Source organism: Ammodytes marinus, assembly GCF_949987685.1.
Source record: "Ammodytes marinus genome assembly, chromosome: 2".
In the NCBI taxonomy this organism is placed as follows: domain Eukaryota; kingdom Metazoa; phylum Chordata; class Actinopteri; order Uranoscopiformes; family Ammodytidae; genus Ammodytes; species Ammodytes marinus.
In genome coordinates, this window is record NC_137231.1 from 13,400,072 (window position 1) to 13,643,864 (window position 243,793).

Here is a 243,793-nt window from a genome sequence, read left to right on the forward strand (position 1 = left end):
CTCACAGCGTGTCTTCTAATTGAATTCCTCGTTTATCTGAGAGTAAAATCCTATTCTGTCTTGAGTTAGAGTTTCCTGGGTTGCTGCCTGTTTGGTTGTCTCCTGCATTCCCCAATTCCTCCACCAACCTAATGCCAGGAGGGCAGGTCTAAGCTTAGGCCAAAGACAATTTGACGCTTGAGAGGTTGGCTGAACGATTTCTCGAATTTAAGATTTTAAGCTGAATCTTGATGCGAACGTGGAAGATGCTGCATTGATGCAGAGACATGACATAATTGAGAGCTTGCTTTCAACACAAAACAATAGACTAACGTATTAACATTGATCTCCGCTGAAGGGACAATAATCTTTCTGTTACTATTACTGTTTGTGTCTCTGTTTTTACCCCTAGACAACATTAAAATGAGGTGGTCTAGCAAACGGAAACAGAACTGTAGCCCTGTTCCAGGTTTCTGTCAGGAACATTACAAACGGCACACATTTTCCCATGTATGTTTAAACAGCCCTGAGTCAAATTGCTTTTCATAACCAGAAGCCAGTGAAGATTCACACCTCTACTGGACAGCATCCTGTGTCTTTTGTTGCAGTTTCAAAAGCAAGGTTTTCGTCTATTCGTGCTACAGCAAAGCTATCTCAGAAATGCCCGCTGTCTGAAACGTCCCTCAGACTGCTTTTGAGTTCATCTAGAGGAGCCTGATGACACCTGCATTTTTCACATTCTTCGATAGGTGTGTGGCACATTTGATCTCTGTAGATTACAGACTGTCTCCATCTTATCACATATCAGCAATGAGAGCAGAGCTGCTTGGTATATAACACAATTAAGTATGTCTTTAAAGATAGTTTTTTTTGGCATTTTTCATGCTTTTATTTTACAGTGAAGAGACAGAGGTGAAATGGGGCAGAGAGCGGAATGACATGCAGAGAACGACCGCGGGCGGGAATCGAACCTGGGTCTACTGCTGGGCCCGGCCCGGGGGGGACGCCCTACCAACTGAGCTAAGGGCGCCCCCAATTAAGTATGTCTTGTAGTTATTTACTGAATATCACATAGTGTTCAGAAATGCTGCTGCCAAAGCCCACTCTAAACAACACTTCTGTGCTGAACATACTGTTTATCAATCCATTTGTTAATTTGCAACAGGTGCACGCTCTCAGCCTTGTCATTGACAATTTCCAGAACCATTGTGAATCAAGTTTCCCTGCTGGCCTTTTTTTTAACCCTGGGTGCCATCATGGCACAAAGGGAAATTTCCAGTGCCGCATGTCAGTGTGTTGAAATAATGGTGTTTTGCGTGTGCTGTGCAAACTTGACCTCTGTCCGTGGTTCCAAGTGCAGATAGAGGCTCATGTGGCGTGACCACAGTTGACCCTGAAGCAGTCGACAGCTACACAGCTCCGGGAAAAGTATTTTACTGTGCATGAAAGCCGAGTTAAAGGAGAGGGATTGATTTGTTTTGCATTGCTCATGTATCACTTTTCTTTGAGTAGACGACTGATGAGGCTGGCAATGTGTTCAGCCTGGGAATCTCACCCCCCGCACTCTGTCAGGACATCATTTTATAAAAGGGAATTAAGGCCTTGTAAACATTGCACAAATGTCTTAAAGTGATGTCCGCACATAGTAATGTTAAGTTTGGCGTCAGTACAAGGAGACACCCTATCCTCCTATGAGTGAGCAGAAATAGAGTCTTTGATCAAGCAGCGGACTGTCCTAAAAAAAAAAAAAAAACAGCTGAAGCTGTAAGTGTGTGGTCTGAAAACAGCCTCTCTCCCACATACAGTGTATTGTGTCTGACCTCTCTGTGTCATCCCTCCCAGGCTTTAGAGGGTGACCTGGGTCTGTGGGATGGTATGCCTCTTTAGTCAGGCGCCGTTTTTAAATCCAGTCACTTTACATCAGATGACCAGATTCTTTCAGGCTTTCATAACAGATCAGATAAACCAGATTTAAACCTTCACCTTTTGGCATTTACCTCACATGAACCTGCAGTCTGTTTGTTATTCCGTTTGAAGCACAGAAATGAGTCAGCGTCGGTGGTGAAACTGTGAGCTGATTGGACATCACCGCATACCATGGCGCTGCATGTGTATCCGGACATGAATTATGCAATTCCATAAATATGATAATACTATAATAAAGATGCTCTGGTTACAATGCAAGGATTAGCCTCACGGGTTCACAGTTGATCCTGAAGGATTTATGTTTGTAGACCTGTGTAATAGGTTTTTGCCCGATAGCGGCCGCAAAGTAGAGGCTATTCTGGTGAATTTAGTCCATAATGGCTGAACAAACAGTATTGCATTTGCACAACCAGCATTATCAGCAATCCAGGAGATAACATGGGCTGTTTTTACTGGAGGACTTTGGGTGCAGATTGTGTGAGTGAAGGGTGGTACATGAGACCATTGTGAACTTTGAAATGTCTGGGTTTCTTTACACCAGCATCATTAATCTCGCACAACTCATGGGAGCCATAACCAATGATGGTTTGTGGGAACTTTGCTGAGACCACTGGGAATCCTCTGTACATTTATTTTCTTCAAAGACCAATTCCCTTGACACGCAAGGTATATTTTCTAAAAAAGAAAACAAGAGATAGTTGCTAAAAACCTATATATTTATTTATAATGTCTCAGGTTTATTTTTGGACAAGCAGTGCCGTTTATATTTGAAATGGGAATTGGTGCATTGACATTCCAATCTTGTTCTCAGGCCCTCACGCTGTTCTCCACATGGCCATCACCCATGTCCATCTCTGCCACAGCACAGCTTTACACACTGTTGAATCCAGCTCCGCCCAAGTAGATTGTGATTGGTTTAAAGAAATTAAAACAGGCAAGTCCGGCTGTGTGAGACTGATGTTACGCTAGCTGTTAATGGTTGGTAAATATCTCCAAAGAATAGTCTGGCTGCTCGTTAAACAATAATCGGTTTGTTACCGAGTGCGAAGAGGCTAGTATGAGGATCAGCACCTCTAATTCTGAGGCCATGGTCCTCAGCAGGAAACAGAGGGATTGTCTACTCCAGGAAGGGAATGAGTCCTTGCCCCAAATGAAGGAGTTCAAGTACCTCTGGGTCTTGATCGCGAGTGAGGGGACAATGGAGCGTGAGATTGGAGAATCGGAACAGCGAGGGCGGTGTTGCACTTGCATTACTGCACCTTTGTGATGAAAAGAGGGTTGAGCCGGAAAGCAAAGTTCTCGAGGGTGGCTAGCGTCTCTCTTAGAGATAACTCTCTCGGGTTAAAAACATCGATAATGTTGTTACTTACTACAAAGTTAATGAACCAATTTCTGATGATTTTTTCCAATCTGAGAATTTGCATATTGGTCACCTTCTTAATTTATCTGTAAATTGACTTTGAATCAGGATCTTCCCTATTCCACACATTTCTTTTCATTATTTTTGTGTCGTTTGGTTCTTAGTCAGTTCTCACTTGGGTTGCATTACTTCATGACACCCTTACCTAATTAGAAAGAAATTTATGAGGAAGAAAATAGTATTTTCAGCCAGTGTTATAATATAATAATTACTGTAATTCATCTCCTTGCACGTATGCAGCTATGCAAGCAGCTGTGCTGTCACAAATAATATATCTTCCCCTTAATAATATAATTTTTCACGACGACACTATAACAGACATTTGCAGACTGCTGGATTTGTGTTTTAAACCCCAGATCTCTCTGTCATCTCTCTGGCTCTAAGCGTTTTTCTTTTGTTTTTCATTTTTTTTTATGATAAATACAGTAAGAGCATTTTAATGTGTGCATTACATATATTAATGTCATCCATCAGACACAGTGTATTGTACCATTGGACCTGTAAAAGCTATTCAAGTATGAAAAAGTCCATGTACTTTATGCTGTCAGCTACTGAAGGCATGAAATTTTCATTTTCAGTTTTTGCCTGGTGGGTAACATTATTGATGTGATGATGTGTTGTGTGGATCCCTCAGGTCAGAGGCTAGCAGATAGCTGCAGTGTGATGACATGAGCTTTCAGGTGAAGTCAACTTTCTGGTACTCCCACTTCTGTGGTAACACACTCACTCAGGACACTCAGCCCAATCTCATACTTTATAAATCTTTCCCCTGCCGAATGCTGCCTACAGCCAATGATCAATTGGGTGAGGGGTTATTTCAAATTGTCACCACTTTACTCGGCCATCTGTTACTGTGATTTATAACCCACCACAGCCACGGAAATTGCTTCTATGTGCTTTAGTTTGATGAACTCTGTTGACTTCTAAAGAGAAGAAACACGTCCCTCAGTCATACAGTTGTGAATAGTTAGAGACAATGATTTATTGAATTTGGTCAACAGAGACAGAAACAGAATACCTCCAGTTATTTCCAAACCCTTTATATAAAAGCCAGTGACTGTTCTTCCATATTTCCTCTGGACCCAGCCTACCTGTCCTGCTGATGAAAATTGCTTTAAAATATGGAGTCAAGCATTGGCTTCCAAAAACTGAGGTTCACACAGCAGAGCCGAGCACTGAGGTGAACGGTTTAACACCCACAAGTTATTGGGGACAGTCAATCAGAATCCGCTTTATTGCCAAATCGGTTTACAAATCAAATAAAATTACTTTGAAGTTTTGCTAAATTCGATAAGAGAGTATGATCCAGTCAGCTTTGTGAAAGCGCACTTAATGTAATTTGTCTCTGATTAGAACTATAAGCATTATTTTTTTTCTATTTTGGTCATTTTTTCTATCAGTTGCAGACATTGCAGACAACACAATATGTTATTATTACTGAGATGAATAATGGCCAAACTATGCAAATAAGATCTCTTTCAGTAATAAACCAGTAAAATAGAGTTATCTATTCTGATGTTAAATATTTAAATATCTGTCTAGCAATACAGAGGAAACATGTGTGGTCCACCTGATATGCATATCTTTGAATTATAAAAAGAACAAGGTTCATTTTGAGTTAGACGCATCTGTGCCAGTTTTTGAAGAACACATTTTCTATCATTGGCTGTGTTTCATATCAATATGATTTTTTTTTCTTTTTCTTCTAGCTCAAAATACATTTCCAAGTCAATCTCATACAAGCTATTAAAATTATATTGAAAACAAGATAGCTAAGTAAAAACAGCTGCATTAAAACTGTTTCAAGTCAGGGCTGGAATTGAATCTTTTAGGAATGGGTAATCAAAATAAACATTGACATGATAAAACAGGATTATCGGACATCTCCTAATTTCCATCTGCCGTGGAAACATGCAGTGGCAAATAAAGGGTTTGAGAAATCAGCCTCTGAGCAGGAGAAAGCATTATCCTCCTGCTGCCACTCAATTTATTATTTCAGTCCGAATAGCATTGCCTGCCAAAAACCTGTGTGTTATTTTGGAGGCTAGAGATGAGATGTCAGTCTCAGGAAACATTGCTGATGCGTATGACAAACCCCATGATGCCTGCTTCATTTCACACCATCCATCTCATTTTACAGTGGCTGATCATTTGTCTTGTGTTTGTCAACCTCAGCCAAGCATTAAGTAGGCTTTGACTGAGCCTCCTCTTGTGGGAACTCTGATCTGCACGTACGCAATGGAGGTTCAGTGCCTTTTACCTCATGACCTCGAAAAACTCTTTGTGCCCTTTACTCCGGAAGTCCATGTCACCACTGGACCAAAATAAGAACATAATTTATCGCTGTAGCCTGTAGCTCAAAAACAACAGGCTTTGCCTTTTTAAAGCACTTTTGCCCTAGACAATTAAGAAGTTATTTTTTTTTAATTGGATTGCCACGCTGCTTATCATCAATATAGTCAACTGTCAAATCAGGGTCATTTTACACAAGCTTTATTTTGTGTCAGAGTTTTTTTTTCTTCAATAAAGGAAACCCAAGGAAAACCATTACAATGAAAACTTAGAGGAAGACACTACATAACTAAATATTAAAAGGGTTCAAGTGCAACTGCAGCTTACAGTAAAAAGAGACCTGCCAGAAACAGTCTACTTGTTATACTAAACCATCATTATGCTTAAATTAAAGAGATGACCATGCAAGGATGTAGCCTCTGCAAACAATGAAACCGTCCGTGTGTTGTGACACCCACATCACATCCATTTTGCTGTTGTTATTGCTGCTCGCTAGCCTCCGGAGAGCTTATAAGGTAAGGCCTATGAGCACTGCATAGTGGGCTACTCCAGTCCACCGAGGCGCTTTGTTGTACATCTGATGAATGTAGTCTGCTGTGCCAAGAGGTGGAATGAAAGTGGTAAGGATATCTTTTCCAGTCACTCTCTGGGGAACAAGTATGCTGTATTTATTTTTATCTGCAGACAGTGGTGCCTAAATACAGTGTGAACTTTCCATTGATCATGTTTATCATTGTGTAAAAATAATTATACCTACTACATCTTATGCAATGAGTTAATTGAACTGTCTGTCTGGACCCACATCATTTGTTGATAAAAGAAACAAAAGTCAATTAAAAGGAAAATTAAAACCATGGATAAAGAACATTTCAAAGTTCTCATTTTATTTGTTGTATTAAGCTGTATTAAATTGATTTGGTGCGGTGCATTCTTTATGGATGCAGAGAATTAAACTTGTAGTCATAAACTGTATGAGAAAGCTGCTACGGCTAGATATGGAGAAGGTCAGGAGTTTTTCACTGTTATCTGTTATCCCCTCTGATCAAATAAAACAAACATTTGACAATCACACATTGGGGATATAATCCGTGTTTAAATTGAATTTTAAGCATCGGAAGATTAAAAACAAGTCAGCGACACATGGTGGGGATTGATTCCTCTGTTTTTTTTATTCCGTGTTGAACCTTTTTAGAGTCATCTTTCATTTGTGGTTTAAGTCGCAGCAGACAGTATGATCAGGTATTCCACTTTTGCTGTGATCAGTTTGACACTACTGTTACAGAATAAATCGAGTTCTAGACCTAGTTTTCTTGTTATCAGCAGCGATCATGTCACAAGCCAGTCATGTAATAAGTGGATTGAAAACATGGAGGTATGGATGCCATGCTAAAAATCTTTACCCAAGATGAAAATAAAATACTGTAGTACACAAAAGTAATTGCACAGGCTTACCTTTTTTTGATTTTGTTTGTTTTTTTGACCGGTTGAAATAAAATTAATAATCTGAAATGCAAGTGGTGACTAGTTTTTCTCGGGGAAAAATGTGCTCTGATTCACTCTGGGCTTTGCCATCACAAGGTCATTTCCTCATTCCTGAAAAAAAGTTATCTTCCAAAACGTCTGTCTCTGTTTACTAACACAGGGAAGTATTCACGCTATAGTGTACTGTGACCACAAATGATTTGAAAAAAAACATCAACAAAGAAATAGGGTAAGATGCTCCCCTCTTCCGTCTGTAAGAAGCACTCCACCCTTTGCTGGAAAGCAGAGGAACATTCCATGGGAAGTTTACTCATGGCCTCTTCCCTGCATCCCTTACTCTTCCTGCCTCCACTGATATTCACTGATTACTGTTGGCTGGGTGGGCAGATAAGAGATGCTAATGAGGAGAGGGGACCCTTCCACATTTACTGGTGTGAAACTTTTTCACACACAGATAAGTTATGGAAGAATTGCTAAAAAGAAATGTTTTTGGCAAGAGTTGGTGTATAGCACACACTGGATTGAAAGCACAGGGAGGTCACCAGCCCATCTCAAAACTTACACAAACACTCCCTCACATTCGTGCAACACTTCCAGATTTCATCCAAGGGTCAGAGATCTTATTCGATATTTCCCCCCCGCCCCCAACAAAATATAATGTTGTAGCAGCTGCCACAAGTTCCATCAGATAGCGTGATTGTTCCAGGCTTTTGTCACTGTGGTCGTCAACACCCTCCACACGGGCCAGCACACCTGCTGCCACCATAATCACATGATTTATCCAAAAGCTGCTGCTGCATTGTCTGTGGCTGACAGAATAGCTGCCCATCAAAGATAACCTGTGAGAAGGAGCACGTCCCAGTGCCACAAACCTATTTCTGACTAGAACCGGTGAATGTGTCTTTTGTACTGTGTCCAAAAAACAAACATGATCGGAATTGAGTTTAGGAGAGTGCAGCCATCATCACGTTGGCTCAGGGGAACAACATAATATCTGCTGGCTTTCGTCCTCTAAACCCCAAGCATGAAGGGAGCATTGATGGATATGATTTTAGGTTTGATTGCACTGAACGATCATATCAAGCTGATGTGAGGCTGCAGTTGGATACATCTGAGCTTTTTTAAATTCGTAATTACAATCTTCGTCACTCTTTGAACTATTAGAATACATTTCATTTTCAAACTCATAATTATAGAACTCTTGTTGTCAAAATCACTTTTTTTAATAAAAATCCATTAGGCCTAACTATCTCCTCACGGTCCATTTCCTGTCAAACTGTGGGTAACATATGAGTGTACATAGCTAGGATGTGTATTAACTCTTGTGACAACAAGTGTTCCCTGGAGTCACAGACTCCACCTTTGTTAGTAGAAATCAGCTTTCAAAAATGTCATGTTAGCTTATATGGACATTTTCATTTCTAGTAACTAACTGGAGGCGAATAAAATACATTTTTAGACATGAGCTAGATTATTATGTATCCTACAACTGAAAGCATGGACATGACCTTGGTGTCCCCAATGGCAGCTGCGGCCCTGGTGCCAGGATACAGGAGCCAAGTTTAGGAATCGAGCCTGTGTAGATGCAGAATACAAAACGGGGATAAAACCAATGAATAATGCAGAAAGCATAAATGGATTGCCAGAACTGACAGTGGGCTGGAAAAATCAAGTGAGGAAAGAGCTGCAAGGGAGAATTCAGACTCACACTGGTAAAGTGCCCCAGTCGTGATCCATGAGGCTGTATTCGGAAAAGGACCCGGCCATGAATAAAGATTTCTCCATCCAGCAGGGGCTGGCATTTGAGGCAAATTAGTGGCTCTGGTTAAAGTTAGAGGGGTACAGGCTGAAGTACAGAGTGTGGGGACGAATTGTCTTCAGGTTAGAAAAATAAATGTTCAATGTTATGAATCATGACTTGCAACTGGCTACGGGATAAAAGAAGTGACCTACCTAAATAAATAAAGATTCATTTTGATGCCCTTAACTGCACATTGTCAGTATTCTTCAGGAAGCCAAATTTCCTTCAAAATGTACCTGCTCAGCTTCCAGAGTCCACAATCGCAATACAATGTCAGCGTTTGGACCATACCTTTATGAAAATCTTAACACTTCTGACAATTGTGTGCGATAATTAAGACTCCAAACGCTCCAATGCTGAATCCCAGAAAGTCTGTGTGTTTGCTCAGGTATGTGATGACTGGCCTTTCCTTACAGGGGGATGAGATCCAGATGTGTGGTGTGTGTCTGTTACTGGAGCGAAAGAGGGCACGCCAGCTATCATGTGGGTACGTTATGTTCCACACAATCCTAACATCTAATAATCAGCTACTCTAAAGTAGTAGCAAATGCCAAAAAAAGCCGACAGAAAGGAAGGAATCTGACAATCTCTCTCCAAACAATCGAGTTGGATTTGGTTTGCAAAAAATAAACCACCATCCACCAGGAGCTGCAATCCAGCTGCTTTGATTGGGATTTAATATACACAGAGATCTCTACATGATAAACTTGATTCTGTTTTCAACAAAGCGTGATGGAATATCTAATCAAAAGTTGAATGCTGGTTAGAGTGTGTACGATTATCTGCAGTAAGTATGGATATGCAGTATTTTTTGTGTGTAATGAGACTCTGCATTTATGAACACTGAAGGTAGAATTTGCTAAAGGAGAGAGTGATGTTTTTGTGGAATGACCATCCTAGTTGATACATCTTAACCTTTGGCAAAACAAAAGTTAACTAAAGGTCATTTCAAACTGTAAAAGCTTATCCGGATTTAAACAGCTACCGGAACTGAGGAAATCTAAAGGTCAGACTGTGTCATCGATAATAAGTGGCTTTGTGTTCTCCATTTTTTATCATAGTGAAAAGCTAACAATATTTCGCAAACAAAATCAACCTTTAAATTAATTTCATCTGAGACATTTCAGACAGGCGATGATGAGAAGTTCAGTTAAAATCGCAAAATAGATCCTCGTTTTCTGTCTTGTTTCAAAAAGATTGTAGTACAAAGGTCATTTGTTTCTGAATCATTTAAAGATTAATTTTGTGCACAAAGAAAAATATATGGCCTGTAATTAAAGGGGTAGTCCACCCATAACTTATGCACAGTATTGGGATTCTGATGGATGTCATGTATTTGAGAATCAGAAATACATTGTTGATCCCTGGGGGAAAATTGGGTAACATTACAGTTGCTCCTACCCTGGTCCTATACCAGACCATTGTACTTAATTTAATTTGTGCAGAAGGTCTGGAATCACTCAATTGACAAACGTTAACTCACTTGAAGGTGGGTCTCTGTTGAAGTTTAAAACAATTAGATCTGCCCAGTCCCACTCTGGATCTGCCAACCAATCGCATAACGTTTGGTCGTGACGTATGTCATGTGCCGGCTTCTGACTACAACTGAAACTGGCGCACAACCTCAAGGTCAATGTTCTCAGCCTCCCTCTGTTCGCTGATTGGACCATCAAAAATCTGGACGGAGAAAACTTGCGTTATTAGGTACACCTGTTCAATGGCTTATAAAAACAAATAGCTAATCAGCCAATAACATGGCAGAAAATCAATGCATTTAGGCATGTAGACATGGTCAAGACAACATGCTGAAGCCAAACCGAGCATCAGAATGGGGAAGAAAGGGGGTTTAAGTGACTTTGAACGTGGCATGGTTGATGGTGCACGGCAGGATGGAGCCATACTTTCATGTTGTTTACACCAAATTCTGAACCTGCCATCTGAATGTCGCAACTGAAATCGAGACTCATCAGACCAGGCATGATTTTTCAAATCTTCTATTGTCCAATATTGGTGATCCTGTGTGAGTTGTAGCCTCAGTTTCCTGTTTTTAGCTGACAGGAGGGGCAACCAGTGGGGTCTTCTGCTGCTGTAGCTTCAAGGTTGGTCATATTTTGCGTTCAGAGATGGTATTCTGCATACCTTGGTTGAAACGAGTGGTTATTTGAGTTACTGTTGCCTTTCTATCATCTCGAACCAGTCTGCCAATCCTCCTCTGACCTCTGACTTCAGCAAGGCATTTTCGTCCACACAAATGCCGCTCACTGGATATTTTTCCTTTTTCGGACCATTCTCTGTAAACCCTAGTGATTGTTGTGCGTGGAAATCCCAGTAGATCAGCAGTTTCTGAAATACTCAGACCAGCCTTTCTGGCACCCTCAACATTGCCATGTTCAAAGTCACTTAAAACCCCTTTCTTCCCCATTCTGTTGCTTGGTTTTAACTTCAATAAGTTGTCCTGTCCAGGTCTGCCTAAATGCATTGAGTTTCTGCCATGTGACTGGCTGATAAGTTATATGTGTTAAGAAGAAATTGAACTGCTGTATCTAATAAAGTGGCCGGTGAGTGTATAGGCATAGAGAAAGCATGAGAAAATAGAAATAAGTATGTAAAATATGCGCATTATTTAGCATTTAGTCATATATTTAACAACAATAGGACTGTGTGGAACATACTGAGCAAACGGTTGGATCTGCAACAGACCGACAGAGTGGTTCGAGAAGTTTCTAGTGTTTCATTTTGATGAGGAAAACCTTTTTTCATCTTTGCCAGAGAAAATGGAAAATCCTAAATCAAAGTTCACCAGCTTTTTACCACTTGCTTGGAGGGTTTTATACTCAAAAGACAGGTTTTTGGGGTGGAGAGTCCCTTGCCTTGGCTATTTCAAAATGTGGGACATTTCAGGTGTCAGACGCTGATGTGACCACAAATCTACACAAACATATTTAAATGTCAAAGTTAGTGAGACCTTTTTCAAAGTGGCAGATCCAGCTTCTCTAGTGACCTATAGCCACAGTTCTGCTTGGTTACAGTCGCTATTAGACTGTTCTAATACTTGCCGGTTTGCGTACATAATGCTTTCATTTATTTTTTATTATATTTATATCTGCCTTTTCACATTATCTAAACCCAGGCCCCAAAATTTATGGATGTTTTGGTTCTCAGAGGACCACACAAAATGAGAACAAAGTAAGTATGTTTACCTTAAGCTTTGGGCCAGCAGATTTCCAGCATATTGTAGATGAACACAGGGGAAAGAATGCACCGAAGCTTTTGTCATTTATCACCAGTAACAGCTCAAATAGCTTAATGGCTCAATTATTTCAGCAAAATTGTCACCACATGTTTAAAAGCATGGCTATGTTGTTTACCGAAAGCATTAGCTGTGCCACAATGAATGTCCTGTACCCCGTAAACAAGTTAACGAATAATCACCCACAATGTTAAAGAGAAAATGAATAAACTGTCATTTTTTCAGTTTACATTATGCATTAAGTAGGCTATGTAAACCACTAACAGTAGAAATGTAAAACACGTGTACTCTGTGCTTAATTAATCATCTATGCTACAAACACTTTAGGTGTCACTGATAGTCGGGAATCTGGGAATTAGTAAAGAAAGTGGCTCTTGTGGAATTTAATCTGTCTACCAACTAATAAAAAGACCCATAAAGGTGCTAGGAAGGTATTTTGTCAAAGGTTCTCCAAAGCCTAATATGACTAAACAAACAGACATACACCTCCCCTGTGGAGATAAGGAATTAATAGGTTGTTTATCCCTGAGTCAAACTTTGTAAAGTTGGTGAAAAGTGGGGAAAAAAAGAAAAGGATCCGCAAAGCCATATCTATTTAGTGATGGAACACTGACCCCTGCAGGAGGAAAACTCACTGTCATAAAGATTGCTGCTGACCAAGGCCATCACTTGTCACTTTTTAAACTCACTTAGAAAATGTATAGTGTAGTGTTTCATCCAATATATTAAAACTGACTGTTTTTTAATTTCAAACATTGCTTTGTTGGCCAAGCTTATCCAGGAGATCTGCTAAAATGGTATTCTGATTTTCTTTGCTAGATTATTATTTGAATAATAATATGATTTGACCATCAGAGAAGACTGGAGAAAGTTGTGAGTACAGCATGAGGACACGTTGTGTAGGTCTATACAAAGACAGATCCCTGAGTATTCCATTGTTGAGGGGCATACTTTCATTTTAGACGGTAGAGGCAGAGGGTTGGAATATTCTGATTCCTATCTTTATTTAGGCCTACCTGAATTACTGAAAATATTTAACAAGGCAGACATGGCCTGTGTGGAGTTCTTGTGTCATGTGTCACAATGTTTTTTTCATAAACTCATTGTGTTTATTGTGTGATAATTCAAACAGAAGATTCCTTTGGCTAAAACAGTCATAGCACATTCCAGCGGGGTTGCACATAAAGTTGTTGTTGAACATTCCTGAGATACTGACTCCGCTGTAAGGTTGCGCTTAAGAAAGACAAGCATTTATTTAACTATTTACTAACATTTTTATCAAATAAAAGGAAAAGAAAAAGAGAAATGATACCCACAAGGGGTTGTAATTGGATTATCATTACAGTTGAGTCAGTCCTGATAGGTGTAGCATCTTCAATACTTTACATGATAATAGTGCATGATTTTGGGTTTTTATTACATTCTTTCTCTGCCGGTCTGCCTCGATCTTGCACTGCAGTCCTATTGCAATTTGCTGTAGCCTACTTTGAATAAGTTATTGACAGTGTCATATGTGAAAGAAATATGCTGTGGTGTTTTATTTTCCTCCAAGCAGAAAAAGAAGCCTTTTCAAATGGATCAGTGGTAACTTCAAAAAATAAAGGAGAGGATCCGTCCATTGCACAGAAGTGAGAAATGCCTTGTTTCCAAGTCCCTGCATTTATAGACCTACACAGATTAAAAATGTCACTCGTTTTTCCATTAAATATATCTATTTTTACCATGATTTTTCCAAGATATGATGCTAGTTTAACAACATTGACTCCCTTAGCCTAAATGGTCAAAACTCAAATCTGCACCTCACTAGGCTACATAATGTGAACAACTAAAAACTGTCTTGGTTTATAAAACACTCGTACTGCTAAAATATGCTCATGATAACTTCTCAAGGCAATTTCGAGATTATAGATAGAATTGCTGCGTTTGGTTGCTGCAGTGGGGACCAGATTAGATTGACAGGAAATCGTTGTTCATTTGACCAATCACACGGAGAGATGTCCAGCAGGGACGGAGTCGAGTCCGCAGAGATGAGCAGCAGAACCTCCCTCCTGCTCCTCCCACTAGCATCTGCTCTGTTTGTAGCTCCGTTAGCTCTGTCATATCGTTAGTGGAGCAGCCTCCTCACGGCGGGTTGGACGCACAAACACAGAGGAGGTCTGTCATTTTCACTACGATACAGACGAGTAGAGTAGCAGGTGAACTAAAAAGCATTTCGGGTGGAGGATACCGGTGGAGATGTGTAATAAACTGCACTGGACACGAAGGACCTACCTGGCTGACTGTCTGTCATCTGACAGCTGTCAACGCACCTAACACGTTAGCTGCTTGGCTAGCGGGCTAGGTTAGCTAACGGCTAGCAAGGTGTTTTTTTCCCCCGGACTCAGCCTGGATAATATAGTAAAAGGGAAAAACGGGGACTCCCGCACCCCATATCTTATTAGTTTCTAAACAATAGTTGACTACGCTTGCTTTTCAAACCATGAGTTAGCTGAGGAGCGTCGGACAGTGGTGTTTGGAATAATTTGAGCTCCGGCTAGTTAGCCTGCATTTAGCTTTAAGTGAGCTGGCTGCAGTCATTCAATTACTGAAATTTCGCTAACACGTTCACACAAGCACCTTAGCGAATCAGTTATATCCTATCCTAAGTGGTACATTATAGACTTGACCGTGCTTTTGATAACCTCGGGGGAGAAATGAAGAAATTCTTTGATTCTCGTCGGGAGCTGGTGAGCTCCGGGCCTGGCCCCGGTGTCGGCGGAGGAGGCGCTGGTTCCGGCGGCGGTGGCAGCTTCATCGGACGGGTCTTTACCATTGGACGATATCAAGTGACCATAGAGGAGATTGTCGCCGAAGGTAAAATTATGTGGCTTTCTGTTGTGTGAGTTCTACACGTCACACAGGCACGTTCATATAGGTCCAATTGATCTAGTGTGAGGATAGCATACATTCAAGTAACAGCAGTTACCTGAGGTGGCCTAGTTTTGTATGTGTATGGCCCAGCTAGAGATCCACAGTAATGATACACTACCACCCTATATGTCAATGATGGGGAAGACAGTGGTCATGCTAAGGGAAACCCCAAGTAGCTCATTTGATGTTCATATACATGCGAGATGACCTTGCACCAGTTGACTCTTACTTTCTGACCTGAGCCTGCCTGCTTCCATATAATGATAATTAACTAAAGTGCAAGAAAAACAAATCCTTGGAGGAAAATCAAATGTGGGAGAAGGTGCATTGTACAGTTGTCAGATTGACTTCTCTTTGCACCACTGCACTCTTTACCTCAAGGCTGGGAGGAACTGTGTTTAACTTGATTTTCTACTGTGTAAAGGAGAACTGCCATGCTGAGTCATCTGTGTCATGATATTTACAGAGGGAGTGACACATGGGGATTTCAGAAGTTTGGATGAACAGTTTCTTGTTGGTTAGAAGTCTGTAGGCCTAATGGTTAGCATGTCCAGCAACATAAAACATAACCCTACTGTGGTACTTTAATACTACATTTCATAATACTGTTGTCACTTTAGCTGCATGTGAATATAATTTATATCACAAATAAGACATGGTTTGTTGGAGCTGGTTTTAATGTTAAAGGTATCTTTACAGAAACATGGATATATAGACTATATAGAGGTTTACAGGGTTTCCTTTGGAAATGTGTCTTTGCAATGAGAGTCTGCCATGATCTGTTAGTGAAGGGCTCCTTTTGCTAAATAATATATGAAAGCAGACTGATTAATTCATCAGTACTATGGATGGGCCTCATCTGGCCACACTGTGGCTTCATGAATGGGTTGGACATCTAACCTCAGTTCCACCCTGCACTGAGATGACACTTTTGTTAGGATTTCTTCCTCATTTCTGTGAGAGAGGACTTGATTGTAGTTTTCTTATCAGTCCTGGGAAAACTTTGGACTTAATGCAGTCAGACATAGGCCTATACTTGAGTGAGGCAACCTTGAGATTAGTAATGTTCTCCCCCCAATAGTATATAACTGTTTAACAAAATGCTACATGGAATGTTTTTCTGCAGATTTTTTTTTTTGCTCTGACAGTGGACCTCCTGCTTGCAATTTAACTCTCCCCAGTGTCATTATTAGCCCTTTTCAGATGGTTTTGGGTGTGTTCCAGGCTATGTAGTTTCTGATAGCTGCCTTCTCCATTTGGAAATTGTGTTTTTTACTTAAAGGTGCTGTAAGCGAAATGGTTCTTTTAGCTAACTTCCTGTTAGTTACGGCAGTTAGCAGTCCCCTCGCTCGTCCCTACGTCACCACATTAATGCACTGTGCACTGTGTGTGATAAAAACGTGATAAAAACCATCAAAACAGACATTGGGAAGGATTTTTACCTGCTCCGCCATTGTAGGCGCATAAATTCACCCATCTGTCGCTCTGGCGTGCACCGAGTGAGACGGGTGTCGGTTGGTTGCGTTCTCTCTTGTGATTGGATATTAATTTTGAAAAGTTTATTAGCCGATTACATGCAGAGCAGCTGACTGAGAAATTGGCTTTATGAAACGCGCACATTATGAAAGTGATCACTGTATGAATAAAGAGCGATTTAACACTTATATTAACATAAATAAACCGCTTACTTCACCTTTAAGTAGCTTCAAGCCCAAATGAACATGCTTTGAATCATGCCAAAATTGAAGTGTTTTTAGACCCTTAAGCTTCAGGCAGATATCTGGCATTTGTTTTCAACTAGTTATCTGAGATTTTTCTGAGCGACCGCTTTCTGTCTTTACTATAAACAAGATGTTTTTTCTCTTTCTATATAGAGTTACCGATGGTAACATTAGCCCAGTTCTGGAGTATAACTTGTTATTTGTTGACAGAGACGTTTGTTCCCACTTTTAGACTACACAACATGGAGCTTCACTGTGTCATTTCTGCAGATGTAAATCCAAATCATCCAGCTTTCAATGCAAAATCTGTCTAACTAAAGACTGGCTAGTGGCATGCTAATTTTGTCTCTAGCTGTCATTGCATTGTCGCGTAACCTTGCATCGAGCATGTTTGTAGACAGCATAGTCATTTGTGTATGTGTGTAGTAGTCCTAAGCCTACATCATGTAAGTTCCATTACACTGATGACAAATTGTGACCTAATACTAACCATTATAACTAGCTTTCATAACAGTGCCCAGAGGTGTATTTAGTGTGCATCCACTGGAGCATATATGCATAAGCTATAGTGGTATAAACCTGACGTCAAGAGGCAGTGTCTATTTGTAGCTGTACTTAAAATTACTTTGTTCATACTGTCTACTGAGATGGTAAATCGCCACTGCATGTTGCTTAGGCGGCTTAGCCTTCTAATTACTTACAGGATTCTTAGAATAGACTGTGCAAGACAGCAGGGGGTTAAACTGTCTGCACTTTGACATACCACAACACACATACACATTCTCAAGGCTACATGTGCTCATGAATTGTGCGCCCCTTCTCTATTCTCTCAAAATTATTCAGCCAAATGCTCTGCTAGAACATGTCGGTTGCCGTGTTGCTTTGTTTTTGCACTTGGTTGTGAAAAAATTACAGTATTGAATTTATCACTGCAAAATTATAATTCCCTACCATCCATGATGACCCAGCTCCACCTTGTAACATACAGGACAAAACGCTGAAAAACACATGATGTTATGTTAGCATCTTGGTTAATGTAATTATTGAGCCATTAAGGGAAGCCAGTTGAAAAAGCATTACATTATGCTGACTCCAATCATCGCCTTTTGGTAATGTTAAGGCAGTCCTTTTAAAATGACACCTAGATCATTCATGTGGAGCTGTCCTTGGCTTAGTGATGCCTGCTGGGTGAGTCAGTGGCGCAGGGCATTTCTAGCTTTGAGGAATGACAAACAAACTGTGAACCAAAGAGCTGCTGTTACTGCAAAATTCAGTCCCACAGTGAAAGCTGCTACACGCTGTTAACATATAACACCCAGAGAGAACCAAATGCAATCGGAGGCAAGCCCATTTCTAGAATCCAGAAGCTTTTAAGAATTAAATTGCAAAAACATGAGATGTGCATTCCTTGTGTAAATGATCCCTAATTGTCACTTGACTGTAAAATATTTATAAATTTTCTTTTTTCTATCATTTGTTTTATCTATCTGTATGGTTGTTGTTGGTTTGAGTTGCTAGAGGCATACAGCCATCTTGCGTTTTTCTATGTATTACTGCATCGGCATCCAAAGGTGGAATGATGAATTCTCTCACTTCCTGTATCCTTTCCGTGTAGTCTTGCCTCCATCCCCTAAGCACAGTTGCTGACTCAAACAGTGGAGTTTAAAGCTCTCCTCAACAGTATGCCAGTTAGCTAACCATGTACTCATTGCATACAATATTCCTTTCCCTCAACGCTGTGATATACACATAGTTTGACAGAAGAAGCCAATTCCATTGTTCCATCAGCAAGCAGGCTCAGGGTCAAAGCACAGCTGAGGGATGTTTGGCTTGATGATGCTGTCAGAGAAAAATAAATATAATTATCTTGTGTTGCTGTCAAAATGACTTTTAATTGACGTAGAATACTTGTACCTTAGTCTTTGTTGACAACACTGGCAGTCGCAGAGAACTATACATTATCAGCAACTGACAGCGGCTTCAGTCAGAATTGGAAAGAATACGTTTTTTATAATCATTACGTAAAAAAAATAAAATAAAAAAATAATAGTTTCTGCTGCTATAGGTAAACGTCTAAAACTTGAGTATAAAATTATATTATGTAATAATGTTTTTAAATGTTTATATTGTAATTCTCTTCTCTTTTTTCTCCCACTATTATCTTTCTACTCACCTGCAGGAGGTTTTGCCATAGTTTTTTTGGTGCGAACTCATCAAAACGTTCGTTGTGCACTAAAAAGGATGTATGTCAACAATGAACATGACCTGCAGATCTGCAACCTTGAGATTCAGATTATGGTGAGTAAGACAGCCCAGTAACTGACTGCTACTGAGTATAATGGCAGAAACCACATGTTCTCGTTGACGTACAGGAGATGGTTTTCGAAGACATGATGTTGTTATTGTGCTTTATGTATGATGTTTACTTAGTTGCAGTCCAAGGTGGGTGGAATTAACAGCACGGTGAACATGTAGCTGGTGTAACATATAGCACACTTAGAGAAATGTGAGAATTGGTATACTTGCTTTGATTTTCTAAACGTTGTGGTGTACATATTAGTCTTATGTTCTTTAAGTAAAAACACAGAATATTATCTAAAATACTCTTGGAACCCAAAATAGTGATGGCACCAGAATCGATGCAGTTTTAACACATGGAATTATGAATTGATACTTTGCCATGGAAGCTGTCTTGGCTGTCCATTACTTATCTTGAGTCCTGACTGTAAGTGGAACTAACCAGTTCCTGCAGACACACCCTGTGTGGCATGACTATCGCTGGATGGTTATCGTCATTAGTTCCTGTCCTTTGGCAGAGATTCAGAGTCTATCTACAGATAAAAACATACTGAATAGTTACAAACGTGGATGCAGTTTGAAATTTTTAGCAAGCCAGATGTTTTGGGACTGTAAAATCTATGAACATGTTGTCTTCATTTTCTGGCTATTGTTGCTTTTTCTGTGTTTGTTTACACAGAGGGATCTAGTGGGCAACAAAAACATAGTTGGTTTCTTGGACTCCAGCATAACGGCAGTTGGAGCTGGCGACGTGTGGGAAGTCCTAATCTTAATGGACTTCTGTCGAGGTAAATCAGCCCACCCCCCAGGCCTTTCTGTGTCTGTTGAATTCAAAGCTCCATTACCCTTGGCTCCTCACAGCATCCTGCTCTGATCAAAGGCAAATGTTCGACTTTTAGCTCATGTGGTCAATAGAACTTACTGAGTGGTGTTATTTAAAGCAAGTTAAAATTATAACATCTACTGTGTAGTTGTTGAAGCCTCTGTAGAGTTAACAGAACAGTACAGTTCATTTAAAAATGTTAACATGCCATTATATAATTAGATTATACATTATATATACTTTTTTAGCTGGATATTTAACTGGAAAAAAGTAGTTTATGTGTATGTATAATGTCTTTCATGAGAGTTATATACCAATAGTATATAAGGTGGGGAAAGTGTTAACTTGGCAGCTGCTTACATTTCAAATCTCTTAGTTTGACCTGTTTGTTTTATGTAGGTGGGCAGGTGGTTAACCTAATGAACCAGCGTTTACAGACAGGCTTCACAGAAGCCGAGGTGTTGCAGATCTTTTGTGACACGTGTGAGGCGCTCGCTCGACTCCACCAGTGCAAAACTCCAATCATCCATCGAGATCTCAAGGCAAGTCTAATTCATCTCCCAACGTGCACATACTATTCACTGCATAAAGCTTACAAATTATAGGGCCACACTAATTATCTGAAAGTTGTTTATTGTGGCAGTGTTGCTACCTTATGTACTATAAGATTGTGCTGAACGATTTTGGGACAATATCTACTCAAGACTCTTCTGACAGATATTGTGATTTGATTTGCAATATATTTACAAGAAGGCCGGCAGGAATGTGTAAAACCATTGACACAACAGTTTAAAGTCTGATCTTGTTTTCTTCATGAAGGTGGAAAATATTCTTCTGCATGACCGGGGACACTACGTGCTCTGTGATTTTGGAAGCGCAACTAACATATTCCAAAACCCTCAGACAGAGGGGGTGGCAATTGTCGAGGAGGAAATCAAAAAGTGAGTGTTTATTGGATTTAAAAAAAATCTATTTATACCTTCTGTCCTTACTCTTATAGAAATACAGAAGCTTACTTGTCTGCTCCTAAAACCAGGTACACTACTCTGTCATACCGTGCTCCAGAGATGGTCAACCTCTATGGTGAAAAGATCATCACCACAAAGGCAGACATTTGGGTGAGAAGGACTGTGTTTATTACTACCACTATGCTACATTATGATGTCAACATTAATTCACTTTAATAATAAAATTGTACACACAGACATTTACATGTAGTGTGTTGATTCTCTGTACAGGCCATGGGTTGTCTACTCTATAAGCTGTGCTTTTTCACACTTCCTTTTGGGGAGAGCCAAGTGGCTATCTGTGATGGAAGTTTCACAATTCCAGACAACTCCCGCTACTCCCAGGACATGCACTGTCTCATCAGTGAGTAACCGTGTTCCTCAAAATATACCCTCTGCCCTAGATACAACATGTGCAGTTAGTGCAAGTTTGAAGAACTGTGCGTAGTGTCTGGCACAAACTAAATATACTTTGTTCATTGATTTCTCAGGATACATGCTGGAACCTGACCCAGATAGGAGACCAGACATCTACCAAATATCCTACTTTGCCTTTAAAATGGCTCGACGAGAGTGTCCAGTCTCAAATCTACATGTAAGTCGCCCTGGCAAGAGGAGAGGAATGAATTGGAGATAAGAATATGCTATTGCTTTAGTGTTAAATGTTAACAGTTGGTTCAGCTCTGTTCTTTTTCTGGCGCAATTTTCTGGCTGTTTCATATATTAACAGTGGTGTCAATTGTCTTGTTGATTTCAATGAAAAGTAATCATTGTTTTCCAGGATGCACTCCAGTCAACTGCCCTTTTCTAATTTACAAAGTAGCTCAGCTCTTGGTCTTCTGATTCAACCACATTTCTGACCTTATTTGTTAAGTATTATAAACATGAGGGAAAAAAAGTGTGCATTCATGGAAGCTGCAAATCAATACTGAAGTATAGCTGTGACACTCTTATGTTGTCTTAATACCTCACTTAATTATAAACTGTACACTTTTGGGTTTAGTTATCCTCCATCAAATTAAAATAGTTAATCCCCTTACTGTTGTAGAATTCACCCATTCCTGCAAAACTTCCTGAGCCGATCAGAGCCAGTGAAGCAGTGGCCAAAAAGAGTCAATCCAAAGCCAGGTGAGTGAAAAGCAAAGTCCTCTAGTGTTATCATCGTGGGGAACTTTTACACTGTACAAGTCATTTTTGTAATTTCCTTCCATCAGGCTCTCAGACCCCGTTCGTACATTGGAAACCTCAATAACGCCACGGCAACGACCTAAGGCGGGCCAGGCTCAGCCCCAGCCCATATCAGGCATTCTACCCATCCAGCCAGCTCTCACCCCACGCAAGAGACCTAACGTCGCTGCTGGAGCTCCCCAGGCCATAGGTATAAGAAGCTCTATGTTACCTCTATGTGTAAGGGGTTAAGACCATTCTTACCATGTAATGATCTGTATTAACAGTGGTGACAGTTATGCTGGTAAGGCTATACTGGGGCTGGCATCTTGTATTGAATCAGCATTGTTAACTGCTCAAGAATTTGACTCCAAAGCCTTTGAAGGGCCTGTATTCCCATTGGTGCAATCAGCCCATTCTTAAAAGGCTTTTAATTTGTCATCCATCTGTGGCCCACTCGCAATTAGATGCAGAATAGATAATGGTGCGATGGTACAGCAGCATACTCCCTTTTTTTGTATCAGCTGTTCTATCTCATTCATTACCTGGCCCTCCAAATGTGTTTTTGTGGTTCGAATGTTTACAAGTTGATATAAAGTAGCAACAAAACATATCTCAGTGTTTATTTGCTTCTGTGAAATTGGAGATTAGGCCCAAAGCATCCTACTTGCAGACACAATTAAATCACCCCTTTGTTTTTACATATCAACAGTGTGTGTACTTAGTTACAGTTAAGTGAACAATGAACATGAAATGAAAAATAATTATTCAGTTCAACAGAAATGTGATTACATTTAAAAAAAAATAAAATAAAAGTAAAAAAAAAACTATCAAAACAAAAAAAGAACATTTTGATCTGATAAATGATTGGTCTACTATATTCTAATGGTATTTATTTATCTCCCATCCAGGTGTTGGTATCGGTGTCCTACCTCCAGCTGCATCTGCTGTCCATCCTGCTCAACAGTCTCCTGCCGCACAGACTGCACAGCTGCCCGCTCAGACAGCTAGCATGCAGCCACAGGCTACACCACAGCTCCTCATGAAGCAGCAGCAGCAAGCTTTAGCCTTCTTAAGCCCACAGGGTAACCAACAGGTATACATCCCGCCACACCAAGAATGGAAATACATTTTTTGTCAAATTGAGTGTCTTTAAATCTATCTTAGGGAAACTGGCATATGGTGTTTGTAAATACTTTGTTCTCGTGGTGACACATTTTCATACATATCAGTCTTATTCTCAATCCCAAAAAAATATCAGAGCTGTTGAACAAATGGCGCTCTTTAGCACAGTCATGCTTGATTTTCTATCACGTCTCAAAAAAACTAACAATAACAAATTAATCAAACAACTGATTAAAAAAGAGTGATGGTGTTTTTTTTAGATGTTATTTTTGCACAATACTGGCAGCTAGAGTACATGAGTCATCCTGTTCCTAATACTATAAAAGGCTGCTCCACTTGTCAAGAGTTATAAATCATAACTAAGTGGGCTTTCCTCATGCTTGGCTATATGGTATTTCTATGTAGCATCAGCTGGTACAAAGCCTCCACCAGCAGAAGCAACAAAACACAGTGACTCAGGCGTCGACCCTGCTGCAGTCCAATGCTAAGCCTGTTAATCTGCAACAGCAACACCATGTCCATGAAACAGTGGTTACTCATCTGACCCCCATCCCTGAGTCTGCAGTCGTTGGTCCTGCAGCTGATCCAAAGGTCTTGGTAACTTCCTATTCCAGCTGCCGTCTGCTGCTCTTTTGGGCCAGGGTGTTGATTTACAGCTCTTGTCTAACCAATCACCTCCGAATTTTTACGTTTCCTCTTCTGGGGCAAAGGGAAGGCTGAAATTGTCTCACACAGTATACTAAATGTGACGATCTGAAAGACATGTTGCTAGAAATGTTTCCTTTTGTGTTGCCTTTTTTGATAACCACATCAAGTGCATTGTGAACTACTTCTTTCAACCATTCAAATTATATTTCCCTACTGTGTCAACCCTACTTTATTTCTCTCTCTCTCTCTCTCTCCTTCTCTCTGTGTACTGGAAATACTTTCTTCCTATTTCCATAACACTACAGTTATTTTCTTTTTGTTGTGATTGTGGTTTTGATGAAATTTGTAAACCGTAGTTTTTTTCAGATCTTACTTTTCCAGTGGATCGACAGTGTCTTGCTTGGTTTTAATTTTGTTTGAGGATCTGATTTGTTTGTTCTATTTATGCATCTAGCAGGAATTTGCTATGTTGGGATCATGGACATTTTCACCTCATATTTTCCCCTCCTTGTCTTTCTCTTGCCCTTATAGACGGCTAGCCGAGGGCTGCACAAAGTTGGCTCATTGACCCCGCCCTCGTCGCCGAAGATGGCCCCTAAGAGCGGCCACAGACGCATCCTGAGCGATGTCACTCATAGCACCGTGTTTGGGGTCCCAGTTAGCAAGTCCACCCAGCTACTGCAGTCGGCCGCAGCTGAGGCCAGTTTGAACAAGTCCAAGTGAGCAGAATTACTCCCTTCAGTGATGTGAGAATGAAATGTCCTTTCATGGCACTGAGTGAGCCGAGAAGGCCAATAAACAGTCCATTCATTTGACAGAACCCCAAAGGAGGATAAACAACCCCTTTTAGATCCCAGGGAATCCAGCTTCCTACTGTGAAGAATGACTCAATTCAGTCTTTAAATAACTCGTGTCACTCACTCTTGCTTGCATACATTAGTAGGCCAGTGTTCAACAGAATTAACACCCGCGATCAAATTTCACGGTGCACTCTTACTCTTGTTTGTGTTTTCTCCTCTGTGTGCTGCAGATCTGCCAGCACTACTCCCTCCGGCTCCCCGTGCTCGTCCCAGCAGAGTGTGTATCAGCCAGGTGAAGGTGACCCCCAGTCTGCCCTCACTGCACCCAGCACTCAGCCCAGCTGGAACCCCTTCGGGGATGATAACTTCTCCAAGCTAACGGCAGAGGAGCTGCTAAACAAAGACTTTGCAAAGCTAGCGGAGAGTAAGTTCAACCTGCTCACTGCATAAGTAAAACCTGCAGTATCAGTTACTAGTTGTACAATCTAAAAACCATTGCTAATTTGCTTTGTTGTTTCTTTTGTGCACAGCTGCTGCACCAGGAGAGAAGGTCATTGGTTCCAATGAAGATCTGATTCCAGGACTCAATGCTTTTCCAGGTAAGTCTTTGCCAAATTTCCTCTATACGCTGTTCAATCACTTTCCATCATTTATTTCCCAGGAGGCCTCTGTATGAGTGATCGATCAGTCATCAATTGGATATCTATGTGGATATATATATATATATCCACATGAAACATTTCCACGTGGACAGAGTTCATGTTCAACCATGTAGCGGGAAGATGTGGTCTTCATTTTTGCTGTCTTGACAAATGTCCCACCCACTCTGTTCTTCTGTTGTTCATGCTATCACATTCCCTCATCTGCTCTCTTCCATCTTTATTCACTGTGAAATGTTAAGCTGAACGGTCTGCAGGCATCATGGGTGCTGGCTCAGCGTTGTTGACTGTCCCGGACCCTTTTAATACCCTCTCCCTCTCTGACACCACAGGTAATTTTCTTGTCGCAACAGAACGAGCCGTGCCTTTGATTCTATTTGGCCTTATAAGCTCTAGGAATATATTTGTTCAAGAGCCTGAGTCACTTCTTTTTTTATTCACTTGTTGATTTTCCTGGATATCGCACTTCCCAGAGGTTAGTTTTATGAGTGCTAGTTCTGTGGTTGGTATTTGTACACGGTCCTATCTTGTTGACATAGCAGGCAGCCTCACAGTGGCTCCTTGTCAGCTTCTATGAATAGAGACCGTAGCCACAGCTAGATCGCATCTCATTTACAGATTGGTGCTTTCTCTGTTGCCTGGTAACATGAAGGACACATTCTCCTTTGTTAATTGGATTGGCTTCCTGCTGGACGAGCCTGCTTACTTACGGGCACTAAGAACAAGAGAAAGTTAAGCATGCTGTCCTGGTAAGATGATGAGCCAGGTGTTTATGATCTCCTCCATTTAGCCTTTAGTCAATTTGAAAGAGAATGCTTTGTAGCTGTTTAACCTACTTTTTTGTAGTTGCTGTTTTAAGGTCTGAACTGGGAGGATAAAAATGTTGAGGCTATTACATAATCAGGGTGCGGTTAATCTTCTCCACCCAGCCTAAGCTGTCCCTTTGACTCTTTCTGTATGAGTAACTCAAATAGGATGCACACATGCTAAACAGTCTAGCTTTTGCTGACGGAACAGAGATCCCATGATCAGCATTTACGATGAGGACTTAAGTAAAAAAAATTCAAATTGTATGGCATTTTTAATGTGACATAGTTACCAAGCTTTTTGACAATCAGGTTTTGTACAAATATTTTCATCAGTGTTGGCCTCTTTCCTATAGTGAAGGGGGCAAAAGGTCACATCTGCTGTGCCATTTTCTGAGCCCATGTTTAAGACCCCCCATCCCCCCACCTCATTTTGCACCATTGCAGTTTCCTGTAAGTATGAGCCACAGAGAAAAGTCAGTTATTTGGCATTTCATGCATGGCCTGTGTTTCAGTTAAATTAAATCATTAACTTCAAAATAAGATAAAAATTGTAAATTGTAAAAAAAAAATATATATATATATATATATATATATATACAGGTCCTTCTCATATAATTAGCATATTGTGATAAAGTTCAATATTTTCTGTAATGTACTGATAAACATTAGACTTTCATATATTTTAGATTCATTACACACAACTGAAGTAGTTCAAGCCTTTTATTGTTTTAATATTGATGATTTTGGCAAAAAAGTAAAGAAAAACCAAAAATCCCTATCTCAAAAAATTAGCATATTTCATCCGACCAATAAAAGAAAAGTGTTTTTAATACAAAAAAGTCAACCTTCAAATAATTATGTTCAGTTATGCACTCAATACTTGGTCGGGAATCCTTTCGCAGAAATGACTGCTTCAATGCGGCGTGGCATGGAGGCAATCAGCCTGTGGCACTGCTGAGGTGTTATGGAGGCCCAGGATGCTTCGATAGCGGCCTTAAGCTCATCCACAGTGTTGGGTCTGGTGTCTCTCAACTTCCTCTTCAAAATATCCCACAGATTCTCTATGGGGTTCAGGTCAGGAGAGTTGGCAGGCCAATTGAGCACAGTAATACCATGGTCAGTAAACCATTTACCAGTGGTTTTGGCACTGTGAGCAGGTGCCAGGTCTTGTTGAAAAATGAAATCTTCATCTCCATAAAGCTTTTCAGCAGATGGAAGCATGAAGTGCTCCAAAATCTCCTGATAGCTAGCTGCATTGACCCTGCCTTTGATAAAACACAGTGGACCAACACCAGCAGCTGACATGGCACCCCAGACCATCACTGACTGTGGGTACTTGACACTGGACTTCAGGCATTTTGGCATTTCCTTCTCCCCAGTCTTCCTCCAGACTCTGGCACCTTGATTTCCGAATGACATGCAAAATTTGCTTTCATCCGAAAAAAAAGTACTTTGGACCACTGAGCAACAGTCCAGTGCTGCTTCTCTGTAGCCCAGGTCAGGCGCTTCTGCCGCTGTTTCTGGTTCAAAAGTGGCTTGACCTGGGGAATGCGGCACCTGTAGCCCATTTCCTGCACACGCCTGTGCACGGTGGCTCTGGATGTTTCTACCCAGACTCAGTCCACTGCTTCCGCAGGTCCCCCAAGGTCTGGAATCGGCCCTTCTCCACAATCCTCCTCAGGGTCCGGTCACCTCTTCTGGTTGTGCAGCGTTTTCTGACACACTTTTTCCTTCCCACAGACTTCCCACTGAGGTGCCTTGATACAGCACTTTGGGAACAGCCTATTCGCTCAGAAATTTCTTTCTGTGTCTTACCCTCTTGCTTGAGGGTGTCAATGATGGCCTTCTGGACAGCAGTCAGGTCGGCAGTCTTACCCATGATTGCGGTTTTGAGTAATGAACCAGGCTGGGAGTTTTTAAAAGCCTCAGGAATCTTTTTCAGGTGTTTAGAGTTAATTAGTTGATTCAGATGATTAGGTTAAGAGCTCGTTTAGAGTACCTTTTCATGATATGCTAATTTTTTGAGATAGGAATTTGGGGTTTTCATGAGCTGTATGCCAAAATCATCAGTATTAAAACAACAAAAGACCTGAAATATTTCAGTTGGTGTGCAATGAATCTAAAATATATGAAAGTTCAATTATTATCATTACATTATGGAAAATAATCAACTTTATCACAATATGCTAATTATATGAGAAGGACCTGTATATATTTGTCAAAAATGAGGCGAGAGGAGTGTGCATGCCGACAGTAAAGACTGCCTTTGGGCAATCTATGACTGCTGTGAAGGAACTCACTGACTGATGTGGTTTGTTTTGAATATTGAAATGTTTGGTTTTAGGGTTGCACTGTAATGGTTTTGGCCTTTGAACGCATGGGATTCACTCATCTTACTGGCCCTGGAGATTGTGGTTGCCATGGGCAGAAAAACTAATTACTAATTCATTCAATTATTTGATCACTTTATGATAACTTATTTATAGTTTAATTGACATAGCAAGCAACTGGTTTTTAGAGTCATGTGAATGTAAAATGTTAATACGATGGTCTTTATGCCATCATCATCCTGTATCATGTAGGCAACTTGTTTTCTATTTAGGAATATAACTTAACGTTGATCATTCTCTTTCATGTATGTATGTTATAGTTTTCCAACATTGCTAGAGTTTCATATCGCTTTAGTTTTTATGCCCCCTCTTTTTTTTTGGAAGCAAACTCCTCCCTCACGCCTCTCTATGGCTCGCTCACAGAGAAGTTGATTGAGGGATTCAAGTCCCATGAATCTTCTCTGCTGCTCCCTGACCTCTTAACCCCCTGTTGACCCCTTCACTACCACCACTGGTACCAGCTCTGTTTTTTTGTCCACTGCTTTGCCCAAAAAATCCCTGTCTGCTCTGCATGTGTCTGCCTTGCCTTACTTCTCTCCTTTCACTTAAATGGACATGAAGTCATAAAGACCCACCTGGGAGGATGAGTAAAGAAGGCTGCAATCAATTTTACCCCTACTAATACAAACTGTTTTATTATTTTTTATTATTACATAACTATTAATGTCTTTCTATGACCATTGCATCACTTGCTGTCTCCTTTTAGTGAATGCAGAGATGTCTGTGGATTCACTCATTCCTGGTTTGGAAGCCCCCCAGGCCCAGAGACATTCAGGACAGCCAGAGCTCACCCCTGCAAGCATGCCAGGTTAGCTTCCTCAACCACAGAATAGGAAACCTAAACAAAATTCTTTACGGCATTTTCACCAAGGAATAATTGTTTCCAGTTGTGGTCATGAGCACCTTGTTGATATCATCTTGACCCAACAGAGTTTAGGTTTTGGAACCAATCCCAATCCACCCCTTAGCCCTTCCCCTCGGAGGCTCCAATTTGCATGTTCACGTTTAGGGGTAGGGTGTCTCAATTCCCTCCTGGCATCGAGGGTTAGGGCTCAGAGGCACGGCTAGATGGCTCTCCAAACAAAGATTTTCCAGACCCTCACTCCTAAAGAGGGGCTATGCGAAATCTCCGATAAAGCTTTGTGAATCCTCAGAAAAAAAGATGGCGACTGGAAAGAAAGACAGCCCCAAAAATATTTTTTCTTGATTTAATAAAGATGTCAAAACTTACTGTAACCATCGAATCATTTAATTTTTTGGACATGTTTTGTCATAATACATGCCAAAATTTTAAAAATTCAAGGATGGCAAAACTTCAAACACATCTCCTTTGAACGGATTTCTGTTATTCAAACAACTCTGAAAGTTTTAAACTTTAATAAGAACAGCAAACCTATTAAAGATATAGGGTTTTAATTGGGCTGGTGATGATGTAGCTGTTTTGAGGTGATGTACCAATTCATAGGGGAAAATGTTAACCCCCTTGACCCTCTATTTCGAGGGGCAGGTGGTATGGCCAAGGGATAGGGGTAGGGCCAAAAAAGAGAATCGGGATTCAGCCTGGATACATAGCTACTAGTGGTTGCGAAAGTGTACCTTCTGCCTCTGACTTTGCAGCATATTTCTATGGAATTTCCAACTTTGATGCTGATGATTATGTCCTTTGGGAGCTAAATTGCTAAACTGTCTTTACTAACAAAATGCATTTTCTGCTGGCTAAGTTAACCTTCTTATTGTTTCTGTAAACCCGTGTCCCTCTGGCTTTGCTTCGCCCTGTCTCAGACTCTCTCACTGGGGAGGACTCTCTGCTTGGTCTGTTATCTCACACTTCTCCACATGGAAACCAGTTGGTTTCTGCTCTCCCTTCCTCCTCCTCCTGCTCCGCTGCTCCTCTCAGCTCTGGCTCTGGATCCTGTCTGGAGGAGCTGCCGCCGGGCCAGGCCGCTTCTGGTAAGCCCTCCCCCTTTGCAACACCCCTTCAGTTAGCCTCACGTCTGCTGGGTGTTTCCGCCTGCCAAACTAATCGCAGACTACACATCCTTCCACAAACAAGAGGGTCCATTCATTCAAACCGAAAACAAAAAGTGACTCATGCGATGTGAAAATAGAATAAGACGCATTAAACTACAGCTTCACAGACCCCTTGACCCATTTGTTTGAAGAGCCAAAAGCCACCTCAAAATGCATGGCTTTTAAATACCGCTACTGCCCCTGGCTCCATCTGTTTTAAGTCGACTTGCATATTCCTTTCTTTTTTGCTCTTTTATTTGGCTGAGTTAACTTCTTTTCCCCCCTCCGTCCTTCCTTCACTTCCTCTTCCTTCACCGCAGACTCTGCTCTCCTCATGTCGTGTGGGGAGAAGGTCAATGACGACGAGTTTGACCCTATTCCTGTGCTCATCTCCAAAAACTCAAACCAAGGTAAGCTTAACAGAACCCCCGAGATGAGCACTCACACCTGCTGCAGCCCAGACTATGAGCCACAAAAGATAAATGACTTAGCCCATAATTCAGCAAACCACCACGACGCAAGACGCTCGATTATAAGGCAGAAAGTTGTGTGGTGTGAACTGTACAGCGATCTTACGACATTGAAAGTCGTGTTTGGGGCGGCAGTGGCGAAGTGGGTAGGGATTTCGCCTCTGGTGTGCAGGGTCGGAAGTTCGATCCCCCGTCTCCCCGCCACATGTCGAAGTGTCCCTGGGCAAGACACTGAACCCCGAATTGCTCCCGATAGTTAGCTTAGTTAGCTTAGCACCCTAGTGCTAAGCCTACCCTGCGTGGTAGCTGCTGCTATCGGTGTATGAATGTGTGTGTGATTGGGTGAATGTGTACAAAAACAATGTAAAGCGCTTTGAGTCTGTGATAAACGGAGATATAGCGCTATACAAGTCCATTTACCATGTACTGTGTGGGTGCCTTTACTCCCCACCCCCCTGTAATGATGCAGCTGTATTAAGATGATCCCAGCTCACACTCTGCCTGTTTCTCTTTCTCTTTCTCTTTCTGCCCCCCCCGTTCTTTGCATCTCTCTGCTCTGCCATAATTTTCTCTACAATCCCCATCAACTCCTCGCTCCTAATTTCTCCATACAACCTTTGTTAACATTACTTATTCTTTTGCTTGTTTTTCACAATCTCCCTCCGGCTTTTCCATGTCCATCTCTGTCCCTGTCTCTCTCTCTTTCTGGCACATTTCAGGTGGTCACTCGCGCAGCAACAGTGGCAGTTCAGAGTCCAGCATCCCCAACCTGGCCCGCTCCCTTCTGCTGGTGGATCAGCTCATCGACCTCTAGAGGGGGTGGGAGAGGTGGATAGGGGCAGTGTGCAATCTGTACAAAGGGTCAGGCTAGAGAGGGGGTGGGGGGGAGGGGGGTAGAGATGGGAAAGCAGAGGCATTTAAAGTAGCACCTTTATGAAGTAAAACAAAGGAGTCGGCTTGGATTGGTTCCGTGGAACCTTTCTTTTAATGTGCCGCCTCCTTGGCCTCAACTCCATCTCTAGTTGCCTGATAAGCTAGCTTTCATATATCGCTGCTGGCTGTTGACATTCCCACGCTGGTAAAAAGAAAAATCTTTTCATCAATGCCTGAGCATATCGTCTGCTTCTGTCCCCGCCTACACCATGGTCTTCCTCATGCTTTTCTCATACTTGCATTAATATCCCCCCCCCCCCCCCCCCCGTTGAATGCACTGCTGTGGTGATTGACTGTCATCGTATGCACTTGTTTTGCTGCTTGATCACAGCTGCATTGTGTTCACTGTGTGTACTCGTTCAGGGTCGAAGCTTTATTTAAACGAGCCACCTTCAAGCATGCTCATTTGTGTCAGGGGTCTGACTAAAGAGTGAGGGCTTCCTGGTCTCTGAGATAAGGTGATGCACCTTCCTGTAAATGCTTTGGACTAAAGTATTGACCAAATAAACACACAGTTTGCACTGATTGTACCAGTGTAGAAAAAAATGTCAGCTTTACAGATATCTGGAACTGTTGTGGTTTACTATTAGAGAAGAATCTCAGTGCACTCAAACATTCTGCACCATCTACAAAAGGCTGATCTCTTGAATGATGTGCTTCTATTACCTTGTCGGAGAGTAATAAAGTTATAACAGCTTCTTATCTAAGCTAACATAGTACATGTATAAAGAGCTGCATCTGAAGCATAACTGTATATTGTGACCTCTTCATGGATGTTAGGCTGGGCATTATTTCCCCTAAAACTACACCTGTAAATATGTCTTGATGAAGTCAGTGTTAACATGGCTGATTCATCCTGCTCCATTGCCATGGCAGGATGCTTTCACTGTCAGCATTTTATCTGCAACACTTTGCAAGACCATTAAGGGTATGTGTTCGTTTTACATTTACATATTTTTTATGTGTAGGCTCATGAACTTAACATTGTCAAGTCAGGCACAGCAGAAACAAACGGGAGTTCTGTGATTTGACCTGTAGCAAATGCCAAAGCTAAAGGAAAGTCTATTTATGCTATGTTTATCATGCGTCAGTCTGCTCTCAGGGTTAGTGAAGATGAGCAGATTTTTAGCAACACCGTTACATAGGGAGGTACACTGTAGACTTAATCGAGCAATTTTTTGGTTTAAGTTACTGTACTCCCTCTCCCAGTAACATCCCATCTGCTAATCTAGGAGAAGATGATTTTAGCCAATCTATTCCAACCATATACGCTGAGATCACTTGGCCAGTTCAATTCTGCCAGTGGAGAAATTCAGAAAAACTCCTTTTATATGTACATAAAATCACTGTAAATATTTTATTTTTATTTTTTGCTCTTGCACTGTTAAAAGTAGCTTTGTGTTTGTGTAATATTTAAAGGCATTTCATCTATCGACATGGTATGAATAGATGTGACTATTATTGGTAGTGTTTTAGAATGAATGTATGATCTGATTACCATTATGAAATATGTCAAATTTATAAGGCTGTATAGATGAGAAATATTTGTGTATTGAAGCTGTATTTAAGAGTGCAAAGATATTGACGCTGTCCAAAGTCCCTCTGTCTTTTCCCTCCATTCATGTCAAGCATACAGCAAGTGATTTTGTTTAAGATGTCATCATCGATACATGAAAATGCTTATGACTTACATGACTTGGCAGTTGTTTGATGGTACTTGTAAGTAAATGTATACAGTATATTACCGGAATATATTTTCACTAACAGACAGCGAAATGGAGCCTATGACGGGTTTTATTTCCTGGGTTCTCCTTAGCACCTTGCCCTCTGATAATTATTCTTTCACATTTGGCTGATGTTCACAAGAAATGCTTGTGTGACAGGAAAATCAGCTGTATAAATGGGATTACACCTGATCACAATCACTTCAACTGAGTCTGCATTCAAACTTTAATGTAAAAACCCCACCAAATATGACCTTTAATAGGTTTAAATCTCTGGTTGGGGCCCAAATCACCTTAGTTATGTACATACAAAAAGGAAACCCATACATTTCCCCTTGATAGATCATTGGTGTACATGCCGTTTTCACCTCCTCCCTATCCCCAGTATGACATATTGTAAAGGTTAGTCAAACACATCACAGCACTGAAAGAGTTAGCATGGGTAAATAAAACTATGCTTTTTTTCTCTCCATCTTATGTTGTTCAGTTAAGTCATTAGCATTTTGGTGGTTAAATCTATGCAATCCTACAGTAATGTTTCATGCTCTTATCAGACACTGTGGGGCTGTTTCCTGTAGAATTCTCGCCTCGGACGTAGAGTTTTACTCGTGTTGCTGTGTGAAACCAATGTACTTGTGCTGGTTGGGTTGATTTGGTGGCGGATGTTAACAGTACACTGCTTTGATTATATCAAATGTTCAAATCATGATTTGGCAGATATCCATATGACATTGCAGGAACATTACAGAGTGTGTACTTATATTTTTATGATTTTCGATTCAGTAAAAGAGAGACACTGAATAAAACTCATTAATGTGAATGTAAACCAAGTGTCATTGGGTCGCATTATTGGATTTCTCCTCTTAAGAAAAAAAGAGCCAGCTGGCTTTATTGACCGTCTGAAGATTAATTCTTCTATTTTCAAAGTATAATTAGCAGACAGATAACTTTTACATTGTGTGAACTAAATTTGATTGCATATACTCTAACTGGATTTTGTCTACTAAGGCCTTTCCTGCATAGATGTAAGTGTTGGACTATTATTTAATGTGTTCCGTGTTCCTTATGAGTGCACATCTTAGTACAAGCATCTACAACTTGTGCCTTTTTCCTTTCGACCCTTAAATAACTATTCTTTTCTGGGTTATCTTTTTCTATTCCTCTTTCTTTTCACCCCTTCATATCTTAGTTGTTTTATGCCTCCTGGCTGTTGGTAGACATGTTTTTTTTTTTAGCACATCACTGGTCACTTAATGTTGTGATTCCAGACAAGGAATTTTGGTAAAGAGCTTTGGGCCCCAAAATTGAGTTGCTTTTTGTCAGATTTGACCATAGATAGGCTGTAGAGTCTATGAGCTGCGGTGAGAAATCGATAGCCATTATTCCACTTTATTATACGATTTCCATAGTTTGCTCTTACAGGTGAGATAATCTGAAGTCATTTTTAAGTTTGATCCATTCTGGCTCAAATCGTGTATAAAACTGCACAATATGTGTAATGAGCTATGGATGGTTTACCATAGAGGGATGAAGGAAGTAACCCAATAAGCAAAACGAAACAAAAACTTGCGTTTTCCATTAATGGCTGCAACTAACATCTTCCAAAGAGCTGCCAGCTAACAACTGCTGTCGACACTGCAGAGGTAAGACTGATCTGTCTCTGCTCATCTGTGCAAAGCTGTCTGTCCCTAATAACCTCTCCCTTTTGCTGTGAAGGCTCCTTGTCCTTGTTTCCACGGACCAACTAACTCCCTCTGAGCTCCCTCTACCTCCTCACAGTCATTTCTAACTTATAGCTAAACTGCTGTCACCATTTCCCATAATACAAGGCGCTTACCCTGTTTTTGGATGTTGACGATTCTGCAGCTATGCTGAAGCTAATTTGTGGAAACAAGGTTATGTTGTAAGGTGATGTTGTAATGATAGCTGCCTAGTCTCGTCTCGTTGTCTTATGTGACTTGTTCAGACTAGAATGTGTCTGTGTTTGTTGTAGTCCTGTGCTGGTTTTCTCACAGTTTGGTTGTTCCCAATTATTCTTCAGTTGTTACAGATGTTACAGTTTATCCATTGGTCATATAGTATGTTGTGTGTGACTGAGGTTTGATGGTGATGCTAGATAAATGGACAGCTGGACCTCAGAGGGTAAAGTTTCCTGTAACTAATTATATTTGTAGTGTCTAATGTTTGGTTCACCTCTGATTTGTTTTTCTCTAACACAGATGTGCAAGGGGAGAGCAATGGCTACTCTGTGCTTGGTGAGGGACAAGAGACTGAACATCCAGAAGGAGACCCTGAAGCAAAAGAGGATTACATGCACTCCAGCGATGAAGACAATGATGAGAAGGAAGGCCATCTTAAGGAAGAGCAACAGGATGAGGAAGAGGAAGCCACTGAGAGTCATGTAGCAGCCCACGACTGCAGTGGCTCCAGACCTCTGCTGATGGACTCTGAGGATGAAGAAGAACTAGGGCCTCAGATGGGCCTCCACTCCTCGCCGCACTCCAACACAGCAGCACCCACTCAACCACCTGCTACAATCACTTATGCTCAGATTCACTCGCAGCACGTACAGGAGCCAGCAAATGGGGCAGAGGTCACCGCGGACGTTTTCTCAAAGGCGCCCTTTCGGATTGGGCAAGAAGACGCAGCCGATGTGTTCGCCAATGCTCCGTTCCCACATGCCGCCCAACTAACAGCTAAGCAGCAGTTCGACGTCTTCTCTCAGGCTCCCTTTGGAAAAAGAAAGGAGGCTACCAACACGCAGCCCAAGACCGCATATCTTAACGCAGCTGGACTTCATGCTGGAATCACCCCTGATCAAGGTGCATTGGGACAAGTTGCTCAACAACCATTCCGCCCTCAAGCTCTGGCCAAATATTCCCGACACTTTGAGGGACCGGTGCCCCAGCAGCCAGTGGCAGCTCACAGAATAGTGTCTAACGTGAGCCAGCAAGCTGCTGTGGCATCAGTCCCAGTTGGACCTCTGCACTCGTGGACCTCAGAAATGAGCCCCGTTGACCCTTTCGTCTCGGCACCCTTCCACGTCAAGGCCCCTCCAGAAAAGCCCTGAATGCAAACACATTCTCAAGAGGTCAGGGCAGTGGGTATCGGCGCTGCTGAATTATGCAAACTATAACAGTCACGCTGCATGCTGTCGCCAGCGCTGCAGCCGGACTGCAGGCCTGCATGGATTTCATTCTTAACTCGCTCCAATTAGTTGTGACAGTGCGAGGTCATCTTTACACTTGAATGTTCCGTTAAGAGTAAGAAAACTGACATCATTCCCAGACTCCAAGTTTTATTTTACCTGCCACGCCCTTTTACCTTCTTTTGAATGATCTTTTTTCTATCATTTAGGTACGTACATCTACGCAAAGACAATGTGGTGGTCAAGTATTTGATTGTATTCTTGCCTACCTCAGTTACTCTTTGTGTCGGCACTAAAATATCACCCAGTGAGGGAGTTTATAGATTGTCTCCAGCTTTGGCAGTTTCAATTCCTGCTCCCGATTGAGCTTTACTGTGAAACTATGGTCTGACAAAGCCTCATTTCTCCATCGTATTAGTTCTCACAAAGGAGGAATAGCAATATCATAACTTCACAGAAGCTTGAAAGAGGAAAAATACACTGTCTAGCACTATGAGGGAGTTAAACGCATTTGCAGCCTCTCAACATTATCATACTTTAGTGAAGATGTTTCAGAGGAATTCATCTCTTACTACATCCAACAAGAACTGTATAAACAGCCTTACAATTGTGCTCTCAAAGTCAATCATTTTGGCCTCTTTGCTATTCATGCTTCACAGTTTGTGATCAAGCAGATGCTGGATAATAATGCATATACATTTTTAAGAATAACAATTAAATGTGTTTTGTTTGGCTCCAAAATGGTGTACTTTGTTTTTGGTCACTGTCCTGTCTGAAATGACCGTGTTTTATTGGAACGTCGGAACAGTGTTAAATGTTAGGCATAGAAAAAACATTATAGCAGTTCATATGTTGTACAAATGTAGAAGATGAACTTTTCTTTAGTTTTTCCTTTCTTTACAAGATGATATCTCTGAAGCCTTACACTGATACAGTACGTCCCTCCACATCAAACGGCATCCATCATTTTTGCCTTCCGTGCCCTCCTAAAAGAAATTGCTGCAAAAGAAACTGCTGCATTTACATTATTTTATTGCACTCACCTCCAAATACTTGTGTATAACATATCATGTAGGACTCCCTTTAGCTGTCTGCAGTATGCAAATGCACCAGGATGTTCATTCAACTTTTAAATGCATCGCTGTATATCGTAGACATGTCTACAAACTCCAAATGTGTTCTTTGACTCAGACTTACAACTTAAATGAAAGCTTTAACTGCAACCCTAAAAAAAAGCTTTCCTGCAGTCACACAAATACCTACAGCACTTATGCTTAGCAGTTCCAGTCAGGTATTGAAATGGTAGTATCATGATAGGGAGATGTTGATTGTTGACTGATTGATGACATTCCTTTTTTAAATTTATTTACATCATCAATATTGGATTGTCGTTGTGCTTAGCAAAATCATGCAACACTTTTTGGCTCCAACCATGGCACTTTTTAAGAAAGAGGATCCAACCTGTTTCAACCCAAAGTTCAATTCATGTTTTCCTCCGTTGCAATGTAAAATCCTCCTTTTTTGTTTCTTTTTCAGTTGTACATTATTTGTTTCAAAAAGTGCTCACTTCTATCACCCAAGTAGCATACATGAAGGTTGCACATGGTCACTGACCCAGAGTCAGGGTTCACTAAGAATGTGTTTTTGATTGTAGCACAGCTGCAAAATGTATTTGGTTGTATAGGAAATCTTTGGAGGATTTTCGACAGCTGATGATACTGTTGGACAAAAAAAGCACTCAAAATACTTCTTATGCCGCACAGCCTGCCTTTGAAAACTATGTTGTAAGTCATTAAAAAAATTATTAAATGAATTTAAATCAGAGTTGTGCACAGTCTTTGAAGTCATTTATCACAAATGTCAGATAGCTGGGGATATAACTAGGTAGCCTACATACTCAAATAATGTACTTATGTTGACTGCAGTTTCAGGGACTTTATTTTGAGAAATTTAATTTCATTCATACCTCCTCATGTTTTACTATATTTGTGTGTAACATTGTTATTTTTTTTCCCCACTTCTCTTAAAGTTAGTTATGCTTCCCATATTAGATTAGATTATTAGATTGTGCATACATACCATAACATTACAGCCTAAATATGTGGGCAAAATACTTATATGTAAATGTTTATTAATCAAACATAGTATTCCAATATTATATTACACACACTGAAAGGGAGTAGTTTGCTTCATAATTAAAACTTGAACATGTCATAAGCTAGTGTTGCTACGTTGCTAGGCTATACTTCTTTAGTAGACTTTTTGTTTGTTATAAAACAAACAAGCGTAATTCAATCTAGGTAAACAAAAAGATAAGACGGCCTTTTTTGAAAGACACTTTTCTTGCGGTGTGAAATAAATCGATGCCTCGCTAGGGGGCATTACAACAAAAAGACACTGAACTGTAGCCGCCATTAAACAACACGAATAAGTAAGGCTAACGTAGTTCTAGCTTTACACAATATCTGCATTGTTTATAAAGTATGCGGTGAGAGGTAAGTGAGAACAATTACATAACCGGTGATAAGACATATATTACACTAGTACTTGAATGGAAACAACCCACGGTCTGCGTTTCTCTGAACAGTTGCTGTGATGAAAGCACGCGACGTTTCGTGCTAGCTAGTTGGCCGCTCGTGAATGATGTTTGAGTTTTGTCTTCACTGTTCTTTTTATCATAAAACTCGCCAACTGAACGTGTGTGTTTTGGGTTTTAACTTTACGTGTACAGGGAGCGTGCGCTGTGTTTGATATTTGTCCTGAGCGCCATGGCAAATCAGAGAGTGCACTCGCAGAGCAAAGAGACGCTACTGCAGAGCTACAACAAGAGACTGAAAGACGACATCAGATCCATCCTGGACAACTTCACCGAAATCATCAAAACGGCAAAGGTCCGTGGACCCTCTTTGTCACTCTACCACGTTCTCTGCTTCCTTCCGCTTTTTATATGTTTATTTCTTTGACGGACCCTCAGAAAATAATATATCATAATAATACGTGCTTCTCATTGTTTTCTTTCTCCAGATAGAGGATGAGACGCAGGTTGCCAGAGCAACCCAGGCGGAGCAGGACCACTATGAGATGCATGTAAGAGCAGCCAACATTGTAAGTAAAGTTGTCCACGATGAACTCCAGTGGTCACCCTGTTAGTACTATATTTTGTAGGGAGATAGAACGGTGAGGGGGTTCACAGGAAGAGCCAGTTACATATGCTTTTCCAGTTTAAGAAAGGGTCTGATGGTATCAATATGTGGTCAGCAGAAATGTACCTGCATCTGTAAGGTTGAAAAACATTTTTTTTATTTAGATCGTTCTAACAAATTCATCATGAAAGATGTTTGTACTGAGTAAAATGTTTAAACTGTAGACTACATGTTTTATGGTTGTGCTTAACCTATAAGTGAAAATAATGGAGATGTGCACAATTTATACAAATTTGCCCCAAAAATTCAGCCTTCTATGTTTGATATCTTAGTAATTCTCCTCATTTGAAGTAAATGTGTGTTTAAAAAAAAAAAGATTTTCATATATTTGTGTATAATGTGTTGTTTGTACTTGAACTGTGTTCTTTGAGGTGCTTGTTACTGGTCCATTTGTAATCCCACCCCCCCCACCCCCCCTCTTCCTGTGTTGTCCATTAAGGTCCGAGCCGGCGAGTCCCTGATGAAGCTGGTGTCCGACCTGAAGCAGTTCCTGATTCTCAACGACTTCCCCTCTGTGAACGACGCCATCAGCCTCCAGAACCAGCAGCTGCGCTCGCTGCAGGAGGAGTGTGACAAGAAGCTCACCTCGCTCCGGGACGAGATCGCCATCGACCTGTATGAGCTAGAGGAAGAATATTACTCCTCCAGGTACAAGTAGGTTCATACCACCTGTCCCACCACTCCACTGCCCCCCCCATCCCATCGCACCACTGTTGTCCCATGCCCGCCCGGCACCATGTACTGTCTCACCTCTTACCATTCACTGCTGATCCAGACGGGGTGGAGTGTAGCTCTGCCAACCTCTAAACATGACTTCCTTTGGTTTGAATTTCCATTGTCGTCATATCCAAACATTCATCAGCACGAGGCGTCTCTGTGGGGGGTCGTTGTGATGGAGCTCATCTCACTAAAGTGAATTTACATTGTTATTTATTAGTAAGTGCCTTGACCTTTTTTTCTGTTCTCTGACGTGTGTTGTAAGTGGTCCAATTACAGAGAATTTAGGCTAAAGAGAATACAGCTAAACATGAGCAGTGTAAATAAACTACGACGGCTCGTTTTGGGGGCATTCCTTGCAGTTAACTGATACAGTATGAAATCCACATGGGATTTACTTTTTCTAAATAGTAATAAGACTGTGCTGCAGTGCCCAATAGGCTTTAACACATAATGTTGGACACATGGTTCAAGTAATGAGGCCTTTGTTCCTACTTTTATTTACAACTTAAACTATTTTAACTTGAGGTAATGACCAGGGGTCGTAGAGAATGTATTAATTTAAAACCCTCGATTTGTTCTTTCATCAATGGATGTATTTGTCCCTACACAAAGCTTTGGAGGAAAAATGAACTCCCTATGGAAGAATCACATATGGAAAGAACTTAAACTATATCAGAATATAGTTTTTTTTATAAATGTTATCATTCATTTGAGATTATTTGTAATATTTAAATCATACATGGAATGTTGTCAGCCTATATGTGGTTGATTTTAAGGAGGAGTCTTTGATGCAGGCTGTAAAATGAGATTTGTTTGCTGTTATTTTTTCAAGGTCAAATCAGAAGCTACTGAGGGTTTGACAAGGTGTTTTCTGCTAGATCCATTAGGCGTTGAGTTTAAATCGATGCCGTCCTTCAGACCACGAGTGACTGAAGCTGTAACCAGGTGGTGTCAACCCAACGTGATGTGGTTGTACATGTGTACCAGTGTGTTCCGGCTGTTCCTATAGACCCAGAATGATTGAGAAAATAAAGTAGAGAGAAAACACTGTAGTTGTTTGTCTTGTTTTCTGTGAGAAAGAATTAAGAAGTGTCTTGGGCTTACTGTTTGGAGCATGCTGGGTGTGAGGCTTCCTGACTCGCTGCATTCGCCCTGCTTTCTCCTCCCATCAGCAACTAATCACTCCTTTTTGCTTAACTGTGAATCACTAGTTAATAATCAGCTGATTATGCATCGATGCAGTTTCCGGTGCTTCTGCATTAACCGCCATGCTTCTGTCGTATGTGTGCCTTCATGTTGCTCCTCTGTGTATACGTTTGTGCTTTTTTGTGCTTATTCTGACCTGCCGCTCTTGTCTGCTCCTCTCTTTGTGCTGCGCTGCTGATTCTTTGCCTCCCTCTGGGTTTCCGCTCTGCAAAGCTACAGTCAGTGGGACAGCACGGATCTGCCGCTGTGCGAGGCCTACCTCCGACGGGACAGCTGGGCCTCACCGGGCAGCAGCCCCAGCTCTACACAGGGGGACAGAGAGGACGTGGAGGGCCCGCCTCCTCCACAGGAGACAATCCCCCAGCACAACCTCAACGGACACGGGACGTCTTCTATAGAGAAGCCGTGACCAGAAATGTGGACACTGACTGGAACACTTGTGCTCAGTTTGTACTTCATGCGGTTTGGCTAATACAGTATAGTGCCCTTTACACATGCTGAGACACTAGTGTCTGATAAGGTCTGCCACTGTTATGTGGTGAGGGACTAAATCATCTTAAATCTTAAACCTTGGCGTCAAGGATTTGTTTAGCAGGATTTAACATGTTACAGGATATGTGTCAAATAAACAAAATACTAGTAAAGAAAATGGCTGAGTGAAAAACTCATGAGAATAAGAACAATAGCCTGTAAATATTGAAGTACATTCCCATGTTTAAATGACGCAATGAATTCAAATGTGCACACGCTTGACTGTACTGTAAATACAACAGCAACTATAAAATGCTGACAACTGTAATAATTAATAGTGTACCCATCACATTTCATACCAGTATACATTCCTTTTCATATTAAGGGTTGGACAAGCCTTCAGTTTTGAATAGGAATGTATGTTCCTACATTTATTTTATAAATGTTTTTGTTTACTCGTCCACATAGTCACATTAAAATAACTTAAATCATGTGGTTTTTATGTTTTTAATTAGATCTGTTTGTGAAAGCCCCTTAAAATACAACTCTACAACTAAAATTCAAGATTACACTAAACAAAAAAAAGACCACTCTTATTCTTATGCTACTGTTGTATGCCTTAACATATTTGTCTTATTACTTGGTAATCAGACACTCCTTAACCACACCATTTTTTAATGATGTGGAATCCTCCTTTTACATGACACATTAAAAAATAAATCAAATGTACTATATGCAGAAAACCACAGAGAGCAATTTACAACCTTTACAAAGAAAAACACTGTCTTGTGAGGAATTAATTGTTTAGGAAACCAGTCTGCAAATTATTTCCAGGCATTCAATCTTTTAGGATGGACATCATGTTGAGTAATAAAAAAATATATCAATATCGGCGATTCATCTTCTTGAACTTCTCATAGTGGTAGTCATCTGTGGCTTTTTCGTTGTTTGGACGTTTGCGGAAGTTGGCTGGTGTCGCGGCTGTAGGGTGAGAGAGGAAGGAAGATTATAGCTTTTACAGGAGTTGTTAGCAACTATTTTTAACAACTTGGTTCCAAATAAAGTCATTAATGCCAGAGATAGATGTCAGATTCATCTTCAGTGTGTTAACTGAATATAATAGGATACTGCAGTAGTGTAGTGCTTATCTGCTATACTAAAGGGGACAGTGTGTTTGTGTGTGTTTGCAGTCTCTTACCCTCTGGTCCTGGTTTCTCTGTATCTCCCACACGCAGCGGCCTGGCCTTGGGCTCCTCTACTCGTCTGTGGTGCCTCTGCGGTGCATTCACGTCCTCACGATAAACTGAGGAAAAAGCATTTACAAATTTAATCGAAACCGTTGTCTCCTCCTCCTGTTACCGTCTCTTGTGCTCACAAGTCAACAGTACTCACAGCGGTTGTGTTGCACATAGTTGACAGCGATGTTGGTGGGTACAAACGATGTGCCGTTGTCTTTCCTCTTGTTCCTTTGTTCTTGCAGAAGCTTGGCTTTGGCCTCCTCTGTGAAGATGATGTTCTTAATCTTTGCACTGGGGGAAAGATACGACAGAAGCAGGTGCATCAGTAACATCAGAGCTTAATCCTATCAGTTAGTCTGCACATTTCTCAATGAGAAAGTACTTTTTAGAATCTGCTATACGCACTCGATGCCAAGATCGACCTCTGGGATCCCGCTCAGCATCTGATTGGATAACATCTCCTCTGTCTTCTTGGCTGAGTTGACTCTGATGTTCTCAGGCAGCTCGTACAGGTGGTCCTCTGCGTTCTTCACCTTGACCTTCTGTTCCTCTGCCTCAACCAACCCCTTTTTCTTCTTCAGCTCTGTCTCAATATATTTCATCCTGCGATGATGGATTTATGGAAAGAAAAAAATAGCTTTTTACATATTTCTATGAAGCACTTTGTAAACAACTATCAAGTCAATACATCTGTATCCCTAAGGGTTCAAGCAGAATATATAAAGTCCAAAATATTAAATGTTGAACCAATACAATATAAAAACAACATAAATAAAGAACATTTAAAATCACATTGAGACACTTAAAAACCCGATGACAGAAGTCTTTTGGTCAATGTGTTCTATACAACTCGACTGGATAGACTTTGAGGTCGGAAATTGTAATAACAACAGTACGATTTTCCACAAACGACAACTATGAACTATTGCAGGAAATGTGTACAGTTACAGATGCAAGCCAAGCACACTGGCCCTCCACATCAAAACAGGTGTTAGGGTACTGCTGTTTTTGACATAGGTATATACCGGTGCCAACAAATATATTATCTATAGATACGTGTGCATGTCAGGTGGAAAAACAATCATACATACATGTCCGCATCCTCGTCTCTTCTGTTGGTTTCAGCAGAGAAGGAGGTGCCCAGGTTGAGATCTGTCTCCTCTTCTGTCCTGCATGTGGAACAATGGTCACCATATTCCATTTAGTAACAACATACCAGCACATATGCAATGTTACACACTGCAGCAAAGTCATTAAGGCAGCAACAGGTTAACTTACATGTCCCTATTCCTGTCTTTGATTTTCTTCAGGTCTACAACACCTCCAGTCTTCAGTTTATAAGGGTCATTCTGCGAGAAATGTGTTTATATTATTATTATTTAACCAACTCAAACATTCTGCTTAATCCAAATAAATGATAACTCTTCACTTACATCAATTTCAGACTCTGGCGGCAGTTTCTCGCCCTCCAACAGGGCGGCGACACTGTACACGAGGGAGATATCAATGTTAATTTATACATAGGGTCTTATGTTTCATTAGGGACCTCAAGGACTAGAACGTGTTCATGGTTTGAGAAACTGTATTACAAGTGTGAGGTTCACTGTACCTGACTCCGGTCTGTCGTTTCCGCAAACTCTGAAGCTCTTTAGCCTCTTCCAGCTTTGATCTAAACGCCCAAGAAAGAAAAGACACATAACTGGATTCACATTCTGAATTCATAATAAGTGCAACGAAACACAAACAGTGCCTTGATCATGGACATATAAAGAAATGGACACCGTATTGAAAAATGGCGCTCATTCATTCCTATGAAAGCTTCTCATTGGCGCAGAGAAGCAACAAGGAAGCTGCCATATTGCTTTCATGAGAGCCCTGGCACGCCCGAGTGTATGACGTAGTGGCGCCATCGACCTATCAAGAAAGAGGGGGCGGCAACGGGCGGCAAGCGTAGCGGGCTGCCCACTCCCTCCTCCTCCCTCGAAAACAAACTGAAAGCCGTTAAAAGCCGTTGGGCTAATAAAACGCTTGATGTGGCGTTTTGAAATGAAAAAACTTCAGGTTTAATAGTATATGGTCTAAAGATAAGTTTGAGCCTATGATTGATATCCAGAAAAATTTTGCGGCGACACAATCTTGTTCGCCGCTTGTATTGGTGTGGACGGGAAAATCTGCCTTAGGGCTTTCATGGAAAATAAGCTCCCATTCACAGCATGCAGTACTAATGGGTTGGCCACTAGTCCATGCTGGTTGCTCGGAAAAGGCAGTGTCCTGGGGCCCTGGCCTTGATCAACGTTAGTTGTCGTTTTGCTACGTTGATGTAGACAGCTCTGTTTTTCGGGTTTGAATGTTTCACTGAAGCAATGTACCTGACTTCTTTCGTTGTCTCATCCTCCTCTGCATCTGAAGAGTCCCTTCTCCTCCTGAAGTTTTTGCCACTCGGCATTTTCGACGAAGCTTGATGTTAAGTCCGAGGTTTCGAGATGAATTTTCGGCTCGACGATAGCAGCCAGATGGTTAGCAGCGAGGGGAACTCTGCAAACGACGTACAATAATACTACGTCACTTCCGCAAACAAGTACCGTCCTTTTCCGGTCCATTTATTTAATCACAACAAAGATGGCGACTTACAGGCAGGTCGGCAGGTTGTTGGGGATTTCAGCGAGGCTTTCGCGGCCGTAAGTTAACCTGTCATTGAATGCACGGTCCATTGTCCTCCTGTTTTTGTAATGCAGTTATAAATGCATCCATCGTTTACCTACAGGAGACCAGCTTACGTGAATTAAAATCTTCTCGTTAGCTTGTTAGCTAAGTCTAAAAGTGACGCAGGCTAATTGTGATGAAAGAGTTTTAACTCTTACGTCGACTGTTAGATAAAAGCTTTTTTTGCACTTCAACAAAAAAGGATCCATGTGCACGTCAGGACATCACGTTTCATAAACCCGTTTAAAATGTGTCGTTTCTCAGTGTGAACGTGTTGATGGCAATTCAATACTTATAATAGGCTATAAGTCCAGGCTCCCCCACACAATGCAACATACAAAAAAAAATGTATTTAGAAGAAAACACAATGGAAATAATACATAAAATAGACATAGTATAGTGCAAAGACACGTAGTAGTGCCATATTATGTAATATCTATGATATGTCAAATGGAATATATAATGAAATACTGTACAGTAGAATTGAATACTGTAATCTGGGAGAGGTATTTATTTTTTCCTTTATTTATACTAAAGAGATCATTGAGGGGTGACCCTCATTTACAATGATGTCGAGTCAGACAAATGTATAGTTGGTATAAACAGATTTGCATTTAAATATATGGACAATGTAACTGTATACAGATATAACATAATATTTTTAACAGGTGCTACAGCTGAAAAATAAATATATATATACAGTATGAATATAGATGTATGGTATGAATATAGATGTATAAATGTAAATATATGAACCAATGTAATATAAAGATCGATATAAACATAATGGTATGAACGTGGTATATGTATACAGACAGGAAATACACGATGAGATCGAATACGAACCGATGTAAACATATTGGAAGTGTATTTATGAATTTACATTTGTAAATTTTAATAAAACTAAAATGTAAAGAGAGTGTGCCTTTGCTTTGATGACGTAAAGCAGCTATTTGTGGTAACTTGGTTGTGATGTTAACGGTACTTGAAGGGCGTCTTTGATACTTTTGGTAAGAACTGTACTGTAATTGTCGTCATGTGGGACATCCATCCATTAGCTCCCAGTCGCACAATACAATAAAAGCTAATCCACAGTATATTATCAAGTCAAATGCTGACATGAATTGTTCTTTTCTCTTATGGAAGGACAAGATCAATGACAATCATAATGTGTGCTGAAATAGTCATGACAGGAGGAGTTTCCTCATTGGCCCGTATAGCGAGTTGTATTACTCCAGCCACAATATAATTGGGTTGTGTGCACCAAAGGGCTTAACTAGATTATTCCTACTCAACTGGTTCCTCTTTAACCTGTTTCTGCCACTCCACAAGTGGGAGGGAGGAGAGGTATCAGGTAATCATCTGCTTTTAAGCAGCATGCATTTATTAATGAAGTGGTATTTCTTATTTACAAGTGGTGGAAAGTAACAAGTGCATTTATTTAATAAAGTACAATTGAGTAACTTGTTTTTTATTTGAACATTTCCGCTTTCTGCTACTTTATATGTGTGCTCCACTGCATTGCAAAGTCAAATATTGTAATTTTACTCCACTACATATATCTAACAACTTAGGTAACCATTTTTTTTGGCCTATTTAAGTCAATATTTTAATCAAGAATTACATTATGATGTATTTTCATAGGTCACGGGTTAAATTCACAAGCTACCAGTTTGTACATAAAGTCTTTAAAATGTGCTCCACCTTTACCAGCTGCAGTATTAAAGTAATGTACACACTTGGTAGTAACCTTTTGAATCTCTCCTTGTGCGTTTTCTCAGTCTCGCTGGCAGTGGATATCAGTGTGCCGGATTCCATTGGCCTTCACATAACACTAGAGTCTCAAACAGATGGCCACAAAATCCCCATTGGGTGGTTCCTGGTGTGTATACCTGCAGTATCTGTGTGGTTCTCAAGCTGGGTGAAAACAGCATATAATATGTATATATTTTTTTCTTTCTTAGGAAGGACCATGTTTGTGCAGACGCAGGACACACCAAATCCAAACAGCCTAAAGTTTCTGCCTGGTCGAACGGTTCTTGAATCAGGAACTATGAATTTTGCCGGCCCCCGTGACGCGCACTGCTCACCCTTAGCCAGGTGACTAATTAATAAAGAGTAATACGTTTTTTTCATCGCAGGACATTTTAAAGGCTCTGGAAACCTGGTCTAAAATAGTAAAAATCAATTTATGATATGAAAGTTTGGTGTCTCAATAAGCATTTACAAAAATCTGATTGAAATTAAATGTTCATAAATATTATAAAATTTAGTTGAAAAAAATGCAGTTTTTACTGTCTAGAACTTTTGCCAGGAGTGTCTGGGTGTGGCTACATGGCAACAGTCACTCAGTCATGGAAGTTTCTATAGAATGTTCGTGCAGAGAATCTGTAGTAGATCGAATTTCTGTAAACTTTATCAAACTTAAATGACAATATCTCTAATTTGGATTGACAAAAATGCCTAACTCTTATCAGATGCTTAGTGTTAGGAGTATAATTCCCCAAATGACATAGTAAGAAGGATTGTGTGGATTTGGGTTCATAGGAGCTTTAAGACAAGCTCACATGAAGATATATTTTAAACCTACTGTACCAGTAGCGTGAGAACCAAAGCAATAGTGTGCACTCACACATACAAAAATAGCAAAAGACTTGTGTCCTTGAGTCTGCAGCCAGTGTCCGTCAAGCTTAACACACTGTTCCTCTATCTCTCCAGTCCCACACTTCAAAATCTGTGAAAGGCCTTGTGTGTCCTTTCACAGATAGATTGTGGTTGCTTATCTGAGCTTTAGTTTTAACAGTCATAAAATAAATGTATATACTGTTAGGGTATTTATACAATTGTCTTAATTTTTTGGGGCATATTTATCATTAGTCTGGTTTGTGTAGCCTTTTTTTTGGTTTCTAATGCATTTAAAAAAATTGTAAGTATCAGATTGACTTTGCAAGTCAACCCTGATGAGACAAAACCTGAGTAATGTTCTGTCTTCTGTCTTCAGACAGCTGTTTAGGATTGATGGAGTCAAGGGTGTCTTCCTGGGCCCTGACTTTATCACCATATCAAAGGTAAAACCAGGTCCAAGTCATATCAGGGTTCGTACAGATGCTTGAAAGTCTGGAAAATGCTTGATTTTCAATCGAGTGTTTTCAAGGTTTGAAATGTGCTTGAAATCTGAACACTGTGCTGGAAAATGCTGGATTTTCTCTTTATTGACCAGTGTCGTAATTCATCAAATTCTTTCATTTTTTTATTCTGTAAATTAAAAAAAAAATCTGTCGCAATGTTTTCTTCGCCGCCGTCTTGTATGCACGAGTGCAGTTGCTCCCCGTGTTTTCTTTCCTGGGACACGCGCCACACCTGGCGATCGCTCCAGGAATTATCCAGAACCACGAGTCGCTGCTCATGGACCTATTGCTCCCGATACTTCCATATCAGATATCCGTTTCCATTTGGTTATGATGAGGCCCTAATAACCGACAGGCATAGGCTACTGTACGGTCTGCTTAAAGTACCTCCAGCTGTACACAATGGGGGAATCGGCACTTAGAGTTCCTGCCAAAGGTAAATCAGTTGAGAATTTTTTTTCGTTAAAACGTATCGGACTATGTCACTCTGGTTGACTGTTCAATCATGTTCTTCTTTGCAAGTTACACCAAATCCCGAGTTTGTATGTGTAATTGACTTGTTGATACAAATAAATAGCATGCTAAATTGATGCTCAACACCGTTATCAATTAGCTGACCAGCTAGTTTTCAATAATGTATTGCTCCAAATTCATGTTGTTAGCTAGATAACGTAAGCTTGGGGGTTACTTCATTGTAACGTGATGTTACACTCATGCGAGGAAATTGAGACCTCCGCGAACGTTTGGAGACAGTTTAGAGACTCCCTCGCGACTGCAGTCTCCAACTTGTCGCAAACAGTCGCAGCCCAGTGAGATACGGGCTTAACAGACATGAGTGCCGTGACTTCCTCTTTCTGAACGCGCATTAACGTTATACTTTGATGTGCACTGTGCATTCGAAGCGTGAGGCGAGCCCCCTCCCTGCACCTTCTCTATGTGTGTTGATAGCGTGCCAAGTTTCCGCTGATAAGAATTGTGTCCCCGCCGGCCGGTGAGCGCGCAATCGCGCATGCATCAAACATATTAACGCTTCAATTTCACTCTAGTAAATTCAGAAGTTCTTTGGATCGTTTTGTACATTGTTTTTGGTACATTTGTTTGAAAATTAGGTTTGCAAAGTTATTAATGGCTCATCCGCCAATAAAAATGCTTTTATTCTTCTGTGTAATTAACTGTATCCTATGTATTGCACATTTATAGCACTTTTCATAATAGAGGAGGGAGCCTACTAAAATAAAATATCTGGGTTGGTCCCCAGATGTTTTTATTTTAGTAGGTTGGTTTGCATTGGTGTTGAACTGTTCCCTACTTGTTTTCTTCTTTGAATAAAGCCTAATGCTGCTAGTAAAATACCACCAGCCACTCAACCCTCAATAGTAGACATGATATAGAATAATTACCTTTATTACAGTTTAACCAAATGTTTTAACAATAGGCTACAGGAGATATTTGAAAGCACTACACATGCATTGTAGGCTATTCAATTAAATTTGTGTCAGCGGAACCGTGAATGTTCTCCTTTTTTTCATTAAAATGAATGCAGAAAAGGCACACATTGCTTCATAAAAATTCACCAGAATGCAGGAAATTAAGTGTTTAATGCTCAAAGATTTTTGGGGGGGACCCCCAGACCTCCACTTCTAATGTGTCCACACCCAATGTTTACTTAAAACTTGTCCTACGACTTTGCAATTCATGAATTAGTTTATTTTAATAAGATTTTTGATGTTTTATCACATTTTCCAATTGTCTTTATTTCTGATTTATTATAAACAATATGTAAACTTGCAGGACACTAGCAAAAATAATTGGCTGGGAGAGAGGACACTGCAGCAGCACTGATATAGAGTGACACTATGCTCCATCTCATGTGATATTGCTCAAGTATAGTCATGTTGTTATTAACCTGATAGATGGTCATTTTTGGCATATGAACTAAACTGATAAAGGTCTCCTTAGGGCCATACTGCAATTTGGTGATTGTCCATACACATTATATTATGAACACTCCCATTTTACAGATAAGGCAATGTATGAAATCATAAGCATTTATTTATATACTGTATATATTTAAAGCTTCGGCTTCCTTGAAAAAGTTGACATTGTATCTTGAAAGTGCTGGAAAAGTGCTTGAATTTTACTCTTAAAAAGCTGTACGAACCCTGCATATGCGCCTCAAAGTGTTGCACGCTTGAAATAACTTGTTTCCCATCTCTCCTATTCAGGCTGATTCAGATATGGAATGGAAAGTAATCAAGCCCGATGTATTTGCTGCCATTATGGACTTTTTCACATCGGGACTTCCTGTTGTAAATGAGGAAAGCCAGCCCAGTGAAGATACAGGTAAGGACTTCAACCTGCTGTGCAGAGCTGAAACAGAGGGAAACGGCGGGGCAAGCTGTTTGTGACCCTCCATTTGTTTTTACAGCACCATCAGACGATGACGATGAAGTGGTTGCTATGATCAAAGAACTGCTGGATACTCGAATAAGGTATAGCTGCTTGTGAAGATGCAATATAGTATAAGTGTCTGTTCCCTGTCAGCTTGTCTTTTTCCCACACCTGATGATGATGATGATGGTTTACTTCTTCCCCAGGCCAACGGTGCAGGAGGATGGAGGAGACATTGTGTATCGGGGCTTTGAGGACGGCGTGGTTAAACTAAAGCTGCAGGGCTCCTGCACCAGCTGTCCCAGTTCCATGATAACTTTGAAGAGCGGGATCCAAAACATGCTGCAGTTTTACGTCCCTGAGGTCGAATCAGTGGAGCAGGTTTGTTCTCCTGCCACAGGATGCGTTATAAAGATGCTGCCTCATATAGAAACAATAACGCACACTTGTTTTTTCTGACTTTCAAATCTATATTTTGTATTCGGCCATGTTTTGGCTCATTTTTCGGGCTGTCACAAAAAGTCATATCTGTATACCATAATGAAAAATCTGTCAATTATCGAATGTACTGTATAAGCATGTATAAAATTAAAAGTGCATTCAAGAAGATAAGCAGAGGATGTTAACTTAACTTGTATTGATTTTTTCTTCACAGGTGAAGGACGAGGATGAGGAAGAGGCTGCTCAAGTTTAAACCACTCGGAAACTAAAGCCAGGCTTTCCCATTCCTCCGTCCCCTGGCCGCCTCTTCATGCAAGCCATAGACTGATGCAATAAAATGAGCTGGTGCATAGTTCACCTTTGTGGCAGATCTCAACATCATCATTATTCATCCAGATGTTATCATTGATTTTAGTTGCCATGTTCTGTACAGTGACAGTATTTTATAAATAAGGGCAGAAGGGCCCAGCAATAGAAACTTGTGACTGTAGAGCTCAAATATTCTGTGTTTATTATTTCACATCGTTACACCTTTTTCTGAATCAGTGGATGATCAATACAGCCTTAAGGGCTATAATACAAATACTGTATGTATATTATTAAAGTTTATTGAAATATATATTTGACTGCTGTGCTTCCTGTTTAATCACATTTAGTTGTGAATGTAGAGTGAATTATTTATATGACGGAATCAAGCTTTTTTATTTCCGCAAGCCTTTTCCACTGGCAATTGTGATTACAGTTGCTGACAATTATTTCACAATTATACATACATACATAATTTAATATATTTTATATATTGAAATTGTTGAATTCTTTCAACTTTTATTGCAAATTAAATACTTGGGGATCTGTCAAACTAGTTTCACTCAATATCATAACTAATATCGCGTTCCCCAATATCTTTTTTTTTTTTTTTGATTTATTGACATGAATTCATGAGTTCATAATTTATGATTACACACATTACATGATCTTTACAGACGGATTCTGATATTTTTCTTAAACCAAATAGAATGTGATCAAATGTATGTTTAAGATCTATCTATGCTATTGCCTGTAAACTGAAGGATTTGAGTGCATTTGTCATTGAACATGTTATTCGCAAATGACTGGTTAATTCATCTTAACAGTTATCGTCCATTAGTTAGGCTATAGTGCATTATTCTTTTTATTATTTTACCAATTTTTACATTAATTTTTTTATTTGGCGATGAGCACAGGCCCGTCCTTGTGCAGTGATAGCAGGCTCGGCTCATGCTCACGGATCTGCATCCTGCCACGTCAGGAGTGCCTGCGTCTATTGGTGCTGCTTGAGTGATGTGCCGATGCACCAATCAGACGGTGCCGTGGAATAGGCGGCTGGCCCTGACCCAGTGAAGTCAGAGGGGGCGACGTTTATGTGACAGGCGCTCTCAGCTACCAGAGTAGCTGCGACTGGTACCAAATCTGCAGACATGTGTGGTGAGTACTGGATACATTCTTCATTTATATTATTCAGTGGGACACGTATCGAGTCAGATACGTATCCTATTTCCGTATGTACCAGAACAGCAAGTACACCAAATATGAAATACTGTTAGCATCCTTGTTTTCATCTTTAGGCTAAAGGAGTAAGTCAGTTAAAATTAGCTAGGTGTGGCTAGCCTGAGTTAGCGAAAATGAGCTGGTGCTGCTGATGCTGTTAGCCAGCGAAATAAACAAACAATGTTTTTTTGTTTGTTGTTGTTGTTGAGTTGAAGTTAAGCGTGTGTGAACCTGAGAGCACCGTTGATATGATACCCTCCTCTCTTCCTGCCAACGCCACACAGCGTACGTGGTTTGCTGTCATAGTCGTGGTGTACTCAACGTCAAACTTTAGTTGAGAAACGACACGGAAATGACGCGTTGATACTCGCTTTGTGTTATAATGTAGTTAAGATACTTTGCTGGTGTGGATCACTGTCCCATAGTATCTGTCTCTGTCTCTAATACACCTGTGACTGATTATAACCGGTGTCTCTGTCTTGCATCACTTCCACCCATATATAGTAGGCTATAACAACCACAATCTCTGTTCACCAATCAGACCAGATAGACCAGTTAGTATTGATAGACTTTCAAAAGGAAATGGTTCTATAAATATAAACTGTCAATCATTGACATCTCGCTTTGCTCTGGTGTAGGCTACTACTCTAGTGTAGTTCTTGTGATTGTTGCCCGCTGTGATTTGTCCCCCACTCCCCCCCCCCCTCTATTGAATGAGTGCTCTGTTGAACCAGGGCAGTCCGGCAGCCCCCTTGGCTCTGCATTTGCATTGACTTGTCAGTGCTTATATTAGCTGTGGAACAGGGCTGTATTTCATGCCTCCTCCATTTTGGCAAATTAAGGTGACATTCCTGTCAGTGTGAGTTACTAGCTGGATGAAAATTGGACTGCTGTGAAGCCAAATATCAGCAGGAAGAAAGGACTGATTGTTATAGCTGACATTTTAGTCAAATAAAAGTGCTTAAGTCTGGGTCAGGATGCATGTGAACCTGTTATTATACAATAATGGTGTTTGAGTCAAGCTGATCTATCTATCTTGGACCAGAAACAGCTTCATTGAGGTTACTATAGCAGAGATCTCCTTTGCCTTCAAGCAGGTCCCCCTGCACGATTGGTTCCTCAGATATTAGCCACTACCCCACTAGACAGTTGGAGATGGAATTCTACACATACACACTATAGTATCTTGGGTGTATCACTCTGACAGGCATTTAAATCAGTCTGCGCTTTCAGTTGCACTTCTAAGCAAACTGAAGTAATGAACACAAATTGATTTTTAATGGTTTGAAATTCTTCATGTACACAATGTAGCATTGAATCTTGACATTTTGTCCATTCTCCGCAGGAATCTTTGCTTATCTCAACTACCAAGTGCCAAGGACTCGCCGGGAGATCCTTGAGATCCTCCTCAAAGGCCTGCAACGGCTGGAGTACAGAGGCTACGACTCAGCCGGTGAGAGAGATGGAAAGACCTCAAATCACCCACACACACTTTATTTATTTATTTATTTATTTGTTTGTTTGGATTTATCAATCCTTTTACATTTACTGTCAGCCTGCAAGGCAAGTTGCTGAGAGTATTTATAATGTTAAAAATGACTGCTGCGTAAGAATCGTCTTATCAATCAAAGTTGATATATTGTTTAATTGTCCTAATGAGTTGGGAACCGAAAGCAAGACTGATATCCGCTATTAATTATTAAACAGCCAGTATCATGTAACGAGGTTAGATTCACTGCACCCCTAGTGGAGCTAATTTACTGTATCCATTCTTATTTCACGTGGATCTTGACCTTTTTTTTCCATGCATGCATTAGTTGAGTTTTGTTCTGGTATTAGATTTGTACAAAAGAAAATTGCATAGCACCATAACATTGTAGTAACCAGCTGCTATTTAGGGGCTTGTGATCTTTGTCATTCTCATGCTATTTTTATTCATCTTGTTATTCCTTTTCATTATTTTGTCAGGTGTGGGAATTGATGCCGGCAATGGCAAGGACTGGGAGTCTAATGCCAAGTCTATCCAACTGATCAAGCAAAGTGGCAAAGTGAAGGCTCTTGATGAGGAGATCAACAGTAAGCCCATACCAAGTTGTTTTCTTGACATGAATCAATGATTTACGGACGAAGCCTTGATTTGTCATCCTGTATCCTGTGCGACAGCTCTGATTCTTACATGTCTGTCGGGTTGTGTTTGTTTGCCCTTTAGAACAGGAGGATATTGACCTGGACGTGGAGTTTGATGTTCACCTTGGCATCGCTCACACCCGCTGGGCCACCCACGGTGTACCAAGTGCAGTTAACAGCCATCCACATAGATCAGACAAGACCAATGGTAAGTGAAGATGGAATGCTTACTTACTCAACACAGCTAAACGTTTGGTCTTGTATTCCACCACGGCTCACTTATTGTTGACCTAAATCAAGGTATCTTGATAAGTTTATGACTAACTTTCTGTTCTGCAGAGTTCATTGTCATTCACAATGGGATTATCACCAACTACAAAGACCTGAGGAAATTCTTGGTGAGTCAATCATCTTTTTATAATGTATTCCAGTCAACTTTTCATCTCTCGTCGTGACAGGTGAAGTGGCTAACTGTCTCTCTGCATCTCCACAGGAGAGCAAAGGCTACGAGTTTGAATCCGAAACTGACACAGAGTCCATCGCCAAGCTGGTGAAGTACATGTATGACAACCGGGAGAATGACATCAGTTTCGCGACACTGGTTGAACGGGTGACCCAACAGCTGGTAACAGACCAAGCCTTGATTTGTCATTGTACATCCTGAGCAGATAAATGAGGCCTGTCTGATGTTGTTGTTTCCCCATTTGCCAGGAGGGTGCTTTTGCCCTGGTCTTCAAGAGTGTCCACTACCCCGGAGAGGCAGTTGGCACAAGGTACACACAGCCACTGGTGCTGTCAAACTGTTTGTTGTTAGTTATTACAGGTAAAGTTGTTGTTGGCTCATAACAATGTTGCTGTGCAGGAGAGGAAGTCCACTGCTCATGGGAGTGAGGAGTGCTCACAAGTTGTCTGCAGATCATATTCCAGTGGTCTACCGCTCCAGTAAGTTTACATCTCTATTTGGAGCCTCATTTGTTCACATGTGATTGCATAACTCGGCCAGTTTTTTAAAATGTATTTTTCTTTTCTTTTTCTCCTCAGCCACTAAAGACATGAAGAGCTGTAGCACTCTATCTAGGAGAGACCGGGACACATGCCTCTTCCCCGTGGACGAAAAAGCAGTGGAGTACTACTTTGCATCTGATGCAAGGTAAGCACTGTGTGTCTTTGTATCCATGCTTCCCACTTCTATACGCCGCACAGGGTTCCTACGCAGTATTCATTTTAATAATGTATGAAAAGGTGTGGAAAAAATATAAAATTATAACCTATAAACCTTTAATTTTTACCTAATTTTTTGAGCAGTTTGGGCACAGAGCTTGTCATGGGTTGATGCAAGTTCTCCGAGTGCTTGCTTCACCACCATTTATTCAAATAATATAAGCAATCAAACTATTTGTAGAATGCCAAATATGGACTGAAAACTCTTCTGAGAATCGAGAGTCTTTTGAGTCTGGAAAAGTATGGAATTTTAAAAGCTGTAAATGTGTAGTAGAGGAAAAACCTGGCCTCTGCTTTTCTCTGATAAGTGTAAAGTAGATGTTTGATGTTGCGTTTTGTCCGTCTCTCTCTCGTTCCAAACAGCGCGGTGATCGAACACACCAACCAGGTGATTTTCCTGGAGGATGACGATGTGGCGGCCGTGTACGAAGGCAGACTGTCCATCCACAGGATCAAGCGCAGGGCCGGAGACTATCCAGCCCGCGCCATCCAGACGCTGCAGATGGAGCTACAGCAGATCATGAAGGGTGAGTGGAAGGTCAGCTTTTACTGTTCTGTTCCTTTCTCCTTTTTGGGCCATATCTGCAAATAAATCATTGCTACATATGCCTTGTAATTTTGTCCTGAAACCCTGTTATTATTGTGTAAGTCCTAATGGGTTAGCCCGCCTGCTTATACAGCTCCACTGACTTTTTAACATCCAGTGCTCCAGGCCATCCTTGTTATCGTGCAGCTAGTTACAACCCCTGCTGGATCACTTGTCCCCCCAGGGAAGCCGCGGTTATCATCAATGATGAGTTGCACTAGCTTATCACCCTACATAGTTGTTTTGTGGTAGAACAAGCATATTTCTCAAAACGGACTTCCCCAAATTAATGTAATGGTTTGACATTTTAGGTAAATTACTCTGTTGTTAAGGATGAAGATTGATTCAAATGTTTAAAATATATTGTTATATTTCTTCTTCTTTTTATCAGCAGAAAACACAATGCCTGAAAGTAACAATTCTCCTGTACAAACATGAGAGATTTTCTCATCAAGCTCTCGTCAAGAAAGCCAATAAATGTATTTCCCAAAATGTCAAACTACTCCTTTAATGAAACTGAGGCTTCTTTTTTTCAACCATTCCACTCATTTTATTTTATTGACTTAATGGATCAGCATTTTTTCCGATTAGTCATTCAGTGTATACTCCGCTTTGACGTTTCGTAAACGCCCATCGCAACTGCACTCAGCCCAAAGTTATGACTTTAAATTCTTTATTTCATCTGACCAAGGATACAAGAATATTACTATCATATATGACAAAAGCAAACAAACATCGTATATATAAGAAGCTGGCACCATTTAATGTATTGCATTTTGATATTAAAAAAAGGGATGAAGCAATTCATTGATTATTGAAATGGGAACAGATCATTCATTTTATGATCAACTTATTGTTTAATCGCCTATGACGATAGCAGCAGGATAATGCAAACAGTTTTTAATTTGACCGAAACATTTTGGTCCACTCTAGAGCAGCAATGCCCTTTTTTTAAATAAAGAAATTCAGTATAAAACGGGTGCCTTTCACTATTCAACCAATATGGATGTGAACACCCGTAAAGCTCATAGACAGCATCTCATGGCCGTTGTATAATTTCACACAATGGAAAAGGTGTCCCTGCAGCAATAACTTAAGAATTGTTATCGGTCTTCCCTCCCCTCCGCTGGCTCTCCCTCAGTCATCCAGCAGAGGGCAGAGGTATACTACTGTTGGCCGGTCAGTACATTCCTTTGGGGTCCTGTCATTACTCAGCCTCTCTCCTCCGTTTTCTGTTTCTGGAGCCTTTCTGCTGAATAACCTAAATTGCGTGACCTAAATCGCTGCCAAACGCCCTCATATTTCAGTGTCGCACTTTATTATCATCTCCCTAATGTCTCATGTTTGTTTTGTTTTCTTCATTGAAGTGGGTGACCTACCCTGCTGCTCAGAATATGTCAATTAAAACAAAGACCCCTACATTTCCAGGAAAGCCTGATTATCATTGACGCATTGTAAAGATTTTTCCTTGAGGTGGTTTGCATTTTCAAGTACTTAATGTGTGTTTGTGCGTGTGTGTCAACAAGACCCATCTCAGACCGTCTCATGTTAGCTCACACTTTATTAAAAAAAAAGGCATTTACCTTTCCTTTTTTATTATTATAACTTCTACAAGTGTTGTAAATGTTCCCCTTATTTCTGATCCTCCCACCACAGGCAACTACAGCTCCTTCATGCAGAAGGAGATCTTTGAGCAGCCAGAGTCTGTGGTCAACACCATGAGGGGGAGAGTTAACTTTGACGACAACACAGGTTAGAGTGCCGTCTGGATTGTTTTCTCAGCGGAGCATTGATGTAATAAAACGCCTATAAATGCACTATTTTCTGCTCAACAAACGTGCTCAGATGTCCTAGGCTCAGGATCGAGGATTTCAGTTGCTTGCGTAACACTGCATGTCATAATAATCTTAGCTGTAAAACAAGGGGAGGGCAAAGTTAACGATCAGTGGTTTTTCTTTATTGTGCTCGAGTCGATTAAACAGAGCAATGTACAAGTAAATAAAACAAACCCGGTGTCCCAATACCCTTATTTCCATACTATTAAGTATGCCAGAACAAGATTTATGGTGTCCCAATACATGCATGCATGTCAAATGCATTATCCAAAAAAAAAATGCCCTAAGACATCCAATTGCATTGTGCAGTATGTAAACCAGCATTCTGATGTAGTATAGAAAGAAGAAAAAAGTATGTGATTTGGAACGCAGGGAATATATGTAAAAGTAACTGGTCAGTGACTGCTTTGTCAAAACACGCCTCCTGAGCTGTCTTTGGTTCTTTATGGCCTTATTTTAACTAATGGGGTTTAACAGCATGGAGCAGAATGATGAATTAGCTGTTGGGTTTGCCTTTCAGTGACTCTGGGTGGACTGAAGGACCACATCAAAGAGATCCAGAGGTGTCGGCGACTTATCCTTATTGCCTGTGGAACCAGCTACCATGCTGGGGTAGCGGTGAGTAGCCACCCACCAAATACATTTTCTTCTAAATGCACAAAATGGAAATACATGTCTGTACCGCCATCCACCATTAAAAGCCATCAGACTAGTAGTGGGAAATGTGATGTCTCCGTTGTGGACACAGGTGTGAGATCTGTGTGCCTGTTCGTGGCCTCGGCTGGCTTGTTTTAAGCGTATGATGCTGAGCAGCGGTGCTCTGTTGCTTTTCCTCCCAGACCCGCCAGGTGCTGGAGGAGCTGACAGAGCTGCCTGTCATGGTGGAGCTGGCCAGCGACTTCCTGGACAGGAACACTCCCGTCTTCAGAGACGACGTCTGCTTCTTCATCAGCCAGTCAGGTGAGAACGGCCGCTGCCATCTGGACTCCATCCAAAAAGAAAATTCATTCCATTCCCAGTAGTCCCCCTACTTTCCTTCCTCTGCACCTTCCTGAATGAGCATGAGTCTTAACAACTTCTTAAGACAAAGTGGTACAGTAGAGTTTTCTCAATCTACAGTATACTGCTCTGCTGTAGTTATTTTTTTCTGTGTGAAATATTTATTTTGCAAGATGTGTGGGATATTTCTCTGATTTGAAACAGTCTCATAGAGAAACCACCAGAGTGCTTTGCGGTGCTAAAGCTATTTCCCTAAAAACTAATAAATCAAGATTCAGCATCATTTGACTGTCAGAAATGTAACATTGCACAAACTGTTGTGTTTCTTCCCATTCCCTGCCGATCCTCCAGGGGAGACGGCTGACAGCCTGATGGCCCTGCACTACTGTAAGGAGAGAGGAGCTCTGACCGTGGGCATCACCAACACAGTGGGCAGCTCCATCTCCAGAGAGACCGACTGTGGAGTGCACATCAACGCCGGGCCTGAGATCGGAGTAGCCAGCACCAAGGTAATTCTATGAACCCTGCAAACCCTAATATTTTTACCATGAGACGGGATACACCCACTGACTAAAATGGTGAAATGGTACGTCTTCTGATCTTAACTGTGCAAAATCCATTTTAGAATTTTTTTATCTACATTTACAAACTCACAGTACCAATTCCGACTAATTAAGACCAGACCTTCAGTTTCATTCGAAACATTTAGTTGATCAATAGAAAATGCAAAAATGACAAGTTAGAGCATTTATGACAGGACATTAAATATCTTTAGGTTTTTCGACTGTTGTTGGGACAGAAGAAGCACCTTGAAGATGCTTAGGATCACAGCAATTGCAATGGACCTTTTATACAATTAGGCCCACCGTGTTTATAGACCCACCGTACAAAGGGGTTTGTTAAGTAACTGTTTGCTGCAGCCCTATTTTTAATGTTTGATAATACTTATGTACAAGACTAGTACAAACTAGTCCAGTGGCTGTAAACAGCAGAGATTTATTTATACATTTTGAGATACTGCTATCTCAGTCCCACTGACAATGGCTTTAGGAGTTGCACCTCACATCAAATAACATCAAATACTTGATTTGATAAAATGTTTTTATACTGAGCTTGTAGAAAAAACTGTAAACCAGTTTTGTTGCATAATATAATAAATGAACTCAACGCCCACTGATACCGAATGAAACCCAGATGAAAAGTCCATTGCCTGGCTCTTGGAAGCTGACATTTTCCTCCACTCTGATCCCACGGGAAGTTAAGGAAGCCTGATATTCTCATCTGGACTCATGTAAAGCTGGGCTCCTTGGTTTTCAGCCTCTCCCCCCTCCCCAAGACCCCTAAACCAAAAGGATTTGCCAGTTTGGACTCAGGAGTAGAGCAGATAAGTAGAGTAGCCCCAGCTAGTGAGGCGAGAGTGAGAGAGAGAGTGTAGCAGGTCCATTATTGGCCCAGCCCAAAGGGCTTGTCTCAGTGACTCTCGCACTGCTCCAAAGTCCTGGACTCAGAGACGCCATGGTTTACTGTTTGGTTGGCCAGGCATCATCCCCCACACCCAGCTCAACCAAGTGCTGCACAACCTAGCTCATCAAATCACTGGAGAACATGTCTTGCACCCAACTGCTAAATGACTGCAAATTCATGTATTCCATACTTTTTTTGTTTCTTTTTTTTCTTATCTTAATTGTAAAAACAGAGAAAAAAAGGAAAAGTAACTTTTTCCTATTCCTATGATCATATTAAAGATTTATGGAAAAAGCTCTGACGTGGGATACTTTGATGCTATGAAAAGTCCAAGCAAATCTTTTTTGCATTTCATTTGACAATAAAAAGAAGAAGACTAAAAATGAATGACCTTACAGTATCCATTGGGAATTTACAGGGTTACAAAGTTTGTTTTCTAGTCCACAACGACTTCGGTTTATGTTCATGTTTCAGCGGAATGTAAGGGTGGTCATCTTTTGGTCCTGCATGAACACACGTCAAGGTGGGTGACATGTCATAAACACACAGTTTACTACGTGGATTAAATATGTTGCCACATCTGTCAAAGGTTCTGAGGGCCTGTGGTGTCGCAAGGGGGTTAGGCACAGTATTGATCGTGTCAAGTGTTACTGTTCTTACTTTCTGTAATCAACAACAATAAATAACTGGCAATGTCATGACTCATGACTGTATGCAATACAATGGAACAGAAAAAAGAAACGCCTCCAATCGTGCTTATAGGGATATGAGGAGAGAGAGAAAAAGAGCAGGCAGTGATGACGGCATTGACTCTCGGATGCGCTGGGGTTTTGAGCGCTGACGTTTGCAGAGATATCGGATAGAGCGTGCTCTCTGATGAGATGTTGTATGTGCACAAAGCTTTCCAGGATGAGCAACACAGCCTGGACTGAGCTCCACCGCATGTTTGGAAAAAAAAAAAAATTATGCTTGCTGTTTACAAAAATCCACCTCTCCTTCCACCGCTCATCTGGTTCAGATCATTATCTGGAGACAGCGTTCACTATCTAAACAGGGACCCGAAAGGCACAAAATACTGAAAGAGATGCTAATGTTGCTGCTCTGTATTAAGTATTGTGCTCAACTGCAATCAGGAAAACCTCTATATTAACTTGTTAGGAACGAGCAGTGCCTCTCAATATAGTTGTAACTCTCTCTCTCTCTCTCTCTCTCTCTCTCTCTGTCTGTTTCTGTCTCTCTCGCTGTCTCTCTCTCTCTCTGTGTTCTGCAGGCCTACACCAGCCAGTTTGTGGCGCTCACCATGTTTGCGCTCTTGATGTGCGACGACAGGATTTCCGTGCAGCCCAGACGGCGTGAGATAATCCAGGGCCTGAGGGTGCTCCCAGGTAAGTCATGTCATTAGGGCAGAGGGGAGGGACAGGCTGTTGCATCTCTGGATCCGTAGCATATGATGGTAAACTAATGAGATGTGTCTGACCAACGTTATAGAGTATCAGCCTGTGTGACTGCAGTGGCATTTTTTTACCAAATCCTCATTTTAACCTGTTTTTCTGTTTGATCTGCTTCAGATCTGATCAAGGAGGTCCTCGCCATGGATGACGAGATCCAGAAGCTGGCAGAAGAGCTGTACCAGCAGAAGAGTGTACTGATCATGGGCAGAGGCTACCATTATTCTACCTGCCTGGAAGGAGCACTGGTGAGCAATCTTCTTTTTCTCTAGATTTTTCATCATTTAAAGAGGAAATATACTTATTTTCCGGTCTTTTTTTATGTAAGACTCCTATAGAGCAACTAGACACCACACAGTACTATTCTTTAGATCTTCGGGAATCTATTATAGGTTAAAAAAGATGGAAACGTAGAAGAATACTGAGGAAAGCAACTTAAAAAAAACTTGAAAAAGTGGTTTGCGTATATGGACTGAGGTGTAGGCTATAATGGCTCCAAAATAAACTCAGATATTCTTAACCTGTGGATTTTTTTTTTAATCAATAGAAAATTAAGGAAATCACATACATGCATTCAGAGGGCATCCTGGCCGGAGAGCTGAAGCACGGCCCGCTGGCTCTGGTGGATAAACTCATGCCTGTTATCATGATCATCATGAGAGACAGCACCTACACCAAATGTCAGAACGCCCTGCAGCAAGTGGTGGCCCGCCAGGTAAGACCCACATGCACACACAGAAAATATTAAAGGGAAATGTCCAAGACCATAATTGCTTCAAGAAAAGATGGTATGGCTTGATTGTTCTTGTTGGGAGGTTTGCTGCGATTTTGTTTCTCTTAAAGCTACAGGGCTAATTGAACCTCCCAGATTTTCACTAAACCCACTATTTCACACATTTCATTGTGGCAACTGACATCATCGAGTGAGGGAGTTGACACCTTAATTTTCACGCTCTTGTCTTGTGCCACATCCCATTGCTCCTTCACCTCAATAAACACGAGGGAGGGAGGGAAGGACGGAAGGACGGGTCGGTTCGGCATGACATCATTGCTGTTATTGCTGGAATGTGCAGCACAAGTGGGTTACAGAGGTGTGGAAAATACACTGAGAGCGAGGGGAGGGCAGCAGGTGGTTTTCAAACGTGTCTTGTTGCTACGCATGCCCCAGGATCATATCAATAGATCTGCTTTGTTTTGATTGACAGGGCCGCCCCATTGTAATCTGTGACAAGGATGACAACGAGACCATCAAGAACTCCAGCCGCCACATCAAAGTGCCTCACTGTGTGGACTGCCTGCAGGGCATCCTGAGCGTCATCCCACTGCAGCTGCTGTCCTTCCACCTGGCTGTGCTCCGAGGTTACGACGTAAGTAACCCTTAAGGCTCGGAGGCCATAACAGATAATCCTGATTCTTCTGCCAGATGAGATTTATGACCTCATCTGTCTCTTGAAACACGCAAATGCTGTGAAATATCAGTTCCTCAATTCTCACTTCAAATCTCCTACGTCATCAGTCTAACTGAACTCACTAAATATCACTGGTGTGCAAGTTGAAAACAATACTTTTGAGCTCATTATAAAGGAGGTGTGTTTTTAGACTATGAAAGCAGAGGCAGAAAATAAACACCAGGCACTGTTTATACTGTATGTGCTGGTCATAGTGCTTCAAACTCCCCTCAATGTGAGTGGAAGCATGTCATGTAGTTGCTGGCTTTGATGTATACATTTTCAAAAGTCAAAGTAAACAGCTTAAGTGAAGTATGACATGTAAATAGCGAGTGTTGACACTGCATTTTAGAGCACTTCACTTCAGTGGGAAGTCCTGACAGTGCAGGCTAGTTGTTTTTAAGTCAATGACTATTCAGAGCCATGCCAAATAGCCCTACTGTTCTCACAGAGAAGCAAACATTTATGTGTACAGAGCTCACTATGTCCAAGTCTCTGAAGTCTGAGTGATGAAAAGTGAGGATTTGCTAACAATAATAGCAGTGCTGTCGAGCTGCCAAATCACTGGCTCACACATTTCACGTGTGTCTTTGTTACCATTTAGTTGAAAGAGTACTTTATAGTTTGACAGCTGCGTTTAGTTTGAGCAGCACGCTGTAGTGCTTGTTGTCAATTTATACAACCGTTTAGTTGCTTGTCATGCTTCTAACGTCCTCTTCTGTTTTGAATGCAGGTGGACTGCCCAAGGAACCTGGCCAAGTCTGTGACAGTGGAGTGACCCGCACCAGAGCCTGTACGCACAAACCAAGAGAAGAAAATAATCCGTTCATGTCGTGTATCTCGCTGTTGCATATTCTCTGTATCTCACTGTCTTATTTCCTCAGACATCTTTGGCATCATTGGCATATTATTATTATTATTATTATTATTGTTTGTAGAAGTTTGTGTCTGCGGTGGCACGGTCTGGACTGGCACTGACGCATGTTTTATTGCTCTCAAACTGACGGTGACCGTTTGGGTTTATTCACATTCGTGAGCAAGCCCTCCCATGTTTTCTATGTGCTCATACGTCTCACTGGGATTATCTTGGAGCTGATGTCAACGCTGTTTACGGACAGAAGTTGGGTTTAAAATACTGGTTTTCCTTTTTAGTGCAATGCTTTGTAGTTTAGTTGTGACATTTTTTCTTTTCTTTTCTTTGGCAGCTAATCATTCAAAGTGTCTTTACTCAACAGTTGAAGTAAACGACAATCCTTAAATCATTCCAAGCCACAGGTCTCCGCTTCACAGTTGCAGCGCCGTTAAGCCAGTTCCTCTCTTGGACTTTCTTCTTAGGACACACAATAGCAGCATCACAAGTTGAATCACAGAAAAGCATGTGAATACACTACAGTGTACTCTGGTCGGCTCAGCTAACAAGAATAATCCTCATTTACTGAGCCTCCTCCACCAGAATGCTGTTTGCACACATTTTTTTTGTGTTTCACATGTTTATATTTTGTCTTGCTGCTCAAAAGAGCCCTAATAGCTCATTTCAGGTGCACAGTTGACCTTAACACTATAAACTGAAGTTAAAAACCTGAAGTACAAGTTGCGTTCTGTTGCAAGCCCTTACCCTGTCACCATGACTGCTGAAATATTGGGACCATTATTTGAAGCTTTGATTCTTTTGCTATATTTGTTTAGTTTTTTTATGATTTTTTATAATATTGAAGCTACTCCTTGATTGAAAATGTGAATGTTGATGTTGCTAGAAATGTCCTGTCAAACCAAAAATCTCTAAAATGACTTTGGCGGTTGTAAACCTAAACATATGTTCATCCTATTTTGTTTTTTTTTGCCAAACATACTGATGCTGGTACTGTAGATTGTGTGGTATGAAAATGCTGCGAGGCCTAAAGGGGGAGGACATATGCACGGTTTAATGGTAGTATGTCAGAGAGAACATCATCCAGCTGTGTGTGTGTGTGAGAGATCCTGTCTTTGATACAAAAGCCAAGGAAAGAGTGACGTTAGACAGTCATGTGATGAAATAGGAGCTGCTAGATTTTTAAAGTGCATCACATTCTAGGTTAAAATATTTATCTTGCTTTTTCAATCAAGCCTTAACTCAATTTTAATGTATTTCCCACCCAAACATTAAGCTTCTCCTGAAAACTGGACAATGTTATTACAGGTACATTTGTAACCCACATAGGCCTCCATAAGCTTTAGATTTCCTGACTGGAGGCATTGACAGAATACACAGCACTAAATCCTAGCAACATCTGAAGGGTTACTGTGGGGGGTGGGTTGGGGCACTATTTATTGTGGAACTGATGGAATAAAGTGTCAAGAACTTCCCTTCTTTCGTCTTAATTTTGACTGATGCAAAATATTGTGATGAGTAGACTGGTTAAAAATATGTCTCAATTTTATTAGAATAAAAATAAAAACAGGCAGTAGGAATCCAGCCACACTTGCATTTGGAATTAAATTAATTAAAAGTTAAAACATGTTCCGGTAAGTCTTATGTACACTAAGCTATTTACAAAATTCAGGTAGACAGGAGACATTCAGAAGCTTCTGCAAATGAGTGACGACACATCCGAAATGAATCCGAGCAACTGGCTGATGCATCCACATACACCCATAATGGTAGAGGGCGTCAAGTCTTTGCACAGAGTCCACAGGGCCGATAAGGCCACAGAAATGAGGCCCACAGTGGTCCTGAAAACGGACAGTGAACACCGGCAGAGAGCTGACGTCATCCACTCAGTAGGCCTCTCTCCTGCATTACACGCAGGCGAGCAACTGTGTCTGCGGCTCTGTGATGACGAAGGCCAGGTGGAGCGGCTCCAGTGTCCCGGTCGGTGCAGTTCTTCTCGTGGTGAGAGCACACCTGCCAGCGCCAGCCTGAGATACGCGTTCAGCCTCAGCATGGTCGAAAGGTAAAAGCCCAAACCGTTAGTGAAAGCAAGTGCAATGCTCAGGAGGATTTCATTGCACTGACTAACCACATCAATGGCTTCCAATGCCGCTGCAGAGTAACTTTGTAAGACGCCCGCACCTCTGTACAAAGACAGTGACCATTCTCCGACCACAGCCACAGGCAGCATTGTGGGTAGGTTTTTTTTCTAGACTGGGCCGCATCTGTGGCATGTCAGGGAATATCCTCTGTGCAGCAGCCAAGTCGTTCACCAGCATGCACGAACCCATCACACCTGCTTTATAGTGTCTTAAGTGGGATTGAACTATTAGCAGGTGTGATCACCACTTTGACCTTAATTAGGCCTACGTGTGGCATGGCCTGTGTATTAGTTGTGGCAGTGTTTTAGAAACACAAAAATAATTGTCCAAAGTAAATACTGTAGCATAAAGAAATATTTGCATTTAGCAGATATGGCCTATAAATGTACCATGAGCAGTGTTCCCTTAAAGTAGTGACAGAAATGAGTGTTATTTTAAAGAATGTTTTTACTGATTGCAGTCCATAAATGATATCAAGACGTAGATAAGCACATTGATTTCTGTTTGAATGATGAATGATCTCAGTGCACAATCTACAACAGCTCACATGAGCCGATAATCTACCACGCATGCACGCTGTATGCAGGCCAGATAATAGTCACTAAAATGGCCTCACTTTTATACTGCTGAGAATTTCTGGTGAAAAATCTTTTGGATATACTATCAGTCACTAATTAACTTTAAGGGCTCATCTCTCATTTTTGTTTTTTTATACTGAAGAACTCCACCCAAATTCTCTCCAAAAATGATCATGAAAAGGGAACAGCATAAGACTATAGGGCATTTTGTTGTTGAATCTGTAGCACATGGCAGAGGTCTGTGAAGTTATAATCTGTGATGCCATGTTTTATATGTATATGTTAACTTAGACAGCTGTGCTGTAATGGTTTGGACAGGGAAAGCTGACAACAAACTCAAGACATCTTGAGTGAGTTTGCCTGACATGGAAAATTCACTGAAAGCGGCCCAATATAAAATGTGCTTGCACATTGTCAACATCAAATGACAAAATAAAACTTCTTAATCAAAGCTTGATGTTCCACTCAGTGTTGTCCACTGTCCCGAAGTTATGTCACAAACGATTAGTGCCAGGACACCTTTCCTGCAGCCTGTCCACATTTCCTGAGGTTTAGATCATGTATAAGATTTTCCATGATAGCTCACTCCGTTTGTGCATGTGACATAATGCAATATATGAACATCTGGGATTAGTTAGGCATGCTCTGCATACTTTTCTCTCCAATTTTTTTCCCAATCAGAGGGAGTGAGTGAGGTGCTTTGTGCTTCTTGCATACAGCCACTCTCAACTCTGTGACCTTACTGTTAAATACAAGAAAATGCATGGTTTCAGATGCAGAATAATGTTATATCTTCACATAGTATAGAGAAAGTGGCATGAGGGAGATATTCTGTGAAATTTGGAAAAGAAGGAGCACTGTGGATTAAAAGTGATTTAAGGCGGTATCGGGGGAAACCCATTCAAGACTTTACAGGCTTTTTGATGAAAGCTTAGAGAGCTGAGTGGCTGTGTTCACATTGCCAGGAAGTAAATCACACCGGTTTACACGTCAGTTATAGCTGAAGAAAAATACAGAAAGACAGAGTCCAATTAAATACACTTAAATTGTTACCTTTAATTTTAAAAAGAAATAACAGGTGTCTACATACTGTCTTTTCTGTTTTAATGTCCAAGACATTAATATAAGAGTCTTCGAGTGAAATAATCTTTCTGATTGCTGAAAATGAACTTGCAATCTGCTTTGCATTCTGCTGAAACTCATCTGATCACCATCAAAGAATGAATCCCAAACTTCAGAGACGCATAAAGAACCATACAACAGCTTTCTTTTATCATGTTCCATGCTTTGAGGAATTGGAGAAATCTTGTGCCAAAGAAACCCAGATACCCTTACTTAAATGATTCAAACTGGCATATTGACTCAGGTCAGTCTTCTCTGTGGGACAGGCTGCCACCAACACATTCACACACACACATTGATATCTGGACACACAAATGATTATTTACAGATATTGCTGGAGGCCGTGGGGGGGATGAGCAAGCTTTTCCCTGACTCTGATTTTGTTAGACAAAGCAGAGGCAACTACAGCAATGATTGCAGTCATCTCGGTCAGTTCAATCATGATAGGGCTAATGTTACTGTTGAAATCCCAATTTATTGTTAACTCGAATGTGCACAAAAACAGGCCCATTCAGCTGGTTTAATACGGCAAGGAATGCAAAAGTTCAGATACATTTCAATGCTGTTTAAATATACTTACGGTACACGTGTTTGTTGACCTTTTTTTAACCACAGAAACTCTATTCGACAATAAAATTACATTCAAAAAATGATTTATGGTGTATAAAACAAGGTAGAAACGTTAGAAAATTAACAAAAATGCTGAATCAAACACTATCGCATGCAACTGCTCAATATTCAGGAATACAAAATGTGGACTCTTCTGAATTATCCTCAATTTGCTGTTTGTGCAACATTTACAGCATCATTCTTTTATCTGCTATCATGAGGGAAGGGAATGTTACCCAGGCACATATTTCGGTGTCACGATCATTCTAAACAAGACTTCTGTTGAGGTCCTGTGTGCAGAGGACACTAGCACAAGCTGTTGTTCTTCTGCTTACGTGATCATGGAGGGGACAACAGGGGCCTGATGCATCTCTGAGGGACCATGGAGATGTTTTTCTGAGCCGGGCCTGCATGACCTCATTTGTAGGGAATGTCTGTGTAATTCAAGCATTAGAGCAAATTGCACTGATAGGCTAAATGTGTACAAAAGTCACTGTAGACAGATAGCTGAAAACAAAGTTCTCACTGCGCCCAACTTCACAAGGCAGAAAGGCCCACAGAGAATGGCACGAGGCACTCACTTGACCTCGCTTGCACATACAATCAGGGATGGTCATGTTCTGATTGTTGGTGGAACTCAGAGTTTGCCTGTTTTTAATTTAAATCCTGTTAAACTCCCTCCAGTCTTCTGCCTTCTACATCCCAGGGCGAGGTGGTGCGCGGGCAGGTGGAGGGGCTCGTCCAGGAGGGGGCCCCTGTGGAGGGGCCGGCAGGGAAGCGCTCGGGGAGACGTTGGGTGGAGGAGTTGGGGGCAGCGCCGGCGGGGCTGGTGGTAGGACTATGTGCAGGTTGGTCGTTGGCAGGGCCCGGTTGGGAGGGGGAGTGTAAGGGGGAGGCGTGACGGGAGGGGAGGGGGTGATGGAAGTGGGTGGAGGTGTCTGAGGCAGTGGTGGTAGGGAGCAGGAGGAGAACGATGGAGAGGGAGATGATGGAGGGCTGCTGCTGCTGCTGCTGCTGCCTGGGATAGGTGGGAGGGTGCCCTGTGGTGCGGGGGGTTTGTAGATGGGAGATGGTTGGTGGTTGTAGTGTGGGTAGTGGGAAGGGGGAGGGCAAGACTTTGTGCGGGTGAAGTTCATGCATCTGCCCTGCAATTTGAAAACATTCAAGATTTTAGAGGAACATATAGAGCTGATAAACAACCTACTGTGAACAACAATTGTAATTTTTTTTTCACCCATACGATGATCTCACTCAGGTTTGCTGTCCTTCTAAAATGCTTACATTCTCGACTCAACATTTCTCATCTTCTTCTCCACATTCAAATTTGGTATTATGAATACGGTATAATGAAATGGGCGAGCCCATGAATGCAGTGATTGTTTTTCTGTCTGTAAAATCAGTGGAGCAAACGTGACCTCCCTTTTTAAAAGGACTTTGCTTTTCTAAACCATATTTATTTCACGAAACACAACATCCCCGCTTTGAATATCTCCCAATAATCTCTGTTTTTTTCAGTGCACAGTTCACACACAGTACAGACAGGTCATGGACCATGAGGAGATATTCACTGATTTTGACAAAGTGTTTTTTGACCACAATCCTTTCCCAGAATCGCTGACCCCACCTTTACATATGTGCTAATGTGACTCTCACTTATAGATGTTTTGCACACACCTACAGCACCTGACCATGGTTTAATGTCGACAGACTTCCACATATGCTGTATTTTTCAGTCACTGTGTCTGCTCTACTCTGCTGGACAAAATAACCTGCCACCATTCTCCCTTGATCTGAACCAGAGTGAAGTCATGCAAGAAACACTATCATACTCCAGAAACAAGTTACACCCTGGGAGCAGCTCCACCGATGGGATCACAGAGTTTCAGTGGACTGATAAGTTATGACACCGCTGCTCTGTGCCTCTCAATCAGGTCAAATGTTGCATGCCATACATATGGAAAGAATGGAAAAATTAACCCAACCTATACTTTTATTTCTTAAGTTCCTGGGAATATCTTGGCTCTTGTTGGAGTACTACACTGTATCATAGCTAACCGAAAGATCCTTTAATAATTACTAAAACACCAATATTTAGAGGTTCAGAAATACGTGACACGTTGCAGGAACCTGATTTCTGTTGGGCAGGCAGTAGGATCAACTAGCCTCCTCCCTCCCACCACTGCATTCATTTAGGGGAAGTTAAAAAAGCAAGGCTTTGACAAGAGGCTCTTAATTGCAACCAGAACACAGGCCTGTTTACTGCAAATCATGAAGGATACTAGAGCTAAGTCGTTTTTTCCAGTACACTAATGAAGAGCTTTATAGTGGGGAGGACTCCTTCGTAAATGTCTAATTACAGAGTGGTGCAATAGCTGTACTGTACTGGGGGGAAAATCATAGAAAGTAACCTTGTCATCATTCTAGAGCTGTTGTCATTGTTTGACTGAGTGTACTTAGGTCTATTCCACCTTAAAGATTGGTTCATTGGCTCAGTATCTAACAGCAATGCTTGTTGCCTAGAAGCGAGATAAATTGGCTTTGCTAAACAACTGATAGATTAGACTAGATTCTATTAAATTAAATTAATCTTTGTCAGTGCAAGCACTGAGACAATGAAATAAGGTTAAGTTAAAAAGCAGTGAAGGGCAAAGTAATGTACATATGTATAGATGTGTTTATGGGTATACTGTATATGAATATGCTATACCGTATGAACAGTTTACAATGGACGGCATAAGCTGTTCCTGGAGTCTGTGGTAGCACCTTCCTAAGTATAGAAGACTAGAACTTTTTTAGGCCTGGGTGAGAGGTTTCCCTGGCGATGCTGCGCACCCTCTGCAGACAACGCATGCGGTGGGGCAGCTTCAATGGTGTGGAGTAGAGAACCAGTGCCCATACCGAGATATAACGGGGCGATAGAAGTTCAGCAGAATCTCTGGTCTCCAGTATCCTCATCTTGAAGAGACGCTGGTGAGCCTCCTTGACCAGAGTCCAAGTGAGAGGTTCAAAGACACGTGGACAGCGAACCACTTGAGGCTGGACAGGTGCTCAACCTCGATCCTGTAGATATGGATAGGTATTCTTGATTCTTCTTGGTGCTTCTTTGTGTTGAGGACCAGGTTGTGTTGAGGACCAGGTTGTTGTCCTCAGAGTGCTCAACCTCCTACCACAACTCATTGTTGTTGCTGACGACGAGGCCATCCACTCTTTTCTGCAAACTTGATCATATATTTAGAACCATGTAGGCCTACAGGTTTGCAGTCGTAGATGAAGAAGGGTATAAGGAGGGTCGAGGAGTTGTGGTTGTCTCATCTAACAGAGTGGGGTTTGTTGGTTCAAAGTCCCTTGTCCAGTTGAACAGGGAAATGTTGATTCGCAGGTCATTGAGTTAGGTGATATGTTTGATGGGGAATGCTGAACTGAAGTGATGTACTGCATTCTCACCTAGGTGTTGAGGTGGGAGAAGTTGAAGTGTACCACCGTAGTAGATATTGTCCTCCTTATTCTTTTTCTTTTCTGACCTCATCTTCTTTGTGAGGTTGGTGTTGCACAGCGTAAGAGAGTCTTCTCTGGCCTCCTCTAAGAGATGTCCTTAGTTTATCCTCATTCATCCTGGCTTTAGACCTCAGTACTTCATTCATGTTGTGTGTTCATTGTTTGAAGGTGCCATTGTTTATTTCGTAGGGCTTTGCACAACTCCTGCCCTACTGACTGGTCAGATAAATCACTGACCTTCTCAGCTTCTTTCATTCTACATTGTGTCCTGCTCCGAGCTCTCCTGCTCTGCCTTTAAGGCCATTTGATTTTTGAATAGTATTTTTTTGTGTTTCAATGATTGTGTACTTGGATGTCACTTTCATAAAATTGAATTTGAGAGGCCCTTGTCCTCCCTTTTCAAGTTATCTTTATTCTAGTGACGGCCGGCCTTCTCTTTCATCTCCAATAATGAGTCCTCTATCAAGGCTCAAAAATGAATTTCTAAAAGTCTTGTTTGCTTGTCTCCATGGCATCCACCTCTTTTTCCATTTTGCTCTTGTCTTTGCACTTTACTTCAGCCATTTCACAGACATTAAAGTCCTCCTTTTTTTTAACCTTGTCCTTTAACCTTCACCTACCAAAAGTGTTTTTTCAGAAATTCTCTTTCCGTCTCTGCTTATCTGTGCCACCTCTTCAGTCTTTTCAGCAGAGTGGAATTTATCTTTCTTTTTTTCAAGATATCCCCGCCTTGGAGAATGACATTTAGGTACTCCTTGACAAGCTAATGGAAAATTATCAGATGCGTGAAGGCTCCGTAGACATTGGGATCGAATTGAACTTTAAATGTAACCTCCTCAAAATGGCCTTGAAGCAGATTTTGGTCCTATCCTGCTTACAGTGGTGTATGTCTAATGCGTAATGATTCCAAGCTTGGTACACATCATTTGTTTCTGCAGGTGAATTACCGGCTACTTTTTTTTTCAAATTAACAAATTGTTCTTTTATTTTATATTTTCAAGATCTACAGTCGTTTTAATATGCACTCAATTTTCTGTTAGTGACTTGTTTTGCCAGCTGGTTCGTAAAACAATTTCAAATGAACCTTGATTGAAAGTCAGGCTTCTTAAAACACTGCATGATTGAATGGCATTCTCTCAGCTCTTCCATATCATCTTAAGCTATATGATGCTTTCACTGAGCTGCATCATCACATCAGATGGAAATGTTTTAGTTTAGTGCATTTATTGCATCATTTCAAACTCATCAGCATCAGTAACATGACTGGGATGTATGCTAAATACTTGTTAAAATGTACAATTTGCAATGCTAAAGAGGGTAGCTGCTCTCAGATGAACATTTCTTACTCAGGGAAAGATGAAGCATTATATAAAGCCTCGGTTGAGGGATGATTATTAAATGTGGAATTTCCTCAGATCCTTTTTTTTAACACTTGTTCATCCCACAGTCTCAGATTACGTGTCAGCTGCCAACAGTAGAGGTCATTGCTCTGTTATCCCCCCACCCTCCCACTACAGCTGGCCTTTGAGGAAACACAATTGCCTTCATACAATAACTTCCCCAGACATCTTTACCTCGCAGTGCACTGCAGCCAGACGCTGAAGTCTAAATCACAAACTCACCGCAACTTTTCCCATGAGTCTCTCTGTGCACACACGTCATTGCTCACCGCTGGCACAAAATAATCTCCAATTTTGCAAAATAATGCCAAGCCAAGGCTTTACATCAGACGGTAAATAACAGGCTAATGCTGTACGTTTTGTGCCTACTTGTGTAGCATTTGAGTTTTTCTATCTTACCTTGTCGCCAGGATGAGGTCTCATTACAGACACACGGTCGTAGCCTTTTCTTAAAAGTACCCACAATGCATCCAGTTTGCCCTAAGGAAACATAGTAGAAATCAAGCTTTGAAACCATTACAACAATCTCAAATCAACTTTTATTCTTGAGCAAAAAAAAGTAGTGCTCTTTTCTCGTGAAAAAAACCCTCAACTCTCCTGGGAAATCAAAAGCACAGTTCCACACTGATGCATCAAACTCGAGCAGCAATGACATGCCAAGTGTTATCCAGTTTATACAGCCATTGCACAGTGACAAACTGAAATGGTTTCAGATCTTTGTGAATTGACTCTTCCTCATTTTTAAACAGCAAATACTTTCAGGATAAGGTTAGAAAAATGCAGCTGTTTTTCCTCACAAAACTGCTGGCTGTGCAGCCTTGCTCCCTGGAGTTCAGTCCAACAGGGGTCTGGTTTCTATTAGCAAACCCCGCTAACTGAGAAGGCTTCAGAATGACTCCTTTAACCCCATGCTGGCCCTAGAGGAAGGGACTCTGTGCCAGTAGTCACCTAAGCATTATTACCTTAACACATCTCATGCTACCTTCACCAAGATATTTTACTAGTGCTATTACTTGCATATCCTCAGCAAGATTAGTATGGAGTCATTTGTAACAGATGTGGTACATGCAGTACACATGCAAACAGCTGAAAAAAGCATGTGTCCAAGGCAAGCAGAACTATTAAACGAGTGTAATGCTTGTATTAATTAGATGTGAGCCATATTCACATACTTGTTAAAAAAAATCTCACAAATCCTTGTTTCATACTTTTTATGTTAAACAATTGAAACTTATTATAATTCCTATACATTTGCTATTCATGGTTCAACAATAAGACTTCTGCAGAACAGACACAATTCTCCTGCTGCTTTTGTTGCTGTACCTTGATGGGGGAGTACCACTTGCGTGGGCCTAGGGGTTTGTGCATGCCATTGTTGAGTACCCGCGTGGGGGCCTGCAAATAGTCCTGCTCAGGCATTTTCACTTTGGCATTTTTGGCCTTTTCCAGCTTTGCTCCTTCTTCGGTGGAACCTTTCTCGCCCCAGCGAACCTAATATTGGAGAGATTTCTAATTGTGTGAATGTTTTACATCATACAACAATTTGGAAAAAGATGGTCATGGGTTTCAAGTGTGTCAGACTTGAAATGAATGGATGAGATGCTTCAGTTTAACCGAACATTATTTTCTTTCTGGAAATGATGTGTTACTAAATCAAACGCCCTTCATTAGAGATGCCATTTCAGCAACCAAAATGTAAGCCTGTAAAATCTCCTCAAGTTTCTTTTAAGCCACTCATTCTACTTTAATCACACAACAGATTATTAAGATAACATGGAAATGACTTGAGTTTACCTCCATCCTTTTGATTCCACCAACTCCTCTTCCTCCATAGTAGGAGGCATCTACAGTCGGCCATTTTTTCTTAGGGGTGTCAAAGTCTTCATCGTCCTATTGGAGAGACAAAGTTATGGTGGTGATATATATATATTTCTGTAGGAGCCATTTGAAATGCTTACCAGCTTTGATGAAGGTATAAACTAACTTTTTTCTGTGTTTACTAGAGCCGGAATGTCGGAATTATCGGCATAGGTCAAAAAATGGCAGTTTTGTTTGCAGATTTATTTAAAAATATTTTTTATCAAGCAATCCTGTTTAGTGACTCAAAGACACTTGACTTTACATGATCATACGTATAGAAAAATAACAAAATACAGAACATTTTTAAATAAGGTTTGGAGTGCAGTTAGGTGTCATTAGGAGTTTATTGAGTCTGAGTTGCTGATGTTTGGAGGGATGGAGTCCCAGAGGGTTGTTTAAAAAGGCCTCATGCCACTTTAGACATATTTGTAACCTTTATTTTTCTTAGACAATGCATATTACAATACAGAAAAAAGTTCCTATACACATTTTCGACAGTAAAAAGTATCTATAAATATTTAAGGTTCAAAAAAAGTTATATTTTTCAATATATATATATTTTTTTAAATTGGATCAGCATAAAATTTGGGAATTGCAAATAATCGACATCGGCCCCTAAAATTCCATATTGGTCGGGATCTAGTTTTTACATAAATGTATACATTATGCCATATTAGCTTCTTGGTAAACTTATATACAGTAAGTTATTGGGTAAACAAAATGCACTCCTACTGGTCACCAGTGCCTCTATGTCTGCCATCCCCACTCCAAACCCAGTCCCCTCTGTGCTGGTTGTAGGTTCAGAGGAAATTTCAAAGCACACAGGCCAATTTGTGGTGTTTCAGCTCTTTAATACTCCCTGTCTGACTTATGGTCTACCAGGATGTCAAACAGAGGCATCCATAATGAAGGCTATAGTTTGTCTTTGAGGCCATGGTTGCCATTGGAGTCTGTATTCAGAAGACGACATTTTCAGTATAACTAGGGCAAATAAAAGCAGCCTGATGTGTCCCAGAGTTGCATGTCAGATTGCTTGATTTGGATTTATTTGAATCACAATACATTTTTCAAATGGATCAAAATCATGGGGAAAATGTTATTAGTCAGTTTAATTTCACATCATATTCCATGAAGACCTAAAAGAACTCTAGAGGAAAAGATCTGAAGAACATGAATTAAAGACTTGAACTCTGAATGATTTTCTCTTTAAAACAAAGAGAGGGAAAATAAAACACAGTAAAAGTAAGGGTTGCATTGTTAGGCTTTGGAGGGCGTTAACTTGCATCACATTTGATGTATTACTAAACCAGTTAGAGCGTAGTTGGATGCCAGGGATCCAGTTAATGACGCCGTATGGTCATTGAGGTTCAACATTTTTGAATAAACTGAACAATTACACCATCTAAACACTGGCAGCTGGCTGAATCTTGAATAATAACTTTTCTTTTTAGGCATAAGAAACGGATCAATTGTAGGCGGTGCAGCTCCTACCGAACTCTCCTCTGCAGCCGGTGGTGGGGGCTCATGGATGATCTGTGAAGAAAGGGGGGATGGAAAAAAAAAGATTGCATGAGAAGAGAAGGGTCGGAAGGCTTCGACAAGAGTCAGAAACACGTGTATCGAAATAGCTTCTAATATAATATGCATGTCACAGCAATGTGTTCTCTGTGTGCAGCAAGATGGTTACACAACAACACATGGCTGAGGAATCTCTTTTTCCTCTAAGTCTCTTCTTCTTCACAAGAGCAGTGGCACTGACCTAAAAATCTGCTGTCCAGATTCTTTGGCTTAAGATTGTTGAATAGGAGGAAGGGGGAGTAAGCGGCGCATTAATATTGTATTATTTGCGATTACGTCTGCAGTAATGTTATCCAAAAGATGTTATCACTTATTACTGTATTCATTCAGCTCAATTTTCACAGTAAGCATATGCACACTGTGTTTTTAAGCATGTACACTTTAGTCTATGTGTTGCACTATCCCATTTTGGGTCTTTTCCTGTGTGTATGCCACCACATGAGCTGTCAGTGTGTTGTTGTTGTTTTCACCAGTGTAATGGAGAAAGTGTCTTCTACAGTAAATGCGCTTGGCAAATTGAGCGATTCTGATTCTTATTTGTCATTTTCTTCCAGTGCTTCTCGAAAATCCTGGAACACAAGACAGTTCCTCGTGGTAACCTAGCATCACTTTCCCAAACAGTCCTGCTGCACAGTCTTGAATTTGCAAATTAATGGACGAGAACAGAAAAGAAAAGAAAAGGGGAAAAAAGTAAAGGCCATGTTGTAAAAGCTGACATCTCTCTTTGGCAATTCTCAACTTTCCTGTTTCCAGTGCTGGAAACATGGAGTGGAAATCGAAGAGACGCCGCACTTTTCATTTATATAAGAAGGAATCCAGTTGTTGACAGTACCCACTGTAGCAAAAGGTGGGGAGTAACAAGGAGTGAAATTAAGAATATTGCGATGCTGGCAGTTTGACCACTGTCTTCATAATGGCGTAGATATGTTCTTTCCCGGTGCATTTCCTATTTTTACTGTATCCAGGGCAGATGACTGTTTATAAAAAATACTTCCCATGGAACTTTTTGTTTCTGGCGAGTCGTTATGCTTCTAACACTCTCAACCCAATACAGCCTGTTTGAGTTTTTGTTTCCACAACACGAGCTTGAAAAATTGAATTATTCAACCCAATTACTGATGGAAGATTTTGCCAAGTCTTACCACTTTAGGTGTTGTCTTCTTCCTGTGAATACATGAGGACATATTGAGAGCTGAGACGCTAAGGTCACCTGCTGTGACCTCTGGCAATGTCAATTAAATCAACAGCAGCATAATTACTTTAACACACGTTCAACCGGTGGCCTTAACCCCTTCTGGTTGCGGACTAAATTCAGCTGCAGGTGTGCAAAGACCGAGCCCCGGCCTTACTATCGTCTCATAGACCTTGGGAACCATGGGAATGTGGCTTAGGTTAGTAAGATACTTTGGCCAGACGAGACAGACCTGTGAAAAACCTTCATCTCCGTCTCATTGTCTGCAGGCAATATCACTTGATTTTGAAGGATTTTAAGCCGTCTCTCTCAAGTGTGAATAGACCAGCATCTTATATCCATATTGTATAGCAGCGTGTGGCCATGTTTATGAATGCATTAGTGTATTTATAAAACTCACCACAGTGCAGCAGAGAGGCCAGAACCACCACAGTAGAGCCAAGATGAGGAGCAGCATCAGGATGAGCAGAGCTATGGCCAGGATGGTCCCATCAGACTGTAACAGAAACAGACCCGTCACACAAACCGTCTGAATGTATACATCTCTATATGATTAATGCTTTTGTGCAGCAAATAGGCTCTTTTGGTTTCATCTTCCATGGAATCGGTGCCTAAAGGTGCTGATATACAGTAGGCCTACATCTTCTTTGGCCTGTTGGCCATTTGGATTGGTTGTACACAAGTTTCTTATATATTGCTTGTCATAAGCCTGTGTTTGTTTGTTGGTTACTGTTGAAATGCCTCATTAACCAAAAGAAAGCTCTCTTCAAGCTAAACGCTGCTATGTAAGGGCTATATTTTACTCACACAGCCCACAGTGGTAATGGTGACCGAACTAGAGATGAAACTGAGCCCCTCGTTCATACTGACAAAGAGGTTCGCTGCCCTGGGAAAGAGAAAGAAAAATTTCTTGGTCGTTTGCTGATGTCATTTGATACATCACATTTTTCTTGAAGTAAAAATTACAGGACTTACATCCCCTCATCTTGAAGCACTGGTGCGGGGCAGAGAAGATATGTGTCTTCCACAATCAAAGGCTTCACCACTATAGAGAATAAAAGGGAGAGGGGTCATGAAAAATGAACACTCCAGTCTTGTCTTGTGGGAACAGTAAGTTAGTATTCACTCACACATGACAACCACAAGTCATGACCTGAACCAACTTTCAGATTAGGTCACTGATTAGCCCGATTACAGTAGAATTACTTTATTGACTGGATATCGCCACATGACTGCATTGTAATTCAATGCGAGAGGGGTGAACCATGCATGTGTACACACAGGTTAAATTAAATCAGAATCTTTCACTGCAACTTGATAAACAAACTGTCTGAGAGGAGTGTTCCCTCAAACGAGTGCTTTGTTGTCTGCTGCTGTCTGAAGACATCTGTATCCCTCTTACAAACACCAATACAGACTGCTCCTTTTTTTTTGTTTTTGAGGCAAATCTAGGTCCTCTCCTCCTGCAGCTGGCCTTAGGGGAAAGTGGCTCCAACAAGCATCGTCGCCCAGTGTCTGTGTATTTATCCTGGCGGGAGGAGAGCATACCCCAGAACTGAGGAAATCAACACAAGCGGCCGCATGGGTCGGCCACGGCTTCTCTTCCCTAGAAACACCATGCAGCAGGGAGGGGAGGAAGGGGGAGCAACGCTGCCAAAAACAGCTCTGCGCCAAAACAAACTGGCCCAGATATGGTCCCTGCTCAGAGTTCATCCTCCGCACCCACCTTGCACTCAGAATGGCCTCGAACCATTAGAGCAGTAAAGAGGAAAAAGGACTAAGAGCTTCTTAAATGACAAATTGCAGCCAGTATAAGTCCAGTATAATGAGCTGATGAGACCTGATTCTGCACATTTCTACTCTTTAAATCCCTTGGGGGGATAAAAGTGCTAGCAATCATCCCCAGTCTTTGTCATGATGTTTTATTGGACTGTTGACCCACTGGGACATATGAGAGGTCATGTTTATTGTTATGTGCCAAGGGTTCAACTAACAGGTACATTTTTTGCAATTATTGTTTAAAATATCCAATCTTTGAGAGTCCATTCCCTGGGATGGGCTGCCTGCCTGGTTAATTTACAGTAGAGCTTTGGAAAATGGCAGCATCTTTGAGATGCTGAAGAAGTTTAACAAGTAGCATATTTGAATTTCAAACATCAGACAACCAAAAATTAACTAGTTTCTTGCTAAGATGAATGACACTATGATTAAGCATACCACTTGACAAAAAGTGATTTTAACAACAAGTGTTCTACAGAATCGCTGACTTCACCTTTTACTATTGAGCTTTATGTTGCTAAACTAGGCTTACTAGCTGCTGGCTTTAGCATAACATTTAGAATGCAGATATGAGAGTGCTATTGATCATTTCTTCTTACTCTCGCAGGAAAGCGAAAAAACCTATCATCCAAAGTGTTGGACTTCTTCTTTAGAGTCTTGTCTCACATTATTCACACAGTTCAACATCGTACATGGCACCATAGTTGCAACAACATCTGTCATTACACAATGGATAACCCAGGACAGGACCTGCCAAATTTCAGCCCACCCGACTGTAGGCTATTTGCTGCCACTTTTTCCTCAAACATCAATTCATCTGCTCAACACATGCAGTTACATATTGTTGTTTCATTTTCTTTCACCATATCTGTGTGTTAATGCAGAGGGCTGGAGCAGGGAGAGTCACTTACGACAGGCAAAGATGTATTGGATTGAGGAGAAATGGTTTTCCTTATAGCCCATCACATATTTTTTCTTCAGGCTAGCTAGCCGCGGCCTCATTATTTCCATTTTAAGTGTACCCCTGGTGGGAAGTAAACAAGCTCCAGAGGGTTGTGTGTAAACAATCGAGAGAAGTGAATGAAGGAGGAATATAATGGGATTGACATACGGACATAATTTTACTCAAATTGTTTCCATGTCTGCTAAGCGTCTGCAGGAAGTTGGATGTTGGATGTTGTATCATGCATTCAGAACAACTAAGGAATTGTTGATGTTTGATCAATACTTAGAAACCCTTTTTTTTCTCCCTTTCAAGAATTTCATTAAAAGAGCAAGATGCCTGTGCTGGATGCTGATGGCCTCACCAAAGTTACCCCTATTAAAGTGAAGAAAACAGTCTCTCGTGTGTGCTATCATGCCTACCATGTAGCCTACAGTATATCGCCCTACAATACATGAAGCAGAATGGACAGATAACTTTTGTGCAACATGGTGGCTTACTAAGCTCCAAAACAGACTACTTGGATGGAAGCAAACTCAAAGAGAGCTGACAGCAGGCAAGTTTCCATTAATACATTCCTCTATCAGAGTATGTGGAGGACAATGAACTTCGGTTAACTGATATGATGATTAAAAATAAGATACACATCGTTTCACCACTTCTCCCTCAAGGAAGCACATGTTTGGTTAGAGCCAAATATGTTGCTTTGTAATTAGACCACCTCCCGCAGCTACGGCAAGCTGAGGCGTGCCTTTTAGGAAGTGGTTTTTACAACTCTTTACAGTAAGCCGTAAGCAATAAAGACGGTGGGGAAACTGCTTTCACCCTTAAGCACTGTTCCTGCTTCTGCCTTGCGTACTCATTCTGCTTTATCTTTGGCTCTGTCCTTTCTTTCTAGGCTTTAAAATGATTCACTGTGTTGTACCAGTAACACCGGCGTGGCTGCTTGTTTGATCCCATAGGACTTCCAGCTGTGTGGCTGACTTGGTGTTTGACTCTTTGGAAGCTCTGCTAGGTGTTATCTGATTTATTTTAGAATTGACCAATAGCCTGCACACTCATTTGTTTATTCCAGGTGTTGTTTTTTTTTTTACTGTTAATGAAGTGAGCAATCAGCTTTGAGACAATGTGTAATCATTTTAAACTCTTGTTTGTTTCATGTAGCGAATCAGGGACAGTGAGGCGAGGTTCAGTGAATGTTTTAACTCACTTTTGGTCAGGGTGTCGTTGATGCGAAAGCTGCACAGGACCTTATCCACGCTACGGGCATGAAGAAATCCATTTCCTCTAACCACCACTTGGAAGGACTCTGAGCAAAGAGAGGAGAAAGACAAAGATCGCCTCAATTATTAAAAGTCATTATACTGTATTATATGTGTGATTTGAGCATCAAAGTTAAACCCAAATGTCTTGTCATGAGGTGACGTTCTCACTATTGCCTTATGCACAATGTTACTGATTTGAAATACCCTTTGAGAGAAATAAACTCAGATGTCAGAAGGAAGTATGGGGGTTTAATTCTCAACCCAATGTGAAAAAATAAATGTCTCTTACAAGACACAGTATCTTTTATGCAGCACTACCCTCTCAAAAATATCACATCTAGTCTACTTTAACTGCAGTTATTGGAGTTTTATAACAGTTGGTCCATACGACATGCAAGAGGGTGTTTTCTCTGGGGACCATTTGCTCCTAATTGATTGAATAAGGTTAGTTCATGTAAAGCCCATGTACAATTGTAATAATTTAATGATGTGCTTTAATAACAATGTGTTATGGTCATTTTGGTAAGTTTTTTTTGTAACATTCATCAAAGGTGCCACATTTGTAACAACGGGAAGGGTTACAACTTCAAAATTTAAAAAGATTTTTTAAGAGATTTCTTTTGCAATAATTATTAGTTTTACACATGAAGCAGAAGGCCAATGTCTAAGCGCCAAATCATGTGGGGTAAACTCGGATATGCTACTGCTTTATTATTTTTTAATTATTATAATTTATTTTTAAGATATTTTTTTGGCATTTTTTTTGCTTCATTAGACAGAGGTGAAATGGGGCAGACATGCAGAGAAATGACCCAGGCGGGATTCGAATCCGGGTCTGCTGCGGGGCCGGGGCACCCTACCTACCTACCTACCTACCTACCTACTGCGCCACGGGCGCCACAATTTTTTTATTTTTTTATAATTTTTAATTCATTGAGTGGCCCGATGAGCATGAGGTAAATCTTCCTTGTCTTACCTCCTGCACAGATACTAGAGGGCTCTGCAGCCAGGATCTCGATACAGGACTTTTTCAGAATCTGAGGAGATGAAGAGAAAATGCGTTATAGAGCTGATCAATTCAACACTTTTCTGAAAACAGCACATCGCGGAACAGACTCACGTAAGTAGTCTTCCCTCTTTATAGATAATATTTTAGTGCTGTTATTTGGTACAGTGTGTGTCCATTTTGAGATTGTGGATTGTACCGCTGCTCTCCAGGAATGTATTGTTGTTATGGAGAGTGATTCATGACCCACTGCCCCACTCAAATGAATAACAAGCAACAGCTTTCACTCGGCTGTTCTCCAGATGACAGTCAGCTGTATGACCTTTAACTCTGCTCGACAGCCCCTTCATGATAAAACTGTTTTTCATTTCCCCTGCTTGCAAATGCAAGGATTAAAGTCAACACCACTAAGGTTGGTCAAAAAGAGATATACAGTGCACACTTTGATCATGTTTGGCCAGCCGTTAGCCCTGATGATCAAAAGCAGGAAAAGTCACAGTCGCAGCAGGTTTTTCCTGGAATTCTGTCTCTGGCTAGACTTCATGGACAGAATAAATTATCGTTCCTTTAAAGCTATTCTTCCTTTTTTCCCCGTGTGCCATTTGATCGGTGTGTTGAAGGAGTAAAGAAGTAATGGTAGAGATTACAGGAATTCTATTAGAGATCATTTCCTGTGGACTTTTTGGAGCATGATACTGAAAGTAACATGAATTAAGGTGAAGTACGATGTTCAGTCCTCTATGCAACTGGTTCTGTTGGTTATACATTTAGCGTAAAGGCTGTTTGAAGACATTTGTGGACAGATGCTTACCGAGTCAATGACCCCTTGCAATGCCTCAAATCCATCATTGACTGGGAAGACGTGGTCCTTGCTATCAGCAATGTTCGCCAGCTAGACAGGAAACAAGTTATCATGATCACAAGTGACAACTGTGCAATTATTTATTCAAGACACATGAAGTTCAGCTTACAGCATAATTCATTACAGGGTTGGCTCATATAAACACAATCAAAAAAATTACCACATTTCCTTGTTTTAAAGACAAACTAAAACAATTGTAACACTAAGAATAGAGGAAAACAAGCTCATTGACTCGCACTAATCATAAGGCTGCCAAACTCATGTTGTGATGTTGTATGCATGATAGTGCTTTATAAATTGTTGAGAGACATTAATGTTTATCTAATGTCTTTGCTGGAATTCCTAAATTACCTTCGCTGAAGTTTAATGGGAGGAGAGTTGGCAGCCCAAGGTTTGAGTTGCTATGTGTTTGGTGGTTGTATAAATGATGTGGACCAATATACGTGTATTGTGCCTTCAAGTAATGTAAACCACTTGAATCTATACTGGTTTGAGTGTTTCTGAAAGTTTGAACAAAGTTTCTAATTTTATCCATTTTCCCTGAAGCTTAGACATCATGACACATTAAGTTATAGGCTACAACAACACACACACCCACCTGTGTCTCATTGAAGTCCTTCACTCCCACACAGTAAACTGAGGCGCCCAGACTCCGGGAGCGGTTGGCCTGTCAAGTGTGCGCAAATTCACAGCAAAAAAACAGGAAGAAGCTCAGCACCTGGGTTCAATTACACCTCTCCATTCCATAACATCCTCCAAAACATGGTCAAAAAAAGGATTGTGTTTTGTCCGGCCTCTAACAAGGATTTTACAAGAAGTTGGGCAACACATTTTTCCCAGCTGAATAACATTAATCAGAGGTAATATAACAATAAAAATGTCACACTGACGAGTGAATGCCAAAAAACAGGACACACAAGCCAACTACTTGACTTCCAAGAACTAATGCCTGGATGACAGCCTAAAAGACCTCCCGTTTGCCGTCAAGAGAGCAACATTCTTTTAGCTACCGGGGAACGTCAGCCCTGCTTCATCCCTGTTGTCAATATGTGACTGTGGGCCCTCAAAGCTGACTAAAGCATCAGGGCTGTTTCACACTGCAGTTCCTGAATGATCTTAGGAGCAAATACATCAAAAGATCCCAGTGCAGATGGGGGAAAAAAATGGCTTGGCTCCCATACATAAATAAAGTGAGAGTGGTGATGTATAGGTGGCAGTGTTTGATCTGGTACATCGAGTGTTCAGTCACGTTTCACCTGGATTTACTTTGCGTGGCCCATTTATTAGCTACCTGCTTTTATCTCTCTCTCACCTCTCTCTCAGCGTAGTAGAAAAGATCCTCGTGGAGCTCTCCATCTGTCAGAGCTATGATGACGCTGGCAGTGCGATAACCTGCAGACAGAAATAACTTGGTCACCCCTGCTCTATATAGTTTCACAATCTCATCTTATACTGCATCGCAAATAATCATGCTGTATTGTTAAGACCATTGCCATTTTGTAGTAATGCTGGATTTGGCATTGGCTCGCAGTCAAATTCATTGTAAATGTAAATGCCACAATTATCAGTTACATCCTCAAAGGCCTACGATTAACAAATGAACACACTCACTCCGACCTGTCACATAATTAGTTCCAAGGCAGTGCACAAATTAAAAATGAAGTCACATAAAATGAATTCAGTGTTACATATTTCCTGAAGCTGTTAGCAGATCATTTAGTTTGAATTGCTTTTAGGCTTCAAACTATCAAACTATGGAGCTGAAATAGTTTTTTATTTTGTTGTAAATATATATTTCAAAATCATCTCAAACCCCCTCTGATGTATCTTGTGACCCCATTGGGTGTCCCATGTGGCTGGGAACCTCTCAATGGTGTTTTGTGCCCCCAACAGAGCCTTCAAGCCAGCGTTGCCTGGAAGGCCCTATCCCCTAACCTTAACCCTAACCTTTGTTGGGGGCACAAAACACCAAACACCCTGGAAACCACTCCCTTAATACAAATAGCCATGGAAATAAACAAAAATCTATTACACGTTCAGAAAGAGGCTGGTTTATCCTTTTAGTTACTTGCTTATAAATCACATAAAAAAATTGGCCTACCCTCCCCCCCGAAAACATCTGAGCAAAGAGAAGTAATACAGACCTTCAGTGTTTCCATAGTAAATCTGCTCACTGGCCTGAGAGAAAAGAAAAGCTGGTTTGAAACAGTAGACTCAGAGTCTGGTAGCATGCAGTGAATAAACCAACTCCTCTGTGCTCTAACACAACATCCATTAAGCTCTGTGGACCGAGTGGTGTTTGTTCCTGAGACAGCAGCAGAGAGCTTGAATATGCAGATGTAGTAGCTCACCCTGAGGATGCCCTCATGCATGAAGGTGTCTCCCCCGGGGAGAACCATCTGGAGCTCTTCCAGACCTGTGCGAATGCGCTCCCTGAGAAGACACACGAAAGAAGCGGCATTGTTGATACTTTAAACTAATTGAAAATATTTATTTAGTTGGATTCATTCTCGAACATACTTTTTGTCTAAAGCCAGATACTCTGAGGAGTGGTGACAGAATAATAGTTTCCACAAGGGCAGCATTTGCCGAAATCACCAGCAATGTGTAACAGACGAATTAAATGAAAGAGCATTGGTGGGTATTGGCTTGAGAAACTGTCATGCAGATAGGCAGGAAATGAGGCCTTTGTAGAATAAGATATGAGGGAAGCAGTGAAACCGTGATAATATTTTGTAGCCGCTGAGACACTGCTGAGGAAAGATTAGACACATAAGCTTCCCACAATGTGTCAAAAACTACACAGTGGAGCAGTTGTCCAGACCGATGATAGACAGATCACAGCAAGGGAAAAATATCTGTCTGGAATCTCTTCTTCTACTTCTTCTTTTTTTTACAATCTCATTCCTTTCAGATGGATGGTAGAAAAGCAGAGGATTAAAAGCAGTTTTGATGGGATCTGCAGCACCCACCTGTCTTCTGTCAGGCTCATTAAGATCCTTCCCTCTGTGGAAAACACGATGAAGGACATTCGCAACTGTGGACTGGGGCGAGAAGAAGAGAAACATGTGAGGTCAGAAACAGTTTTCTTGTCACACCTGACACTTGATGACAAAATGATATTTTTTTAATTATACTTTTTTTTTTACCTGATGAATTTATGAGCTAGATGTTCAACAAAGTGGTAGATTTCGGCCCAGTGATGCTGCACACTCCCAGATCTGCAAAGACAAAGGCCAAAATGAATGTGAAGAGGTCTTATTCAACCACCCCTATGATTTCAAACCAGACAACCTCCTCTCTGTGTAACTGTTGAATCGGTTGGCAAATTAGAAATAGACCAGGGATGGATTTTGAGACAATGGGCCCCTGATCACAGACATTTCTCCACCTCCATCCCTCCTGCATAGATAAAAGACTCCTGGACTCAATGTATCATTTGAAGTTGTTTTGTGTCACTGATTGGTGTTTTTGTGTATTTATGCTTTTGTTGTACTTTAGCATTTCATTTGAGTATTTTTTGTTTCTTTGTACTCATTTTGCATCTGTTTGCAGTCATTTGATATCTCTTTGTAGTTGTTTAAGGTCATTCTTTGCATCTATGAGTCATTTTGAGGTGCCTTTGTAGTAGTTGTATGTCTCCAGTAGGTAGTAATACCAACTTAGAACAGACTTCTATTTGATATAATAGAATGAAGGGGAAAGGCTAATGGACCAAAGAAAGAGACATCGGGACAGTTCTGCATGACTAAGTGCTTTGGGCAGCTGCACAGCTGGTGTACTTGGAGCAGTAGCAATGATGTCGTACTTCTCAGATTACTGTTAACATCTTTATAATGTACGGTACCTGCAATTAAACCCCTGTTATTGGAGTCCGATGACTGCACCCTCATTAAGCCTTTATGCAAACATGCGCCTTGATCCCAACTAGGTCAGTTTGGAGGGTAATCGCCTTGCACTCTATTCCATCGAAGCTGGTGCTATTCACATTTTACTTGACGTTTTTATTGGATTGGACTACAATAGCCACAAAGTCCTCGGTGTCATGTCTGTTGTTGTTAGGAATTAAAGTAAAGGGGCTGAAGATTTAGAAGGAGAATAGCCTCTTAGTAGAGTTATGTATCACCTAATATAACTCTCAAAGTAGCTGTAGATATCAGGGGCCTGTTTCAGGTAGCTGGTTTTGAGGCAACCCGGAGTTTGTTCGCTCTGAGTTGGTGGAAACTCTGGGTTTTCCGTTTCAGGTAGCAGGTTCAATGCAACCGAGAGTCAGTTACTGCGGCAACATACGCCGTGGGTCTAACCTGCTGGATAGGTGGTTAGACCTACCCGAGTTTGTTTTCACTTTACGCTGCAGCTCCGACTGAAGAAAGAGTGTCACTGTCACACGCGTCCCTGTACAGTTTGAAGCAAAATCACTCTATAGAAATCTCCATCGGGATGTTTTTATCATTTCCTGATGATTTTACGTTTGACAAATCATTTATCTGATCAGTAGCCTTGTTCTCAGCCCTCGGTCCGTTCATAGGCGGCCACCTTACACATCGTGACATGCTCTACATTCAGATTAATAAACCTATTTGTAGCCTATTGTATGTTTTTTAACGTCTGTGCCACTGAACAGATTTATGTCAGGTGGATTCATGTAACGCTGCGGCTGCACGCGATCGTTGTAGTTCACTTGTGCGATCCTAAAGTCACAGACAAGCCTCGTTAAATAGCCTAATATGAATATAAAAATGATATAATAATTTAAACTGTGATCACTTGAGGAAAATGGATCTGGTAATAAATCAATCAGGCTCTTCAATGGAAACTGTCACCTAATGTGTCTTGACGTTAATGTATTTCACTCCCCATTTAAAAGAAGCGACAGTCTGTTCTGTTTACTGCACAGTAGGCTTTAGGCACTGTAAGCAATGCTGTGCCGCGCCAGCTTTATTACTTTACAGCTGATATGCGTAACTTTTTAAAATAGACTATGGCTTCTCATACGGAAGTGAAATGATTATCTTGACAAAAAATGTTTACTCTGTTTTTTTTCTGAATTGCCGAGGAGATTAGATCAGAGTTATGAGACAATATCCCGTTAATTCTTCTCCATAGGCTACCATAAGCTCATTCGTTAATATTTCTAACTCTAGTGGGAGGAGCGGAGATTTCTTTTTTTCTTTTTTGAGAAGTGGAGAAGTGGGAGGATCAATCATTTGTTTCTTCTGTTTCCATGGTGAATCATGTTATCAGCGATCCATTGACGATGGCTTTTATGCACACGCTCCACCCAGAGTGAACACGCTCAGAGTTGATAAACCCAACGCTGATCCACTGTTCTGAAACCGAAAACCCAGAGTTGCTTATCAACCCTGCGCTCTGAGTTAACCAACTCAGAGCGTATGATTAAACCCAGAGTATGTAAAACCAGCTACCTGAAACAGGCCCCAGTACAGTAGTTTTAGCAGGACAGAGAACACACACAAACACACACACACAGCATTATTTTTCCATTGTTACCAAGACAAGCTCCATCACAAACAGGCCAGCCAACAGGCTGAAGCATTGGAACATCTGGAGGTAATGGAGAAAGGGCAGTGCAGGCACGCAGAAGAGAGGAGAGAGGAGAAGAGAGTTTGAGCAGGTACTGTAAGAGGACAGTGAGGGCAGGTGGAGGGCATCACTGCTTAAAGGAAGCAGCGCCGGCCAGGATCCCACCTGGAGGAAAGACAGTAAAAGTAAATGGAAAGGAAGAGGCTACAGTGAATTGATACCCATGCATAAATGCTGTCAGGTCACACATGTGATATAAATCAGTGTCGTTAAAACATGGCTCATGCTAACAGTTTCTGCCTATTAAAAACAATCACCTGATCTCCCCAGCGTGCCTATAGTTGGCACTGACATGTACTCTATAGGACAACTGGAAAATCCATCAACATCTCTGTCACCGTGGGAGAGCCACACAGAGAGAGAGAGAGAGAGAGAGAGAGAGGGCAGAATGCAATCCTCCAGTCCCATTTTCAAGATAAGAAGAATGATGAGTTGAATATGTACATGTGTTGTTGACTGACTTGGCAATCGTTTTGGCTTGTAGGTTGAAAAATAAATAAGAAAGCAGGGTTTGCAAAACACTTATGTCACAAGGTAAATACTGTTAATTTCCAAAAGCAACAGCCTGGCTAATCTAATCTTCAGTGCCGGAGGAGCTGTGTGCAAATTCCTCTACAGTATGAAGTGTTTTCCCTCCAATCCCAGTCAGGAAAACTCAGGTAAACTGCTCAAGTATGACGCTGACCCGTTTTCAGAAGGTTACTCTGTTTTCATTTGACTGGCTTTGTTGATGAGATTGCTCAATTGCTGTTTAGCTAAATTTGTAGAGCATGGAAAAAAAAGCTTGACTTGCAAGTGCACTGTGCTTTTTCCCCTAAATAACTGCAACAGTGATAAGAAATGAAAGTAACCATTTCAAGCCTCGTCAAAATGTTGCTGATATAAACATAAAATGCAGCAGCTTTGATCGGCAGCTCCATGTTGCACTGCCGACAAAGAAACACAGAGATCACCAAAAACCAGGTTAGACCAACATTGAAACTGTTTCCAAAGCTGAGACTAGTGTATTCAAATGACTCTGCAGGGAAGCCAAACATCTTGCGCCCTACTTTCACACACAGAGCATGTGGCAGCTCAATGAAGATAAGGAAAAAGATCATTTATGCACTTACTGGCGAGCAATTCTGGATAAAAAACAGCTTGCATGGTATATGTTGTATAGCTACAGTGCTTGAATTCTGTACAGCCTGCAGCTGACTGATGAATGGGGGAACACAGCACTAATCATTGCCATCTGTCATAATGTGCCAGGTTAAAATGAAGATCAGGAGCAACCCAGCATTGGCCCATGCATCCATTATCCTGCCAGACATGACACCAGGCGCCATATGATAATAACACAAAGGGTGATGGTGTCATTAAAACATTTTGACAGACCATGATGGGGAAAAAACACCAAACCATGCATATTTACTAGGTGCACTAATTTGCTTTCATGAAAAGGCATGAGGTACTATTATATAACATGATAGGGTGTGAAGCCATCAGCAGAGGCAGGTGAGTGGAATATACAATACAACAGATTTATCATAGACTTTGACATGAATTCCTTACACTTGTCAACCGGAACCATCATTCAACCCCTCAATGATAGTGCGTGTGTGTGCGCGCGTGTGTCTGTGTGTGTGTGTGTGTGTGCATGTGTGCGTGTGTGTCAAATAACGCACTTGTCCAAAACAAAGTAGAGATCAAATCCTCCGAAGCATGAGGACGACCCAGGCTGCCTCCTGTCCTGGTTGGGTCCAGCATTACCAGCAGCCAGAGCAACCAGTGCAGCGCCGAGCACCACTGGCAACCAAGAGCTTCTCCTCCAGCACAAAGGCATTATTCCAGCTGAGGAAAATCTCAGACAGGTGAATTGATGAAAACCAGGAAAGAAAAAGTTTGTTAAATAAGTATATCCTCCTTGCAGCTTCTTCTTTCAATCCAAAGGAGAGCAAAGGAGAGGGAGAGGTTGAGGCGAGAGAGAGAGCATGAGTGTTGCCGGGTCTCACTGTGGTTGGGACCCTCACATCACTGAGCTCCACACAGCATGCACTAAAGTGAGAGGTGCTCCACAACCTCCCACTATTGCTGTTTTTTTGTTATTGATTGGGCCATGCAACGGAGAGATCCTCAGACTCTGGATGTCTAAGAGTTTTTGCAAAACTTTCTCTGTGTTTTCTATTCTCTCTCTCTCTCTCTCTCTCTCTCTCTCTCTCTCTCTCTCTCTCTCTCTCTCTCTCTCTCTCTCTCTCTCTCTCTCTCCAGAAGGGAAGAGAGCGATCAAGGCAATTTAAGGAAACACCTGAATCTGCTGGAATGCCCTGCCACCTGGTGGTGATTAGTTGCTGGTGTCTGCTTTTAAACTACTAGCCCACTGTGAATGTAAACTCAGTGAGCCTAAATACTGTGAAAGACTTCCGTTTTTGGGACAACCATCTCTAATTTCAATGTTCAATGTCTATTTTTCCTTTAACGTTTGGTCTAATTTGTATTGAGGGATGCTTCTGAAGTATTGATCATTGACTAAATGAGGACACAATCTCTTAAATTCCTTCGATGCTCTGTCCTTTGGGATTTCCCTGATCACCATGATCGATAACCTATATCTCTTAGAATGACATGACTGGTTTATATATTCATACTAGCTATATTATTTTATTCTTATTTTGTATTTTATTTTATTAATTCATTATTAATAAAATACCTAATAAGAGAATATTTCTGTTAGTTTGGCTCATTGGAACACAATCCTACATTTTTATTTTTTCCTGTCGAACAATTTAATAATAACTAATAGATTTGAAATAAACTATTAAAATGTCATGTTGATATGTGTTAACTCTTTAGATTCGATTGATGTTTGAGTAAGATCATAAAATATTCTGCATTTTCAGGAAGCCTGCTGCTGTCTGAATGTGTAGGAACTGGATTTGGAATTAAACAAGAGGGAGGGGTGGTCTGTGCTATCTGCCTGTAACTTCCAATAAATCAGCTTGAAATGATATCACTAAGGACTGGACATTCATTTACAGTATGTGGAGCCGTGGAGTGCTCCTTTAACAAGGCTTGTGTTTCAGAAATAATTGTGTTTCTCATGCTAACAGACGGATGCAAAAAGCCATAAATCATGAAGAAATGTAAGATGTGTTTATTAAATCATTTGAAATATTCATTTTTAGCAGTTTCTGTATTTTCAATTTGTGGCAACTGCGCTTCCTGCTTGGTTGTGCTGTCCAACCGATGCAACAGGTGGGGAAAATGTTTCAGACAACTCCATCACTTTCCAACTGCACCATATATTGGACAAAGTACAGATGGGTCGTCCCTCTTGTGCACTATGTATTCACATGCCGTCTGATCAAACACTGACACACAGTCGGCAGGGAATGACCTCGGGGTTGCATACCTGGAAATAAATAGATAACACACAGCTGAATACCTAGACACATAGGTGGTGAATCATTTACCTTTCAATTTTAAAATGTTGATGTTGTGATCTATGGACTTACCCAGTGCAACATCCACCGCAACCACAGTCCTCACATTTACTGTTTCTCCATTGAGATCCTACTAGATGCCAATCTTTATCCACATCATCCTGACAAAATCTTGAGTCTGTGGGTGGAAAGAAAAAGCAGTATGTTTCATCAGTCATAGTGTGGCATAGTGAACTTTGGATATTGTTCTAATGAAGTAAACTTATGTTGTGTATATATATATATGTATACAGTATATGTGTCTGTGTGTGTGCGTAATATTTCCCTTTACCTGGTTTAATGGCCTTTTTGTAGCACTGACCAGTTGAAAGTGACACCAGGGCACATAGAAGCAAAGCCACAGCCAAATACTTCTTCACAGGAAAACAGAAAGAAACATCATAGTTTTAATATTTGATCTCACCCTGAATCAGGACACGCATCCTAACGTGCATTTAGCAAAAAGAGCAGGGAAACGCCTTAGATAGTTATACAATGTATCATTATGTCTAAAACACAGATGAATCATTCTGTGAAGTGCTGCCATTTTGACAATAATGACTTGAGGTATGTTCCATAAAATGAGTCAAAGGGAAGTGTTACTACTATTTGTCACAAAACAGCTACCGAAAAATACAATTTCATATCACAACAATTTAAAAACTCACCATTGTGGCACTCAAACTGGTTTGGTCTGGATTGTGTTAAGTTCAGGGGTCGAAATGAATTGTTCATCAAGGGCTCTGTCTTTTAAACAGGGTTCCTGCAGGGACCTTTGGCATTACATAAGGGGGGGTTGGGGGTGGTCTGGCTGTTTACTGGAAGAGGTCACCACTGCTTGTATTTGTCTGGAAAAAAGGCACATAGGGATACATAGAGTGTGCTACAATGGTAATTTTTTTAAATAGTTCAGGCGATTCAAAATTGACATTTAATATAGGCCTATACAGTGGCTTGAAAAAGTATTCATACCCCTTGAACTTTTCCACATTTTGTCACGTCACAACCACACACGTACATTTATTTTATTGGGATTTCATGTGATAGACCAACACAAAGTGGTGCATAATTGTGAAGTGGAATGAAAATTAAATATGATTCAAATTTATTTTATAAGTAACAAACTGAAAAGTGTCGCGTGCAGTCCCCCTGAGTAAATACGTTGTGGAACCACCTATCACTGCAATTACAGCTCCAAGTCTATTTGGGTATGTCTCTACCAGCTATGTACATCTACAGACTGACATTTTTGCCCGTTTATCTTTTCAAAATAGCTCGAGCTTCAGATTCAGCGTCAGATTGGATGCAGAGTGTCTGTGAACAGTAATTTTTAAGTATTTCAAGATATTCTGAATTGGATTTAGGTCTGTCATTGTAGATATGGCTGTATGTTTAGGATAGTTGTCCTCATTGAAGGTGAACCTCCACCCAGTCTCAAGTCTTTTGCAGATTCTAACAGGTTTTCCTGCCCTGTATTTGGCTCAATCCATCTTCCCATCGACTCTGACCAGCTTCCCTGTCCCTGCTGAAGAAAAGGACCCCCACAGCATGATGCTGCCACCACCATGTTTCACGGTAGGGATGGCGTGTTCAGGGTGATGTGCAGTGTGAGTTTTTCGTCACAAATTGCATTTTGCATTTAGGCCAGAAACTTCAAGTTTGGTCTTATCTGCACATGCTGCGTCCCCCAAATGGTTTGTGGCAAGGTTTGGAGGAAGGTGCTGTGGTCAGATCAGACCAAAATTGAAGTTTTTGGCCATAATGCAAAATGCAATGTGTGGTGGAAAACTCACACTGCGCATCACCCTGTACACACCATCCCCACTGTGAAACATGGTGGTGGCAGCATCATGCTGTCCTGTTCTTCAGCAGGGAAGGGGAAGCTGGTTAGAGTTGATGTCATACTACTTACTGTAGTTTGGTCTGGCTTTGCGAGACTAGAGTTGATGGGAAGATGGATGGAGCCAAATACAGGGCAGAAAACCTGTTAGAGTCTGCAACTGACTTGAGAGTGGGGTGAAAGTTCATCTTACAGCAGGACAACTGCCCTAAACATACAGCCATATCTACAATGGAATGGTTTAGATCAAAGCATAGTCATGTGTTAGAATGGCCCAGTCAAAGTCCAGACGTAAATACAATTGAGAATATCTGGAAAGACTTGAAAATTGCTGTTCACAGACAATTTACATCCAATCTGACGCTGAATCTGAAGCTCGAGCTATTTTGCAAAGACGAACGGGCAAAAATGTTAGTCTGTAGATGTACAAAGCTGGTAGAGACAAACTCCAATAGAATTGGCGCTGTAATTGCAGCGATAGGTGGTTCTACAACGTAATGACTCAGGGGGGCTGAATACTTTTGCACGCCACATTTTTCAGTTTTTTGTTTATAAAGAAAATTGAAAAACATGTTTAATTTTCATTCCACTTCCCAATTATGCTGCACTTTGTGTTGTTCTATCACATGAAATCCCAATAAAATAAATGTACGTGTGTGGTTGTTACGTGACAAAATGTGGAAAAGTTCAAGGGGTATGCTTTTTCAAGCCACTGTATATATACAGTATGCACACACACACACACACACACACACACACACACACACACACACACACACACACACACACACACACACACACACACACACACACACACACACACACACACACACACACACACACACACACACACACACACACACACACACACACACACACACACACACATATTTAGAAGATTAAGTTATTTTCTATTTTAGCTGATGTCTGAAGTATATACTGTTTTGATCTTTGGTCAGTGTTTTCCCTAGAATTGAGACATACTGTAGGAGTAGGGCATTTAGGGGGGTGCAAGGATGTGGGCACTTGAAATTGGGCATTCTGGCAGCCTAAACTGGGGCAATCGATTTTGGCTTAAAGAGGCATTGTTTGTTTTGCTATAACTATGTTGAAACCTTATCTAAATGTTCTTGTTTACGTTTTTGTTTTTCAGTTCTGGACCTTAAACAGAGACCAAACAAACAAAAAAACAATGCTTAAAATACAAACACAAAAGATGTGCAGTACTTTCAGTAGGTACTTGGTGTTTGCACATGGCTTGTGGTTAATGCATGAGCTGTAACTAGGCCTATATTTTGCCAACTGCCTTACAATTACAATCTAGGGAACTTGTCTCTTTCGCAGTCAAAATAATAAATAAATTAGGTTGTGAAGTGAAAACATGCACTTAACACACTAATCAAGATAATTCACATGTAGTCTACTAGTTTACTTAGCTATAAATACATTATTAAGATTGAGTATTTTGTCAAGATGATCTAGACTAGAGACTCTGCTTTTATCAAGAGTCTGCTATGATCCCCTGCTTTGATCCATTCCCTTCTTTGATCCAGACCCTGCTATGATGATTCTGCTCATTTGTCCAGGCCAGGTTTTGCGTCCCTCTCTCACTGACGCGCCATAAACTGGGTTGCCAGGTCTGTTGAAATGTAGGCCGGACCATCGTAACAAAAGGAAGCGAGGCTTGTACGCATCAGATATTCGCGTTTTACATAGCCTCTGGAATATCCCGATATATACGTCTTCATTTGGTCTATTGTCTTAAAAGTATAGACTAAAGCGTCGCGACAAACATGGAGTAGGAGGGCGGGAAGGTGAGCAAAACAACAGCAGCGACGGAGGCGCCGTTCAGTTAGCCTTTAGCTCGCTAGGCTAACGTTAGCATGCCAGGGCCAGCCCACAGCCAGTCAGTCCCAAACATTAATGGTGCATAATGTGCCAGCAGCCGTCTAAATGAGTTATCACGTGTAAGCGATGTGGTGCTATTGGATTTAGAAGTTATATTCAACACCAAACTGGTCGATGTTTTAGCCGTATAAGCTAACAGTATCCAGTAGTACATGATAGGCAATGGGTGGAGCACACTGTGGACAAAGCACCTGCATGTTGACACAGTCTGCAGTGCATACAGCTTCACTATTATTATTATTATTATCTCCCCTTCTCATAAATCTGTCTTTATGTCCTCGAATAGTCGTTTAGTCCATGAAATAAAATATGTCCATCACTTCCCCAAAGTAGAATGTAGCCTAACAATGTTTTGTTATCCAATAGTCCAAACCCCAAAGATATGCCATATTGAAGCTGGATTTTTTATTTTATCAATTTAAAGAAGTGTCCCCCCCTTTTTCCTAAGCTCTGTTATGTTCAACATCATAATTGCTGGTTTGTAGAATTGTGTCATATGGATAAAGGAATAATCCTGGAGTATGGCTCCTCTATAAAGGTGACTTAACTCATTGTTTTGAAAAAGCCTCCAAATTATTATTGGTCATTATATTTTCACCGGCTCTGTAGTTCCCCAACACTAGCATACACTGATATTGCCATTTGAAACCAGCCAAGAGTCCATTCAGCCTATCTCACGGTAAATACATTTTGTCTCTTCTTGTATAGTTTGGTCTGAACGCACACAAGTTGAGCTCTTCCCGGGGCCCTTTGGGGCCCAGGAAGAGCAGGATGTATCGTGGTGGAGATAAGGACTTCCAGATATCGGCGCGAAAGATGGGCACATCCTTGCTTTTCCAGCTGTCGGCTCATGAAAGAGAGCTAGATTTGGTGTTTCTGGACCACAGCTATGCCAAGCCATGGAATGCCCACCCGGATGCGAGCAGCGCAAGGCCCACAAGGACGCTGTTTTTTACCCCTCGTCGTCAGCCTGAATTTTCTTTGTGAGTTAAAAAAAAAATCCTCATCTTTAATTTATTAGACCACAGTTTGTTATTGTCATAAGCCTTCAACTCTGTTTCTTGAAGGAGAAGTAAGTGATATTTGTTTGTTAATATAGGTGTTTAATCTCTCTATATTCATACAGCAATCACTTAAATAGTATGAGCAGTTCATATCACAGGTCTCCCAGCTTTCCCGTAAATGGCAGATACAATTTCCCGCACCTTTTATCAAATCAGGAGACAGAGCGCTATAAAGAGGCGGGTCTCTGTGCCCATGAAGGATGACTTGCTGTTTCAATAATCTTCAGCTTTGCAGTGACTTGATTTTCTTTTCTATCTTTGCAGAGACTCTGACTCTGTAATAGATGTGGAGACGGTCACACCCACACCTGTTCCGCTGTACGATAATCAGAAAGCCCTGAGTGTGATGAAGGAGTGTGAGCGACATGTTCTCTTTGCTCGCACGGTTGCAGAGAGCCCTTCACCGCCTGATGACTGGGAGGAACATATAAACAAGTAATCAAACATCTGAAAATATCCACTGTTTATACTTCTATTTATTATCTACTCTTAGGGGCCACTCACACTAGGGCCGCGGCCCCGTGCCAAAGCTCATTAGCATACTAAAGTCTAGAACGTTTGGCTAGTGTGACCACGCCATCCGTATTCCAGCACGGAACAGCCCCTTGGCCACGGCACACCTGGGAGAGGTGTGCCGTGGCCAAAGTACAGATGCTAATGAGATGACACGCGCACAAGCAAGCGCACAGGCGGCGTTCCTGACGTGAATTTATTAAGGATGCATTGTCCGTTAACGTCCGCTGCCTTACTAGTCGGCACCAGAATTGCCCACCACTTGGACTTGTAGCTATAATGTGTGAGAATTAACGTGTGTGTAAGCCTAGGTGTGGGCTAATAAAAGAGGGAGAGAGCTAATTAGGTCGGCTCAGAAAGCACAGCAAAAAGGTTTTCGTGTTTACTCACGTTCGTCAGATGATTTTTTTTCTTTTTCCTCCCGTCAGCTGTCATAACTGCATTTACGCATGGCGGTGGAGACGCACCCAAAACAACACACCGCGGCCCGGTGATAAGGAAACAGTAGCCTACACTAAGGTTTAACAAGAAACTTTATAAAGACACTTAAAAAAACGATCTCTGCCCATACAAAAAGTTCTGACTTGGATTTGATGGAGCGATCGATGTGTACAAAACCATCCGGATACATATGGTCTGATGACGGGCTGTTATATTAATAATAAACAGCGTGCTGCATAGGGATGGGGATCGTTAATATTTATTGATATCGATACCTTTATCGATACGCCTTATCGATCCGGGTCTTTATCGATACCACTATCGATACTTTTCTATTATTATTATTATTATTATATATTTTGAAGAAAATATTATTTTTGGTTTTAAAAAAATCAAGTGTATACTATCTATGATAAAAATATATAAATGTTCGCACTTGTTGGTTAATGTATTGTCTACTGTCACTTTATCATGTTTTAGTGATTTGGAAAATATTTAGGAAATAAATAATTGTATTTTAAATTAAATTTCTAATAAATATTGGCATCAGTAGTTTAAATATATATTTTAAAATGATGAGAGCACTAATACAACTGTATTACTCATGTTTCTCGCCAAAAACTCAATTTCCAATTCCTTTACGTTACACTTGAACGCATCATGATAACCTAATAGTCGTTTTACTGAGCCAACCTGAACACATCATCACGCAGCACGTCTGAAAACTTTGTTTACTTTTTAAGCTAACTAGCTTGTATGCTGCCGATTACAACACGGATTTCACAATTGGATTACTATTTTTAACTGACGGGACAACAAGCTACACAGTCTGTGTGTGTGCGTTTACCGCTAGTACTTTGTGGATGATGAAGACGGGCCCGCCTGTGGTGCGGCGGCAGCAGCAGGAGGAGGAGTCTTTTAAATCCGGAGACAGTCGAAGGTACTGCATTTGGCCTTTATTTGATGCACAATGCTGATGTGCTTGGCCATTGAGGTTGTGTTCCCCCCTTTACAAGAAATGATTTTGCAACATAAGTTGCATTTCGCTTCTGCTTTATCTTCGAGCTTTGTAAAATAAAGCCAAACCATAGACCTTTTCGCCCGTTCAGCCATCCTCGCGAGCGAAGTTAACTGCCAGACTTCACTTGTTTTACTTTTAATACCTGTTTGCATATCATTCATAAACATTGGCGGACATGCAGCAGTGATTGGTTTGATTTGATTTAAATGCCGTGACGCGACTCGAGGGACACAATTGCGTTACAGGACCTACGGGAGAAAAAAAACGACGAGACTCGATAGTGGTATCGATAAGCCCAAACGTTATTGATTTTCGGGTTTAAAAAAAAGTGGAACCGGGTCCTTGATAGAACCGGGTTTCGATCCCCATCCCTAGTGCTGCACAAATATGAGACTGTTCACCGCGACCTATTACGTCAAGACTACATTTAAAAAAAAACAATAGCTTAAGGATTCTCGTTGCTCTAATGTGGAAGTGGAATATTTGATGCAAATTTGGCCGGATGAAAATATTCACAAACAGTCGTATAGCCTACAAGTAGACTAAGCTCCAAATCCTAAACGTGCACGGTGACGTAGGCAAGGTGCAAGTGTGCCCAGGCCACGAGCAGTGTGAGCACGGGCCTGCGGGGGGAGTGGGGAGGGGGGGGAATCGTGCTGAATCGTGCTGAGCACGGAACAGGCAAACGGCACTAGTGTGAGTGCGCCCTTACAATACTTGTAATCATCGAGGGTGGAAGCTCTGATAGAGATTATCTCATTGATCGTGCATTGTTTTGATGCGATTGTTATTCATTTTCAGGGCTGGATGGTCAGTGGCCCAGAACAAACTGTTCAATAAAGTCCTCAAAGCCCTTCAAGCTGAAAGGCTAGCCCGCATGGCCAATGAAAATGTAAGTTGTGCTCATTTTATCTTCGTTTCTCTAATTCTGTTCTCAAGATCTCTCTAATGACCAGATATTGCACAGTGTACTAAATGTATTACGTGACTGTTTGGACTCTTGAATGTTTATATAGCTTTTCATCTCTGCTCTATTGGATATCTATGTTCGGAGGTGGATGGTTTTCATCACACATCCAACACATCAAGACACCATATCTTGAAGAACAAAAAGGAGTGTACTCTGTTGGGATCATTTTGCTATAGAAATACTTGTACTGTAAACCAGTGCAATATTTTTTGACACTTAAAGCGCTGTTTTTGGGTTTGACCTTATGACACATCAATACAGAGATTATAAAATAATGACTACACACAACGGTTCTATGGGAAAAGATCAGATGTGTAGTGAAGGTTATTGATTAGCCAAGTTGTTTTGATTTTAAAATTTTTAAATGTAGGTCATGCTCCCACCTTTATGTGTGAATAAAGCCATTTGTAAATTGTCATTGCTTTCTTGACAATACCTTCTATGTGGTTTTGATGTTTAAGTGAAAGGATGGCCCTGACTATGAATCATTTGAATCCTTCAGTTAAAAATTATTGAAATATCATTGAATCTCTTTGGTGATCTTGTTTCCCTTAGGCTTCCAACGAGCCAATTTTGCGGAGGATAGCTGTGGACAAGTGTGCCAGGAAGGTGCGGCATGCATTGGCCAGTGTGAACTGGGACATCAAACTTACTCAGTGGTTACACACAACCATGATTGAATCCTTAAGCCTCGCCATGCTGGCTGCTTACCTGGATGTGCTGCAGACGCTCAAAAGCAAGGTATGTTGTGTGTAGCTGAATGAAGAGTAAGGCTTTATTTCCTCGTCAGATGTCTGCACCAGTATCTGCAATGTCTATAGGATTCTCGTTTCATGTCTATTCCTCTTTGTGTCTCTGGAAGTTGCCGTTGCTGATTGACAGAATGTTGCTGACATCATCAAAGACTGGCTCCCCGAGTGCAGAGGCTCTGTCACTGCTGCTGAAACGGCCCTGGGATCCAGCTGTTGGAGTCCTCTCCCAAAACAAACCGGTAACAAAACAATTTTTGTAATATATAGCATTTTCTGCATAACCCTTTTCTAACTTTTGTTCTTCATGATCTGTAAATGTTAAAGACCAGATCCCTGTCTCTTTTCCTAAATGTTTCAGAGCAAGCTTCCTGGATCCCCACTCATCCTAATTGCACCATCAAGCCCGACCAATCCTGCCCTCTCTACCTCGCGGCGAATGAGATTCTGGCAGTCACAGCTCTCTTGTCTGGGAAAGGTATTAAGTCTCTCTCAGTTAAATCTATTAGTGTAACCAATTAAACAAATATATATATATTTTTTTAAATCTCATGAAAGTGCCTATAACATTCTTTTCTGTGTCAGGTCATCCCAGTTCACAGTCATGTGAACAGCGGAGCAAACATCGGCATCACACAGTGTCTAGAACACATGTTGGGCACTGTCAGGGCCAAGGTCATGGAGGTAGGATGCTCTGCAGTAATTGCTGGTTTAGTGATGACGTATGTGAAATTCACGTGGTTGATTTTATTCCAAAGTGTGCACTTTTGAAATAGCATTTACTGCACGGAAACATCTTAGCAGAAGAAACTCTCTAGCATAAATCCGCTGTTGTTTCATTTGTCTTTACTAAGGTTCTTCTTAGCCCTAGCAGTTTACTTCCTTAGATATGTTAAGTTAAAATGTCTCTTATGGACATAAAGCACACATTACTTTGACTTTCTCAGCAGTGATCATGTCTGTGAAAAACATTGTCCAGTACAGATTTTTTTTATTTGTTTCATGTTTGTTTGTTTTCTTCATATGTGCGCTCAGATGTATTAATTATGTGTTTGTATACATGTTACCACCAGGTTCACAGTCACTTCCCCCACAAACCCATTATCCTGGTTGGCTGGAACGCTGGTGCTCTCATCGCTTGTCATGTAAGACTTCTTATACCGCATCTTAGTGATCTAATGTGAGGCCAAAGGGTTTTACACCCAGGATGGAATGCAAATGATTCTTTTTATTTCAAGCTTCATTGAATTCTGATTACTTACAGGTATCGCTTATGGAGTATCTGACTGCCGTGGTGTGTCTCAGCTTCCCCCTGTTAACAGTCAACGGGCCAAGAGGGGTAAGACCTGATGTTAATACTTCTGTTATTTAATTTTTTTTTTTCTACCAAAAACTTTGGTGTTAAGGCAGTTAGTTGTCAGGAGGTTGTAATGAATGTTAACGTGGGGAAAACTATTACACCAGTGTACAATACCTTTTTAATGTGCAATTTCTCAACGCAGTTTTTAACTACTATATTTATGTATTTATTTATATAATATTGTTTGGAATGTATGATTCAATGTGTTTTTAACTTGTGGGTAACCTCCTTACAGGAGTAGCACTTTGAATTTCAATTCACGTTTCTAATGATGCAATGACTTTAAAGGCATATCATTTTATTCTATCCCTTCATTGTTGGCAGGATGTGGACGACCCGCTGCTGGACATGAAGACCCCAGTGTTGTTTGTGGTGGGTCAGAATGCTATGCAGTGTAGCATGGAAGGCATGGAGGAGTTCAGGGAGAGGCTGAGGGCAGACAACAGCATGGTAGTGGTGGGAGGAGCAGACGACAACCTCAGGTCAGTCATGGCCTCTTATTAAGAGCAAGAAATCATATTTGATGGTTCTAGCTGAATATCAGTGTTTTAATACCCTTTTCTAGCAATAGTAACATTAAATGATCTTCCTCCACAGAATAAATTCAGCAAAGATGAAATCAGAGGGACTGACGCAGACAATGGTGGACCGCTGCATTCAGGTTGGTCTTTGTAACCGTACACTTTTAGAATTTACACAGTTTTCTCTGGAGTCCTTCTGAACATTGGCAGTATCTTTTGAGAAGAATAACAATAACAAGTTGTAAAATTGTCCAGTAAGCTTATAGAAGAATCCCAGCTGAACCCGGCCTCCCTGTGTACTAGACAGTTGCAGAGGATAACCAACTCCATTTTAAATGACAGTCTGAAGGAGTTTTAGCTTCTTCCCTCTGGAAAAAGGTTTTTAGTTCCAAGGTCTAAAGCCAAGCGATATAAAAACAGTTTTGTTCCAGCTGCAATCACTCTTGTTAAAACAAGCTGTAAAAAGCTGCACATTTTGAACAAAATGTTTCTGGAGCCTGTATTCTAGTATGTATTATTTATTAATTGATTTTTAGATAATTTTATTTAGTTTTTTACTTTTCTATGTAAGTTATGCTGGACAGTTTTAAGTGTTTTCAATGGTATTTATTAGCATTTTGTTAGCATCTTGATTAGCACCAGAGCGTTTTTTATTTATCTTATTATCCCATTTGTGTTGTATGTGGTGTCTTAAACTGTATGTCATGGAAGCCCTGCACTTTTAAACTCCATAAAACAAATTGACCTACCGGTACAAAAACATAACGTGTTTTTCTTTGGTCTCTGCAGGATGAGATCGCTGACTTCTTGTCAGGAGTGCTCACACGTGCGGAGGGTCACGGCCATGGCTCAGGGGAGATGAGGGACCTGGACACAGAGAAGAAGAAAAGGCCTCGACGGGAGCTTCCCTTTGACATGGAGAGAGGACGGCCTTCCTCCCCTGCACTAAGAGTTCCCATCTCTCCATCAGGTTCAGAGGTCAGTTAATACGACAAGCAATTTTTCTTTTCTTTTTTCTTCAAATAGTCAGAACTGTAGTGTTACTTACTTTTAATCTTAAGATGAACACTAAGGGAGGCATCTCATTAATAACTATAAGAATACTTTAAATAATATATATTTTCACTTGGAATATAATAGAATACAGGTGCCCCCAAAATCGTCTAGTCGTTGAAAAATGATGGAGAAAAAGGGGAGGACTGAAAGTGTTTGGAAAGACGTAGTGTCCTTTTCAAAAGAAATCTTCCAGATAATGTGCGGACTCGATTTTGATGATTCTGGTTGTGTTATACTAGCCATACTAGCGTCCTCCCTCCTACATACTCAACATCTATATACTACATACTGTCTACTCAAAGATCGATTGTGTATGCGAGGTGCGTCGAAACGTTCACACTGAAGTATACTCAAGCAATAAAGAATTTCTTCTTCTTCTTATAAGATTCCGGCTTTTTAGACGCTGTTTAACGTAGTACCGCCCTCCACAGGTTAGATATATATTGAACTAGATTTTTACATCCAGTCCTGTGTTGTGAAGGAAATGCAGAATTGTAAATAAGGAATTTATCACTAGAAACGCCAGCGTTCTCTCATCGGCTACCTATAACCGCAACGCGGGTCAAATCTACTCAGATGTCTGAGGCACTGGGAAATTATTTGTTAAAGGAAGTAGGACCCTCAACTTTCTTTTATTTATCTCTTTGGTATTGTGGTTTTTCAAATGTCTTTCTTTGATTTTCCATTTATAAAATTCTTAACATTTTGTACACTGCATTTGGGAGGACTTATAATACAGATATCGTCTGAGCCGACTGCAACCATGTTCAAATCAAAGCATTTGCATCGACCGATTATTAGAAGCAGTGGGTTAAAACCGTATACATTGTTCAGTGACAGACACTAATGAATTAGGTCTCATCAGATGTTTGTACTCCTCACTGTGTCCACAGGATCTGTCTAGTGTCTGTAGCAGTCCCACTTCAAGTCCCAAACCCAAAACGTCTGGTCTGTCCCCAGCACAGAAGTCCAGTCTGATCACAGCCACGCAGCTCCTCAAGACACACATGCAGCGCTCTGGCACCGTACTCACTCACAAGCAGGCTCAAGGTTAGCTCAGCACCATGCTCCACTCTGGATGCATTCAAAACGAAATGTGCCCCATTTACCAACACGTGCGCAGTGATCCTTGGTACCTGTGCGTATGCATTGGCACCTCTTCATATTTGCCCACTTATTCTGTAAACCTGTTTCAATGAGTCATTCACCTCAACTTGTGCCGAATTCTGCCAAGGCTAGGCAAACAGGGTGGAGGGTATGTGAGTTGTGAAACTGATAGCAAAAAAAAAAAGATTTATAAGCAATTTCACGTGTCACGACATCTGATGGGGCAAGATGCAACGTGACTGAAATGATCTCGTCATCTTCTCTCTCTTCTCTTCCTAAAACTTTCCTTTCTGGCTTTGTTTCCAATTCATTCCAGCTCAGTTTGCTGCTTTTATGAAACAAAACATGCTTGTGAGGAAAAATGTTCCTCCTGGCACCCCTCCTTGTATTTTTGGTAAGTGTCTGTCCCTCTTCCTTTTTCTCTCCTGTATCTTTTCACTTCTTTCCTTGTTCCCATTGCCCTTATTTTAAATTAATGTGTATACTAAAAACTGAACTGGCTCCACACTGAACACCCATTGTCATTTCCTCATGATTTACATTTCTTAAACTCGCAATGTTACTTTTTTATTTTATTGCCGAGTTTTATGCTACCGACAAAAAACAATTGTGTAAGATTTAAATTGAGGGTAGGGTTAAAGAAGGATAAAACAGCCCCGCATCATGTATGTGTGTATGTTTGTTTGTGTGGTGAAGTGCCAGTGAGCAGTGATCAGATGGAGGGCATGGACAGAGATGAAGTGAGGTCCCATGGCAAGAGGAGGCAGACGCCTAGTCCCACACCAAGCAAAGCCTCCAAAAGAGCCAAGATCAAGGTCACCATTGTTTCCCAAAGCGAGTCAGCAGGGGGCACCCTGAGCCCTGCTGCACAGGAAGGTACAGATCCTTCTATCTATTCCCTTCCCTGCTTAGATAGATAGGCAGAAGTTTGACATTGACTTGAAGGATTCATTGTGTTTTCATTATACATTGAGAAGATTGTTAGTGTGATCTGATATTGCTCTTTGTTGTCTTGTGGATTGATAAAATCCATAGTTGGCAGATAGGTTTGGAAAAATCAGATGTTTTGAGCAGCTCACCTACCGAAGTAGTACAGCCTCCCCCCTAATTAAATAACTGTTTGTCATGATATAATTCTTCTTCCATGCAGTGGGTGTCTCGGGGAAGCCCTTAACGGTGACAGTGGGACAGACTGTGGCTGGAGCCAAAGAACTCTCTGGACTTCTTACAGGCCAGCGGTAAGCTAGCCTAGTTCAGTACATTCAGTATATAGCGCTTAAACCCCCTAACTATGCCTGCACCCATGCCCACTCCCATTCTGTTGGGACAAAAGTGTGTCTGGTGCAGAGGGTTTGGTGAGGGGTGCACTCCGTAGTTTATGAGCTGATTGATGGCCGAACAGCACTTGATTGGGGTAGCTCCTGAGTAGACTGGTGGTTATGTGTGTCACTGCAGGTCTGGTAGTCTGTCAGAGGTGTCTTGTGCCCTGTCCCCGGGCTCCAGCTCATTCAACAGCGTGCAGCCTTGCATGGTGACAGGGTCCTCCACACCAGTCCAGGCGCAAGCTCCGGCTACTGCCCAAGGTATCTCTATCCTGTCCTGCCCTGCACGCCTGTTTGCACTCTCTACGCTGCAGCCTTCAGAATCTCAGCGCAGTAGTGTCAACACACAGTGCAGTTGTAACCGCTTTGTAGAGTGTGATCAAAGTGTTGAACACTGGATGAGAACAGTGTGTGAGGACAACATATTTCAACAGACATCATCATTGATCACCTCTTGCGCCATCACTGTCCGTCCCAAACTTTACCCTTTGGACATGACTTTCATATGGTGTGCGTGTGACTGTGTCTATCTAGTTTAGGCCTGTTGGGGGTTAGTTGTTGTGTTAACATTTCTTCAGCATTGATTTCACCAATATGGCAGCTCCATTGATCCAATGTCTTTGTGTTTGTGTGCAGCGCCTTCCGCCAGCAGTCTGCTACAAGGCCTAAGTTTCAGTCTTCAGGAGATCGTCACCAAAGCTCCTAGCTTGCCTTCCTTGGTAGCAAACACAGGGAGCACTCAGGTACCTCTACATACTTACATGATTACTTCATGTCAAAGTTCAAAGCAACAATGGAAGTTTAAAGCTTAATGTCCGGTCACAGGAATATTTGTATGCTATATTGAAGAAACATTTTCCACAGTTTTAAACATGGAACATCACCTTTTTAAGCCTGTAATCAATGTGTATGGGTTAATGATGAAATTTCAACAGCTGATAATACATATTTTGTGGTGCTGTTGAAATATGTTTCACTCCACCAGATTTATATCAATAGACTCATTTATATTAGTCTTGGTATACCTTATGCAATGGCATATGAATTACATATAGACTGTTAATTAGATTTTATTGATGGAAGTAAAAGATGAATTTCCTCCTCAGTCTGTTGCTGTGCACAACAAGCATGCTAAAACCTTACACTATTTCCTGTGTATTTGCTTCCCTTTCCCTTCAGTGTGGTAAGCCACAGGGTCCGGTCCTGGGCTCCGTCGGTACCAGCAGCAGTACTGTACTGCGGGCGGTGCCTGTGGTCACCACTGGAGGAGTGGCTAAAACCACCGCCATCCACCAGCTGCTCACCAATGGCGGGCTGGCCAAACTTGCCAGCAGCTTGCCTGGCTTGGCGCACATCACCAATCAGACCGCTGGTATGTCTCGAGCTGCCAAAACACGACGGCCACGTTGAATGCCCGGGGTTCATTCATCCTTTGTATTGGAAACAGTAGTTCAGGATGTCTGTAGGCCAGAGAGCATTGCCATAGAGGAAGGACCACTCTGCCAACGTGTGTGTAGTTAGTTTGCCTGGAAGAACCTGACTGCTTATTAGATTTGAAGAGTCAGATTGTGCGGCTGTACAGCATTAAAGGTCAGATCAGCAGCGTACAACATGTTTGGTTTTCATGTTCAGAAAGAGCCATAGGGAAAATGGAAGGTCAAAAATGACTTCCCGGCTTATGCTTGACACATAATGTTTATGTAGGAATGGATGCAAATGTAAAATACATGTATGGAACCATTTGATACAGAAGAATTGTGAATCAAGTTGGTATGGTTGACCAAATTAATTAAATAACCCAAAATGTCCAATTCAAGCTGCTTTTATATGTCAGATATGTTTGTTAGTCATTTCATGTTTGTGTTTATTTGTTTTGCCTCTTCATGTAGTAACATTTTGTAAACCCCTCCCTTATATCACCTGCTAATAATATCCATACGTGTGAATGCTAATCTTTTACAGAGACGTGATATTAAGCAATAAAATTATATAATAAATTAGCTCATGTCATTATCCAAACTCTGTTTCTGTTGTCACAATAAAGACTAGAATCAATCTACATGTTTTCATTGCTCCTGTTTTTTCTTGGGTTTTCCTCATTAGTGTCAATTGGTTGTATTACTAAACCCCTCTCGCTTGACTAAAACTCTAGATCTGCTCTTGGTTCTAATGGTGTTCATTGTCCAACACTATTGTTTGTATTTACTTACAACTAAGCAAAAAGGTCATTCTGAAAACTTCTTCAGAACATTTTGTAATATAGTCCAATACTAGAATTCTACCTTAGTAAATTTCAGGGATTAGCATGTGTAGCTGTTGGTGCTAAGCAGTTTTGTTTGTGTGTCAGTAGGACAGAAAGCCCCCACTTCCATAACAGTGACCCTTCGAGGAGCACAGCCAAGTAGAGTGCGATCTCTCAGCCAAGCTGGTGAGCTTGTGTTGCCGGTGCGCATTCACAAGCCAAAGGTGTGTCTCACTTTAAGCATCTAATGCCTGCTGATGTAAGCACACTTTACTTGGAGCTCTTTATTTGGTTAATCAACATCTTTAAGGTGATAACATGTGTTGGCTTCAACTTGTTGATTCATGCAATATCTGCCTTCTCTGCTTTCACACTGCCCTCATTGTTATATGACTTAATGAATATAATTTTGTTGGTTAGCTTTCAATATCTTCATGCCATGACAACCACAATGCCATGAGACATATTTTGCAAACCACAATATATGTTACACACAAATTAACACTCAATGCTCATACTGAGGTCTTAAAGTGTATGAACAAAAGCACAACATAGTTACCGTTTGACAAGAAAGATCAAGTGAGGACAAAGGCTTTTACTTAAATTAAGACTAATTCATTTTATATTTTGAAATAAAGTCAAAAAGGGGAATTACAAAAAAATACTGTAGGCAGTCTATAGCCACTTTTTAGAGCCTTAGAAGTGAATGTCTATTTACAACATTAAAATATTTTTTTATTATTATTTTATTATTATTCATTTTCTGAACGGTCAATTTCACTGTTCTTTTTACAGCAGTGAAAACCTTTGCCCTTGGTTTTCATGTGGGGATACACCTGATGTAAGCTGCTGCTGTGCCAGAGGCTTCAGGGAGCCAACGCCTGCTGATGAGACTGGAACCTCCCTGCACTGTTGAACACACCACCCCACACCACGCCTCCACAGAGAACTCCCCTGTCGAGATGGTTGGACAGGGCCAGGCAGATGGGTAGCACCAACTCTACTTACACTGCAATGGTGGTCCTCCTGCTACAGTCTGTGCTCTCTACTCAACACCTTTAAGTACATTCTGATAAATGCAGCCTATGTTGTGATGGTACCAACGTCCAGCCTCCAATGTGCTGACCTACATCTGAACTAAAAGAAAAAGAAGAAAAGCTTTTTCCTTTTGTCATGATCTCCATTTATAGACAAAGATAAGTGTGATGAACAGCAATGTCAGCTTGCTTGTAGCTTATTGTGATGTCACAACTGGATATTTCTGAACAACTCCACATCTGTGAGATAACTTAATTTAAATATTACTCACAGCTTCAATATTAATTATCACAATAATTATTTTCACACACTTAATCATAATAATTGCTTTTTGTGAAACAGTTTTCTTCTCCCGTGACAAACAACTTCCCAATGTGATATGTTAGTGTCAAAACTAAATTAAATGCTGATTAAATGTCAGTTATGGTCATAATCATGTCATTGCAAAAGCTTCAGTATGTTATCAAAGATGCCTGGCATAATAATAATAATAATAATAATAATAATAATAATAATAATAATAATAATAATAATAATAATAATAATAATAATAATAATTCTCAAAAAGCTGCAAAACATGACCAGGTCATGTTTGTTGGTATATATGATAAACAGTATTTGTTATTTCCTCTACTGTATAACCACATGTCCAATAGTCCAAACTACTGTAGAAAGCAATATATTTCCCATCTGCACTGTCATCACTTCACTGTATATGGACATCCTGTTTGAAACTGCCACAGTAAAAAGAAAAAAGAAATTGCCTGAAGACCCTCAACTGTGTTCCCTGTTTGATAATCTAAATATTTGGTCCTGTGCGTACAACACTTGTAGCATTGAGCAACACTTTGAAAGCATTGAGCAAGCTAAGAAACATCCCCTATTCAAAATATAATGAAGGCGCTTACTCTCATGCGTGGTAGTAAATACTGCTGTGTTTACAGCAACTGCATAAATACAGCCCACTCCTCTCAGTAGACATCCTGTAAATTCCACACAGCAGTCAGATAAGATAAAGAGAGGAGTGTGTCTCTTCCCTCTTATATAAACCAGGCTTTGTATGTAATATGCAGGGACAGCAGAACTGATGCCAGTCAGACAGAGGACAACAGAGCTGCAGTGGATATTCAAGCAATCCATCCGAAGTCTCTCCATCCAATCCTCACCTCATATCGATGGCAAGGGATTTGCTATAGTATTAGAGATTGAAAAAAAATCCTCTCCCCTTTCTGAATGCTTTTTTTTACTAATATTAACTTACAGGTAAAAATATGTTCTAAATACACATGGTGTAACATTGACACCAGTAATAGGCTTCAAGATGTTGGTAGTGCAAGAAAAAGTTATACAAACCATTTGCCTTGAAAATTAAACATGAACTAACTGTTCAAATATACAGAAAGATATTAAGAACAATAATGTCACTTATTTTACACTATAGGCAAACGTAGGCCTACATTTGTAATGCAGCTATAAATATACAGTGGCAAGAGAATAGAAAGGTCTTATAAACCTCACACTGGCCTATAGTATTGCAAAGTTGAGCAAATTAATCATTTATAGGTTTTAGGCCTAGATACATTAATTAATGTAGACTAATAGGTCTACATAGGCTGCTTTATGTTTATTTAGGCTACTTTCGATATAGACCTACACACTCTTCATCTAGGCATAATGTTCCGTAAATTGCCATCAGGTGGCGCTTTAATCACTTCTAATTGCTATGTGTGAGTATAGCCTATTCTGTAAAGGTCAAGCTCGGTTTGTTTGTTTGTTTGTTTGTTTGTGTATGTGCGCGCTCGACCGTTCGCGCGTGTGAAAGCGCGAGGAAGCGACAGGAGTCGAGCCCGGCTCGCACGTGTGAATAACCGTGCGTGCGTAAACAGTGCTTTCTCTTGTGTTAAGCGAAAAAAGGCAAAGGGAGGAATGTGAGTTTAATTAAACTATTACAAAAAGATACGGAAAATAATAAGCCTCAGGCCTTCAGTTCTATTTAAACATTTTAATTGAATGTACTTTTAGAGATAGCCTAATATGAGAGTTGTTGTTTTTTTCTCAATCTCTTGCCCCAGGGAGCTACATTTGATTACATCTTTACTTTGTTCGATTTAATTTTGAATGAATATGTCTATAATTGTAAACAGAGGACTGTGGAGACAACAGAGGGGATCATATCACCATGTTATTTCTTCACAAAGAGTTAAAAGCCTTCCTATCTGGTGAACCACATTGTAGTCTCTCGTATGCTCTTCAAGGACCCAGCTGATGGACCGACTATGGGAGCAATAAAAAACGCATCACCGAGTAGGGCATTTCCACCGCCCCTGTGGAGCTGCAGCCATATCATCAAAGTTTCCCAGGCAGCACTCTGCGCTAGCCCGAAGCGCCGGCTGGAGCAGAGAAATCACTGCCCCTAGAGCCAAGAAGACACCGGAGAGAGGCTGGATTTTAAACCCGCCCTCCAGAGGGATATCGTTTCCCCAAAAAACCTCCCATTTTCTCTCTCTCTCTCTCCCCCACTCTTCTCCCTCTCTCTTTCCCTCTGTCCCTCTCTCTTCCTTTACCTTTATCCCTCGCCTTTTCGCCGTGTCCCCCACCACAATAATGGATCTCGCGGCGAGATGTTTGCTTCTCTTGTCCAGTCTCGGCGTGATATTGGCGATCGATTTGGAAGCGATCGATCCGGGCTACTACGTGGACCACACTGCCACATCAGAGGTGATCGACTATAAGGATCCCTGTAAAGCTGGTAAGATCATTTCCCCCCTTTTCCCTGTTAAACGCTGCGTTGATTCACCTTTTTTATGTGGAAGTAGAAACATGCCACGAATCTGTTTGTGGAGCTGGCAAGAGATCGGCCAAAGAAACGCTCTCACAGAGATGACAGTAGTGTTTGTACTCTTTAAAATGCTTGATAGAACATTGTGTGCATTTGTTTTGTAATGAGTAACAGTTTTTCTGCTTTTTGAAACATTTGAGGCTCACACCGAGTCGCCTAGGATAACCCTGCTCGGAGTGTAGCTGCTTGGGTTGTTAGAATGAAAATAGAGAGGACGAGTCCTCGTAGATACATTTCTTGAGTCTGGAAAAGTTTAGCCCAAAGTGCTTGTTGAAAAGTTCCAGTCTCCTGCTTGCGGCATATCCACTTTTATTCTACAATATGTGCTTATAATTCCCTGCAGGCTGTTCTGCTGGTTATTAATACTCCCGAGCAAACAAAGGGAAATCTGCACTTTGATTTTTTTATTTTGGGACTTGGTCTCCCCTTCTAGGTGCTTTTTTGTCAGTGCACAAATAGTATTATTTTTTTCACCGGCCACTAAAACAAAGTGGAGGAGGGGAGAGAAGAGAGTACAGTGGAGCTTAGAATTTATGCACACATAATTATGTTGGCTGTTGTGTAATTGCTCTAGGTATAAATATGCCTGCCCCCTTTCTGCTCTTGTGAGACCTGCATATTTTCTCCAGTATTTGGCAAAAGCATAACTGACTTGTCATTGTAATCTTTTCTCTGTCTGTCTGTCTGTCTGTCTGTCTGTCTGTCTGTGTGTGTCTGTGTGTGTGCGCGAGTGTGCGTGTTTACTGTGAACTCACAGTCTTGCCAAATCCCTTTGGGGGAGTTTGAACAGATTGTGTTTTCCATCTGGTGAAAGTATTCAGGTTACAGACATATAGAGTTAGTTGTCTTGAGTCAAAATGAACTCTAAAGTCCTGGAAGTCCTCTCTGATTTGACATTTGACAATTTCTGATTTTGCGTCTGATTACACAACACGGCCCCTGACTGCTTTCTTCACGTCTCCCCCTGAGAAGAAATAGATTAAGTGTACAAGTCGGTGAAGATGCTTCTTCCTGTTTTCCTGTTGACTCATTCAAGTGGCTGTGCCAGATTTGTTTCGCATCAGTTTACTGGACACTGGACATGATGTTCAGACGGAAAGGTAAACGGATGACGGGTCAATGATGCTGTGTGTACATTTCAAGTGATTTATCTGGACTCTGTTTCCAGGAAGTCGTTAATATTCAGCCTAGATGTCTCATTGGGGACCTTCCCACTTGACAGTCTCCAGTCAGGATTTGTCAATTGTTTTGTCTTTCCTCTGACTGGGCACATCTGCAGACAGGTGGTCGGGAGTCGAGACGCTCACAAACTCCCACTCTCTTAACCCTCCCAGTCTCTCCAGGAGCTCTTCCAACACCCACCTGCTTTTCTCCTTCCCACTAAGCAGCACAATGTCCAAGATCTCTCAACTCTTCCTACTACTCCCTATTACTCCTCCTCACCCAGTGGCAATATACACCAGAGACACAATCTTTCACCACGGGGGCACTCGTGTAGTGGTTTGAGCGTCCCCCCTTGAGGCTTAGTCCTTGCAGCAGACCCGTTTCAAATGCGACCCGTGGTCATTACTCTGCATGTCATATCCCTCTCTGCCCCATTTCATCTCTGTCTCTCTGCACTATGAATAAAGCATTGAAAATGCCATACAAACAAATCCATCACTAGTATGGATCTGATGATTCTTGGGTTATTGAACCCCCCCTAATTTTTCAAGCTCATCACTGCGCTGAATCTATTTGATCCCTATCTGTTTTACTTATTGATTGTTTTAAAAGTGAGTGTGAATATCGTTGTGATACTCGATTAGTGACCCCGTCAGTTGGCTAATTGACAAAGTGGATTCAGTTCATTTCCTCAGATTATTAATTTTTAATTATTAACCTCTCACTTTTCCCGCTACAATGCATGTGTGCCAATCCGCCCCAGTTAAGCCAAAATACTCCCTTAATTAAAAGAAAATGTACAGAAGGATTAAATAACTCGTCAGTATACCAGTCTTGATAGAATTGTGCCCTGATTGAGGCAAGCAGTGCAATAACACTGGAGTAATGCCACTTATTTGGGAAGTTAACCAGTGGAAAATTCCTTACTTTTCAGAACTTCAAACTTGGCAGCATACCAGGAAGTCATTTAAGACTCTAACAACCCCCTGAGATTAGACCCAGTCTCTTTTCAAAATGAAAAATAGATGAGAACCAGTCACAACTCATTGTCTGCTCCGCTCTTATGATAATCACCAAAGCGATGACTGGTTTTGACGTTAACGTATGCATTAATTTATGAAAAAGACATCTTAATCCACTAAAGGCTCACGTGACTTCATGTCTGTCTTGTTTCCATGTTTGGCTTCCTTTTCTGCAGACAAGCCGACCTTATCATCCCCTTTTTCTCCTATCTTTTCTTTACGTGAGTGTTTTTTCTCGTCTCCTCTGGGCCCCCAGCTCTCCCTCCCTTGACACTGGCTCAAACACTTCACACAGACTGTAGGTCATTCACCTCGTGCCAAGGGAAAGCACGGCTGGAAGGTGGCCGTGCTATGCCACACCAGCGCAGGTGAGGTGAGTGCAGGCCATTCATGAGGGGCTCTTGGTGGGTTATCCTCAATCGGCTTTCAGCCTCTTAGACTTATGGCAGTCCTCGCACTGCCCGATGACTCAGTCCTTGATTCTGATTTGGTCATTTAAAATGCAAAAGCTGTGTTCTCTTTGATAACAGGGTTTCAGAGCTTTTGTTTTCTCTTATGTCTGGTGTTTACTCCCCGAAGTGTCAATCAATGTAGTGAAGGGCCTCTGGAAAGCCTTCGTGACCCACTAGCATCACTAAACGGTCCTGTGTGCTTGTTGGGACCTTACCAGTTAATGTTGCACTCTTTATTTTTTGAACTTTATGTGCTTTTTAGAATCATAAACATACCGGCAAGCACGTCATCCACGGTGGTTTGCACATGCCCCTTGCACGGTTTTCTTCCGATATTTATTTGATTCTAAAATGACATAAAGTGCAAAAAATATAGAGCGCTACATAACGAGGAAAATACAAGTCCCACCAAACAGACAGGACCGTTAAGTGATGTTGTAAAGTTGATCTTCTAACTGTCGGCAGAGGCAGGCTGACACTTCCCATTGACTACCATTATTTGTGATAAAGCTAATCAGTTGTTAGCGACCTTTTCCCATTTATTTTCAAAAAACGCACTCACAGTTAAAGGAATGGTTTCTGTCGCCTGGTCTTGAACCTGAGAGTGAGGAAACGAACCACAAGTAAAAATCGTTTCGCTATTCCTTTAAAATGCAACAGTAGCATTCTCTTTATAACAGGGTTCCAGAACTTTTGTTTTCTCTTATGTCTGGTGTTTACTCACTGAAGTGTCACTCAGTGTAGTTAAGGGCCTGTGGAAAGCCTCCCCGACCTCCTACATTATGATGATCCATCAGGCAGTCACTCATGTAGCGTGAGAGATTTATAATTCTAGTCGACCCAGCCCGTATTCATTTATTTGAATTTTTGAGTTTTGTTCATCTGAGGTCTCTGAAAATGGCGGCTCAAAACAGGAACTCAGTCCTTCTTCTGGCAACGTGATGGGCCTGACTGTTGTACTTCATGATTGGGCTTTTAAAAGCAACACTTAAGCAGGGGTTTTTCTTTTATCATGTAAGGCAGGCTGTATAGCTTAACACACACTGGCACACACTGGGTGTTTTTCTTACATTAGAGGACCACTGCTACTTCTCTCTCTGCAGGGTTCAGCTGATTAGGGAGTCGATCTATTGGTGGGATCTCGGGGCATTAGTAGTTGGAGCAATATGTTTGTCGTCACAGCTAAGTCAAAACTAATCTTGCATTGCATTATTACCAAGTCTTGGTACAGAGTCTAAGTAAGAGCAAATGCTTTAGGGAGAGCTCATTTTAATGGCTCAAAGAATGCCCAATTAGCCTACCATAATAAGCAGCTTAGCGGTCCCTTTATCATTATTCACGGTTTGTTTCCCCTTGAATAATTCATCCGTGCTATGTTGCTGTTTATCTGGAGGAATAATTTTTCTTTTGCCAAATACCTGTAGTGAATATGTATGGTGTTTTCTTTGGCTGGAGATGACGATTATTCATTGAAAGTGTTGAGGATTATATGAAATATGTTGTTCAGATTTAGTTCATCCGCAAGCCGATTTTAAAGTTTGCTATCATGGGAATCTGTTCTGAAGAAAAACTGCTCTTTCCCCACACACAAGACCAAACCAGAAATATGAAGTCTGGACGGTCGGAATAAGTTTTGTGGAAGGAAGAAAGTCCCTGCCATGTTTCATTGAATTATTCGTCGATGTGAGGAGCTCAAATACTGTGTATGGTTGACATTAGAGAAAGACAAATGGCTGGCAAGGTGATGACTCATTACAGGAGGTTGAACTGGTAGTTGGGTGTATCAGTAATCATTGGCAGGGATGAGCTGGGAAATCCAATCTGCTAATGGGCTTGATGGAGTGTTAAATGTTAAAGGGAAGGCGAGCGTCTTGCTGTGTGCCCTTTCGAATCTGACGCTGCTCTAATTTATTTTCATCAGATTGATGCCGCAGTGTGGTGACAGTAACCCGTTCTTGATCTCAACTGTGGCTAAAGACACTGACTTCAGGCGATTATTAACAAATAACTACTCCAGTTTCAGGCTGCCGCTTAATACAAGATCTCTTTCTTAATTATACCTTAGTTAAAGGTGGAGTCAGCGGTTCTTGAGAAGGCTTATTGACAAAATCACCTTTTGTCAAAATCAGTGAATAGCTCCTTTCAATCCGCTACATACACACAGTATGGACAGGTGAAGAGATATTCACTTATTTTGTATTCTCCAGAATTGTTGACTCCGCCTTTGATACTTCATAAGGATATCTCTCCTAATTATACCTTAGCTAACTTTGTAAAATGAACTGAATGCAAACAGGCAGACTGCCTTCTTCCTCTCCTGCTCTCTTGCACTCAAATTGCAGTATCAGGAAATGTCATGGTAAGCATTTGCTTAAGAAACAACAGCTGGTGTTTTACAATGGAGAGAGGAACCATATTTACATGACAACAGACCTGCATGATACAATTCATCTCTCCGTAGTTACTTAGCATTATGCTTTTTTGCTTCACAGAAAAAGTTTGCCTCAATCTTCATGTAACAGAGGCTTTGCTTCTGTTTTGTGCTATTTTAAACACAATGTTCTGAGGGCCACACTGGCAAACATTTGGCATAAAGAGCTGGTAGATAACCCTGATGGATCCTGAAAAGTGATACTGTCATCAAATGTTAATCACCTTAACGCAATACGCTATTGGCCTCTATTGGAATTCAAATGCAGCGTTTGTTACCAAACAGAGGCTGTGAAAGGCGGTGCCAGGGTATTGTGATGCATTCCAGGCGAACATATTTGCAAGGATTTTCTCAGCCCCAATCATTAGGTTTTGTATAGGGAAAGACTGTCTAAACATCTTTTACAAAGCACAGTTAGGAGTAAAACCACGGTCTCACAGTGGAGCTGGCCTTCTAAATATAGGCTGCTGGTGGCGTTAGTGTCTGTGTAGGCTTAATATTGATGTTTGTGCAGGTTTCAGTGGCAGATGTCAGCGTCTGGTGCTCACGGGAGGAGATTTATGGGAATCGTCCTGGAGTATTTGACACCGCAGAGGTCGAGGATAGGGCATAACACGAATCAATGGGATTAATTTGATTGAGATCGCATGTGTAATCTGACTGGATACGCTGATTGATGGGGGCAGTCTGAGAAGATGAGAAGGATTATGATGCTTTAGATTAACTAACACAATTCAGTGACGTGGGCAGGGGGGATTTTGGACATGTTGAACCCAACATTTCATCAAAATGATCTTGTCATACATTCAGCGTAGTCTCATTGTGTATCTTGAATACGAAGATTTGCCCTAAAATTTAAATCCCTTTTTTTGTGCTATCTGACTCAAAAACAGGATGTATAAACTAATACCGCAACAAAAAACCCTACTCTGATAACCTAACTATTCTGCAGCTGTTGCCATTTATGTAATGAATAATGTTTGCAAAGAGACACAGCACTGTACGTTATGGTGATCACTAGCCATCTGCCACATTCACTGTTTTTTTAATCTACAGTAAAACACACAATTCTCGCTGTGTTTTTGTACTGTATATCATTGCAGCACTCTGGATTCTAGATGAGTTTATCACCTTTCTCCATAGCCTGTCCTCAATTCAAGCCCGGCACTGCATACAAAAGATTCCCTAAAACCGTGTGTCTGTGGATAATTAAAGCCAGGAGACAAGGGGATTAATTCTCAATCCCTGCGAGTCTTTCCATAAAACGTGCAACAGCGGTCTCCAGGACGACTGCTGTGCCCGGGGGAAATGAGTCCCTAATTCCACCGGGGGCCGTGCATTTTGCTCACTTCAATCTCCACTGTTGTTTGAGAACAATGACACTGCGGATTAACTGGCCCTGTCTTCAGCACAGTGGTGAATGGCTTGGCCACTGTGAACCTCATGGGGGTGGGAGAAAGGCTGCACCTCGTTATTTGGTCACATCCTGCACATAACACTGCTAATCAGTGCAGATAGACACAGTACACTTAGAAAAGGAACGTCCTCCAATTTGTTGCTTTATTTCCCTCTGTCAATAATGGAGTGAAAATGAGTTTCCTGGAATTCTTTTGAATGCTTTTTTTCTCAGCGCTTACGGTCTTTTATGACAGCAACTTAGAATTAATGAGAAAGTGCTGCCTGTTCTTTGCAGTGCCCCCAGCCAGTTCCAGGAATCAAATAATAAAATGTGAAGATGAAAGAGAAATGTCCGTCTGTAGTAGTCAGCCTATCCGTCCTTTACTGTGCAACATCTGGCAGCTTCCCCTTATCAGTGGTGTTTTTGCTGTCAGTACGAGTGCTGAGTGTGACTAGCCTGCTTTGTGTCCCAGAGATTTGGTTGGGGTGAATTTGTGTTTTTATTAGAGGATCCCTTTGACCTGTGGAATTTAAACCTGTCCTCTGTGCGTGCCCTGTCTTGCCTGAACTGTGCTACACCTTCTTATTGCTGTCATTAGCCTATAATCCCAAACACAGTCATTCTGCTGTACATCCTCTACGACCTGCAGTGAGGAAGGCTGCCCTGCTGATTCTAACCAAAGCCAACTCCAGATTGTTCCAATAATACTCTTCAAGCGAATTTGGGATGCAAGCCAAATGGTCTAAGTCTTGTTCTATTGTTCTTTTCATCCCCCTTTCTCTGTTGTCTCAGACTTTTGTCAAGTATTTAAAGCTGTGCAGAATATATAGACTTTACTGCAGAGGTTTTTGTTGCATGCTAGATAGCATCTGAAAATAGTTAGGCATAATGTATCAATTCAAGTTATAGATATTGTCATTTAAACTTTACAGAAGTTTGGCTTCAATTAGGCGAGCTGTGCTCTGGTTCTTATTACGCAATAAGTTGAACCAATCACGGCAGTTTCCTGCCCGAACTTTCTATACGTTTTATAATATTTATGAACATTTATTATCAGATTTTGGTAAAACCTGATTGAGAACTGTAAATATAATATATTGACTTTTACTATTTTAGACCAGGCTTTAAGACTAATTCATCTACACATGACACATGTTCTTGTGTATTTCTCTCTCTGTAAGGATAGCTTGTATCAGCGTGACAAATTGAATATCTTAAAAATTTGAACCCTTTGACACACACAACCACTGGAAATCCCTCCCATAAAGTCGACAGTTTGGTGGTTCCCCGGGGCTTCTTACCCTTCTGGGTTTGTCTGCCCTCCACCTCAAACACACATCCAGAAGGCTGTCGTTTTCTCTCTACTCCACATGTGCCTTTCGCTTTACAGGATTGTGGTTTGGGTAGAGGGGATATACTTTCCTCCTGTCTTCACTCTCCATGTCATCTCCTGTTCAGACCCGGACTACAGTGCAACTCCTTCGCCCCTATCTCCCTCTCTGCTTCTCCCCTAACCTTCATCACCCCCTGCTGCCCCCCCCCCCTCCCACCCCCCCAACTACTGCATACATGCTAGGCAATAAATTCTAGAGACGTGCTGGTGTTAAAAGCCTGTAAAACCGAGCGCCCTGCCTCTACAGAGAGGACTCCGAGCTTACCCTATGCAAAAAATAGGGTATTTAGTAAAGGAATCCCATAAAGCACATTCCTCGTAAAGTGGGACTGTTTGGTTATTTTTCCCTCTCCTTGGCCTCATTAAAGAGCTATTACTTGTTCAAGGTGCCCCATATTTCTCCATGGAGGCAGCGTCAGGGTCTCACTGTATCATATCTGATAGCTCTCATTAACTATCCACGGGCGCCACAGCACACAGTGAGTTTTGTTGTTTGGTAACATTTGGATTGAACGTGGCTCAATTAACCATGTCAACGGTGTCAGGTTATTGAGTTCATATTTTTTCCTCACTGCATGAACCTTCACAAGCCACGTGCAATAAGCTGCTTACATTTCCATCCTATAAATTGGCGTCCAGACAAGTTGGCCTGCCTGTTATCCAAACAGACATACTACCATTGCACAATTTTATATGTGTTTCTTGCAGGGATAGGTTAAACAGAAAGGAATAAAGGATAAACTGTATATATATATATATATATATATATTGTGTGTGTGTGTGTGTGTGTGTGTGTGTGTGTGTGTGTGGCAGGAAACGCTTGAGGCAACCTGGCGGCTCCGACTGATGCTACATATTGCATTGACCTGACACGTGCCATCTCTTCTTGTCTGTTTCAGTTGCCTTTCTGGGAGACATTGCTCTGGACGAGGAGGACATGCGAATGTTTAAAGTGGACAGAATAATAGATTTGGCTCAAAGAAGCGTCCACATGGTTAATCACACCGACACAGGTAATGCTTGCTTCAAAGATAACAACTGGAGGTTGGAATTCCCGATAAGATGACTATTTGGACGATAGCATTTTGTTTCTTATTGAGGAACGATTCTATGTGAGGGCATTTTACTTTTACACAACTGTCTAGCCACTCAGATCCTCCACAACTGAGAGTCGGAAGCAGCACCTGTCGGACCTGTACCACTATGTTCAAATGTAATTGCCAGGCTTTGTCAGGTTAAATGTTGTCCTTAAAATGAAAAGTATTATTTTCACAACAGCTGTGAGTCAGCAGGGACTAATAGGCCTCCCAATCCTATAAATCCTAGGTGAGCATGAACCAACAAGTACGTGCGTGATTTCACTTTGCTATTACTTTTTCACTGCAGCTAATGGGAACATCGAGGAAAAGAAGCAATTTACTGGATTAAAAATAAATTTTCACCGCTCTTAAAATATCCACTGGGTATGATTTGATTTTTTAGATTGATAGTAACCTCTGAGGATGTAAGATTCTATCACCCGTGAGTTTGAGATTATTCTAAAGGTTATCATAATTATACTGATGTACTGTGAATTGCAGTTTTTTGGTCGGGGTAATCCTGAAATTGAATTTTTCATATCTTCCCGTTGCTACTCCAGGTCAAGGAGTTTGGGGGAAAAACTTGGCTCCAAACTGGGTGTACACTCATTCCTGACTCACTGCAGAACTAATTGTTAGGTAGTATAAAGGCTGCTATAGCGTTCAAAATGAAAAGACATAGCAGTAAGACTTTAAGTTTACATCAAGCACGCACACAATATTTATTTACACTGGCACAAGTTTAGTCAATTGAATAATAATACACAACAGAATAATAAGAAAACCTTAATAAAACGTGACCTTAAACACGTTCCCCCTCTAATTTATGAATGGCATCTTCCTCAAGTTTTGTCTGCCCAGCACTTTGTCTTATCAGTGAACTGAGCAGATCGGGCCGTTATCAGACTTCTTCTCAACACACGGACAAGTGTACTTGCTAATTGATCTCGCCATGCTGCTTAGATTTACACCTACAGAATGAAATCCAACAGTACACATTGTTCCAGCAAATAAAAAATAAAAACTTTTCCACAAACTGTGGCTTCTATGTTAATCAAATTTCCCAGTTAGAAAAAATGAGGGCTTGTAGTCTCACAGTCTCAAGTATTGTTAGAGAACAACAGCTCTTTTTTCCAGCTTGTAGCGAAAACATATGCTTGTTTTTGTCTCTACGGCGGTAATTATGGCATAAAGAACCAGTTTATTGTGAGAGCAGACAGTTGGGGCTTGTGGCCTTCATCTGGGTCATCCAGGTGAACTAGAGATAAAGAGATTTTATCTTTATTTTGTCTTGCTGGATTTCCCTTCTCCACGCATCATTGAAATAGGCGAAGTTGTGCCAGAAATCCATGCTCTACTGTTTCTGCAGCTTTCACATAAAACTCCTCTACGGATAGAGGTCAACATGTTAATGAATTGTCTAATAAATGCTAAAGGAATTTATTATCTCCTGAACCTGGGGGGCATCAATGTACCATGGGGGATTCTGCAGGTTTCCATTATAATGAGACACTGACAGATTTAGCTTACTTGAGCACCTTCACCCAAATAGGATCTATTTTTGTATAATGATATAATGTAGCATACATAAACAAAAGTTGATTGTGTCTTTCTCTGTACTTGACCACATTTTCTATTGAAAGGGGATTTTGCTGCAGGAAACAACATGCCGAAGCATCACTTTAATGCTGATGTAATGCAATCCTTAATTAGATTGTCAAGAGTTAAAGCCGAAATGTTTGTTTGACATTTTAGCCGCATTCACAACTTTCCATTGTTCTTTCACCACAAAGACTCAGCTAATCAATTGAAAATCAACAAAAACGTAAGCACTTGCTGTTATTGTTTATGCAGACTTTTGTTTAAACATTTTTATAAACTTGCTTGTATCTTAAAGCGTTCAAATAGCAGTGGTATTCTCCTCAATTTGAATTATGCCTGTTCTGCAGCATTATAATCACCAAGTTAAGGTTGGAGCTTAGTCTCCATGGTTACTCTGCATTTGTGCGTTTGAGTGACATTAAAACGGTAAGATTAATTTGAATAAAGAAAGACTTCAGCTTTAATGAAATCCATTTGTGCAAAATAGGAAGAACAATGTTGTTTGAACAAATGTTTCTTTTGAGGGATAAAATGTAATCTCCTAAATGAGAAATAGTAATTACATTTTCTGAACGCCATCAAATATCCTTTTTTTTAGTTTTAGGATAGAACGTTTCTTTTGTCATTCTAGGAGATTATTTGTACATAATATTTGCTCTTTATGATAATGTTGGAGAAGTGTTTGCTCCGCCAGCTACAGAAATGTTCTGGATCATTGATCTTCCTGTTTTTGCTGTCTTGTTTTGAAAGGATTAACTGATCAGAGTAGCCAAAACAGACAAGGTTCACACCGCAGGAAAAGGGCTGCCACCTCCAGACCTGAGCGTGTTTGGCCTGAAGGAGTCATTCCCTATGTCATCAGTGGAAACTTTAGTGGTAAGTAGAAATCTTCTGGTTCCCTTCTGCTTTTCTAGCAAAGTATATTTTAACATACATGTTCTAATGACGCTTGCTTATTTGAAAGTCAATATGTATGTCCCTTTTAAAGGTCCCCAATTCTGTTTAAAATACCATGAAAGATTATTCCTGGTTGTGGGTGAAGGAAAACAAAAGGTTGCTTCTGTAATTCATCATATTATTTGTATTGAGATTTATAACTGTGCCTAATTCCTCGAAGAATAAAGAAAGAAATAAGGAGATATACGGACGTCGCACGTCATCTAGTCCTGTCTCCTTAAACAGTTTGTATGATGGCAGTTGTTCAAAAGCCAAATTTGTTATGCAACAATGATATAATACATACAAGGTCATGAGGTTCCCAGTATTCTTTTCCAGAACATCTCTATCCAACTCCATGTCTTAATGCTTTTTCCAGCCTTCTGCCTTTTTAGTCATCCCCCTTTAAAATGCTATGTTGTATGTGTGTGTGTGTGTGTGTGTGTGTGTTGGTGTGTTTTTTTTCACCTCCACTGATCTCACCCTCTCTGTCATCCTATTCAGGCAGCCAGCGGGCTATATTCCGCCAAGCCATGCGGCACTGGGAGAAACACACCTGCGTGACCTTTATAGAGAGGACACAGGAGGAGAGCTATATTGTCTTCACCTACCGACCATGTGGGTGAGTCAGTGGGGTTTTTCAGCTCCCACATGAAGGAACAGAACAATGGTCAGCCTCTGTTGAGCCTTCGTTATCTGCAGCTAATTATTTAGCGCCTTAGTACTTCCTCCTTGCTTCCTGCTCAGCAGCCTTTCACCATTGTTCATCCTCTCTGTTCGTAGTCTCTGTGTGAGTTGTTCTTTCAGCCCCCCTATGGGTCCTGAGAGAGAGAGAGAGAGAGAGAGAGAGACGACCATTCAGGGGCCAGGAATGTTTCCTGTGCCTCATCATCCCACTGCATCAGTCACCCAGCACTTGTGTCATATACAGTACATGGTGTGCAGCACTGCAACCGAGGGCCAGACTTCCTCCGCTTCTCCTTAACCCTGTTTACCGCACTCCACCAAAGTTAGGTTCAGTGTCCACTCAGCATTTCCCCTCAAACAGATGCTCAGGGGAAGTGCTGGTTGTGGCTCTTGTTGTTGCTAAGCGACTATTGACAACCTGTTTGGACTATACAACATTACAATATTTTTATACTTATTGCACTTGCTGCTGTTTGGGAAACCAAACAAGTGGAACCTATTCATTTGAGTTGTTGAGTAAAGGAGGCCAGAGCTGTAAGGAGAAGTATTAGAGAGGTACCCAGAGGACACACTCACCGAAAACGTTGCCCAGCTCCCGTGTTTTAACCTAACACAGATTCAGACCGCAAACTGGAACCATTATGTCATTACACACAATGTGCCTCTCCCTCTGATATGTATCATTCAACACAAACCGCTTAACAGAAAGCGGATGCAGCCTATCAAACTGAAGTTTTTTTTCCAGCAAACATTTTTAGCCTGGCAACTGGCCTCTTGAGCAACAGGGATGACATTATCCACGCGGGCGGCAGCGGTTAGCAGTGGGAACGCTTGACTCTGCTGCATATTCAGCAGGCCCCCATCTGTCCTGTGCAAAGTTCAAGGCGTGTCTCAGGAGAGCCTGGCTGGCCTTGCAGTAATTAGAGAGCGGCAGTCTGGCCCACAGGGCCGTGATGTGTGTGCCCGTCCTGCACACTCCCACACTGAACCTTTCATGTCACGCTGAGATGGAGCGCTTGCAGCAAGCCACCTTCTACCGTCACTCTCGGCATTTGCATTGGCAGACGGGTGAATGAATGTCACTGCTGTATGTGTAGATGAGGTGTTGCCTCCTACAGCTCTCCTTTAAAACAGACCAGAGGTTGTTAAGATAATTCTCATTACAAGCTCCATTATATAAGTACAGAGTATTTGGAAATGTAGGAGCTGGTAAACATTATAGAGCCAGAAACACATTCCTTTCTTCTTCTCCCCTGGGAAACATGACTTTTTTTGGCCTCCTTCTTTGGTTTCCACTGGCTTATTAGCTATGTTTTTCATTTAATAAAACATTAAGTTGAGTAACTATGTTGGCTTTGTTAACACCTTTGTGTGTGTGTGTGTGTGTGTGTGTGTGTGTGTGTCTATCTGCTGATTAATAGGTGCTGCTCCTATGTGGGTCGTCGCGGAGGGGGCCCTCAGGCCATATCCATCGGGAAAAACTGTGACAAGTTTGGCATCGTGGTTCACGAGTTGGGTCACGTGATTGGATTTTGGCACGAACACACACGGCCGGACCGAGACGAACACGTCAGCATCATCAGGGACAACATTCAACCAGGTAGGAGCACAGGTCTCTCAGCAGTCCCTCAGCAGGAGAGTTGGAAATAATAGTAATACAAATCACACATTTAATCACAAACAAACAAAAACCTCTGCCTGTTGACTTCTATTAAACCAAGTGTTTCTAGAAATGGTCAACCATGGTCAACTATATGACTTGGGCTTACATTTCAACGTTGCTTTTCCCTGTTTTCCCCTCTCACAGGACAGGAGTATAACTTTTTGAAGATGGAGCCGGGGGAGGTGGACTCTTTGGGAGAAGTGTATGACTTTGACAGCATCATGCACTATGCCAGGAATACATTCTCCAGGTAGGAGCCAAGCCATGTTCCATGAAGTGGCCCCAGACAAGGCAGAGCGGTTTCACACTATGCTGCAACCTATTGACCGGTCATCTTGTTTTCCATTTCTGACTGAATCATTTCCTCACTATTTGAGTTTAGGTGCAAAGAGATACAAACTGGTTCCTTGGGAGTAGGTGGGTCTTCAGTTCCAAAGTCTTTGATGAAACTCTCCTCCTCTTGTCTTTGTTTCTTTTGGCTGGTCGTTTTTTTTTAAACAACCAATGGTCACATTGTTTTGGGCTTTAGGGACACCAGAGAAGTAATCATGTGACTTATGTAATATTTGGACAAGATTAAATAGCTTATTGCTGTATTGGGAATACTGAGGGTCCAAGCATGAAGTCTGATGTGTCCACTTCCATTTAGCTTCATCCTTTTGGACCCAGAGTGGGTCAGAGTATTTATGTCTGTTTCACATCTAGATGGGTCGTTGCTTATAGCTTTTACCTGTTTTTGCATCCAAAAAAGTGCTTTCTTGACTTTACAGTTGTCATTCTAGCTTTTGCAGTATGATACAAGGAACACAAGCTCGGAGTTTTAAAATAAATATCCAAAAACTGAAAATGATTGGTAATATTATTGTTTTTTTCTTTAATGTGAAAGCAAAGTTTTTGCAACCATAGTGAAAGTGTAGGCTCCTTCTCACAGCCTGTTCAAATTAAGGCTCCTCTGCATGGTTCCTGCTGCAGCGGCAGTAAAACAGCATCAGTCCTTGGGCTGGGCTTATCCAGCAACAGGAGCCCTGCTTCATCACAACAAAAAATTCTGCGTGCCACTTTCAAGGCTGTGCGAAGTTTCTTGTAAAAGTTGTGCTTTCATACTCTGTACCAACTCGTTATGCTCCTGAAGGCCCTTTGAAGAGGCTTTGATGATTAGTAGCGTCGCGTTCACCTTAGGCTTCTGCAGATTTAGCACCTTCATTGCACTTCATGGAGCTTTTATTGTCTCAATTATTATTTCCCTACAATATGAATAGGTCTGCCCAATGTCTAATGCACCCTGTCTAATGATATTGAATTTGTTGGATTCTGATGTGGCATAGAGAAACTCCTGTTTGTAGAAGAAGGAGTGTGAATGTATTTTCCCTATAATGACACTCAATTTTGCTCAGCAGTTGACCTCATTCCTCACTCCCTGTCGGATGCTACAGGAAGCCCCTCCAGATGTTGTGCTGTCCTTCAGCACGGCACAAGGTTGTCGCGGCTTCAGAGGAGGGATCTTACTAGAAAAAGCCCCATGACACAAGCTGGTCAGTCTGGGCCCTTAACACTAGTCATTTTAGCCTGTGTGTAGTTTGAAGTGTGTTTTGCATAGCAAGATGACTATGAAAGGAAAAATAGAGTCTTGGGAGAAGTTGACTGAGGTCCAGCTTCTGAGTTGTCATTGTCATTTCAAAAGCATCACTACGGTCACTACAACATGACTAACAGTTACAAATCAAATATTTCATAAGCTGTGAAATTCCTATTTTACGTAGAGTTTCATAAATATTATGGTTACTTCCATGAGCAGGATATGACCCCAGTTTTGTGTTCTTAAACTGTATTTTGACCTTTGCCTCTATTACATAGATAAACTAAACAGGGGAACGTTTGGGACAGCTGCAGGAAGAGTCACTTCAACTACGCAAAGTTCTAGATGTAGCGGGAAGAATTCTGACAGCCTTCAGTTAGTCAGAGTGGACGTAATGTGATCTGCAAGCAAACATTAGTCAACAAAAAAAAGAGGAAAAAAAGAGTTAGCCCTGACTATGATCATCACTGACTCACTCTGATATAAGAACCAGCTGTTTCCATTTTCCCCAGAGTATTCCTGTGTTCCTACTACCATCTCCCCTGTGTTACTTGCTGAGTGTATGGGCCTCTTCCCAGATGAACTGCCATGCTCCTGCGGCAAACAGATTCTGTGAAGTAGAGAGGGAATCTTTGTGTAAACGGAGGCTGCGGCTAAGCGGCTGGGTGTAGGCCAGTGTACAGAAATGCCTGTCTGGCCCCTTGTATCCAAACTGTAGATTGAAAAATGCACCAAACACAGAATGGAGCTGTTTTTTCTTTGCTTTCTGCAGAATTAGATTTTGTTTGGTTTGGAGTGTTTGATGTTATACAGGAAAACAGGAAAATTAGTGAACAGAGGCATAGAAAACATCCGCTATGATACATCACATGAAACCTTATACTCTAAACCTCCTTGCACTTCATACCAACACTGCTGCTCATAAATTATTGTTTGGACGGTGTTTTAAAGGACAGTTTTATCTCATATTGGATTTCAGTCCGCTCAGCAGTTTAAGACTGGACTTCACCTCATAATTCAGTACATTTGTGGTATGCCTTGCAGCCTGCTGCTGCAGAGTATTTCGAGGTCAGGTTATTCATCCTGTTCTGTTTTCACTTCAATTCCGACTCTGTAGCTATCCTAATTCGTGGAACAGTGTTGATCAATAAGACTGTTTAGACATGAGAGAGGAATGGCTTGCCACTGCTGGGGGATGTTTCACAGAAGTGTATTAGCAGACAAGGGGCTCCTGTTAGCTTTTCACAAGTCACTCCAAGCACTTTTCTTGAGCGCTGATTGGCTGGTTTACCTGTGCCAGTGTCTTTCTTTGTTAGTCCCATTATAAGCCAGTGTGTTTGCTCGGTGTTTTACAGTAAATCACCGTGGGAAGCCGGGGCCTTTGCAGCGGGTGTTGTTCGGAAGATTTCATGGCTTGTCTTGATGTTTTGCCGTGTCTCCTTGGGACAAGTAGTGCAGATCCCCAGGCTTTTTGTCTCGGGCGTGTTACCCGACCCACCACTCCTTATGCCCCCCTCCTTTGCTCCAGAGATATTTTTTTCAGGCTTGGAGCATGGAGCGGTGCCCACTCAAATAGAGACCTGCCAGTGTGCCCTTTGTCTGCTCTGACACCGGGCTGGAGTGGTGTTTTTTCACTGACAGCCAGCATACGGGCTCCTGGAAGCTGAACGGCAGACAGGCAGAGTCTAAACTGTTAGCTCAGGCTGCTCTGTTTGCACATGCCTGGCATTGATAGGCATGTCACCATGGGAACGGCCAGGGAGCCAGGCAGTTGCTCGCCAATACTTAGGGAGAAAAATGGAGATGATAAACTAGCAAAGTGTCAAGTGAGACAACAGTGTGAAAAGATTCTTTCTGGGATGCTCTGTTTTGCCATTTCAAGCTGCCTTAATGCTTTAACTGATATCGCAGTTCTAATTTTGGACTTTGAAATCTTGTTCACGTCCCTGCCTTTTACAGCTTGTGCAATTCATTTTAACATTGATTACCTCTGGAGAAGGGCTCAAGCTCTTAGTCTGGGTCCATCTGTAAGGCAGACGTGTCTGACGCGTGATATCAGCATTAACATGTGACTGAAGAGTCTAAAAGTAAACATCATTGATTTTAAAATAATCGTTATAAAAATGTAAATAAATGATAAGATCCCCCTCCTACACACACACGCGCTTTCACATTCATATCACTTATTAGGAGAAAGAATAGCAAGAAAGTCATTGAGATGTAAAAAAAAAAACATCAAACAAGTGAAAATTAACAGCTTTCTGTTTTCAGCTATGATTGTAGGGGTCAAGTGGACAAGTGTACTGCCTTATGCTGATCAGTAAAATAATAAAGTAGTGTTTATTCACAGATAAGGGATGTTTGTCTTATAAGTTTTATAACAGTGCAAAGCAGGTGGGTCAGAATTTGTATTGATTATTCTCTTGTGACCACATAGGTGTGGTTGTGCATGGTCATGTTGACGCCAGTAACAGATGCTGCCATTCAAACTGGTGCCACGTGTGATTGAAATATGTTTTTTAGCTTTATATGTCTTAACTGGAAGAAACATCAACTGATTTCATTAGATTGGGGTTTTACATCAGGTTTTTCAAATGTATTTACATGTTTTATGGTAGAACATTTGTGTTCTGAGTTACCAGAGTTGTGTCTCTATTGCAGTTTTTTTCGATTGCTAAACCACAGTGGGCACAACTGTAGCTCAATGTGCAAAACTCTAACTACAGTCTGCACTACCTACAGTCACTGGAGCTGAACAGTTCACTTCACCTGCAAAATAGGCTCAGTGCAGCAAACACTATGAACCAGCCTCATCGAGATAACACACACTGTCACTCAGAACATGCTCAGAGTATAAACACTAGCATCAAACCCCAATACACAAATTACAAACGTTTAATCTTTACAGTTTGAGTAATTTTTGTTATTTCACACAAATTACGTAATATTTCCTTTGATGAAAGGGTGAAATTATTTCACATGAAATTGTTTATTTTATAACATACCAGTTTTTTTAGGAAAACAAAAAGAAATTAAAATCAGAAGTTTGCTTCAATAGATACACATTTTGTATATTGTATTGAAATATTTCTAAATGTAGTATTTATCTGTGTAAATATTCTATAATTGTAATACAGAAATCAATTCCTGTAATGTTGTCATTTACTGTAAGGATGCAACTCTAAGCTGTTTGTTTGCTGGAAAATTCGTATAACAGATGCAACTTTAGATTTGTGCAGATTGGGTTGCACTCTCAACCCTGCCTCTCTCAATGAGAGACCATGATTCACAACAGGGTTTTCAGTGTAGCCCTTACTTTATTTCATCAGACATTACAGCTCTATCTATGTCTTCTAGGTCTTCCTCCACACATCCACACTCTCACTGCCACTCTTCTCCCTCTTCCTTGGTCCATTTCCAAAAAAATAAATGTATACCCTTTGTACTGTATATATGTTCACTAACAAGTCTAAAACAAGACATCTTAGTGTTTCAGTTGAAATTGCAATCTGCAGTGTTTGAAATGCACTAGGCATTCATTCTGTTTTGAATGTGTGGTTTACAGTTGTGGCAGCAGTGTGTTAGCATTTGAAAAAAGTTCTGGAAATCTACAGTCTTGTGCAGGCTGTGGTTAAGCCATGAGATAGGTGTGTAGGGTTTTGAAAATTGTGTTTAAGCAATGAAAAACGAGCTACAGTTTGGTCCGAATGAACCGCTGCTCTGCATACTCTTGTTAGAGTTTTGCACATGTCGCTCCAGTTGTGCCCACTGTGGTTTAGCAATCGTAAAAAACTGTAATAATACATTTACATTGATTAAATTGCACTGATCGATGGTAAGTCACTTCATCCTTTTTTGTGGTGTGCGTGCATGTTAAAATAGTTATCCGGATTGTGCGCATGGCTTTGAGGTTTCATGCGACATTAACATCAGTCTCTCCTGCTGAATTACAGAGGCATCTTCCTGGACACCATCCTGCCACGCTACGATGTGAACGGAGTGCGACCACCCATTGGCCAGCGAACCAGACTGAGCAAAGGGGATATCACACAGGCACGCAAACTCTACAAATGCTCCAGTAAGACCAAAATGATATATCCTGTGTGTGATTGGGTTTTTCCTGTCTATTTTTGCGTGTGTGTGCAACAGAGCCCTGAGAGCAAGGTCTGTAGTTTTTTCCTGCCCTCCCTAAATGCAGCTCACGCTGTGTGGAAATAGCCAAGCATCTACTGTGGATGTGGTGCGGTTCCTTGGCTACAGCGTCCAAGACGCCTAAGCTGGGAGGAGTGTAAACACTAACCAGGGGCAGGAAGTTTGTCATCACTCTTTCCAAGATAGATGCAAAAGAACAGCTGTGACAGAGAAGACAATGTCTAAAATGGCTGTTAGGAACAACACTCGGGTCCGCACATCACAGCATGTAAACTGCGAGGCTATGCTGTACACTAAGGAGTATTATTCAGGCTTGGCACTTTTCCGACTTACTGACTTTGTTTATGCTTCCAGAGAGGATTTAATGCTGAGGAAGTAAACAGAATTTATAGCCTTAACAGATGTACGTTGAGAACAGCCTTCTGCTCAAAAGATTTGATGTCAGACAGTTAATTTTAGGTCAGACCAGGATAGTTGAGCCTTCAGCCTCACATTAAAGCTCATTGAATAAACACAGCAATTGTCTCCAGGGCTGGACCAGACTCTGTGGTTTAAGACCAGAACCGGAGGTTTTAACCTTAAAAAACCTACGTATATGTGTCCTTTAAAGTCTATTACATCTGTCTCGTGAGAAAGAAACCGTCTAAATGATGTGACGCACATTTTGGGGGATAAGGTAGTGCCTCTCCAAATGTTCTTGGAAGGAAAATAAATTCTTAAAGAGCCACGGATCACGATACATGCAGCATTCCTAGGAGTGTTTGTCATCCCCGGTGTGTGCCTCGGTGCTTGTTAATGGTTTAGTATTGACAAACCTCTGCCAAGCATTGTTACACTGCAATCACAGCTCAGCGCTCCTCATTTTATTGCTTACACAAAATTCTCCAGGGGAGCGATGAACGCAAACAGTCGAGGGAGATGTTTTCCTTACTCCTCCTAAAGGCAGCCTGAGGTAAAGATAACAGAGGTTATAACAAATGCACAGAGAAATCTCGAGACTGACAACCAAAGATAAGATCTCGTCGCTATCATTTCCTCTCCGCCTTAATTAAACACATCTTTTCCCTAAACTTGGCATGAGCCTCCCTCACTCGTTCCATGAGGCTATGTATTGTGTTTGGAACCAGTCCTCGCACACTTGCACACTTACTGTTAGTTTTGCCATTTTTTTCACTGGCTACACGTGCAATAGGCATCACATCATCCCCCCAGAGGGCTGTGTTATTTATAGTGTGCCAGCTTTATTTTCAGAGGATGCTCAGAAAAGAAGTGTCTCACACCCTCTACTCCTTTAGTGTGATAATCATCTGGAGTAGGTTGGAGGTGGGTTTTGGGTGAATATTATCAGCAGATGTGCCTTTGAACATGACCTGCCCTTTACTTCACATTGGGTGTTAAAATTCCAGCATCCAACATCTGTCTCTGCAGCAAGATTCACTTCAGGGCCGATGTCTGTATAGCTTGAGTTAGTGGCATCATTCTCACGGCTCAGGCCTTACGTGCGGGTCTGTTTGTGTCTGCTTTTCTGTCCAGGATGTGGGGACAGTCTGCAGGAAAGCAGTGGGAACCTCTCCTCTCCCGGCTATCCCAATGGATATTCGGCCTACATGCACTGCATCTGGAGAATATCAGTCACACCAGGGGAAAAGGTATGAGCATGTGGAAAATGCCAGGTCAACTATGTGAGGCCTGCATGCGCTGATGTGGTGTCTCTATTAAATCTTGCTTCATCCGTGTCAGTAATCACGTTTTCTTGGTTTTTCAGATCATTCTGAACTTCACCTCCATGGACCTGTATAGAAGTCACTTGTGCTGGTACGACCATGTGGAAATCCGAGATGGATACTGGAGGAAGGCGCCTCTCAAAGGTCTGTCTTAATCGGAGAGAAACAGGAGATTAGTTCACCACAAAAATGTGACATCTCTAAATGTCTGTATTTGCCTGACCATAGTTCAAAATTCAAAGATAATGAATTTGAAAGAACACTGGCTACTGGCTAGAAGTGTGTTTAAAGATTTAAAACATACATTATTTACAGAAACTTTAGGGTAAAAGAAGAGTTTATAACAGAGTAGTAGTCAAACCTAGGACATACAGTATATGAATTTACCAAATATTAAATACAAACCTAAGAATGCTAATTGTCTATGTGTAGTTATTGTCTATTGAATGCTGTCTCTCATTTCCTTTTTCATCCTCTCTCAGTGGGTCCAGTTGCTATGATCTAAAGAGGTGTGTTATCACAGATGTAGTGATGATCAAAACCTTGTTTTATGTGTGTGTGTATTTACTTATGAACCAGGTCGTTTCTGTGGCGATAAGCTGCCTGAGCCAATCATCTCCACCGACAGCCGACTGTGGATCGAGTTCCGCAGCAGCAGTAACTGGGTGGGAAAAGGTTTCTCCGCCGTTTATGAGGGTAAGCACCTGTTCCCTGACCTCCATGCACTCCATTCCCGGCATGAAGCTCAGCTGACTGAACGCATGGCCAGTCACACATCCAACAATGTGCCTGGTGGAAGCTGCAGTAATATCTAGAGTTTTTGGCTCCCCGACTGCTGATGTGTCAAGGCAATGCTGCATTAATCTGATTTTGGACGGCCTTCACATCCAGCTACATTGTTTCCAGACGGTGCAAACGGGATGCTGTGTGTTTGTGTGTGTGGAAGCTGGTGGTGAAGGCATTCCTAATCCACATTGCGCAATTCAGAGCAGTTTTTCTTCTGAGGCATGTGCCGATGTTATTGCTATCTAGGGAACTCGGTATTTACTTTATATGTTTTTTATTTCATGTCACGTGCAGCCATCTGTGGTGGAGACGTGAAGAAAGACAACGGCCAAATCCAGTCCCCCAACTATCCTGATGACTACAGACCCAACAAAGTGTGTATTTGGAAGATTACTGTAGCTCAGGGCTTCCATGTTGGCCTTACTTTCCAGTCTTTCGAGGTAAGACGCCAATCTTTTTGTTATTTTATTCAGTAAAATCGTCTATTGAGTGATTTGGAGATTTCGCTGATTTCTAATCTGAAACGCTCTCACTTCCCTCAGATTGAGAGACATGACAGTTGTGCCTATGACTACCTGGAGGTGCGGGATGGGAACTCTGAAAACAGTCCCCTGCTGGGCCGCTTCTGTGGCTACGACAAGCCAGATGACATCAAAACCAGCTCCAACCAGCTGTGGATGAAATTTGTTTCAGATGGCTCGGTCAACAAGGCCGGCTTTGCTGCCAACTTCTTCAAAGGTCAGAGGTTAAGGATTTTAAGCTCTTTATCTGACATATTCCATCACTCCCTCTGACCGTCTTCAGTAGTACATTTTTAAACATCAGTGCAGTATCAGTTTTTCCCAATATTATTATTTCACATGCACCACCGGGTTCTGTGCGACCCTCTTTGCCTGGCTCTGCTGTTTTGGAGGGTTTCTCTTGTAAGCCATCGAACCAGGGGGCCAGCTTAAAGGGTCCTAACATATCTTTGTGTTTTCAGAGATGGATGAGTGCTCCAAGCCGGACAACGGTCGCTGTGAGCAACGCTGTGTCAACACACTAGGCAGCTACAAGTGTGCCTGTGACCCAGGCTATGAGCTGGCTGCTGACAAGCGCAGCTGTGAGGGTAAGTGCAGGGAGAAAAGACACCAGCCCTGCTCACCATGTAATTTACATGCTAAAGCAATTTGCACAGTTAGCTACCCAAATACAATAAGTACAGTCATCCCTAAAAGCCAGAAAAGATGGCAACAGTGATGCGTGCGCTGGCCGGGCATCATCTTTTTAAAGATTTAAGTCACAACAATGCAAGCATTATTTTCATCTCCAATTCTGTGTTGTTGTTCACATAACCACTGTTCCCCTAGAGAAAGTCTGCTATCACTTCCAACATTTCACCATGTGAACATTTAGGAACGTTCAAATCTACTGTATCTGTTGTTAGGGATCAACATTACACATTCATTTAGTTCTAGCCATGTGAGGGAATGGATAACAGTGCAGTAACATGTTGTGTATTATATAACCGATACAAAGCTGAGTCCAGTAATCGGGTTTATAAGGGACACATGAAGGATATTTCAGACGGCTTTCATTTGAGCATTTGGTGTTCCACATAACATTTGGAACATTCTGTTGAAACATTGGCTGATATAATTAATTGTTTCATGCGCATCTGTATCATGCTAACTATTTGTCATGGTCACTTCCCATGCTGTTGTTTTCTGTCTAGCCGCCTGTGGAGGCTTCATCACCAAGCTGAATGGATCCATCACCAGCCCGGGTTGGCCCAGAGAGTACCCCCCAAACAAGAACTGCATCTGGCAGCTCGTTGCCCCCACACAGTACCGAATCACTCTGCTCTTTGACGTTTTCGAGACTGAAGGCAATGACGTGAGCACTAGGTTTATTATGAATCGGCGCGGGGTGGGTTTGTTCTGTGTTCTCATTGCACTACACCCATCCACTCTCATAGCATATACTACAGCCCTCCTCTCCTTCTTGTGTTTCATAATTAAAACTAAATAAAATGTCCTGGTCTCTTTTCACATGCTCTGTTTCTCTGCTCAGGTTTGTAAGTATGACTACGTGGAGGTCCGCAGTGGGCTTTCAGCTGATTCAAGGCTACATGGGAAGTTCTGTGGCGCCGAAAAACCAGAGGCTATTACCTCCCAGTACAACAACATGCGCATCGAGTTCAAATCAGACAATACAGTGTCCAAAAAGGGCTTTAAAGCGCAGTTCTTTTCGGGTGAGTAATCAAACAGTGATATGCAGCATCACCATTCCTTTCAATCAGTTACTTCGAGCTGCTACCTGTCAGCTGGGAAAGGGAACTGTCACTAAGGTTGTTTTTCTGTGCTTCCTCAGACAAAGATGAGTGCTCCAAGGAGAACGGTGGCTGTCAACACGAGTGTGTCAACACCTTTGGGAGCTACAGCTGTCAGTGCAGGAGTGGCTTTGTGCTGCATGAGAACAAACACGACTGCAAAGAAGGTATGTCACCTTAAATTCTTGCCTCTTTTCTTTTCTTTTTTTTAAGATATTGTTTGGCATTTTTATGCTTTATTGATAGTGTATAGACAGAGTTGAAATGGGGCAGAGAGGGGAGTGACATGCAGAGAGCGACCGCGGGCTGGAATCGAACCCGGGTCCGCTGCTGGCCGAGGCCCATGGGGGGGACGCCCTACCAACTGAGCTAAGGGCGCCCCCTAAATTCTTGCCTCTTTAATATGGTTGCATATTTATTGTTGTCAAAGCAGCAGCCATTAGGGGCTGATGAGCAGAGGTGTGGACTCGAGTCACATGACTTGGACTCGAGTCAGACTCGAGTCATGAATTTGATGACTTGAGACTCGACTTGACAAAATGTTAAGAGACTTGCAACTTGACTTGGACTTTAACATCAATGACTCGTGACTTGACTTGGACTTGAGCCTTTTGACTTGACTTGCTACTTTCCCCAAAACCCAAAGATTAAAAAGTAGGCTATATTTTTAAATCCGCTCTGTATCTTTCATCATGTAGCCTAGTGTAGCGGAGGAAACTGGTGGTTGTACCGGTACCGCACTGATCTGCTTATCACTGGTTTCACTTCAGAGGTGTCGGCCAGAACACCACTTAAGGCCAAAAACGTCAGACTATAAGCATGAGACTAGGAGAGGAGTAGTATGGTTTATCCGCTCTTTATTTTCCTTCTTTCACAGGCACAGCAGCATAGATCGCGGGAAAAGAACAAAAGCTTACATTCCGCTCGTGAGGAGACGCTAGAACAGCTGTTGCGACCCGCGAATCACGCCCTTTAATAACATCCATAAACTGTAACTTATAACAGCGATCGGGACTGCATGTAGGCCTACTTACTCACACACGGGTGATTCACATAAACTCAAATAAACACGTTTCAACTGGAATGATCGACTACTGCGGCAACATGCACGCTCACACACCTGACCGAGAGAGAGAAGAAAAGGAAACTTACTAAACAGACTCTCCGGCCGACAGACGTCACGGCCACTAACTGACAGCTATAATGTCATCCACACTGAACAAAACACATCTTAACACACTATAAGAAATAACAACACTGTAACCTAAAAACTTTGGGGCCTTTTCTACATGTAGCCTATGTGTGAGTGTCTGTGCGTGTATGTGCTAAATATAAGTTAAATGTTAAAAATCACTGGTAAAGAGTGCAATTGGGAAGTGCAATGTCCGTACAATTTTTTTTCCACAAATTCAATTGCACTTGTTTTAATAAATAAATATAGATTTTAAAAGCGTACATGATGTGGGTAAGTATATTATTACTTTTTGGTTAAAAGGACTCGAAATGACTCGAAGCTCAAACTGCAGGACTTGGGACTTGACTAGAGACTTGTCAGCATTGACTTGGGACTTGACTCGGGACTTGAGGGAAAAGACTTGAGACTTACTTGTGACTTGCTAAACAGTGACTTGGTCCCACCGCTGCTGATGAGCACATGCCTACTTGACTTAGAATGTTAGTCCGAGTTCAGTGTAAGTGTTGGACATGTTAGCATGATACAGAAGTTTCTGTTGACGCTGTGATGTCTTATTACAGCTGGCTGTGATCACACTGTGAATAGTGTGAGCGGTATCATCACCAGCCCCAATTGGCCGGACAAATACCCCAGCAAGAAGGCATGCACCTGGGCACTCACCACCACTCCAGGCCACCGAATCAAAATCGTATGTGTCACTTCCCTTTGCTCTCTTCAGAATTTGACTTGTCAACCATGAATTTACTTACATACAGCTCATTGTGTAATTAAATTGCTAAATCCACCGAGGACATCTGTGTTTACTCAGAAGCTGTTATGCCAGCCCCAACGATGATGTGTAGCTCCCCCTTCTGTTGTTATCTGCATTTTTGTCACGGACATACAGTAGATTATTTAAGATAAGAGACTTTATAAATGACTCTAATGACAATAAAAAAAGTAGTTGAAGTTTAATTTGGCAAATTAAAGTACTAGTACATGACAGTGACTATGATATTTAAAGATGGTACTTGTGTAGAGTAATACTGAACATAATTATATTGGTGTTAATGTTCTCAGTTTTAAAACAAAATTGGCAACCAACCAATTAAAAAAGATGCTAAGGTTTGAACCAACGTATTTCTAATTATAACACGCTCATCATGTTTTTTTCTCGCAGGCTTTCAATGAGATCGACATGGAGGCCCACCTGGAGTGTACTTATGACCACATTGAGATTTATGATGGGAGAGATGGGAAAGCTACAAGTCTGGGTCGCTTCTGTGGCACCAAGAAGCCTCCACCCATCATGTCTAGTAGCAACAAGTTGTTCATTCGCTTCTTCTCTGATAACTCTGTACAGAAGAAAGGCTTCGAAGCTTCCCATACTGCAGGTACGAACAGATGCTGTTATGACAACACACAGTTTCTCTTCCTGCAGCAGGAAATAACACTATAGCAGCTGAGAAAGATTCCCGTAAAACCTCTAAACGCTTTATTTCTTTGAGGCATCAAGCTAATCTCAGGTCAATTACTCACATGTCAGACTTCACAAAGCTTTTCGGATGGAGTACAATACATGCAGCTTTAAGTTTTGGTTGCAATTCAACACACTCTGTCTGGGAATCATTATGACTCATATTAAAACAACAGAGAGCGTGTTTAAGACGCCCTTGTATCTGGATGACTGTGGAAGCACAAATGAGTCGGCAGCTGTACTACATATCAACACTGGCCCCTCGCCTGCAAAAATGTCCAACTCAACTCAACTTTTCTGTTCTCAGAGTGTGGAGGTCGCCTAAAGGCTGAAGTCAAAACCAAGGACCTGTTCTCCCATGCCCAGTTTGGGGACAATAACTACCCCGGAGCCTCTGACTGTCAGTGGGTGATCTCGGCGGAAAAAGGCTACGGTGTGGAGCTCATCTTCCAGACCTTTGAGATTGAGGAGGAGGCAGACTGCGGCTACGACTACATGGAGCTATTCGATGGAGCTGACACCAAGTCTCCCCGGCTGGGACGGTACTGTGGATCAGGGGTAAGAAAAAAAATTACTTGCAAATGCAACATCACTGCTGCATGTTTTACGGTATAACAGCAGGAATATCCAGGGAATTGTTTTGGGGTTAGGGGGCTACTGTCTCGTAACATTTGAGGGTGAATTTGTGAACTACGCTTGGGATTTTGATTCCAGTCCGGCTTTAATCACCTTGTTAACTTTGACGTGTTCATCTTCCTCTGGGTTCAGGAGTGTTTTCTGTGAGTAATCAAGTAAGTCAACAAAAGGCGTCAATCGATAGCCTATCAGAGTCTGTGGCATTGGGCTGTAACTGTGAATGAATCGGCAAGTGCAGCCAAATGTCTATACGAATGAGGCCAGCAGGGAATAGAAACACAAGTTTCCTCAGGTCAGAGAACAGCTTGATCTCATTTACACACTTCAATAATAAGCTCTTGCCTTTCACTCATGCCTGGTTCTATGAATCATTTACTGGAGGGGACATAACACCCTCAGAACCCCGGGGAGCGGCTCCTCAATCACGTTTCCTTTTATAAAACCAGTCGAAATAAACTGACACAATTCAGTCCCAAGTAGGGTGAAAACTCATTATAGTGTCGGCCGGTTTACTTCTATCCCAAGGGCTTTACTTCAAATTTGTAGTCTGCTTTTTTCTTGTGTTTCACATCCCTTTCCCAATAAACCGAGACTTTTGCGCTCTTGTAAAAATGTTATTCATGTTATGAATGGCAGCTCTAATCAACAGTCTTTTGTTTTACACTTGGTTGCACAAGCTTTGTCTTTGTCGTTGCCACAGTGCAGCTGCCTCAGTACCTCAACCAACTAATTATTTTTCAGTATGAAGTTCCAAATTAATATTCATGTGACACCACTGCTCTGACAGACAGCCTGGTCAAGTATTGCATATTTTGCAGTGCTCACATAATTCAGCTAATTCCCCTTTTGTTTTGTTGGAACAGTTTGGTCGACTCTATAGTGTAGAGACATTAGGCTACTATAGAATTGTATGCTGTGTAGTGCAGTCTCTGGTTTTTGTGAAGGGAATAAATTAGTTCTTTGAAGTGGTGCACCTTGAACTCATCATCAGGGTTTGTTTTATCCTCACTTCAATAGCTGCCAAAAAGCCTCGATCAGAATAAATCTGGAAATAGTCAGTCTTATGTGGCCCCCAGCTTTCAACTAGCAGTTAGAAGCCATTGGTCATGGTCACTGATTTGACTTCAGTTTCAGCATGTGAGAAGTCTTCAGATTGAATTGAAGTGTAGTCAAAGAAGCAGAAAGCAGCCGCTCAAATGAAAACTGTGGTTTTGTCCCTCCTGACAGCCTCCAGAGGAGATCTACTCGGCCGGTGACTCCATTGTGATCAAGTTCCGCTCCGACGATACAATCAACAAAAAAGGATTTCACGTCCGCTACACCAGCACCAAGTTCCAGGACACACTACACTCACGCAAGTGACCAGCGGGGGCCGGAAGGGGCCGTGCAGGGCAAAGGGGCAAACGGAGGGGCCCCCAGGGGAGGCGCCAGCCTGACGCTCGGAAACCTTCGGCCACCAAGATGATTCAGACACGACAGAATAGCCGCAAGACCACCAACCGCACCTCAGCTCCTAGGGGCTCTAGCTCCCCCCACAGACTGTGAGGAGTAAAGCCATTCTGCAGTACACCTTGTTTTTACCTTTTTATGGTTAGGATTGGGGTGGGAGGAAGAACGTCTGCTTTAGGCGGACAGTAGGGGGAAAATTTATTGACCCAGTCCCCTCCAGATAACTTTTTTTTTGTTTCTTACTTTTTTTTCCTTTAAAAAAAAACATGCCTCCAAATGAGAGGCACCCAGGAAAGCAGTGGTATTCTCAGGACCTGTAGGAAGGCAGGCATCAGTTGGACAGATCCCTGCTTTTGTCAGGCCAGCCCACCTCATAGAGGAGGGGGGGGAGAGGAAGAGGAGGAGGAGTATGGGATGCTCTCCTGCACTCCTCAATAATTGCTCTCCTCTCCTCACACTTTCATCCCTTTGGTTCAAAGGTTCCTATCTGTAAGACGATAAGAAGGACTTGACTTGAGATTTCGATACTGTATGTCAGTCAATTGCATGTAATTACAAGGAAAGAAGGAATACTGTACAGTGACAACACCAGCATTTGTAATTGGCATTGTCCTGGCAACCAGTGGCAAGATTCTCATTGTTACCATGAACAAGGAAATTAAGGAAGCAGTTATCTCATTAAAGGACTAATAAATGAATCGTGGTCCATGTCTTCTGGTTGGTAATTGCTTGCCTGATGACTGGCTAATACTGTACCTCCATGTATAAAGTAATGTGTATTATCTTTCAAAGGGAACATGTGCTTTTCTCAGCTCAAACCAGTTAGCACTTTACAGTGAATTGTTCCAAAATCATGAGCTTATGAGTTTTTGTGAAATGCAATGCCAGTTCACTTATTTTTAAATGCATTTTATCTCTTTTATTCTTAATTGTTTTTATGTTTTTTTTTAAAATGGTCCCTTTAGTTTCTTGGTCATACTTGAACATTGTGTGTGCCCTGTAACACGGGGTAATAAAGATATGACTTATGTGTCAGTGTTGATTTACAGTTCTGATGTAAAATAATTTCTCTTTAGAGAAAATGCCTTTTATTGGTACAAAGAAATATTTCTCAAGAACCAAATGAGCCTGGGTATTTATTGTAATAGTAATTTACATATATAATGTAAAGTTGGAAAGGTACTGTTGAAATTAGCCCTAATTGCCTTCTAATGTGTAGCTGTTGGTCTATGTTGAATATACAATGTTGCTCACTAGTTCCTCTTCTCCGTTTATTTCTCACTCTACAAGAATGCTGTTGTGTGGCATGGCGGCAGTCGGACACTTCTGTCTGACTTTTTGTTCACAATTTTAACTGATGACTGTGAACTTGTTTTGTGACATTTCATTTAAACGAAGTCCTGCCTTAAATTGCTGGTTGCGAGTCATCCAGGACATGTGAGTAGGAATAACACAGAACCGGGGATTTTAATGGTGGGTCTGTCTTCTGAAATTAGTGTTAGAGTATTTTCATGACACTCAGCAAATCTAAAAAAATTTAAAAAAAGGACAGCCAAATATAAATGATCCCTTATTCATCTTATCTCTGATACCCTATTTATAGATGGAGCTTGTCATTTCAGACTACAGTATTCATTCCCCTACATGTAACCTCACTCTTCCTGGATAATGAATCCATTTCTATTCTGGGCTTTCTTTTATAAACAAAAACAGGAGCAGAGGAGTGTTATTGCACAGAAAACTGCCACCACTGAAATGGGTCCTCACACCACTTAACCCGACAAACAGTACTGCAAATAACATGGAGATGCAAAGAGACAGCGGTCTAGGTGAGACACAATTTGGCCGAACACACTTTAAAATAACATATTTCACATTGATTGACATCTCACACATTGGTCCAAATCTCTATTAAAATGATCTAGGTAGTCGTTTGAATTATTCCGAATTTTTGTGTTGGTGTAATCTGGTGTAGCCTATTATTACTACCCTATTCTATATTTTACCCCTTCAAATTAATATAATGGCTTTATACACCAGCTGCATACCCTTGTTATTTGAAAGAAAATGTGATTTCATTACAAGTGCTACCTTTTAAACAAGGTACTTCAAAGGTTAAACAACTGGACAACTGACATTCAATCTTTACTGATGATTGGCAAAGTGCAGTTGCAACAACATCGATGTGCTAATAAAACAGAAGGCTCTCTGGAATGAAAGGCTGCCAAGGTTTTTCTGCTTTTACTAAGAATACTTGTTGACATCCCCCTACATCTGTTTCTGTCACAGTGGGCAGGTAGGCTACGGTGCTGTATGTCCTTTTCTTTAATAAGCCACATGATACACAGCAATTCAGTGTAAGATCTGAGCCATCTCATATGAATTATTAATGACAGCCAACCGGGGATGTGACGCAGTCCACTGTAGCTCTACCAATTACTGTGTGACTGTAAGCAAACAGTGACAGGTCTTCCTTACGTAACATTGCAGAATAAATCCTGTGCTGAGCTTTCACAAGAGAAGAAAATGAAAGGAGGCTTTCTGCACAGGTTTTATTTGACATTCACGAGTAACACAAGCACAACACAGAAATGTACTGCTCTTGCCGCAATTGAGTCAGTACCTCTTCTCAACCATTACCGTGTTATGTGGTTTGACAAATGGCCCTCACCCTCACTGCGTGGCAGACCAGGGCCACTCTCGATGGTTGTGTGAGTGGTGCTCGGAACTGTGTGTGAGAGCAGAGTTGGTTACAGTGAGTGCCTACAAGTGCGGTGGAGGGCATGTAGCCGGTAAACCCAAGGACCCGACAAATGGGTCTTCTTCAATTGGTGCTGATGACAAAAATACAGGCCTTGGCTCACTTAGAGTTAAATATATGAACATGTGAAAAGGCCAGAAAAGAGGAGGATATATTTGCAGTAAGTGTTGGTGTGAGCACAACTCTTTACAACAAGTTTGTGCTGGCAGCATCAGAAGTTTCAGTTCAGAAAGTGAAAGAGCAGCAAACTGAAACATCGACATCACATTTAACTAAACTGTGCACGCTGTATAAATCACACCGGTACAACTTTAAATCCAGCCACACTAGGACATCATAAGCTTTGTTACCAATGTGGCTGAACAACACATTCAATGCACGACTCGGAAAAAGAATGAAACAAACGTGATGTTTCACAAGATGGCCGTGAATCATGTGAACCATTGACACTAATCTTCACGGACGTCAGAGGCGCAGTGCCCTGACGGTTTTCACAACAGCAGGTTCACAGAACAGTGAGTTGCTCTTCACAGCTTAATAAATTACACTGACGAAAACTGTGACTCAGCCAGAGTTTCCCAACCATTACTCAATAGTCTCCGTCTGAAGGCAGTAAAAATAATTGGATACAAATTAAAAAAAATCTCAGCTGAATCATCTTGTCAACCAGAAAAAGGTCAACCCATCACTGTGACTCACATAGTAATTTACATTACATATTAGAATAGGTGCCCAGAGGTCAATACAATCTTCGGATCAATACAGGTGAAAATAGATGCAGTTTGCCATGACAAATAGCTTCTATTTATGGAACTGATTATTCTGACATCTTTGTGCTGGATAAAGATCATTTGCTGATCTGAGGTTCGTCTGAAACGAATAGGAAAAAATACATTGCTTACAGTTCTCAAATTTTGCATACAGAGTGAACTGCCTGTGTGACATCAGTGTGAGCTGGGCAGTTTTTCCGTGCTGATCGACTGCCAGGCCGGCGCTCCCAGCTGTCCTCCTACCCAGCACACGACCAGTCCCAAGGCTGCAGCCGCCATGACGACCAGGCTGGCCTTCAGCACAGCACTGGGGGGTCTGCTGAAACGGGCGGGGGCCACGCACGCCAACAGGGCCACAGTCAAGGTCAGGGTGAACAAAATGGAGACGGCGGTGTTGATGGCCACTATCTGGCCAAACTTGGCGAAAGGCACAATGACGCAGAAGAAGAGGGGCACCGTGGAGATCACCGTGGTGACGGCGCTGGACACTATGGCAACGCCCACATGGTTCACTGCCTCCAGGGTCCGCCTCTGTCGCTCGAGCCGAGGCTCCTGCAAAGAAAACACAGTTCACTGGGGGGGAGAAGCTCCTCAGTATTTATGAGCTTTCAGAGAGCTTCTAGCTTGGAAGATCCAACATCTTTTTCATTGACTTTATTTAGCATGTGCGCAAAATACATAAGGCTCATAATGGCTAGTGTTAGACATATTTACACTCCCGTACCGAGCTGTGAGCAGGCGTAGAGGACATGGTCTCCCCAGCCAGCAGGTATCCCTCCACCAGGTGCAGACAGTAGTCCACTGAAGATCCCACAAGTATAGACAGAGAAATTGCCTCCACTGCTCCCATCTCCCAGCCTAACCAATACATGATCGCTACCACCAGGCAGATCACTCCTGTTGAAGGTCAAACAATTTATATGATAATCTCATGATCCAGACCAAGATCTGAATATGCAATAAAAAATATTATTGTTTGAACAAGCCACTTCCAATTATGGAACTTCATCTGTTACCTAGAATGGTCATGAGCACAGGCAGCAGCAGCAGAGGATGTGCAGTAAACACGGACACAGCTGCCACACAGATGGCCAGAGACAGCAGCAGACTCCAGAGGGCACTCTCCACACCTACAAACAGACCAGAGAGCACTAGATTGTCACATGTCTATATATGCTGCTGAGCTATATTACTCCCGACAGTTATAGCCTCTTTAGTTTGCTGGGTAAAAAAACAAAAACAAAAACATCCCTTCAACCTGCAACTTACCTATGATTTCCATGAAGATCTGCTTCCAGTGCTCGCAGGTCTGGAAACCCCGCTGCAGCGCGGACGATGGCGGTAGGGAGGCCAGCTGCTCCTGGATGAAGTTCTCCCACTGGAGGAAGTCAGAATAGGTCTGAAAGGAGGATTTGCCCTTGTATGTGGTCTTAGGAGAAGAGAGGTAGAGTGTCAGGCACAGCAGCAGCGACTGAAGAAAAAGGTCGAGAGATGAAAGAACTTACAGACTCAAAGGCCATGGACAGCCAGCGGACCTTGCCACCGTGCATTCCCACCGCTCCGTGGGAGAGCTGCCCGGGGAGAAGGTTGGGTTCAGGGAGAGAGTGACATTCAGGATGGAGCAGAGGCAGAATAGAAGAGAGTTTATTACCTGAAGAGAACAGGATAAATGACATTATTTACTGTAATGAAATCAAAAAAATTGTTTTTATGTCAGAAGTAAGTTCATAAAACTTTCAGCCTGAACTGCGTTTAGTTGTTACCTGAAGGCAAACACTGCGCTCCGCCCGGCTTCACGAGTTGTCTGTTTGCACTAATGGCTTTACATATTTGGCAAAGACGGCCCATTTCCTGGAAAATATCAAAGTCTGGATCCAATATAATGCTGCCCTTTGGAGAGAATCAAATACCACGTCACACAGACACATGAGAAATCATTTATAAATCCAGCTCTGCCTCGTTGCTGTTGATTAAAACGGTATGCTGACACAGGTGTGACCCTCACCATATCTCCAATAACATGGTTGTCCCTGCGCTCGGTTCGATTGACTCCCAAGATGCCAAACACAACAAAAACCATGGCCCCGGTGTCGACCAGGGGACGCACCGCCGGACGGCCACATGTACCGCCGCTGCACGGGTTGAAGCCCAACGTTTTGGATGCTTTGGGTTTGGCAGTAGACGAGAGATCTTTGAAAAGAGAACCAAAGCAGAATCTGGGTATAACAGCATATATTTATGGAGTGTATGCGGGAAAATCCTGTAGTGGGTTCAGGGCGTGCCACTTTAAAAGCTAGAAAGAGAGTCTCTATATTTGAGACTCAGTAGGAGTAAATTACATTAAAAATATATCACTTATGCTAATTGAGTAAGCAGTGTTACGAATGCAGTGCGATAATAGTTTTTTACTAATATGCTAACAAAGCGTCTTTATGTTAAGGATGCGTCCTGAAACTTGCTCCCTCACCACTGGGAAGAGGAGTATAAAAGGTTCCCTGTGTGGGTCCATCAGGCCCGGAGCTGATGCCGCAGCCAGGCGGGCTGACACACACTCGACTGGGATGAGGTCTCAGGCGGCGCTGGGCAAAGTACAGTCTCCTAAGACAGGGGGGAGCAGAGCGGAATTGAATGATTGTCCACTAAAAACCAATGACTTTGGTTTTCTTTAATTAGTTGTTTCACCTGCTGTGCTGCTGCGGAAGCAAAGACACATAAAAGGAAAAATCTGCTGTCCAGCCATGACGGGGCTCGCATGAGGTGGATGTGATCATCCAGCTGGGGTACGGGTGGTACACATGGGAAACACACACTGTCATTCTGGCGGTGTAATTGCTGAGGGGTTGATTATAAGCCTATTCAGATAAAACAAGATTAGTTATAAGCCGCTTTAGTGATGCATATCACCGTAGGGAGACACAATGTTACAGCTAAAAAAAATCATTAGGTTGAATTTCTTTTCTCTTCTTTTTTTTACTCTCTTACCTGAAACGATGACACCTCTTTGTGCTCTGCACTGCACGGTTTCCATGGGGAGGGGGAGCTGGTGTTAAGGGAGAACCGGTAAAGTGTTGTAGAGGCTCCGAGGTCCAACTTTGATATGTACACTGTAAGGAAAGAGCCTAGAACAACAGGACAAAGCAACTTTTTTTAAATCGTTGAACAGGTTTACTGTACATGATTGATGATGAGAGGTTCATTTGGCGTATATTTTACCATTTTGTTTGGTGCTTGAATTTGGTTTCACTGAGTTGCGAGGAGAAGAGGCGGTGGTTGTGTGCGGGGTCTGCTGATGTGCAGAAAACTTAAACCCTGATGAGGACGCGTGGCTGAACAAAGGGCGGGGCTTCTCCATGAACACACCTGCAGGACCAAATTAGCATTTCAGTCATTTGCAGATGTCTGAGGTCAACCGGTGAGTGTCCCTAAGTTCCAAATCGCATACCATTTCTTTTTACTTTTCTACATACTACAGCTGTACATAAAAAGTATGCAGTTTGCTTGCAGTAGGCACACAATTAGGGCATAATTGTACTTATTTATTTATCGCACCTTGAACTTGTCTCTTGGTTCTAAATATATGTTGCATTGCTGGTTGTTTATGACATAACTTCCGGTGCGCAGTTTAGTAGGGCATCTGGGTATTTTTAAGCATGCTGCATCTGACTACATGTATTGGGACATCCTACATCTTTTTTTCTAGCAAACTAAATAGCAGGGAGGTATGGGTATTGGAGCACAGCCCTGGTCTCACCTGAGCACATGGGGCAGGAGATGCCTTGACTGCTGAGGTTGCTCCTCAGAGCCAGCAGGGTCTGGAGGTTAGTGTCCCGGCGGAACAGCAGTGGGGCGTGAGTAGCCGGCCTCAGGAGACAGCAGCACCCGGCAGATAAGAGCAGGACCAGGAGGAAGACACCTGGGAACGCAGGAGGACAATGATAAACAATGGCAAGAGAGGAGGGACTGATGGAACAGGGATCAATTACAGCCACTCCCGAGAAGAGGGAGGATGAATACTTCATGATAAAGCACTAGCTCTTCCTGAGAACAGACAGATTTTACAGCCTTTCTTCAAGGATTCTTATAAGAGATTACTCTAGATCTAAATCATGGACCAAAAGTTTGGCAGATAATATCAGCAAAAAAAACAGCATTTTGTCCCTCATCTTTTTCAATTTTAAGGCACAGCAGACAAAAAATTTATTTTTTCTTCACAGAAACAAAAAGGGTCCAACATTTACATTTACATTTATTTTTATTGTGCCTGTATGTTTCTCCTATACAACCATCGTTAACAGACTATATCTCAACATTCATATTTTTCAAGACTAGTATTGTAGTATTGTAATTAGGGCTGTCAAATTAACGCGTTAATTTCGATTAATTAATCACAGAAAAATTAACGCAGATTAATCGCACTTCTATATTGCCCTTTGACCCGGTGCAAAAGAGGTGAGATGATAGCGGAGCTGCACCTATATGTTGCGGACACGGCCCGCACGGGATTAAAGAGTAAAGAAAGAAGCAGGGGAAAGGGGCCGAGGGCTCTATGTTATGGGCTGCTCCGGGCAAATAAACATGAAGGTAGGAATACGTCTTATGTTATTCTCGCAGTGTCTGTGCATTATTGATTTAGTGGGTGCCTAATTAACAATGTAGGTTCAAAACAGTAGGCCTATCTCTCAATCTTCCTCGTGTCTCACTTTTGTTTGCTAGTTGCGATGGTCTCAACGGACACCCGCCCCCTCTCACTCTTCCTAGCATATGCCTGTCTTTTTTCCTCCTTTGTGTGTGTGTGTGTGTGTGTGTGTGTGTGTGTGTGCGTCATTTAGCCTGCTTGTTTTTTTGTGTTTTTTTCTTTCTGCGCTAGTAGTTCCTAAACATATTTAATGTAGAAGCCTGGCTGAGGGGAGGAGACAGAAGTTACGAGAGACGGAGAGAGAGAGACAGAGAGAGAGCCTATAGGCCTACAGTTGTTTTTAAACAGGCATAAAAGTGTCATATAAGTGTGCTATTAATTTAGATTAATTAATCACAGAGCCTGTAATTAATTAGATAAAAAAATGTAATCGCATGACAGCCCTAATTGTAATACAACAAATTATTGTTTTAATGTAAACAATTAGCTAGCAAAGTTTCATGATGGATATCTACGGTATAAGTGAGAAATGTTACCCTGTTCACTTGCAGTGTCTCGCCATTGTGTCAAAACACTGTGTTCTGAGAGTTCATACCAAATCTCACCCAGAATGGTTTTTCGTCGCTCCACGGCTGGCTCTGCCACTAAGTGCTTCAGGGCCCACTGGAGATTGGTGCTCACCACACCCACATGCTGCGGCCCCGGAGGGGACAGAGGTGTCTCCACTGACAGGGAAAGAATGGCGGCATCGACGTCTGTGTCACAGGGGCCTAAGCCGAGACAAAGACAGGAGCTTAGTGGTGCCTGGATAGCGGCTTTCTACAGTCTGAACCCATTCGCTTCTCCCATTCTTCCCCCATGAGCTATCATTCATTTAACGCTACCGAGATAATCATCTCACCTGGCTCCATCTCCACTGACAGAAGTGCCACATCATCATCCTGGTCTGACAAAGGGCTGTGGCTCGCTGACAGGCCTGAAAACAGCTTCCAGCTTCAGAGGGAGGAGGCGGGTTAGCGAGAGAGACAGCTGAAGAGGATTACATCTCGCCAGCCGTGTCGCACAGCATGCACAAATAACAGCTCACACAAAAAAAGTACAAGAAATAACACCTCACCAATTCAACCAGGCATGTTCCTGAGGCCCCACACACTCGGTCCAGATACACAGGGCAGCCGGCATCAGGATGGATACCCAGAGCCAGCAGCAGCTCACAATGAGGGCCATGAATAGGCCGAAGTCATGCACGGCTGGGATCTAACCGTATAGTTAAAAGAGGCACAGTGTGAAGGACTTTGACACATTCAATTTGTGCTTAACGCAATGAAAATGGCTGTGTGCTGACGGAGGCATTTCTTTTCATCCGTAGCAACGGGGTCATTTATTCTTCCCGTACAGATTCATATTAACGACTGCGTTTCTCTTCTAGGATTACCTGAGAGAAAGTGTTGGCGGCATAGGCGGCCGCCGTGGTGAAAGAGGTGAGGAAAGTAGCTCTGCCAGCTGTTTTAATTGTGTAGATCATTCGCTGCTGCTTCTGGCGAAGGTGAGACGCCTGTCTGAAGGTGCTGATGAACACGAATACATCATCCACCCCTGAGCAACAGTGAGAGAACAAAAAGAGCCACCTTGTTACAAATCATGGGAAATGTACTGTAAAAAGGTGATTTTAATTTCTTTTCAACCTTTAGAGAATGAGTTTGACATTTTCGGAAATAGCCTTTTTTTTCTTTCTTGCAGACAGTGAGATTGGAAGATTTATGCAGAGCTTAATGTATATTAGTTTAGCTGCTGCCGGAGGATGTTGTTTTTCAGGGGGTTTATGAGCGGGACTATTTCCTGGCCCCGGGAGCTGTAACGTCCTGGAGTCAGTGAAAGCCAAGACATACTTAATCATTTCATGGTGAAACAACAACGTGCTATTATAAAAGTGTGGTCGTCAAATTGATTAAACAAGACATGTGTAAATCAGTGGTCCTATTCAGATGTTGGTAGGCAGATTTCCGATACTGGCTTGAGGCATACATGTGTATTGCTGTTTTTAAGAGAGTGCCAACACAAATTTTGTTGTAGCAATACAATGACAAATAAATCACCTTGTGTCCTTAAAGGCAACACGAGAGTGGTATTCATCTGCACATCTAACTTTCTGCAAAACAAAGTGTAAAAGTATTTCCAAAATGTCAAAATACTATTTATTTTCTCTCACCAATTCCGATAATAACAAAGGCTGCAACCCCATTGAGAATGCCAAGGTACCTCACGCCAAAGACAACGTGGTACAAGAAAAGAGCCATCAAGCAGCTCAGTCCAATGCCAGCGAGTCCGCAGAAAGTCAGAAACACTGCAGAGGGACAAGAAAACAAGAAGAAGCTTGTGAACGCCCATATGATACCAAATAACTGACTTTGGCGGTTCAAACATTGAGACAATATCACACACAGCAATGCAAGCTGAACAATAAAGGGCAGGTCATACTGTACCGGAAAAGGAGGTGAGGACATAGACCAGGAGAGTGATGCAGGCTCCACTGATGACAGCCAGCATCATGTCGTTGTGGAAGGTGTGTCTCACTTCATCGTCAAACAGCTCCGTTCCTCCATACAGCACCTTCACCTGGCTGGGGGACAAGAAGGGAAGCAGACGACATTAACATTGCAAGTTGTGCATGTAAATAAAACAGACAAAAAAAATGAAGTAAAATAAACCCCCTCTGGTAATAAATGGCCAATATTGCACCTGGTCGACTGCTTGGAAAGGATGTCCGCATACTGAACCACAAAGTTTTTGAAACGAGATCTCTGCTCGTCGGCTCGGTCCTGCAGGGAGTAGTATGAGGGAAGGGGAGCTCCGAAGTGGATCTCGCTGCGTAACAGAGAGGAGGAGAGATGCTCCGGGGTCAGACTCTCATCCACGTACCAGTAGAACTGTGGGTGGGTGATGGCCAGACTCAGGGAACCTGGGAAAACACATACAGTACACACGACAAATCAGCATCGTTACGAGTAACTCTTACCGGTGTCAACTTCAACTTTATTTCTCCCCGAAGGGCAATTGGTTTTGCAGCAAGAAAACACTGTAACACAGATAAACAAGACAAAAAACATCCCCCCCCCGAAAAACCACGCTGAAATACAGTGTTATTGGCAAACAATAACAACAGCAACAACACCATGTTGTGATGTCAGTACATACATATTAATCAAATCACATTATGTAAATGACCTTCTCCCTTCCACTTCAACCATTTCTCCTCAATACGGGAGATGGTTGTGTGTTTGTGTGTGTGTGTGTGTGGGTTACTCTTTGTTTTATAGCCTCTAATTTCTCTCTTCGCCTCGCTTCTTTCTCTCACCTTGAATGTCAGCGAGATCGGGGCCCATGCCGTCGTAGTATATCTTGCCTCCTCTCTCGCTGGGGTAGAGGTAGGAGAGGATGGAGCTGGGTGGTGAGCAGTAGGACGGTCCCAGAGGCAGGTCCCTCAGCATCTCCAGAGGTTTCCAGCAGAACTGGTGGAACTGAGGATGCTGCATGAGGAGCCTCTCTACACGGTGAATGGTCCTCAGGCGCTCCGGCGTGAAGATGTTGCGATCGCCTTCCCCTTGAGCCACGAACACCAGCTCCATCCTCCACAGGGCCTGGCTTTGTAGGTAGTAGTTGGGAGCGAACCTGCGACTAGACATGGTACAATAACCGGTTTCAAAGAATACCCCGATATGAAAAAAGTCAATGTTTCAATTCCGCCATTATCATACCGTTCTATGGTACTAGAACACTCAGGATGTTAACAGTTTATTTATGTTCAGAATATTCCCGCATCATCATAGCCACTTTTACTCAAAGAGAAATGTGTGGAAAGTGAGCATGTCTCGGAAAACCTTGTTGAGCTGCTCACTTAAAAGGACTGCTTTGTTTAGAATAATTAAATTGTTTAATTTATTATGTTATCATACAAGTTTATTAATGTTCAGAAAATTCTACATGTTGTTTAAAAAATGATAACATTGTGTTTAGGCGGGTTTTTTTTTTTTTTTACCCAGTCATTTCAAAATAACACATTTGAGAGCTGTAATCACGAAACCGTGATACCGTGGTGTTTTTGCTTCAGGTTATCCTGCCGTCAGAATATCATACCAGCCCATGCCTACCTGCGCCTCCTCCTGAGAGTGGAATTTCCGCCCGGTGATTTCTCCTCGTCCTCATCCTCATCATCATCCTCTTCCTCTCTTTGATGATGTGAGTTATTGTGCTTTCCTAGTAACTCCTGAGCCACACCGGGTGCTGTGCTTATATCTCTGCCTCTCTCCTGAACATCACCTTCTGCATGTAAAAGGTCTTGGTGAGGAGCGAATGAAGTCATCATGTCCTCATTAGGCCGCCTATCTGTAATGTTGAACGCTCCCAGCTTCTCCAGCAGTATCTCCCTCAGGGCCTCCGACTGGACGTCCTCTATGTCCCGCCTACGTCTGTCCCACGAGCCCAGCTGAGTCTTCACGGCGATGGCGAGGGCGTCGAAGCGCTCGGCTGAGAAGTGGCTGTGGACCTCGAAGGCACTGTAGGAGAGGTCTATGTCCAGCGGAGGGCAGTAGAGGAGCATGTAGGCGAACAGGGCGCACGGCAGCAGGACAGCGGCCACTAAGACCGCTCCACTGGCCCAGGAATGAGTGTACACCCAGCCCACAGCCTTCCAAAGCCCACACACCCCCCCAGCCTGATCCCCAGAGATGCAGCCCTCTCGTCCGGCCCCATCATCTTCATCTTGCTCCTCCTCTTCTTCCTCCTCCCCTCCCCAGCTGGTCTGAAACAGCAGTGGCTCATCCTCCATGTCGGCAACTGTCAGAGACACATAACAGCATATAGGTGTCATTCACACGGGGATGCTTGGGATATTTGCCAACCACTTTTTTTTTTAAGAATAATTAGTTAAAAATGTTTTGAACAAAAAAAGTGCACAAAGAAATAGACAAGGATAAAAGTCGGCTATTTGACTACAAAATTATGTTGTCAATTATCCTTATTTTTAGGTTATTTTGATTATTTTAAAGTCGGCATAATGCGGTTAAGAATATATTTGAAGCTCAGATTTATCTGGGTGGGGACCACCATAATACCCGCCACTGTTGTTTTGGAATTAGCCCTTTCTCTAGATCTAAAGGTAGGGAAGAATGCATACATGTGTTGATATTGTCTTGAAGGTTATGATTAGGCTGTAGCCTGACATTCTAAATCCTGAAATTGTAAAGTCACACCGGACTTAAAAAAAACTTGGATTTTGTACCAACATTACTTCTGCAGTAGTTGTTTTTTAATCAGAAAAAAAGTGTCCCCGGCACTTTTCAAAACAGATTGATGACCATGCATTGCCAACAGCAACGCTTACATTAAGCAACAACCCGTCTCTCCATGGGCAGGTGAAAAAAGTGAGTACAGGATAGATGTTTAAACAACCAGACAGACCAAATGAAGCATGGACGTGAGAATTAAGTTGCATCCACTGGCAGGTCAAATGGAGAAAACAGAGAAGGGGAGAGCTCTCTTTTTCTTAGGGGCTTATGGGAAAAATTGTTTTGCGGAGTCCTGCTTTGATCACAAGAGATGTGTGTGGGGTGAGACAGGCTAAAAGCTGTAATTTAATTATTTCCTCTGTCAGGCCTGTGCGAGCCATCATCACCCAGGGAGAGTCCGCTGGCTGCTTTCTACAAATCAGCAGTCAAAGTAGCTGTGTCTGCTCTGCAGCAAATTAAATCATCTCGCTTGTCTAATTAAGGGAGAGCGAGTGGGGTATTAGACAGAGTTGTGGAATGAGAGTGGGTTTATCTCCCGTGATGGGCCGCCTTTGACTAATGGTGTCAATAGGTGCAGACACTTTCTCTCTCTCTCTCTCTCTCTCTCTCTCTCTCTCACACACACACACTCCTCCGCAAAGTTACTGCAGACGTCTGTTTGCATTCAAGTGGCAGTGAGCCCGCTAACTGCAGCAATATATCTATTTTGCTTTGAGGTCGGCCAGGTAAGACAGAGCAGTTTGATTATATGAGTAAAAGATAGCTCGGCTGTCTGTAGCTGCAGAGAAGATCAATCATAAAAATGGAGGATTTACACATTATACCATATAATCAATATTCGAGAGGGCATAAAAAAAATTAAATGCTGTGAGAGAGGAACCCTGCAGCTGAAAATGACCTGGATTTTATGAACCTTGTGGAAATTTGTTGCTACACCTGAATACATTTTTTTCACAATGGTTCTCAAGAAGAATCTGTGCTTATGTCTGCTGCAAATAATCACCTTGCGTGGAGTTACTGTGTCTTCAAAGTCCCTCTTCTGTTGCCTGATGATGGAGCCATGTGTATCCTGGCCTCATAATTCGCAGCCTTGCCACCACAGTTTCTCACTTTTGAGAGACATTTTCTTTTTTCAAATGTCAACAGGACTTACATATGCTAATGCAGTTTCATTTAATGAAAGAGATGAGAAAGCCAGTTGAAGTAAAAAAAAGCAACAGTTCTACTGTGGCTAATAATCGGTGAAAAAGAAGCTACATTTATTTAATCAGCAAAACTATTTTCTATTATTATAATCACTATGCTACATCCTGCTACATGGACAATGACAGCAGTGCACCTTTTAGTGGGAGAGCAGCACACCAGCAGCATCTGCCCACGCAGTGTGAACATGCTCTTTCAGAGGACAAATTGATTAAAGGTGTTGGGAGAGTTTGGTTCCGAAGTCTGAAAAGACGCAGTCTGCACCAAAGCATTTATTAATTTTCTGCTACTTAAGGATCGCATGGTGCTTTATATTTCCAACACAACACGACCAATAATTAGGCTGTAATTAGGGAGCCATCATGCGCTGTTATTTCAAAATGAGCACTATTACATGTCATTTTCTGTATGGCCACAATGCAATTCTGCCCAAGTAACATGGTCAATAATTGGACTAACCTGTGATGTTGCATATAATCACGCATTCACAGAAAATGAAATGGAAAATACAGCTACAAATTTTTGGTAATGAGATTATTGTAAGCATGTTACATTTCATCTCAGCCTCTCCACGCTTGTTTTGATGATGGTGCTCTCATCAACGGAAGATGAGAGGAGAAACACAGACAAGCACAGAAATATGACAAGATGGACAGGGAGGGGGCGTAATTGAAGGCACACACACACACACACACACACACACACACACACACACACACACACACACCACCGCCATCACCCTTCAAACGAACAACCAGCACCTGAACAATCTGTGAACAGAAATCGTGCTTTTCTGCCGTTTAATATTCAAATCGAAATGAAAGGACTATTGGCACATCTCCACATCTCCATTTCTTTGGCCATTTCCACATCCAAACAGGTTGACTAGTGAAGTCAAAGAGTGACAGTCTAAGGAACTCATTAGAGAAGGACATGCAGGCTTAGTGGCTGTTACATTAAAAACAGAGCACCTGCACTTTATGCTAATGCTTCCTTTACCACAGACAGGTAGAGTGAAGGAAAGATAACTACTGTAATGCATGGCCTCGGGGACACATTCCTTTTCCTTCTTCTTAAAGAGCCTGATGCTCCTTCGCTTCCAAGAACATTGCACCTCTTGTGGAGTAATTATGAGCAGTGTACAGCAGCAAAGCACTGTGAGCACTGCTATAACTAATGTGTTTACAGGCTCCTAGAATCGTTCATCCAAGATAGGGAGTAACACAGTCCCTTTAGACCCTGCATGCAGGTGTGGATTAAAAATAGAGTGCAATTTGGCCTCCTGCTTTCTGTGTTTATTCGGGGGAAAAAGCTCGGTCTGCATTGCATCCTTTTTTCTCCGTTTGTGAGGCTGTGCTTCTCTGTATTTAATGTTGTTTTTAGACTCAGACATGGGACAGATAAATGCACTGTGGCGTGAAATTAACATCTATTTGCAGCTTCTGAGGTATGAAATCTAGTGATAATCACTTGAAAGGCAAACCCGCTCTTGTATTATGCATGCTGTGAGGCAGTGTATTGGATACACCTTGTCTTCCCCCAACATATAAAACTCAATTTGTGAACTTACTGTGTCACTTTTATTTTATTGATTTGAGAACGAAATAAAAAGAAGAAGAAAACTGCTGCCCAGGTGGCCATGCTGTACCTGGCTGCCTGTTTGAAGTTCAGCATCTGTGTTTGAGGGACTGCGTTGTGCAGCACAGAGATCAGATGTGTGTTTGGGGTGTTTCCTATGTCGTGAGCACACATATAGGGAAGGAGGGAGGTGAACCGTAAACCCCACCACTAGACCCCATTTTTTAATGTGTTTTTATCTTAATCCGGTGTCAGCGTTTTTCACTCTACACTTCTTATCTGGATTGTGTCGGGGCAGGTGAAGTGGGATCCCTGAGCAATATCCCATCATGCTGTGGGCCTGAACCCATTTACTTCAATCATCTCCATTATCGCTCCTTTTGCCCGCCATCCCTCACTCACTCTCACTGTCCCTTTTTCTTCCCTTCTCTCTTTCCCCCACGTCTCTCTAACATGTCCACAAAGGTGAGCCATTTTATAACCTTCAGCTAAAAATAACCCAATCCACCTCAGTTTATCTTCTCCCCATCTAATTCAATATGGATATCACTCACACACACACACACACACACACACACACACACACACACACACACACACACACACACACACACACACACACACACACACACACACACACACACACACACACACACACACACACACACACACACACACACACACACACACACACACACACACACACACACACACACACACACACACACAAACCGGCTCGTGTAAACTCCAGCAAGCATATATCACCTCATTTAAAGGGGCATTGATTTCAGCGCTGGTGCTCTATGAATTTATTCCTTATGCATGAGCGCTCAGCAGTATCGGCTATGTTCACAGACAGACGTGCCGCCCTCTATTTCTTTACACACTGTAAATGCGGAGTCTAGTCCAACTCTCCAGATCCATTCATAGATAAAAAAACGGTGTTCATTTTTCTCATTGCCGATTAATTCATGCTGGCGCTGAAGGGTAGTGCAGAGCTCTGTGACCGCAGTGTGTGAGGCATCCTGGGGCTGAACCGTGCAATATCTCTCACTCTCCCGAATACAAGGGAACAGAAAAGCCCCACACTACACTACACTACACTACAGGGATTGTAGTTTCCTTGTGTGGCAGCATTTGGTAAAAACAACCCATTCAAACACATTTTGAAGCCTATTTCCCACAACTTATCTGCTTCAGCGTTGCTCTGTTGAGCAGTGCTTGCGCTCAAAGCTGCCAGCAAGCAGATGGGAAGAGGAGCCTTATTGTTTTGTTTTTGTTAAAGATTACATTCTTTTGGACTTTCGCTTTAATTTCCTGGATAGCTGCACAGTTTCCTGTCTTCAGTAAATAATTATTTGTATGAATAAATCAGGTAAAAACACAAAGGCATCCCGATCAAAGCCTGCAACACTGAGGAGACTCTTCTTACCTGAGGCTGGTGAGCTGAGATTGACAGGTGGAGGAAGGAGCGTTCAGGCCTGCTGGGTCCACTTGTGATGTACGGAACTTGTGCTCTGTGATTTCCTCCCCGCCATGCTCTAATGTTAGGACAACAAAGAAAAAAATGACTGTTTTGTTGTCATACTTAATAACTCGTCAAGAAAGAGATGCATCCTCAAAAGACAAAAAAAAAACACACTCAAAAATCCACCACCCCATCCTCACAAACACACTCTACAGGAATCCTCTAATCCTATCAGTTAATAATGTGTTGTTTTCCCTCTGTTTCAATGCAACCCCGGTCCTTTTTCTTTTCCTCGCACACCCTCCCCTCCTCTCCTCTCTTACCCGCGGTTGTCCAGGCGACAGAGTCAGTAAAGACATTTCTTCCCAGAAGCTGCTCGCTCTCTCCCTCCCGCATGGCTTTGTTCAGCTCGCTCTGCTGACTGGCTCACTGGCGCAGGAGAGGGAGAGGAGGGGAATGCAGACCAAGAAAAAGCTAACGGTAATGCCACCGTTGGAGCCTCTCCCTAGAGGGATTTCATCATTCAATCACAATATGTTTTGGACTGGTTCCACTTTCATTCGGCTGCTTTCACGTGACCAAAAAAACGGTGCGCTTGTCATGAAGCCGCAGCCAAGCCCCCTCCACATGCTGTCAGAGTTGGTATGGTCTGGTCTGGTCTCAGTTGGTGCTGCTGGGGAGGTGGGATGCAAGAGGGCTGGTCAGAATAAACCGGCTACAGTCGAAAGGTAAAGTGAAGGCAATTTAAAATAATCACCTGTAGTAAAGAGTTTATAAGCTTGTGGTTCATTTACCTTATCGATGCTATGGTGGTGCTCTCACACCAGATGAAATGAAGCAGATCAATCTGGCGTCTCTGACTTATTGTGCCAATAATGCTTTCTCCTGGACTGTATAGTGGTGGCGATCGCTCACTCTCATCTAACATTAATGACCTGCTCTCCTCTCGTACTGACACTCAGCTTGAACTTGGATTGCCGTCAAATCAAAAGATAATACTTAATCATCTGAATAAGAGCGGAGGTCTCTTAAAGTGAAGTTGTTCCCCTATGTGTTTTTCCCCATAGCACTGTGGAGTCAAAAACAGAGAAAGATAAAAAGGCTCTGAATCTGTTGCTCATCTAATTGCTTTTCACCCAGCTTTGATGGACCTATCTGACCAGGCAGACTTTTTCAGCCACTTGAGATGAATAAAGTGAGGCAGAGGGGAGTCTAATCACATCTATTTCTGTGGCACTGTGGGAGACAAACAAATACAACATATGAAAACTGATCAATTGTTCTAGCGGCAAGTCGTCAATAACAACCAAACAGACTCAGTGCAGTGTCCTTTGTTAGGGTTTAATGAGTCCCCTCCAATCTCAACAGACTTTATACAGTAAACAAGTATCGCAAATATTGGCAGGCAAGAACTCAGAGGCAGTTGACGCATGGTAAAAATGTACAATAAATTAATACAAAATATACAGTACATACATCGTTTTCTCCATACGTCCACACATGCACACCCACTAAAGACACACGTGCAAACATACACAAGGCTTTCAAAAAGACAGACTGACAGGGTGCTGTGTTGCTCCCTGATCACACAGAAGAGTTACTGTTTGATGATCTTATTTTCAGGATAACTATTATTTGGGGCCTATGAGAAGAGATTCACTGACTCACTAGAGCGCATGGGGAAGGAATCTGAACGAACAAAAACTTTAGGCATAATGACAAATGTTTCACATCTAGCAATTTTACACAATGATATGACTGTTGGCATATAAAGACAATGGTTTTGGTTAGCTTGCGATGTCAGTTCACTTTTGGGGTGGAAAAAACACATGCAGGGGTTAACTGCATATTTGGCGTCTTACACTTTGGGCAGAATCTTTACAACTGGATAGGGACAACCATTTGGAGTCTCATCACTCTGTACCATTTACACTGAAACCAGTAAAAAAAAAAGGAAGCTACAGATAATGACAGTCCTGGATCTAAAATCAAACAATGGATGGCATTCCTTACTTATATAACAAAATCTTATGCATTTTATTCAGTTGCATTCATTTCTGTTTTTATCATTACTATAGTATATACACACTATAAACTATACTGCTGTCTAACCATGTGTCCAGAGGAAAATGTATGTTGGGAATGTTTGGTCTCCTCGTTGATGACTAGACATCAACAAGGTAATTTAGCAGTAACAAGTATAAATGGGTTGATGTGTAAATTTGACTTTGGAGAATTCCCCTGATTGTAATGAGCCCTATAGAACAGGTAAAACAAAATGCATTAATTCTGTAATTTCTGCAAATGACTGTGGTCTGACTTCAGTGTCTAACTGCAGATGGCAACGATTTGAGGTGGATTTTCAATTTTACCTTCAACAAATGAGATTAAAGTCTGAACACATGTTATATAACATCATTTTAGCACAAGCAAAAGGGGCCTGAGAGGAAACCCATTTTATGGAAAGCGTGGAAACGTACAGTGTTCTCTAACACCTTGGAGAACAATTTAAATAGTTCACATAAAATCTACATTTTACACTTACAGCAACAATCTTACGACCCATCAAACATTTTGTCACAAAAAGATTTTGTTCGCGGCTATGTCTCGCATTTCAACTTTGCGATAACACTTTTGGTGTTTAATTAATTTATGACACTGTACAACGTTCACAGTGAAAAATAACAGCCCCGGAGTATTGGTTGGGGCGACAGCTGACAGGAAAAAGCAGATCTAAATTTGCTATGATCATTGGTCCATAAGAAAACAGTGGTACCGCTACCGCCACACATAGGCAAACGCGCACACACACACACACACACACACACACACACACACACAAACACACACTCACTCTGTGTGCTTGTAAACTCACATACACTCTCATACTCTCAAAGCAGACAAGGGAATTGTTCGCTTCTTCTGGCTACCACAGATGGGTTTCCCGGATTTCAGAGATAATGTTGTTGGCTTTTTTGAGTGCCTGAGGAAAAAAAAGAAAAAAGGAGTGGTTAAATCACTGGATTTAAAGTGGTAGATAAAAGAAAACAGGGAAAGGACTTGCTTTACACGAGGCACACAATCTATTCAGAGAACAAAAAGCATCAGCCAATTATACCTCGAGCATTTGTGCAACCTCGGTCCGCTGCTGTGCCGTGTCCTGTGACTCAATGAGCAGCTCCTGCAGCAGATTCTGCTTGTAAAGCTGGCCCACCAGCTCACTCTGCAGATGCTCTTTCACAAAGTTCACCAGGAAGTGCATCACTGTCTTGGGCACACTGCAGAAACACAACCCACACACAGTTAAGCATCGGTGAAAACAAAATAAACTAGAAAGGGAAATGGTGGGGAAAAATGAAGAATGTGACCCCCCCCCCCCCTCCGGTGCTCTTGACGTGCTCCAGCCTAACCTGTCTTGGATGCTTTTGCGGACAATGAGGAAGTAAGACTTGATGAGGCGCTGGATGACCTCACAGTCCCTCTGCTCCCTTGCGCTCAGCTTGCGGGATACTGGCAGTGCCTGGTAAACAAAAAAGGTGCAAAATAAAATGTTGACAAGTCTGCAATGCATTCACTTTTACAGTAATTGTTCCGTGGTACTTTTAATCCCACCACTCACTGTGTCGAGGAGGTTAATAGCATGGCCTCTGGCGGGGCTGCCAAAGCCGCCAGCAGGGGCTTTCTCTTCAGCAACCTTCTCGTTCTTCCAGCGCTTCCCTGCGTCGATCCCCTCCGTCTGACAGGGAGAAACGCGAGTTAGTCAGAGGGTCAAAGCAATTTTGGCTGAGCCTGGAGTTCCATTGTAAACTCTGAGAGCGGCTGCACTGCTTGGATGTGCAACATAATGATTAAGGCTGAACAGAACACGACTTGCTGCTGTTTACACTGGCAGCATAAATGAGAAATGTGAGCACCGAGTGAAAGGGACAAATAACTACCTGCTGACTGTTGACAGATGCTGAGACCTGCGCTGCATCTGTGAAGTCTGGATGTTTTGTGTTGATGTAGGCGAGCTCTATCGCTACTAAATTGTGTACCTTAAGGGGGAAGAAGCAGAAAGAATACCCCAGGCAGTTAGGACCTGGCTGTTAGTTATTACATATATTTTTTTTTAAAAGGGATCATCTTGGCTAAGGTTTAGATTACCATTTCATTAGTAATCGGCAGGCGCTTCCTTAGTAATCCAGTCACCACTTCCACAATGGAATCGTGCAATTTAGGGAATCGCAGAAGCTCCTTGCGAACACAGAGACATACTTTATTAACATGGCACGGAGATAACTAGCGCTGTTCAGTTTTGGAAGGTCAGAGAAGCCCTTTCTGCTAACCTGTGTGCTATAGGAGGAGCAGTGCTGGATGATCCTCTGCAGCTCTTCGTGAACCAGCTCAACGCAGCGCAGACTGGGCTCCTCCAACCTCTTCATCTGCCGCTTCACTAATAACTCAAAGGCAATCTCGGGCACAAAGAGTGCTGGCCGCGGACCCTGCAGGACAAATCACAATCACACACACCATCCATCTCTTTCTACTTTTTCTACTTACCTGCAATTTCTCCAATAGATAGAACTTGACTTGAATTTTGATGCAACAAATTGTACCAACAGCAGTCAGGAAAAGCTCACCGTAGCGTTGCGGATGGCAGTGAGGATATCCAGCTCAGTCAGTCCTCCCAGAGGGTCGATGGATTGCAGAGTGCGGCCAAAGGTCTCATGGAATATGTAACAGACCCGAGCGCCCCCACAGCTGTAAAAGAGGTGGCTTCAGCATTGACACCGATGCAGTTTCTCAGTGCTGTGTGTCAGCAATGTTAATCAAAGCGAAAAAAGGGTATATGCAGTCAACCAACAAAGGTCAATTTTAGCTTGTTTGCATTTACATGAATTAATCGCCTCACTGTCTGTAACAGAGTTTCAGAGTTGAAGATGTCAGCAGAAGATGCTGAGACCACTTTAATTTACAATTACCCCAAGAACATAACCCTCAAGGCATACATCGCATAGGCTAGGCAAGGCTGCTGCTAATGCTATTCAAACAAGATCCTGCTACTGTTGGTAGAAGGAATGTCAATTTTTAATGTATTTTCTGACCGACAACCGCCGCTCATTAACCGTTAACCGACAAGATTAAATGTAGCCTATTCATAGTGAAATTAGGGTTTTGCCTAGCAAGAGGAACACTCATTATAATCTATAGGCTACAGCTGTCTACACCTTTAGCTGTGTCTCATGATGCAAACGGGACCTAAAGCGAAAGTGAAACCTAACTCTGTCTCATTTTAAAGTAGAGCAGCTATTCATTAATAAATAAATATTTTAACTAAACACAATTAATGAGTGAATTAATGAGATGACTTGATTGACATACAGCATAGGTAGTTTTTTTGTTTAACTGATAGTATTAATAAGGTTAAGGTTTTCTTATCGGTTAACGGTTCAATGGTTAACCATGAACATCCCTAGTAGGGAAGTGACACTCACAGCTCTGTGGTCTGGATGTATCCGGCTGTTCCCTCGATGGTGTTGCAGTAATTGCTGGCGAACTTGGTGACAATCTGCAGCAGGGTGGCGCTGTGGTCTTCCACTGGCTGGCCGTAGCTGTTGAGCCGTGTCTGGTACTGAGTGCTCAGAATGGTTACTCGGGTTTTGAGGTCTGGCAGACAGTCCCGGATGTGGTGCATGAGCAGCCGGCTGAGAGTTTTGGCCAGATAGCGGGAGCCAGCGCGCGAGGCCAGCGAGGGGTAATGGCGCTGCAGGAAGGCCTGCTCATCCCTCCCAGAGTCCTCCATGCTCTTCTGAGTGTTGATGTCGTGCTGGCTCCTAATAAGGGAAAGAGAAAGGGTGTAGTCAATGATAAGTTTAATGGGAATGGAAACTAATTGCAACCTTGCTGTATTGAGAAGCTTAAAAGGTCATCCATTATGCAAAATGCACTTGGTCATGTTTTTTCCAACATTGTAATAGTTCCCTAGTGTCTAGAGCAGGGGTCTCCAACCTTTTTTCAACTGAGAGCTACTTTGAAAAAATTAAAGTGGCCAAGAGCTACTTGTATCAAATCGCTTATATTTATTTACATAGCACACATCAAATAAATTAAGCTTCTGTTTGTACACGTGTGAAATTGCAATACCCAATGCTTATCATAAATAATTTCCCATCAAAGGTCCAAGAACACATTACTTTACACTTTTTGTGGGCCACATATCACTGCAAATTGACATCAATGTCCGTATTACACTTCTTATTGTGACACAACAGTGTTTCCCCAGGAAATGTCTTAGTCAAGGTGGTCACCACCCAGGTGTGGAGGAGGCGCGGCGCAACAAAGATGCCAATACGCACTACAGAAATAAACAACTGCTTATTTGAATAAAACAGACAACTGACCTTACAGTTGTACATTTTTAAAGTTCCTTTTAGGATAGGGGGCTGTTGTGAGATTATTGTGGACAATTAGGCCTACTGTGATGCGATAGCCTATAATTCATTAATGGTTATTATTAGCCTACTTGCTTGATTTCTTTTTAAATACAGAGGTTATTGGTCGTTTTGGAACATGTATTTCCCAATTTAAAACGTAAAAATAAAGCAGCATTGAAATTCAGAAAATAAATCTTGTATGGCTACTATAGCAGGCTGTTTTACAAATAACTAAATACAATGTGTTTTCCCCTTAAAATGATTAAATACATTTATGCAAAGGTCAAAGACAGTGCATGCCGTAGTTATGCATGGCCGCATGCAGAGCCGCACTGCAGCACACACACCAGCTGATAGAGAAACGCTTTGAGACACGTGAACATTTATTTACCGCAAATCGCAAAGTTTTGACCATGGGAAGAGGTGCATTTACCTTCATCAGATTTTTAACTTGTAAAAAAATAAAAAAATAAATAATATATATATATATATATATATATTTTTTTTTACAAGTCGGTCAACCTATCAGACGAGCTACTGAAAACCCGCCCGCGAGCTACCGGTAGCTCGCGATCGACCTGTTGGAGACCCCTGGTCTAGAGACTCCCAAAGTACGAGAAAAAAAAACCTCTCTCTTTTTTCTCAACCTCCACCTTTCTGAAACCCTATGTTTAAAAACCACTGACAGATTTCTCTCCCCTTATGACGTTATAAGGGGAGATAAATCTCCCCCATTACCTATCTAACATAGCACTACCTCCACCTGTGATAAACTCACTCCCAAATACCTCATATTCTAAATGGCAGTTAGATTCAAACCGGCAGTAAGATTCATGGCCACTCAGAGCAGACTGGGCTTTTTGGAAGGCGGGGCTTTAAGAGAGTAAAACAGGGTGTTACAGATGGAGGCTGAACATTTTAGCAAAGGCACTGTGGGAAATATCTAGTTTTTTGTGAACACTACACAGTGAAAACCGTTTCTCGTAAAAAAACAAAAAAACTAATTTGAACCTAAAATAAGGCTAATGTCGGGGCGCTCCGGTGGCGTAGTGGATAGAGCGCGGATAGAGCGCCATAGAGAGAGTACCATATCGTCTCCGGCCTTCGTAGCAGTGGTCATGGGTTCAAATCCGACCCATGCAGTGTCATCCCCCCTCTCTCTCTGCCTCCCCATTTCAACTCTGTACTATCCAATTAAGCTTGAAAATGCCAAAAAAAAATCTTTAAAAAAAATCTTCAAAACTATAATTAACTAAAAAAGGAAATATTTTTGCAAACCTGTTAACCACCCCGATAATCCCAAGTCTGACTGGAATGACTCGACCCAGAAGGACTTCCAGAGCATCGGTCCCTGCATCCATCAGGTCCAGCTTACTGACCACCAGCAGTGTCCGACGCCCTGACAGACACAAACACAAAAGAGAGACAGTTAACATTCAAAGACAAACAAAGAAACAAATCTCTGATGGAACAGAATTGAAGCCAGTGGGGAAACATTTGGGCCCAGAAAACAGATCTCGTAAATGGCACACTATCCACTTTACAAGAACTTTATAGCCATGCTGCCAACCTCACAGGCAATTTCTACAGGTAGATTCTCATCATCTATCAACTCTCACATTGTTATTAACAGTAGCAGCTCCAGAAGCGCTGAAAGGATGTGTGAGCACAATGCACTCTTGATGCACACTTAATCATTCAAAATGCATTTCTATTTGAATAATGTTATGTAATAATGAGCACTGATTGAGAGGAAAAGCAAATCAAAATGGAATCCCAGCAGAGGAGATGCCTGTGTGAGCAAAATTTCCTACCATCTGGATCAACCTCACGAGCCAGTTTCAGTGCATCGGAGGTGGCCAAGTCAGAGTTGGCAGGGGACACCGCAAGGATGAGGGAGTTGGGATTGGAGATGAAGGACACGATCATCTCTTGTACTTGAGCCTCGATGTCCTCTGGCTGGTCCCCAACTGGAACCTGAGGGAACGACAGTGAGCAGATGGGGTGCTGCTGTGAATCTGTGGTGACTGCAGACATGCAATGCAATCAGCATTAAAAAGGTGGAGTCAGTCATTCAGGAGAACACTTGTTGTCAGAATCACTTTCTGTCTCCTCGCGATCTGCTACACAGCTATAGCTACCTGTCCGTACTGTGTGCACGCTGGTTTGTTTATACACAGCCTAGGGTCTAAAAACGTTCAGAAAAAATGTTGCTATCCCCTTGGTTCAAATACCAGTATACAGACCATTGGCTGAGGAGATATTCACTGATTTTGACAAAAAGTGATTTAACAGCAAGCGGTCTCCAGAATTTTAACTGTGATCTAGTGTCTGTGCACATCATAAAACCAAATCAACGTCTTTGTCAAGTGGCTTAGTTTACCTTAGTGATTCCAGGTAAATCTACCAGTGTGAGATTAAGCACTTTGGGAGAGAAAATCTTCAGATAAATGGGCTCAGGACTGATTCCCTAGAGGGTATGAAAAAAAGAATCAATGAATACACTGGAGTGTAAAAAGCCAACATTTAAGGCATCACTGAGTTGACATTTATGCTGTTTTTTTACCTTGTTGTCACCTGAACTGCGGCCGGTCTCCACTTCAATTTCCTGACGAATTTCCTGAAAATCTGTGAAGACCTGTCAAAAAGGTGAGAGAACGACACGTCAGCTGAAGGCAACACCTAATACGGAGGGGGAAGACATAATACATATCACTTGAACTTTTTCAGATCGATGTACCTGGTTCTTGCAATGCAGGAACGTGCCCCATTCTTCAGCTTTGACGCCTGAACAAACACGGAACAACGAGTGTCAGTAATCTCACATACATGTATCCAGTTACATTTACAGTAAGTGGAGAAACAATGGAAAGTGAAAAGATTACAAATGGACAAATCATGCTTGACGGATGAAGATCAGAACACACACAATGACTACGTTTATATGCACAGCAATAATAACCCGGTTTGGGTCATATTCAGAATAAGACATCGCCATGTAAACAGCAGTTCTTGCTCGTCTCTACCAGAATAAGCTCATATTCAGAATAAACCGGGTTAAGACACCTTGAGTATTCCAATCTTAATCACAATATTGTGGCATAATTATGTATACACCTTAATCAGAATAAATATTCCGATCTGTGTTTTTGCTGTATTTTTCGGCATTTGCCGCAGTTTGTGACTCATGCCCTTGTTTACGGCTGTCCTGAGTGTGTCCTAAACATGCAACAAGGCTCCTTAAAACAAGTGAGTCCATTTTCCATGGATGGGACAGGAATTATTATCGGAAAAAATATGCTGACGTCAGGCATCATGACGCCTATACCGCGTCGTTGATTTATTCAGAATTTGCTGATTGACATGTAAACGGGAATATCCCCTAGGCTGCTGACCATGTAAACACCTTATTTTGAATATTGTTTTAACCGGAATATGGCCCTTAATCAGAATATGCTGTGCATGTAAACATAGTCAATGTCTGAGAGAGGTCACTAAAGAAATGACGAGATTGAACAAAGACAGGAGCATGCAGAGCAAATATACACAGAGACCTGGGAAGCTGTTTTGAGCATTTTGTAGTCCTGAAGAAGCAATGCAGAAGAAAGGAAAGACAGACTTTATGTTAGCAAAGAGGTAAATTGGTTCTACAAGGAGTTACTTCAAGTTCAAACAGTGAGGGAAAGTGCTAATCACACGGAAACTACTTCTAGCAGACTAAATGTATGCAGACATAAATGAGAATCCTGCTATCCTTCACCCAAACATAATCAGTTATTCACACCTTTGTTTTGTGTTTTCACGGATGATCAAAACAATTCCTCTCTCATTTTAAATATGAATTCATTGATAAAGGTACCATTCTCGATCTTCAGTCTCTCCTGCTGGGGGGCAACGTTGATAAGTTGCAACACGAGGGGTCGTCTTGTGACTATTCCTGATCCCCGAGGCAAGAAGTCCCGTCCGACCAGGCTTTCCAAAACAGAACTCTTTCCACTGCTCTGTTATGGCACATAGCAAAAAGAAAAGTTAAGAAATGCTTCCAGCAGTGAAACTGTTTGTATCGGCGTGCATTGCAGACACATTACTGAGACTACACAATATTACTGATCAAATGAAAAACTCAAATCAGGGACCTTTTAAATTCAGATTACAGTCAAGTTTATTTTAAATGTGTTTTTTTGTGGCTGACCTGAGATCCAACCACGACTATCTGAGGCAGCTGTATGAACTCCGCCCCCACTGTGAGGAAGACCTCCTGCAGCCGGTTGATGGTGGGGATTAGAGTCTCCATCCTTCCAATAATAGACCGGCCTCACTCACTGCATCGGAAAAACAGAACAAACATCATTGGATCATTCTGAAACAAACAGTGTTGAATAAATGTGACTACAGTTGACAGATGCAATATATATTTATAAAAAATATACAGTGATTCATCTTGGAGGATAGTACTGCTTTGCCAAAGGAAAGAGTGGTCCTGATGAGAGGGGGTGTAACGCCCAAGCATCAGTTATATCAACAACACTGTGCTCAATCCTCTCACAATAAATCAACAATCACGGCACGGGACAGAGGTTTAAGTTACATGGCAACAAATGATGCGGTGACACAAACCGAAAGGCTCGATATTATCAGCTGATGTTACATGGCTGAAGCGTACAGTAAATGCAGGAAGTGAAGAGCTGTGCTAGCTTTTGTGCTAACGCTAGTGACCTGGGAAGAAGCGATGCTCCATTATGACCTTACCAATGTTCAACAAATAAGATCCCTCCTCATCAAATGTGTCTGTCCTTCATAGCTCGTTGGTGGGTAAAGAGAACGTTAAAAACATCGCATTTGATCCGCATTTGCTATGAAAAAATTAGCAGCAAAAGAAAATAACCGTCAGTTCAAGACATAGGCGGCATCCACACCACTCATCAATCTGATTGGACATGAAACATGAACCAAGCGCCATACTGTCACCCGATTGGTTGATACGTAAAGACTAGGTTTGGCACCGCCTCCACACATCCAGCTTCGTTTTTATTTTTAACCACTTGAAGTTTTTATTCTTAAAAACATATTTCAATTATCTCTGAAAAACAGGGCTTTGAACCCCTTGTATTCCACCTTCATGTCATTACATCAGAACATTTCCTTCACATTCAATATGAACACACAACAAGAGGAACCTTTATCACTGTTTTTTTTTCTTTTAATGTATTTTAAGGTCTGTATATATAAACAGGATATTTACAAATCATACAATGAACATTAGTTAGTTACAGAATAAAACATGTTTTACCTTCTCACAAATGGTTGACAGCAAACACACAGTCCTCATCCAAAACAGACATTACTAACAAACACCCTCCAGTAGAAGTTTAGCTTTCCCTGGGAGTTGCAGCAGCCAGAGATCATGCTAAACAAAAAGGATAAAGGGATTCCTTTGTATTCAAATATAATGAGGTCGGTCTTGCCTCATGACTGCAACATCAATGACGAGAACCGACTCAAAGTGACCAAGTTTTCTTATCCAAGTCGTTTGGTCGTGGATAAGAAAGCCCTATTTGCTGTGATAGTCGAAAGTCATTGTGCTATCTGTGTTCACTCAGCTGCTGATTAGTTGTACAGCTGGGGCCCTCTGCAAGAAAACTGATCTTGGTGTACCATCCATGCCTCTCGCTCTAAACACTGTATGCACCGCCAAGCACTGAGCAACTCTCAAAATAAAAATATCACAAAAATCAACTTCCAGCTGGGCCTTCTTAGTCCATGTATGACGTGTCCATGCTCTCGCCTTCGGGGTGAAGCAGCCTTCCGGCCAGGCGCTCAATGTCATCCAGACTAAGTTGTCGAAGTGACCGTTCATAGTCCTTAAATAAAGAAAGAAAGAATGTACAGAAACAGCAAGTTAAAAATTTTTCCCACTGAATGTATGTCAATCATGTTATGAGTGAAGGGGTTTTTCAGACAGGAAGCCAACCCAGATAATTTCACAATGTCGGCAGTTGCTTTTACATTAATCTAGTTTAAGTGATGTATCCTTATAAACACCTGGATTCAAATGCTTTTATACCATCCAATGATATGATCCCTGCCCAAGTTCACCACACAATAAATTGTGGGTAACAAAGAGCTTCAAGGAATAAAGTGGTTGTTTCTTTTATATCTGGGAAAAAGAAAGCTGCATTTCCAGGCCATATTTGGAGAAGACTTGAATTAAGAGAATATTTTTCCAATTTTATTTTAAAAGTAAGTATTCTAAAAGCCATGTTAATGGCATTTAGGAGAAAGATCAGACATCAGTTGTACACTTTGTCAACATATCAGATTATTATATTTTGCCATCCCACATGTTCATTAAAGAGACATGGTTGGGCCAAAAGCCTTTAAATTGGTCATAGATACTTTTCAAGGTGGAGTCCACAATTATGGAGAAATCTTGATGTCAAAATCACTATTTGTGAAAATCAGTGAACATCTCCTCACAGTCCGCTACATGTTCGTACTATGTGTGTGCTGAAAAAAAATACAGTGGTGATTCACAGCCTAGGCAATGTAAACGGGCATGTTGCTAGCTACGGTGGGCCCGCTTTGTTAACATACCCTTCGTCTACTTACCAGTTTACAGAGCTTAGGCTGTTTATTTATTTACACCAAATCTTATTTCAGCATTCTTCTTTCAAACTGTAAATATCCACCTGTCAATATAGGTAAGGTAAGCAAAATGTCATTGCTTTGATCTTAAATGACAAAGCATGTCAGTCAGCATGCTACACTTTAATACCTTAATTAGCTGTTCATGGACTTTAGCTGCATCTGCTGGACTAAAGTGTCTGGCAAGAGTAGTGGACACAGTCTGCCACACTCTTCCTTGTGTGCTACTACTGCTGCTACTACTGCTGCTGGCAGCCATCCCCAACGCTCCTGTCCTCTCCCCCACAGGACGGATTACCAGATTCAATTTAGCCTCTGGCCCAATGGAGTAATCACTCAGTTTGTGTTCATCTGGGGATACAAACATGGCATGCAATCATCAAAAATTGAACAGCTGATGAATGTACACCGTATAATGGGAGCACAAGCAATTACAGGTCTACACAAAGGTTAGGAAATACTACTGTTGGCCAACATACCTGCCAGCGCTTTTCCTTTATAGAGCAACCGCTGCTGGTTTGCTGGTATGTGGAGATGTTCCGACACAAGTTCCTTCACTGTGGAGACCTTTTCGTCTTCTGTCACCTGGAGGATCAACGACAACAATATGATGATGTAATCACACTTAATGATTATACATTTGCCAAACACATGGGCAATCTTAAATTTGTACTTTGCATGAACTTAACATCAAACTAACATAAACAAAAACTCCCCCAGAGACAATGGCATCTGTGCCTTAAATGGCCTCTTTCATACATTCTTCCTATAGAAATTAAAAACAGCCATTGGCCTATAGTGGTGGTATTTATACTATTTATTCAATCAGCACTGCAGAAATAGCAAATATTACGAGAGATAATTGTGCAGAATACAAAATAGCCTACTCCTGTTGTATATGTGAATTACCTGCCCTTTTGATACACATATCATCAAACAATTAAGATTACTAGTGCTAGAGCGTCAATATTATTATTACCATTGATTTTTTGAATAACCAATGAATAAAAAGTCAGACGAATGCAGTAGGATACCAATCAATCCCTACACTCACATCCTATTAATTGAATGGCTCATTCCTTTATTTATTGGGCTGTGGGAGGTTCCGTTCCTACACATACAGTACGTGTTTGTGCCTCACACAGTTATCATTTTAAGACAAGGGAGACACAAACTGGGGCTGAGTTTAGACTACAAGAAGAAAACAACGCCACAGACTGCTGAGAATAGTTCCGTCAAGCAACTGTAGTAACTTCGTGAGTTAGATAGGTTTAAGTGCAGTGCTAGAGTAACCAAACACCTTTCCCCTAAGATACTGCTTTTGTTAGCCCAGTGACTTCCCTTTCCTAAACGAACAAAGTAAAGGTCTAAACTGTTGTGTTGTAGTTGAATAGATAGGTTACTAACATTAACGTAGAAGGTGTAATTAACACCAAGCAGTACGTTACAGTTCACTTGTTGTCTTTATCAAGAATCAAGAATGTGGCTAATAAGCTAGCTGGAACAATCGATTTATGAGCGATATGGGACTGTACAATTAAACAATGCAGTTGTAAAGCTATACACTGGGTTTGTCGATCTAATTTAAAGCATCAATCATCATAATTATGTTGCTTCACTCGAATACAGCTCAGAAAGTGAAGTGCCCACTGTAACTAGCGGATAACCAGCTAGCCAACGTGCCCATAAAGGCTAGTCATTGTAGCAAATTAAACTAGTATTGGGGAGAAAACAATTAGCAGCTGTATTAGCTCCCTAGGCGGTGCTTGGCCTACCTGTACACAGCATTCTTTTCCTTGAAGTGGTTTCACAGTAAGGATCATTTTCGATGATAATCCGAACAAAACACAAAGCACACAACAACAAACCTCCGAGAGCTAAGCTACAAAAAACACCCAAGTAACGTTACTAAGCTAGCTCGAGATAGCCACGGGGCTTCTTCCTCCCCGATGTGGGATGCTTTCAGTGGACACTACTGCCACCTACTGGACGGAGTGGTGTTTTGCCGCTAGAGGATACCCGGAGGTAAAAAAAAAAAAAAAAAAAGGAAATTCTTTTGACTCTTCTGCTCCAAAAATTCTGACTATAATAACATATTAAAGGGAAAATGAGTAAGAGGGACAACGAAGAACCCGGATGGAGTTTTGCATTTTTGCACCTAGTCTTCTTCTAGTTATTAGGCTACTAGGGCCTATAGCCTATTGATATTTGAATGAGCTGACTCTAAGATAGTTAACTAACAGGTGATAGCCTATGTGAAAACGCTAGGCTATATGAACTAGGCCTATCCTAATTTTCCTCTATAACTATTTAAATTAAACATGAATCAGCCTACTCCTCATCATTACAAGTTTCAAAATGTTTTAATCTAAAATAAAAATCCAACAATTTGTTTTGCATCAGATCAGGTGAAAACACTTAGCCTAATATGAGCTACTTTCTGTGAAATGCGTATAAATTAGGTCTAAATGAAACAATAGGCTAGATTATCAGGATAGACCACTTTGCTACAATAGGCTATAAGGAGAGTATCTCTGATTGGACATTGCACATAATTGGCCCTAATTGGCCCTATATGTTTCCCGATCATATGTGCCAGTTATGGGGGGAATAGAGTGATTGATGATCACCGCTCAGCGAACCTCCTCTCTCTCTCTCTCTCTCTCTCTCTTTCTTTCTCTCCTCCTCCGGGATCGGAAATTCCCCGAAGACCCACTGACCCAATTGGGATCCAGTCCATGCAGTTCTCATTAGCGCGTCCCCGATGGTCTCCACTGTCCCTGGTCATGTGATAGTGTGCTGTCTGTGCCCAGCCCTGGCCATACAGCCCCGTGCAAGAGCAAGAGAAGAGCATCTTTCACTTGGGCGGGTGAAGAGCAGAGAAACCTGCACCTGTCGAATGTAGCCAACTGACTGCTTAACGGGGGACAAACCTATATTAAGCTATTCGAGTGTGAGGAAGACTCACAACGCCAGCCAAGCTGCATGTGGTAAGTTATCTTATCGGCACGGTGTTACTCTGCACATTTTTCAGGACAAGAGCATGCATCTGTTTACAAACAGTTTATCAGTGACATGGACTGCTGTTAGACTGCCCTCAATATGAATTACAAAAGCTATTATCAGAGCGGATGGCTGTGGGCGCGTTGCGACCCAAAATGAAACTGTCTAATTTTATTTCTGCAGACACAAAGTGTTGTCTTGATCTGATTTATTTTATATTTTTGATATTACTTATGCAACAGTCATTCCGTGCTTTGATAATTGTGTATTGCTTGACAAACTGTAATTTAAATGCACTTGACCATATTCTATCTATCTATCTATCTATCTATCTATCTATCTATCTATCTATCTATCTATCTATCTATCTATCTATCTATCTATCTATCTATCTATCTATCTATCTATCTATCTATCTATCTATCTATCTATCTATCTATCTATCTATCTATCTATCTATCTACAGTCCCCTCCATAAGTATCGGAACAGTGAGGCCAATTCCTTTATTTTTGCTGTAGACTGGGAACATTTGGGTTTGACACCAAAAGATTAATATGAGACAATAGCTCAACATTTCAGCTTTCATTTCCAGGTATTCACATCTGGATCCGATACACAACTGAGAAGATATAATTATTTGTAAAGGAACACCACATTTTTAGGCGAGCAGAAGTATTGGAACAGATAGACTTTAAATACATTAAAGTGAATAAAACTTACTATTTTGTCGCAAAACCTTTGCTTGCAATAACCGCATCAAGCCTGTGACCCATTGACATCACCAAACTTTTGCATTTTTCTTTTGTGATGCTTTTACAGGCTTTCACCGCAGCCTCATTCAGTTGCTGTTTGTGTTAGGGGGTTACTCTCTTAATTCTCCTCTTTAGCAGGTAAAATGCATGCTCTATAGCGTTTAAGTCTGGAGATTGACTTGGCCAGTCTAAAACCTTCCACTTCTTGCCCCTGATTAACTCCTTTGTTGTGTTTTAGGTCACTATCTTGCTGCATGATGAAGGATCTTCCAATCAGTTTGGTTGCATCTTTCCTTAAATTGTCAGACAAAATGTTTCTGTAAACTTCTGAGTTCATTTTGCTGTTGCCATCATGTGTTACATCATCAATGAAGAATAATGAGCCCGTCCCAGAATAAGCCATGCAAGCCCAAGCCATGACATTGCCTCCACCGTGTTTCACAGATCAGCCTGTATGTTTGGGATCATGAGCAGATCCTTTCTTTCTCCAAACTTTAGCCTTTCCATCAATTTAGTAAAGGTTCATCTTGACAACAACACAGTAACACATGATGGCAACAGCAAAATGAACTTAGAAGTCTACAGAAACATTCGGTCTGACAATTTAAAGAAAGATGCAACCAAACTGATTGGAAGATGCTCCATCATGCAGCAAGATAAGGGTCCAAAAAAACTGCAAAAACAACAGAGGAGTTCATCAGGGGCAAGAAATGGAAGGTTTTAGACTGGCCAAGTCAATCTCCAGACTTAAACGCTATGGAGCATGCATGTTACCTGCTAAAAAGGAGACCGAAGGGAGTAACCCCCCAAAACAAACAGCAACTGAATGAGGCTGCGGTGAAAGCCTGGAAAAGCACCACAAAAGAAGAATGCAAACGTTTTGTGATGTCAATGGGTCACAGGCTTGATGCAGTTATTGCAAGCACAGTATTTGCGACAAAATATTACGGTTTATTCACTTTAATTTATTTAAAGTCTATCTGTTCCAATACTTTTGCTTGCCTAAAAATGTTGTGTTCTTTTTAAAAAAATTATATCTTCTCAGTTGTGTATCAGATCCAGATGTGAATACCTGGAAATGAAAGCTGAAATGTTGAGCTATTGTCTCATATTAATCTTTTGGTGTCAAACCCAAATGTTTCCAGTCTACAGCAAAAATAAAGGAATTGGCCTCACTGTTCTGATACTTATGGAGGGGACTGTATCTGTTGGCTTGTATCACATGGGAGAAGCCATTATGCCTTATAGATTTCCTGTTACTATCAATATTAATGCTATCGATAGCCTATAAGTAATCACAAGGTGAGATTGAGGTGAGGGACTCTAACATTATGTTCACTATGTGCATGTGTGTACAAAGAGACATACTGTTTCCTGCTGTGTTTGCAGGTATAATGGGTACACTTCGAGACCTCCAATTTGCCCTGCAGCTTAAGATTGAGGAGCTTCGCCAGAGGGACACCCTGATAGATGAGTTAGAGCTGGAGTTGGATGCAAAGGATGAGCTCATACGAAGACTGCAGGAAGAACTGGATCGCCACAGAGCCACTGTCTCCCACCCAGGACCCTCTGCAGCCGGTGCCGGTACAGAACATGGAGCTTTTTACAATGTCATATTTTAAAGCGTCAACAGGTAGCACAAGCCTTAAACCTGATTTATTGTGTGTGTGTGTGTGTGTGTGTGTGTGTGTGTGTGTGTGTGTGTGTGTGTGTGTGTGTGTGCGCACGTGCACATGTGTGTGTGTGTGTGTGTTTTTCCTGCAGCATGCTTAGCTCAAACTGGGGATAAGCAGACATCCAAAAGGAAGACAGTCATTTCTGAGCCCTTCACTCTGGACCCAGTGACTCTAGCGATGGTTTCACAAAGAAACTGTGACAAAAGTCTGGAGTAAGAGCACACAGCGTTCCCTCAGCTCCCACTCGCTCAAACGGACAAATCTGTCCCTCCAATGACTCACAATCAAATAAACATTTTGAAGTGTTTGTGTCTGTACACTGCATTCAAGGCGTTTAATAACTCACAGTTATAAATGTTACAGTGTCCTACCTTCATGTCCTCAGGTCTCAGAGGCGGATTCAGGCAGCGTTTATGAAAAACGACTTGTTGAAGCACCTTGACCAAGGAGAAATAGGAGCCATCACAGCCTGTATGTATCCCACCGCCATCAATCAAGGCTGCTATGTCATTCAGGAGGGGACCAACGGGGCTCAGGCTTATGTATTAGAAGGTATATTGTTTTCTTCTTAAAAATGTTGTGAATAATGCCTGAGGCTATAAATTCAATTTCCTGGAGATGACAGATGTTTAAATGTGCTCCGATGAAATTATTAGTTTTGTCATATCTTTGTTTATCCATTTGTCTTACTGCTGGCTCAAAGCACTCTGACATACAGCAATGGACACATTGCCTGTTTTTGGGCAAAAAAAGAGAAATCACTTTAGGGAATAACAAGTGCCCCCATTGATGTGTTTGGATTGAAATGTCAGCAAGAGACCAAAGGAGAAAATGGGTTTTGATTTGCCCTGGTTGCAGAGTTCATCAGTGCTTGATTGTCCTCGGGAATCTTGGCTGCATTTGTTAAGAGACAATAATGGTGAATGGCTGCTCCCTATGTTTTTTCTTGTTCATCATCCAGCAAGAGGTTGTTGCCTTGTTCGTCTCAGATGATGAGATGATGATTGCACAAGTGTTGTTTGTACAGCCTGTCTCAGGTCAGCCTAAGGTTTCTTGAGGCAAAAGCACATGCATGTAACAGTAGTGTTACCTACATGCTATATGTCTTCACTGACCATGTGTCTGTCAACAGAAGGCAGGCTGGAAGTGACAAAAGACGGATTGAAGCTTCTCACCATTGAGCCAGAAGACATGTTTGGAGAGCTGGCTCTGCTCTACAACTGCACCCACACCTACTCTGTCTCAGGTATCAAGGCATCCGGTTGGCTCCTTGTTTTTTCTTTTTGTTTTGTTTTTACAGTTGCATGCATATATCTGTCCCACCCAAACACTGGTGGATCTCCACTGTAATTGTGTTTGGTTTTGGTGGGGATATAAATCATTTTTGTTCAAGAGAATGTCACTGACAGGCAGGTCTCTGGCAGTGATCTTTGACGTCTGTTGAATTTAAAATCAAAGGCCTTTTGAGATCTTTGACAACGACACAGCATCAAACAGTTTTCACAGAGATGTGAGGAATTTAAAGCCTTTTCTGCTTTACTACATAGACAGGCTGCCTGGCTGTTTCATCTCCCCCTGAAATCCCACACCATTAAAGGTGGAGTCAGTGATTCTGGAGAATGCTTGCTGCCAAAATCACCTTTGTCAAAATCAGTGAATATCTGCTCACGATAACCTACCTGGCTGTCTGTACTGTGTGTGCACTGAAGAAAATCTAGTCTTAATACAAATCCTAGGCGCTGTAAACTGGTATCTAAACAATGAGTAAACAAAGGAGCCCACCTTAGCAAGCAACATGCCCGTTTACAGAGTCAAGGTTGTGTATAAACACTTGATTTTTTTTCAGCACACACAAAGTCAGGACAGGTAGCGGATTGTGAGGAGATATTCACTGATTATAATAGAAGGGTGATTTTGTCAACAAACATTCTCCAGAATCACTGACTCCATCTTTAACTGAATCGAAAATAAAAGTTTCTGGTCTTAGAATTTGGACAGTTCCTTAGAAAAGAGAATGTGTACCGTCTGTCACTTTCTTCCTTCTATAGCATTTGATCACAGTCCTGTGAGAAAACATTCTCCGCCATCAACATGCTCATCTGACCTGGTTCCACATATAAATAGGCTGTGGAGATATCCAGGATCAGTTTAAATAGAAAGAAAAGATCTGTTTATTTGCCTTGTCTGGTCCCTTAGCATCTCATTCCTCTTTTACACTGCTTTCTCTTATCTTGCGAGCAGTCAGCTTTTCCAATTTACTGTTCTTCTCTATATGTCGGCTCTCCGCTAACAACGTTCACCTCATTTTGTCTGTGCTTTGTTCAGTGTGCACCTCTGTCAGCCCTTCCCTTGGATCTTTCCAAGGCCCTCGGTTTATATATCCTTTCTGACCCGAAATTACTTTTTCCTCCTCATTGTTGCCACCTGCGACCATCAATAGGGCTTGTGCGCGTGTCCTCTCCTCCACTGTGGCATTGATCAAGGTGCAGGCAAAAATAGGGCTTCGTCATCAGGCCATTAAAGTTCAGGCTACACAGAAGGAGACACAGACAATTTTCATTTATGAGCAGTGTTTTTTTTTTTTTATATTTAAATTACATCCTGCACAGCATTCATGTCCAAATAAAGCATCTGGCCGGAATTGTATGTCATATGGTGCTAAAGTGAAAAGCAATGGGGTCTATCCAAATGAGGGTATAGAGATATCAGGTCCGCACCATATTATCAGATGGTGGATCTAATTAGTCTCTCTCTCGAGGACATCTACTTCCACTTACAGGAAGCTTCAGTGAACCGATCAATACGGGTCGTTATTCATTTACAACACCCTCTCTCAAACTCTATTATAAAGACAGAGGCTAATAATAGTGCTGATAAGATTTATATTAAAAGTCCTCGGCAAAGGTAACCAAGCGCTAAGATTCCATTTATTCTACGTCATTAGCATTTTGTATAGGAGTCAGGCTTTACTGTCCGCTTTTCAGGCTGTAGCTGGTCATGCACTGCACATCATCCACCTCCAGTTTAAGTACACGTGTCTTTGGTAGAACTGCTCTCGATTCTTGCTTCTTGTTCACGTTTCCACCTCTGAGCCCCAGTGTCACTGCCAGAAACCTTTACCATTTCCTCTGCCTCTTGTCTTTTGATCCACAGCCCAAATGGACAGCAAGCTGTGGGTTATTGACCGCACGAGCTACCAGACCATACTTATGCAGAGTGGTGTTGACAACCTCTCTCATTCAATGGAGTGGCTGAGCAGGTGGATTTCACACATATACACTTGATTTGACACTGAAAACTGCTTTGTATTCTATTAGCACAACATCACCATCAGGGTCATGTTGTTTTTCAGTGCAACACAATACTGTATTTGAGCCTTTAACTCTGTCCAAGGAAAAATCACCACACCTATGATGATGTTGTTTGGGAATGTGCTCAGACACCCAAGAACTGCAGAGACCAAATCAAACCCCTTTTCAAAACCGTCATCTACTATTTATTTGCACGCTTTCTTTGTACCTGTGTCTCCGCAGCGTTCCCTTCCTGCAGTCACTGCCAGAGGATGTCATCAGGAAAATGTCTGATCTCATGGAGGAGGTACGGATTAAGTCCTTAAAGCCTGAAGCACAGCATTGTGTCTCGTTCCTCAAACAGAACACAGCCAATGGCTTATTTTGTGCACGCAGAGCAGACGGTGTCCCTGTAAACAATCATGTTTACAGGCGGGTCCCCTTTTGTATTTTTCGATTTTCAGCTTTTCTTTGTTGTGCATCACTTAACAAGCAGCTGCTGTGCTGGAATCAGAATGAGTTCTTCATTGTTGCCGGCCTCCTTCTTGGTATCTGAAAAAAAGGAGAAAAAAAGCATGGCTGTGTCTTTTTCAACCTTTTTTTAAATGATTTTCCACTGTTTGCTCCACTATCTGTCTTTTCTATTCCACAGACACACTACGTAGAAGGTGACTACATCGTTCGACACGGGGCCACGGGAGACACCTTTTATCTCATAAGCAAAGGCCAGGTGAAATGAGGCTTCCAGAGAAAAAGATTTAGACTGTATGGAAGAGGAAATGTCAAAGCACCTTTAGAAATTGCTGGGTGATGGGTGATAATTGACGATGGTGCTTTGGTACATTGCTCTCAACCATTACGTCTTTTTCATTACCTCTCTCTTTTGTGTTTTTTCTAGGTGAAACTGACAGAAAAGAAGCAAGGACATGAAGAGCAGACAGTAATTTCCATGCTCTCTGACAGACAGTGGTTTGGAGAAAAAGCTCTGTGGGGGTAAGGAGGACATAGTGCACCTTGAGAGGAAATGATGCAAAGGGTAGAGGAGCTTTTTAGGAATGCTTTGCATTAATAACAGATTTTCTTTTACTTTCTTCACACCGTCTCTAGAGAGGACGTTGGGATTGTGAATGTGATTGCTGCTGGCAAAGTTACGTGCTTGGGCATACACAGAGAGTAAGTAAAGAGTATTTTTGTGTTAATGAAATGTACTGCATAGAAAATGTTACCGTTACTCCTCAATATTCTAATCATTAGAAATCCTGAGATGAGCACATATGTGTATGCATACATAATGTATGCATACACATATGGGCTCATCTAGAGGTGAGGAGGATATTCATATGCTTCTGTGTTTCAGAATATTCAAAGAAATCATCAGTGGGTTGGTGTTTGACTGCAGTCACGAGGTGCAGCAAAGCCATGAATCTATAATTGAGTGAGGAGCATTACAGCACAACTTATTGACAACAATTATTACATGCAATTGGGCCTATGGAAAACACAGAACATACGCTGTAATTTATTCCTCTTGTGAGCAGGTCAGACAAGAATCCTGGCCTCCTCTCATCCTGCACCTTAAGTGATTTCCAGATCATTTGCACCCTCGCAGTTGGGGAGTTTGGTCACATAGACCTGGTAAGGCTGGATCTTGTAGCAGCTCGCACACACGTTGACACATATCCCCGCGCGGCTGCCTCCCCGAGATCCCATGATTCTATAATGTAATGTATTGATTTTCTACCTGCCAGGTGCAGCTAAAGAGCAACAGCCAGTGTATTTTGGCAATGAGGGTCCTCAAGAAGAAGCTGATCCTCAGCAACGGTCAAGGAGAACACATCCTGAGAGAAGGCCGCATCCTAATGGAGGCTCATTCTCCATTCATAGTCAGGTGTCTGTTCTTAAACTGTTTTCTAATCAGTATTGTTATTTTAATTACATAAGATTTGAATGATTAAAAAGATAATGTGTTTTATGAATCGAAGGCTACACAAAACCTTTCGAGACCCTGAGTGCCTGTACATTTTGGCTGAAGCTTGTCTTGGTGGGGATTTCTCCAGTCTACTCAAAGATAAGTAGGTATTTTCTGTCTAAAAAAATTAAGATGCAAGGCCCCTAGTTGTTTATAATAACGGCCTGTGTACTCATACTGTGTTTTCAGGCAAGCTTTCATCTCAATGCAATTTTAATACTGATCAGCGTGCACATTGCACATTCGCTTTTGTGATGCATATCGTTTCAGAGGGTATTTGGACGAATGCAGTGCCAGGTTCTACGTGGCTTGTGTTGCTGAGGCCTTGACCTTTCTTCACCATCGAGGTGTCATCTATAGAGATGTCAAGCCTGAAAATGTTGTTCTGGATGAGCGCGGTTATGCCAAACTGGTAGCACGATTGGTTACAAAGTCCACATTTTGAACAGTCTGTTGAACTGCACCAAAGGTGAACTGTACTGTAGTTCTGTGTTGTGTTTTGCCGTTTGTAGATTGGCTCCAGATGCTTAAAGAGGGTTGAGGCGGGTAAGAAAACCTGGACGTTCTGCGGTACACCGGGATACATGGCACCCGAAATCATCTTACACAAAGGCCACACTGTATCTGCAGATTTGTGGTCACTGGGCATTTTTGTTTTTGAACTTCTGAGTGGTGGGTAAGTTTGACGGTTTTGTCCAGCCTTACTATTTGAAGCTATAGTGTGCAACTTCTTCATATAAATGAATGTTGGTTACATAGGCCATCGCCAAACAAGTTGACACAAAGTTGATTAGCTCCACAAAACTCTCCCTGGCAGCGTTAACAAACTGGTGTCGCCCCAGACACGGGCGCGGGAGCTGAGAAAAAGCCCAAGAAGTGCCCACGAAATGTTTCAAAACGTGAACGTTCAGCTGAGTGTATAAAATTCATGCGCGATCACCGAAAGCTAACCTCATGTAGATGCGTCGAACGTGTTGTGTCATTACTCAGAAATCCTCATGGGTGCAAAATAAGTTAACCACTATAGCTTTACATTATTTTCTCCAGGGATAAATAGTAGTGATGGTGATAGGCTCACGTTTTCCTCTCCAGGTTACCATTCGGCGGCTCTGACCCGATGACCATTCTCGCTTCAACCATTCGAGGCATCGATGAGATTGTCTTCCCGGAAACCATAAGCAAAAGGGCAACCAGTCTCATAAAGAAGCTGTGCAGGTGTTGTAATTAGGACACACTATATGAATTATAGAGTGAAAGCTAGCATTTTCTAGATATTCTATAGTATTTTTTTTTCAGACATAAACCCTAGCTGCCATCTACCCACTATAGTGCAATATATTATGTTTTCACTCTACCAGCCACACACACAAACACAAACACACACACACACACACACACACACACACACACACACACACACACACACACACACACACACACACACACACACACACACACAGATACACACAGATAAGAGCAAAGGAAGAGATAGTGCAGGTGAATTGGATGACAAAATCTGACTATTAACTCATAGTTTTTTTTATTTGTGTGTTCTTGTTTACTTTCCATTACCAAGGAGCAATCCCTTGGAGAGGCTGGACGGCAGGATGAATGGGGCCAAGGACATTCAGAAGCACAAGTGAGAGGACAGATTCATTACACTAGAAAAGAAGAAAAAAGATGCAGAGGCCTGAGCTTGGGAACATGGTTTTATAGGTTGTGATGCTCTGTTTTTATTCAGATGGTTTGAAGGATTCAACTGGAGCGGATTATGTAAAGGCATGGTAAACCCTCCGCTAATTCCCAAGGTAAGATATTATTTGTTTTGTGATAACTTTTTCTGCAATGAATAGATCTACTTAACATGTCAGATTTATATATATATATACTGTATATATTTGTATGTCCCTGTTACATTGTCTTCCAGGTTAAGCATCCTTTGGACAGCAGTACATGTGGTCATTACACGGAGTGCTCAGGAGAGCTGAGCACAGACTGGGATGCTTTCTGATGGATCAGCTTTGAACTTGATAAATAAAAAACTGTCAACAATACTTCATCACTTTCAGGTTTAGTCCTCATAAATAATTCACTGTCCTTAGTCTTACTGTCATCAAGATCTAATTCTATTTTCAGACACAAAAAAATATATTTTACACAGCGTCAGTGACCGCATATATTGTTTGATAAATTAACCATGCTGCATATACTGTGTTGAGCTCAGACTGTTTTTTGATGTAAAATCTCTAGATTTATAAATCCTTCAGAGTTCAGTGATGTCTTTGCTGTAGAATGTAACTCAATAAACAATAAAGCTGCATCACACATGTATTTTCCTTTTCAGTCCCTACTGGTGAGTTTCACCTTTGTTGGTGGATTCTACTAATCCGTCATTATCTGATCAAAATAAAAGGCATGATTATGATTTAGAAGTGACGTAAGAGCCGACCCAGTCTTTCATGAAAAGCGTAAAGTCACAGTGTGGCAGACACATAAAGACAGGAAATTGGGCGATTAAAAAAAATCTAAACTTGCCCTGCGTTCCAAATCACATACTCTTTCTTTTTACTACACTACATACAAGTACAGACGAGTTTTAGGATCACAGGAGAGAAAAAAAAAATCAGATAAGAAAGATTCTGTCTATAATTATGTCGAGAAATGTCAAGAATAAAGACAAATTCTCCAAAATGCTATTGGAGTTAGTGGGGCAATTGTGTATTTTCAGCATATTTACGTGCATGTATGGGACATCCTAAATCTTTTTCTGGCATACTAAATAGTATGGAAGTATGGGGATTGGAACGCAGGGAAAGTATTTAATCGTTAATAAACAGAATTGCATTGTTGACGGGGGAAATTGACACAATGTAACATTAGGCCGTTATTAGCCTACATATCTTAAAGCATTGACATTTCCAACACGACATTTCCTTAATTGCTATAGGCCTAACGTCTATATGACGCCAGGTAGCCTATTGGTTGGTAGCCTTTAATTATTCCCTTATGAAATGATCTTTCTGTTTAAACTCCTCTGCACTATTAACGAGGATGCGCACGATGCGGAGTGAGTTGAGGTTTTGTTTTGAAGGTTTTGGCCGGAAGTACGCTATAGTATCTCCAGCTTGCCGTGTGGACACATTTCGATGGATCTACTGCTGAAGTAAGGACTTCAAGGCGCAGTCTGAGGAGACATTGGAGGTCTGCGTTTTACCTCGGTAAGTTTCGTTTGTTTGTTTTTCAGTCGCTTCAGCTCGTTTGCAAACAAAGGAAAAATAAAATAAATGTTTGGCCGCATCCCACCGTGTTCCCAGGCTGCCGAGCTAATGGTCTGTAGTGATGTTTGTAGCCCGGTAAAGATGAGTCAACCTGTTAACAAAGTGAAGTTGAAAGAGTTTTTCGCTTTTGAATGATCCACATGCAGGCCTTACGTTTCTAAGTGACGTTTCTTAGTAATCGCCTACTGCACACAAAAGTTATACCCATTCAACAATAGTGCCTGAAGATGCCCTATGAGAGATTTCTTTGTGTGTTGTGCCTTTGCTCGGCTCAGCTGAAACTTTCACTTATGATATCATCATTATATTCTTATTTAAATACTGACCTCCTGTTGCTTTTCCTCTACCAGTGAACATGTTTGCAGTGTGCTTCCATATCATTCAAAGGAGATGGGCTGCACAGCCTGCACTACTGAGTTGCTGTCAACTTAAGTCACACACTGCTGTGGAATGTTTGCACCGTGGTCCAAGCTTGCAATTATGGTTGGAGTGGAGGGTGTTTCAGTCCCAACAACCTGCAGCTTTTAGAACAAATCTTGCCGCTGTCCATATCTCTACGTTGGCCTTTGGGTGTGTGTGTGTGTGTTGCATCTTTTCTCCTGCAAGTCTATACTATTCTCTGGGAGTTCATTCATTCCACAAGGTCAGACGCCAGCTCCGTTGGAATTCTCTACTGAGTGTTTGACAGTGTCCAGTGTGGCAGCCGAGGTGTATACAAAGGCTGGATGACCAAGCTTGGAGTGGACACACACACACTGGCCTTGGAGTTGGGGGTGCCAGACGAGCTAAATGTGGAAGAAGATCACCCTTACCCTTATAGGGTGGTCATGGTCGAACCCATTGCTGCTTGGTTACGTGAAATCCAATCAATGAGTAACCTGATTGGTTTCATGTGAATTTGAAAAAGGTCAGTGTACCCTTGCTACGTGCAGGGTGCCTGGTCCTCTCTAATTTATCCCCCCGCCTCCCTCCACCAAGAAAAAAACCCATTCATTGTGAGCAAGTGTGTGTCCGTGTTCTTCACGCCTCATTTGGGAATCAAAGCCGGAAAACACCGGTGTGTTTGGTTCTGTCTCTCTCTCCTCTCCAGCCTCACATGTCTGCACCCCCCAAAACACTCTCCTCATCTCCCCCTCCATTGGACCATTCATTTCTTCATGGAAAGTGTTCAGAGTTCATTACTGCTGCTGCTGTTGTTGGAGTGGATAGAAAACACTGCCCTCACCCCCACTCCTCTCATGGTGTCACCTCCTGTAGTTTTCTGGGTCAGGGGGAAAAGCATTCCCCAGCACTGCTCTCATCACCACGGAAGCTATTTAGGCTACTGTATACTGTACAGAGCCTCCTCTCACTCCTCGTGTGATATAGGGACTTCATCAGGCAGGGAAAATGAGTTTTGAGAGAAGAATATAAGAGTAGGCTGAATCCGTCTGTAAAGTTTTATTTAACAGGGGAATGACCAAAAGCATCACTCGTATTACTGAAAGCACATCAAGAGAGGTCAGCCCTTCCCTGTTTGCTTGGGATAAAAATAAGACATTTTCTACATTTGTAAAAAAAAAATAATAATAAAAAAGCAGTCGGGACTAAAATGTCTCTAATATAATTTCAGAGTCTACAGTCTTGTATCTTCTCCTGCTCATCTCCCTGCACTGGCTCCTTTCTATTTGTTTTAATAGAAGGCTTTACCCGACTATGCTAGTGATGTTGCCAAGATACATTCAGGACAACTGACATTCTACCTGTTACTGCACCATAATCAGAGAAAAACCTTTTCAATTAAACTACCATTTGCACTTATTAACCTAATCCCTGGTAGCATTCCTCAAATATCTCTCAAAATCTATATTGATGCCCTGATTTTACCTAAGGCTCATAGTACACCCTAAATGTGGCATACAAATGATGTTTGACAGTGTGATTTTCTTGATACCTTCCTTGATAACATTACATGTTCTCCAAACCAGTTTTTGGTTGCTGTTTACGCACGTTCCACATGCTGTGTTTGCGTGGGTTTTTTTGTTTTTGTTTTTTTTCACACGCTTTCCTCAAGCCCTGAATATCTCCTGTGCCCTCTGCTCAGCTCTGTCTCTGCTTGTCGTCTGGAGGGAAATGTGCAGACATGCAGACCGCCTCAGGCTGTCCCTCTCCCTGTGAAACCTGCACCTTGCTGTTTTATGGCATTTTGTGTGTGTTCCATAGCAGTATGTTGGCCTATTTCCGTTTTCCTTTTTTTTAGGGGGGGTGGATCAAACATCAGTCGACCCAAACGCACTTTTAATCCGCTATTATTGTTCGTTGTTGTAAACGTCACTTCGCTTGATGTCGTCATGTCATGTGTGTGCCCTAGTTTTCAAGCTGGAAACTTTTCCGAAACATTCCGGTTTTTCCTTCCCCAGCAGCCAGGCAATGGAACAGGCCCTGGAGTGGAGATTGCGTTTGTTTGTATTTTCACGTGTGTGGCTGTGCCATTTAATTCGTCTCATGTCTTCCACAGAGTAAATCTGTGAGCACAATGGTCCCTGTCCGGGCCCTGACAATAGCCATTATGAATGGGAGTGAGGGGGGAGCGATGGGCAGACAGACAGAAAGGAGCTACAGGAAACTGTCTTTGGATCACAGCGGACTGTCATTCATTTTGGTTTGTCCTATTTGAAGGACTAAACATGGTATCTTTATTGCAGGTGGTTTGTGGCATCTGAAGGGTTTTAAAGTAGATTTCTAAATCCTCAGAGGATGAGTGTGGCATGGCTTTGCCCATGATGGGAGGCAGGAGGGAGGGGTGCTGTATCACTCTTTATCCCCCTCTCCTATTGGGTACTGGGGGGAGAAAGTGGGTGAGAGGTTGAGGGGTGTTCGGGGAGGGGAGGGCATGTGGGAAAGCACAGACTCTAGAATGAGGTGAATTTCACGCCTGGCCGGAAGAAGAGGTGGTGGAAGGTGGAGCAGTTTTAGGGGGACTGACGGACGCACGTGTAGTTTTTCAAGTTTGTGCGTAAGTGAGCGCAGATTGGTGTTTTCCCCAGGCTATAGGTTGTTCTCATATTGCCTTTCCTCTCTCTTCTGGTTTCTCCCTCTTTTGTCCACTTTTGATATGAACAATAAAGTCTCTGGCAGGGAATCATGGGGCTGGTCCTTAGCCCATCTCACCACCAGAGAAGCCCCTCGTTACTCTATGCCCCTCCAGGCTCTCTCTGTCTCTGTCTCTGTCTCTCTCTCTCTCTCTCTCTCTCTCTCTCTGTCTCTCTGTCTCTCTGTCCCCATGGGATGAAAGAGTGGTACAACATGACTGGGAGTAACCTCGGCGCCTGTTTCCGTTAAGCCAATCATTATTGCTTCCTGGTGTCTCTCCACTCACCCCACTTTTCTTTTCTTCTTGTCTCTGTGAGCGGTGCCAAGGCTGTGACCAAGCGTGGTTCAGCCTTTTAACCAGGCCCTTCAGACTGCTCTTTAACAGTATAAGTATCAGAATGATGTTTTTGTTGCATTCTATGTTAAAATAGATCAGTAACGCTACCTTTAATACCTCGATGTGTCTTCATATGTCTTCTAGGGTAATTCTGCATTTTAGAAAAAAAAAGTTGCATAAAGGCTTTTGTTGCTCCAGAGAGAGCTGTGCAGAACCTGATGCATTTCCTCAAGTGGTAACAGACAATATCTCTGGTTCTGTCATAAACCACACTGTAATGGAAGGACACCGATGAATCATATGTCTGGTTTATTTTCCAGCACTGATGAAGTGGATTATAATCAATCAATTTGTACACTGTTGTAGCAAGTTGTTTTATCTAGTTTTTTGTAAGCTGTCTCGCAACACTTATCAATCTGATTTATTTTGTCTTTTGAATAGCTTGAATAATCCTGAAATAATGCATTTGAATGGAATTACTGTGTAAATAAGTGGTTCAAATCTAGCAGATAAAGTGTCAAAAGAAACGAGTCAATACAAACACAATGCACCTTTTTAGAAAACATATATAAAAGCGCTTTAGCCTACAGATGTAAATTGACTTGTGAGGACTTGTGAGGACATACTGAATCGGTCAGGCTGTTTAGTGCCCTCTACAGGAGATGCTGCATTTTTCTAAATTACACAATGAAGCCTTTGTATTGGAGAAGCAGCATCTTCTCCTGTTTCACTGGCTATTTTGTCTTTCCCTTTGCTTTCTTTTTTTTTAAATGTCTGTTCCTTTCCCCTCAGCTATGCATTTCCAAGAGTGGTTACGCTCACTTCGCTCCATCACCGGACTCAAAGGCTCTGAATCGGAGGACTTGTGGAGCCGCCTGCCGTCTCTGCCACTGTCCTCCCTGTCTCTGTCCTCCTTGTCTCTGTGCCCCTCGTCTCTGCTGGGTTTAGGAGCGCTGGCCTCTCTCACTGCGTTCTGGCTGGTGACCCGTCCTCGACCCATGCGTCCTCCCTGTGATCTGCAAGCCCAGTCTGTGGCGGTGAATGTGAGTTGATGTGTTTGCAGTGTCATGGATGGAGCCGGTCATTTTATCATAGCTGTGTGTTTAAAGGCATATGATGAGGGTGGGGGGTTGTGTTTTGTTGCAGGGGGATCCCAGCTGCAGGCGATCGGCTCTTCTTAAAGATGACACACTGCTGGAGTTTTACTATGAGGACACCAGGACGGCCTATGATATGTTCCAGAGAGGCCTGAGGATCGCAGGTGCTGCTGATGCATTTCATTGAACTTTACTTTAACTCTAAAATGTTATCCCATCAAATAGAATATAATCTGTGGTGGCTGTCTTGCTTTAACCTTAGACGAAGGATTGCATTGTTTTCTGTGCGTAGAGATAAACACTGATGATACCTCCATCGCTTTAACAAAACAAAAAAGAATATCAGTCAAGTTACTAAAGGAAGAGCAGTTTTTATGTAGGAATTCACTCCACAACCGACCTATTGTATTGATTTGTTTGCACTATCTTGATGGACCACATTTATGCCTTGCCCTCGCAAGTCGAGCACAAATGTGACAGAAACACACTATTTACACTGCATGCAACTGTCTTGTGTCCTTTAGGAGATGGCCCATGTCTTGGCTTCAGGAAGCCAGGGCAGCCTTACCAGTGGATTTCCTACACTGAGGTCTGACACGTTTCAGTATTGTGTGACTTCTGTGTCGTCTGTCACTATTTGCCATTTGGTGACTGAGCGTCTCCCACTCCTCAGGTGGCGAGCCAGGCGCAGGTACTGGGCTCTGGGCTGTTGGCCAAAGGCTGCCAGCCCAACTCGCTGCAATTTGTCGGAATATTCGCTCAGAACAGACCAGAGGTAAGAAGTCATTAAAATTGTATGTCCTACTACACTGGTTGGTTAACATGTGAGCTTCAGAACTGCTCGAGTAACGTTTAGAATGTTGATGGTTCAAGCCTCCAATCAAGATGGTTGATCCAGTCCAATAGTTCAACATTGTTTTTCACCTGGATAGACTTTAATATGTATATTAACATACACACCTCTCTGCAGGGTTATGGTCCCACCCTTGGAGGCAAAGATCAGATTTTTCTTTCTGAATTTGGAAAATTAAATCTGATTTGTTTTTTTGTCTGTCTGCCCTGAAAGTGCCATTTGCCTTCATCCATAACGGAACCCAGAGTGCTGGTGGTGGATGTGGGTCTCCAGGGCAGCTAATATTGGAGTGTCTGCTCCTAAACTCATTGTTTTATTATATCCCGCAGGCAAAGCCATTTGTGTCATTCTTGTAAAACAGAAAGTGAACGATCATTTTCTGCTTCATCAGAGCCCTCAAACCTCCCATAAGACCAATTTACACACCAAGTGTTCTTTTATGTATTTTATACCTGTTTATGATATGAAATGTATTGTAATGTAGATCGTAACTCCCTAGTGTCTTGAAATCTGTCTCAACAAGTGCTCTGTAGTAGGCGATGACTGGAGATGAATGTAACAGTTCTGCTTTGTCTCCCTCTGCTGGTGACAGTGGATCATCTCAGAGCTTGCCTGCTACACCTACTCTATGGTGGTGGTGCCTCTGTATGACACGCTGGGGCTGGAGGCCATGGTTCACATACTCAACCTGGGTGAGAAGACCTGCATATAGAAACTATAAGAACACCGTTACTGAGATTAAATGCTATTCAAAGGAACAGCTCACCGCAAAGTATACCATTTGTGACTATCGGTTTGTCTGCCAGCCTCCTTAATCAATATCAAATCAAACTCAACTTAAGTGACGTAGAGCCCTCAATACTGGAAGAAGTACCCTTTACTGAAATAAAAGTACTGTATTATATTCAATTTATAGAAGTAGTGTATGTAAAATGAATGCCATTACAAGTAAAAGTCCTGCTTTTAAAATTCTACTACCTGGATATACTTGGACTATAGAAAGTTAATGTATTGGTTTTGCACTTGATGCAGAGAAAACATTACACAAGTTACATTTGGAAATTTAAAAAAAATGTATGTTACAACTAAGGCTGAGTAGAAAACTACAGATTTCTCACTTTGTGTGAACTATTTTACGAGTAAAATAATTGTTGTTTTCATGAAGTATCAATTGTGTGTGTGTGTGTGTGTGCGTCCTTTTCCTTAGCGGAGATCTCTCTGGTGATCTGCGACAGCGAGGAGAAGGCAGCGTCTTTGTTAGAGAACAAGGAGCAAGGCGTGACTCCGTCGCTCTCCTGCCTGGTTCTCTTTAACGACTTCAGCGAAGCCTTCGTGGAGAGGGCCAAGACCTGCCAGGTGGAGGTTTTGAAACTGCAGCAGCTCATGGTGAGCAGGGGTTTGACGCACTACATTCAGTGAACGCAGACTCATCTAAGTGTGTCCCCTTTCATTTTAGTCGTCGGTGGTGATATGTAGACATCTAAACCTCCGCTTTGTCCACATCGTAGGAGCTGGGAAGGCAGAACCTCAAAGATCCTGTGGTGAGTGTATCAACCCCAAGCTGCTACATCACCTGGCATCAAACCCACCCCAGTAAATGCTTATCCCCCTCAGTTTTAGCATCATAAGATATCATTTATGCTCACTTGTAAACATGGCTTTAGTTTAGAGTGGGGGAAGCCTATCATCATATTCTCATTTTTTATTTCCGCCTGCTGTAGCCGCCCCAGCCTCAGGACTTGGCCGTGGTTTGCTTCACCAGTGGAACCACAGGTAGCGTCTGATTTTCCTTGAACTTTGTGTAATTATCCCTCCCTCACATCATTAGAGAAGTGTCCTCCAGTGCCCACTTACAACCTCTCTTTATGGCACCGCTGTAGTTTCCTATTGCCGCACGGGGCTCTGCAATAACGCCTTTGTTTATTTATCCAGGGAAGCCTAAGGGAGCCATGATCACCCACGGCAACATCGCCTCCAACACTTCCTCTGTCATTAAGATCCTGGAGGTCTGTCTACACTTCCACCTCCTTGTCTAATTGAGAACAGCCCTCGCAGCGTGGATCACTTCCCATTTTGCTTTTGTCTTTCTGTATCTCAAAGCTGTCCCCTCTCTCTTAATGCTATGATTAATTGGCGGTTTGATTGTCGCTGTCGCTGCGTGGTACTTTAAACTAATTGCTCGTCCATAAAGATTCTGCTATCTAACTGCAGTTGAAAAAGCCATACAGCATGTTTGATTGCCCGCCAGGGTGCACCGCATGCCGCTGCTTGAACTTAATCTCTCCCTTGTGCTTGTTGCTTATTTTCTTTCTTTCTCAGGGTTCGTTTGTAATCCGACAGGAGGATGTGTCGATTTCTTACCTGCCGCTTGCCCACATGTTTGAGAGGATGATTCAGGTAGTGGAACCCCTTCTTTAGACTTTTTTTGTTCTTGTTTTCATAAGAAATTAAGACGTTAAATAAATCCATAAAAAAAAAAATAAGGTTCACAAAGCATTGTGTAGAGATTGGGACAACTGCTGACGTAGTATCATGGACGTATGGTCTGTTCTTCCAAACGGTGTCTCCTTATGTCACAGGTCTCCATGTTCTGCCACGGGGCCAGAGTAGGATTCTACCAAGGCGACATCTCTCTTCTTATGGATGACATTAAAACCCTCAAACCAACCTTATTCCCTGTTGTGCCCCGTTTACTCAATCGCATCTATGACAAGGTTAGCAACTTAAGTCAGGTCTTGTCGATTTACCACCGTATGTAGCAGTTTGAAGGCTCCCAAAACTTTTAATCGCTCTTTGTTTTAATCCTCATTCTTAAGTTTTTGTGCGTTTCCATTGAATTCTATTCAGATCCTGGGCTCTGTGAGCTCTCCGTTCCGACGGGCTCTGCTTCACTATGCTGTCAGGAGAAAGCAGGCAGAGCTCAGCAGCGGCGTTGTACGGAACAACAGTCTGTGGGACAAACTGGTGTTCAACAGGATCCAGGTCAGTCGCTGAAAGCTCCATTGTATTTCTCAACGTTGTTGCCAGTAAAGACCCTCAGCACCAGTGGCCTCTTCAGAAATCAACTCTCAAACTACACTTTGGTTTCAATGGCAAATGACATATTTTCTATTAATCCAGGACTCTACACTTGCCACTATTTATATTCTTGCAGGAGTTAACAGTGTTACATGCAGCCCTGCGAATAGTCAATACATTTGTATCCAAACTTAACAAGAGAAGCGCTATTCCAGCAATCAATGCCAAAGTCCCCCACAACATATTTGTGCTGTGGGAGTGTAGTGGAGAAGAATACAAGCACAGGACTGAGGGAATTTGGCTCGGTTTGGTCACTGACAACACAGATGGGAAAATATGGTCTAAGTTTTAAAAAAAATGCTGTTAAAAAAGAGTTTTGGCTTTCACCTGAAATATGATTGTGCTTAGCAATTTTACTCAAACACCGCTGGATCTCTTGGGTTTCAGGCCAGTTTAGGAGGTAATCTGCGCTTTGCCCTGACGGCTTCGGCGCCCATCTCACCCACTGTGCTGTCCTTCCTAAGAGCCACAATGGGCTGTCTGATCTTTGAGGGCTACGGCCAGACAGAGTGCACCGCAGGCTGCACTTTCTCCATGCCAGGGGACTGGACTGCAGGTAAGAAAAAACATAACATTTTCAACCTTTTTTTCTCTTAGATGTTAGTGCATTTGTGCCTCTTGTCGGGTAATCCTCTCCTCAGCTGTGATATGGATGTGTTTTTGTCAGGTCATGTTGGTGCTCCATTGCCTTGCGCCATGGTAAAGCTGATAGACATCCCTGATATGAACTACCAGGCTAAGAATGGAAAAGGGGAGGTGAGCTGCTTCTATAAGATGTTATCATACGGTGCCTTTTACCAGTCTGCTTACACTTCTCCTGCCTTTGTCCTGTCAGATCTGTATCCGTGGCCCCAGTGTGTTCAGAGGCTACCTGAAAGACCAAAAGATGACAGAAGAAGCGTTGGACAGCGACGGCTGGCTGCACAGCGGGGACGTGGGCCAGTGGCTTCCAGTAAAATGAGATTCAATAATCTGCCTTTAGGTGACGGAAATTTTCTTCCATGTCTTACTACAGTAAGCGAGCTAATGTGTATGTTTTCCGCGTCTTCTCCTCCTCATGGCAGAATGGGACACTGTGCATCATTGACAGGAAGAAGCACATCTTCAAGTTGTCCCAGGGAGAGTACATCGCTCCGGAGAAGATAGAAAACGTCTACACGCGTTGTGTTCCTGTGCTGCAGGTGTTTGTGCACGGAGATAGTTTGCAGGTACGATGCATCATTTGCGACTAAATCAGTTGATCTAGTATGAAAATCATTCTGTGGTACCAGTTAAGATTTTTGATTTCCTCTTGTGTTTCCTGTCACCAGTCTTTTCTCATAGGCATAGTTGTGCCGGATCCTGAGGTGTTTGTTAACTGGGTTAAAGAGCGAGGAATTTTGGGATCCTACGAGGAGCTGTGCCACAATCCTGTATGTCATATACAAAGGCCATGGTCAAAACATAAGGGCTTTTCCATTATTGTGTGTATTCCACAACAGTTGACTGAGTTATCTGTCTTTCCACAGGATGTAAAGAAAGCAGTATTAGAGGACATGAGAGCGGTGGGGAAGGAAGCAGGGCTGAAGTCCTTAGAACAAGTGAGAAGTCTTTTTTTTATGACATTGGTTGTAGTTAATGTGTGAAAGCTACAAACGGCCCAGTGCTGAAGTTTGTAGTGTTATCTTGTCCTCTCTCTCCTCTCAGGTGAAGGATCTCTACTTGCATACGGAGTCGTTCAGTATCGCCAATGGCCTTCTCACCCCCACACTGAAAAGCAGACGTGCAGACATCCGGAAAGTTTTTCAGGAACAAATATCAAGCATGTACAGCAATACGGCAATTTAAAGGACTCCATGCAGTAATTCACGCACAACGCCCAGGTGTTACAGGTGTCTGAAAAGGGAAACAATTGGGACGGGGGGGGGGGACCTGAAAAAGAAAATTTGAATCCTAAACGTCCAGCAGTGCCTTATCGAAAAATATACATTTGGATATATTTTGGAATAACGGTATGTTGCTTCAAAGAAGTTTTAATTCATGTCCACCTCTTGCACGTGTTGTGTATTAACTTCACAAGAAACAAATGGTAGCAAACCATTTTTGTTTATTGCTTTCCCACTGTTGTCACTAATTCAGGGTGGTGAGATTTTCCTGCTAAATAAATGATTGTATAGGTGTAAAGATAACAATCACAGAAGTTATTTAGGAAGCAGAGATCTGCACAAATGTTGTTAGACACTAAATTTAAGCTGCCCTGTTCTTTTCTCATGCAAGGAATTTAAAAAGGGACTGTCATGTATACTTGTGGCGTTGTTGCTCATAGGAATTGCATTAACTGTAGGTTTGTATTATATGGTTGTTGGGCCCTTGTATCACCATGACTTAAGCTTTTCATGAACATTCTTGATCTTGGATCAGGCTGAACTGTAAATACTGCTTATATTGAGATGTGTTGATGGAACACAACTGACTATTTCCATTAGAGTAAAACTGAACAGAAATAAAGATTAGAAACTGAGAACTCTTGTGTGATTAAGTTTGCCATACTTTACAACTCCTTTCATAATGAGAAATACGCAGTGGCAAGCAAAAGGTAAACCCATCAACTCGGTATGAATACATTATTGGTAAACAGCACTATGAGGATCACCGTTCATTTATTTCATGATTGATCATAAAGCGGGACGATAGCTGATGTCATTTAAGAGATATTTATACATTTTAAAACCAAATCTAATGTTAAAGTATTCACTTAGTTGTTAAAAAAATCAAACACTACAACTAAAAGTTAACGATTTAGAAAAACACCTTAATTAAAACTGTTCACGTAACAAAGGATCAACTAAGCATTTGCTTCAACGATTTTCAAAATCATAACATGATTGTCAAAGAATAAATAGTCAGCCTCTTGGTATGACACCTCAAAAAAAAAAAAATCCACAAACATTATATGGGAGCAACCAGTGTGTGAACATTTGTCGTTGTCCCATCAATAAGAGGCATAATGAGTCAGTACCTGATAATGGTGGAAAAAAACAAAGCAGTGCAATGATTTGGTCCAAAGTTTAGGAAGGCCAAAACATTTTGGCTTCCACCCGTGGTGTAGAGGGTACAGAGATAGGACTTGAAAAATTAAAGTAGTTAACAATTACATTTCAAACCACAACAACAGAACAAACGGATGCATGATGTACAATTGTGTGTCATGATCAGTACTTTACACTAGAGGGAGCACCAGCCTTTGTATTGGAGAGCGATTCATTCTGAGTGAAGGACCTTTGGGCACCGCTGCACAGGCACAATCTCACTTAACTCGAGTTTTTCATGTTACATCCACAGTCGGGACAAGGTAGGCACATTATGCACAGGTTATGTTACCAATACATTCCTGTAAACCCCAATAAAAAGCCCTCACACATCATGGCACGGAGCTAAACCAAAATACAGAAATATATTTGTTTTGCTGACAAATTGCAGTACGTTAAATAACATTCAGTATGTAGTGTTTGTAATTTCAAAGTTGGGTAGCAACATCTGTATTTCACAGACTGCCGGTAACAATTCAGATCTGACCTATATTAAGAATATCCTTGCTTATCCTTTACTTTAGGAACAAATGCTTATAAAAATCTCTGAAACCAAGCAGTTTAATTAATTCTGCTGAGAACTGTTTGATTCTTTTACTGAAAAAAATAAAACAACGACCCCAACATATTGGCTTATAATGATGCACTTGGCTGATGGCTTAGTTAATGTGGCATTTCAGCTGCGATTGAGTTGCAGAGAGTCTTTGAAGGGGAGTGTAGTGCAAGAGGAATGGGGTGATGATGAGGCAGAAGGAAACAAACTGATAAATCGGGTTAAGGCCATTGCTGTCCGTTTGAAACCGGCGAGGGAGCCTGAAAAGAGTCCAGTCCGTTCAGAGAGGCATGAAAGGAGAGCATCCCGGTTTTTAACAGCCGTCCTCCCTCAGTCGTCGGCGACAATGGACAGAGCACGCAACTCGCTGAGCTTGGCTTCGGTCTCCCTCTCCCTCTGCTCATCAGTCAAGCCTGCCTGGTCGATCTGGTCTGTTAACTCGCTGAAGATATTGTACATTTCAGTGAAATAGACCACCTGGGGGAGAGGGAAGGAAACAGAAAAATACTTAGTGTGTGATGGCAAAGACAACAGTCATGTCGTTCCTCTGATAAAGGCTTGACAGGGCCTGTATCCATAGACCTTTCTGAGATGCCTCTCAGGAGACATTCATATCCAAACTCTGCTCCACTTGCATCTATGTACACAAGTCGGAAGCTGCTGGTCTCATACCTCTTCAACCCTGCTAATGAGAAGTGATTCGACAGGAGAAGAGGGAGCCCACAGATATCAAACAACTCTGACAAAGCCCCAAAAACCTGAGCACTTCAGTGGGTAGTGACCCTGCTTTTCTCTCCCAATCTGAACAAGGGATAGAGAGTGTTCACTGAAAGCTTTCTTGACACTTCCCACCCCTGCTTCTTCCCTTTAGTTCATGAGTCAGGCTCCCAAGAGAGTTGCTTTGATGATTAATAGACTTTAATCACATTACAAGACTCCAGAAGAGTAGGCAGAGAATGAAAGTACGGGGAAATACAACCCCTTGAAACCCCCACACACACACCCTTCTCATTTTTATTCATGCAGCTATGCATACGATACCATGCTCTAAAGGGGGTATCGTTGGCATCACTGAAGTTGCATTCAAGTCTTGTTATAGGCTTAAACACAAGACCACACAAGATTTTAGCAGGAGAAATGCTACTGATTTGATAGGGGTCACAGCAAAATATACGCTAGGTTAAAATGGAAATAAACTGGGAATCATTTTTCTTCTATAGAAATAACATTTGTCTCAATCTGTTATAACAAATTTGACCCTGTCATCCAAAGACAAGGAAGTCAAGTTTCTAAACCAAATTGATCAATCATTTTTACGTTCTCAGTTTGAAAGACCTTTGTATGTTTATACCAATATTTTGCCACCTAAACCACATGAGTGGCCATAAGTATTGTGTTACTGCTGTTTGTGGGGGCAAAGCGGACATCCCCCCCCCTCAAAAGTGGCTTGTTGAAAGGGCCAGCGGAAATGTCCAAATGATCAGTGATGATAATGGTCACCAGATCAGAGTCTGGTTGCCCTCTGTAGGAAAATACAGTCTACTATTACAATTAGTTGAGTCACCACAAGGAGTAAACACAGTCTCACACAACTGTGGCCACCTACGTTACAAAAAAGGAGCCTTTGGGCAGAGCAGAGCTTTAATTTACATGACTTGTCTGCACATTTGAATATACCATAGTCCCAACTGATTAATATTTATACAGAGAGGTTGCACTTTGACCTCTTGGCCTGGAAAAAAAATTCATAATTTAAGTTGCATATCCAGCAAGACATTAACACTGCTTGACCACTGTTTCAAGAAACAAAGGAAATCCACTGTGACAAACACATGCAGCAGAGAATGCTGCAAAAAAAAGAAAGAAAAAAAATCAAGACAATGTCTCGATTCAACAACATCTGTACAGGTGTCCCACTGACAGTCGCTGGATAGGACTTGTGGTAGTCAAGCTGAGGCTCACAACAAAGGCAGCCTTTGTGCCTTTTGCTGCAGCCGCTGGGAGCGGGAAGCAACAGCGGCTGGGAATGAAGGGAGTGGAGGATGAATCTGAGCACATGCAGCAAGGCTGGGGATGAGGTCCACTGCTCCACTGACCACCCACGTGTGACTGTGTGTGTACGAGTGTGTGTAAACATGTGTAAATGCTCATTCATGTGTTGGAGCCGAATTAATAAAGATAATGTAGCCCGAAATAAAATAGCAAAAGTGAATAAAAAGAGTTCCTGTAGCATGAAAAACCAGGTACAAAAAGGTAAAAATGTGGTTCAACCTTATAGATTAAACTACTTTTTGTGACATATGTGTGAAATTATTTCAATGTCGGTTATAGTTGTGTGTCAGTTTGCTAATTTAAACTTCAAAGTACATCATAGGACTCCATAATTGTCATTAGGTCTAAGATAATCAATTTTAACTAATTAGGAGTGTGCCAGTGACTGTCCCGAAGAGGAAATGACATGGCCAGGCAGGTCTGGGGTGGGGGAGGGGGACATGGTGGCGCTAACTTGAGACGCCCAGCTGCTTTAAGAGAAGCCTCTTCAGGTTAGACGATGACTTGCAGGGCTGCAGTGGAGCCAGACAGATGAGGCCTTCCTGGGCTAAACAGTAGTGTGGGCTGTCACTGGGGGCTAATCACATTAGGACTGTGTGGAGGGAGAGACAGACTGCCAGGATTATACACTCCCTCTCATCAGACACTCCATCCACTGTTTAACCACCGCTCAGAGGGAGGAAAGGCACACTGTGGGGTGGATGTGTGCGCCGTGCATGCGTGAGCGCCTCATTGTGTGTGAATCTCCAGGTGGCACGAGAGAGAGGAGGGGGCATTTACTAACCTGCGCCCTGATGAGAGCCTCAAAGCTGGGCTGGAAATAGTCAATGCGGCTTTGGTAGAACTTGGGCATCTCGTCCAGCAGCTGCTTGTTCTTGGCGTCAAAGTCTTCCCTCACCGGTCGCAGCTCCTCTCTGGCCTGGGGTGTGTGCAGAGGAGAGCAGAAACAATACAACAGGTCACCAGCGGTCACCATTACTTCTACATTTACATAGAATCTTCTCGTTTCACCATGTGAGCTCATTCTATTATTTACACATCCTTCCACTAAACAGGGTGTAAAGCCGATTATGAGAGAAAAAGCAAATACCTCTAAAGAAAAACAAGAAAGTTTGAATTGTTTCTGCATCTTTAGCATCCTTTTTCTTATTGTTCAGAAAGATATTTGCCTAATTCCCATGGAGAAGTGGTGCAAAAAAAGAGGCTGTAATCACGACTAAAGTGAGGAGGAGTGGGTAATGTGGGTAGACTTGGCTGTGAGTGGACTCCAGCACCACTGATCTGTGTGTGTGAATGTATTAGTGGGTAGTCTACTGTAGGCATGGAGTTATGGATGCACAATGAATGTGTGCAAGAGGGTGAGATTTTTTATTAAGGGGAGAGAGGGGGGGGGGGGGTTGCTTTATTCAAACTTCAGCATATTGTTTATCTGCTGCATTATGGTTGTTAGTTTTTCTTTACACATGCCATTTAAAATAGTAAATTAGTGTTTTGTAAGGAGCATTTCTTTAAGTGCAAAGGAATTCAAAGGGCAGGGATGTTGGGGCCTCTTCAAGGCTTTGTTCCCCTGACAGTGCTTTTCTCAATGTGAGTGGGTGGCTCGCCATGTAAGGATGTGTTAGAGGCAATAGCATAGCCAACACTGCAGCGCTATCTGTGAATGTGTGCACTCTTGGAGTGGCCTCATAGTGTGTGTTGACAATTCTCAATTACGTGCCTGTAGATGTGCAGCAGTGCCTTTTTGAAAAGGCACTGCTGCTGGTAGCTTGCGTGGGTGAAGGAGCGCACATGTACAGTATGCATGTGCTCAACTATTTTTGTTCATATCCAGTCAGCATTTGTGTATTTTTTTTCACTTATTGCACTCTATTCACAATACATGCAACACATAAGAGCAAGTGAACTCTGCTCCTCTGCAGAAATAGGGAGCATTGGAGTGGACTAACACGTGCATAGATTTAATAAGCTCACAGTACCTGATGTAGTTTGACCATTACTGGCCCGGTTTTCTCCTTCTCTTCATACTTCTCCACTTTGGATTGCAATCGTTTGTAATCCTGCAGTGCCTGTTCCCGGCGTTTCACTGCCATGTTAAGGCTGGGAAAGACTCCACCGTATCTGCAACAAACCAGCACACATACCTTAGACTTCTCTGAAACAAACAACAGGGCACCAAACAAACAAGCATGCATGCAAACGAAAAAATAACAAGAACATTTTTAAAATGTAATATACAAAAAGAAAATCATTCGAGAATTTTAAGGATATTGACGGCTTTCCTTGGAAATGAGTAAAATCCCTCTCCTCGACATATTATTGTAGAGGTACTCTCAAAGCCCAGAGGAGAGCTCTGCATTAAGCTTCCTCTAATATATTATCTAATTACTGTTGTTCAAAATAGCATGAAACAATTCATTTTGTGACAATTATCATATTCCAAATGAAATATATTCAGAATCCTCGTCTTCAGCACTAAAAATAGGAAAAACACTCATCTGTAACTTAGCAACAGGAGTCTACACTCCATCCTGGGACTTGTTGCGCTAGTTTTGGATTTTTGGTTCTGGGTTTTGATGGGACCCAGGAATATTGTATGTAGGAAATTTTAAACCCAATAATTACAATTTAAAATAATTTAGTATTACATTTTATTTTGTAAAAAATAAATAAAGTTATGGATTATAGATAACATCTAAAAACGTCAATAGTAACGTATAGTTTAAGTATACTACAAACCCCTTTAAAAAGCAGTATGCAAAGGGCCATCATTGTTTCTTTAAAAAAAGCTAGCTGTTCCATTTGTTGATTTTAGGAGACAAAGGATGTACAATTTATATGTGTGTGTGTGAATGTCAAGGGGAAATAAGGCAGCAGTGTAAACTGTTACTAAAATCCAGTCAGTCTTTAACAAATAAATGGCAAACAGATTAGACAAGGCATCCATTGAGAAACACATGCCTGGCCTCTATTTCATGTAAACACCAACCACTGACACTGTTTTTAAAATGCAGGCCACAAGATTATTTACACAGGTGTCTGCTACATGTAAGTCAGTAATAGAAACAATTGTAAAAAGTGTGTTTTTTTACAATGACTCATGCATTTCATCAACTATGTAGGCACACTACTACAATAGTGTAATCTAAGTGCCTCCATCCACAGTGTTATTGGCGACAAAATGTGTGGGTTTCATGATTCTGTGCAGCAGGCAGGGGAACCACTGAGAACCTGAGAATTTATTGTGAAATCCTGCCTCACGTTCACCTTACCAGAGGGCTAAAGGGAGGAGTAGGTGACACAGACTCAGACAGACAGGGATTGTTTACTACTACAGGAAGTTAAGCAAGGAGTGGTCTTGTAGCATTTGAGTGACATCACAGCGCTCAGCCCCACGGCCCACGCTCTACCGCTATTTATAAAACACCACTTCGCCCAGCTTATGGCAGGGGTGGATGCAGATCCTCAATTCTACTATCAGTTCCAGTGTACACATACTTGAAGTGCCAAGGGATTATGTAACTGCCCTCTAGGCATGACTGCTCTCCAACACAATCTTATTGGCTTGGACAAAGCAGCGGCAAACCAGCTTTCATGCCGATCACATTCTAACCAGTGCACCTCACCTGACAGCACAGTGCACTTCATGACACACACTCTGCCAGCCACTACTATTTTTCAGCAAACTGAGAGGCTTCAGGGCCGTTGATCTCCTGGCGCTGAACTGGGAGGCAGAGCTAGACACAACGCAAATTGCTTGTTAACTCATTCCTGCCCTGTCCATGCTGGATGCCGATGTCTCACTGTGACATTCAGGGCTTTCTGTGTCCAGACTAGGTTCTAGGCTCCCACCATAGAATATGTCTAGATTGAAGGTGACAATATACATGTGCATCTAAAAATTTAACCAATGCGATTCTTTTCTGTAATTTATTACAAAAAGTGAAACTTTCATATATTCTAAACTAATTACACAGAAAGTTAAATTAATCTAAAATAAACATACTTTTCAGAAGGTTGACATTTCTGTATTATAAACTATTTTCTGATTGGTTTTATGCAATATTCTAATATTTTGAGATAATGTTTTTTTTTTTTATTCTTTAAGCCTTAATAATCAAAGTTTAAAAATAAATAAAGATCTGACTGGACTTTTCCATGATATTCAAATTTGTTGAGATGCACATGTATTTTGTAATGATAGTTTGGTCTAAAACTGTTCAGGCACTGGACTTTTCCCTCGAATTCCTGGCTTTAGCTGGACAACTCCCGGTCAGCAAGCTAGGTTTGCGTTTGCGGCGAGTCTTGCCTGAATGAGGTCTTATGCTGGTTGAGGGAACGATGCTGTCCATGTGACAGGTCAGGGTGTGGTAAACAGGCTGGATGGAAATAGCATCTGGACCAGAGAGTGCATTTATGAGCATCTGCCAATCCACAGACCGGCCACTCTGACCCATTGGCCAAGCCCAAGTCTGGTCTAGACACCCTCAGTCTAGGAGGCTGGCTTCCTCTCTTGACTATCACAATCACACTTCTCACTGCTGCAAAAGTCAAACACTAATCACTCAACATATGAAAAGTGGAATTGTCTATGTGCAAATCACCACCTCCAATGTGTCACACGTGTCAGATTAAGACTTCAGAGTGTCAGACAAGGTGACATCACCTGGGAGGTTCTGTTAAAATATGCTTGCTGTCAATCTAAAATAACTACTACCTCAGAGCAGTTGGCCACGGGAAAATATGAGTGACGTAAATAACAGCAGAACGTCTTTTGTCTCAGTAGGAGAGTATGATCTGCTTCAACTTGTCTTGTGCTTTGTTTAAAACACTCACGTAGCCTGTATATTTGATACACCAGATAAGATTGGGAAAAAAGATATATAACTTCATAGCAAACATGTTGGGTGTAGAAAAACCAAAAGTGGGATTATCCCCCCAAAACAAACAAACTAACACCAACAACAGGCAGTCTTCCTCTGAGAGGGCTGTGTCAGTGCTCAACCCAGGGCAGAGGTCTCCAAACAGGCCTGACTTCTGTCTCACCCAAAAGAGCAATGGAGCAGAAAGGGCTAGGTTAGGAGGACGAGATAACACAAATGCCTCAATGCCCACGCACTCCCCTCCCCTCACATAAACACAGTGATGTCACTCTGTGACCTCGCTGAGTGGATACAATTCATGTCCGGGCCTGAGAGAGTGAGAGAGACACGGGGGATGGGGTCAACTCTTTTTCAGTTCTTTACTGTACATGTTACCACACCAACTATCAAGCACGGGTGCCAAAGTTTTAAATAGCAATACCACATAGACACAAACACGAACCAAACACATACATAATCACACAGACAGACACACACACAACCCATTCAAGGTCTTCCATTAACATTAACGTTCTCCTTTTAAATTCTTCTCTTATTCTCTTTATGATGAAACAAGATGACCAATAGAGTATTTTGAGACTAAGTAAACAATGAAAACTGTTCATTAGTGATGGACTAATGGAATCTTAATGGAAGCGTTAAAGTATGGTTGCTTTTGTGTCTCAGTTTTCTTCAGAAGACGCTTTGATAAACTAATAACTAATAGTGCTGTGTTTTTTTGGGATGGAAAAAGTTAATGAAGAGGTCAGTTTAACTTGGCTTTAAAACTTGTTTATGAACTTCCTCCTCCTTCCATTGCTCTGTTCCAGAAGCATGTAAATGCCTAAACTTTATGGTAAAAAATACCACCTTTGCAAGACAGCGCCCCCTTCAAAATCTGGGATGCTGTTTGTGTATGTGTATGTTCGTGTGAGTGTTCACTGTCCTGAGACAGTTCTCCTCCTCAACCAATCCACAGCACTGGGCCCAGGAAGCTGGGCCCTTTGCCATATTCTGAGCCTGCCCACACGTCCGCCTGCCGCCCACCAGGAAGAGGAAATTAGAACCATTCCATCCTGTCATTGCTCCGCCACCAGAGCACACAAGCATGAAAGGGCTCAACATACATACAACCACACACACAGAGGCACTGACCCAACCTATCCATGTTGTATTGACGAATCTCTTCACATTGGTTATTTTGAAAAATTAAACAACAGGCTTACAGGGTTCAACATTAACTTGCCATAGAAACATTTGCACGTGCTCTTTCACAGCATGTTTAATCTCCTGGGAGGAGCCAAGAGGAGGAAGCAAAACCTTAACAAGCGCTCCGGAAGACGAGTGGGATAGTCCAACCACTCCCTTTAGTACCTCTGCTTTGTATGTGTACAGTAAGTGTGTGTGTGTGTGTGTGTGCGCGCAACTGGAAAAGAGAGGCTTAAGGAATGGAATAGCACTCACTGCCTGCTCAAATGGGGGCGAGTATTAGGAATGAGAACAAAATAAACTTATCTTCCAGACACAATAACACCAGTGCAGCACCACTCACTCTCTAGTTCACTTTTACAATCTGTTTTACTACACTGCGCAGTACCACTGAGAAGAGCAGAGCTGGGTCAAACAATAAAAATGTTATAGTGCACTGGACTTAATCTGCCCACAGTGTTCAATGGATTTAGCACATCAGGAACTTTATGACACAAAGACTCAACCAAATGGTTTTATAGTTCTTTACTGTGATTTTGTATTGCATTTAAATTCATTGTATGGCTATACATAAAAAGCCACTCAGCTTAACTTGTCGACCACTACTATTTGACCCCGACCTGGTATAGAGAGGCATTTATAACCAACCTTTAAAATATAACCAAGAAAAAAAACAAAAGAACAAACAAAAAAAACTTACTTTTTCAGCGGGTCGATAACAGTCTTCTGGATCTGGTTGACCTATAATAAAAAAGAGTGATTGTAAACATAAGCAGTAAGCCCCACCATATCAAGGGAAATTACATTACAAATTGTTATTCATTGTCAAGTTGAGTTACATCAAAACTGTAATCGGAACAAAATAGCTTTTACATCTGTCACTCATTAGCTGCTAAGTAATGCCACTGAACAAACACCAACACTTGTGTATATTTCAAACAGAGAATTCAAATAAGAAGGAGGGAGGGGAGGCATGCGAAGAAACTTTCGTGACGTTGACTCTTTTATTGTACACAAGCCCCGAGGAGAAATCCCTGAATATTCATTGAGCTTGCGATACAAAAGGATGGAACTGTCAGGGGACGGACATGAAAGCAAAGCCCAACTGATTTCAAATCCTGTGGAGGGTGGGCTGCCTTACAAGATGAAAGTTCTCTGCAAACAAACATTTTAACAATAACAGTTTATATTTTTCTGCATTCTCCTTCTGGTTGCCAGAGCCGACAGGGGAAGGGAAGGAGGGGAAGGGGGGTGTTAAATGGAAGTAAATGAACAACTCATCTTGAGGCCTCCAGCCCCGGCACCAAGTCTCATCGACAGAAGTTGGTGCACAATTAATAAAGTTTCCAGCGTCATTTACAATGCAGATTCAAAATGACTGTTACTTCTAGTCTAGTTACTCATCTAGTATGACAGAATGCTTAAGTTAAGCAGGCAATTGAGTCAAGTGGAGAGTAAATGCTAAGAACAGTGAAGGAGAATTTAAAGCGACGAGATGTGAAGTGACAGCTGCATGAGAACAGTGAGCAGCTCCGCTAATCATATGTTCACTCGCTATTGGAAGGAAAGTCAATCACACAACAACAAGGAAGCGAGATCGCAGCTGTGCTTTGTAAAAAATGCCCTGACCATCGAGGAGAACGTACAGCAACACTCACTGTTTCACACACCGGCAGATTTCCAAGTACAAAATGGTTGATTGTGGTTTGAGGGAAAACAGAGAACCAATAACAAATGAGTACATGGGAATTCACATTTTCTTTGTTTTACATATTCCCACCACAGCCCCCCCCCTTCCCCGTCTTCAGCTGCGCCGCTGCTTCTAAGGTGAGAGCATGCAGCGATGAGGGAGAACAACAGCGGCAGATTTGCTTAAGCATGCTGGTGCCCTCTACCCTCTGCCCCTTCCCACAGAAGGGGGGGAGAGCTATTCCTTGGAGGTTCCGCAAAGCCTGAGGCCGACGTTCAAGCAGTAGTCTCCATCAGTGAGTCACGGGGCAGAGGCCAACCTGGCACACAGGCCTCCCAAAAATACACACAGATCGCAGAGGAAATCAATATCCCTCCAAACAGAGCATCCTCTACTGCGCTGCCGCCATCTACACTGGGGCTCAGCTTCGGCAGCAGTGTGCCGGCGGGGTTGTGCGCCCTCCTCAGCCCCAGAAATAAACACACAGACCCGGGCCAATGCTGCCTTCATTATCACTGCACGTTTTATCTGCTGGCTCTTTCTCACTCACGGGCCCTGCGGCGGAACATATCGTCTCAACACGGGGAAGAGCAAAGGGTGGATGCTTTTGTGTCTGTTTTGCTGGAGCGATAGGTTTTTCTGTTGGTGCCGTCAGAATCAACAGTCAGCTTGAAGGGAGAAGCTCAAGTAGTGTTCTAGTGAGCTCTGCTAGATTTGTAACACCTAGAAAACCTGAGGTGATACTCCACATAGCAGACTGACCAAAAAGTTCTCACAATCACTATTTAGCCTTCAGCTCACTTGTAGCCAATCTACAAAAAGGAGCCACACAGCCCTGCCCAAACCTGGAACTGAACATCGTGTTCGGTCAAGAAAAGGATTTTTATTTAGTAAGACTGGAAGTCAGAGAAAAGCAGGTGTGACCTAGCTGTCAAAATCTACTCTGGATGATTGTGTTAAGAAAACAACAACCATATCAATAAAGTCCGAGACTGCAGTCCTGCGCAAGTGAAAAAATGTGCTGCCTAGTTAAATCACTGTCAGACCCATCCAAGTCACAGAGCCAAACAGGAAACCTACTCAGCATGGTTGGAGCAAGAAACTAGAACACAACTATACAATTGAAAGACAATTTACAACTTCTGCAACAAGAGACGGACTAAATGTGAAAATCCAACATTACTCTATAAATGAGAGACGACTGAGTTGATGATGATACTGAGTTAGGAGAGCAGTGGTTACTCTTTTAGCCAGGTGGGGAAAATGTAAGCAGGGAGACTATGATGTTGGAATATTCAAACTTTGACACAAGAGATTTCAGGCTTGCTTCTCTTTAAATGATGTGGAAAGAAACTGAATGGATTTAGAATACCCAACGTCACTTATCCATCAACAGTCAAGTATGCGTGACTGCACGGGACATTGAGCATGCACAAAAAAGCAAATTTAGATATGGTATAAAATCTGAAGAATGTAAAAGTTACTCTATACTGGAAACAGTCAAACTGGCAGGAAGTGCTCTCCTGGGCACTCCACCAAGCCAAATCCTGGAACATAAGCACTACGGGTCACAAACCCACACGCTCTGTCCAACCCACATTCTACTTTGTCTAGTCACTCAAAATTGCTCCTGTAAAATTTGATGAGATGCGAGCAAAGCCATTCTGAAATGGTATGTTGAAGCTGAAGAAGAAAAGAAAGAAAGAAAAGTCACTGCTACATTGTAGCAGCATGCCGTAACACATTTCTCTATTACTAATTTTACTTAGATTGAAAATATATTTCAAAATGTAACATTTAATGTTAATGATAACAGGACTTTAAAATATTTGTATAGGAGTTGGGGTTGTAGCATGGACACTGTACTTAACTCACATTGAGGGAAAAAAGGTTAGGGCTTGATTTTCTATGGAAATTGAGTCCAGTTCATGCAGCTTAGCAGAAAATATAAATCATGTCCGCTCAATCCAATATGTACAAATCCAGATGTGGGCTATTTTCAAGACACTACACTAAAATTCTACAATAGAGTAAAATAAATGATGCACTTTAAAGCTCCCATATTATACACTTTTCGGTTCTATTATACACCATATTATATGGTCTTAGTGGTCCCTAATACGTTTTTCTTTAATTGTTTGCTGAAAAAAACTTTCAGATAATTTATTGTACTATGCTGATGTTCAGCTAATCTCACAATGGCCTATTTTTTAAAAAGAGCTGCAGCTCCCATCGTAAATATAAAATCTTTGAGCTGCCCCCGCCTCCTGTCCGGAAGCGAAGCCAGATACGCCTCGCCCTCTGTCTGTCAGGGCCGTGGACCAATAAGAAATAGGGGTGTGGGCTGCACAGTGGAAGCTTCTGGCTTTCCAGTTTGTGAGGTCAGAAAAGGGGAGAATTCTGACTGGAGTATATTGGGGGGGAGGGGTGGGGGTTTCAGAAAGGGGGAGAGTGAGAAAAGGAGAAATTGTTTTTTTTTTAAATGTTTTGGCAGTCTCTAGGCACACCTTGGACCCATAGATATGTTAGAACACATTTAAAAAGTGCATTTAGCATAATATGTGACCTTTAAGAGAAATGTATCCACCGTGTTAATTCATGGTTGTGTAAAAGGTTATGAAATCGTTCTTCAGTGTAAAGGGGAATATTTTAAAAAGCCCAGAACACCTAACAGCAGGGCAATTTGTCAAGAAAAGTGGGATCTCCTGTGATCTTCTGTATGTTTTCCTCTTTTAAAAAGGTCTTCTCTTCACAGTGTACTGCCTTGAGGATGCTCGCATGCGGTTCCACTATGATTCAAATTATAACTACCTTTGGCGATGATTCTAATCAAAAACCTGAAGTGCATCTAGTGAATAATCTGAAGAGATCTTTAAAAAGTACAGTTGTGAGAGCGAGGACACGGTATGCTGTATCCCTTACAGTTCTGGAAGGACATATCTGCCTGTGTGTACAGTGTCCCCTTTGGCTGAACATACATGAGTGAAAACCACAAAGTGTATGAGAAATGCACTCCAAATCAACCAATATATGAAATATCACAAAACAAACAAAAACATTTGCAAAAGAGAGAAATGATGGAGCATATTTGAGCCACACTAGCTGAGCAGCTCTATGAATGGATGGATGTCAGGTTGGTTCTGACCGTTGGAGTGCCTGTTGATGATTCTATTGCTGTCTTTCATCTAGTGATTCTAAGGAAAATGAAATGGAGTGATTTGAGAAGTTTATAAAAGTGATGCAAGTATTTTTAATTCAAGCTTTGTCAGATGATCTTCTCCATGAATGAAGAAAAAAATGACCAACCTATCAAGATAAAAATTGGCTGGGATTAACCATTGATGTAAAAACAAAAAGAGTTGGACTGAGGCCAAATATTTGTTTCGATGAGTATTGCAAGCAATACAATGGACTTATTTCACCACACAAGAAGTGAAAAAAAGTTACTGCAATGACTTCTGTGGTAGGGCATATTTTCCTGTTGAGAAAAGGCCCTTACATTGTATGAGTTATATTAGACACCAATGAGTCACAAACGCATCAGTTTTCACAGCTGATAACCAGTAGCTTGAGCTTATAGAGGATGATGCCACAGATGCTTTTAAAAAACAGCAGAAGGAAAGACATACGGATAGTTTTTAGTCCAGTCTGCACAGTATTGACAAATATGAAAACATGCATTTTATATAAAAAAACTGTCTGGTTCCCTACTTTGTGTGGTCTTAGGAAATACATTTCCCATGATACCAATCTAGTGGTATTAGTGCCAATGACAAGTGCCAAGAAATTAAAGCGGAGAAAGACAGCAACAGAGTGAGATGGCACTAAAAAAGTGTGAAAGACTAAGATTGAGTCCTACCTTCTCCTGGTTGAAGGAGTCCATCCTTCTCATGGCTGTATCTAAAGCAGACATGGACTCCAGAAAGGCCTGATCCTGCTCACATAGCGGATTACTCAGAAGGTCTGCAGAGATCTTAACTGCTGCTTTGGACATGGCTGACACACACAAAAAGCAGAGGGAACTGTTACAACATAGTTAAATAACCTTGTTAAAAGACAATCATGTAAATTACAGTCCATACAAAAGGTTAATTAAGATGTCCCAATCTACACATTCAAATCCAATTCAACATTTCATCAGTGTATGCATTTGGATGTTTTAGGCTTTTGGGAAAGAACTCAAGAGCAAACAGAACGGCACAGTGCTGCCCCCATGTAAAAATCTGCCTTCTTAAATATTAACCACGCACCCTGAATCTTTGCAACGTCTCTACACTGACAGCACCAATTACTGTTAATCTGCCCTTGCGCCACTGTTTACACAGAGCACATATCAGATTATGGCTTTATAGTCAAAATAACTGAGCGTCACTGAGGGAGACACAAGCTGACAGGATATCTAAATAGTCTTTCTACACTCCTTAAGATTCTCTCAAGCCCACTTCTTAAATTGTGAACCAATGCAGCCCATACAAGATATAATCGTCCCTCAGCAGCTAATTGGAAGTGAGTTGAATAGAACACCCTTGACTTGATAAATTATGGTCTATATATACAGTAGAAAGCAGTGTTTTAAAATGCAGTGCTGACACGCAGAGAGGGTCCACCTCTTTGTTTGGTAGCAGTTGGTGGAAACGGGACCTGTGCAACAGATGGAATCCATTAACGATAATGAGGGCCTGACAGCTTTGACACTTTGATGATGCAGACATCCATATTCCAGAGCACAAAGGAGAGGAAATGAAGAAGCCTCTCACTCCTCCATTCTTCCCCGCTCCTCCACCCCCACAACTTACTACTTACCACAGGCCATGTCTACTGCTGCTTCCCAATTACACAATTCCAAAACAAACAAATAAGCAAATGAAAAGTAGAATAAACATGGTTTCTGTGGCCATCAAAACACATAGAGTAAATGAAGGCCGAGACAATATACAAAGCAAGCCTAAATTTCACCGAAAAATACACAAGATGTAAATCCAAAAGACACACTATGGTAGCCTAGAAAAAAACTATATAAGATTAAGGCGAAGGCACCGCAATCTCTCGTCTCATTTGTCTAGTTGTTCAGAGAAGCTGACGCGGCATCACACAAACCAAGACAACCAAATGCCTTTATAGTCCTAAAAAACCTGCCAGGCAACATCAAGTATGTTGGTGAACAAGTGGAGATCAATGGCACACCCGATGGTAACACACATGTTGGTGGAAGAACACACCTAAATCAGCCTCAGTGCTTTTCTTCATGTCCTTGTGAAGCTTTTTCGTCTGATCCTCCAGCCTGTAGGACAAGAAGAATAATGATTATCAGCCGGCTTCTGGTGGAGCAGTGCAGTACAGCAATAGTAACACAGAAAACAATGAGAAATATGGGCTGAAAAGTGTGGCAAACAATGGCATTCGTCAGGAACAGAACAGGCAAAATGACAGTCTTCGCATCCCTATCAGAATGAATCTCTTATTATTTAGAATCTATTCCATTCACTGAAGATATGTTGACACAAAGAAAACTATTCAAACAAAAACCTGATAAAAAGGCAATTGGTATATTAAAAACGTGGTTCTAGAAATAATTACACATTTCAATGATTCCACATAAAATGTTATTATAACATTTACTAATTAATAATACATGGAATCCTTCTTGTTACTGTCAGCTACATTTGCGCTAAAAAGCATTAATGTCTTCAATCATTCCACTGCACATATTTCCATTGATGGGTGTTAAAAATGGCAATTACCAGACTATGGAGGCTGAAAACACATGCCATTCATTATATCAATTAAGGCAAATGAGGGGATTAGAATCTCCCCTGAGACTGCTGTCATATCACTCCTGGTTTGATAGAAAAGGGAACGTGGTGGGGTTTCATTTGAAAGGTTATATTGACTTGGTTATAATATCCATCATACCATATGATTTTTGTTTGGGGGCATTATGGCCACTTCCCGCTAGTTTTAAAGTCATTGGCAACACACATATGGCTGTGCAAACCAAAAATGTCACTCAGTTGCCTTCAAATACTGGATTTCTTTTATTTATTTCTAGTTTTCAGTTACTGGGAAACAAATTAACAGTGTGTAACCACCCACAGGTGCATGAACCAAACATGGATGTGTCTGGTTTTGTACTGCCTCCATAGTGTCTGTTTAAACTGTTAACACTAAGGAGTAGGCCTTCAAAGGAATAACCAACTTCAAAACTATTATTATTATTCAATATCATAACTATTGTATCAGTAAAGCTTTTTATATTTTTGTAAACACACAATGAAATACTTCACGCAGCTCAATCTCATAATGTTTGAAAGAGAACACATGTGACAGGAGGACCGTAAAGGAAATGTTCAACTCCAAAAAACGGCAATGTACTGTGTCATTGTAAAATGTAAGAAAACAGTTTGTGCAGTGTAATTACAAGAGTATTGAAGCCAAGTTACTTCTTAGTCATTAGTCAACTTCTAAAATCACAGACAGTACAGTCAGAATACAGGCATTTTGTAGCCAAATAGTGTGTGATGTCCTGTGAAACGGTGAAAAACTGTTTCAAATTTATTGTAGTTTTGGATTGTTAGATTTCATTAGAATGCATAACTTGTAACTTGTCCTCTACATGCTTTTGTTTGTCTTGATGTTTTGTAGGATTTTGCACCCAATCACTACAGACCAGATGGAGGTTGTTCCAAAAATGTAGTTTGCAGTAAATGATGTAACTTCATCCATTATTGTTCACACCACAGGGGGAAAAACATTGTGTCAGAAAAATCTCCACAGTAACTTCTTGAATTCTCTCACCAATTAGATGTAACTGGGTCTCATAAGTCTTATCAGCCTTCCTCTACAGTCATCAAAATATCCTCTCTTCCATTCTAGATGTATAGAAATACAAGTTTCCAACTGCAGCAAAATGATCGTTGAATTATAGTCAATATTGTTAGCAATACTGTTGCCAAGATCTGGTCCGTAACTTCTAGTTTCCATAACATAGGTCACCCAGTAAATACATTAAAGTGCACGTCTACGTGGACAATTAATGTGCTGTGAAGGTCACTGTATGATCAAACAAGCATCAAGGTTTTTCTGTTTTGTTGGAACATCTGAAGAGAATATAAATGCTGCCCTAAGAGACAATATTTCCAGTCAGCTATGATATTTCAGTAATGCTTGAAATAATACCTGCAACTAAAAAATTACTTCCGACGTTGTTAAAGACATCTGGAAATACTGATATGTAGTCAGTTTTATCGTTTCTGTCTTTGTGATGGCAGCAAGTAGAAGCAGGTGAGAAACAGACATGGTTTTGAATGCAATTCTGACTGCCAGTGGAGTCAATTTAGATCATGTAAAACTAAATAGTCTTGTAAATTGTCTGACAGAGTTAACACTTTAGAGTAATGAAATGAGACAAATGAGATAAGGAAAATAACAGTATAACAGTAAATCCATGCCAATAAATCACTGAGTTCTGGTTTGCAGGATATGTAAACAAACCAAAATGCTGAGACTAGTGCCTGTTCACTCAAGCTCTTGTAGTGCCTGTTTCTGCATGTTTAAGTCACATTTCAGACATTACCTCCTACTGTAAAATGTGTCGCACAATGCTGTTGCATCTAACTCAATCAGCGGCAGCGCTGACAGCGAGAGAGCCATACTGGACGAGTGCCAGGTGAGACTGGAGTCTCTTTCCAAAAGGTGCTAATAGAGCGGCCTTGTGGAACAGCTGCTGCTCCTTTCTCAACTGCCCCAATGGTGCGCTTGTGCAGCCACAATCATCTAGCTACATTAATTATTGAGATGTGGAAAGACAAACACTACTGTATTCTATATGACTTTCCCACACTAACACTTTGTATGACACTGGAAAAGGAATAGGCACTCCACCACAGTCAAACCAGATTCCTTTTGGGCAAATACCAATTAATTTTTTCTCATTCACAAAAGAAACACTGTAGTTTCATGTAATCACTGCTAAAAACCATCAAACCTTGTGAAAGTACTTCCAGTTCCTACTAAATGTCTTTTTCTCTCACACTTTTTCCAACATGTCGATTTTGAAAAGTTAATACCCAAAAAAGGTATGTTTTTCTCAAATAATGACAAATGCTTATAGCTGATTTGCATACAAGTAAACCTGTTTAAACCTGTACTATGGAACGGGCCGGTAAAACCGGAAACAAACCCAAGCTTAATAATTACACCTCGGCCTGTCACATTAACAAACATGTTTGACAATATATTTTCCTAGAAAATATAACGATAAACTATATTTTTATCAACGTTGTTATATTTGATGACACTAATATGATAATATAGCTTAAAAATTACCCTATAGAGCAGGGGTGTCAAACTCATTTTGGTTCGAGGGCCACATACAGCCTCTCTGATCTCAAGTGGGCCGGACCACTAAAATAATGGCAAAATAACGTACATATGTCAACTCGCGCCGCAGCAAAGATTTTGGGGGTATTTTGCTCAAAGATGCCAATACGCACTAATGAAATAAACAACTGTTTATTTGAATACACAAATACAACAGCCACTGACCTTACAGTTGTCCAATTTTGTTAACTATATGTACAGGGACACATTTTGTGCAAACATGCAGACAGCGCAAAATACAATTATATGAAAGTGCAACTTCTACTGTTTTGATTTATTTTTAAATACAGAGGTTATTGGTTGTTTTGGAATAAGTTTTTTCCAATTTAAAACATAAAAATAAAGCAGCATGAAAAATTAGGAAATACATCTTGTAGGCCTACACTAGCATGCTCCTGCTCGTTTCGCGCGCGCAGAGCCGCAGACACACCGCGCTTGCTAGTACATTAATTGTTCAGCACTAAAAATAAAAATAGTTTTATTTATTTTTTATTTTTTTTGGTTTTTACTTTGCCATAAAGCACTGGAGGAAACCTTAATGCCATTTACCATTTCCCACGTTGCTAAAATGTGCTTTTTTAAATTTTGGCTGCCCCCTAGCGGCTGGAGTGAGCATTTTGGTTATTTCTTTAAAAAGTCATAACTCCTCACAGGAATGGGCTAAATGCTCAGAAATGTGTGCTCTACAAGTCGCGGGCCGGATGTTTGACACCACTGCCTTAGACACTTGACACAATCAATCATCAATATTAGCATGCTATTTAGCCACATATATTGGCCTATTTACAGCCCTCAGAAAACTGACAGCTCTTCTTAGATGCAACTGCAAGTTCATCAATTCATGGCTTAAAATCCTGAGCTGTGGAACTTTCAGCAGACATTCCTAGCTGTAAGCCACGTAAGTTTCCTAACAGTTGGGAGCGCATGTGACGTGCGGATATGGCACAGGCTCCATGAATTTAAAAAAAAAAAAAAAAAAAAAAAAAAATGTGTTTTTTTTTGTTTTTCAGAATTGATTCAAATCGGCCAAATTGATTCGCGGGCCAGATCGAAACGTGTCGCGGGCCAGGGCCTCGAGTTTGACACGTGCTATAGAGAGTCAATAATTCTTTAACAGGCAATATAATCCAGTTTCTCAACGGTTAAGACCTTAGCTAACAAAAAGTGCAAAGTTACAACATAACAATTTGGATATAAGTAACAATACACAACAAATAGATCAAAGTAACATGTTATATTACATAACATCAAATTAAGTGAAGGTGTCTCTCCTCCTTTTGTAATGCCTCTGGACATAACTGAACTGAAGGTGGGAAAGTAGAAATGCGACTAAAATGTTGCTTACTTCCTTATGTAAATAAACACACATGTAAACAGCAAGAGGTCAGAAAAACTATCAAGGTTCAATTCTATCGCATGAGAGGCCGATATAGTAGTCATCATGACGGGCCTAATTACACCTTTTAAAAGATAAAGAATTATGAATTCCTTCCCAGAAACGACCTTCCGTTGTCTTAATTTGTTGTCTTTGTTTTTTTTTTATTGTCTTGTGTATATGGAATATTCCCTGCTGTATTTTTCTTCAATTTAAGGTGGAATGCATAAAACAGGGCTCATGGTGGAACCCATAGGCATACTATGCAATCTCCAGAAAAGTGTACTGGATTACAATCCCTTAGTATGTGTTGGACAGATCTCTTTGTCCTGGTAGAGGGATACATCCTCCGTTTCTCTCCCTGAGGTTTCTTCGATTTTTACCCTGTTAAAGTTTTTTTGGGGGGGTGGAGTAATTCCTAAGTCAAGTCGAGGGTGAAGTACACTGAGGCACATTTCTATGTGTGATATCGGGCTAAATAATAGATAAAAACTGTGTTGCAAGATCTGTGTCAAATCAAATCAAAACAATGTGTTGATATGGATCTCTGGGTTGGAGAATCTGAATGTCTGTACATGCCTGCTGCTCTGACTCATCTATAAGGTATATTGGCACCACACCTTTCTGAAAATGGGCCCTCCTACTCAACAAAACCTGAGAGGAAAATGGTGCTCCCACTCATTCTGCAGGGCCCTCAGGGAGTTTCTATAACCTTGGTCTTGGCGGTAGGAGAAGGCCCAGATGTAGTGAGCTCTCAAGTCTTGAACTGAACCTCTTTTAGTTTGCTTCATAGAAACACTGATATAATATATAATACAGCTGTCAACAGTTTGTAAATTTACCTTGTTGATTAGACTTTTTTAGTTGCTTGTAAAAATCTGTGATGATTTCTACATACACAACTTAGTGAAATACACAGACAGTTTGCCTGAATTTATAAACACTATAGGCTAAATGCTTTTTTTTTTTTTAAATGTTCATAAGATTAAAACTTCTTGCTCATATCTAGGTTCATCCGATGATGATGGTGATCTCACAAGATTACCAAACTGAAGGCACAAAAGTAAATTGCACACACATGATAACATGCATCTCAAACACTGGACACATGGACATTGTCTACATTAATGTAGACCTTGGTTCAAAATGCAAACTTACTTTTGGAGTTTGTCATATTCTCGCTCAAAGTCTCTTTCGACCTAAAGACAAAACCAACATAAAGCAAACAAAAATGACATGTCATGTAAATTCTGCAATTTAATAATGTGCTTTCATTCATGTTAATTGTTTAATCACAGAAACCCCTTAGGTATGAACACACGGTAATCATAAAGCGCACTCTGTGTGAGTCTAATAAACTACAGGTCAAATACAAAGACCAAAATTGACACAGTTTGAGACACGGATTAAGGTTGATTAGCGTTTTTTGGGGGGGAATTTAGCCTATTTACTATCATTAAGTTAAACTTAAACTTCTATTCTAACACAAAATGTATATACTCAAGCTCTTTCAATTATCCATGTCTATTTAAACAAACTGTTAAAGGCATTGATTTCCTTCCCCCCTTAAATTCCCAATTCTTTCAGGGATTTCAAGGCCCCATGGGAAAATTGATAACGCCATTGTTTTCCAGTTGTTGATGTACAGGTAAATACTTAATCAAATCAAGTTCCCAGGGTTATCAAGGGGAAAGACTACTTGTCCTAACATGCCAAGTAAGTTACAGAGGCAGCATTGGTTCCTGTTTTGTGGTTCTGTGGGCTCCTGGATTTAAACAGTGTGGCCAGATAAACAAGGAAGGCAGCGGACACTTGGTCCCTAGTGCATCATCTAACTGCCCACTCTCTGGTTTTTGCCTGGTATGGCACAGGAAGCTGACATCCAAGTCTTTTGGGTGAGACACTATGATGAGATTACTTAGATTACTATTGATGTTGTATTCTAGACCTAACCCTTCACCATGATTTTTTTCTTCCAATTTTTTATTTATTTACTTACCTAGACTTGATTGCATTTTATTTACATAACCTTTTTTGAGTTTGGAGTTAATTGAGTCAACTTTTGTTTCAATATGTGACTTACAGTTTTAGAGACAATCTGCTTCTTTGGTTGTCCAATCTTAAAGGGAATCCTGAAATTACATGAAAAATAAATGACAGGTGAGAGACATAAGCAACTGGAAAATGACCACCTGAAAAGGTGGAATTACAGGATTCTAAGATTGTCATCAGTTGTATGATGGGTGACTGGAGGCTTGTACAGGTGTAAAAAGGTGGACAAGCACCTCTTCCAGATCCTTGACATGGACAATCTGAAGCTGTTAATTCCTGCTTCTCTAGAGTGTGCAGTCAAAAGCCATGTACATTAACTTCATGTCATCACTGAACTGAACACATCTGCTGCCATTGCAGGCTGATATCACTAAACAGAAGTGGTTGTCCCCTCTTCTCAGTGTGGATTCACACGGCCCTGGTTGGCGATCAAACGCAGATGGCCAGATGCACATGCTTTATTGTGAATTCGAAGAAAAAAAAATTAAAATATATATATATATGTTTATTTGACAAAGTCATTCAGACAATCTAATATATTGGGACTCAAATGTTAAAGTCAGGACAATGACTCACTTTCAAAAGAACACTTGATACCAGTGCTACAAACCAATCAAAAAACAAAGCATGTCAAGGTGTTTAGTGAAGCTGCAGTAGGTGCACCAAAGATTCAGAATATAAATACAAACTTTTCTTCACTTTTGAAAGAAAACCACACAGACAGCCTGACTATGGTTTTGGGGAAATAAAAAGAAACCTGTTCCTTCTTAGTTAAAACACAATCTTTTATCCCCATATCAAAACCTTGCTTTTGCCTTAATAAGTTGCTGCGAGCATCAGAGTGCCTCGGGTATCAATAAGAATGGGAAATAAATTGCCTTGCGCTTGGCTGTAGGTTGTCATTGATGTGGCACTAATAGCCTGAAATCTAAGCTATATGATGGACAGTTGCTGCTGACAGGTAGGGTGAGGCAGCAGCTGCGTCAAAAGAAAGGTGTGTAGACTAATGAGATGGAAAAGAGAGGGTGTGATGTAGGGCATTGTTGTGCAACCAAGAAATGCCACTGATGTGTGGGGAAGATCCTTTTGATGACAGCTCAATCATAAAACTCAACATGGTCAAATAATAGCAGGATTAATCTAGTAAAAAAATGAGTGGTTTAGGTATCAAGATTTCCTTGGTTTGTTGGCTGTGTTGACATAGCTCTAAGTTGTATCAGTTAAAGGTGGAGTCAGCAATTCTGGAGAATGCTTGTTGTCAAAATCACTTTGTCAAAATCACGATCCGCTGCCTGACCATACTGGGTGTGAACTGAAAAAAAAAATCCAGTGTTAATACACAGCCTAACTACTGTGGTCCCCCTTTGTTTACTACCCTTTTTTAATATGCACGTTTACAGAGCCTAGGATGTGTATTAACACTGTTTTTTTTTCAGTGCACATAGTGCGACCAGGTAGCGAGTCGTGAAGAGATATCCCTACACTGATTTTGACAGTGTCCGCCCCTTTTTTTAGTTCATTACAATTCAATAGTTTTAACCACAGAAACAGGCCAACTAGCTACCCCAATACTAGTGACTATAAAACATTTAATTTGGCGCAACAAAAAAAAATTACGGAGAAAAAGGCAAAAGGTACAAGACTTTTCCCCAAAAAACAAGCGTCTAGCACACTTATTTCAAAATACACGGACCTCCTTTCTACATTTATCATTTATGATCTGTTGTTTCTCTGCAATAAAAATAATACGACCATTATAAGCAGAGTGAGTTTGGCGGTTGGCCCTGCCACCGGTAAGCCGAATTTCGCGCCATCGGTAAACGTTTCCATGGTAAAAGCAAGTTCCATCAATCAGAGATGTCGCTTGGACGCTATAGGATCATGGGGGTAGTGTAGATATTCTCCCCGAGATCGCGAATAAACTATGTTTTTCTTAAAACTAGGTTTACAGGTCTACAGGAGCATATACCATCGTTTTTACACTCGGGTAGCGTGGTACTTGTGGTAAGTCTGCCTTGTATTGTTATGATATTATGGCTTATAATCAAATCCGCTATGGAAACAATTAATGGGATTTTTACTTCCGGAACCAAACTGTTGAGCCCTATGACAAGACAAGCATTCTTCGCTGACACTACCTTTAACAAGTGTCCTGACCATTTTGAATGAATCCTGTATTCATTAGAATCTATCCGATTACAAATACCTAAATAAAATAGTTGTTTTTGGCTCAGGATAGTAGTTTCGCTCACTGTGTCATCATTTGGGTGAGCCAACAGCCCAACACAGAAAGAAAACCCACAGAAATGACTCACTGCCATCTTAGGTGACTCACCTTTCTCTGATTACCCGATCACAACTTTAACGTCACATTACGTAGTATATGCACGTATGCAGCCATCTTTTAAATCTCATAGAATTCCTTTCATGAAATACGACAGCAGTATAATTTCACAGAGTTCTTTGAGTTATTTCGATACTGTAGCTAGACAGGAGATCAATCAATGATCTCCCAAAGATACAAAACGGAGAACAAGGCAGAGTACATCTTGCAAGATAATTTTTCACTATCAGAGTTGAGTATGGAAGCAACTGACTGAGAATGAAATTTGACTGGACAGACATGTACCATCACTAAATGTTCATGACTTGTCTCTCTCTCTTAGCACTAGTTTATTGTGTTGAAAACATATCATATATTAACTAAGTGTGCTCACACACCTACATTTTGTGACCACTGCTCCTCTTAGCCATTCGCCCTCATGATTTTTGAGACCTTTACCCACATTATTGGCCCGTGTTTATGAACGATGAATCACAAATGAAGACAAAACTACAATAACTCACTATAAGTGAGTCATATAATGGTTTGTACTAATATGTTACAACAAATTGAAGAGAATCATTCCACAAAGGGTCATTCAAGATTTTCATTCTAATAATATCTGTGATGGTTAAGATGAATGTGTGATGACTGCACTGTGTGACTGAACAGTCCGATTGTGATGTAATTAGTCTCAGGTCTATCTTGTAAAAGAGATTCTGGTCTCAATGAAATTTCCTGAGTGAATAAAGCTTTACTTACAAATATGTACAATAGCAGAGCTCGTTGATTTTAACAATTGTAAAACCGAAAAGTATTGAAACAAAAGAGCACTCATAAGTAAGAAAAAGTACACATAGTGGTTGCACTGTGCAAAACTTCAGCCTATGTGGTTGAATTTAAACAAAACTACACAGAAACCTTGTTGATTAAGTGTTTCATATTGCTTTTAAAATGGAAAGCACTTGTCATCCTTTTAAATGATTTTGCAATTATAGATTAGTTTATGTTTTTTTCTGGTTGGACAATCAGCTTTCTACCAACATTGGTCAATGTTTGGCAACAGCGTTTGATGTTTGCTCCCATTTTGTGGGTGTGTTGGGGAGGAAATCATGACATCCATAGAAAAAATCCAAAGGAAGATTAAAGTATAAAGGTTACAGTGTTCTATACGGGCAAACCAATGCACCATTAAATATATATTTAAATGTTTGCTTTCAATGTTCTCTTTTGCTAGATTTGGGCAGAGCCGACCATGACAAAGTATATCCACTTTAACAGAGAGCCAAACGAAAGTGGTCACTCTCTTCAACTGATCATGAGAACTGGCAAACACACTGGAGTGACGGGTGCTTTGGGGAGGGAGAGGGAAATGCAGCAGGCAACCAAAGGGACAGAATCAGAGGGAGGATGTCAGTCACTGTGAGAATCATTTCTTATGTTTCTTCACACAGCAATATTTCTGTAGTGTGTCACATTTAGAAACAGTGGTAAGTTGGATCCTGTGAACCCAGGACTAGTGTCTGACATGGAAGAGGCTCGGGACGCAAGCAAGCTGAAGATGGAAAACTCATGTGTTATAACAGAACAGAGGAATATACTGAGGGAGGACATTGGTTTTTCAACCTTGCCTCTTTATTTAGTGCTTAATACAGTCATCATAGTATTTTAACTTTATTTAAATTTTTACTTAAACAGAGACTTGAGAGATTTATTGGTAATTAATCAGACAAGGCCCATTTTCAGGCCAAGATGAATTTTAAAAACTGTCACACATTTGCTGTCATCATCAGCAAGTTGGTCAACTTGCATTTACAGCGCTATCTGATCTTTGCTTTAATAGGCTACACGTCACTGCCATCGAGGAAGCACGTAGGCCAGAACAAAGACATAACAGTCCTCTCAACCGGGACACATTATGCACTGGCTGGAAGAACCAATGGCTTTTCACAAAAACTGCAAATGTGGACGCCATTAGAGGGATAGTGCATCATTCGACCCTGGATATTCCATGGAGCACAGAGGTCTATTTGAAGATGTTGGGAAGCGGAATTGTTCTGATGATGACCCCAAAGTCAAACCCCTCACGTCATAGACGCAAGTGTGCAGGCCCTACTGGAATGCATCAGTCAGCAGAGCCCATAAAGGGCTCTTTTCACTGGTCGAGCACCCCACTCTTGACCTTGTGTTTGGCGGTGCGTGCTGGTAGAAGCATCGCTTGCCAGCTATTGACTGACTCAACTTAGTGATGACTTCTTTCTTACTTGAAAACAGTCTTCCCTGGAAATGACAGAATGTTTAACGTATTAAAGAGAATTCATGCACATCACAGAAGTATTGAAAACGTTTGTTACAAAATTTCGGCCAAAATCGTTTCAAACTGAAACAATGTTTCCGCAGCCATCTTTGTCGTTTACTATCACGGCTTGGACAGTGCATGCACAGCACTGTCGTCATCCGGTGACGTCCGCCCCAGAGCCCCATAAATAGTGCTCTGGTCCTCCCATATCAGGTAGAACTATTTGATTGGTAGGTCCAAATTTTCCGACATAGTTAATGAGCTCCAATGGATCGTGTCCAGACCAACAGGCTGAGCAAATTTAAATTTGTCAGCGGCAGACCTGGATTTCCAGGCTACATTGTTGATGGTTGATGCTGTGATTTTTATATTGCACTGACAGACTAAAGCCAGACTTGTCTGGCATTTATTATTTTGCACCAGTTTCTCGTTTGTATGGAAATTCAAGAAGTTTCAAGTAGACAAAAATAATCCAATGTGATTAAAGTACAGTACGGTTGTGTTAAGCCATTAATTAAACAAATTAAAATTAAATTAAAATTAAAAATATACTATACCACCGTTACCGTGATATAAAATGACCTATACCGTGCTGGAAGTTTTTGACCATAACGCCCAGTCCTACCGTTCCAAAACTGAACTGTGCTGCTCAGTGGAAAAACAAGGCATTATAAATCCTGAAATTAAAATCAGGTCATCAAAATAAAACAGAATTCATCTGTTGTGGATGTTGATGGATGTGGGACTGTGTAATATACAGTCCAGAAATCATACTGGTATACATTATTCCGTGATTTAAAAAAATCGATAAAGCGATATCAATGATCTATCTATAAAGCAAGAAACGTCTGTCTGTGTGTGTGTCTGTGTGTGGCTCGCAAATTTCTCAGACTGTTAGTCAGATCAGCCAGAGCTTCCGGATATGGCTTGCGCATGGCACAAAGGTGTGCATCCTTGATTGATGTTTTTTTGGACCAAATATGTAGAAGTTATCATATTAATATCATGCTCGCGGCAAATATCATGCTGGCGGCGAATACATGCGCGCACTGAAGGCCACAGTAACGACGGGCATGAAGTAGTCTCCGGCTAAACCCCGCTTCCCTCTGATTTGATTGGCCGCTGCGACCAAAGCATAAATTTACGAACGGGATACACACAGCAGACCGACATAGCCTGGTGTTACTTCCTCATTCAATGCACCCAACTTTCCAAAACAAAACGTTCTTAAACCTTTCCACAGACATCACCAACTCCTCAAACCTGTCCGCTTTAGTGTTAAAGATCGCACGTTATGCTATTTTCACTGTTATAGAGTTAATGTAGTTAAACACTTCCGCGACAGTGACGCTAATTTCAGTTAGCATGTCAATAGAGGTTTCCATTTAAACAAGCACGGTCTCCGATAGCTCTGCTACCAGTGAATGTAAACATGATCGCTTACACAGAATGTTTTAAATTTGTTAGAAACTAACACCTACACGAGCTAAAGACTATAGCCCCTTTTACACAGAGATTGCGGCATATTGACGGAACAACATCACTCCAATATGCCGGCTTTGCTTGCTTCTGTGTTATTTACACAGAACCAAGCAACGCCGGCCTGCTGGCGCATCAGTAGTCCCTTTTACACAGCGCTCCGGAATGAAAGAGGTGCTTGTAAACAGCGTCAGGTGTGACGTAAACATTTAGCGCCGCGCCGGTCAGCTGCTTTACAACAACAACAATGGCCGGTGAATTGAGAGCAGAAGTGCTGGAGCTTGCAGTAAGAGGGCCGTATTTTACTGTCCCCACGATGTGCCAGTTGATCTCGCTACGCGCTGAGTCCAACATCACTGGGACAGTTAACCAAACTGACTAAATCAATCCGACCGCTTCACCTCTGTGTGTGTGTGTGTGTGTGACAGGTTGGTTGTGAGCGAGTCTCTTTGTGAGGGCAGCGATCTGCCAATCAGACATACACATACACATACACACAGTGTGTGAAGTCACGTTACTGTAGACGGGAATAAAGTGTGGATATACGCTCAGACTTAGGATAATAATAGCGTCGGCGGAATGTGTTAGCAAAACAGTAGCTCTGTGGCTAACAGCTGAGCCGGAGCCTTCAGTCAGCTGAAGCAGACAGTCTAGCGGGGCGAGCAGACCATTCCCCCGTTACTAGGTCGACCTTCAAGCTGAACAAAAGCCCTCCGCTGCGCGTCGGGCTCCTGCTTCAGCTTCTCGGTCTTTATTTCTAGCAAGTGACCCGTTCGCTATACTTTATCCCTTACTTAGCCTAGCCTAGCTTTCCATTGTACAACTTCTCCTGGGCAGAAATAGACTCATACACTCTGCAAAATGAAGCGCGGGGGTTTGGATTGAGCAACGGACCTTATGATCAGCTAGATTATACACCGTTCCTTTTATTTGGTGATTTTTACGGGACATCAGGCCGCCGTGGTTAATGTTAAACACACGTCCTTCAACTGCTAACATGGTTGCATGTTTAGAACGTAGACTATGGAACGTCAAACGCCCCCCTGTTCCGCAACAACAAGCTGGAGCATTTAAACAGAGAGGCGGAACTGATCGTGTCGGGAATCTTACTACCCCCCGAGGTAGTAAAATTCCCGGAACGATCACTCGCACCTTTCTTCCCTCGTTCCGCAACTGTCGCATTTATACAGCAGGGCGGAGGGCCGAAAGGCCGGCATATTCCCGGCTTTCACTGGCTGTGTAAAAGGGGCTTATGTAAGATGCAAAAATGCCCTTCATTTTGTTTGCAGATTATGCTGCTGCCTCCAAGCTGCAATTACCAATGAAAAAAATGTTTCACCTGCTTTGCCCATAAAGTATAGAGGATCATATGGCACAACAATTATTAAAGAAAGAACATAAGTCACATTGACGAGCGATGTGACAGCCATTTCAATGACTGTGTGACAGTAGCCCCTTTTACACAGAGATTGCGGCATATTGACGGAACAACATCCCTCCAAAATGCCGGCGTTGCTTGCTTCTGTGTTATTTACACAGAACCAAGTAACGCCGGCCTGCTGGCGCATCAGTAGCTCCTTTTACACAGCGCTCCGGAATGAAAGAGGTGCTTGTAAACAGCGTCAGGTGTGACGTAAACATTTAGCACAGCGCCGGTCAGCTGCTTTACAACAACAACACTGGCAGGTGAATTGAGAGCAGAAGTGCTGGAGCTTGCAATAAGAGGGCCGTATTTTACTGTCCCCACGATGTGCCAGTTGATCTCGCTACGCGCTGAGTCCAACATCACTGGGACTGTTAACTAAACTGACAAAATCAATCCGCTTCACCTCTTCACGTCTTGAGTTTCGTTAGCAAAACAGTAGCTCTGTGGCTAACAACTGAGCCGGAGCCTTCAGTCAGCTGAAGCAGACAGTCTAGCGGGGCGAGCAGACTATTCCCCCGTTACTAGGTCGTATCCTTGGTCGTTCCTATTTACTGGCATACTACTGGCCGCAGCTTGACATAGTAACCGTTGCTACTGAGTGAGTTCCGACCGTGTAGCGGACTGTTTTTGGCTGTTAAAACAACATGTTGCTTCAATGAATTGCTTTTTTTTTTGTAGTAGCCATGTAATAAGTGGGAATAATAAGTGTAGAAGCCAATAATAAGCGGGACCTTGAAGCTGAACAAGAGCCCTCCGCTGCGCGTCGGGCTCCTGCTTCAGCTTGTTGGTCTTTATTTCTAGCAAGTGACCCATTCGCTATACTTTATCCCTTACTTAGCCTAGCCTAGCTTTCCCATTGTACAACTTCTCCTGGGCAGAAATAGACTCAGGGTCTGTTCGAAACCACCTACTTGCTGAAGTGTGGGGGTTTGGATTGAGCAACAGACCTCATGATCAGATAGATTATACGCCGTTCCTTTTATTTGGTGATTTTTACGGAACATCAGGCCGCCGTGATTAATGTTAAACACACGTCCTTCAACTGCTAACATGGTCGCATGTTTAGAACGTAGGCTATGGAACGTCAAACGCCCCCCTGTTCCGCAACAACAAGCTGGCTGTGTAAAAGGGGCTACTGCCTATGTGTAGGCTACATCTGTTTGTGTTCCACTTTCAGTTACATTTAAGCATGCATAAGCTACTGCTTCCTACGGGCACTGCACTAGTATAGCAAAGCGCTGAAGTATGACGCATCACGTTCCCTAACGTGCATGCAAACAACACACACCGACAGCAGCGTGTCAGCCCAGGCACCAACCCTACCGACAGTGTGATTACACTATGATATTACTGATTTATCTACCAATTTTTTTTAAATGTATTCTTCATGGAATAGTGTCAGAAATTGGTGTAAATAAAATGCAAATAGTGACTAGGGCTGCCCCCTTCCAGTAGAGTCGACCAAAGGTAAGTCACCCAGAAAGTTCAATAGCCAGACCAGATTTCAATGGTCGCTTTGTCGAGTTTTAACTTAAAGAGAGTCATCATCAGTGACTTTTTTAGGCTGAATTCATCTCACTGCATCCTGCTCGTCTTAACGGGGAGAGAACATGGAATCAGTCTCAGGTTTTTACCAGGGCTTTAAAAGCACCAAATTACTTGCTTAAACTTATTTATTTATGTCAATATGACGGTCAACAATTCATTTCTCTGTAGCCTATACTTAAGCGGAGAACCACGTTTGTTTGGTGAAAAAAAATAAGAAAAAAGATTAAACTCCCGAGCATAGTGTTGCGTTGCTGCAAACCATAGACTTTATTAAAGACGACGTGCGCTGTGTGGCTGCTGCTGATCAATCTTTATTACATCGCAAATGGATTGAATCCACCCAGGAAAGGAGATGATCAGGAAAGTCAGCTTGTAGCAAAGCTGACTTTTAAACATGGTGGGTAATAAAACGCTGTAAGTAGCCTACTCTACCAATCAAAATTCTTCAGCACTGCATCCCCTGCCCCAAATGTTCCAGAAACTTTGTAAAGTACTCAGAAAAATCAATTACCCAGGCCAGGAACTAGGTTTAGAACTCGGCAGAAGGATTATTTGTCAACCGACAAATTATGTAAACTAATTGTCTTAGCTAAAATGGCAAACAGTGCTTAGCTGTCAGAGGCTTCTCTTGCTTCCAGTTGTCAATTTAAGCCTTGAGGATGAGTAACCCAAACTTAAGGAACATATTTCCTGAAAAGCTATCCTAACAGCTATCAAACACAACATTTGAACATATATGGGTGTCCTAGACGCCTGCAAATACCTGTTGAAAGTAGGTAGCATCGTTGTTATTATCATTAAACATGTTGGGGTATCAACACACTGACCAGACCTACCCCCTTACTTTCTAGGAAATACTCATTTATTTCACTACTCAGCAGACACAGATGGTTAACGACACAAGATCGTCATAAGTTGCTACACAGAATCGTCCAGTGCACGTAGTTGCAGTAGCCTACCTAACAGTTACAGCTAACTGTCAAGTGACGATCAATTCCCTTTAATAAACAGCTCCAGTGCTGACCTAGCTCACAATTAGCTACATTGAGTCAACGTCATAAGCAAGCAGCTCTAACTTCAGCGAGTGACGTTACCAGTAGTCAATTGTATCTTTGTAGGTTTTTTGTTTGCTAATATTTGAGCAACAAAACTAGCAAAATTAGGTGCTGAGTTGGTTAGCTTAAAGTTAGCTAAATACTCGACTTTATCAAACACCTTCGATGAAAGTCAACAACTACCACTTAAATTGCTCCTTGCTCAGACACTACTGTCCACTTATGAATCGGGGTAAAGCCTATAGTAAATGTACTAATAGGGAAGTAAGTTTTACAAGCTAGCGCTAACTCCTGCTCTGCTGTAACGATACTGTGTATGAGAGCTATCAGGAAATAGCCGGAGCCCGTCTACAAGCCATCTGTCCTAGATGGAAATGAATGTATCCTTTCGAGTTATACTTTTTATCTAACACATCAAATGAATTACGTGGCCGAAATACATACCAGCTCATTTTGAGTGAACTTTTATCCGGTTTCAATGGGTAGTTTTATTATCTTCCGAAGACCTCATCCCTTCCTAGCTGTCAACAGCCAGCCATTTAACAGGAAGTCCGGAGCTAAGCCGCTCGTGTTTCCTCTAAGTAAGTGTGTTGACATAAAGAAGTAAAGCGAAAAATAAAACTTTAAAACGTTGTACTGTATTAATAATGTTATATTCGACCCCTAATGCTGACATATTTTCCCCCCTGCCGTGTGCTTATAATGCATGCATATTCACCTAGTTAATGCACGTGCGTGTGCACGCGACCACAGAGATCCAAATCCACAGAAGGCAAGTGATATTTTTCTTTATTCAAGTACTTACATAGAAATAACAAAACAATTGCATTACAACAAATTGGAGTGCCAAGTAAACAGGGGAGCACATGTCCCCATATCAAGGATATAGTAAAATTCATTTCAATATTCAGCTCATCATAAAAGGACCTTATTATAAGGTAATGAAAACATGAAATAGGCTAAGGACATCCACAACATTTCAAACAAGACCTTGTTTTATTGAACAAAAAGAAAGAAAAAAAAGAAGCCAACAGAAAAGCTATCCCAGTGTGTGTTTTCAATTGTCTGTCTTGAATTGTTGTTAGGTTTATCCCATTTCACCTTATGTGTCTTTTATTTTCATGCATAATAAAGAAATGAGGACCACCCACTGCATCTGAGGGAATCACTTTGGAACATTTCCGTGCACATGCAAACATGAGGATATACTGGAATGAAAAGGAAACACAACACTACGGAAAAAGAGTGAGTATCGACTCCATCTGAACACCACAGTGTCACTGTTGAAGACCACAAAATCCCTGAAGCCACTCTGTAGTCCATAAAATGACACTTGACTGTCATATCTACATAATAATGAAATCTCTCCAAAGGCGAGTTTTTGTTGTTTGTTTTTTTAATCCTATAATTATTACTTGTCAAGTACTAGACCAAGCCTTTTGTCTTGCCCAGGGCCAACTTCACGAAGCCTAAATCAAACAGTTAAACACAAACATTAGCACAAGGCTGCCCTGAAATGAAAGCGGACTGAGGTCACATTTATGATTTGTTGCTCCTGTAGAGTGCTCATTACATATTGTTTTTGATCAGCCAACCCTGCAACCCAGTTTTGGCGCAAAGATGGCTGCTGTTGTTGGCTCCTATCCAACATGTAGCCGAGAATGAGGATGAGGCAAATTCCAATTTCAGATCGTGCAATAGCCCACATTTAGACAATAGAACATAACAAAAAAAAAAGTCTTGGAGAAGCAATATTGAGAAGGGGTTGTTTCTTAGTTTGTTTAACAAGTCATTGACGTAATCTATATGTCATAGATCACACAAGGATTATTGTCCAGAATAATGTCGCAGCCTGTTGTATTTCAACCACAATACTATACTGAGGGAGTGGGATGGAGGGGATCATATCAATTTTACAAAATATCTGTCTATTACAAAAGTATCACAAAACAAAAGAGAGAAACACAGTGAGATGATACGACTGATGAAATATTGAGTCTGCAAAGTTGTAATTACATGGCTTCATTTAGACGTGGAAATAGTTTGGTGCAGCCTATCATTCTTGAACTCAAAGCAACATAAACACAGTTTTTCTCTTAGAGCTAGCCACATTCTGTATATTATAATTAAAAACATCCATTCTCACCAGCAAAATGTCAAATGAAGAGCACACACAAGAGTGTAATTTCAACGTGACTCGGATTGTATACAACATTTTAATATTCTAGATAGAGATTATAGATAAATATTTTGTATTTCTAATCACCTTATGAAATATATATTTTGTCGTAACTCCATCGCGCTGTCTGCTACATGCTTTTTTCATTGGAGGCCTTTACTCATTGCAATATTTCACCTGGCAAATCTTGATCTGATATTTGAATCTGAGTTATAATCACGCCAATTACCTGGAATCAGTAAGAAAAGCTGTGTCATGCAAAGTGAACAAAGTCAAGTTTTCAGTTTGATAAGTTGTGATTTTCATTTCAGTTAGACTCTTGGGATGAGCTCAAAGAAATCCCATTTGTCGACAACCATCCATGCACTAAACATAATGTATCATATAAAACTATTTATTTAAATGTTACACTTAGATATTACAGTATTTGTGTACTGTTAAACTGTGTGAAAAATTGCAAGGAGATCTGTTTATTTACCCATGTAAATGAGTTGAAAAAAGACTCTGAGGCCAAATTAATTGGAAAATAAGTGGACACTTGCCAGGAAACTCAGCAGTGAAAACAGATTGTTCTAGGGAAGGGAAATCATGGTCTTGTAAGCTTGTTTCTGTATGCACTCTGTTCTCTGTGGCACTGCTTCTCTCAACCTTTCTTTTGACCTATGCATTTGTCAGTCGCAATATTGTTTTGCCAGCTGATAACAATGTTTATATAAATTCTCAGCCCTGCATATTTTTTTTTAATAGTCATAGAGCACAGCCAGAAATATTGTCAGTTAAAGTCGATGGAGCGAAGAATGTTTTCTTTTTAAAAAGAAGAAGTTTATCTGGTCTTATCAGGTTCTATCTTAGCACATGAAAAAAGGTTGTTAATCCTCAATTAATACGTGAGCAGTAATGGAATAAATGTGACTTATTTGTTTTTACCAATATTTTTAGACATATTGGTTTTAAACGCACTACCCTGACAGGAGTTAATACCTCATGATTTTCAAAATATGCAGTTTAATTCATTCCGTAGTTTTCAATTCAACCGTTTATTACATAATGTATTGGTTTTTGACTAAAAGTGTAATAAATAGATTGTAATGGATGGAAATGAACATCCATTTGCGCATTTGTCAATATTGTTATAGTGCACTTTTGAGATCCTATAGCAGCCTATGTAAGAGATGAGCCTACAGAAAATGTTTCATGGAATGATATAAAAAGGGATTTACTACTGGTGGGACAAAGATCAAGAAGGAACCAAACCACATATATAAAAATATATCCATTGCCCTGTTATCTATTTTGTTGAAGAAAGGATCTAATCATTTAGTCACTTAACCAGCTGCGAACAACCAGTGTTTTCTATACATTGGGGCAAATGTGTTAATTGAAATAACTGATCGCGACTTTTAGAGATACACAAAATGTAAAAAATCTTGTTGTTTATTTAGAGAACACATTAGTGCTTCCTTAAACCATTTACCATTTTAAAACTTACAGATGATGCAAATGCTATTATTCTTTTTTACTTTTATGTAAGATAATACACCATATTTGGCACTATCGTAGTGCTCCAAAAAGATTTGCAATAACCAATGACAACAAAATATTCGCTAGCGTTACTACATTACTAAAAGCGTTAAGACACATTCTGCTCAAGCATTCAATCAGTTGAAAGTTCTTGTTTATGCAGAAATATGTATTTACAAAGTGTGCATGAGGCATGCACATATGGATATGCACAATTTAATACTGAGTTATGGTGTATTTTTAAACTTGAGTACAAAAGTGACCCTACTGTAGCTACCTGCATACATGTCTGTGTGATGTACAAAAATGAACCACTCCTTAGTTTACAACTCAGCCTTTCTAGTAGAAAATATGTAAACATGGACTTGGACATTTTGAATTTTCTCTTACCATTTGCTGCTCATCTTTTGGTGACTTAAACCAAGTAGTTTTGTCTTTTTACACTGTGAATCCTCAGTCATCTTTGCTTCCATATACTGCTGGTTTGCAACCCAGTTTAATTTATTTAAGTAGTACAGTCTGTGCTCTTTGTTGATTTGATTTACGGGTTGGTGGCATATGTCATGAATATTTTGCATATAATTGCAGAGCTCGAGAAAACTGGACAAAAAAACAGTATTTGTATAAAAAACAACAAAAATATACATTATGTCCCTCAGTGACAACAAATAAATAAGTATTGGCAAAGGCATTGCTTGCAGCAGGCATGTTTGTATTATAGGTACAGGTTACAGGAAAGGACATCAGTATGCTTTGTGTTACTATTTAGTCATTGTCTAAATTCAACCAATTTTTTGCAGTTAAATTAAAAAAGGATACTTTTTTAAAATCCGATCTTTCCTTCAACTCAACATGTTTGCTAAGCTGATATCACTGTTATGTTTGGCAAATGTCAGGCACAATAAAAAAGAACAAGGATGGCTGTATCACCACAATACATTTGGCACATTCTTTTAAGACAACAACATTCAAATTGAAAATAAAAAACACAACACTTCAACAAAAAAACAACAACAAAAAGACAGTCACGTGCCACTAATAAGGTATCCATGACCGTACACAAATATAACCAATTGCACTTTTAAACAGCCTAATAAAATGAATGCATACTTCCCAGACAACTAACCCATTAACCATTGTGACATTTTAATTCTGCGTATTTTGGCCTCTTCAATGGATTCTGGCTTCCTTCCAATTAAGAAATTTGTAGTAAAATTACAAAAGTGTATCATAAAACCTATAGATACACAGTGGCCTTTTGGACAGAATGTGCCAACATGCCCTTCTTTGTGTGGTCACTGTGTTACAGTAGCTGAGGCTCTGAGTTACTTGAAAGCGAAAGGCATAGCAGACTTTTCCCTCTTACCTACACTAAAGGCATCCATCTCAAAATAGAAGGAACTGAAAAGAGCAGGGGATGTAAAAGAGAGGAAAAGAGTCACCTATTTATCTTATAGTGGAGGTGAACCCTTCTCCCCAAGTCTCTTAATGGGGCACGGTGAGGCTCCAGTCCAAGTGCACGTAGTGACGGTCATGATGCTCCCACTGTCGGCCCCCCACAGGAGCTGGTTGGCGAGCTGTGGCTCCCAGCTGCCCCACTGCTCTTGTCTGCTGGCTTCTTGTCCTTCTGTTTCAGGTGAACCTTTGCGTGTCTCTTTCGCTCGTCACTTCTGGCAAACTTGCGTCCACAGAACTCACAGGAGAAGGGTTTCTCGCCTGTGTGCGTGCGGATGTGTGTGGTCAAGTGGTCACTCCGGCTGAAGGAGCGCATGCATATTCGACACTGGAAGGGCTTGTGGCCCGTGTGGATGCGAAGGTGACGCGTGAGCTCATCCGAGCGCGAAAAGCGTCTGTCACAGTTCTCCGCCGGACAGGCGTGTGGCCGCTCGTGGACGGGGGTTTTGCTTGGACGGTTGGGGTACTTCCGTGGACGAATGGGTTTGAGGGTGAGAGTCTGTGGTGGTGGGTGGTGGTGCTGAGGAGGGTGCTGCTGCCCACCAAGGTAACCTGGGTGAATCTGCTGCTTGTCTTTGAATGCTCTGATGGTCTCCAGGGGCGTGATGGGCGGAGGGTTGACTCGAATGGGGTCCATGCTCTGAAAGGGCTTGTGCTCCATCACGCCAACGTCCCCCTGATGATGGAAGAGGTTGTAGTCGGGGATCATGGAGAAAAGGCTGCCATCCATGGAGGCTTTGGATGTGGAGTGATAGTCATTGCCAGGGTATGCTAAAGCCGTGCTGGTGGCGGGGCTGTGGTGGAAGGAGACCTGGTCCTGGTACAGGTCACCGCAGGTGGAATAGGCAGGCAGCGGTGGACCGTACACCTGCTCCATATCTGACGTCTGTCCGCCCATAACGCCTGCAGAGGATGAAGTCTGCGTAGTCACCGTGCCGGGTGATGGAGAGACGCCCAGGATCCCGGCACTGACCAGACTGATAATGTTGTTATCAGAACACCAGCCAGAGCCGCCGATTCCACCTGAAGGAGGAGTGTCAAAGGCAAACTTGCCCAGATAAGTGACAGTCTGCCCGCTGCGGTTGGACTGGAAGCTGGATCCATACTGAATCTCTGCGGAAGTTTTCTCACTTCCCATGCCCAGATCCATGATATTATCTAGATAAAAGCAAATAAAAAAACAGACATGAACAGATCATCCACATTGTTGCTCAGACATGAATATGAAATGTAATCAGCTGGAAAGAAAAGCCTGCAAAAGTAGAAATGTGGCTGAAAAAGTTGTGAAAAATCCACTATGTCAATTTATATGAACCTCAAGTGGCAGTCCTTGGTTTTTCCAAAATTCAGCGTTGCTGCATGTCTCTGTAATAGTATGCCAACAAGAGATCAAAAATAGTAGAAGTCCAATACAGTTCATGAAGAAATGTGAGCGCTGTCAGACCTGCAAGTTAAGTGAGTGACTGCTGCATGTGAGACAGTGGTGTGTGTGTCTCTCTCTCTCTCAGATCCCACAAGCTCTCATAAATCAAGACCTAAACACCCCCTTTGATCCAGTCATTGTGTCCCTCAGGAGGACAGCCAAACTGAATGGCAAGATCTGATTTCTTTACAGCAGGGAGGATTAGAAGGCAGACGCCACATCTATCACGCTCAGGGATTCAAAATACATTCTCAGCAAAGAACATATGCACATAATGGGGGTAACATTTGGAAGTGTTTCCTATCCAATCTCCGCATTACTGAGCTTATCACCATTTTCACAAAATTCCTTGATATTTTCATGGCAACAAATCTTACTCTTCACACTGAATACACACACTCTCACATGCTTAAATTATTTCCAAGGTGCCATAAAAACCATCAAATGTGTTCGTGCAAAATGTGGATACATTTATGTGCATATCATGCTCTGAAGGATCAATGTACGACGTTTGACATGGATTCCTTCTTAAAAACAAGTCGAAGCGGACATGACTTTTCATTTGGAGGAAATCAAACACGCACGGGTGCTTATATTCTCACTGCAAGTAATTACAGCCGACTGGAATTTGGCTAAAGGCAAATCATAATGAAACAAAAAAATTATGTATAATGCACAATATCATTCAACACATTTAGACATGGACATATTTTTTTCTAAGGGGGGTGGAGTGGTGTGACATTTAAAAAATAAGACTAAGATTAATGATTTTATTCTAAATATTTAGTCTTCTGGAGGTAATTCGAGCTGTGGGACATTTAGACAGACTGAGGGGAATGAAATCAAGTCACCACTCTTTTCTTATAGATCAGTGGTGAATTGCAAAGCACACACCTGCTCCACCTGTAAAATCACAGTGTGGTACTTTCAAATAAAATTCTTGTGCGTTTCCAAAAAATAGCATAGGCCAACTTGCAAGAAATTACATGAATACACATTAAGGAGTTTGTCATGTGAATTCAATGATTAGACGTATTTAAAACAGCGACACACACATCTGCAAAATCTTTTTTTTCTATTCAGTTTCATTCAATTTCTTTAAATTTGTCCTGTCAGGTGTATGATAAAATACATTTTATGACCCTGTTTATTAAGAAATGTATTATGTCACATGCATGCCATGATCTTGTATTTAAATAACTTACTAAATAAACGAAGACATATTTCTAAGACCACGCGCTGGGTTTTTTAATTTAACGCACACTTCCTCGGTTAATAAAGGAGGAATATTTCGTCTTATATGCAAACTGAGGTATTGTTTTAATTTGTGAACAGAAAACTTGAGCATACCAAAATCATTCATGACCGAAGTTCAACAAAGTAAATGTAAACTGGGATTTTCTAATAGGCTACGTGCCGCACTGACCCATCACCTCAGAAGGTGAGCCTGTGCCATTAGTGATTGATTAAATGCCAACACGCAGCCGAACCAACAAGTCCTATTTATGTAGGCGTCTGAATTAATCAGAAATATACATTAATCTGGACTAAGCAATAAATCAATCCGTATCTCCGGCCTCGCGATTTAGTGAATAAGGTGGTTCACGGGCCTGGCGTCTAAGTATGTTTTTCATATGGAAAAGCAGCCACACACACGCCTACTGAAATCCAATCTGTGACATGTTAATAGAGTTGTGAATGAAAGTCATTGTCTAAAGATGTTGACCTATCTCTGCGGGTTTATATTACACATGAAAAAAATGGCATTTGTAGTTTCACCATAATAATCAGATACGTTTTCCAATAAACCTACAGATTTCAGTTTCAATCAGTAGCCGATTGCGTTTTAAGAGGACGTTTTAGTGCGTAAAGCAAACCTTAATTACACAGCCATTCATACCACATTTCCTCAAACACACACTCTCAGTTTAGGAGAATAACAAACACTATAAATGCGATAGATTTGCTTAAATGTATACATTTTCCCGATGATTTAAAAAAAATAAGTTTTTACATGAGTCCAGTTGCCTTTTTCATGCTGCGTTTGAAATCCTGACATTTCGGGTGTACGGACACGGGTACAAATAATAGAAACAGAAAGAATATCACATGGCTGGACCTGAAAGTCGGTCAAATTTAAATTGATATTTGGCTGTGTTACACCTGACCCCGAAGTATTCAGTACGGGAATTTGCTTTTGTGCGCAACAGACGGAGCGCAAACAGGTGCTCCGAGCCCTGAGAGAGACAACTGTTGCCTTTTTGCGCATCACATTTTGAAACACTTTCATCTAAACACACTCGGAAAAAGTAGAACATTGAAATCTTACCTGTGTTCATTTGCGAATAGTGGTTTATAGACTCCGTAGTGGTGAAAATATTCATAGAAGTCGGGATGTCCTCTTCTGGGTAGAGACTGTCAGGGATCGTGTTTATTAAACTGCTCATGTTAAGAGGGAGCTTCTCCGCTAGTTTCCCTGTCATAGCAGTTATTTTCAGTCCGACATTTATAGAGGGACAACGCGCAGGTATCCAAGTAGTTTACACTCACACTCACACACACAAGACGCGGTGGTTTCTCTAAGTGAATAACACAGGTGCGGATCAGGCGTGGAAGAAAAGGAGTCAGGGATGGATCCTGTTGCTGTAGCTATCCAAGTATCCCGCGGAGGACGAGCAGCGCTGGATGTCTCCTCCAGTGTGATCAGAGACTAGTGTTGTTATTAATCTGATCACTGTAGAAGCTGATGGGTTGCTTGTGGGGGAATTTGAAGTCTGTGAATCAATGGAGGAGGTGGTGGTGGTGTTGGTTGCACAAGAGCGGCTCTACTCGCTCTATTGGAGCTGGATAGGGGACTCCAGTTTGCCTGTATTAAATAGGGGGATGGAACATTTGCGTGACGTAGATGACCATATATGGACAGAGCGCCCCAGCGCCAGGTTCTCCGCGCGTCAGTCGGTGGAAACTATAGTGGAGGCAAAAGGCTCCGACAGATAGAGCTACAAAGTTTACTACTAAAAACTACATGGTACCTCCAGCAGCGTCCGTCTTCGGGATGAGCCCGCTGTACTCCTGGGCTCCTGTGCTTGTGGAAAACATGACAGCTTGTTATCTTTGTTTTTGTCAGATATTACGGAGTTCTGTGGGCTATCAGGCACACTGGGAGCTATGCATGCAGCTGATTGTGTCTGTGAGAGAACGAGTGTGATAGCTGCACTCATAAATCAATTTAGTTAGCCTATTATATCTAAACACATTTAGTTGACATAATTGTAATACTGAACTTATATTGGATGGTTTTACTTTGAAAATACTTTTTGTCAGAAAAAAAACTTCGACTTTTGATAGTGTCAGTGCCTCCAATATGCTTTTTGCATTTGTGCATACACACTTTGTGCCGTTCAAACCCTCTTTTCATGCAGAAGCACTTACAAAGACGGTAGTCGACGAAGTTAATCGTTTGTAAATATTGCATGCGCATTGTAAATCCTCAGGCTTGCTTTGACTTGGAGCCCAAGTGACCGCTTAAGTGGAAACCCCAAATAAGGCAGTGTCCGGCCCCGCCCCTTCATGTCTGTATTTGGACATGAGAGTTCCGGGTGAAGTAGTAGTGGAAAAGTGATCGGAAGCCACAGACGCTCATAAGAGATGACAGTGGACACAGCGTCATGGGTCGCTTTTCCCCAATTTGCGAACTTGCAAAAAAACATACACTGTTTGTTTTAAAAAGTTCCCCTTATGATTCGGTTTGTCACCAAATAAATAAATTAATAAAAACTAAGAATGACTGACAACGTGTGGATTGATTCACTAATTTCAAATGTAGCCTATGTAACACAACACTTTTATTCTCTGGATTTAAAGTTCAGTGAAGTTATCCTCATCTTGGTTATGAACTTTATTCCCTTTCTGCTGTAGCTGCAACAATATAGAAACACACAGGGCCTTTGCAGAACACAGAAAATATTGAATGAAATGTCATTGCCTGAATATTCAGACTTGATAAATTAATAGTACCTCAATGAACCAGAAGTGTAAACAGTGTGTGGGAGAATGAGTCTGAATCATGCTCTGTGTTTAGGGGGCTTACACAGAGCAGCCAGTGATCTTGTCTGTCTCATTTCCACAGACAAGTCCTCAATGTGTACGTCTGTGTGTGTTTTTATGAGAAGCAGTCGTGGCAGCAGGCACAGACGAGTCCTCTTGGGGTGTCATGCTCCCAGTCTTGTACCTTGAATCAGCCAAATACACAACAATGGTACTGATGGACATGGACTTGGTTTAAAATTCAACTCCCTTTTGTCGCACTAAAGATTTTCTGTTGACTTCATATTTTGCCACAGACTGACTCACTACCTAAACTGGCTCACTGTATCACTTTTTGCACATTGCAGAGGTCTTGTGTTCGAATTACTCACAGAGTTAAAGCTAATGGTCGCAAGTCAACCCTCTGCATAAACAGTATGCAGCTGTTAGCCTGTTATCAGACCTTATTAAAACACATATTGAGTGGTTTTATATTTATTTTATCAAAACTGGATTGCATTTCAGTTTAACATATGTATGTTAAGAGGCTGTAATTGTAGTAGGCTACATTCATGTAAAAAGATAAAGTTTGGATGGGATGGGGCACACACCAAATAGATCTGAGAGTGAATGTACATATGCACACAAGTATGTATTCCTTAATTGTATACTATTGCATAATTAAATTGAACCAGGAATGTATTGGATAAACTTGGTTTGGACTAAAAAACAGGAGAGCATGACAGTATACTGTAATGCCTTGACCTATTGCCTCATAAATTACAGTTCAAACATTTAGACTTATATAAATGTGTAAAAGGTGTGTCTGTTGCTCCTGT

General features: G+C 41.5%; 15 protein-coding genes across 24 annotated transcripts; 8 read left to right on the forward strand and 7 right to left on the reverse strand.

Moving 5' to 3' along the window:
- Positions 1–14,272: 14,272 nt before the first annotated feature.
- On the forward strand, positions 14,273–38,564 carry aak1a (AP2 associated kinase 1a). Of its 5 annotated transcripts, XM_080047120.1 has the most exons (18): positions 14,273–15,003; positions 18,961–19,079; positions 19,759–19,867; positions 20,302–20,444; positions 20,722–20,843; positions 20,939–21,020; positions 21,141–21,273; positions 21,401–21,504; positions 21,958–22,037; positions 22,124–22,287; positions 22,988–23,172; positions 23,607–23,792; positions 24,381–24,568; positions 24,880–25,073; positions 25,180–25,248; positions 29,214–29,315; positions 30,838–30,927; positions 35,864–38,564. In XM_080047120.1, the coding sequence occupies exons 1-18, from the start codon at positions 14,844–14,846 to the stop codon at positions 36,712–36,714; spliced, it is 3,081 nt and encodes a 1,026-aa protein (XP_079903246.1). In that variant the 5' UTR covers positions 14,273–14,843; the 3' UTR covers positions 36,715–38,564. The 5 variants fall into 5 exon arrangements, with proteins under 5 accessions (XP_079903246.1, XP_079903247.1, XP_079903248.1 ...); XM_080047121.1 differs by lacking the exon at positions 30,838–30,927; XM_080047122.1 differs by lacking the exon at positions 29,214–29,315.
- A 620-nt stretch (positions 38,565–39,184) lies between these two features.
- On the forward strand, positions 39,185–41,757 carry med22 (mediator complex subunit 22). 2 transcript variants are annotated; one of them, XM_080045686.1, is made up of 4 exons: positions 39,185–39,223; positions 39,524–39,683; positions 39,817–39,897; positions 40,435–41,757. In XM_080045686.1, exons 2-4 carry the CDS (start codon positions 39,561–39,563, stop codon positions 40,651–40,653), a joined length of 423 nt encoding a protein of 140 aa, XP_079901812.1. In that variant the 5' UTR covers positions 39,185–39,223; positions 39,524–39,560; the 3' UTR covers positions 40,654–41,757. The 2 variants fall into 2 exon arrangements, with proteins under 2 accessions (XP_079901812.1, XP_079901811.1); XM_080045685.1 differs by having other exon boundaries at positions 39,201–39,287.
- A 1,128-nt stretch (positions 41,758–42,885) lies between these two features.
- On the reverse strand, positions 42,886–46,183 carry cUnh9orf78 (chromosome Un C9orf78 homolog). The gene is made up of 9 exons (XM_080038806.1): positions 46,000–46,183; positions 45,240–45,299; positions 45,064–45,115; positions 44,909–44,979; positions 44,722–44,799; positions 44,036–44,233; positions 43,785–43,921; positions 43,591–43,695; positions 42,886–43,373 (listed from the first exon to the last, which is right to left on the reverse strand). The coding sequence occupies exons 1-9, from the start codon at positions 46,074–46,076 to the stop codon at positions 43,276–43,278; spliced, it is 876 nt and encodes a 291-aa protein (XP_079894932.1). The 5' UTR covers positions 46,077–46,183; the 3' UTR covers positions 42,886–43,275.
- nfu1 (NFU1 iron-sulfur cluster scaffold homolog) lies at positions 46,150–52,903 on the forward strand. Its single transcript, XM_080038817.1, has 8 exons — positions 46,150–46,308; positions 48,115–48,215; positions 48,298–48,433; positions 49,335–49,401; positions 51,687–51,804; positions 51,890–51,953; positions 52,059–52,233; positions 52,508–52,903. Exons 1-8 carry the CDS (start codon positions 46,250–46,252, stop codon positions 52,544–52,546), a joined length of 759 nt encoding a protein of 252 aa, XP_079894943.1. The 5' UTR covers positions 46,150–46,249; the 3' UTR covers positions 52,547–52,903.
- Positions 52,904–53,685: 782 nt separating this feature from the next.
- gfpt1 (glutamine--fructose-6-phosphate transaminase 1) lies at positions 53,686–67,233 on the forward strand. Its single transcript, XM_080037586.1, has 19 exons — positions 53,686–53,757; positions 55,166–55,273; positions 55,789–55,896; positions 56,030–56,155; positions 56,287–56,345; positions 56,441–56,572; positions 56,659–56,720; positions 56,810–56,889; positions 56,989–57,097; positions 57,532–57,695; positions 59,411–59,506; positions 60,110–60,207; positions 60,429–60,549; positions 60,940–61,097; positions 63,323–63,437; positions 63,621–63,748; positions 64,048–64,215; positions 64,706–64,867; positions 65,682–67,233. Exons 1-19 carry the CDS (start codon positions 53,751–53,753, stop codon positions 65,724–65,726), a joined length of 2,046 nt encoding a protein of 681 aa, XP_079893712.1. The 5' UTR covers positions 53,686–53,750; the 3' UTR covers positions 65,727–67,233.
- Positions 67,234–70,112: 2,879 nt separating this feature from the next.
- antxr1a (ANTXR cell adhesion molecule 1a) lies at positions 70,113–93,377 on the reverse strand. The gene is made up of 18 exons (XM_080047107.1): positions 92,918–93,377; positions 88,796–88,867; positions 88,619–88,690; positions 87,998–88,079; positions 87,791–87,824; positions 86,959–87,038; positions 86,245–86,313; positions 85,596–85,676; positions 84,755–84,815; positions 83,724–83,822; positions 80,767–80,836; positions 80,599–80,677; positions 80,192–80,287; positions 78,513–78,554; positions 76,956–77,051; positions 76,485–76,652; positions 75,561–75,641; positions 70,113–71,411 (listed from the first exon to the last, which is right to left on the reverse strand). The coding sequence occupies exons 1-18, from the start codon at positions 93,073–93,075 to the stop codon at positions 70,962–70,964; spliced, it is 1,890 nt and encodes a 629-aa protein (XP_079903233.1). The 5' UTR covers positions 93,076–93,377; the 3' UTR covers positions 70,113–70,961.
- A 4,817-nt stretch (positions 93,378–98,194) lies between these two features.
- Positions 98,195–110,638, forward strand: kansl3 (KAT8 regulatory NSL complex subunit 3). 3 transcript variants are annotated; one of them, XM_080048218.1, is made up of 19 exons: positions 98,195–98,365; positions 99,168–99,442; positions 99,788–99,958; positions 102,300–102,390; positions 103,024–103,209; positions 103,331–103,459; positions 103,579–103,695; positions 103,803–103,901; positions 104,291–104,362; positions 104,482–104,556; positions 104,902–105,059; positions 105,175–105,238; positions 105,888–106,076; positions 107,048–107,204; positions 107,958–108,137; positions 108,412–108,499; positions 108,717–108,844; positions 109,220–109,326; positions 109,763–110,638. In XM_080048218.1, exons 2-19 carry the CDS (start codon positions 99,231–99,233, stop codon positions 109,991–109,993), a joined length of 2,454 nt encoding a protein of 817 aa, XP_079904344.1. In that variant the 5' UTR covers positions 98,195–98,365; positions 99,168–99,230; the 3' UTR covers positions 109,994–110,638. The 3 variants fall into 3 exon arrangements, with proteins under 3 accessions (XP_079904344.1, XP_079904345.1, XP_079904346.1); XM_080048219.1 differs by lacking the exon at positions 108,717–108,844 and having other exon boundaries at positions 109,763–109,899; XM_080048220.1 differs by lacking the exons at positions 107,958–108,137; positions 108,412–108,499; positions 108,717–108,844.
- A 3,609-nt stretch (positions 110,639–114,247) lies between these two features.
- Positions 114,248–144,857, forward strand: bmp1a (bone morphogenetic protein 1a). The gene is made up of 20 exons (XM_080046702.1): positions 114,248–114,612; positions 123,463–123,576; positions 125,995–126,120; positions 126,685–126,802; positions 128,289–128,467; positions 128,675–128,780; positions 134,060–134,184; positions 135,792–135,907; positions 136,024–136,126; positions 136,562–136,678; positions 137,063–137,208; positions 137,311–137,506; positions 137,751–137,876; positions 138,483–138,643; positions 138,821–139,001; positions 139,121–139,246; positions 140,835–140,962; positions 141,434–141,647; positions 142,038–142,288; positions 143,594–144,857. The coding sequence occupies exons 1-20, from the start codon at positions 114,468–114,470 to the stop codon at positions 143,726–143,728; spliced, it is 2,913 nt and encodes a 970-aa protein (XP_079902828.1). The 5' UTR covers positions 114,248–114,467; the 3' UTR covers positions 143,729–144,857.
- Positions 144,858–147,520: 2,663 nt separating this feature from the next.
- Positions 147,521–161,912, reverse strand: disp3 (dispatched RND transporter family member 3; the record flags this gene model as incomplete). The annotated part of the gene is made up of 25 exons (XM_080034812.1): positions 147,521–147,898; positions 148,071–148,243; positions 148,363–148,476; positions 148,616–148,775; positions 148,852–148,997; positions 149,110–149,236; positions 149,352–149,536; positions 149,814–149,944; positions 150,029–150,198; positions 150,329–150,465; positions 150,560–150,706; positions 151,098–151,259; positions 152,588–152,752; positions 152,884–152,975; positions 153,100–153,239; positions 153,418–153,578; positions 154,192–154,326; positions 154,466–154,602; positions 154,722–154,941; positions 155,338–155,657; positions 156,131–156,815; positions 158,575–158,662; positions 160,119–160,203; positions 161,481–161,589; positions 161,840–161,912. The coding sequence occupies 25 exons, from the start codon at positions 161,910–161,912 to the stop codon at positions 147,521–147,523; spliced, it is 4,440 nt and encodes a 1,479-aa protein (XP_079890938.1).
- A 926-nt stretch (positions 161,913–162,838) lies between these two features.
- Positions 162,839–172,823, reverse strand: LOC307266612 (dynamin-1-like protein). Of its 2 annotated transcripts, XM_080048675.1 has the most exons (17): positions 172,682–172,823; positions 172,125–172,254; positions 171,792–171,933; positions 170,673–170,719; positions 170,499–170,570; positions 170,316–170,402; positions 169,747–169,909; positions 169,211–169,331; positions 166,994–167,332; positions 166,139–166,259; positions 165,845–166,000; positions 165,663–165,752; positions 165,455–165,553; positions 165,136–165,252; positions 164,927–165,036; positions 164,635–164,794; positions 162,839–164,499 (listed from the first exon to the last, which is right to left on the reverse strand). In XM_080048675.1, the coding sequence occupies exons 2-17, from the start codon at positions 172,224–172,226 to the stop codon at positions 164,443–164,445; spliced, it is 1,983 nt and encodes a 660-aa protein (XP_079904801.1). In that variant the 5' UTR covers positions 172,227–172,254; positions 172,682–172,823; the 3' UTR covers positions 162,839–164,442. The 2 variants fall into 2 exon arrangements, with proteins under 2 accessions (XP_079904801.1, XP_079904800.1); XM_080048674.1 differs by having other exon boundaries at positions 164,635–165,036.
- Positions 172,824–173,132: 309 nt separating this feature from the next.
- Positions 173,133–176,496, reverse strand: ubl4a (ubiquitin like 4A). The gene is made up of 4 exons (XM_080050329.1): positions 176,353–176,496; positions 175,057–175,162; positions 174,708–174,928; positions 173,133–173,793 (listed from the first exon to the last, which is right to left on the reverse strand). Exons 1-4 carry the CDS (start codon positions 176,398–176,400, stop codon positions 173,686–173,688), a joined length of 483 nt encoding a protein of 160 aa, XP_079906455.1. The 5' UTR covers positions 176,401–176,496; the 3' UTR covers positions 173,133–173,685.
- Positions 176,497–179,727: 3,231 nt separating this feature from the next.
- Positions 179,728–187,279, forward strand: prkg1l (protein kinase cGMP-dependent 1, like; the record flags this gene model as incomplete). Its single annotated transcript, XM_080034824.1, has 19 exons — positions 179,728–179,917; positions 180,098–180,221; positions 180,395–180,561; positions 181,142–181,255; positions 183,163–183,268; positions 183,543–183,606; positions 183,952–184,029; positions 184,198–184,292; positions 184,407–184,472; positions 184,657–184,734; positions 184,838–184,934; positions 185,048–185,187; positions 185,282–185,371; positions 185,539–185,680; positions 185,781–185,944; positions 186,361–186,483; positions 186,845–186,907; positions 187,010–187,076; positions 187,196–187,279. The coding sequence occupies 19 exons, from the start codon at positions 179,728–179,730 to the stop codon at positions 187,277–187,279; spliced, it is 2,052 nt and encodes a 683-aa protein (XP_079890950.1).
- Positions 187,280–188,401: 1,122 nt separating this feature from the next.
- acsl2 (acyl-CoA synthetase long chain family member 2) lies at positions 188,402–199,536 on the forward strand. Of its 2 annotated transcripts, XM_080040427.1 has the most exons (20): positions 188,402–188,486; positions 192,748–192,998; positions 193,102–193,216; positions 193,577–193,641; positions 193,726–193,827; positions 194,498–194,597; positions 195,113–195,291; positions 195,414–195,446; positions 195,627–195,678; positions 195,838–195,911; positions 196,225–196,302; positions 196,485–196,619; positions 196,753–196,887; positions 197,371–197,539; positions 197,651–197,739; positions 197,819–197,935; positions 198,048–198,191; positions 198,294–198,395; positions 198,492–198,563; positions 198,670–199,532. In XM_080040427.1, exons 2-20 carry the CDS (start codon positions 192,750–192,752, stop codon positions 198,808–198,810), a joined length of 2,151 nt encoding a protein of 716 aa, XP_079896553.1. In that variant the 5' UTR covers positions 188,402–188,486; positions 192,748–192,749; the 3' UTR covers positions 198,811–199,532. The 2 variants fall into 2 exon arrangements, with proteins under 2 accessions (XP_079896553.1, XP_079896554.1); XM_080040428.1 differs by lacking the exon at positions 196,225–196,302 and having other exon boundaries at positions 198,670–199,536.
- A 69-nt stretch (positions 199,537–199,605) lies between these two features.
- On the reverse strand, positions 199,606–232,900 carry bin3 (bridging integrator 3). Its single transcript, XM_080040446.1, has 9 exons — positions 232,795–232,900; positions 222,252–222,300; positions 221,327–221,367; positions 215,634–215,695; positions 214,274–214,410; positions 209,425–209,465; positions 204,633–204,774; positions 203,441–203,575; positions 199,606–201,081 (listed from the first exon to the last, which is right to left on the reverse strand). Exons 1-9 carry the CDS (start codon positions 232,800–232,802, stop codon positions 200,935–200,937), a joined length of 762 nt encoding a protein of 253 aa, XP_079896572.1. The 5' UTR covers positions 232,803–232,900; the 3' UTR covers positions 199,606–200,934.
- Positions 232,901–233,244: 344 nt separating this feature from the next.
- On the reverse strand, positions 233,245–241,753 carry egr3 (early growth response 3). Its single transcript, XM_080038375.1, has 2 exons — positions 241,258–241,753; positions 233,245–238,663 (listed from the first exon to the last, which is right to left on the reverse strand). The coding sequence occupies exons 1-2, from the start codon at positions 241,409–241,411 to the stop codon at positions 237,582–237,584; spliced, it is 1,236 nt and encodes a 411-aa protein (XP_079894501.1). The 5' UTR covers positions 241,412–241,753; the 3' UTR covers positions 233,245–237,581.
- Positions 241,754–243,793: the final 2,040 nt, after the last annotated feature.

Coding starts and splice junctions, on each gene's coding strand:
- gfpt1 (XM_080037586.1), top strand. Junction 55,274..55,788: donor CAGAGGCTACGACTCAGCCG/GTGAGAGAGATG, acceptor TTATTTTGTCAG/GTGTGGGAATTGATGCCGGC. Junction 63,749..64,047: donor CCTGCCTGGAAGGAGCACTG/GTGAGCAATCTT, acceptor TTTAATCAATAG/AAAATTAAGGAAATCACATA.
- kansl3 (XM_080048218.1), top strand. CDS start 99,231: ATGTATCGTGGTGGAGATAAGGACTTCCAGATATCGGCGCGAAAGATG. Junction 105,239..105,887: donor TGGTGGACCGCTGCATTCAG/GTTGGTCTTTGT, acceptor TGGTCTCTGCAG/GATGAGATCGCTGACTTCTT. Junction 109,327..109,762: donor CAAACACAGGGAGCACTCAG/GTACCTCTACAT, acceptor CTTTCCCTTCAG/TGTGGTAAGCCACAGGGTCC.
- med22 (XM_080045686.1), top strand. CDS start 39,561: ATGGCAAATCAGAGAGTGCACTCGCAGAGCAAAGAGACGCTACTGCAG. Junction 39,684..39,816: donor AAATCATCAAAACGGCAAAG/GTCCGTGGACCC, acceptor TTCTTTCTCCAG/ATAGAGGATGAGACGCAGGT. Junction 39,898..40,434: donor ATGTAAGAGCAGCCAACATT/GTAAGTAAAGTT, acceptor TTGTCCATTAAG/GTCCGAGCCGGCGAGTCCCT.
- LOC307266612 (XM_080048674.1), bottom strand. CDS start 172,226: ATGGAGACTCTAATCCCCACCATCAACCGGCTGCAGGAGGTCTTCCTC. Junction 170,720..171,791: donor GAGACTGAAGATCGAGAATG/GTACCTTTATCA, acceptor GTGTTTGTTCAG/GCGTCAAAGCTGAAGAATGG. Junction 169,332..169,746: donor TCGTGAGGTTGATCCAGATG/GTAGGAAATTTT, acceptor TGTGTCTGTCAG/GGCGTCGGACACTGCTGGTG.
- acsl2 (XM_080040427.1), top strand. CDS start 192,750: ATGCATTTCCAAGAGTGGTTACGCTCACTTCGCTCCATCACCGGACTC. Junction 195,447..195,626: donor AGAACCTCAAAGATCCTGTG/GTGAGTGTATCA, acceptor CGCCTGCTGTAG/CCGCCCCAGCCTCAGGACTT. Junction 197,540..197,650: donor GCCAGGGGACTGGACTGCAG/GTAAGAAAAAAC, acceptor TGTTTTTGTCAG/GTCATGTTGGTGCTCCATTG.
- aak1a (XM_080047120.1), top strand. CDS start 14,844: ATGAAGAAATTCTTTGATTCTCGTCGGGAGCTGGTGAGCTCCGGGCCT. Junction 25,249..29,213: donor AGGACTCAATGCTTTTCCAG/GTAAGTCTTTGC, acceptor GTCTCCTTTTAG/TGAATGCAGAGATGTCTGTG. Junction 29,316..30,837: donor CACCCCTGCAAGCATGCCAG/GTTAGCTTCCTC, acceptor CCTTCACCGCAG/ACTCTGCTCTCCTCATGTCG.
- cUnh9orf78 (XM_080038806.1), bottom strand. CDS start 46,076: ATGCCGAGTGGCAAAAACTTCAGGAGGAGAAGGGACTCTTCAGATGCA. Junction 44,800..44,908: donor AAAGACAGGAATAGGGACAT/GTAAGTTAACCT, acceptor TTCCACATGCAG/GACAGAAGAGGAGACAGATC. Junction 43,696..43,784: donor CTATGTGCAACACAACCGCT/GTGAGTACTGTT, acceptor CTTTTTCCTCAG/TTTATCGTGAGGACGTGAAT.
- ubl4a (XM_080050329.1), bottom strand. CDS start 176,400: ATGATCCTTACTGTGAAACCACTTCAAGGAAAAGAATGCTGTGTACAG. Junction 174,929..175,056: donor TAAAGGAAAAGCGCTGGCAG/GTATGTTGGCCA, acceptor TTGTATCCCCAG/ATGAACACAAACTGAGTGAT. Junction 173,794..174,707: donor TCCATGAACAGCTAATTAAG/GTATTAAAGTGT, acceptor TCTTTATTTAAG/GACTATGAACGGTCACTTCG.
- bin3 (XM_080040446.1), bottom strand. Junction 204,775..209,424: donor GTTATCGACCCGCTGAAAAA/GTAAGTTTTTTT, acceptor GGTTTGTTGCAG/ATACGGTGGAGTCTTTCCCA. Junction 203,576..204,632: donor TAATGGTCAAACTACATCAG/GTACTGTGAGCT, acceptor CACACACCCCAG/GCCAGAGAGGAGCTGCGACC.
- egr3 (XM_080038375.1), bottom strand. CDS start 241,411: ATGACAGGGAAACTAGCGGAGAAGCTCCCTCTTAACATGAGCAGTTTA. Junction 238,664..241,257: donor CTATTCGCAAATGAACACAG/GTAAGATTTCAA, acceptor GCTTTTATCTAG/ATAATATCATGGATCTGGGC.
- nfu1 (XM_080038817.1), top strand. CDS start 46,250: ATGGCGACTTACAGGCAGGTCGGCAGGTTGTTGGGGATTTCAGCGAGG. Junction 46,309..48,114: donor TCAGCGAGGCTTTCGCGGCC/GTAAGTTAACCT, acceptor GCGTTTTCTCAG/TCTCGCTGGCAGTGGATATC. Junction 51,954..52,058: donor CTGCTGGATACTCGAATAAG/GTATAGCTGCTT, acceptor CTTCTTCCCCAG/GCCAACGGTGCAGGAGGATG.
- antxr1a (XM_080047107.1), bottom strand. CDS start 93,075: ATGCCTTTGTGCTGGAGGAGAAGCTCTTGGTTGCCAGTGGTGCTCGGC. Junction 87,825..87,997: donor TGCATGAGGGCATCCTCAGG/GTGAGCTACTAC, acceptor CTTTTCTCTCAG/GCCAGTGAGCAGATTTACTA. Junction 85,677..86,244: donor AGGACTTCAATGAGACACAG/GTGGGTGTGTGT, acceptor TTTCCTGTCTAG/CTGGCGAACATTGCTGATAG.
- bmp1a (XM_080046702.1), top strand. CDS start 114,468: ATGGATCTCGCGGCGAGATGTTTGCTTCTCTTGTCCAGTCTCGGCGTG. Junction 135,908..136,023: donor CAGTCACACCAGGGGAAAAG/GTATGAGCATGT, acceptor TTGGTTTTTCAG/ATCATTCTGAACTTCACCTC. Junction 137,209..137,310: donor TTACTTTCCAGTCTTTCGAG/GTAAGACGCCAA, acceptor CACTTCCCTCAG/ATTGAGAGACATGACAGTTG.